At 46.1% G+C, this 288,358-nt stretch overlaps 1 protein-coding gene across 1 annotated transcript; it reads left to right on the forward strand.

The window, feature by feature from the left end:
* Positions 1-56,425: 56,425 nt before the first annotated feature.
* Tcerg1l (transcription elongation regulator 1 like) lies at positions 56,426-240,575 on the forward strand. The gene is made up of 12 exons (XM_057779012.1): positions 56,426-56,805; positions 58,908-59,054; positions 59,774-59,954; positions 98,692-98,889; positions 171,783-171,880; positions 175,136-175,224; positions 188,380-188,534; positions 200,362-200,431; positions 220,232-220,367; positions 231,793-231,882; positions 236,201-236,319; positions 239,695-240,575. Exons 1-12 carry the CDS (start codon positions 56,476-56,478, stop codon positions 239,849-239,851), a joined length of 1,770 nt encoding a protein of 589 aa, XP_057634995.1. The 5' UTR covers positions 56,426-56,475; the 3' UTR covers positions 239,852-240,575.
* The last annotated feature ends 47,783 nt before the right edge of the window (positions 240,576-288,358 follow it).

The raw sequence follows: 288,358 nt of genomic DNA on the forward strand, positions 1-288,358 counted from the left end.
TATGTACACATACATGAATGGGTATATGTGTGTGTATCTGTTTGTCATTGTGTATGTATGTGTTCATTTGTGTATATATGTTTATGTACATATGTATGTGTACATAAAGTATGTGTGTAAAATGGCTCCATTTCTAAATGCAAATATGTATATTCATGTATGGGCATGTACCTATGTATACATGCACATGAATGGGTATAGATACAGTGTGTGTGTGTGTAACTGAGTGAGTGTGGTTGTGTGTATTCACTTGGGTATGCACTTATGTTTATATCTACATGTATATACATGGTTGTTTGTATATGTGTGGTTATGTATATGAATACATGAATATGCTTTATTTGGGCACACGGGGTATTTAAAGTGTCATCAGGGTGAAAAGGATTTGCCCCATGGACCTTACTGGGCTGAGGCTGGCCACCCAGGATGAGCATTTCTGTCAGCTGGGTCCTGCCCCAGGGCACACAGTTCCTGTAGAAAGTAAAATGACAGTGAGAGCATCTGGCCAGAAACCAGCTGCCAAAGTGTGGCCTTATGCAAAGCTTCTCACTTAAAATATTTTGCGTTAGTTGCCTCTAGCGTGGATTACTTTTTACAGACAGCCTCCCAATTAGGATCTGGGATGACAGGGCCTCAGTAATGCTCCCAGCTCTCTGCTCATCCATTAAAATCTTCTGCTCCCCTCTTCCACGTGGGCCCCTTGGGGTTAGGAATCTCCTTTCTTAGGTTAGCATGGAAGAGAAACTTATGCATGCTGCCTGGGGGCTGATAAGGGCTGCAATGAATAACATTAGCTGCAGGCAGCTGGAGCTGCATTCTTCTCAGCTGCTACCTCAGAGATTATTAAACAGATACCACCAATTTTCCAAAATTTCCTAATAACTATACATTTTTCTAAGCTTTCAATGTATGTGCCTTTCCTTTCCCCTGTGTTTATGGGTATCTGACTACTTCCCCACATATGCAATATACCTCAGTCAAAAGGCCTGCTTTTCAGTGAGGATCCTGGCGGTGCCATGGACACTCAGTGGCAGAGGTCGTAGATGTTCCAGGGATACTTAATGAGATGTGGCCAGACATCCCAAGCCCAAGTCTGCAGAGCTGCGTAATTGAAGGATTCAGCTCTGAGTCTGAACACAAAATACAAAAGATACAATTTCTGGAGGGAAGCAGTTTGCCTTTGTTTTTGTCAGTAGGAAATCAGGCCAAAGAGTGCTCGCTGTGAAAGATTTATAGAAGATGAGGAGCAATAGGGGGTTCTCGGGGAGTGAAATACTATCCAGGGCTCTCTCTCTCTCTCTCTCTCTTGCACACGCGCACGCGCGTGCACACACACACACACGTGTACTTCCACAACTCATCCACAGACACACACAGTAGTAAGTCCTTTCAAATGTTGGCCACCACAGTGGGTTGGGTGGACAGCGTGGCAGATTGGGGCCTGGCATCTTTTGAAAGGAGCTGATGATTGAGGAGGTAAAGAATGAACACTCTGAAGTTAGGCAGCTCTGCCACGAGCCAAACCTATAACCCCAAACCTCAGTTTTCTGACTCATAAATAAGCTTGGAGACGTTCATAGGTCACCATGGATGACCCACAAGAAAGGATGCATTATGCAGTTGGTAAATCCTCACTCATGCCTCGTGGGAGGGATGAACACCCATCTCCTCTGCTTCTTCACGTCCCGTTCCCCTGCAGAAGGAATCTTTGCCTACGTGGGACTGCCCCAGGATCTGTGGAACTCCCCAGTTCTAAGCACTCTCAGACCCTGAGGTTTTAGTGTGGCTGGTTATTGTCATGTCACTTTAGCATTACAGTGACCAAAGTGTTGGACAGAAGGAACATGAAAGGAAGTGCTGGGTGGTGGGTCTTTGTCAGCACAAAGTAAACCAGGTATCCGGGAAGAGAGGCTGTCAATTAAGAAAATGCTTCCATTAGATTGTCATGTAGGCAACTCTTTGGGGGCATTTCCTCGACTTTTGATGTGTGGTGGGGGGGGCAACCCACTGTGTGTAATGTCACCTCTGGGTGGTCCTGAGAGGTTAAAGAAAGAGGACTGACCAACTGTGAGCCAGTGAACAAGCTAGTAAGCAATATTCCTCTGTGACCTCTGCTTCAGTTCCTGGCCTGAGTTCCTACTCCAACTTCCCACCATGATAGACTATGGAATGGAAATGTAAGCCGAATGAGCCCTTTCCTCCCTTGGGTTTGTTTTGGTCATGGCATTTAATCACAGTCATGAAAAGCAAACTAGGACCCGGAGGGAAAGTTTTCTGCAGGCTCCTGGCTTTAGCAGGACTTCTGTCCATTTTGCCAGCAAAGACAAGGCAGGAACATCTTAGCTCCTTTTTCAGTGATTGTGTGGCAGAGATGCCTCACATGGTGGTAGGCAAAAAGCAGAGAAAACAGATTGGAACTGAAGTCAGCTGTGATCCTCCAAAGTCCACCCATGGTGACTTACTTTTGCCAGGCATGTTCCATCTTCTAAAGCTTTCACTGCTCCATATGCTCCATAAGCTGCGGACTAAATTATAAAAACATGACCCTATGATTGACATTTCAGATTCAAACCCTAACATTCCACTCCTTGCCCCCCAAAAGCTCTCATAATGCAATAACCCAAATAACCCAGTCATCTTTACTTCTGAAGTCCCCGTAGTTTTTATTTATTTATTTATTTATTTATTTATTTATTTATTTATTATAATCCCAAAGCTCTCCAAATGTCCAGCCTCTCCTGAACTGAAGGGGAACCCCACAGATACTCAGTCTCCACATTTTCACCAGTGTTGATCTCTGAAATAGTCTCCATTTGCTGCAAAAAAAAAAAAAAGCAAAACAAACAAACAAATGCCTCTCTTGATGGCAGGTGAGAGGCGTGTGCAGGATCCTCTTGTGAAATGAAACGTGACAGGGCCTTGCCATGACAGCTCTGAAAGAGCCCCCACCTGGGAGCCATTCCACCTGCTCAGGGAATCCCTTGTGTCAGGGTGTCTGGAAATTCCCTCCATATAGTCACACTACAGCTCTTGGTAACACTTCCCTGCAACCTTTGGGTATCTGATGGTGATGAAGTAGAAGCTCTCCAAAATGTGCATCCATGATGGAGAAGGGCATCGACAGAAATGCTTCCCTCAGCCCGAGTCATCCCGCAAGGGCATTTAAATGCCAACCATGACGCTTTACCTGGACGAGACTATCTGATTTGCCTGGGAATGAGCAGATCCCATTTCACTACCTTGAAAAATCATTTAAAACGCTTAACAGCTTTCTTTTACTCAGTAATGGCTTTCAGTGTTTATAAAAACAGAGCTAGAATTTTGAGATTGAAACTATTTCTATTGACTCCATTTATAGAAGATGAGAACATGAATAAAATGTTTTATGGTTAAAATATGAATATTTTAAGATAACATTTAAATATTGTGCATTAGGGGAATTATTGATTTCATCAGTAACAGGAATGACTGTTAAGAGTGGATTATACATATAAAAATGTCCATTCTCCACCTGCCTCCCTGTGTATCTACTTCTCTTCGTCTATATAGAAAGATATAGTGCAGGGTGTTTGTCATGTGACCTCAGACTGAGAGGAGACTGGATCTATGGTGGGCAGCTGGAAGACCCATGAGAGGTGACCTGAGCTTCATGCTAAGCCAAGGGTAAGAGAAGACAGAGACAGTGTCCCACCTTGGGGACACTGGGGAGAGGAAGGTGGGTGCGTCCTGCAGTATTCCTCTCTTTGGGCCCTCAGTGCATAGGACAAGGTCACCCCAACTGGGAGACATCAACTAGACTGTGTCTAGAGATCGCCATGATCACATTTAGAGAAATAGCATGAGAACATATACTTGGGCACCCTGAGACCCAATGAATACATTTGAAGCAAGATATTAACCAACACAATGGTCTTTTATCTATCTGGGGAATTTCCCACCTCTCACTTGGGGTTGCTGTCAGGGACATCACCATATAACAACTTACAGTGTGACCTTTCACTTCTGCATCCCAGTGCTAAGTGGGCTCCTATCCTGGACTCCATCAGGCCAAGGCTCTGTATCAACTTCTTATTAGGAGCTGGAGATACAATGAGTGGGATACAGAGAGTTCTCTACTGACAGCACTGAATTCCAGAGCCAAAGATTCCAGAACCACAGGTCCAGGAGCTCGAGACTGGAAGCTGTCTGAGACTGAGGCAGTGTAGTAAGGAGGCTATCTTAGACCCGAAATAATCATACAGAAACTGTACTAATTAACTCACTGCTTAGCCCATTAGCTCTAGCTTCTTATTGGCTAACTCATATTAATTTAACCCATTTCTATTAATCTGTGTATTGCCATGTGGCTGTGGTTTACCGGCTAAAGTTCCAACGTCTATCTCTGGTGGGGCGACATGGCTTCTCTCTGACTCCACCTTTCTTTCTCCCAGCATTCAGTTTAGTTTTCCCTGCCTATCTCTATTCCCAGCACAGGCCCAAGACAGTTTCTTTATTAGTCAATGGTATTCACAGCATACAGAAAGGAATCCCACATCGATGCAGGACATGACACATAAGTGCACTCATAGCTTGTCCCCACTGGGTACCACCAGGCTACTGCCTGCATGTGTGGACCATGATCTGAGTCCCCATAGTTCAGGGGCCCTGGGAAGGGCCTTGTCTCTTACTAAACATACTCTTCCTAAAACCCTGTTCTGATCGAATCAGCAAGAGCCCTGTCTGCTCTCCTCACACAGAGTTCTAAGGACTCACAGTCTGCCAAAGAGACAGCTGGGCAGCCCAGCATGCTTGCTTCCCTTCCACATCCCCAGCCATCTGGAAGGTGTCTAGAAGCCCAGAGCCTGGCCCAGCTAAGGCTGCTGATTTGGGCTCAGTCTCAACAATGGAGTTTTCCAGGAGATGGTTTATCAAAAGATACAGCTGTTGGTATTTGTCCCTATGCTTCTAAAGAGTTGTTCTAAAGAGGAGTTCTAAAAGACTCCAACGCACACATGTAATGAAGGCAGAAGGCACAAGAGATCTGAGGACCATAGTGTGACCCTGCTCTATAGCAAGCAAGCCACTCAGTGTGGGTGCTGTCCTCCTCTCAGGCATACTTTTTATCCATTGTTGACTTCTACTAGTGCTGCCCAGGAGTGTGCCTACTGTCCCTCTGCAGACATGGGGAGCCTGGCACAGCCTTACACTATCACTTACTGGGTGCAGCTATGACTTCTTCCTGACTCCTGATCCACCTCTGGCCCTTCATTGCTTCCCTGCCTTTTCGGTGTTCTCTGAAGGATCCACACTTGAAACTATACTTTGGACCACAGGTTATCCATCCCTGTATGTGACCAGTCTTGGTCACTCACATGAGAATGCTGCACAGGTTCAGAGAGTGATGTTTGAGCCATGCACAGCCGGTTGGGAAAATGACCAGTGTTTTACTGAATGCTGAACACACACACTGTCTGGGATAACATATCCATAAGTCTGTATTTTCAGGCATGGTCAGTCAACCTCTTGGTTGACCTTGACCTCTGCCCCCATCTCAGTTATCCTGGAATGCAGTACACCCAACCCTGCAGTTTTGATGTTGATAAAGCACTTTTGTCTGGGGTTTTCCCCTCACATAAAGAAGCAGTTCTGTATACTGAAGCTGCCTGAGGCCTATGGCAAACATCTTAGGCCCTGCTTAGGAACCGGAGTGTCTGACAGTCAAGCTGGTCAGCCTGCTTGCCCTTTGTGTTTGCGCTAGGATCGTCCTCAAACCTGCAGTATCTGAAACTTAGCTGTCCAGGGCTTTTGGAAGCAAGGAAGAAACCTCACTTCCCTCAGCAGGCTATCTCCAGAGCTTCCAGGAGTGGGGCATTTCCGCAAACTTAGTCATCCCTGTCTTCCGGTAGCTCTGATCCCAGGATCCCTCACAGCCCAGGCTGTGCCTGAGATCCATGCTGAGCTCCTCTGCTCCTTGCAGGTTGGGAGTAGATTTCTCTGAAGCAGAACAGAAGCTCTGGCAACCCTGTTGTCATGCCTTTGAACTTCCCTGAACGTTCCAGGGTGGCTTGTGTCCGTACATGGCATAACAGTGTCATTGCTTCTGTTTCGGGGAAGGCAGCGGCAGTGACAGGATGGCAGCATTTGGCTTCGAAGTTGAGGGTGGGGTGGAATGTGTCTGTCCACCTCCAGCTGTTCAGAAGCCCCTGTCACCTCGTCACCTCCTGGGTCTTCACCATCCATGTCACCCGAGGGTCTTACTGCTATTCAGGAGCTAATGCAGAGGCCTTTCTCTGAAGCCAGGGCAGGTAAGCCTCACCACTCCGAATGGGACGTGTATTTTGACTCCTCAAACTAGCTTCATTACAAGTCAGGTTCTGATCTGTGGCTGGTGCTTCCCAGCAGTGAGTAGCAGGGAAGAAACCAGCCTAAAGGGAGTTCTAATCGACCTGGAAAAAAAGATCCTATGAAGTGAATTTGTTTTTCTGTTTAAAATAACTTTATCTGAAAGAAGAAAAATGCTGACTTCTGTATGTTGCCTGGAAGCTGTAAACGTGGGTGTGCGCAGCCAGAGGCCATGTCTGTTTTTCTTGGTGGAATTCTCTGCGAGGACCTTTCTTGACCAGCAGCCATCAATCAGCACTGAGGGCATCCCCGAGACTGTGCAGCTCCCCAGCACAGCACATCACAGCACAGCACAGCACAGCACAGCACAGCACTACCTAGAAGCTGGATTACTTCAGGTTCAGAACCTTGACAAAGTCCCGTCAAATTAGAACACAGGCTGCTTCCTGCTGTTTGAGAAATTTTAACTTCCTGTGGGTCTATCTCAGCTCCTGCACAGGGACACTTGAGGAGAGGATTGTCCTCAAGGCACTGAGGTGACTTTCACTGGGGTCATAAATTTCATATCAAAACACCATGGGGGAGCACAATCCAGGGGCATATCCACACAGCCATATGTACACACAGGAAACCATCAGCACACAGGTACTCCAGAGATGTACATGCTTTAGTCCATCTTTGTGAGTTATCTTTTAGCCAGTAGGTCACACTCTGGCTGTGTTTTTATCCAAACTTAACATCTAAGTCTTTGGGGTGACCACCATGGAGGATACTCGATTATAGTGTGTATATAGCAACACCTTCTGCCTTTGAACTTAGTAGCCTCCACAGCTACTAAGTCCACAGCTCCTGGCCGTCTGGCTGTGGCCAAGGCCACTTCACTTTGAAGTCACAAACCAAGGAGGAGAATACAAGTGCCACTGTGATGTCTGTCACAACACAGAGCAATAGGTCCAACAGATTCCAAAGCGTGACTTGGGTTTGTATGATGTTTCAGATGACACACTCCTAAGGGAGGCTCCTTGTGGGGGAGACGATGAAGACTCTGGTTTGCTGTCTGCAGAGGGAGATAAGCATTATCTGAGCTCGCAGCATCAAACACAGCCTGTGTTCCAGTGCCTCCCCAGCATGGGACACACAGCTGCCTCTTGAGAACAGATCCCATAAAGTAGCTAATAGGAGGTTTTACAAGCTAAGTTTCCATTTACAACCTCAAAGAGACAAGCAGAACCACAAATAGAGTGATCGATGCCCTGCCAATCAAACTTTGCAAAAGCTCCCTGGCCCATTAGGCCTCCCTAGGCTAATCACCACAGAGTCTGGTCCCCAGTGTGTGCCACGGGCTTCATTCCAGCTCACTGTCTACTTCCATTTGCTCAGCCCGGTGAGTTCTCTGCCAGCCTTTCGGGAGCAGGAGTCTTCCTTCTGCAATTGCTACGGCTAACAGTTCTGATTGCTCTGACCTGATTTGGACACAATAAAGCCAAGCTTCCCTGGGGAGGGGGCTGTGGAGGGGTGATTAGCCGGCACAGAGAATGGGGCCTCGAAGGGCTCCTGAGAGCATCTCTTCCTGCACATTCAAGGCTCAGAGCAAGGAGGGACTGGTGGAGGCTGAGTGAAAAGTCTGTATTTTAATTGTTGTATAGCCGAAATAATCCTGAAAGCATGGGGGAAATTGTTCTCTAGAATGCAGATCTCTCAAAATCCTGTCACCAGAGACACAGCCTAAATGAAGCTATTGCGAAACCATCCTCGGAGCCGGAGTAACAAGGCTGCCTGCTGACCTCTGCAGAGGTGCTATTAGATATTATGGCTCGGCTTTTCAAGGTCTAAAGGTTCCTGTAGATAAAATGCTATCACTCCGGAGACTATTTTATAAAAATTGACTCCACCCAGCCTTCCCACCTGCAGAGAAAGCAGTGCTATTCACAGGTGGTTCACACGAGGCCTTGGTTTGTGGTGGAACCAAGACAGACCATACCTTTTGACCTCTGGGTCAGGCGAGCACTCTGTGAGCCTGTCACTGTTGCCCTGACTGGCCAGTTCCTGGGCAGGATGTGCTGTGGAAATGTCCTCAGGAGTTAGTGTCTAGTGATGGGGAAGACACCAGCCCTGTACCTGAGTCACCAGACAAATGCATGCAAATAGCACAGCCTCTAAGTCTTGTGGGGAAGGGTCCCAGCAGTGCAAGGCTGGTTTAGGAAGTCTCCTCTCGGGTATAGGAGTGAGGTCCCCAGGGTGAGCAGAGGAGGGCACGCAGGACAGTGATAGGAGTCTGTGGCTGGATGACGAACTGTTTGTTACCTCAAAGCTGGCAAGGCAGAGCATAGAGACCAAGCTGGGGCAGGTGAGACTGAGACTGGGGACGTCCTCTCCACACAGCTGTGTGATGGCAGGGATAACTTCCTAGGATCTCACACCAATAAATAGCAAGTAAATCCAGGTTATCAATGGGAATATTGAAATCAACTACTGTATTAAAAATAATTTCATACATAGCCATGTTGGTTAACAGTTTAACCAAAATATAGAATTCAATTATTTAAAAAAACTGTATTTGGGGCTGCTCAAGGGGATAGAAAATCTCATTTAAAATACCCAAATTTAATCACACAAAACAAGAATATGCCAGTAATTACAAAAGTCATACTTAGCAAGTGGTCTGGTATACTTTAATTTTTCATTGAGTAGAAATGCTTTCTCTCCATTTATTATGCTCAGGGAGAGCTTGTTAGAGAATACGAAGCTGTTTCTTTAACCGTCTGAGCTGCTCCAGATCTGTTGCCCACAACTGGCTTAGGGCAAATGGTTGTTTATCATGAGAACATCTTTTTCATTCCTGCGACCGTGTGATCTTAACATGGGACATTTTTTCAAGACAGAAAAATGAGCTAAGTTTGCCATGCAAAACATTTCACAAAATAAACAAATCAAAATCCATTTCACATAAATAAACAAAAGAAGAAGAAAGCTGTACTTGAAACTTTCTTTCAATCTGAAATCTTTGTGGAGGAACCAGAGGACTAGGAGTTTTCTGTGAGATTGGGTCTCCTAGTAACATCAGAAGCCACACCCATAGAGTCTCACCAACATGACTTCCCAGACATAAGCAGAACAAGAATGATACCAGCAGGCAAGCCAAAGTGAACAGGAAAAAGCCCATTAAGCCTCATCCCTAGACAAAGAACTATCAGCAACTGAAAGCTGGGTGTGGGAGATGTGGCCTTACCCAGGGAAGCTCATGATGTGGGATGCCCCTCTGTACTCTGTGAATATGTTTTATTACCATTGGTTAACAAAGATTCTGATTTGGCCAATGGCCAGGCAGAATAGAGCCAGGCAGGAAAATCAAGCAAAGATACAGGGAAAAGAAGGCAGAGTCTGGGAGATGCCAGCAGTTGCTTGAAGGAGTAAGATGCCAGAGTGTTACCAGTAAGCCATGGGGCATGTGGTGATATACAGATGAATAGGAATGGTTTAATTTAGGCTGAAAGAGCTAGTTAACAATAAACCTGAGCTGATAGGCCAAGCAGTTTGGAATTAATATTAAGCCTCAGAGTGATTATTTGGGAACTGGTGGGTGGGAGAGAAACCTCCAGTTACAAGCCCACATCAAAACATGCATAGGATTAACATTATATAGACTGAACGGGTTACATTTAGGAATATATGCATGCAATAACAATTAGTGAAAGGGGGGCCATAAATTTGAAGGGGAGCAGGGAGGGACATATGGGAGGTTTTAGAGGAAGAAAGGGAAAGGGAGGGACGTTCTAATTATAATATAATCTCAAAAATAAACAGGAAAACAGCATTAAAATACACAGGATATGCTTTTTCAGACCCAGGCCAGCTGGCCTTGGTGAGTTCCCGATAGAACATCCCCATTGTCTCAGTGTGTGAGTGCACCCGTCGCGGTCCTGAGTTCCTTGCTCGTGCTCTCTCTCCTTCTGCTCCTGATTTGGACCTTGAGATTTCAGTCCGGTGCTCCAATGTGGGTCTCTGTCTCTGTCTCCTTTTATCGCCTGATGAAGGTTAATATTCAGGAGGATGTCTATATGTTTTTCTTTGGGTTCACCTTCTATTTAGCTTCTCTAGGATCACGAATTATAGGCTCAATGTCCTTTATTTATGGCTAGAAACCAAATATGAGTGAGTACACCCCATGTTCCTCTTTTTGGGTCTGGCTCACCTCACTCAGGATAGCGTTTTCTATTTCCGTCTATTTGCATGCAAAATTCAAGAAGTCATTGTTTTTTACTGCTGAGTAGTACTCTAATATGTATATATTCCATACTTTCTTCATCCATTCTTCCATTGAAGGACATCTAGGTTGTTTCCTGGTTCTGGCTATTACAAATAATGCTGTTATGAACATAGTTGAGCATATACTTTTGTTGTATGATAGGGCATCTCTTGGGTATATTCCCAAGAGTGGTATTGCTGGGTCCAGGGGTAGGTTGATCCCAAATTTCTTGAGAAACCGCCACACTGCATGGGATAAAACTGGACTCGCTGAACATAGTGGACAATGAGGACTACTGAGAACTCAAGAACAATGGCAATGGGTTTTTGATCCTACTGCACATACTGGCTTTGTGGGAGCCTAGGCAGTTTGGATGCTCACCTACTAGACCTGGATGGAGGTGGGTGGTCCTTGGACTTCCCACAGGGCAGGGAACCCTGATTGATCTTAGGGCTGATGAGGGAGAGGGACTTGATTGGGGGAGGGGGAGGGAAATGAGAATTGGTGGTGGGGAGGAGGCAGAAATCTTTAATAAATAAATAAATAAATAAATTTAAATTAAAAAAAATAAAAGTCAACAGTAATTACCCACAAAAAGACTTCAATTACTTGTTAATCATTTGATTATTTCAATAATAGTTTTCTTAAAGGTTCCTTCCATCACTGTTGTTTGAGTCCTTGCCTTAGTTATGTTTGCTTATTATCATTTTACTACTTTTTAAAAAATATGAATAATCTGAGTTCCTTGAAGAATTTAATGAAGATAGTTTATTCTAAACAAAAATACACAGGACAATCCCTGCCCCCCTCAAAAAATTCATCTTATGTGTGTCTTGGTGAGTTTATGTGCACCACATATGCAAGAGGCAGTGGAGGCCATCAAGTAGCCTGGAGCTGGAGCTCCAGACCATTATAAATCACATGATATGGGTTCTGGGAACCAAACCCAGGACCTCTGCAAGAGCAGCAAGCTTTATTCACTGCTGAGTCATTTCTGTAGCCTCTCAACTTGAATCTTAAAGTATGTAGACAGAGCAGTGTGTAGTGGCAAGGATGTCCACCCAGGACCTTGAGACTCTCCCTCCCCAACACTGTCCAGTCCTCACCCCTGAACCTTCACATTGTCCAGAGCAGACAGGTGGGCCCACCCATCGGTGAAAGAGCTCAGTCGTCAGGGTAGATTGGTCAAGAAAATCGAGTTCCAGGACTGCAGAACCTTATTCCTCCAGACATAGAGAATTAAACAAGGAAGGTTCCTGTAGGACCTCCTCTTTGGCTGCACAGTGGCATTGCCTCAGAAGCTCTGACATTCCAGACGGTCACAACCTAGGCTGATCAAGTCAGAAACTTGATGAGTAAACCCAGTAGAGCTCTCGAGCCACCCTGGTGTGTAGTGATGACAGGATCCCCAGGTGTTACCGGCTCAAGGCCAGGGGAGGTACAGTATGATCTGGAGATGGACAGTGAAAGCTGGATCTCCAAGTTTCCCCAGGGCCCTGGGCAGCCAGTTACCACTTCCCAGGTATGTTGGTCTCAGTCACTGAGTCAGGTTCTTACTGTGGGAAGTAGTTCAGTGCAGTTGGTCTTTTTTTTTCTTTTCTTTTTTTTTTTGTTAACTATTTACTCTTTGGGGAGCCTGCCACCCAGCTTCCCAATGATCATATACATATTCTTTCTTACAAAAGCCTGGCATTAGCTTGGCTTATCTCTAACCAGGTTTTCTTAATTTAAATTATCACATCTACCTTTTTCCTCTTTTTTTTTTTACCTTTCTCTTTTTCTGTACATATTCTTCCTTTCTTATTCATGTCTGGCTGAGTAGCTGGGTGGCTGGGTGGCTGGGTGGCTGGGTGGCTGGCCCTTGACATCTCTCCATGTCGTTTTCTTGTTCTCCCTTTTTCTTCTTCTTTTTTTTTTTCTCCTATTTATTCTCTCTGTTTGGCAGCCCCACCTGTCCCTCTCCTATCTAGCTATTGGCCATTCTGCTCTTCATTAGGACAATCGGGTGTTTTGGGAAGGCCCATAACACAGCTTCACAGAGGTAAGCAGATGCAACCTAAAAGAATGCAACGCATCTTTGCATCATTAAACAAATGTTCCACAGCACAAACGAACGCAACACAATCTGGAATTAGTATTCCTCAATAGTTCAGTGTTGCAACTGCCTTGGCCTGGGTCCTCCTGGCTGTTTCCTATCAGCTTCTAGGGGTAACCTGCTCCAGAGAGAAAAACCTCTTTCCTCTCAAGAGCCCACTGGTACCACATCTGGATCCCAGCTGCCACTCTGGATGCCTAGGATCCTGGAATCAGGCTGGCTCACTGGGCGTAAGTGACTCCCTGGAGGCCCACCCATGCCCTTCCTGGCACAGAAGCCTCCAGCTCCTGGGCAGCCAGAGAGCACACCCCACTGCAAACAGTTGCTCCTGAATCCCAAGTCTCTTAGGATATTAGCATAAATCTGAGGAGAAAAAATAGAAATTTGAAATGGGCTTCCAATGGAACTTAGGAAAAGTGGTGGATTTGCCCTATCCCTTTGGCCAGGAAATGACTCCAGAAGACTCCAGTCTCCTCTGCAGATGAGCCATGATGGGGGGGGGGGCATGTTGAAGAAGAGTCAGGAGACCAGCTCTGTGATGTCTAAAGCTCAAGATTGGTTCAGAAGGAGCAATGCTGGTCTCTAGAGAAGGGAACTGTCATGTATGGCCCATATGACTGTTGTCTTCTCATCGTAGTCGGTTGTAAGGTCGTGAGAGTTTTTACTGAGAGAGAATACTAAGGAAGCTCTAATTACCTGGCCCTCAGCGGTATTCTCAAACCTTCTAGGCCCATCTGTATACATGTAAAGTTCAGACCTCAGTAAGAACCCTGAGTCAGTTTAGCAGTCCCCCAGTTCTGATATCTAATCACAATCCTCATCTTCTGTTGTCCCCATGTGAGGTCTGGTCACCCTGTCACCCAGATTCCCAGCAGTCCAGTTTCAGGTGCGCCCCATTTTAACTATCTGTCCACTGACCCTCATCCTGTTTTGGCCTACGATCAGTACGGCCCTGACAGATGTCTAGCTCAATCATGCACACACCCTGCAAACCCTATTGTGGCCGCTCTGCAACTGTCGTGAGGTTCTGAGTGACCTCTGCCCTTTGTTTTGTCACCAGTGTCTCTGCATGGCTTGGTCCTCATGCAAAGCCTGGGATTAGAGAAGCCTTGCCCTCTGCTGACAGAGAAGGAGGAGATCTCTGCTTCCTGGTGTCACCTCAGACAAAGGGGGTCATCCAATAATGCTGTCGATGTCACCAGGGAGCCCCGGGGAGACCAAGGTCCTGTGACAGCCTGTTCACAGTGTATGTCTGTCTCACTCTTTCAGCCCTGGGCACTGGCTGTGTGGTGACAGCAAGATCTTGCAAGGGCTTTGCAAGTCCCACTGCACCACAGCCCAAGGGTAGTAGGCAATGTATGTGGCAGATTTAATTAAACTTTGGAAACACCATGTAAAAATAAATAATAAAAAACTTCCTCCATGGCAAAATTCTTGGGAGCTTGTAATGACTAAGAGGCATGCCAGATTCCTGAGGGAAAGGGAGAGTCGATACACATTCCCCAGATTTAGGTGACCACAGAGTACTTCTTTCCTTTAATGCATCCCATGGGTCTATTGTTGCAGAAAATACACTTTTGAAAAAGCAGTTTCATATCAATTTTAACTACAATGCAAAAAGAAATAGAATGAGATATTATTCTATGCAAATAATAACCACCACTGTAAAGTGCTGAGCTTATATCTGATTCCCGAGAAGCAAGCTCTCAGAGACAGGCTTTGCAGGGAGACGAGGAAGTAAGGACAGGACAGCTAGATGATGTCCGAGGGCTCAGAGCTGGGATGACCCTCCCAAGGGGAGCCTGGCTGCTTACTTTGTTCTTACTGTGTGCCAGGAGCTACCCTTATTTCATAGACCACTTGTCATCACACCCCTTACCTGCCATCCAGGTCCCATCTCAGAGCTGGCCTCTCCCCTGGGCAGGAAACAAGGACTGAAAAATCTGACTAGGAGGACCAGGGCAGTGGAGACTGACGGGGATAAAAAGTGAGACGAGATCTTCTAGACCAGTGGTCCTCATTCTTCCTGATGCTGTGAGCCATTAATACAGTTCCTCATGCTGTGGGGACCCCCAACCATAAAATTATTTCATTGATACATCATAACCAGAATTTTGCTACTGTTATGAATCATAATGTAAACACGAAATTCAAGATCCCTGATATGTGACTTCAGTGGGGCTGCAACCCACAGGTTGAGAACCACTATTTTAGAATTTCTTCACTTCTGGCAGTAGTTGAACCTCTGGACTGCAGGTGGATCAGCCCAGGAACACTCTTGTCCTAGCAGAAGGTCTCCATAGCCGAGCACAGTTCCTGAGGAGGCACTTCTCATTGCTCCTGGGGAAGTCATGCCTTATTTTTGATTCAGAATGTCCCCTATGGGCTCACTTGTTAAAGGCTTGGTCCACAGTGTGATGTTATTGAGAAGAAGTAGAACTTCTTATTATGTGTGTGTCTGTGTGTGTGTGTGTGTGTGTATGTGTGTGTGTGCCACAGTTGCATGTATGGAAATCAGAGGATAACTTTCAGAAGTCAATTCTTTCCTTCCATGGACTTAAAACTCAGATCATCAGGCATAGCATTAGTTGTCTTTTCCTGAGGAGCCATCTTCCAAATCTAGAAGGAGATCTTTAGGTCACTGGCATGTGACCTTGACGGAGATGGTTGGATGTTGGTTCACCTGACTCTCATCTGCTTCTCACCACGAAGTCAATCTTTTCCTCTCCCACATCAACCTACTATGATTTGGCAACCCTAACCAGAGTCCAGCAAACAGTATGTATGTTGGCCTGATCATGGCCTGGAACTCATAAAAGTGCGCACCCAAGCAAATCTTCTTATATAGCTCACACTTCTGATATCTTCTTAAGGGATAGAAGCTGACTAACAGGGGTATCATTTAGGAAATGATTGGTGGTGCTTTCTGCCATCCTCTGCTGTAGCTCAGCAATACCCTGCACACATCCCAGTGTAGAACACAGATCGGGGAACCGCCCAGCAGTGTGTAGATGAGAAATGTCCATAATGTGCCTATTAATACCAAGAGAATTAAAATGTTATATTTCTATAGCTGCTTAAAGTTTTTAATTTTTATTCTCAATGTATTTTCCAACAACTTGAAATTCAGAGTTTTACCTGAACAATCATGTTGAAAATTTAACATTGCCAAATACCTTTTTTTCCAGTAATCACCATACAATTTAATGTAATTCCCATCAAATTTTTCTAATGCATTTTGAGATAGGGACTGGTTTTAATCCCCATGGAAAAATAAAGTAGAAAACAATTGTCTGGCCATTCATAATGAACCAAGTCAGCTCAACAAGGCAACATCACCAACTGTCGAAATCAATAGCTCTACTTGATGTAGATTACAGACTGCGCTAGAAAGATAGACAATGTAGAGAATAGGCAAATCCTAACAGGCACCTGGTAGTGGCATCTGCTCTGCTAACAGAAATAAGGAAGACCTAAAAGGACAGGGGTGTACTGACTCACCGTGTCCTCTGAGAGGGGCACCTGTTTTCCTCATATAGCATTGAGTTCTGCAGTCATGTGTGTGTGTGTGTGTGTGTGTGTGTGTGTGTGCGTGTGTGCGTGTGCATGCATGTGTTTGGTATTCTGTAGGTGGGTGCTATGTGCACATTTGTGTGGAAGTCCAAGATTAATGTTAGGTGTCTTATCTTTAATTATTTTTCATCTTTGTCTTTTAAGACATGACCTCCCACAGAACCTGGGGTTCACCAATTCAGTGAGAGTAGCTGGTCAATAAGCTTAAGACACACCTGTGTCTATGCCTCTGAGGCTGGGATTGCAGATTTCTTATGTGGATGCTAAGGATTGAGTTAAAGTCCTTGTACTTGTACACTTTGTTGACTGAGCCATTTTCTCAGTCCTCCCACATCCCCAATCCTCTTACACAGTCTGTGCTATAAGAAACAATATTTATTTGTCAAAAAATCAAAACCCTAGACATTCCAGGGAAAATCAGATGTTGGTCATGTAAATCTTTCTTTTTCTTAAATATAGAAACACATCATTTACTCAATGACATAAGGTACTGCTTAGCAGCAGCAGGAAAAAAAATATGCCCTGTCTGTTATCAGTAAAAAACAAGTCTGGAAACCCTGATGCTGAGGTATGTGTGTGCTTAGTCTGCGTGTTGGCAAAGGGGATCTGGAGTGTGGCAGAAAAGGCTTGGCTTGTTCTCTTTCTGTCTCTGAAGGCTAAGTTTCAGTGTTCAGTGCCGAGGAACATAGCAAAGCTGTGTGTGTTTGGATTAACTGCTGCCTCCCCCCCATGTTCAGCTTTACATTCATTGTGATGGAATGTGTAAGGAGAAGACAAGAGAGGAGAGGGTTTCACTTGTTCAAGACCTTTCATGGTATCCTTTCACAATCCTGCAATGACTTTAGGAATGAATAAAAGTGTTCAGAGATGTGGGGTGCAACGACTCACTGAATCTAACTCCCAGACCCCACAAGGCCATGCTTGCCTCTACCCCAAAGTAGTTTTGAAAACCTTTTTCCCCCCAAATGTCTCAATTACCCAGCAAGGCAGACCACCTGATTCGCTCACTTCTGTCGAGTATTTTGCTTGTGCCAGGGTCACTGAGCACCTGAGGGCCACTTCACTGTCTTGGAGACTGACCTCCCATTCCTCAGGATGAATGGGCACCAGAAAGCTTTCCCCTCTCCCTTCTTCCACACAGCCCACAACACCATAGCAAATGAATCTCAATGGTGTGGAAGCTGTCTAAGGTATTAGAAAGTGTTGGGGCAGTGTTCAGTGGGGAGAAATGGTGCTGAGTCAATGAGTGGCTTACTTGCTTAGGAGACATTATTGCCCCAATAACCAAGAAGTAAAGTGCTTAAGATGTTCTAAGTTCTTCTGTGGAACTAGTTTTCATAAAACACTCTCTGTGAACCTACAGGGGAAAAAATAGCTGGGGCAGAACTGGTTTAATTTACACATCAGCGAAGCATCCAAGAAAGCATTGAGCAGCTTGAGAACACAGTGCTGCCAAGTAACGGGACTCAAATTCAGCTTCACTTCGCAAGGAAAATATTTTTCTCCCATGTCTACAGAGCATTGAAGAGTAAGTCCTGGGGACAACAGGGCTTCCAGAGCTGTCAATGCTGCCATATTGGCACCTGACCTCACCTGTAGAGGTACAGATAGCCTTAACAATTGTTCATGGGACAGCCAAGTGGCCACTGTCCACAGAGAGGAGGGAAAATTGAGATCGGGACATGTTTAAAATCCTGTCTTGTAATTGACATTTTCTATTTATGGTCCTGAGGTTGTAGATGGAAGATTGCTTTGTCAGTGAACACAACAGTGAAACTGAGAGATACCACACAGGATTTTAAAAAGTAGGTTATGGACTGGGGATATAATTCGGTTGGTAGAATGCTTGTCTCTCAAGCACAAAGCTTTAAACTCAATCCTCAACATCATATAAACTTGTGTGATGACATGTCTGTAATCCCAGCCCTTGGAAGATGAGGGAAGGAGGGCCAGAAGTTCAAGGTCATCTTTAACTATAAAGTGATTTCTAGGGCAGCCTGGAATACATAAGACTCATCAAAAATATAGAACAAAGAAAGGAAGGAAGGAGGGAGAGATGGATGGAGGGAGAGATGTATAGGGAGGGATAAATGAAGGCAGGAGGGAAGGAAGGAAAGAAGGAAGTCACGGTTCACAGACCCAGGCCAAGAAGAGAGGTCAAAAAACAGACTGAAACTTCTACAGGATTCATAAAAGCTGGGACCATGCTTGGTGCATTCTCTTGGTGCATGGCAAGCACCTGGTGTGGGAGGTTCTTCTGTATATGTGTTGCTTTTATTGGTTAATGAATAAAAAAAGCTGCTTTGGCCTGTGATAGGACAAAATGGAGCTAGGTGGGGAAAACTAAACTGAATGCTGGGAGAAAGAAGGTGGAGTCAGGGAAAAGCCATTTAGCCACTGCTGGGGACAGATGCACCAGAACTTTGCTGGTAAGTCACAGTCAAATGACAATATACAGATTAACAAAAATGAGTAAATTTAAGATATAAGAGTAACCCAGACATATGCTTAAGCTATTGGTCAAACAGTATTGCAAATAATACAGTTTCTGTGTGATTATTTCAGTTCTGGGCAGATGGGAATGAACAAGCAGCCTCTGGCAACAGGCACCTACAAGTACCCTGAATTGACTCAGTGGATCCCAAAGGGATGCTAAATTCAGCAAAGCAAAAAGAGCCTGTGATGTCCACCAGCAGTGCTTCCATTGCCTCCTTCTCAGGACACTCAGGATTTTGAGTCTTCAGGACAGAGAACTGGTTTTGGGACCCTTAGTGGAGAGTTAACCTGGTCACAATCATAATCCCAGTGGAAGGTAGAGTCATGGCTTCTGGAATCAAAGCCTCTTCTTTCTATCTCTTGGTAATTATGATAAAAAACAGAGCACAAGAGAAGGAGCATCACAGTAATACTTCATACGGCCCAGAGAACGGGGGGTGGGGAGCTGAGTGCACAATGTGTAAACCACGCAATGCCTCTCCCCCATTAGACTTTCTGTGTCATATGCTCACACACTGCCTCATTCCCTGGGTATGCTGAGCTCCATGTGTCCCCAGTTCAATGTCACTGAAGCCCACATTCCTCCTTAGTAAGGTCCTGATTTAGAGTGGGGAGCTAGTATACATGGGATAGATAAGCCATGTTTGTCACATGCAAGTTAGAGGAGCGTTGTGTGGACCAACTGACCTTCTCTGTGCAGACATCACCAGTATAGAGAATCTTTTCTGGATCACAAAGGAGAAGCAAATGGGTGGACAGTAAGAGAGGGCACAGAGCATGTTGGAAAGAGTGAAGCAAGGCTATGTTCAGCACATGGGTGGGGAATTATGCATGTGCTGTTGAAGCTTCAGTAAAAGTAACATGCCAGGGATCTGGTTATACACCATAAAAACAATCTACATTTCACAATGCAAAACAAGCACAGGGAGGGGCCACCTGAAGTAGAGAGAGACAGAAAGGAGAGTTTGTGGTTGCCTCCTTCTTGGATTATCCTGCAATGAGATGGAGGAGGAGGGTGAGATATTGGAGGACATAGCTAGATTGAGAGACTGACTGGCATGACTAGAGCTAGGTAGTATGAGCACTAGGGTGGAGGTAGACCAGAATGGCTGGAGTGACCCCTGGGCATCTGTGTTCAAGAAAAGACTCAGAGGCAGCTGGCAGCCATATCAGAACCCAAAAATACCCAATGAGCTGTGGGTATATTGATTGAGAGTAGTCAGCTATGCAATTGCAAACTAGCAGATCCTGAACTGAGGGGCCTGGTGAGTTATCACAGAACTGAGTGAGACCCCCTTGGGGAGGACAACCAGCCAAAGTGAGAGGTGTCAGAGGGTGGATAACTGAGACCTGGTTGGCCAGGCTGGCCTAAGAAATGCCAGCAGGCACTAGAAGTTGGTTGAAGAGAAGACTCACAAATGTGGATTCCAAAATAGAAGATGGAGATTGACTTGGCTAAGGCAGATATGGAAGTGGAAACAAACAGGGAGAGAAATGACTATTGTCATTCATCACTCTGGAATAAAGCTCAGACTCTTGACCCAGGTTGTGACCTATTGTAAATGGAGTGGCAAGCCACTTCCTGCCACATGGCTTCTGGCTAGCTTTATCCAAAATAATTACACAGAAACTGTATTCATTTAAGCACTGCCTGGCCCATTAGTTTTAGCCTTTTATTGGCTAACTCTCACATCTTGATTCAACCCATTTCTAATAATCTGTATGTTACCATGAGCTCATGGCTTACTAGGAAAGATTCAGCATGTCTGACCTGGCAGCTTCATGACAGCTCTCTGTCTCTGCCTCCTTTCTCCCAGCATTCTGTTCTGTCTACTCCACCTATCTAAGCTTCTGCCCTATCAAAAGGCCTAGGCAGTTTCTTTATTTGACCAATGAAAGCAACACATAGAAAGAAGACTCTCCTACACCATTTAGCTGGTTAGGATAGGATATTTGTTCTTATTGTATATAATTTTGTAGTAGGTTTAGAACTCTCTTGCTTAAACAAAAGGGGGAGGTGCTGTGGGATCACCTTCTGCTCCTTCAGCCAATAGCCGCTAAGATACCAGCCCACTGGGGCATGGTCTCTTTCAAGAAAACTTGCTACATTTTCCCTTGAGTTATGACAGACCTTCCTCTAGCCATCCCTTCTCTTCTGTAGGGACTGGGAAGTTCAGTCAAGTATTTCAGAACCATGTCTTGTGTGAGTATTACTGAACAGAGAAGACAGAGCTGGAAGGAGTCTGACTGTTTCTACTATTCTTACATGTGATCATCACTATGTCACCTAGTGCAAGATGGACTCCCCTTCCCCAGGAGGCCTGACCCCTTTCCCTGACCACTGTCGCTGTGGGAAAAGGCGGCTCTAGAGAAGGACTTTCTTCCTGGGACTGAGCTTAGGAAAACTCTTGCTACTGTGGTCTCACCACACCTGTGGTGACAGATATGTCTGTTGTAACTGCTGACCTTCTTCCCAGTCCTGTGCCTCAGGTCAAGCATCTGCCTGGTCCTGCTGCTCCTTAACCCAGTTCTGGTCTGGATCCTCTTTGATTCCTGTATTATATTCCTACATTATTAGCTGAAGGTGTATGGGGTGCTGATCTTTAGAAATCTTGGCCAATGCACTCAGCCCTTATCCTTAAGGAGCTGGTTTTCAGAATGCTTGGTCCACCTACCAACACCTTCTCCACTGGAACATGCTAACACACACATGCTTGTGTATGAATATACATACACAACACAAAAGCATACATACAGATACACATGCACAAACACATATGCAACATAACAGACATCTATATGCATACACATACACCTGTGTGAACCCACAAATAAATGTTCATAAGCCTCTAAATGTATACATACAGATGTGTACACTCTTCTATAGATACATGCACACATGAGAACATGTATGTGCACATACATGAACATTAATATATACCATGTTTCTGTGTGTACACACATGTACATGTGCATACACCTTCAGCTTCAGGGAGGTGAGAGGGTCCCCTTGGTGTGATGACCAGAAAGTCCATTGGTGGAAGCTCAGCCTGGTACAGTTTCTGTGATAACATTGGAGAAGCCACTGTGGCCATGGGCATTTTTGTCATCTGATGTGTTGACAAGATTCCTGAGCACTGATATGTATCAGTACTTAACAAAAGGAACTTTATCTGCCTTGTGAAACTTCTCTAAGTGTTTTTTTTTATCTTAATTTCAAAAGAAAGCCTCCTCTGTGTGCAAACCTAGTGATGAGACAATTAAGTCCCCTGAAGAAGTAAAACTGCTGAGGCAGGAGAAAGCTTCCCTCCAAGGGAAAGGATGTGCATCTGGCCAAGTCAGAAACACCGGTATATGTCCAGCCTGCTAGAGGAGCCTGTGCTACAGGGGCCAGTCGAGTGACAGGTAGCTGAACCCTGGTGGCTTCCTATTCTCACAGTGCAGAAAAATGTTTTGGAAATGAAGGAAGCTGCTTGGTTCTAAAATTTCCAGTGGGAACTATTCTCAGGTAAATCTGTTGTGAGATGTGAAACCATCATGTGTCAGAGAACACAGAAGAAAAGAACCCTCAAGTTTCAGGCCCCCTTGTGGTACAAGGCATGTTTACCAAGCGTTTCCATCTTCTATTGGGGCATCAGTTCTCTCTTGCAAAGCCTTCCTTTGGGGCAGGGTGAGTCATGTGCCAGCTCCGTGCTTGCTCAGGTCCAAGGACTGCAGGCAGGCCTCAGTGAAAGTGGGAAGCCCCCTGTTCCTCTCTACAGCACAGATTACTGATGAAGAGAAAAGACACACAAGCAAAAGCATTAGGAGCATCTACCTAGCCCTGACTCTCGGTACCACCCTTAGCAATGGGGCAGTTTAGCTTGTAGAAACCAAGTGACAGACAGGTGTAGTTGACTAACCGATAACTAGCAGCATTGAATATAGAGCTTTAGATACTTAGGGGAGAAGCCCACCACCATCTTCTTCCTTCTTAGGGAAAAACAAACTTTCCTCAGATGTGGACACATTTGGCTGTTATCTGCACAGTTGGAAAAAATAAGAGAATCTTTCTTAATAATATGGAAGATGAAAGCAGTTGTGCTGATGGGGCGCATTTCCTGACATCAGTAGGGTGTGAACGTGACTATAGAAAACACCATCTTTCCCACTCAGCCCCTTCGTTGTTAAAGTCGTTTTGTGCGAGCACATTCCAGCAACTATTCCCCTATATTTTTATGCACTAATAATTGTGTTGGCTCCCTTTGCCTGGGTGGGCCTTCACAATCCTTCTTCCCTGTCATTTGAAAGCACACTGGGCCACCCACAGAGCTGGAAAAAAAGAAGGCAGAGGCTGTTCTTGCAGAATGACAGAGAAACTTTGTGAATGGTTGGCTGGTTTTCAAATGACTGACACGAAATTCATGAGAGGAACAGCTCCTGTTTGTTCAGTATCTTGACGAAGCAGAAGAGGTCAGATCACAGAATCCACATCATGCACTTGGCAGCTTGAACTCCTGAAGGTCTGGTTAGTTCCAAGAGGTGTCAGGACTGCACATTAAAATCACCCTTGTGGTTTTAATGAGCTCTTTGGGTGATAGGGGACTCTGTGGTTTTCGGTTATCAAGGCGTGAGCAGTCACATTTTCCCTAAACGTGTGGATTCAGCAACAGTAACAGCACTGTCTGCCTCTCATGATAATCCTGAGGAGTTCTGGATCTAGCATCAGGCTAGCCCCCAAAGCATGGACACCCACAGTTGCCTGCTGTATATGGGTGTCCCTCCCAAAGAGCATCCCAGTGGAGCAGCATCGTAAGAAGTGAGGCTGCAGAGCGACCCTCTTTGGCTCTGGAAAGACAACCAAACAGATTCATCTTCACCCATGGCAGAGCTTTGGTGACTGTAAAAGCCATCTCCACACAGCTAATAAGGCCTCACATTGGGCTTGAGCCCTCTCATAACTCCTGTTATGGTGCCAGAAACCTCAACACTGATAGAATTCTGGGCCAGTTACAGATTTCTCCAGCTGATGAATCTTCCCTGAGCTCCTTGGTCCCTTCTCCTCCCTCTAGACTTTTTTATTAACTTCTGGATAGTCAGAACCTCAATGTTAAGAGGAAGCAGAAATGACAGGCATGTGTATGTATGGGGGGGGATCAGTAGTGCCATGCACTTGCCCCTTTGAAATATTTATTTGTGACAGTTCACAGTCCCAGAACAACTGTGGGTCCAGATGACAGGACAGACAGGAGTTCCGGCAGAGGACAGCATATGGAAGCTGGGCTTGGAAGTCCTCACAGGATGAGGACTGTGACTCTCATGTCCTTTTCACCCTTCCTCCACTCCTACACAGATATCTGGAATAGAGAGGGAAGCAAAGACTCACTGCTGACCTGAGAGTTCCTGCCTGGTCCTGTGCTATGAGCTCTCAGGCTCTGAGATAAGACAGGTTAGAAGGAAAGCTTTCATGCTGCTTGTGACATAGGGGAGTGGAGAAGCTATTGGCTCCCGCTGGAGAAAAAAAAAGCCTCACTACTTGGGGAACTCACTGCATCTGGCATTGCTTCAAAGCCTCTTCAGATTCCATTTTAATAAGGTGACATTGGAAATGACCCTAAATTTCTTTTCAAACTAAGAAAAAATGAAAAATCTCTTCAGATATTCCCTGCCATAAAACTAAGTCCAAATGTTAGGTGAGGGAAAGCTAAATTATAAACCAGGTGCTCTTTGGGTTGCCCCATGACTTTAAACCCCAAATTGATGTAGTGAACATGTTCATTATTTTCTGTCAAGCCCAGGAGGGAAGTGCAGAAAAATGGCTCACGTACGGCATGCTCCTTTGATTTCTGTATCATCAAATGGTAAGTAGGAAAAATGAAAGCTACAGACACAAATTTCAGGGATGCCATGAGAGTAGGCTAAACGAGAGGAAAACTCACTTCTCAGTTATGAAATGCCTTTCATAGGTGAGGGTCACAGAACCAAGAGAGGTCTGACGCTGTCCATGGTGCTGAAAATGCAGCCTCAAACCCGACCCTCTCCAATTTGGACACTTGGAGGGATTCAGCTGGAGCAGTTGGCATTGTCAGCTGGATTGAATGAGATGTGCCTCAGAGATTAGCAGAGCACACCTCTGGGTGTATCTGTGAGGCCCTTTCTAGAAATCGGATCATAAAGACTCGGACCTATTCAATAGATTAATCTCTTGGTGGATTCAAAACATGATGGCATTTGGGGAGGTGGTGAAAAGCAGGATGTGGGGGATGTAGGTGTTAGTTAGATGAAGTGGATCACTGAAGTGTCTTAGGGGCTGTTTCTTGCCATACCTCCTTTCTGTTTTGTCTTTGACTCCCATACAGTATAAAGTCAGCAACTTTCCTCTGTATAATGTTACCACCACGATGTTGTGACCACGTACACAAATGGAACCTCCTGAGACCATGAGCCCAATACATCTTCCTTCTTTTAAGTTGCTTCTGACACATGTTTCAGTCACAGTAGTGTAAAGGCGACTTAAACATTGACAGAAACCAACATATCCTGACCAGGTTGCAAAACCCTTGCCAAACTGTGAGCTCACAGACAGCAACAAACACAAAATTTTGCAAAAACAAAAGCAGAAACCAAAAAAAAAAAAAACAGAATGCAAATCTCTGTCCCCCTTGAGGTTATATCTTGCACTCTAATGCAGAGATACAATCCATAAATGGAAAATGAAATGGCAAATTAGATGATAGACACTTCAGAAGAAACTGAGAAGGCTTGAAGGAGGCATAAGCCATGGGGCAAGCCTGAGAGAAGCCTGCTCTGAATGGAGGACATAGCCAAGGCTGACCCCAGGGGAGCGGGCAATACAAACCTTAGCCAGTTGGTGTTTTTTACCCACACAAAGATGGTCAGAGAAGAAGCTACAGGTGAAGGAACAATTCCAAGACTGATTCATGGCTTGGACGGATGCAGGGACACTGGAGACCAGGAACCCCTGGGGGATCAGGGATGGCTTGTGAAAAGGCAGCCAGAATAGTGAGCTGCCCAGACAGAAGGTGGCACTGGGGACCAACACATTTGGTGTGGAACACTGCAGTTTCTGGTCCTAAAAATGGAAGGAAGTAGAGTGGGCAGGTTAGGGCAGAAGGGTCCGGAGGAAGAGTATCAAAACTGAGGGGTTTACTTAGTTAAAACTTGAAGTATTCACAGATTTGGACAGAGGTGACAGGCAAGAAAGGGAGTGGGACATGGCCCCCAACCAGAAATAGTTCCAAAGATGCATATGGGGTATTTGGACATACCTTAATGATTTCCAGTCTGAAATGAGAAAAAAGAAAGTCAAACACAGTCTATTTTCCATTGGGGTCTTGTGATGAGGGTTATGTTCAGTATAGAATCAACTAGTTCAGAGTCATTTCTTGTAGTGAGTGAATGTTTTATGTGTTAGATCTGGAGTGGCATGGACCATGACAGGTGAAAAGTCATCTCTGACTCTGTCCCAGTCACCCTCAGCCTGCTGTACTGCTGGGAGCAGGCATGACTTGGTCATCACATACTGGAGGCTGATGTGTGGAAAGAAAGGGTACGTGGGTGTCAGGCACCTGTCCGTATTCTAGCTGCCAGGGAAGAGCCAGCAGCCGGCTGATGTTTCTTATCCAGCCATTGCTGTCTGACAGGTTGCACCAATCTTGAATCTGTTTTAAATAAAGCAACTAAGCTCAGGACATTGACAGGCAACCTCTGTATGAGGAGCTAGGACTCTAATTGTGGTGATTTTCATCCACACTGCGTCCTTCCCTCATAGTGACAAAAAGTCCCATGGGTGGACAATCTGAGTTTAAGAAGAGGCCAGGGCAGAGTGGATGAAGGTAGTGTGCTGAGGGAGGTATCCTTAGCCTCAGTCCCATGATAAGTCAGAGCTTTGGGTCAGCAAGGATACAGGTGAGCATTTGGCAGTATTCCTGGGTCATGTCTGAGCTACCTAAGGGCTCTACGGAGAGGACCCTGATGGCACATGCCCAGTGTCCCTGCTCCACTAATGCCCCTCATCCAGCCTAAGCCTCCAGAGGTCTCTGGGCTGCCTCAGAAGCGAAAAGAACAATGCTCTGAAAACAAAACAAAACAGGGTGTCTCCCTGCCAACCTGTCCCCACCCATGACCATGTTCCTGGAGAAAACAGGATGTGGGGGCCAGAGTTCATCTGCCGCAGTATCCCCTGGGGTCTCCAAGGTAACCTGGCATTTGGCAGGGAGAATTTCTGTCTCTACCTCTGTATTGACGAAAATACGGTTTCTCAGAATGAGCTCAGGATTATTTGGTGTGTGTGATGTCAGCCCTGTGTGTTCACCCAGCCAGGCCTCAGAGGCAGAGATGGAGCTCCCTGTGACCTTGGTTCCTGCAGTTAGCATCTTAGACACTCTTCTTTGAGTAAGGGTGATCTCAGTAATGTGGGTGGACTTTAGTGTCATCAAGAAGATAGGTCCCCAGGGGAGGGGGATCCCATTCCAGACCACAATATCAGCTCCTGCCTCTTCTATAGATGCCAGACTTACCTGCCTCCACCATCCTTCAGATTCCTGCAGCCAAACCTTCTTATCTGAATGCGTCTCACTGTCTTTCTATATTTCAAGAGTTTCTGATTCTCCAGATCACCCTGAGCAACATCTTCCTCCCTGGAACCTCCTCCCGGAAGATGCCCTGGGGAATTGCATTGAGTTGAAACTTCAGTCATTTAATTTTCTACCACATCCTGAATTCCCGTTAGGTGGCTAATTTACAGCTGTATTCTTTCCCATGAATATTCAGGCAGCAAGTAAGTGAAGTCACTTCTGCTGGTGCCAAGATCAGGGACATCCACTCCTCGGGTGGGAACAGTGTTTCTTCTAGAAACTTCAAGCTGAGTTCTCAGAGACTCCATAGCTGTACTCCTCAGTGTCTGAGAAAAATAAAAAGAAAGAAAAGGCAGAACAAAAAGAGAACCACCTAAGTTTTTGCACTCTCTGCTACTGGCTACTTTTGGTTGGCTGGTTTTGTTTTCCGTAGTCAGAAAGTCAGGGACAGTGGGCACACTGTTGATACTTTTGAAGCTGAGGTGAGCAGCGATGAAGATCAGACCAACTAGAGTTCCCTTTTGACTCACTCTGTTCCTCACAGGTAATGATGGGGCTCTTTGCCTGGAAAACACAGTGGTCGGAGAATGGTGAGATCAGGTGTGCTTCAGAGATACGACAGTTGCTGGACTTGTATTCTCCTAGCCTAAGGGACTGAGCTCCAGAGACTTCCTACTGCAGATTTCCCGTGGCCAGGCAGTCCCCTCAGGGAGATGAAGCTAAGATGGTTTCACCAGCTCCACAGGCTGACCCTGTTCACCCCTTACAATCTAGGTCCTTTGCACTCCTTATACAGGGTCCTGCTCCACCCTCTCCCCAAACCTCTCTTCACCCCTGCACTGTGCTCCTCATAAGCCTTCTGCTGCTGGCAGCCAGTGATCTGTGGAGTCCCCAGATGGATGGATTCCAAGCCTCAAGTAGTGCCTTCCTCCTTAGGGGCAAGCTCTCTTGATGGAAAGGAACGGGTTCTGAAACTAGACTACCCTTGTCCCACAGTGGACTTCCCATTTGTTCAGTAAGGCTTTTATTTGGGGGAAAGTAGGTCTCTGCTGTAGCTGGATTAGACCCACCACTGTGACATTGAGCTGAGAGGATTTTTCAATGTCGTCAATCCAGAAAACCCACAGGGAGACAAATAGATGTGCTCCACTGTTCGGAACCCAGGCCCTGAGCTGCGTCCTCTCCCAAAGCCACCATGTTGACCTGGTGTTCTTCTCTTAAAGTGTTTGAAAGCTGCGAAGCGGAGGACAAAAACTCGGGTGCAAAGCCTGGCTCTAAACTCTGGCTCTGCCCTCCCTATCTATGTGACAAATTACTTAAACCCCCTCCCCCCATGTCTCAAGTTCTCTCGCTGTAAATGGGGATGATGATAATAAAAGCCCTGACCTCAGGGTCAGCCTTATGGGTCGAAGGAGTTGCTATGCAAGAGAGCTAGAGCAGCACTGAGTGGCTGACCACCTGGACTCTTTTTTAAAATTTTTTTATTGATTTTTATTGAGCTCTACATTTTTCTCTGCTCCCCTCCCTGCCTCTCCCTTCCCCTTCAACCCTCTCCCAAGGTCCCAATGCTCCCAATTTACTCAGGAGATCTTGTCTTTTTCTACTTCACATGTAGATTAGATCTGTGTATGTCTCTCTTAGGGTCCTCGTTGTTGTCTAGGTTCTCTTGGATTGTGGTTTGTAGGCTGGTTTTCTTTGCTTTATGTTTAAAAACCACCTATGAGTGAGTACATGTGAAAATTGTTTTTCTGGATCTAGGTTATTAGCTCACTCAAAATGCTATTTTTTAGTTCCAAATGAAGCTCAATTGTACCACAAGGTCATGTGCTCAACTATGTTTATAGTAGCATTGTTTGTCATAGCCAGAACCTGGAAACAACCTAAATGCCCCTCGACTGAAGAATAGATAAGGAAAATGTGGTACATTTATGCAATAAAGTACTACACAGCAGAAAAAAAATGACATCTTAAATTTTGCGGGCACCTGGACTCTTTATTGCTCAGAGACTTATCCCAGCTCAGTTTGGACCAACTTGTCTTCTACAGCACTTTCTTCGGCATATGGAAATGATGGAGAGTAGGTGCCTATGGCTCATGTCTAGGGAGTGAATATACCTGTGAAGCAGGTCAAGTGGGAATTAAGGCTCGGGAATGATATAAATATCCCATTCCCTCCTTCCCGGTGAAACCCAAGAAAAAGCTAGCATTTGTGCTTTCCTCGGTATCCCTCAAAGACATAGGAATAGCAGAAGGGAATGCTGGTCCTGAAGGGCTCTTCCTTCCTGCAGGATGGGGACTAGAGAATGAGAGGAGCAGGGGGTGTTGAATTAGCACACTGCCTATTCTCTGTACCTCAGGAGCATTGTCTGCCATCTCCTGTGTCGCTCCACAGTGATGGATTGTTTGTCCCTGAACACTATCTCCCGGGGAGCCTGCCTACCCACAGTTCATCTCTTATCAGTCACTGATCCTCAACTGTCCTAAGGCTCAGAGGAGCAGAAGGAGAAAGGAAGGCTCAGAGGGGGACTAGGGACTGATGGAAGCCAACTTGGAAATTAGCACAAGTCCCCTGCCAGGCTCTGTGCAGAAGAGAGGCAGACTGTGCTGCATGAATGCGGCTCTGCCCCGGAATTCAGAGGTCCTGCTAGAAAGCTTGAACCTTCTATGTGCAGAAGCCAAGCTTGGCTCAGCAGGACATCTACTCTCCCTCCTCCAGAGGCACATGGGTGGAAGGACTTGAGCATCTTTGTCCCCTGGTGTATGGATGGCTGACAGTGGATGGGCACCCACCTAGCTCCCTACATCCTCCAGCTCTTCCCTATCCTGCCCAACCTGTGCTTCTCACAACCGAGACCCTAAAATTTCAGGAGAGATTGCCACCTTCCAGCAAGGACAACTGCAGTTTGGCTCGTCATGATTTATGGACAATAAAAACTCTCACACAGGGGAAGAAGTGCTTACGATAGCCCCACAAAGGGCCAGGCATAGCCTGCAGAGCAGGGGAGACGGTCCCAGGATGGGATCTTCTACCACCGAGAGCTGTTTGCATCTGTGGTGCAGAATCTCAATGAGTCTTGGCTCCGTTTTCACCCCAGCTGGAGGACAAGCAGAGCAGTCTGGAGAGGAGCCCTCAGGACAAAGCAGTAGCTGGAAGTGTGTGGTTAAAAACCAAGGCAAACAGCAGCAGGGGGAGACTGATCCTTGGTAATAAAGACTAAGCCCCCAAATGTTCCCCTCAAAAATGACATGAAGTGGGGGAGACTGCTCAGAGGATAAAGAGCTTGTAAACATGAATACCTGAGTTCAATCCCCAGAATCCATGTGAAAAATGCCGGGCAGGACGATGAATGCATGTAATTCAATTCCTGCCCTGGGAAGATGGAGACATGAGGATCCCTGAAACTTGCTGGTCAGCTCCAGGCCAGTGCGACACTGTCTCCAAGGTGAATGACCCAAGGCTGTCTCCAGCCTCCACATGCACATAAACACTTGCATAAGCATGTACACACCCACGCACATAATACTTTTTTTTAAAAAGTGACTAAATAATTTATACTGACATCAAATAGAATTACCTTTGTTTTTTAAATGTATTTTTTTCTTTTTTTTAAGATTTTTTTTATTTATTATGTATACAGCATTTTGCCTGTATATCTGGCTGCACTCCAGAAGAGGACACCAGATCTCATTATAGATGGTTGTGAGCCACCATGTGGGTGCTGGGAATTGAATTCACGACCTTTGGAAGAGCAGCCAGTGCTCTTAACCCCTGAGCCATCTCTCCAGCCCTAGAATTACCCTTTGCAAAGCAACTCCAGGCAAGGGGTTCTGCTAACTGTGTCTGTGTTCACTCAGACCTGGCATATGAAATGGGGCCAGGACAGAAAGTGTTGAAGATGTCCCACAGTGACCACAGGCTGGAAGAATAGCCCAGCAACTGCCCCTTCACTCCCCAGAACAAATGAGAGCTCAGCACACACCTCAGGCTGAGTCATTGACAGTGCATATCTGGAATCCAGATGCTGGTTCTGCCCTTGAGCCAGGCTAGTCTGAGAGCATGCCTTCTGCAGATTGTCCAGTAGGTGGGTTGGCACAGGAGCACGCCTTCTAGAACTTCCCAGTAGCTAGGAATGGTGTAGAGATTGCAGACACCCTAGAGGAAATGCTATGTTGGAGACAGGGACGAAAGGACTTCCCCATGTGCTTACTGTTGAAGTCCAAGTGTCTTCTAAAAGAAGAAAGGTCAAAGAGTCTAGGGCACAGGACGCAGAAGAGAACAAGAGGGTCTGGTAACCCATACAGTACTGGGTCAAGGGCTCTGTACACTGCAGCTTGGCTTTCTTTGTGCAGTCTTCACTTCTGTCCTGGCAAGGGAGATTGACACTGGAGTGCTCTGTTGGGCAGCCCTATTCAGACTGTTAACTGAGCTCCGGTTTATCAAAGCAACCTGAGCACTGCTCACCTGGTGGGTCTCAGAGCTCCCAGTGGAAGGACACCCTGGAGAGGCCACAGTGGTCAGTGTGGATCAGACTTCCCTCCTGACAGTAGTATCCCTTTTATGGTATCACTAGGACTAGGCTGTGATGCAGACATGCCAAGTGCCCCCCTCTGCATGGGAAACAGCAGGTGTTCTCCACTGAGGCATATGCAGCCAGGATTGCCTATAACATCCTGACATTTTAGGTGCAGGTACCCCCAAAATCTGACTCCTTCTTCGTGATCCCTCCCATAAGCCCATAAGACCCAATGAGCTTCTTGATGCTTTGTTTCTGTTTCAACGTCAGCAGAGTGTGATGACCTCAGTACCATCTCCAAGGCTCCAGGGAGTTCGGGTGCAAGGTGCAGAGTGCTGGGGAGCCCTGGATGCAGCAAGCCCATGCAGCCTTCTCCAGATACCCTACTCCAGCCCCTGAGGATGCAATTATAGCTTCCCTGCACGAAGTGATTTTTTTTTTTATGCAATGGATCAAACACCTTATTCTCAGTGAAATCGCCACATTTTGGGGGTGAGAAAAGCTTCATCAACCCATGTGAATGTTAACAGGCTTGTTCATTTTCTCACAAGTTTATTGAGACCTGGGGGACACAGCATAGTGACATTGTGCATGAGACTTGCAGTGGCCTTGTCCTGGCCCTGGTGCTTTTAGCATGCAGCCAGCTGATCAGTAGCCCCTCTTTCCTGGTTGTTTGTACAGTTGCTTCCTGATGTGCACTGGGCCTGAACAACTAACTATGCTGTGGTTTGGAAAAGTTGTGGGAGGAAGGAATTGTGCTGGAAAAATCTCAAAACTAGAGGAAACCTGTGGGTGTAGAAAACACATTTCTGTGTCCTCCTGAAGCAAAACAGAATCCAGGCACAATTCTCCCTCTGGGTCCCTCAGGGAAGGCCTGGCATTGGGACAGGGGCCTCAGACCTCAGCTATGTAAGCCTTGAAGGCTCCAGATAACTAGCATATGGGACTGCCTGAGAACAGACATTGCCAACAATTTCACAGCTGCTGTGGCTGCTGAGCTCAGAGTTCACACTGGGAGCCTCCATCCTAGATTTCTGTAGACTGTGACTAGTTGGGGGAATCCTGTGGACCACTGTACTCTGTGTGGCTGGATGCTGTGGCTCCAGCTCTCTGAGCAGCAGATCTTTTGAAGTTCTCCTGCTGTGCCACACAAGGCCAGTGCAAGCCTCATGCACTGTGTCACTGTGCTGTGCAATCTGGTAGCCCCTGGGCAGTAGGGACCAGAAATCTGTCTGTTATAATGACACACAGCTGGGTCACATTACGGAATGCAGAATGCAGTCTGTACCTTCTCAGCATCTCCACACTTAATCCACCCAGGGGACAGTCTCCCGTGTGCATCTCTGAGTTTCCAACCACAGCAGATTAAATTCCAGTGACTCACACATTCAACAAGCTGCCGCAATCAGAAGCTCGGTCCTATAGGAGTGCTCTCCTCACGTGATATGTGGCTGGGAAGTGCTTCACAAGTTGGAAGTCATAATGAGAAAAGTCACTTCAAGATAAGAAAAGGTAGGTTGGTGTGATGGCTAGTGTTTAAAGACCCTTGTTGCCAAGACTGATGATCTGAGCTCAAGACCCAAATGCTTTTGCGCACTGTCCCTCCCTCAGACTCCAGACTCAGGTACAAATGGTGCTGGCAGCAAGTCTGGGTTCATTCCACACTTAACATCTTGTCCTATGATGCAGGGTGGCATCTTCTAGGCACTTTGAAGGGACTGGAAATGTGGAAGAGGACTGGTCACTCCAGATGTTTAGGACCTATTGATGACTATCAAATGCCAAGCTACACCAAAGATCCATTTGGCCAACCTAGGGGCATGTGAGCTAAACCAACATCCATTGTTTAAGCCATTGAGCATGGGAATGTTTGTTGCATGGGGCATCCTGTGACTGTGGTAGGGTTCAAGCCAATAGACAGTTGCAGCTGCTAGCCTGCTGTTTCTCTCCTTGGGGACTGACTGATGCCCAGAACCTGGAAAAACTTGGGTTATGTTTGAATGTGACATGTTCTCCGCAGGCTCATGTGCTTAAATACTTGGTACCCAGTTGGTGGAGCTGTTTGGTGGAGTTGTGGGATCTTTAGGAGAGGACCACTCGAGCCTCCAGTGCCATGGATGCCATGGATGGAGTCCAACCCATTTGTCACCCTCTCTGCACCATTAAGGACCAAATCACCAGAAGACAAGCTCTTCCTCTCTGGATTTGTTTCTACAAGTGGCACACCAGAGAGAAAGGTCACTAACTCAGGTGGGTCAGGGAACCTACCCTACCACTGGGTCCCTTTGGATCATCCCATCCCCGACTAGACTGATCACCGGTGCTTATCGGAGACGCAGAAAGAACTACTCACATGTAGCCTTGCCTAGGGCTGGTTAAAAAGCTACTGCCCCCTTTACAATTTGGGTAGTAGCACAAGCATTTTGGAGAAAAAAAATATAACTAGAGAGGTGGACCTATCTTCTCCTAAGAAAGGAGCTGAGTGTGGTGCCTTCCTGGGACAACCGGGGCTCCCAGGGAGAGCACAAACTGTCATTCTGAGGAGGGGAAGGGTGATTGCAATTCTGCTTTCTGGAGCTGGTTTTCCAGTGGGAGGCAGCTCTGCTGCTCGATGTGGCGTGGCGTGGCGGTGCTGAGCTGTAATGATCAGCACTGAGGAGATGAAGTGATGTGTTTGGACAGTGATGAGCCACCCAGCAGCAGGACTGGTGGGATGGAGTTAAGCAAAACCCTAGAAACAAACAATACACCGACCTTCCATTACTCCAGTCATAGAAGAATTCATTTCTGTAGACATTTTTAAAAAAAAGATTTCCTCCATTTATTTCAGGACCTCCATTACTCTTGGAAATGAAATGGTTGTTCATTTAAAACAGCTCTCCATTAACCGTTCAATGCCAAAGAGAAGTGCAGAGATGAGACCATCAGAATGAGAAAGATGGGCTTGCACTGTCGACCTTCAAAAGCTTGCTGCCTGTGAACGGCCTCCGCCACGGCATCTGGGGTGTGCTTTCCTTTCCTAGTACGTCTGGATAATACTCAGAAATACATCTTAGAATCAAAAAAGTGCTGCATGGGTCTCTCTGTACTCTGATTCAAAGGGGTGGGGGAAGAATGAGATTTTCCCTGAAAAGCTTTAAAAAACAACAACAACAACCACAATTTCTGTAGACCCAGGGTCATGGGTAAGGATTTGACAAACACAGGCAAAGCTTCAGAGGTGGAGATTTTCAGAGAACGTTCACTGCACTCTTTAAACATGACTGAGCACCCCAGGGAATGAAGGCTGGGTGACCGGGAGACTCTGGTATCTGTTAGATCAGGATGGACCGTGGGGAAGCAGCCTGGAGTCCACACATAGGCAAGCTGGGACATCACACCCATGTGGTGGAGTATCTTTCCCTTGACTGCACTCATAGGAACTTTAGTGACAATGACATGCTGGTCATGAGGCTATTCTTGACAAGGAACCAGCAGCACACTCCACTCAGAGGAGTTTTTGTCTTTTTCTGCTTGGTTCAGATTTCTGCCTCAGTCCTGAATAAGGCATCTCCCCATGTGGCATCAATTTATTATGAAAAAATGTAGAACAGGATCTCAGTTGAGAACCTCCTAGTCATGTCCTGCCACAGGCCTGCCAACACCAAGGCAAGATACTTAATGCCAGCAGTGCATTTGTTCATTCATTCATTCATTCATTTATGCAGGCATGCATGCACCACGTGTTTCCTGAGCTTTTTCTTCAAGGAATGTAAAGCATGACATAGTATAGAGAAGATATACAGTGAGCTATGGGAGCATGGCCATGGGGATTGGCAAGTCCACGGACAACTAAAGAAGATATTCGATTTAGGCTTTTAAGTATGATAATACAGAAAGGAAAGGTGTAGTAGCCCCAGGAAGGGCTTGTGTCTGGAAAAGGCACTGTGTCACATGGCAGTGAACAGGGGACTCATGGACAGCAAGATAAGGGGGATTTTTAATGAGATGACCCAGGTTGGGGCTGATTCTCAGTGAGAGAGAGCTTGTCCAATATGTACAGGGCCCTGGATTCAACCCTCCAGCCTCTCGTCCTACAGACCAAACCTCAGATGGGAAGCAGATGTCCCTTGTTGTCAAGCAGATCCAAAGGATTTTAAAAATGGTAGCATCCTGTGGGAGAGGAGCTGTCTTCACTCCTGTGTCTCCCACTAGGAACACACAGCAGGGGGCAGAAGGGGTCTGCTCTGCGGGTCCTGATGTAATCTGCAGAGAAGACAAAAGTCTCTCGACAGCTCTTCTGGGAGCCCCAAGTCCTCACCACAGGAAGAGGGAAAGCTCATACATTATGTGGCTGTGAGGAATCATATTTATAAGAAATGTTTAATGACATGGAAAATCATGATGTATAAATACATATGTATGTTACAAAGTGCATAATGCTATTGTAACTACGGAAGAGTGGCATGCTTGGTTGCACACCTTTAGATAAAGAATGCTGTAGTACAGGGATGTCTGGCATGATGGGGCCTGCTGCAGGCAGAGTGCCACGTGCAGCAATGGCCCTGGGTTTGGTCATCTGCAGCAGTGCCCTGGGTTTGGCACACAGCCCAGGGGCATGTGGCTCTTTCCTGCCTTCTTTCTGCCACCATCCTCAGGCTTAGTCCTTCCTGCTGGCAGGATCACTTTATACATGGACATCAAGACGTTACCCAGATGTTAGCAGCTACCCCTCTTCTCTTGCTTCTCACATGCAAAACTCTTTAAATGAACCTGCTGACTGATCAGCTTTACATCTCAAGTCTCATTGGCTGTGATGACACATGCCCATATCAAAGCCACCTCTGCATAAGATGATATTCTCTTCTGAGGAGGGCATAGCTATGATTTGAACGTAGCCTTCAAATCTCACGGTTTGGAAGATCACTTCCTGTTGTAGCTGTGTGGGCAGGGATGACCCTGGGGGATCAGGAAGACGCTACCCCTGAGAATGGGTTTATCCATTCCTGAACCAATAGACAGATACATCAGTGAGATAATGTGTTATGGAGGGAGTGTCTCTAGTGTCTGTTTTAAAAGAGTGATGTCTCTAGCACATTTGGTTCATCAGGACTTGTGAGGCCCTCTTCCAAGTTGTGGTGCTGCAAGAAGATGCCCATGAAAGCCTAGGTAGTGCCAGTGGCATGAGCGTGGACTTCCAGCCCTCAGTCTGTAAGCCCAATCAAACTCCATTCTTCATATGTTTCCTGATCTTCCTTACAATGCCATGGCAACATAAGATGGACCAACACAGCATGCTCCACAAACGCAGCTCCACCTAATACCCACTGATTTGTGTTCATCTTGGGCTGTCATAACCAAATGCCATCCCAAAGCAGCTGAAATAAAGAGCAGTAACTATCTCAAAGTTCTGAAGATCCAAGTCCAAAGTGTTCGCTTCCCTCCCAGACTTGCAGATTTCTACCATCCGAGTACATCCTAATGCCTGCTATTGAGGGCACCCATCAAACTGGGCTAGGGCCCCACCCTCCTGCATGTGTAACCTTTATATCCTCTTTGAATACCTCCTTTACCTATGTGGTAACCTCACTGGCTTGGGCTCCAATTCAGTTTACTGTAAAGGCAAGAGGTTTGCTAGAAAGAATTGAGTAGAGGGAGCTTCCTGCTAAGCAGACAGTGAGCAATCTTCTTTCTACAGCAGACCCCAAGTTAAGAAAAGCCTTCCAGATTTTCACAGTGATCTCTGCTAATTGTGGAACCAGAGGTGACTTCCATTCATTCCTTTGTGACATCGCAGCTGCAGAGCAGAAGGAGGAAGCGGTGGGAGAAAACTCCAAATAAGACCATGGCCCCAATGCATATTTGCATGGATAGTATACTGAACTGCATAGCATGGAACTTGGTGGCATTTCCAGGGAACCCATGGCTGCAGACTACACCGTCCCAAGAGCTCAGGCTGTAAACAGTGCTGAGGACGTTTGGGCTCCAACCAGCCATAGGAGGGCAAGGCCTTGGCTTTGCACCAGGGCATTCTCCAAGGACCTAAGGAAATGAAATTTTGAAAAACAATACACTGTGGCATTTATAACACGCACCAGAGGGAACCAGGTGACAGCAACATGCACTCTGGAGAGAGGAGATCGAAGCGTGCTGCTGTGAATTTCTGGAGCCAAGGTGCAGCTGCTGAAGGTCGGTTGTGGCATTTTAATTATGCATGTTTCCTATAAAGAATAATATATTAGTATCAAGAGGTGATTGTTCCCAGAATACAAGAATGGTTTACATTAAAAATCAATCAATTTACTTCATCATATTGAAATGATAGGGGGAAAATCATGACTTAATTCTGAGCAGAAAGTTCCCTTGATGGGACCTCAGTGCCCACCTTGAAAAAGTGTCCAGCTACAAGTAGAACATGTCCCCTCAGCTTTAGCAGTGCCCTAAAGGGTGTGTGCCCTTAATATGACCTTGAAGTCTCAGACTCTACTGAACGGACTTGCGAATTCTTTAAATGCTATCCTTTGTTGGATTTTTTTTTTTTTTTTTGGTTCTTGCAGGTGCTTGTAGTTTTTATGTGACCATTCCATCTGATCTTAAGACTTCTAATAAACTAAACAACACAACGTGCAGTTTGCACAGAAACAAGCATATTGGTCACAGAGACTGGATGTAATATGCAAGTGCCAGGGGAGATGAAGAGCCACAAGGAATAGTTACAAATGGCCACATCCCCTGGAAATCTGTCGCTCTAGAAAAGCAGTGAAAACAGTAATGTGTAAAGAACTGTCAAATTCAGAATTCTTAAAATTAGCCACAAGTTTGCAACAATCTCAGGAGCACTTGTTTAAGAAAAATGGTTGAATCTTGAAACTGTATCCGTAATATAGGAATGACTCATATAACTTGAAAAGATAAATAATCTAATAAAAATGGCAAAAATATTTGGATAGGCACTTCAATAAAGTATTACACTACAAACTCAAACTACATATTTTAAATAAATGCATTTTATCCCATGCAAATCAAATCTCAGGGCAAGTGATTTCAAATTTTAATATTAAAAGCTCAGCAACATATCTGAAACAGCACTCAGTGAGGGAGTACCCAGGCACACGCAAAGTCTCTCAACGTCTTTAGTGGCAGTCCAAAGGCAGATTAAAGCCCCCTGTGAGCGAAAGCTGGGCAATGTTAGGATGGGATAGTGTTCAAGGCTCTCTCAGGGGAGGTAGGGATGTCTATACCCTGAATGTGAGGTACCCTGGTGCTGGCATTTGTCAAAACATTTTAAATGGATACATTTTATTGTACATAATGGGCATTCAAGTAAAGTTTACTTAAGAGACTGATTTAAAAAAAAGACTAATCTTATAAAGGGGAAACCCGAAATCATGTTCCTTCCAGTAAATTCTGTCTCACAATTTTAATAGACAAAATGCCAAGCACTTCTCCAAACTGTAGAGTTGACAGTGTGTCTCTGGAACAGTTAGTGTAGAGTCCCTGTCTCTTCTGTGGTGGTGTCTTATGTGACAGTCTCTGGGACACCGCCCCCCCCCCAGAAGCAGCTGCAAATGTGAACAGAACAGAGAAGTCACCCCTCAGAGGATCTCTTTCAGAAGGGGGTAACTGGGAAGGCGACAGACTTCAAGCAGCCAATGTCAGCCAGCAAAAGTGCAGGACAGCAAAGGGCCCAAGGCATCACTGAAGAACCTATAAGGGAGTCCGGGGCAGGGTAGGAATCCATATTCCCCAGGCTGTGCAGATTCTGTACTGTATCCATAGAGCAGGGGCCAGATCAAGTGCTTTCAAAAGTAGGGTGCAAAGGATTCCTGGGGGTGAAGTGGGTGGTGCCCTGGATCAGCCTCTGTCATTGTGATGGGTAACCTTGATTGTCAGCCTGAGAGAATCAGGACAGGAGGTGAGGGCATTTCCAGGAAGGGTTAACAAGGGAGAAGTTCCCTTGAAGTGGGCTGTGCAGTCCTCTGAGAGAGCAGTTAGCTGTGTTGCCTGCCTCTCTGCACATCTTGCTTGTAATTACCTCTATTCCATGGTGTTGCTGGTCCTGCCATCCTTCACTGGTAACAGAGCCCACATTCTTGGCCTTCCGGTATGCCCCAAAGACCAGTAGCTCTCCAAGAATTCCAGGAATCTTCTACCCTTCTGCGGCAGTTTCAGACTCCGAAACCGAGGCATCCGGTTTTGTGGGCTGAAGAGCTACTGTGTTCTCAGTTTCTTGGGCCATCGTTGGACTACCTGGCCCCCACTGTATAAGCTATTCTACTAAATTCACTTTTGATGTGTAATACACACACACACACACACACACACACACACACAGAGTTCTATTTCTTTGGAGAGCTCTGATGCAGTCTTCAAACACTGAAGGTGGTGTTTGGATGTCCAGTCTACCTTCCAGAGGAGAAATTTTACCTGGAACCTTGACTCAAAACCACATTGCTTACAAAGCCTGATGTGCCTTGGAGATTTTCACAGTTTTTGTCAAGAAATAGCAATTGGGGAATTGCCTTAATCCAATAGGCCGATGGGCATGTCTGTAGGGTATTTTCTTAACTGTTAATTGATGTGAGAGGCCCACACTGCCTTGGGTGATTCTATCCTTGAGCAGGTGGGCCTGGGTAGTATAAGAACAGTACCTAAGCAAGTCAGAGAAGTGAGCCAGTAAGTAGCTTCCTCCATGGTTCTTGCTTGAATCCCTGCCCTGACTTCCCTCACTGATAGACTACAAAGAGGACATATAAGTCAAACAAACCCTTTCCTCCCTGAGTCGCTTTCGGTCATAGTGTTTATCACAGCCACCGGAAGCAAACTAACATAGATATCCTCTGCTGAACTGATAGCAACACAGTAGCACAGAGGAGCAAAGAATGTTCAAAGAGACAAGGGAGCAAAGGCAGCAAGCACAGGCAAGCTGGACCACGGCAATATGAAACAACTGCCCCGGAGGAAATGCCCAGAAGAGGAAGAAAGCCAGCCTCTGAGTAAGAGAGACTCTTCAGATCTGCTTCTTGTAAAAGGTGGATTTCAGGAGAGGTAGAAGCTTCTGCCCATAGGACAAATAACCATGTTTGAGAATAGGCAAAAGACATTTTCTAAAGACGGCATAGAAGGGCTGGAGAGATGGCTCTGTGGGTAAAGCGCTTCTGGTCACATATGAGGGCTGAGCTAGGACCCCAGCACACATCTGCAATTCTGCATTCCTCCAGTGAAACGGGAGGCAGAAAGAGATGCCCTGGAAGCTCAGTCTGGCCAATGCAGCAACAGAAAAGAAAGCTTTCCTATCCTTAATCAGGTCAAAAGCAAAGACTGACACATGAATCTATCTTATGACCTCTACCTACACTCATACACGGGAACATGCAGACACACACACAGACACACACATCCACACAGGTGCACACACTGAAACAAAAAGACACACAAAAGACCAGTGACTAACACACACATAAAAAGAGGCTTGGTGTTATGAATAATAGGGATTGGGATCAAAGCCGCAAGGAACGGGTGTCTCCTCATACTTGTGAAGACAACTACTCTAAAACTAAACAGAGAAGGACAAAAATGGGGAAGGAGACACAGAAATTGGGACTCTGAACTTTCAGTGGAGTGTAAGATGATGCAGCTACTGTAGAGAATAGTGTGGCTGTTTCTCAAAAATTAAAAATAGGATGGCCACATGGCGCAGAAGTCCCACTTCTGAGTACACACCTCCAATTTTCTTTTCTTGAAATACAATGAACGGAGGTGAAGGGACACAACCTGACATTTTCCCTGTGGAAAGATGGAAGGAGAAAAGAAAGCCCGTGGGGGGGGGGCTCCCCAATTGCGGTGAGGGAACAAAGACTTTGCTCCAGGGCAGGTGAGCTTGTGTATGCTCTGCTGAGGTAGAACTGGTCAGTGACCACACGGAGGTGGTTACAGAATGATGCAGAAAACAGGTACACACAACACTTTCCAGTGTCATTTCCATCCCACCGCCACCCCCAGACGATATTCTAAATAACTTCTCATGGTCCACGTACCAACTGTCCCCTAGTGTGGAGCTTCTCCCAGCAGTCTTTCCTGGCAGAGTGTGGAGTGAGGAAGCTGCGTGTGGGCTGGCGGTAATTAGTGTCTCAGGAGAAGTCTGTCCTTGGCACAGAGGAGGACTCCCTCCTCTCTAAAGAGCGAGCACATGCTTTGTTTGGATCTGGTTCTGTGGCAGGGTGGGTGGGCCTGGAACACTGAGATTCCCCCCCCTTCTCATACCGAAAGCCCAAGGGGGCAACTTCTGCTTTTGAAGTTACCCCCATCTGAACACCCCATGTTATGGTTTCAATGGCACCAGCTTAAGTTTGCTAAAGGTTTTTTTCCAAGTATACTGGTCAATTGCCAAAACAAAACAAAAGAAAACAAAAGCAAAAGAAAACCAGGGCCATTTTATGCTCTTTATCTTTTGAAGGGCCAAGAGTAACCTGAAGTTTCCAGTTTCTTTCATTTTAGAGCAATGTATGAGGTGTTGTCTGCTTACCCAACTTGCTCATTGCTGCTCACGCAGGCCACACTGATAACATTGAGTTGCTACGTTTGCTCTCTGCCTCAGGTGGAATTCTAGTACCCTGTGGAGCTGGGGAAATAGAAAATATTCCAGGTTTGGTGAGTTGTGGTCATCAGAGCCCATGCTAGGATGAAGAGAGTGGTCAGCATTGCATGGAAAGCTTGGGTGCTCAGCATTTGACTTCTGGGCTGGACCCTGGAGGAAGAAAAGTGATGATGGCGACAGAGAAAGCATATGGCAAGTGTGATGCTTTCAGGGTAAGAGGAAGCAGCCTACTGTTTTCCTTGTCAGGGAGGGCAGGGATACCAGCAAACTGGTGGGACATTACCCTCTGGGGTTGTTGGAAGAAGGAGGCGCTTGTTAGTTCCTGGCTGCTTAGATCAGAAGTAATCACACAGAAACCATATTATTAAATCACTACTTGGTCCATTAGCTCTAGCTTCTTATTGGCTAACTCTTATATTAATTTAACCCATTTCTATTAATCTGTGCATCGCCATGTGGCAGTGACTTACTGGCAAGGTTTTGGCATGTCTGTCTGACTCTGGCAGTATAATTGTGGAATCTCCCTGACTCTGCCCTTCTTCCTGCCAGCATTCAGTTTAGTTCCCACCCCCTGCACCACCTCCTTCTTATTTCTGTTCTTTCCTGCCATAGGCTCAAAGCAGTTCTTTATTTATCAACCAATAAAAGTAACACACAGACAGAAGGACCTCCCACACCATGGGGTACCCAGAATGACCTTTGGGTGAAGGGAGATCCAGGGCACATCTCAATCAGCCCTGTTCCCATGCTGTGAAGGCTATTCTCCACTCCCTCATTAGACTGTCTGTGAGACTGTGTCACCTCATCTATGGAAACTCACTCTCTGTTTGCTGTTTCTTTTGAGTTCTCTGCTTTGCTCATGGTCTAGTGGTTCCTTGTAGGGGAAAACCCCATTCTGTGGAAGTGGTGCGTGCACCTCAGCACCAGGCAATAAACAAAATATATCACAATACCACCAATGACATATGGCTTAAACAGGAGGCATCCACTTCCCACGGTTTCTGATGAGAGTGCCTTTTCTGTCTTGAAGATGGCCACCTACTTCTCTCTCCACCCAAAGTAGAAAAAAAATAGTCCTCTCTTCCACAGGGAAGAGACCGATCCTACCACAGGGTCCCACCCTTAGGACTCCCACCGGTGGCCTCATCTCCAGGCTCCATCACCCAGACAATTCCTACCCTTCATTAAGGAACACTATCAGCACCTCCATGTAAAAGCTGTGTGGAAGGAACAGAGGTAGGAAAGAGGCCTCCAGGAACCAAGTAGAAGCCCAGAACTTCCCAAAAACTCATTTTCTTCTTTGTGACCCCCAGGGTGAGCCTACACTCATGAGGACTGCCCTACCTGCCCACCAATATCTCCCTGATAATTGCATGGTCCTGTCTCCACAGCCGAATCCATTAGGAGGTGAAGGACCACGCATATCAAAGTGACATGTCCTTGTGTGGCCAGGGATTGCTTCAGTCATCTTCATGGCAGCAGCACATCCCTGGGGTTGGTCATGTGCTGGCCAGGTCATTGCTGGTGTCGAGAGGCATGCAGGCTTCCTGTGTGACCCACCACCTTACTCCCTGCCCCTCGCTAGCATCTGCAGAGCTGTGCTGGCTTCTTTCACTAAGCTTTCCCAAGTCAGGGCCCTCCCACTGAACAGCAGCTGCAGCAGGAAAAGGGGGAGCCATGTGATCTTAGATCAGCTCGCCCATTATTCTTACAGTGTGGCCCATGGATCCAGAACAAAGGCCACGCTGGAGGGTAACTATCTGAGTGGGTTTGTTGAGGGCTGGTTGCTGCGTTTCTTAATGTTCTTAGATGAAGACTCCCAACAGGGAATTCTCCATTGAACACTTTGAAGGGCTTGGCTTGGAGCTCAGCAGTAGGGAGGTGTTTGGCTAGCATGCACGATGCCCTGAGTCGGATCTCCAACACCACAGAAAATAAACTTGAAAGATCATTATTGAATACTTTTATAGTTCCAAGAATGCCCCTTAGCATTCCTTAACCCCCACTACACACACACACACACACACACACACACACACACACACACACACAGTTGAGTCTGTCAGAGTTTGTGGTTTGTCAAAGGTAGGAGGTTGTTTTTACCATGTAAAGCCCTCCTGGATAAAATGGATAGGAAAGGCAGACAACCATGGGGATGGGAGGCACCTGCTTCAGTGCAAGCACAAAGTGCCCAGACTGTTAAAACTGGGAATCAGTGGGCTTGGCAACCCATTTGCTAAGCTCCAGCAGATGTGTGCTGGGTGATACTGAGCTGCAGATGGAGCGATGGAGGCATGTGGCTGCATCTGTTCAGAACCAGGACACCAACGTGATCCAAGTAGCATGGTTCCCGAGGCGTTGTCCGGGTCACTGCGCAACCTCTGCTCTACTGTAGCATTGTGTGGGCGGTCCTCTTAGAAGACATCTGGCAACATTTAGATATAGTTACGGAACAATGGAGCCGCTTCTCCTCAGCTCAGGTGCCTGAGCCAAAGTCCTTCCAAGCAGGATCTCTCCATACCTTTCAACAGCCAGTATCTGGCCAGAATTGTATCCTGGCCTTGCCAGTGTCACAGACTCTGAGCACACTGGGCCCCATAGCAACCACACGGGCCCTGGAGTAGATCTACCAGGTGAATCTTGCTGCTGTCAGGGCCAACCAAACAAACACAAAGCTCACCAGCACTAGGCTGCCTTGGTGCCTAGGATTGACGGACAAGAGGTTGAACTTGGAATGGACACTCTAGACTCTGTAGGTGGAGTCACCACGAAGACTACAGCCATCTGTTGATATATTTTATGAAATTTCTAGTCTAGCTTTTTCTTACTGGGCTATTAACTTCTTGTTGTTGATGTGCAAACATTATTTATATATGTCGGACATTTTATAGATTGTAGATCTTTATCTGGTGTGTGCATTATGAACTTTTTATTAGACTGAGAGTTTCTTTTTCAAATTCAGAGTGATGTTTTCTGAAGGGCAACATTTCAAATGCAGTATTGATGGGTACCAAATTCTCATTGTTCTTTTAAAATACTCTGCTTTCTATGGCCTATAAAACTTTTATCTACCCAAAGGCTTAATAATTTTATCTGTTACTTTTAGTTCTATGATACATATTGAATGAGGGAAGGGCTCAAGGTTTGTTCTGTCTTCATGTTCTTTAATACTTTTATCCAATACTATTTTAAGACTCCTTTTTTATTAATTTTAATTGTGTGTGTGTGTGGTGTGCACAGGTGTGTTGGTACGTGCACATGAGTGCAGGTGCTCTTGGTTGCCAAAGGCATCAGATCTCCTAAAGCTTGAGTTACAGCCCCTTTTGAATCTCCTGAACTGGTCTGGGAACTGAATTCAGATTCTCTGGAGGTGCAGCAAGTGATTTTAATTTCTGAGCCACCTCTTCAGCCCTGTCCAATATTTGTGTGTGTGTGTGTGTGTGTGTGTACTTGTCGTGTTTTGGAGTGATGTCAGTACTCTTTAGCCCAAGCTGGCCTTGAACTTGCCAGAGTCTCACTTCTCCCTCCCAAGGCCTGGAATCACAGGCATAAACCACCATGCTCTGTTGTCCAACAAGATTTGTTCTGTTTGTTGAAAGTGTTCTCTTTCAGTAGGGCTGTTCTGTCTCGGCTATGTTTGCCCTTTGCCCTTGCAGAATGTATTTGCTAATTAACTTATCATGGTCTATTAAAAACAATCTCTTGATTATTTTGATTGCATTAGAATTCTGCATACATTTGAGAAGAATTGGTAAATTTAATACATTACATTTCTATCCATAAAAGCAGTCCATTTCTCCATTTCTAAGTGCTTTTTAAATGCCCCAATAAAGTTATACAAATTTCTCCATGATGAAATTACACATTTTTTTTGCTAGTTTACTCTTATGGACCTCATCTTTTTTGTGGCTATTGTAAATACTACGTATTTTAAATTATGTCTTCCATTTATTGCATACATTATGGAAATGCAAATAACTTTCATATATTGATTTTAAAAAACTTGCCAAATCCTATTTTTATTCTTTCAGCATCCACTGTAGAAATCCCAACATGAATATTTAATTTGGCAAAGTTAAATTTTAATAAGTATCTTTACTTTCCCTCCAAATTTACATGCTATTTTGGTCAAGTACTTTGGTTTTTAGCTTAATTTTTAGCCCTACAAAGTGTTTCTTCATTATTGCTGCTGGACAGGGCTGGATGGCATTCTCTCGCTGCTCCCTCTTTGTGCCAGCATTTCTGACCTTCCTCCTGGGGGCACCCTCTCTCCTCTCCCATTTTCTGAACCTCACCTTGACTGGCTTCTGGGGTCTCTTACTTTCCCCCATGCCTTTATTTGCCCCTTACTTTTCCTATTAGTTACTTTTTTGTTGCTTTGACCAAATACAAGACAAGAAGTGACATAAGGAAGCAAGGGCTTCTTTTGACCCACAGTTTGAGGCTACAGTCCCGCATAGAGCGAAGGTCCAGCAGCAGGCAGCTCTTAAGGGGCAGGAGTGTGTAGCTGGGACTCCTCACCTCACACCTTGGTGGAACAGGAAACAGAAAGCAGACAGCAGATGGATGGAAAACCTCTAAGCCCAACCCCAGGGACTTACTTCTTATCCAAGGCCCCACCTCCTAAGGGTCCTATAACCTCCCAAAGAAATGGCACCAGAGCACGGGAACAAGTGTTCGCACACTGTGCCTGGAGAGGCATCTCCCATTCCATCTGTATACTGACGCCTGTCTCCCAGCCTCTCCTCCATCACTCATTCAGGAGCTCGCCCTTGCTGCATGCTCACACTGCTTGCTCTGTTCTCCGAACTTCTCACCCTCACTTCCAGGATCATAAGCGCTCCCTGGGAAGGAGAGAATTCTGGGTAAGTACTTCTTATTCCTCTTCAAGTCCCTAAGCTCTTCAACTTAGTTTGAGCTCTTTATTTGCTCGTGATTTTATTAACATATATTAATTAATAATGACAAGCCTCATACATTGTCATACATATATCTGATCCGATTTATAGCTATGTATTCTCTAATTTTGTTTTATCTTCTTACTTAGTATGCGTGTATGTTTTATGTAGGTGTGTGCACATGTGTGTACGTATAGGTCAGAGGTCAACACTGTCTTCATCTACTGTTTCCCACCTTGTTTTCTGAGACAGAATCTCTCACTGACCCTAGAGTTTCAGACGGACTGACTGGCCTGTGAGCCTGCAGGATCTGCCTATCTCCGTCTCCCAGAACTGGGGTTGCACACATGTGCCTCCATGCCTAGCTTTAATGTGGAGTCTAGGGATCTGAACTTGGTCTCCACGCGTGCATGACAAGCACTTGACCTGCTGAGTGCTCTCCCCGACTCTCTTATTCGTTTTTTTTAAAATCCACACACATTGTGCTTTGAACCTCACTTCCACTATTGAAAAGTATCTTAAATTAATCTCCAAATTCACCTAGAAATTTTTTAAATAATTTTTCACTTTCAGCCTCAAGTTTATGATGCCAGTTTAAAATATTTTTAAAACATTCATGGCAGAGCCCTGTAACACATTTAAATTTTATTTTAATGTATCCCACACATAGATTTCATATCCAATGCCCTATATTTCCCATATTAGCTGTCTCTGGGGGATTCGATTCCTTTATCTCAATGTTTCCCTCCCACTGGTCATAAAGCTTCCTCCTTCAGGTACCTTGTTTTGAGGTACACCTCTGATCCATCTGGGTGGCAGCTCCTTGGGAACTAGATTTAGGTTGCATCTTCCAGAGATTTTTCTACCCTGTGGTAGGGTCGTATCCAGGGCCTTTGTGGATGATCTGGGCTGAATCTTTGGCAAGAGGCTCTCTCCTCTTTAACTGGAGGACTGAATAGTTGGGTTCTCCGTGGCATTTTGCGGGGCAAGTAGACTTGCTCCCCAAAGATCCTCAGGGCTAAATGGACAGACTTCCCAAGAGACATTAAGGAACCATGCACAGGTTCCTTGAGGGTCTCTGGAATGAATGCTAGACTTCAGGCAGTCCTCTGGGACAGAGCATTGTCACTTTCTGGGGACCCCAATTCTACTTGGGATTCTCTTGGGCATCTATTCATTCTTGTTTCCCATAAGGAAACAATAGCTTTGGTCAGTTCTCCATAAGTCGATGATAATCCCCATAAAGCAAGGAGTTCAACTTGACCATTTGTTTCCATTTGGGGTTTCCCTGCCATTTTCAAACTCACAGAGTCTTCCCATTCTGGGACACAATTCAGTTCTATACCTTTAAAATTTGCAGCCCCCCCCCCCTCTCTCTCTCTCTATATATATATATATACACACACACACACACACACACACACACACACACACACACACACACACACATATATTATACTAGGAGAATTTTCGTTAAGGCATAGAGTCACAACGACATTCCCTGGTCCCCCATAATGAGCCCAGGAGTACTCAGGCCATCAAGCCAGCATCTAAGCACAGTTTCCAGTCCAGATGTCTTGTCCCTAACCTTGTCTTCAGAGTCATCACACAGCTGAGCCACTGTCCTTGTAGCAGGTACCTGGACACTCCACTACCGCAATGAGAAGAACGGCAATTCATCACCAAAAGTGTATGGGGTGGCCAAGTTGAGTCTTAGACACATGGAGAAGTGGACCTGGGGACAAGTGCTGGAGAAAATGCCCTGGGTAAAGTCTCATCCCTCATGGCTGGAGAGACAGCTCACAGTTAAGAGCCCTGGCTGTTCTTCCAGAGGACCCAAGTTCAATTCCCAGCACCCACATGGCAGCTTACAACTGTCTGTAACTCCAGTTCCAGGACACCTCCGCACCAATGCACATAAAATAAATTTAAAATAAGAAGCCTTATCCCTCTCCTCATCCTGAGGAGGTCGGTGAGAAGCAGGCACCCTGATCTGCATAGTGAGCGGCTGTATACAAGAACGGAGGGGCACCACAGAACCACAAAGACCTTGCAGAGGCGCCTCAGAGTGTCACTGTCCTCCACAGACTCCCTCAGCAGCAGCTTGGCAGGCTGTATCTACCTCCCCTAGTTCACCCAGTGTGAACTCATCCATAGATTAAGCCACCTTCAACCTTAGTACTTTCGTAATCCCATCGCATCTGTAACCAAGTCTTCAACTCATGAGCCTCAGAGGGTGGGGAGTGGGGTGTGATGACTCTTCATATCAAAGCAAAACAGCCCCAGATCTCTGTCCAGTTCCAGGCCTTGGCCAACGTTTCCAACCTCCCCATGTCCCGTCATTACCTGGTGGGAGGAGCCAGAAATGGTCATGGCCGAATTAGAAAGACACTGTGTCTGACTCCAGGATTTCATTACTATTAAAACTCAGGAAACCACATTGCCCCGTGTGGTACAGAATGCTACTTCTGACTGGTCTGGAGGGTCTTTCGCGGTTGATTTTCTGTGCTTAGCTCAAAGGTCTGGAGAGGAGCTTTGATAACTCCAGGGCCTCCATGAGCACTGGCTCCTTTGTCACCAGATTTGAGTGAATGGATGAGGCTGTCACTTTTCAGGAGGAGCTCGGAGTCACGTTCATCTCCACAGAGGTGGAGTGGCTAGAGAGAGAGGTAGGAGGATGGAAACCTCTGTTGTGAAACATGTCCACAGACCGCCTCCCAGCATCTGGCTGGCTGCCGTGGCTGGATCCTTTCTGGGACCATGCTCTTTCTTTCCAGATACAGCCTATTCATCTGTGCTTGACCTTGTCCTTGTTGATAGATGGTGGTGGAGGATAGAACTCTGACACTGGACACTTGAGAGGCATCAGATGCCCAGGCCCTCCTTACAAGGTACCAGCACAGGAGAGAATGCCCTCAGAGCTCTTAAAGTCCTCTCCAGGGTGACTGGAGACCCTGTGTGGTTCTTCCTATCCCTGGGACAGGCACAGAGCAGCATGCAGGAGATCCTGAGTCCCAGGAGGGGCTTAGATCTGCACCAAGGATCTACATGTGGCAATGAGAATGGAATTATCTTTAGAAGTGAGGGACCTGTGTCTCATCATGCCTGCTCTCTCCTCTTTGGGGGCGCTGCCTCTCCAGAAGCTACTTTTGCATACATTTAATTCATTCATTCATTCATTCATTCATTCATTCATTTTTCCTTGACTTGCTTGAGGAAAACTTCTCTTTTGAGGGTGTCAGAGTTAGCCGTGGTTGGACTGCCATTTACTTGGCCATGGGCTCCAGGCTTGTGGTAGAACTGCCAGTGTTTGTGTGGCACAGACAGGGACTTCCTGTGTGGGTTTGATGTGGTCCAGAGCATAGGAGGACACTACTCTTCAGCCACTGGCAGGTCTGCCCTCTGACACTTCTCAAGTCATGTGGCTGCCTGATACGTTTTGTTTTATTTTGAAATGGGGTTCAGAAAGTTTTGCATGTTTGCATGTGGTGCCCACAACAGTCTCTGGGTTCCTGGAGTCAGAACCAGGCTTGGGGCATAGACATGAGCAAAGGAGCCAAAGGCTGTGCCAGGTACAGGGAGACTATTAAAATGAAATGCTGTCTTCCCTCCCACCCCCAGACTTCATGAAGCTCAGCTCTTGTAAGAATTCCTGTAAACGGTCCTCATTTTCCTTACGCTAGAGACCTGCTTTTTATCTGGGGAGACTAAGTTACAGAGATCACAGAACTTGCCCAGAATTATCTGGCAGCCCACAGCAAAGCAGGGCCCAGAATACGCTCCGCTGGCATTGTGGTAAAGGTGGTGATCAATGACCAATGAGGGCTCTCACCTAGGAGTAAGACAGCAGAGACCCAGCAATGTCAGACCTGGCTCTGGAAGAGGAGAGCGAGAGGGGAGGATGGGAAAAGGGAGCAGGTCCCTCTACCTTGCTCATGTTCTCAGAGGTAAGCTGAGAAGTATTACCCAACCATCTAAAGACATTTCCTGAGAGAGTGTCCTGGGGAGAGTCTGCCTCTCTGATCATCGTCCAGGTTCTCTCTGAATTCCTGGCAGTCCCCAAACTGTTCAGATGGCTTAGCTGTCCCAACAAGGTCCTTATGAAAGCCTCACTGCTCAAGACCATGGTATGATGTATAAATTTATATAGCCCCTTCTGTAGTGGAAATTCTGACCATGGGGAAAGGGTGAAAGCCAGGTGCCCAAAGGGCTGGTGCTGAGGGGAGACTATTTTAATGTGTTTACTAATGAGTTGGAAGAGTCAGAGGAAAGGGCTAAATGGTAGAAGCTGCTGAATGTGCAGAATTATTTAAGTTAAATGCTAGGGGAAGAAAAATACTGTCTTTTCTGTAATTATTTTCTTCCTTGCAAGACAGTTTTATCTAGTGAAAAATATTAAGATAGTCTTTGGTGCAGAGACCACACACTTCGTCCTCTTGTTCGTGGCTGAGGAAGTATAGCACACTGTGGAGAGTTGAGAATGTGGATTGAAGAATTATGGTGGCTAATTCAGAGGGGATAACTCTAGAATGCACACTGATCTGAGTTCAGGCTCAGTGAGAATGTCCCCCTGAATGGAACTCTTCCAAAGAGGAGAGGTCAAGAATTAATGTGATTTTCAGTTCCCAGATATTTCTATCACTCCTGAGGGCTTCCTTCCCTGAGGGTTCGGGTCCCTGGATCTAAATTTCAGTTGTGAAAATGATCAGTTCTAAGGTCTGGGGCACGCTGCAGATTTTTTATTTGTCTCAGTTTCTTAATTTTTGTAATAAAAGAGCCTTTTTATTTATTTTGTGTGTGTGCAGGGCAGGGAGGAGGTATGCATTCCACAGCCTGCAATAATGTATCAGGACTTTTGAGAGTTGGTTCTCTCCTTCGACCACTCAAGGCAGAGACTCTGGAGGCTAGCAGAGGGAAGATCTGTTTGGGGAGCAGACCTGGTTAGACACAGCAGTCCCCAAAGCAAGAGGAGTGTAGGCAGAGATTCTTGGTGTTTGTGGCTCTGATCTCTTTGCCAGCTGTAGGCAGACTTACCCATGGTGCCCAGTCCTCATTGGGGTGTGTGCTCAATGTGGATGGACAAACCCCTGCAGACTTTGTGGTAATGCGCAGAACTCATAGGCTTCTGCACTAAGTGTGAATAAGATTGAATTATGCATAGTAGAAATTGAACTAACATTCTTTATTAGAAATGCACCTGAAAATGAGATGCAATGTGGCAAGATGCAACAAAGTAGATATGCACCGTTTATCTGTCTGTTTTCACATTGCACATAGAAAGATGCCAGTAGAATGTTGCTGGGCCAGGTACTTAATGGTGTTTTCTGAGCTCAATTCTCGGAATCAACATGTAGGAGAAAACCTCCTGCAAGCCTGTCCTCTGACATCTGCATGCATCAACGTTACACAAACACATACACACACAACACATTTCTTTTTAAAATATAAAAAAACCCAGGAAACTATGCTGTAGAGGGAAGGTCACCAAATGTTAGCACTGTTTTCCCCTGAGTGTGTTGATGCTGTGCTTTTTTTTTTTTTTTTTTTTTTTTTTTTTTTTTTTTTTGTATTTTCAAGATCTCTGTACTGACACACATAGAAAATAATGACACCTCTTTTCTAAATGCAGCCTTGCCTGTACAGGTTGCATCCTATTTCCCTCTGGGTTAGAGAGCATCACACACCACCACTGAACCCCCAAACGGCTGCCCTCTCTCCACCATACTGAATCTGTGCATCGCAGGGCTTCTGTGACATCCACGAGTACTGACAGCTGTCACTCTCAATTCCAACTCCAGCCAGGACCTTGCTCCTGAACTCCAACAGTGACAAAGACAGATCTCGGTGGCCAGGGAGGCTTCACAGTTGACTCTGAAAGGACAAAGCTGGGGAGACCTCTCACTTGTTACTCCTCATGCTTCATGGGCTCGATGTCAAACTGTCAACCCCCTTCCCTCCAGCATCCACCAACGCCCAAGTGGTGGCTTGCTTGCTTGGCTTTCATCCAGCACTCCACTGTGTTACCACAGTGAGTTTCCAGCTGGGGAGGACCCGATAGGATCCCTTGGAGAGACAGCTTGGAGGGTGGGCAGAAAACTGCGGAGGGAAGCCTGGCCTGGACCTCCCCCAGCTTCCCCTGACAGCTATTTTAACTCTGCAGGCCTACACGGAAATGTTTGCATTTTTCCTGCTTTTTAAAAACCCACCTCAATCTTCCTAAGTAAAACAAAATAAACTTTAAAACAACACTTTCTCCAGGTTGCAGAAATCTCATTCCCCTAGCCCCCTATTAATCCTTGCTGAAAGATGATATACAACTCAGAACTCATTAGCATCTGAGGATAATTGGCCAGTAGCTTCCTTCTGTGGCTGCTCTGCTTGCACAGTGTTCTGTCTCACCTTAGCAGGAACTATTTGTTGATTTTGACTAATATAAAGGACAGATCTTGGCAGTCCTTTCTGACTTGTGATACTTAGGATGACTGCATAAAACTCTTTATAAAGTGAACTTTCCACTGAATTTTGTAAGGAGATGAAAGGCATGCATTCAATGAGTGTCAATTTCTGCCCCATGTAGGCAGATTCCTTTAAAGTGCTGACCAATAAGTAGACATTTCCACCACAACCCACATCTCCTAGGTGGGCAGCTTCAAATCAAAGAGGGCTGGTCTCCTCGCTCACTACCCTCAGGAAGTGCTGCCTGGCTTGTTGGTAGCATCCTCCTCCACGACCTTTGCAGTTTATGTCTCTTTGACATAAGAGCAACCTTCAGAGGAATGGTCATGGGTAGATCCTGCTTAAATAACCGGGAATCCAGGGTGCCCAAGAAACCTTCTCATATGCACAGGGGTATAAAGTTGTTGCTGGATTATATGGGGGTTGAGGCAAGCCTGTGCTGGATCCATTGAAACAAGAATCTGAAGGAGGAATTAAGCTCCCTTGAGCCTCCTCATAGCAATTAACCAGTGGGAGTTGCCTTTTCTATGTTACCCAGACTCCAGCACAAAGCCTGGTGCAGAAATGTGGCTCAAAGCTTAGAGAGATGCTTTGGTGGAGTTGAGCCTGTGACAGGTGACAGCAAAAGTGTGTGGCCATTTGGAGGCTCTTTGACCGCCTTCTCTTTAAAGTTGGGGAGTTCCCAAGGTGTCAAGGCCTTTGAGCACCAAACAACCCAGAGAGAGACACAACTTTTCGTTAAGTTGACTAGTATAAACACTGTGTGAGAAGGGGTGAGGGAATCCCCCAGACTGTGGAGTATCCACAGATTTGGGTTGACCCCCTTTCTTCATTCTAGGAGCTGGAGGTGCCACAGGTATAAAGTTTTGCTTTGCTGAGAGTAGAAACAACAAATATAGGGCCACTAGGTGTCTTCTGTTTCCCCAGATCATACCAGCAAGAGGTGAATAAAGCCTGCTCTGCTTCTCTAAGTACAGTTTCGGGGGGCCTGTAGTCTGCCTAGCAGCCCGCACAACACCTCAGTTTGACTGTGAGCCCAGAGACCAAAATGGCCACACAGCATCACTTGTGTGCATAAAGCGACATATGAGAGCGGGCTCCAGTGGATGATACCGGTGCTCTAATCTGCAAAGCTTTGGGGTTGCGTGTGGGAAATAATCTTGTCAGTACTTTGGCATCAAAGAAAGAGAGAAACCCGCTAATTGTAAGTGGTTCGGGTGGAGAAGAGTAGTGCCAGCTATGTAAATCGGCATATGCTGCGATCTAAAAGAAATCATGCCAGGCCAGGAGGAAGTCAGGCAAACCAAGAGGATGAGGAAGCAACCCAGAAACTGATCGGAAGTACTTTGGTGCTTCAGTTTCTACCAGGAGGGTCTGCTAAGGAGGTGAGGGATCTTGAGTAGTGCCTGACCTAGGAATGAGTGCCTTTGGATGTAGCTGGGTGTGCTGCACTCCCACCCAGGTCAGGCCAGCTTCCTAGGCAAGCTCTTTACTGCACAGATCCTTCTTCTTGGTACTTGAAGTTTGGTCAAGTGCTTCTAAGCAGGGCTGGATTTTACAGATGGATGCCAAGGGTTTAGGGTTCATTAGTTTTAGGAAATCTGTGCCCCGCTGTCTGCACAGCCCAAGGCTTGACTGGGGCTGGAATTTGCTACCAACTAATGTCAGAGAATCTCAAGCAGGACACCTGGTTTGCGACCAGGTCTCTGTTCAAGCTGGGTCAGCACAGGGGCGCTGGTTCTACAGCGCCGCCTGGCGGATACTGCGTGTGACCAGCGCAGAACCAGGCTCCTTCAGCAGGCATGGGCTGAGAGGGAGCAAGATTTCTGCATGCAGCGGCCGAGCAGCTTGTGGCGAAGCATGAAGGAGCTCAGCCCTGTGCCGGGAGGGATTAAAGAGACTTTACCGAGGTCGAGTCCTCTAGATGAGTAGACAGCTTGTGCAAGGACCTCATGACCTCTTGTCTTGAGCATTGCACCAGAGTGAGGGGAGAGGTTGGTGGGGGGGTCCCAGGGTTAAAGCAGAGGCAGAGGAGGGCGCTGAAGCCAGCAGATATCAGGCGGGAAGGACGTTAGACTCAGTACCAAAAAATCGGATTTCAGGGTACTGTGACCCTTTAGGGACCTAGGAAAATATTTTCCATATTTAACCAAGAGAGAAATCGACCCGTTTCTAGAAGGGTCCCGGGCCCACCTGGCGTCAGCGTCTGCAGTCTGGTATTCTCTCTGGGCCCTGCGCCTTAGACTCACTTTAAACCAGGTAGATCGCACCGGCTCCCCTAGCTCCGCGGGTGGCGGACCTGCCCGGCTCTGGCGTCTCCACCTCGGCTTCATCTCGCCCTTAGGACCGCAGCGCTGAGCCTGGAGCCCTTGGCCCCGCTGTGCGCACCTTCAGCTAGAACTATAGCCTACAAGCAGCGACAACCGAGTGGGCTGGGGACTGCAGTAGAGGAATCAGCCGGCCGGGTTGGGCGCGCCCCTCGGTGCCTCGTGGTGTCACAGCCTCGGGGGTCCTGGGCTGGGGGCGGGGACTGGGGCCCCCGCTGGGCCCGGGGGCGGCGCAGGCAGAGAGGGCGCAAGCAGGAGGAGGGGCTCCCGTGCGGGGCAGGGGCGGAGCGAGCAACCACACCGCGCAACCAAGTGAGTTCGCTCCGAAGCCCGCGCCGCCGCCGGCCCGCACCTCGGGCGCCCGCCGCCCCCACCGCCGCCCGCGCGGGGGTGTAGGATGCTGGCGGGCGCCAGGCTCCAGCGGCGGCGGCGGCAGCTGCAGCAGCCTCAGCAGTCCCGGCGGCGGCAGGCTTTCCCGTGGCTGATGAATGCAGACCCGCCGCCACCGCCCTGGGTTTGGATGGTCCCTGGCTCCACCGGGCTGCTCCGGCTGGGCGCCGGGGTCGCGCCCCCGCCGGTGCTACTGGCTTCGGCGCAGCCCGCCGCCGCCCCGCTGCTTGCGCGCTTGCCGGGCTGGCCAGCCCCGGGCGAGCCCCTGCTGCCTCTGCTGCCGCTGCCCTCTGCGCCAGACCACGCCGTGCACCATTATCCCTTGCTCCCCGGACAGGTAACGTCCCGGCTCCGATCCCCACTCAGGCTCAGGATTACGGGGCTGGGTTGGCGCTCCTCCCTTCCCAGGTGGTTTTCGGTTCTCCACACCATCAGGACGCAGCCTCGCAGTCATACATTGGCAAGAAAGTTCATGCTTAGACGTCCGGTTTTGCCTTGGCAGTTTTTTTTTTTTTTTTTTTTTTTTTTTTTTTTTTTTTTTTTGGTATTTCCCCCCTGGCTTTCATCAGAGCGGTTTAGACCCTGCATCCCTAGCAGGAGCCAGAGAGCGTGGACTCAACTTCCCCCCTGGCCGGCGCCGAGCGCTGTCCAGAGCGCGGTGCTGAAGTCGCCGCCGCGTATCACAGCGCGGCAACCAACTATCGTGGCTGCCATCGCCTCGAAGTTAATACTTTTACAGTCTCCGCCAGACTAGAAAGCAAGCTGCGGATCAATAGCTATTTCTGATTCTGATCTGGTCCCCCTACTCCTTCACATAGATTCAAGGCAGGGCTTAAGAGAATTCCAGCCACGGAAGGCAGCCTGGAAATCCTGCCTTGAAAATGTTTTGGGGGGTGGGGATTTCCTCTCCTGCCATTTGAATTCCCTTAAGCCAGATTCCACTTTAAAGGAGTTTGGCATGCAGAGCCTGAACAGCAAAGAAAAGTGAATATACCTTCGATTGATGGCGCGGTGGTGCAACCTTTCCTGGCTTTGGCCAAATTTATTGTTCACTATCTGTGCAAATGAATTTGAATACAGGAATAGCATATATTTCATTCCGAAACTGACCTCATTAGCATATTCAAATAAGCGTTCAGCTACAATACTCCTTTTAATTAATTTTAACCTGGTACCACCTTGTGAATTTTTCTAGAAGACGTCATGAAACTTCCCCTAAGCTGTTCCTTGGACTTAACGATAATGATACGTGCCATACTGGGCATCCTATCTTGATGTGTGATGCACATTGTATTAGGCTTTATTGGATAAGCTCTGGAAGCTTTTGCCATGTTTAGGAGGGCTGTCGTTTCAGAGTGTTACCACTAGAGGTACATAATGTTGAAAACTGCCCCCTCCCAGCTCTTGTGTCCCCCCCCTCATAAATTAAAAGGAAAAATCCAGAAAATCTTAGCATGTGTCATTAGCATGTTTTCTGCTATTCATTATCTAAGTAAGGATAACTAGAATCAGAAAGCCATTTTACATACAGCAGAACAAGAAAACCCTTGTGCCTTTGAAGCAGCAGCCTCTGAATGTTTACCTACCCCCACCTTATTGGAGTGAAGAAGCAGGAGGGGGGTTACTGGGTGACCTGTACTCCGCGTCTGTCCCTTCCTATGCTGTTTGTCTGAGATCTTCAGACAAGGAGTCCTTATATTTCCTTGGCTCTAGTATCTGTTTGTATTAACGAACCTTGAGAAATCTTACAATCTTAGCTCCTTAAAACAGTTTCAAAATAGTAAAGGAGATGGGTGCAAATTGCCACACTGATGGGGATGCCAGAGATTGCTCTGTGCTCTCCACGAAGAGAGAATGGGTATTCAAAAGAAATGGTCCCAAAGCCAGCCTTTGCCCTTCCCATCCGCCCAGGCCAGAAACTCATTTCTTTTTCTATTTTTTTTTATTTTGTTAGTTTCCTGCACGAATAGAAGGGTTTCTGGTTTCTCCCCCCCCCACACTCTCTTTTGTTCCCTCCTACCCCATCACCCCCACCCCAACTCCTTTCCAAGATTCCTGACTTTAGGCTTTGTTTCATGACCTACTTAGTTTTGCCAGGTTTCTGTGTTACCATTGGGCTGTAGAAGTCCCATTTCCTGAGTCTCTCATTGTCTTATCTTAGAAGGTCCTCCCCAATATTGACAGATACTGAATTGATTATTTTATGATGATCCAGATATGAAACTTTCACAAGTCTCTCTGTAATTTATAAATGTTCATGGTCTTTCTTGATTGGAAATTATATAATTTTCTTCAAATTTCTATGCTTAAATTCCTTTATCATAACAGCTACTCCAGCATCTTTTGATACAAAACAGGCTAATGTTTCTCTCTCTCTCTCTCTCTCTCTCTCTCTCTCTCTCTCTCTCTCTCTCTCTCTCTCTCAATTTTGGGTCCCAGTGGCTGTTTGGTGGTCATTCTCCATCCATAGGACTATCCCCCTCCTCTGCTGTGGAGTTGGTGCCTCTTTTCCCACATGTCTGCCCTTCTGCTCTGCCACCTCCTGTTGGGAAAGGCTGGATAGACAAGAGGATGTCTAATTACAAGGTAAAAGTGCAAGCGATTTAATTGGATGAGTGGATTTTTAATTGATAAGTCGCTGGGTATCACCATGTTAACGGAAAACATTTTACATTTTCTAATTGTAATAGATTGTCTGTTTGAGTACAGAGAGGGCTCATCCCGGAACCAGACTGACCTGTTCAGAGACAGCAGCAGATAGGGATAATTTCGTCATGACTCAAACACTTGGATTCTGTTGAAAAAGCAACAATTTCTGAATCAGAATTTTTTCAACTTTAAAATCTACAACCGTTGGTCAAAATCCACTCTTAAATATTATAAAATGCAAGTTTCACATTTTGAAAAGAAATTTTTTCTCATGAGTTCTACTCTGTTTTTTTTTTCTCCTTTCTGATGGCTTATGAACTCAAGTGTCCCAAATATCATTTACTTACTTGAATATGAAAGATGGAATAGCATGTAAACTTGTTCTACCATCCAAAATGGTGATCTCATCGGGTGATCCTTCAGTTTGTCACCTGGCTGCTGCACTGACCTAGCTAGGCTGGAGATTAGCTCAGTCTCAGCTAGAGGTCTTTCTCTGGTTTCTTACAGCAATCCCTTTCTTTAAGTTTTGAATTCACACTTTTATGGTTTGTCCAGTAGTATAACACCCACCAGTGGACCAGTGAACATAGTATACACCTGTCTATTCCACCAAGTGTTTTGTTTGTGAATGTTTTGTTTGCCTTTCTTTTGGACAGATCTTTTTAAACAATTCCTTTGCTCTGGACTCCACGTGGATATATCCCGAGGAATCAGGACTCTTCCACAGCCATGAAAAACCTCACTTTCTGGCAAACCAAGTAACTCCATCTCTGTCTAGGCCAGCTCCTGCCTCCAGGCCTCTCCCCACTGTGGTATTAGCAGCTCAGCCAATACCAGGTCAGTCCCCAGCTAACAGTGACAATGTGCCTGTCTGTGTGAGTCATAAGTCAGCTTTGAAAGCAGTGTCATTTTCAAGACACAATTCTCTTATCAAACTCTTTTAGGATGTATTGCACAGTGTGAGTCTTTCTAAAAATTTGAGTGCATCTGTTACCATCCTTCAGCTATAGGGTCAATTTTGAAGATGAGGAGATAGCAGAGGGATTTGGACAGGAAAATATTGGCCAGGCTCTGTTTTTATAGCTACTGGTTAGTGAGGATAGCAGATGAACTGCTGTCACTAGTTAACAGTGTTGCTTGTCTAAGGTGTTGCATGCAAGGATGCTTGTGGGTTTGCCGGGCATAGATGCATGCTTAGTTTTTGTAAATTTTGTGAACTAGGAATTATCAATGGAGGCAATGGTAGAGACGGGATTATAAAACACTTATTCGAACGACGGGCTTTGTTCTATCTTTGGAATCAAGTGACCCAAGAGAACATTTGTCCTGTAAAATAGCCACCCCCGAAACAATCCCTGGATGAAATATTGCATAATAAACCTGTATTGTAATAGGAGAATAAAATCATCTTATGAATTTTTAAATTGATTTTTTAAAATCACCTTAACATATGATCATATTACAAAAGCAAATGTTGCCGGTGCCAAAATTGTCTTGCAGCCCCTTCCATTATGGAATATTTTATGACTGCAGAATTACATTATCTTCCTGTAATTTCCTACCTACCAAGCTTATCTCAATATGTGTCTCTAAAATTTAGTAATAAGGAGCTGCTCCTGTGGATACCAACACCGGGGTAGGGGATGCATTTACTTTATTCTCTGTTTGGCTGCATATTTATTCTAATTTGCAAGGACTCTTGTTTAGCAATAACTCAGGGAGAACAAGACAACGCGTCCTGCAGGCTTTTGCGATTCTCGCCTGAAAAGCACCTTCATTCCTTGTCATTGCCCGTTGTCGATTGATTGAGATCTGACCAAGCGTCAGGGGTACTCATGTTTATAACATCATGTGCCATGATGTTCATGTTCCTATTTGCATTAATAGTCATGGAAGGTAATTTGATGACACATATCATATATAAGGACTCCATGACTTTCAGTGATTCTTGGGAGAATGATATTTCTCGACGCATAGATGAAGATGCCCAGATCACCTACAGGTTTAGTTTTGTAACTACAGGTTTAACAGATACATCCAGTGGAGTTCTGCATTCATGGCAGGAGGCCATATGTCTGAGAATGCCTCAGTCCTTCCAGGAAGCATGTCCTCTGGACATCCTATGCTCACTGGGAAACCAATAACTTTTCAGGTGGCTTACTCACTGTGACACAGCCCATATTTCACCTTCTGGTCACACAGCATTCATGAATTTACCTTCTGGTTTGGGACTAGTAATCCTCAAAGGGTGAAATGATACTTATTTCAAACATAATGTCCTAGCATCTTTCATCCAAGCCTTGCCTACCATCAGTCACATCTGTACATTTTATCCTCCCTGGCTTCTCTCTCTCTCTCTCTCTCTCTCTCTCTCTCTCTCTCTCTCTCTCTTTCTTTCTGACTTTGCATGTCACCAATGAAGACAACACTTGAAGAGTGGTTTGTCTTGGAGAGAAATGTTGACTTGTCTCCCGAGAGTCATCCTGCTTGAGATGGGAGTTCCTAAATTGCATCCCTAAAATTTGACTTCTTGATGAGTTTCAGAATTCTCAGAAATCATTCACCTTTGAAAAGAATGAATTGAATGTTTCATGGGCATACGTGCAAAGGGTTGTTTATGTGTTATGTGTTTGTGTTTTTATGTGTTTATATGCTACTAATCGACTCACAAAGCACTTGGGAGGGGAGCCAGAAAAGGTGAAAGGTAGAGTTAACCCCCAAGACAGTTAGAATTGAAAATACATCACTTTAATTTTACCGTAAAAAACTAGAAATTATGCATTTATTAAAAGACTTATCTGTAAATTACCAGATATGTTGCTATTAAAACAATTTATTTTATATCTTCTGGGTGGATAATTTTGAAAGTTATATTTAATTTTCATTATAATTTATATTATACAAATATACGTAATTATGACCATGGAAACTCTTATACAAGAATATGATATAAAATATATCTTTGTAAATATACTACATGATTGACATATATTGATCAACTTTGCTATACATTTTCTCTGTTCCAAATTCAGTGACCTTAGAATCAGATATATTTTATTGAATTTTTTTAAAATTAATCAAAGAAACATAATTAGAATTTTCAGAGAACAGGAAAAGTGAGTCTTGAGCTTTCATTTTAAACAATGAGCTCAGACTTCCCTTTCTTGGCTGGATAGTGGTTTTTATCTAAGATTATTCTCTAAGTGCTGTTCAGTCAGGCATTGACATTTGAGGGACAGTGGAAGGTTACATACCACGAACTCAAGCAATGCATGCCTAGCAGGCAGTTTGAGTAACTGTGCTATTGGGTGCCTTGGTAGAGGTCACTATGGATGGAGTGCTGGGTGAGAAACTCTACTTCTTATATTAATGTCCTATCTTCCTCACTTAAGTTGGCTAAGAGTTAACTGCAAGTTCAGGGGTTCAGATCATGTGAACTCAACTTGCCTGAGCTTGTTGCCTGAAGTCTGATATACTACAAAGGGTTTCATATTTTAGGTAAACTGGATTCATACACGATTGCTATTCTATTCAGAGCTAGAAGCAGCCTTGGCCATCTCAAATGTGGGAAGTTATGATTGATGTTGGTCTCCTTTCCTTCACTCACCAGCCAAACCATCCGCAAGGAAGGCTGCAGGCCCAGTACCATGACAGCTGGGCTATGCAGTCTAGAGGAGAGATGGGAAACAGTAGTTCACAGTCATGTGACATAGTTACAAATGGTGGGGAACCTCGAGGGAAGGCCTAGAATGCTCTCTCAGGGCGGGAAGAGGAATAGGATGTTAAACTAAGGAGTAGATACAACATGCAAGAAACTACAGACAATTAATTAAGTGAGACTGGACCACTGTAGGAGTCAGTGGGGAGCCTAGATGAAGCAGTAGGTACTAACTAGACTTAGGCTATCTTCAGCCAGACACATCCCTGACAGCTCACGCTTTGTAATGTTGTCAAATTTTACACTGTCTTTCCACTCTTCTGGCTTCACAGTCCCTCTAGAAAATCAGGGATTCATCCTGGGAAGCTAAGGTGCACCAGGAGGCCTAGTACCTTTCCAGTGGGTTCAGGATGCAAAGGCATAGAGTCACGGCTGTGGAAAGGAAGGGCTATGATAATAGCTAAGTGGCTAATAAGAAAATTGTCCCTAATGGTGGTGTTAATGGTGTTAACTGAGAAGCAATCCAAGACTCTTTCGTTCCCAGCGTCAGCAGCTGATTCAGGGTAGGAAGCAGGCAGTAGAGAATGTGTCAGTGGCCAACCCAGTCCTTCCGGTCAGGAGCTGGATGTGCCTGCTTCATCTCTCCCTCAGTCCTCTTCCTCCACGGAATATGTTAGTCCCTGGCAGCAGGTCAGGGCACTATTCAGAAATAAAATAGCCGAGACTAAGAGCATCTAGTGATGGGAAGAGATCGTTAATTCACTTGCCGCCTGGTAGAGACATACAAAATAAACAGTGCCTTGAGGGAACCTGGATGTTTGTGTGTCATCTATATGGCACTGGCCATTAGCCTGAGATCTGAAAGGCTGAGTCTACTAAACTTGTGCTGGGGAAACACAAATGTATACTAACCAAACTGGTTGTGCCACCCCAGCTTCAATGATGAGAGAAACAGATGGGGAAGAAAATAAAAGCCCAAGTTTGCAGTGAAGAGCATTCTGCTCAGATTCCTTTGATTCTCGAAATGCAGAAGAGGGGCTTTACGCAGGACCTGGTCACCTTTTTGGGTAAAGCAAATTTTAATATAATTTAACAGGCATAAATACATAAGTAACCACAGAAGATCAGAAAGGGGTGCAACAGGCAGCCAGTAGCCTCTGTGGAGAGACCATCGAAAGAAATGAGAAAGGAGCAAAGGGACCATTCTGAAACAGTGGTTAAAATCAACAAGGATAAGATGCACTTGAAGACAGTCTGCAAGCATTCTCCAACATGCAACTGTGTGACTCTGTAAAGCAGCCCATATTCAGAGAAGGCAATGGGCATAGGCAATGGCAAAAGGCTCTGACCTTCCGTAAACAAATGAGAAGTACAGTGTTCAAAGTGATGAGGAAGGGCATCTCTGCTCTTTGAGGCCTGGTTTATTCATTCCCTTTCTCATTACTGTGGCCTAATGCCCGAGAAGAAGCAGCTTAGCGGGAGGAAGGGTGTTTATTGGGGCTCACATTTCTGGGGGCAAGGGGTATATTCCATCATGGAAGTGAACACCTGAGCCTCTTGGGGTCATTTCATATGCAAACCACAGTAAGGACACCATATAAAAGAGTGGAGCCATGGCCATGGCATCCCACCCTGTTAGGTCTGCTTTCCATGTTGGGAAAAGTTAAGAGAGTAAGAGGTGAGAAAATGTTGTGTCACACCTGAAGGTCGTGTTGGAGCACAGGTAAGGAAGGACCTTCCTAGAGAAGCGTGGAGTGGGTCCATATGAAAGTCACTTCTGTCACTTCCGCTGCCACCACTCTGCTCACAGCTAGTTTCATTTTTCTTGTTTTTTTTCTTTTTGGTCAATACTCAGATTGTGTAAGAGCGCGACATCTGTTTCGAAATGAAGCCTGGTGTATTCTGTGCTGTATATTTTCTATATGATTTTTGGTATTCTGATTTGTATTTTCTTGCTATTCTGTTATGCCGTTTCTTGTCTAGTGGTGTTTGCATTTTGCTTACTTCCTAGTGTAGGGTGACTTGGTGTATGCCATATGGATCCTGTTTTTCTCCAAATGAAGTTTTTAAGAAATCTGACTTGAGTTTATGTTTTCTCGGTTTCAAATTATTAGATCACAGTTACCTTAGATCCCTTCTGTGAAACATGAGATATTTGGAAAAGTTCATATTGCCTAGTTTTATTATTTTCTTTTTAAAGTCCTCTACTAAGAAATAAATCTCTAACAAGGAGTCAGAATGAGGAATTCAGGCTTCAGAAGATTTGCAAGCATCAGCATTGGTGGTTAATAACAGTGGATACTTATGAATGTCTGTGGTTCGGTCCCTGGAGTGACTGACAAGCTCTAAACTATATTCCTCCCTGTAAGTGAAATGCAGAAGCTCTGACTGTGCTGCCAGAAAGCCCCAAACTCACAACTCATTACAAGATTCCTGAAGACTCAAGCTGGACCAAGCCCTTGCCTGCTAGGTGATACAGGAAAGGGGCATGGTGTGCACTTTCTATGGTAGAGGAATATAGGAAGGCCAGAGTGGGGGCACATAGACTGAAAGAGATGCTCAGATACCCCAGAAGTCAAAGCTCTGTGGAGAAGTCACAGTGAAGGGAATTTGGTGCCTCTGCAGGCAAACATTCTGATAGGAGCCAAGTCCAAGTCAACTCCGAATATTGCTCCTGCCCCCTATGCTGACAGCCCAACACAAGAAGGGCCGCGGTGCTCCTGGGAAAGAAGCCCAATGAATGGCATTTTCTGCTGCCCTACTTATGAGGGCTAGCATTTGTTACAAGAAGTGCAAAGCAAGCGAGAAATTCATCCATCAAGAGACAAGACAGTCAGCAGAACCAGAGACCTGCACACTGGAACTCTCAGCACAAAGCTGATTAACATAATAATGCCCTGCAGGAGGGAACAGGTGCGGGATTTCATCAGCGATGCGGAATTAAAGTCACGGGCATATTAAGAAGAATATAACACCCAAGATGGAAAGGGACTTTGGATGGACTCACGAGGAGATGTGATGAAGCCAACGGAAGAGTTTAAAGATAGAACAAGACAGAAACTTTTGAAATTGAGTTTCAGAGAGAAGGCAAGTGGGAAGATGGAGCCTGCATCCGCAGAGCTGCGAGATAACGTCAGATGGTTACCATATGTGTGATTGAAGTCCTCGAAGAACACATGGCACGAAGAGCATTTGGAGAGATAATGATCAAAGGTGATACAAAAATAAACAGTGTTATCAAACCGCAAACTCAAGACGTTCTGCCAACTCAACTGGAAAAGAGCAAAGCTACAAACAAGCAGGAACTGAGCACTCGACAAGTCAGAGCCAAATGCATGCGGCGAAGACAAGAAGCAAGTCTTGAAGGTAGGGAGAAGACACATTACACAGACGGGAACAAAGACGAAAAATCTCATGAGTTTTATTGTCGTAACCAAGTGATATGCTTAGTAACTTAAACCAATCAAAAACTAGCAGAACTTGAGGTGGATTGGCGTTCCAAACAAACTAGAACGGATAGAACAAACTAGAACGGATAGAACTGTCTGGAGATCATCGGCTCAAGAAATTATGAGGGGGGCTGGAGAGTTGGCTCAGAGGTTAAGAGTATTGCCTGCTCTTCCAAAGGACCCGAGTTCGAGTCCCAGCAACCACATGGTGGCTTACAACCATCTGTAATGAAGTCTGGTGCCCTCTTCTGGCTTGCAGGCATACACAGAGACAGAATATTGTATACATAATAAATAAGTATTTTTTAAAAAAAAAAAAAGAAATTACGAGGAAGCTTATCAGGAAGAAATCATGGACCATCAGAGAGAAATTTTCCTCCTCTGGACAAGAAAGGAAAGTGATAGAGATGGTAAAAGTTGTATTGTTCTCTCTCTCTCTCTCTCTCTCTCTCTCTCTCTCTCTCTCTCTTGCTCAGAGAGTAACTGGCGGTGGAGTGAGCAGGGACTAGTGACAGAGCATGTTTGCACAGTCTTCCAGCATTTGTAAAGCGTGAGATGCGTGCTAGCACTGATTTGGAGGAGGAACTGGCAGTGTGAAATCAGATCACCTTCCCACCATCTACTATGTGACACATGGTAACACGGGACAGTAAATTCCATAGACTTAAAGACAGACCTGTATCTTCACGTATGATCCATTTATTTATATAAAGGTGTATATTTTATTACACAAACAAACACACATGGCGTGGGCGTGTAAAGCAGGCAGTTGAAATTGTGAACAGACAAGATAGGAAAATACTTGCAAACAGAGTAATAGAACCATAATAAATATTCAATCCAGCCAACTAGAGATACATAGTGAGGCCCCATCTTAAAAACAAAAAGTAAAAAACAAAAACAAAAAGCAAAAGGCAAATGGTAGCACACACCTTCAATCTTAGTCCTAAGGGGACAGAGGCAGGTGGATCTCTGTGAGTTCAAGGCCAGCCTGGTCCCTATAGCAAATTCCAGGCTAGCAAGGGCTTCAAACTGAGAGCTTTTCTCAACAAACAAACAAAGAGCCAGAGGGAATGTAAGGCACCAAGGAAACAAGGTCCTCTAAATCAACAAGACAAATATGAACTCACAGAGACTGAGGCTGCCAGCACAGAGCCAGCATGGGTCTGCACCTGGAGGGGGTTCTAGAGTGGGGTTTTGCATCTCTATCTGTTTCCTATACTTTTTGTGGGCTCTTTTCCTTCTGTTTGTTTGTATTGTGCTATTCCAATGTGTTAGGTTTCGTTTCATCTTATCATAGTAGTATATTATACTATTTTCCCTTAGAAACCTGCTTGTTTTCTAATTAGACACAGAAAGGAGGGTCGATCTGCATGGGAGGGGTGGGGAGGAGCTGGGAGGAGGTGAGGGAGTAATCGGGATATGCTATATGAGAAATAAAGCTATTGTCAATAAAAATGAAAAAAGACAAAATACATACGGACAAATAGAAAAGCACCAAGGGAGCCTACTGTAGGTATATTCTTGGTTTAATGACCCCCTCCCACAAAATACAAAAACAACCCAAAATTCCTACATAATTATTTAACACAAAGTTAAAGAGAAGGAAGGATCAGGACACAGGGAAATGAGCATGTAAAACAATCTACAAAGGAAGATTCAAATGTGAGGTTTCACTCCCTGTTGGAGGCAGAGGTTTCCAGATTTTTAGCACAAATAAGTGATTTCTGTCCAGAAACCTGCTTTGAATATGACGCCATGAACTGGGTGAAAGTTAAGGTGAGGAGAAGATGTCCGCTTCAGAACGAGTCCAGAGCACCTGGAGAAAGGTTAAGGTGAGGAGAAGATACCCGCTTCAGAATGGGTCCAGAGTGCCTAGAGGTGGCCAGCCAATAGGCAAGTGAGAATCTGGAGATGCAAAGGAAATTGAATTCATAAAAATGTGCAGAAAGTGTCAAAAGAGCAGAAATTCCAACCAGGAGCTTCCACACTGCAGGATCACGGACGAGAGAAGGAAGGCACAGGCAGAGTGGCAGGAGTAGCTGGGGGCTTCAGCAGCTCCCTGTGTAACAGCAAGAAGGTGGGAGTGTTTTCAGCTTTGAAAAACTGGCAGGAGTCTGCCCTCCATGCTAGCCTGAGGGTCAGCTACAGACTACCTCATGACCTGACAGGAGTCCACCCTCCACCCTGACCAGAGGGTCAGCTACAGACCACCTCACAACCTGACAGGAGTCTGCCCTCCACCCTGACCAGAGGGTCAGCTACAGACCACCTCACAACCTGACAGGAGTCTGCCCTCCACCTTGGCCAGAGGGTCAGCTACAGACCACTTCACAGCAGACAGTGTTTTTGTGTGCATGCGCAGAATATTCATCATGACCACATTCTAGACTGCAAAATAACCCCACAGGTACTGAGTTAGATTAAAGCCTACACAAGTCACCTTCTGGCCAAAATAGTATTAATTTAGAAACCAGGGATGGAACAGGAAAAAAAATGATCTGGAGAATGTCTAAGCACCTGAAAACAGAATAACGTACTCAAAGTAAAACATTGGGTCAGAGAGATAGAGGGAGTCAGAAAATATTTTGATTTAAATGAAAACGAAAATTATTATAAGAAATCTTGTGGGAGCATAGCCAAAGCAGGACACTGCTAGGAATGTGTAACATGAAAATGTCTGCACTGGAAAGGAAAATTTAAATCAATGCTTACCCCTAAACAACTAGAAACAGAGAGCTTCCTAACCAGAACGAGACAAAAGAATTGGGGGAAAAAGATGACTCAGTTTTGTTTCCTGTTGCTATGATAGAATATCCCAGCTTAGGGGAGAAAGAAAGATCTCATAACTACAGGTTACAGTCATTTGTAGCAGGCAAGTCACGGTGACAGAAGCGGGAGGGACTAGTCACGTCACATCCATAGTGACCAGCAAAGGCGATGGATTAGTGCAGGCGTCTAGAGCTTGCCTCACTGTCTCTGACTTAATCCAGTTCAGGACCCTGAGCCTGGAGAATGGTGCACCCCACACTGGCTGGTCTTCGTCACTCAATTGTCATAACCATGACCACGTCCCACAGGCACTGCCCACAGAACAACCTGATCTAGACAGTTTGTCATTGAGACTTCTTGCCTACGTGTTTTTAGATTGTGTGAAGTTGACAGTTAACACAGAAGATAAGAAGAGATGTCAAAGAATCAAAAAAGAAATATAAGGAAAACTGATGGAAGCAAAACTGAATTTTTAGAAAGATCAGTACAGTTGATCATCTCCTGGATGGAGTTTTTTTTTTTTTTTTTTTTTAAAGGCAATGATGGATGAGCAATATCAGGAACAAAAACAGTTCTTGTCCAGACCTTATATGAAATGCAGCGAGAAAAATGTGAGTCATTGTCTCCTGGAGTGTACTCAGAGCTTTAACCAAACAGACAGACCCTTTGTACGGAGCAAGCTGAGTTAAGGAAGCACCAGAATGTGAACGGATCTGAGCACATATACGCAGCAAGTCCGTTTCGAAGCCTTCCAGTGTTGGGGAAGATAATCCGGGGAAATTCTCCAGGATCAAACAATTTCTCTGGCAAGTTCCATCAGCTGTTTCTGGAAGGAATGTCTACACAAGCTTGTTGAGACATGGGAGAGGGGACAATGTTCCTACAACTCCTTTCCCTGAGATCAGCCCTCCTTGGTTACGAAAGCCACGTGGCAATCACAGGAAGCCCGCACACTGAACTGCTTCACCAGCGCAAATCAAAAACGTCCAAGGGAATGTAGTGGGTTCATTGGTGTATACAGTAGGTGACACCTTGTGACCAAGTTGTGCTTTCTGAGAAGGAAACGATAATTTAATATCAGGAAACCAACTGATGTTATTTATCAGAAACAAAAGAAGAAAAATAGATCGTTTCAGAAGGTTTAGAAAATGTGTAAGTGGCATGGTGTTGCATGCCCGGAACCCTAGCAACCATTGAAAGGGACATGAGCGTTGAGAAGAAGCCGCCAACTTTGGGGTTACACAGTAAGATGATTTCTGAATATAAAACAACTACAATAGAAATCATTTCCCCAGCTCAACTCAACATACAGTCAGATTAGCAACAACAGCAACTATATATATATATATATATATATATATATATACCGATGAGAGTTTAGATTACCCCCTTGAGAAGACTAAAGACATGCTTTATAGAGCCACAGGTAACGCTTCATTTAAACAGCGATAATGGTGGGGTTTTCCAAGGTGCAGAGCTAGGCAGGGACTTGTGCTCACATCACACACACCTGTGCAAATATAGTTCTAGAAGCTGCAGGTGGTGCAAGCAAACAGAAAGGACTCAGGGGGGAAGGAACTGAGGAAGAGGAATACAGAGCACAGTCAAAGCCATCTCTAGTTGCAGACAGAAGCACGGCCAGCATAGAGATGATCGGGAGATCAGCCAGAAGCTGCTGGTACAACATTTCACAGGCATGCAGAACACAAGCTCAATGTACCAATTCCACCGAGTCCCTGTGTTAGCACGGACAGCTGGAAATGAAATAGAACACATCTCAGATAAATATAAAGCCCAAAAGTTATTGATAAACAGGAAAGAAATGTCCAGCCTTGAAGACTGCAGGGAAAAAAAAGAAAGAAAGAGTTCAAGATTACAGAGATCAACCTTTTGTAAAATAGTCAAACCTGGGATGCACATGGAGTAAGTTGCAAGCATGTAGCGCTTGGAGGTGGATCCAAAGGTGAAACGGTGTACAGGTGCCATGTCAGGTGGCTTCACAGAGGGGCACAGGGACTTAGAAGAAGAACAGCATATTATGGAAAAGCCAATGACAAAAATAAAGGCAGACACTCATAGCTTAAACAATCACGGATAAATTAGGCTGATAAATGTTTCCCTCACCGTTGTGGACACAAAACAAGATTTTATTACAAGATAAAGAGAAATGTTTACTTTCTATCATTCAATGAACTCTTTACTGGGTCTTAGGAGCTGTTTAACTTGAATCAGCACGGGGTAGCTACTTATATTCCTTAGGTTTCTAGACTTTTCCATCTGGGCCATGTGCTAGGTAACCTCATATTGGCTCTTTCCCTTGGCTGTGAGTCACTTCTACACCTGATACAGATGTTACTTCCTGTGATGTGTACTTTGGAACACAGGAAGTGATAAAACTATAATATCTATTATGAAAGTGCTTGCCAATATTAGCATTTTTTGAAAATGAAAAAAAAACAGAAACTTTAATCACATAGATGAATCTCAATTATCTGAGTAGCTGAAAAAATCTGAAACACTAGAGGTATTAGTCTCAGTAATGCTAACATCTGCTGAGATCAAGAGGAGCATGGTTCGCAATTACAGAAGCTGTGTAACAGCAAGGCAGGCCTTGACCACAGCATCAAGCCCACTGGTTCAATAAGGAAAATCAGATTCATGTCAATAAGCTGCATGAAGATGCATTGTGGGGTACGTGCAAAGGCAGCAGCCATCTGTAACAGTCTGAAATCTGAAACATGGTGTGGAGCCAGGTGCAGAACTCTGAGCTAAGACCTTCCACCTTCAGCAGAGGGCAAGACCCCCCCACCGTGAGAGTCACTAACAGGCCACCTCAACTTTCTCCGGGAAGCTCTAGCCAAGAAATGAAGCAACACGGGAGAGGAGCTCAGAAATCTCATCAAGGTCAACTCTAAAACTCTCCAAATTAATTAAAAGACAGTTCAGAAAAATTGATTTGTGAGAGATATCTTTCCTTTCTATCAACAGCTTTATATCCCATAGCCACAGCAGACATGGGAGCACATTTGTTTGTGTTGGTCTCAGAGAACTGTCAGTGAGAACATCGAGACAGACTTGCAGGAGGTTTAACGTTTGCTCCTCAAAGGCTTTGTCAGACCATGCATTCTAGGAACAAACAACCCTGACGCCACCCCTCCCATCTATTATCTTATGAGAATAAAGAGTCCGTTTTTTTATTTTTTAATTTTATTGAGCTCTACATTTTTTTCTGCTCCCCTCGCTGCCTCTCCCCTCCCGTTTAACCCTCTCCCAAGGTCCCCATGCTCCTGGTTTACTCAGGAGATCTTGTCTTTTTCTACTTCCCATGTAGAGTAGATCCATGTATGTCTCTCTTAGGGTCTTCATTGTTGTCTAGGTTCTCTGGGATTGTGGTTTGTAGACTGGTTTTCTTTATGTTTAAAAACCACTTATGAGTGAACACATGTGATAATTGTCTTTCTGTGTCTGGGTTACCTCACTCAAAATGATGTTTTCTAGCTCCATCCATTTGCCTGTATATTTCAAGCTGTCGTTATTTGTTTTCTGCTGTGTAGTACTCCATTGTGTAAATGTACCACATTTTCCTTATCCCTCTTCGATTGAGAGGCACTTAGGTTGTTTCCAGGTTCTGGCTATGACAAACAATGCTGCTATGAACATAGTTGAGCACATGTCCCTGTGGCACGATTAAGCATCCTTTGGATATATATCCAAAAGTGGTATTGCTGGGTCTTGAGAAAGGTTGTTTCCTAATTTTCTGAGAAATTGCCACACTGACATCCAAAGGGGTTGTACCAGCTTACATTCCCACCAGCAATGCAAAAGTGCTCCCTTTACCCCACAACCTCTCCAGCATGAGTTGTCATCAGTGTTTTTGATCTTGACCATTCTTACAGGTGTAAGATGGAATAAAAAAGCCCATTTTAAACAGCATTTCAGATACTCAGATGCTATGGGTCTAAATGGTGACTACCTGTTCCAAGACATTACTTTTTATTTTGACTTACTGTTTCAGTATAAGAAGAATATGCTTTTTTTCCATACAGAAAGTTAGAAATTATTAACATGTAGAAGAAAAGAAAAATACTATCCACATGCCAGGAAGTATTCATAAATAATAGCAGAGGAAAACTGTTTCTGGACTGCGCTGCACAGGAACACTTTAGAGGCTGTCAGTTCTTTCTAGTAACCTCCCAGGCTTTTAAAGGACAATAGAAGACAGCTTGCAGGAGCCTGTGATGCTTCCACGGTTGGGGGAAGGGGGAGACTTGTTTCCCCCTCTCTTCCCATTCTCTTGTCTCCTCTATTTACATCTTGATATGTATTTTAATGTACTCTTTGAGAATTTCCCACATGCAAGCAGTGTATTTTGATCATATTCACCCTGCCCCTTCCTTCCTCCAAGCCCTCCCAGAATCCCCTCCCCACATCCCCCTGTCAATACTAGGGCCTCTTTTATTAACCCACTGAGTCTGGCTAGTATTACCCATGGCACATGGGTGTGAGCCCACCCACTGGAGCATGGATAACCTAAGAGAGGCCATAGCGCTGAAGTAAACTGTCTCTAGCTCCCCCCAGGAGCTATCAGCTGCCAATAATTCCTTGCTAGGGGTGGGGCTTCATGATCCCGCCTCCATTCATGCTGGGAGTGACATTTTTAAAGTTTACTTTTTTCTTTTACCGTCTAGGACTTTGAATGCAATGTTGTAATGGTAATGACAAAGGTGTGGCTATTTTAGAAATTATGGATTTGTTTTTTTAATTAGCATATAAAGTAACAGGGTTGATTCTGGCATTTGCATAGATGCTTCATTTTGGTTGCTCTTCCTTTCCTGCTCCCAGGACTAGTGAGCCTTTCCGTCCCCTACCACCCACCTCCCACTTTCATGCCACATTATTACCGCCTGCCCTGCTTCTTTCAAAGCTCATTTTTTTTCTCCTTTCAGGGCCGCCTTTCTAGTTTCATGACCTATACTCGTGTTCATGACCACATATAGGTGCACGCGTGTGCACGTGCACACACACACACAAGCCATAAGAGACAGAATGTGCAATATTTTTAAGGGGGTGGTTCTAATGGTTCCCGTCATCGAGAATAGACAGCATAGATGGTATACTGTAAATGATACTAGCCACTCCTCCTTCACTTGGAAAGTCCCTCCCAGGCTAGTTTGCTGGTGGTCATATTTTCCTCGTGAGGTAATATTGACATTTTTGTAAAATTTTCTCTTTTTCTATTAGGATAATCAGATTTTTTAAACATTTTTTTTAATTGGTGTGTTAGTTAGTTGTTGTCAAGTTGAAACATAGCTGAGAAGAAGAACTATCAATTGAGAAATTGCCTCCATCAGATAGGCCTGTGGTTATGTCTATAGACATTGTTCTTGTTTGATGGTTGATGTAAGAGTACCCATCCCCTTCTGTGTAAAAAAAAAAACAAAAAAAAATAGCTAGGTGAGCAAGCCAAAGGGAGCAAGTCAGTAAGGAGGGTAGGGTTCCTCCAAGGTCTCTGCTCTGGTTACTGCCTCCAGGTTCCTGTCTGAGCTCCTGCATCGGCTTCTGTCAATGATGGACTGTGATCTGTAAGCCAAATAAACTCCTCCTCCCCAGTTTGTTTGGTCAGAGATGCTAAGCCAAACAACTGGTTATTTTACATGCCTTATGTGCTGAACCGTGAAATGACATGCATTCCTCAGAGGAACCCAAGCTTCTCCTGGCCAACACTCTTGGCTGTGCTGGAGTTACTGCTGCTTCTTCGTCTAGGGTGTTTGATCTGTCTTGTGTGTGAAGCTGCCCTGTGTCTTTTGATCTCCTATTATACTTAGTGTGAAAGCTCACTGAGAAATGGCTACTTCACTTTAATTCTTCGAAAGCTTTGTATTACAATATTAGAACAAGATATTTGTCAAAATGTAGGACTGGCCTGATAAAATAGAACTTAGACCTTCCTTTGTGGTAAGATTTTTAGCTATTGATTTAAAGCCTTCTTTCTCATTTGACTATTCAGTCTTATGGCTCACTCTGGTAAGGCTGACCAATGAATACACGTGCATTTAGGAATCCATCCTTGCACCAGACTTTGAAAGTCATCTCTGGCATAAGGTTTGTACCGGCTGGTTTTATGTGGCAAGTTGACACAGCTAGAGTCATCAGAGAGGAAGGAGGCTCAGTTGAGGAAACGCCTCCGTGAGATCCAGCTGTAAGGCATTTTCTTAATTAGTGATTGATGGGGGAGGACACAGCCCATGGTGGGCAGTGCCATCTCTAGGCTGGTGGTCCTGGGTTCTTTAAGAAAGCAGGCTGAGCAAGCCATTGAAAGTGAGCTAGCAAGCACCCTAGTAAGGATCTTGTCCTGTTTGCTTTCCTGTCCTGACTTCCTTCACTGGTGAACAGCAATGTAGAAGCGTAAGCTGAATAAACCCTTTTTCCTCCCCAACTTGCTTTATGGTTCTGGTATTTTGTCACAGCGATAGAAACCATAACAGAGACAAGGTTATTCTGTATCAATTACCTTCTCTAACATGTTGTATTGGTGGTTGTCACAGTTTGCATATGCAGTATTGCTTGTTTACCCCTTGCTATTTTTAATCAACATGATTAACAGTTTGCCTATTTTACTGGTTCCTCCAAAAAGCAGCTTTCAAATTCTAAGATATTTTTCCGCACATTTTATAGCCTCGTTGACATGGGTGTCTTTCTCCATTTGCGGGGGAGTGCAATTCTGGTTTGTTTGGGGTTTTTTTGTTTGTGTATTTTCCGAAGATGTTAAGACACATATTTGCACATTAGTTCCACATATCATCTCATTACTTCCAAGAACATTTAAAAAGAGATTTATTTTATTTTTAATTGTCTCTGCGAGGGAAAACATAAAAGGTGCTATTTTTGTTATCACCTGCTTATAATGATTTTTAAATTGTAGTTTTATATCCCACACAATAAAAAGTTATTTGATTTTTACTGTTGTATGTGGTGGTAGGTTCATACCCATGAAGTTTAGAAGATAACCTTTTGGAGTTAGGTTGCCTTTCTGTGGGTACTGGCTAGTTGTATGTTGTATGTCAGCTTAACACAGTCTTAGGTCACCTGGGAATAGTAAATCTCAGTTGAAAAACCGCCATCATCAGACTGATCTGTGGGCAACTCTGTAGGGCATTTTCTTGATTGACAATTGATAGGGGAGGGCCCAGCTCACTGTGGTTGGCTCCATCCCTGGGCAGGTGTTCCTAGAGTGTAGAAGAAAGCAGACCAAGCAAGCCATGAGTAGCCAACCTGTAAAGAGTATTCCTCTATGGCCTCTGCTACAATTCTGCCTCCAGGTTTTTGCCTTGATCTCCCTTCATTATGGACCATAAGCTGTAAAATGAAATAAGCCATTTCCTCTCTAAGATGCTTTTGGTCACGGTGTACAGCAATAGAAACCTAAGACTCATGAGTTCTGGGTACTGAACTCAGGTCTCCAGGATTTCATGGCTGAATCATTCTACCAGGCCTCCTATGGATTTTTCTTTTTTAAAAAGGAAGTTCTATTTAAAGCCCTGGTCAGAGAGCTGTGAGAGCAATTGCCTTCCAAGAGAACTTCATTGAAGTAATTTCTCCTTTGTGGGGGCTTGGTAAGAGTTTTTGCTCTTGCTTGTTCATCATTTTAAGGGTTCTGGTCATATTCATGAACTGCACAACAAATGTTTTCCATATGCTGGGTGTACAAGTTGTCAGAATGTCCATGAGAACTATTTTTTCTTATCAAAGATAGCCTTCCTGTAGCCAGTATCCCTTAGATCAGTCCTCTTCTAACCTCCTTCACCTTGTCATTGTGTTTTGACTGCATTTTTCCTTTATAAATGTTTGTGAAAGGCAGGCTAATTGTTGTGGTATGGTAGGGGAGGTCTCAAGCTCCGCTCCTAGGTTAGCTATTTTGACAGTGTTCCACGTGTCTTTGGTGACCATAGTTTTATTCTGAATTTTCCTTTCTGTTCTTTCCATTGTGAAATCACTTGGCATATGGTGATACTGTTCTGTTTGCTTCTAGGAATATGGCCACACAGACCCTTTGCCCTCCCAGACACTCTTCTTATAGAAACCTGTATTTCTTCCGATTACTGCATCAACTTCATGTGTTCTCAGAACTAAAATGAGTATTTTTGACATTAAATAGCTGAAATTTTTTCTTAATTAGCAATCTGTCTTTTAGCTAGCCAGTTAGCCAATTAGCATTTATAATGAATATTGATCGTTGGGAGATTGCTATGACCTTATTGCTTTTTACTTTGGTTTCTTCTCAATTTTCTAATCTCCCTTCTCATAGCTTAGATTTTGTTGTTAACTTAGTAGTCATTTAAAGTTTTCATTATCTTCTATTGTTCATAATTTATATATCTCTATTATTTAAAAATTTAAAAATTATGTCATAAATGCTTAACTCAAAGAGCCTAGCCGGGCGGTGGTGGCACACGCCTTTAATCCCAGCACTCGGGAGGCAGAGGCAGGCGGATCTCTGTGAGTTTGAGGCCAGCCTGGTCTACAAGAGCTAGTTCCAGGACAGGCTCCAAAACCACAGAGAAACCCTGTCTCGAAAAACCAAAAAAAAAGAGCCTAATGTTGAGGACCTTGCTGCTTCCCTCATCTCTGTTGAACAGTAGAAGGGCACTGTGACAGTTCTGACTGTAATGTCCATTTTATTGAGAACCCAACTTATGGAATATGCTAAACATTAACTTTTTTGTAGAAATGATTATTACTGGTATTCTCTACTGGATAAATATTTAGGTTTCTCAGATGGTGTTTCCAAAAGTGTTTTGTTAATAGACCTGTTTAAGACACTTTTAATGAAGGTTAAGTAGTAAAATCACTCAATATTGTCTCATCAGGAAAATATTTCCCCTTATTTTCAAAGAATATTTTTTTTCTTGGTGGAGGTTGTTTTTCTTACTCTGGGAATCTATTTTCTCAGTGTTTTGTGAAGAGTATAACCCTGCTGAGGGTTTCCATTAGTCTAACTTATGTGTGCAGCTTGTCCGCCTGTGCTCTCTGCTGAGGGTTTCCATCAGTGTAAACTGTTGTTGTGTGCAGCCCGTCCGTCTGTGCTCTCTGACGAGGGTTTCCATCAGTGTAAACTGTTGTTGTGTGCAGCCCGTTTGTCTGTGCTCTCTGCTGAGGGTTTCCATCAGTGTAAACTGTTGTTGTGTGCAGCCCGTCCATCTGTGCTCTCTGCTGAGGGTTTCCATCAGTGTAAACTGTTGTTGTGTGCAGCCCGTCCATCTGTGCTCTCTGGTGTTTTAAAGACTTTGCCCCTGACCTTATGGTTTTACCTGGATGTGGTCCTTTTAAAAGCCCTTCCAATTTACACATGGTACTTTTGTGGAATTTCTTTTTGTCTTTTACCATTTCTGGGACATCCTTCAAATGTTACTTCCCCCCGCCATTTGCCCTCTAAAATGTTGGTAAGGGATTTAAACTTTGTTATTCTAATTCCCTCTCTCTTCATTTTCCTTTCAAATGATTGATCTTTCTTCTGTCGGTGGAAATTTCTGTCCCACTGGCATCTCCCAAATAAACACACTGAGGCTTATATTAATTAAAAATGTTCGGTCAATAACTCAGGCTTGTTACTAGCTAACTCTTACATTTTAAATTAACCTATATTTCTTATCTATGCTTTGCCATGTGGCTTGGTACCTTTTCTCAGTATAGCATGCCCATCTTACTTCTCTCTGTGCCTGCAGGCGACTCCTTTGACTATGCCCTTCTTTTCCCTAGTGTTCTCATTTTGGTTCTCCCCCCCTACTTTATTCTACTCAGCTACTGTCCAGTCAGATTCTTTATTAAACCAATCACAGTGACGTACGTTCATATAGTGTGTAAGAATATTCCACATTCTTTTCTGGGCTTATTTAGGTAATTTCTTGGGGTGTGTTTTCCAGTTGCTAAGTCTGTCTTCATCTACACAGAATCTCCTATGTCAATTACCTGAGAAACTTTTGAATGAAAATACATTTTTCATCTCTAGAAATCCCATAATCTTAGAAACAAAACAAAACAAAAACACAAACCAGCCCTTCATCACTCATTGTTTCATTGTCTTCACCCTTGTTCTCCTAAAAACACTCATGCACAGCCACTTGATATTCTGCCTGTGAACTTCCGACAGCCCCGTAGATGTGGGCAACGGATTTCTTCTTATTGTTTTGCTGACTCACTGTGGCTCACTCCTTGCTTTGCTTGTTTTGAACTCTGCCTGGCTGGTTGCTTATTTCTTCATCTAAAGATCCCCACTTGTAGAACTGCAGGGCAGCACCAGCCCTGGGCCAGAAAACCCTCTTCCAAGGAGCAGCTCCGGCTTGCTTCTAAGATCCAATAGCTCCTGCAAACCACAATGGCTTCTTCTGCCTTTGCCCTCAAGGCCGACCTGCCACCTGTGGACCCCTGGGAGATGGAGAGAAGCGAAATCCTTGCAATTAGGCTCATTTTCAGTGGCCTTGGCCCTGACTTCCATCCAGAGGAGCTTTCCACTGGCTGCAGAGACACCCCGGGGAGTCTAGCTCAGAGCTCTGGTGAAAATGGATCCTAGTTGAGCTGGGTTTTTTATTTTTCCTGAAAAGAACAGTCATTTCGGTGGCCTGTGTGCTCTTATCTCTAAATTGTATAGTAAGAAATATTCTTCCAGCAGAGAATACATTCTTGTCTCAAATTATATACCCTCAAATTATATGGCATTGACAGCCTGGCACACAGCCAGGTACGCAGGTGCATAGACGCTTCTCAATGGATGCGATTACCAGAGCTTTAATTTGTTGGAAAGTTAGTCCTGAGACCTGCATGGAATATAGACCCAGGAAGTGATACATAGGTAAGGGGTGTGAGCGAAGCCTTGGAGGGATGTCTGATATATTGTTGACTCTTTGGGGCTTGGGAAGTGCTTAGGATTATTAGGGTTTGACAGATAGTCAGTCAATAATCAAAGCCAAGATCCAGGCTAAGCACCTCCAAAAGGTGCTAGGAATGGTAGCTTGCTGGGGATGAGGGGGTAACAAAGCAAACACACCTGTATCCTTGTGTCTTACCACTGAGTTAATTTTAATTAGTATTGCATGGTATTAGCTTGTAACCGTGGACTGACAAACTCTCAGTAAGATTTTGGAGACGAGAAGGCCCAGCCTTTATGGTGTTCCAGTCAGGCTGCTCTCATTGGCTTCTGGGGATGGGGAGTGATCATGAACCACCAGACATCATGAACCACAGCACATTTTCAGGAGGAAGTGAATCAGAAATCTCAAAAATAATGTTAGATTCTAAAATGCCTTGGTGCTACGGTTCTGGTTTCCTTAATTCTATTCTTTGAATTCCTGAGAACGTGACTTCAAATGGACCTCTAAGGAACTTCAAAGCTTAGGAACCAAATATCTGGCTCTGTTGTGTGCTCCGGGGACAGAGTTCGGAGTGGCTTTAGGAGTGAGAATACCTGCCGTAGATCCCTGTCCACAGAGTTGGGAGGTGCCCAGGTTACACCGAGACTCTCTATCTTCAAGATGTGCCCACCTGTGAACCACGGGCATGGTGGCAGAGGAGTGTATCCCTGGGGGCAAACTGCACTGGTTGGTTGCAGTAATTGTCTGGTGACCTTAGGTCTCACCTGTGCGGACACAAATGCCTTTATATAAACAACATGGAACTTTTTCCTTTGAGGCAAAAAAATCTTCTTCCACAGCACAGCAGGCTTTTTCAAACTGGAAATGAAACTCAAATCTCTCTTTTTTTCTGGATGAGTCTGTACCTTCATTGTTTATGGCAGAGACAGATGGGTACCTGCCGGTGGATTCCCTCAGGTGGCAGAACAGAGAGCATTTCCCACCGCTCATTGCTGGGAAATTTGCACAGGATGGGCACTCTTGATCATTAGTTTTCTGGAAGGAGGACTGAATTTGGTTGGAAGCAGAGTTTGAAATTTTCCAATGTGTGCTGAAAGAGGGAAGGCTAGCGTGTGCTCAGAGTAGAAAGCTGTGATTGCGAGGACGTGTCCAGGCTAAGACGGAGGCAAGGGAAGCAAATTCTTTTTTTTTTTTTTTTTTTTTTTTTTTGGTTTTTCAAGACAGGGTCTCTCTGTAGCTTTGGAGCCTGTCCTGGAACTAGCTCTTGTAGACCAGGCTGGCCTCGAACTCACAGAGATCCACCTGCCTCTGCCTCCTGAGTGCTGGGATTAAAGGCGTGTGCCACCACCGCCTGGCGGGAAGCAAATTCTTGCAGAGGACCACAGTGATTATGTTTGTTTGTTCTTGTTTTTTTCGAGACAGGGTTTCTCCGTAGCTTTTTTGGTTCCGGTCCTGGAACTAGCTCTTGTAGACCAGGCTGGCCTCGAACTCACAGAGATCCGCCTGCCTCTGCCTCCCAAGTGCTGGGATTAAAGGCGTGCGCCACCACCGCCCGGCCAGTAATTACGTTTTAAATGGCATTTGGGGACTGCCTCTGAAAGGTCAAGATATGAATATGGAGCAGGAAGAGGAAGGTGAGGCACCAGGCTTACCCATGAAACATCTTTGCTTTGCACCAGAAGACGAACAGACTGGTGGCCCTGGTGCTCCCAGAAGGGCCTGACTCAAAGTGCCTCTTGGCTGTTGAAGTGTAGAGAGCTGGGACACAGGTGGCCACATGAAAGTCATACAAAGAACAGGGATCCCCCACCCCGTGTGTCTGTGTGTGTGTGCGTGCACCCAAGTTGACTGATGTGAACACAGGCAGGAGGCAGGGAGCTTCTTGGGTGACTCAGGTTGGGGACAAGCCTTCACTGGCCTGCAGGAGGTTTTCTGCTGTCTGTCTGTGTGGCTAAAGTGACGGGAGCTGCTAGTGCTCTAGGCCATGCCACACTGCCCCAAGACATGCCTTTGACTCATGGCTGAGGTCCCAGGATGGACTCTATAGATCTTTAGACCTTACAGAGGCTCCAGGTGTCTGCTGAGGTTCAGCCACATTCTCAAGGATTGAAACTCATTTTGTGGATACAAGAGCCAACAGCTCCTCAGAGACACAACTGATCCAACCCACCTAGGCCAGGTATATCTGCAGGAGGAGGGCCCTCTAGAACTCACAGCTCCTGGCTCAGCAAGGCCATGGCTGACCTCAGTCCCACCAATGCCCTGACTTCTATATTGTCAGTTGCTCCTCACTCAGAACATCAGTTCATAGCAACTGCGATTGAAGCCAGCATGACCCATCACAGCAGCTGCGAGGATGAGAAAGCTCTTCTGGCAATGTCTGTCTTCGTATTTTTCCACATCTTCACTGGGTGGGAGCTGTTCGTAGTGTCCTGGTCTAGAGGCTAATTCCTGTAAAAGTGTTTGGGGTTTTTAGGTATACAGTCATCCATCACGACGGACAAGTTCATCTGGATCCAAGTCCTCAAGTCTTGAATGCAAACAACCTCCCACGTTTACCTGGGGAGGCTCAGTAGCAGGAGCCACTCAGGCAGGTGCTGGAGAGAAAAGCATATTTGGTACCTCAATTATGAAGCATTCAATCATCTTAATTTCATAACGAAGATCAGCACGGCAAAGCAGGAAAGTTCCTAAAAACCATTGACTGGTTGATTGCATTGCTGCCTAAATGTGTCTCTGAAGAGAAAGTCGTGACTAGAATGATTTCTGGGGCTTTATTACCGCCATGGGGTATTACGAGGCAGGTAAGAGGTGAGCGTCGATTGTGTGCACATGGAATGTGAAGAAGCAGCTGCATCCAGCCTCTGAACCTGTGACAAACTTTGCACCAAACTTTTGTGCTGCAAACTAATAGGATTCTGTTTTGCACCCAAGGTCAGGACTACCCCCCGCCCAGCCATGCCCATGTGTATGCCATGCCCATGTGTATGCTAAGAATAGAGTCAGCCTGCTGTACCTGTATGAATACATCCATTCTCTAGTATGACAGATCCGTCTTTGGTCAAAACCATCACATTCCATAGAAGATGCTCTCTTAGTCCACAGACATGGACTCTGTTGGGCCTCAGCAGGGTGGGCACTGCCATACCCTTCAAAGGGCAAGCCCTTCTTAGGGTGTAGCATGGGGAAGAAAACTTAGGAGTTGGGAAAACTGCATGACTCTTTTAACCTGCTAAAGTCACTTGCCCAATGGCTTGTCGAGAAGACAAATGTCTCCCATTGATACATAGTTGAAAGTGCCTAAGACAGGAACATGTTTGTGGGTGGGGAATGGTGAATCTGGGGAAGACAAGGGGTCTTTGGAAATCAGCCTTAGTCTAGTGCAGCCAGGGTGCCTGGTGCCTGGATGCTGTCACTGTTTTCATTCTACTGGGTACCTGAGCCTAGGTTTTTGCTCTCCAAGCTCCTTCCTGTGGTGGGTTCCCTTCTACATTCCAGAAAGACTTTGACACCACGGGTATTGGCCAGGTGGTCCCTGGAACAGCACTTAGCAAAGTTAACATGAAGCCGCCATTATTTCTTAGGAAGAGCATTTGCTGCCTCGGCTTCATCCCTCCTCCAACTCCATTCATTACAGCATGGAGAATGTTCAGACTACTGATTTTAGCAGCAATTTGTTCTGTGGAGTACTGTAATTAATCTCTAGTTTAATAAAACGAATATTCAAATTATTGTGTACCAAGTTATATGAAATCATACAATAATAATAAATTAGTATTTGTAAAGTGACACAAAAAAAAAGAGCTAAGTGAATTCTCCTCCTTCCTGGGATTAAATAACTTGTCTTCTAGTGTCAACATTGCTGGGGCCCGAGAGCAGTGTGCATGCACGTGTGTGTGTGTGTGTGTGTGTGTGTGTGTGGTAACTTGTGGAGGTGGAATAGCTTGTAAAAGCAGGAGCCTGTGGGGCCTTCAAGCTCAAGCCATTAATTTCCTGACTAGACATGCCCATCAAAGTTAGGACTTGTAACTGCAGACTCTAAAAGGAGACCCATGTAAGGTGGTCCTGATGTTCTGGGGGTGGGGACAGGATTAGTCCTGGATTTGATCCTTCAGTACTGAGCTGGGAAAGACCTTTCCCCCCATGGGTTTGGGAAGCAATGACCCTGAAGAAAGCATTTATCACAGGCTCCTGCTCGATGCTCTTGATAGGTACACATTGCCTTGGTGTGGAACTCCTTTGTACCACAACAGTTGCAACAGAGTTGTGGTACAAAGCAGTTCCACACTAGCCCAGAATGGATAGTAACAAAGGTTAGGGGTAAACTCACTGAAAGAGTAGTAATCCACAGTCCTCTGCGTGCACGGGGAAACTGAAATTGAATCCAGCAGCCAAGGGGCCCATACACCCTTTTACATCTGCATTTATAGTACATGAGACCACGCCCAAAGTGAGTCAGTCTCTTCAAAGCTATTGGTTGAAGGAGTTCCCACAGCACCTTGGGATCCTCTCTGTACCCCCGAGCCTACCAGATGCCACCTGAGATAGCAATCCAGATTGGACTAAAGGGATGGTAACTGAAAGCTTGTCCACCTTTGCCACCAGGACTAAGTGGTGACACCACTGGAAAAAAAAATCTCATCCAGCTGGTGCTTAGGTCCTTTGGGAAAACCAACAAAACATGAGAAATGTTGGGACCAGGCAGGTCCTGATCCTATTTAGGAGGAGGTTTGTCAGTTTAGGGTGTGTATTCAGATAATGCAGTATGAGCCAGACATTGTGAAGTGGGCCTGAAACCCCAGCTCCTCAGGATGCTGAGGCAGTATAATTATCTAGGACCAGGTACTTGAGGTCAACTAAAGAACATGATGAGTCCCTATCTAAAAGATAACAATAATTGTTGACAGAGGTTTCTATCCTGTCTGGTCCCACAGCTGTTCAGTACCAAAGAAACACCAGAGGCTTACATTAAATATAAACTGGTTGGCCTGTTAGCTCAGGCTTTCTTATTAACTAATTCTTATATCTTACATTAACCCATCACTTTTGTCTGTGTTAGTCATGTGGCTTGGTACTTTTTATCAGTGAGGCATTCTCATCTTGCATCCTTTGAGTCTGAGTGATGACTGCAGACTGAGCCTTTCCTCTTCCCAGAATTCTCATATTCTGGTCACCCTGCCTATACTTCCTGCCTGGCTACTGGCCAATCAGTGTTCCTTAAACCAATACAAGTGACAAATCTTTAAAGGGTACAAGATCAGAGCAAATAATTAAAGCCACAAGTAGGTGAACTGTGTTCACCTGAGGTTTTGAATGAAATACAACTGGCTTAAACCAGCCCATTGCAAAGCAGGTATGATATTCCTGCAGATGGAACCAGAAGTCACTCTCAGAATCCCTTCGGGGACAGAATGGTAAAAAAAAAAATCACAAGGCATACCCTCATGAATTTCTCCACCTCCACTTCAGTCTGTACTGAGCATGAACAGTGGGGAGATGCTTGACTGTCTTGTCCTGGGCAAGTATAGCACCAGAAGATGGGGTTTCTGTTCTTCATGTTGAACATCACTGGAAGAAATCGAATGATTCATTCATAGGATGGAATGCGGGTGATTTTAGAAATGGCATTTGCTAGATTATTTCCAATGTCTCTGGACAAACCAGCTATGAGATGCCTTCCCTCATCAGCATGGGAACAGTATATCCTTTCTCTGAGGCTCTGAATAGGCATTGGATCAGGCTCATCTTCCACCATAGGGGGCAGAAGGAAAGGAAGCAGGAGATTCAAGAAGGAAGGCTTCTTCCTGCCACACATTCTCCACCAAGTTTCTTATTGTTTGGAAAGCCTGGGGATAGGTTTCCCTGATCACTGACTCTCATTTAAAGTGAGTCCTGACATCACTGTTTCTTCCCTGGGTACCCAAGCAGGAAGCTTCGGGTTGTATTGCACCCATACCCTAGCCCACTTCTGGTTGAGCCTGTGAGCCATTATTGAGTCCTAGAGTTCTATGGGCCCTGGGGGATAAGGCCCAGGCAGCACTCCTGCTAAGAGGAGACCTCTGTTTGGAGCAGTTCTCAGCTCCCTGGGCACCAACAGATGAGCCAGCCTGGGGAAGACAGGTAGTGTCATCAGAACCTGACTTGCTCTATGGCTGGGGCACATGATGTGTGGTATTGGAGGAATTATCAGTGGTCAAGGCATCTAGGAGATAGTCCATGTGGCTGTGAGCACTGTGTCTCAGTATAAGGATCTTGCTCAGGAGATATCTGGGGTCCAAGGGTGACATCTACTAGGGAAGACCTGGGATAATGAGGACACAGGCTAGGAGGTCAGGGGAAGTTAAGAGACTGAATATGGGTAAATGATGGGGAACCCTGAGATTCTTTTTCTCACTCTTTCTCACTGGCTTATTTTTTTCTTTTTTGTCTGGCTTATTTTATTTTAATTAAAAAATTTTCATATAACATTTTGATCATGCTTTCCCCTCCCCCAACTCCTCCCAGATCCTTCTCATCTCTCCACCTACCCAACACCACACTCTATCTCTCTATCTTTAAAAAACAAAACAAGAAACAGACATACAAACCACAAAGGCACACAAAAATAAAAACCAAAATATACAAGCGAAGACAAAAAAAAAAGGCCAAACAAAGCAAGATGGGATTAAAAAGTCTACAAAAGACCATTGAGTTTGTTTTGTGTTGGCCAGCTGGATGTTCTTGGACTTGAGGTCTGCCTTAAAGCATGGTTCATATACCCAGTGAGACTCCACTGGAGAAAACTAATTTCTCTAAGAATAGCAGATTTCTTCTTCTTCTTCTTCTTCTTCTTCTTCTTCTTCTTCTTCTTCTTCTTCTTCTTCTTCTTCTTCTTCTTCTTCTTCTTCTTCTTTTTCATTTTTTCAAGACTGGGTTTCTCTGTAGCTTTGGAGCCTGTCCTCACTCTGTAGACCAGGCTGCCCCCAAACTCACAGAGATCCACCTGCCTCTGCCTCTCAAGTGCTGGGATTAAAGGTGTGCGCCACCACCGCCCTTCATAGATAGCTTCTTGGTTAGGTATGGGAGCTCATGCACATTCTCCCCTCACAGCACTGGACTCTGAATGGCTTAGACATGTGCTGGTCCTGAGCATACTCCCACAGTCTCTGTGACCCATATTTGTGTCAATCCTCCTGTGTCTGGTAGACACTGTCTCCTTGGAGTCATCCACACCCACGGTCTTGTAACATTTCTATCTCCTTTTTCGTGTAGATTTATGAGCCCTGGGGGATGGGGTTTGATAGCATTTAGACATCCTATTTAGGACTTAGTGGTCCAATGTCTTTCACTCTCTGCACACTGTCCAATTGTGGGTCTTTGTGTTGGTTCCTGTCTGTTGCAAGAGGAAACTTCTTTGATGAAGGCTAAGCAAGGCATTGCTCTGTGGGTATAGCAGAATGTCCTTACGGGTCATGTTACTACTTCCTTTAGTAGAACAAGGGTCTTTGGTTTTCCCTAGGCCCCATGGCCTATCCAGCCATACATTTTTGAGATCCAGGTGGACCTGAGGGATTCATGGAGCACACTAAAAAGTGTGGTCCCAGAGCTGGGAGGACGAAGGGACACAGATACAGACAAGCATGAAACACGAGGGACTACAGGAGGCCCCAAGCATGTCCTAAAGTAGAAAGTGGAATCTCCAGGGGAGGGGGCAACAAGGACACTGTGTGAGTTAATCATCTCTCCCCATCTTCCTGCGGTGTGTCTAGACCCTGTATGAGGAGGGCAGTGGATAAGGGTTTAGGGGTGAGGGAAGCTGAACAGAGGGGTGTGAAGAAATACCATAGGCTGAGCATGGCCAACACTATGTCTTCCTGGGGAGGAAGCCTCCCTCCATGACCAGGTCCCTCCACAGTCCTGGCTGGCGAGGCTGTGAAAGCAAACCCCAAGGTTTTGGCCTCAGGTTCCCTGGAAGCAGGTGATTTGGTACAGGGGTTTGGTCAAAGTGGCTCATGAAACTCAGCAGAAAGGTCAACAGAGAAGACTATAATTCTGAACAGAAAGAACTCTTTGTCACTGCTGGGGCTTCCAACCCACTGCCCAGGATGACCTACATGGGAGACTTGGCTAGGCCTCCTGGTGGTGGCTCTTAGGAATGTAGTCTGGTGTCAGTACTGTCATGAGGACAATCATCTTTCTAGGCTGTGAGGGGGGCAAGCAAGGGAGTGGCTGAGAGAGCTTCCCTCAGAGGGTTAGGTTAGCCCTGATAATGACCCCCTGGTCACTCTTGTCTGAAGTCCTTCTTCCGTGTGCCTGGAGGACAGGGATGCTCTGCTGATACAGCTCCTGGGGCTGTCCTTCAGGGAGAGACTGGAGGAAGAAAAGGCTTTGGAAGGGCTCTGCTTGAGGTGCTGCCTGGGGTCTGAAAGACCGCAGCTCCTCTTGGACCTGAGCTCTGGCTAGATATAGAGTACAGTGGACCCCAGGAAGGGTCTAGAGGGTGTTGTCTTGGTCCCCACCCACCCATCTGGCTGTGGACACCTGTGTATGTTCAGTATTGCATTGCCATTCCAGGCAAACCCTGGTCTCCCTCCCAACTACTCCCCTCTAGATTCTTGTGTAGTGTGATTTCCTATGTGTAAATTTCAGTGACTAGCTAGCAAAGTGCTTCTTCTGGGCACATGTGCTTTGAAAGGATATCCTACCCAGACAAACTGTTAGTTGGTAGTAGACACCATTAAAGGGCTCTCTATAGCCTTGGTGTCCTATAGGGTTGCAGAAACTGGGAAAATAGGACATTGCCTAGCACAGAGTCCCCTTGAGACTTCCCCATGTTTGGAGGCTCAAGCAGGCACTCTCAGAAGATGAGAACACTGGTGCTCAGTGGGCCAGGCAAGTCACCAAGGTGACAATTTGGGTCTCTAAGCCAAGCAAGGCTGCCAAGGCCTCTGATGTCCAAAATGCCATCGACACCATTCCCATGCCTCCCCACGTTATTCCACTGATGGGAGGTTGCCCAAGAGTGTGGCCTCTCTCATTCTCAGAGGCCATTGTCTGTGACTGGGACACAGAGCCAGATGAGGAAAAGGAGTGGTGGCCAAGGGTCATCCATCCTACCAACCGTGGTGTTCTTTGCAAGGGACGCCCTGAGCATCAGGGTCTTCCTCTGCTCCAAGGCCTGGGAGGGCAGGGAAGATCAGTGCAGCGAGTGCTTGGGAAAGTCAGCAAGATCTCACTGGGCTTGCGTGATGAGCACTGCCTATGGAGCTCAGCAGATGGTCCAGCACAGCTTGCAGGTTTGCTTCCTTGGCACCTTCAGTACTTGTAACGAGACCAGGAATTAGATGTCTCTTTCAGAAAACAACCAGAACAAACAGCAAATATTGGCTGCATTGTTAAGCCACAGTTCAAACACACGGAGGCTGGGTTCCTATCAGTCTGTCTCATAGACCCAGGAAACCTGTAGCTACTCTTCCATAAAAACACGCTTAAATCCTAACAGATATCCTCATTCCTAGGTGCACAGAAAGCCAATGCTCTCACAGAATGGGAAGGAAGAGGCTATTGATGGCTTCCCCAATGCCCTCTGTGAGTCCGTGGGCTTAGCAGCACCACCCTGCCCCACACCAGACCCTGAGAGCCCACAGCACATGCTTTGTAGAGATGAAGTCACCATCCTCATCACTCAGTTGTTTCTGCAGAAATGATTACCAGTCAGTAGCGCAATGCCTGAAGGATTTCCACCGGAGCCAAAACCATTTGCTAAGCAGACGTGCCTAACAAATGGTTGTTTATTTTTTTGAATGCTTTGCTCAGCAGAGAGGCTGACAGCTGGTGCTCATCAGACTCTGCTCGACAGAGACTCTCACCATTCTGCTGTTTACCCAACACTCCACAACTCTGAATCCTAAAGTTTGCCCCAATATGGGTGTCCTCTCTGATAGACGCGCACGCGGTAGCCAAGTCCCTGTCTTGTCGAAAATTTGCATGTTGAATATTTAACACCCCACTTACTCCCTAGCCACTGGTAGTCATGATCCCTAAGAACACCTAAGGGTGCCCCCTAGAGCCTTTGATGCCAGCATTCTCCATTTCAGAGGATAAGGAGATACCAAGAGCTGAGGTCTTACCTGTTGGAGAACCTGCCCAGAGATAATGGGAAGGTCTGGTCAGCTGCTCACCCCTTGTGGGACATCCCTGGGTCAATGCAGTGCTGTTTAACTCACTAATTAAGTCTGATGTCTGTGGCTCTGCAACTCCTGCTTGCCCACTCTTCTAGTCCTCACATTCTTCCCTTCTCTCTATTTCATCCCAGGGAAGCAACTCTCAGCACAAATGGTTCCAGGGTTTGAGGCAGGTTCCCAGAGGGCAGCAACAGCTTAGCAGTTGCCCTGAAGGGTACATGCAGAACCCACTTTCTGCCTTCACTTCGGAGGCCAGTGGAGTATTAGTAAGCCAGGGCTGCTAGTGTATACAGGGCTAATACACAGGACTCCAGTGTGTATGTCCCCCGTAGAGTCTGGGCACCTCAGAGTCTCAGGTATAACTATCAGGGGAAGTGTGCTATGGCGCCCAGCTTTCCTCTGCCACAGTAGGGCTGTTAATGATCGCCTCTGTGTGTGTGTCTGAGGACTGTCTTCAGAAAGGACACGCCAGCAGCTCCTCTGTAGTAGGAGAGCAAGGATAAGGGGGCTGGCCTTGACAACTCCGGCAGCAGTGAGTATTACCAGGGACCTTCCCAGGGTTTTGGCCTCTTGGCCAAATAACTGAAAATAAGGCCCACGGAGTTTTGCAAAAGAAGAAAGATAATTTTTTTTGAGAAATAAATGATAGTTTAAATTACAGAAGGAGGCACTGCTAAGATTGACAGTGGGCCACATGAGCGAGAGTACTCCAGAGCCCAGAGGTACAGTCTAGGGTCCTTGTTATGGGTCTAAGGGGAAGGAAAGACTGGTTTCTAAAGGGAATTCCCCACTTTGATTGACAGATTGGGTTATTTACTCGTGTATGTACTGCCCATGGCCCTTCCCACAATGCATCTAATTTTAATCATATCCACACCAATTATACATATGCATAAGATGATAACTAGGGTCTTTCTAGAGGACACAGTTTTGCCTTCCTGTACATGCACTCAAAACCAGTTCAGGCCAGATTAACCCTTCTGTTCTTTACACCTGGATACATTGGGAATACACGTGAATAGAAACTGTCTAAATTGATTGCTACCAGGAGTGGGGAAACTTATACCTTTGTTCAAAGATGAGAATATAAGCAGCCTATTGCAAGTTCTGAGGCTTCTAGGTGCTTTATTTGGAGATGGGTTGTGTGTACAGTACATGCAACTGAAGGAAGACGGCTACCAGGAGCATTGTTAAAAGAACAGAGGTGCGCATAAGCTTCAAACCAAGGAGGGCTGGGGTCGCAGGATCTAAACTGTCTCCTACACTTGCCTGCATCACGAGGACAAGGGCAGCAGCTGTTGCAGTTGGACATTCACAGATGTGTCTCATGAACCCCTGTCCCTTTACTCCATGCTGCCATTAAGGAAGCACCTGGTTAATTACTGGTCTTCTTAGAACACTAACTTGTATAGTAATCTTTATGGGGTGGCTTTGCTGGCTTACCTCTTTGCTGGCTTAGCAGGTTTATCTGACTGTACCTATCTTATCTTACTATTTATTTACTCAACTAAGGGATTTTCTGAAGTCCTTTGGGGAAAGGAAGTTCCTGTCATTGTTTATCAGTTGGCACAGTTTATTGAGCACTCTTGCTTACAGTCCAAACTCAGCTGAGAGGCAGATCTCGGGGGAGCAGCTAGCATTCAGGTTCTCTAGGCTCCATGCATTTCCTGTCTGGTGTTCTCAAGCAGCAGGCAGGCACCCAGCAGCATTTCTCTGTGGATATCCAATGACACCTCATGTATCTATCCCATTGTCTTTCATTCCCATGCTCTGTTCAGATTGGCACAGAGATGCTCTGCTGTGACTGGGGGCTGGGAGATGATATAGGAGAAGCTACCAGCACCCTCATCCCTTCTCCCATGTATTGTGAACTATGAACCTATCCGTCAAAGTGTCCCAATATTGTGAGGGTGAATTCTGTTAGATTGAGAATGATGATGGGGAACGGAGGCAGTAAAGTTTCCCTTAGAGTGTGTGTCTGAGGGCCTTCTAGATGAAGTCATAAGGACTCTGACACATGCATGGACAACTGCTGAGTGGGTTCACAGTAGGACTGCATTACTGGACAATAGTGGCTAAGAGGAGGCAGGAGCTAGGGGCCAGGGTCTGTGGTGGTTAGACCTTGGCATGGCCCAGTTCTATACGCCCTTCTTTCTGCATCCTCTTCAGTGCTGTAAACTACTCTGTCAGACCCTCCCTGGTGTGATGGACCAAACCCTCTGTAACTGAGCAAAAGAAATCCTCCTCCTTTATGCTGTTATGCCAGACACTGCAGCACAGCAACTATAAAAGATAAGAAACACAGCCCCCTTTTGAAGTCCCTCCTGCTTGCTGTCCTGATATGTGGCCTGACTAGGAGGTTTGGTGGCTACTGCAAGGTCCCTTAGTGGTTCTTTTATTTTTGAGGTCAAGGGCCACAGAGGCTTGGGGTTCAACCAGTCTTAGAGAGACTGGACCTTTCTCTCCCTGTTACTTGCCAACACTAGATACATTGTGCTGATTGGTAACTTTCCGTTACCGCTGGTGTTTGATTTTGTGAACACACTGAGAGATGGTACAGTTTTGTATAAGGCCAAATAATCTTAATGTAGGTGAAAAGCAAAAAAACAAAAACCCCATCTTTTCAGTCTCTAAAGGGAAGACTAATGAATCCTAGTTATTTTGCTTTTAAGTTGACAGATGATTTTTGGCAACAAAAATCACGTGGTGATTAAAAATGTTTTCATATTTTTCTAGCTGCAAAATGCTTTCACCTGTCCCAGCATCTGTTGCTTTTATAATGGTAACTTTCTCTTCCATCAGTCAAGGTCACTTCCATTTTAAACAATGCAGCAAGTTTGTTTTAGAAACTTCGTCTGGCAGCACATGGCTGAGATCCTGAGCTCTGTTAGGCATGAAGACATGGTCCCCCAAGCATGGTGCCAAATGGCTTTGAGAGGGTCATGACTGCTGGCAGCTTGCTGGAGTATGTTTTTTTATTACTTTATTTTATTATTTTATTTTTTCATTAAATTATTTTTTATTAATTAATTAATTTATTTAATTATTAAAGATTTCTGCCTCTTCCCCGCCACCACCTCCCATTCCCCCCTCCCCCAATCAAGTCTTCCTCCCTCCTCAGCCCAAAGAGGCAATGGGGATGTTCTATCGGGAATTCCATTAAATTATTTATATGTCCTTCCCTCCTCCTAATCCCCCACACCCCCTCCTCCCTCTCCCTCCCTGCTTGAGAGAGGGCAGGGAACCCTGCCCTGTGGGAAGCCCAAGGCCCTCCCCCCTACATCCAGGCCTAGGGAGCTGTGCATCTATATAGACTAGGGTCCCAAAAAGCCAGAACATGCTGTAAAAACAAGTCCCAGTGTCTTTATCAATGGCTTCTCAGTCAGCCCCCATTGTCAGCCACAATCAGAGAGTCCTGTTTGATCTCATGCTCATTCAGACCCAGTCCAGCTGGCTTTGGTGAGCTCCCATTAGAACAGGCACACTGCCTCAGTTGGTTGACCAACCCCTCGCAGTCCTGACTTCTTTGCTCATCTTTTCACTCCTTCTGCCTTTCAACTGGACCTTGGGAGCTCAGTCCCTTGCTCTGATTAGGGTCTCTGTCTCTATCTCCGTCTGTCACCAGACAAAGATTCTATGGTGATATTCGAGATAATCATCAGTGTGATAGTGGGGCAAGGACAGTTCAGTCACCCCCTCCTCTGCTGTCCAAGGACCTAGCTAGGGACATCCCTGTGGACACCTGGCATCCTCGATAGAGCCAAGTCTTTTGCCAACCCTAAAATGGATCCCTTAATGTAGGTGTCTTCTTCCCTTCTCCTATATCTGCCCTTCCTCCATCTCCACCCTCCCACTCCTCCAAGCTCTTGCCAGTCCTTTTCTTCTCCCTTCCTTCTCCCCCTCCACCTTCTCCCAACCTCATCCCCACCCCTACCCTCACCGCTATGCTCACAACTTTTGCCCGGCAATCTTGTTTGCTTCCAATTTCCAAGAGGATCTATGTATGTTTTTCTTTGGGTTCACCTTGTTATTTGGCTTCTCTGAGCTTGTGAATTATAGGCTTAATGTCCTTGGATTATGGCTAGAGTCCACAAATGAGTGAGTATATACCATATTCATCTTTTTGGGTCTTGGTTATCTCACTCAGGATAGTGTTTTCTATTTCCATCCATTTGCATTTGCATGCAAAATTCAAGATGTCATTTTTTTTTTCCCGCTGAGTAGTACTCTAACGTGTATATATTCCTCACTTTCTTTATCCATTCTTCCATTGTGGGGCATCTAGGTTGTTTCCAGGTTCTGGCTATTACAAATAATGCTGCTATGAACATAGTTGAGCAAATGCTTTTGTAGTATGATTGGGCATCTCTTGGGTATATTCCCAAGAGTGGTATTGATGGATCCTGAGGTAGGTTGATTCCCAATTTCCTGAGAAACCGCCATACTGATTTCCAAAGTAGATGCACAAGTTTGTATTCCCACCAGCAATGGATGAGTGTTCCCCTTATTCCACATCCTCTCCAGGAAAGGCTATCATTGGTGTTTTTGATTTTAGCCATTCTGACAGGTGTAAGATGGTATCTCAAAGTTGTTTTGATTTGCATTTCCCTGATCACTAAGGAAGCTGAACATGATCTTAAGTGTCTCTTGACCATTTGAACTTCTTCTGTTGAGAATTCTCTGTTCAGTTCAGTGCCCCATTTTTTAATTGAGTTAATTAGAATTTTAAAGTCTAGTTTCTTGAGTTCTTTATATATTTTGGAGATCAGACCTTTGTCTGATGCGGGATTGGTGAAGATCTCCTCCCATTCAGTAGGATGCCTTTTGCTGGAGTATGTTTTAACAGTAAGTCTTTTCATTGACAGGCTACATGGTTAGCACTGGAGTGTGTGGTCAGTAATCCTTCTTCATAGATGGGGGGGGGGGGCGGCTAGCTGGGCCCACTGCAGTCTGTCTCCTGGGGGGAGGTCTGCAGCCTGGACATCTGCCTTATGTGAGGAACTCCTGAGTAGAAGCTCAGCTAAGAGGGCTGTCTGACTTCAGAAGTATCGATAATAGCACCAGACAATGGAAGATATTTGAGTCTTTAATCCACACCTGATAGAGAAGGAAATCAAGAAAACCACAACTTTCTATGCTCTTTTCTCCTTCAGAATAATAAGCAGTCTAGACCAAGGCTAAGCACAGCTGCAGACTCGAATCTTCCCCTTGCTGGGCAGCTGAACTTGACTGCTCAAGGTTTTATATGTCCTGACATAGGGGAGGATGGGGCAAGGGTTTGGAAGGGGAAGTTATTGGGGTCTCCATCATCTGCTCTGTGAGGGGGGCTAGTCCCTGAAACTCTCAGAACTAACTACAATCTGACAGGGCTGCAGAGAAGTGAGAGCAGCGACATGCACTTCTTGTCGTACCTTATGGCCATGAGGGGCTGGGCTGTGGGACTGAGTTTGGTGTCCTGGACAACTGGTTCCTACAGGTTCCTGGCTGGGCAGGACTCGGGTCTGGTAGGGGCAAGAGGCAATGCTGTGGGGTAGAGAGCTAGGTACTGTAGAGGAATGGTTCCCAGGAGCTCCTGACAGTACAAGACTTTGGTCTTATAAGGATGAGGGCCATGTTGTGGAATCCTGGGGTGCTTTACTTTCCTCTAGTCTACTTCTCCCATGCCACCTTGCTTTATAGTGTGGGTTTCTGAGGGCTCTCATAATTGGATCCTCTTTGTCTCCCTGGGCTCTTCATGCCTGACCAGCCCCCTTAACTTTTGGCATCTTTTCGGACCACTGAGCAGAGCACATGTGTAATTACATTCCAGCTATATTTTCTGTAGCCGTAGTGAAATGAGCATAAGTGAACCCTTGGGTGGAGATGAGGGCAGGAGGGACCCTGAGTAAAAAACATTCAAATAGGTCTTGGAGCATATCAGAATATTAAAAAAATGTTCTTGTTAGCAGACTTTATATCTCAAAAGCACTGATAGTGTTTTGGCTCCTGGCACTATTTTATGGTGACTGGAAGATATCAGTATGTTGGTTCAGCTGTTTACACGTGGCTACTTCTAATAGGGAATACCTGTGGTGGGGGTGGGGAGGCCAATATGGCACACTTATGCAGTACTCCATTCTCTGGGTGTCCTGATTTATTGGATATTGTACGATATGTGAGGGTGAGGCTATTGATACAGGGGGATTACGACACATTCCCTTATCAGTCAGACAGTGGTACCAGGGAGCTGCCACCAGACAGAAGGGCAGAAAGGCAGATCACGAGCCTTGCTCTGTTTTACTAATTGTCCGTGGTGTGCTTCTGCTATAAAGGTGGTACGTTCTTGATGGCACTGATTTCAAATGTGTGTATAACAACCCTGGGAGTCTACCGCACACAGAGCAGACACAGATACAGGATACATATGACCATGCAAGGCTGTGGGCAGCCAGGATGCTCACTCTCTGGGTGGGAAAGGCAGCAGGAAGACGACCTGGAGCGAAGCCCAGGCTGGAGAGGTACCCCAGTACACAAAGGACTTATCCCACTCACTAGCTGAGGATCAGATTTGGTCCTTAGAATCCCCAGAAACTGGATATGGAAGCATGTGCCTGTAACCACAGCACTCCTACAGTGACGTGGGAGCTGGAGAAAGGACACTCTCTGGGAGCTTCTGGGTCATCTGTCTGCCATACGCAATGGCAAACAAGAGGCTCTATCTCAAACATGGTAGAAATAAAGAACTGGTACCCGAGGCTGTCTTCTGACCTCTGTGTGTGCCACGTCACATGCCTGCCTGAGCTTACACACATCATGCGTGGAAACAACCAAGGTGTCGTCATTCCGTAGGCGAGTGGAAAATAAACTGTGGCACATCCTTACAATGAAATATTACTCAATGATAAATAAAGTGCCATCGAGTCATACCAAAGACAGGAAGCGAACTGCAAAGCAGATTTCTGAGTGGAAGAAAGCAACTGAACAGGCTGCAAGCAATGCCTGCAATTACACGATGTTCTGTAAAAGGCTACACTGCGATGCTTTGGGATCAGGAGTTGGGTGTAGGTGGGGGGAACAGAAGGGGCAGGGTGGAGTAGGTGGGACTTTCCTGTTATGAAATTCCCACATGGATGCTGTGTGGACACATCCTACATCTGTCAGAATTCACAGGGCATACCCAGGAAGGAGGCCCTGGGAGGGAAGCTGGCCCTTAGTAAACAGTGTGTCGGTAAGAGCACGTGGTTGGTGACACGCAGCACCCTGGGGAAGGTGGTAATGACAAGGGAATTGCTGCCGGCAGTGTGGGAGCTCTGTAGCCACTGCCTAGTTGCTCTGTAAGTCTAATTTTAAAGGACAGCGTGTGTCCCTCTTAGGGAATTCGTAAATATGGAAAGACAGGGAGAGAAAATCAACCAAGAGTCAGCCACTTCGGCACACTCAGTCTGGAGTGCATTTTTTTAAAAAAACATCTGACTCTATGATATCCAGTACTTTTCTAGATGCCTTCAGATTTCTCTTTCCCTTATGGACGTCTCCCCTGAGGTCCAGATTCAGCATTCTGTCTCTGAGTGCATCCAGAACTCTGTCCTATCCCCGGATTGTTCCTATAAAAAAGGCAGCCAGTGTGGGACCATGGCAAGAGCACTGAGCAGACCTCCTGGGCATCTGACCTCCCACCATTCTGCAGCAAACCTCATCCTCCATACACCGGTGGTGTCTACCTGCCAAGCCCAGTGTCCTCAGCCAACCCTATCTCCTCACCACGCCACATCCCACCCCTGTCCACACGGCTCTGCTGCTCTCTGCTTCCCAATTTCCTCGAAGCTCCCGTATCTCATGGAGTAACATCTTCTCCAGAACTCTTGTACTTGCTGGTCCTTCTTCCCAGCGTCAGGATGCCTCATTCTCCCATTCTCGAATGATTGGGCTCATGTGTCCTCATCCCAATAAAGGTCAACCTGCAGAAAATTGAGACACAATCATCAGTTCTTCATCCCTCTTGATTGAAATCCATCACCTATATCATAAAACCAACAGATGAGAAGTGTGTTGACGATGTGCTTCCTTCTGGAAAGTTCTCCTGAAAACAGGCCTCTGCCTGCTCATTGCTCAGCCCCTTGTCAGTCCCCAAAGACAGCTGGTTGTATGAGTGTAAGGTAGATCTTTAGAAGTGAGTTTGCAGCCTGGGTTACTTACTCTCTGTGGCCTTGGCATCCTTCCTGGATTCTGCGTTTGGAGCATCTGGGAGAGCCTGCGTGGGTGATGATTTCTCCATGTGTGCTCAGCATCCTGAGTCCCAGCCCTTTGGAAACCCTCCCGCCCTGGCCTACACCCACTCCTTCCTGCAAAGTCTCCCCACCTTGATTCTCTCAGTGCCCTCCCTCCACAAAGCTGGGCTTCAGCACAGTCTTCGTGGTCACTTCAAATGACCTACACACATGTGTACCACAGTGACGCTATTTCCCCTTACCATGTGTATGTCCTGGGATCCTTCTGGTGACTTCAGAATGGTGGCACTCTAAGCATCACACAGTGAAGCACATATGCTGAGTGACAAGATTCACTCTGGGCGGTGCTAACTGGTACAGGATGTCATTGAAGGGGGCGGTGCTAGTCTTACATCTTGAGGAGGCTGTTATCTGAAATGGATGTGTGACACATGTACTGACCCTGGTCTCTCTCCCACAGGTGGTTGCCATAACAGCCTTAAGCCAATCAACAGTGGTCCCACCATCACCATCACTGCCGCCGCCGCTGCCGCAGCTGCTGCCATGGTCTCCGTGGACCCTGAGGAACTTCGGGGCCTCTCACCCTCCATTGTGCAGCCCTGCCATTTCCTGACATTGACCCCCATCAGAATCCCTCTCCGGACCACCCCCTTCTCAGGTAGGAACCAGCACACCGTCTGGAAAGGTCATGAATTGTTCCCAGAATCCAACTTAGGGAAGCAGGGTTAGCTGAGCCCACAAGCTCAGTGTCTTGGTCACTGTTCCCTGTACCTGGGCACTTGATGTGAATTGTTGGAAGTCAGATCCAGGAGAGGCATCCAGCTGGGGTTTTGTGGGATCTGCTTGGTGGCGAACTATACACATGCACGTGGACTCCATGGATCAAGGCTTGGCTATGCCACGTGCCTTATGGTATGTTCATGTGAAGAGTCACGACCCCCTTAAAACTAATGTAGGTACTGAAGGACCCCAAGACCTTGGTCATCTCCTTGTGTGCCTCATGTCAGAGAGCAAGGGTGGCTCACCCAAGAAGCATCACCTGACCTAGCTAGTGATATCCCATTGCTGAACTGCACATGGCTCTCTCTAGCCCTGCATGGGATTGGAGATAGCTTCTCGGGGCATGTGGAAAATCCTGCCCACCAGGCGGGGGTGGGGGATAAGAGGCATAATGTCCCCAGAGACATTGGTGCTCAGGGTGCTGGGCCTTTTTGAAGAATTGGAGAGGATGAACTTGAGGCTTCTCAGCATCTCGAGGTGCAGAGATTCAGAGATGTGTGCTCCTGAGTTGTAGAATGGGTTCCAGACTGGCCACATTTCCTGCTGCTGTCCACATGATGTGCTTACTGCTCTCCGTATTGCGCTTGTCGACTGGTGTCAGTGTGCCCCATGTCCCTGTGCAGTGCTGGTTTCTTCAAATGTGATAGTAATATCAACTTGGAATCTTCCATCCCCGAGTTTTAGTTGCTTTAGTGAGCTGGTCCTGGGCTGTGGTATATCTTGCACAGAAAGTTTGCAGGAGGCAGGCAGCTATGTGCTGAGCATCCTGCATCAACAAATCCAAAGGCAGCACTCTCAACACTGATTAGATGCCACAGGTGGAAAAATTCTGCTTTGGAAAACTTTACTTATGCATGAAATTATTTAAAAACATATAAAATAAACTTAAACCTGTGTATGCATTATAGAAAATGAATAAATTCACCTTTAGACTTGATGTCTTTATGTATATGTAAATATTTCAAAATTTTGAAGAAGTCGAATACAGCTTGCATCCAAAGCACTTTGGATAAGGGGTGTTTAGCCTTGTCATTACTAGCTGCATTCCCAGCAATGGGAAACTATCACTAGATGAGACATGAGCCCATGCACACATATATGTATAGGCATATGCAATGCACATATATGCACATACACATGCATTTGCATACATGCATGCACAAGCACATTCAAACAAGGCAAAGATAAATATCCCATGTTCCAGTTTTTTAGTGTGCCCTCCATGATTGATTTTCTTTCTGGGGAATCTAATGAGGTCTTTTCAACTGGGCCTTTGATCTCTGTGTTCCTCTACCAGCCTAAAGGGTTAACTGTAAAGGTACATTGTACTGCCCAGGATGAAATCTGCATTCCATTTCAGCGTGCTAGGGAACTCTTGTTTAAGATGTGGTGGGAACAAGCCCTAGGGCAATCTGCGTTTGAAGCTCACATTCCTGCTGTGTGAAGCTGTGGGCTAAAACCCCTCAATCCCCTGATTCACTGATGCTTATGAAAATTTATCTTAGAACCAGACACTGTACTGCCGGCTGGCTTCACTTTCCAGGTTTAGTGAAATCCAGGGGTACCCAAGACAGGGCTTCTTTGGGAGGTATTGCCACCTGGTTTAGTTGGACTGGCTCTCTTCTCTAGCTGGTTGCAGAAGGTCATTGAGAGGTGTGGATATACTTCTGGTGAAAGCCATATCAAGTGTGCCTTGAGCTTCTAAAAGGAGCTGGAAGGATGTCCAGCTTGTCATTGTTCTGGTTAGTTTTATGTAAACTTGACAGACACCCAGGCCATTTTGGAAGAGGGAACCTCCACTGAGAAAACGTCCCCACCAGATCGGCCTGTGGGCAACCCTGCGGGGCATTTTCTTGAGTCATGATTAGTGCTGGAGTTCTCAGTTCGCTGTGGGCAGTGCCATGTATGAGCTGCCGGTCCCGAATGTCTTAGGAAAGCAGGCTAGCTAGCCAGTATGCAGCACCCTTCCGTGGTCTCAGTTCCCGTCCTGATTCCTTCAATGATTGACCGTAACCTGGGAGTTGAAAGCTGGAATAAACCTTTTCCTCTCCAGGTCACTTTTGGTCATGCTGTTTTTATCACAGCAACAGACACTCTAACTAAAACACCCATCAAGCTGCAGGCCTGTTTCGAAGGCACCTTTAGGAGCCCATGGAATGACTGAAGGAGCAGACTCTTTAGAGAGTCAGTTTGCCTGGAAATTCCTAATACCCTGCAACTGATGAGCCAGGCTGGGATCAGGAGGAAGACAGATTCCTTAGTGACTTGGTGTGGCGGGAACTGGAGGAGTCAGGCTTAGATGGACAGAGAAGGCAGGTCTGATGCAACACGTCCCTCATGCCAGCTTATCTGAAGCCTGTGGTCCTTGGTGTCTCTGCAGCGAGCAAACTGTTCGTAATGGAAGGGCAATTCCCATTTCAGATGATGAGCCTGACTGTTGCTTGATGTAAAAAAGCCAGATGCCTCAGAGGCTTCATACAGTTCGGGTTAATGAGGCTCAACTGAGGACAATTTTGCCTCTTAGGGATATCCACACAACTACTGGAGATGGATTTTAGTTATGTCAGCATGTGGAGAGGCTGGGTCCTGCAGTCTTCATCTGCCCCGTGTTCTATCTCCATAGAAAACCTCTGGTGTAAATTAGAATACCACTTAACAAACTGATATCTTGTGCTAGGGCAGCATGGATAAGCTCAGCTGGACAAGGAAGACAGTGTGATGTGTTTGTTTTAGTGTGTGTGTGTGATGTGTTTGTGTGTGTGTGTTCTATTAGCTGAAACCCCAGAGGGACACATCTTTGTGGAGAGAACATTGACAAAGGATTTACACTAAGTCTGCAGCCCTTGTGTGTGCCTGTGTAGTTCTCAACCCATACTCAAAGAGCCAGGGGCCAGCTCCAAGCTCAATTCTAATGGTGTTGTCTCCTTCTGTGTGTAATGTGCACAGCCAAAGCTTGTGGTTGCTCTCCATAGGCTAGATACCTGTGGAACTTGTCCCTTTTCTAGACTGTGTGTCCACCATCAGAAAGCTGCGTCTTTCTTTCCTGTACCCCTCCCTCCATGAAGAACAGGCTGTGGATCTATGGACTCAGTGACATCCCTGATCCAGTGCCCTGCTAGATACTTGTTGGGTTAGGAAGAGCTGCTCTGTCCTTTGTAGCATCTAGAGCTGTTGGTTGCCTACCTGTCCCTGAATCCCACTTGGGGCAGAGGGCAGTAGGCTCATTTGGAGACATGTCTATTTTGCTGACAGTGCAGGCATGCAAGGCTGGTGGCTGGAGGACTCACCAGGGAAAGAAGAACAGAGCAGAGACCCTCTCCTTTCACCCATAAACAGGTTTTAGCTCACTTTCACACTGTTCCTCATGGTCTCACAATCTAGAAAAAATCCTATTCAGGGGAAAGGTCTTGGGCATCACAATTATGTCTCAACATTAGGAGGTCAGGCTGGGTGTCAAGGACAGGAGGAGAAGTAGAAGGTGTGGACCATGGCAGGCATCCCTCCCTGGTGTTTCCAGAATGGGCTATCCTGGCCTGCAGTCACTGGACCATAGTTCTGCTCAGACTTTTGCTAGGACAAGTGAGCCAGGTACCGCATGCCTTCTCTAAAAGACGAAGAATCTGAAATGGCTTTTCTCCTAAGAATGATAATTCATTTTACAGCATGGCCCAGCCTTTACAAGGCTCTCCAGTGAGAAAGGTGAAATGGGAGCACGGAGACACTGTCTCTAGTATTGCCAATTACGATTGGATACAAATATTAAAAAGCGCCATCTGCCTCAGAGACCATTTGCCACCTGTTCTCTTGCTTCTACAACTATTTATTGGTTTAAATTTAGCGTGCTGTCTTGCCACAGAACAGCTGGGCAGTGACGATTTTCTCTGTCTCCCAGTGACTTGCCAGCCAAGCCACATACCACGTCCAGGACATCTCACGGTATCAGTGTTGCCCACGGCCTTTCAGATGCTGGCAGCTCTCCCATTAGGGAAGTCCACAGCTTCTAGGTACTTCTGACTACAGAGAGCCAACTGCTTGGGGGTAAAGTCGGCTCCTCTTTTATCTTATTATTTTTTAAGTGCATGAATTATTCTTTCCTCTACTATAATAAAAAAGTGTCATAATACATATTGCAGTGTTAGATATTTCCAAAGACAAAAATTCAGAAACCTTCTGGCAATATAGTTACTGATATTCCCAAACACACGGAGGTCGCCCTGCCCAGATCATGACTGAATATAAACAAGCAAACAGAAGGCCCTATGTATTTATTATCTCTGACAGGGAGCTCGGTAAGAATGCCCTGAGCATGCATTCCTACACTCTGCAGTGGGTGAATGCCAAAACTGCCTCTGTGGGGGAAAACCTGTTGCTGGATCTCTGAGTGAGGACTGCTCACACACTGAGCCCTTCCTGCCACATTGCCTACCTCCAACCATTGTTCCCCAGAACCATCCATTCCTATTACCTTAGGAATGTGTGCAACACTTTGGGGTCTACATTTGTGGTCTCCACCATGATCTCCTGTCCACTCTGCCTAGAAACTGAAAATATATCCTCACGCTAAAGGACTCAAGGTCTGGAGATATCTGCCTTCCTTAAAGGGGTGGTGGTGGTGGTGGCAGGATGCAGCTATAGATCTCTCCCCACCTGCCCCCTCCACTCCAAAGGTAATGAACCCTTGCTGTTCTTCCTCTGCAGCTTGGGAAATGCCTTCCCCACTTGCAAATGTATCATTGCTGGCCAGGTGCATGCTGCCTAGTGGGGCTCTGCTGCCTTTAGAAGAAACAAGCCGCATTTAGCCATTCTTCTGTGGTTGTTTTTCTTATGCAGTCCTGTAGATGGAAATTTTTGACCCACCTGGTCCCTCAGCCAATCAATCCCAAAGAAACACACAGTTCCATACATTTGCCTGCAGATTTCATGAGGTCATTGCTTTTAACAGCAAAGTAATATTCCATTGTGTAAATATAACAATCCCTTATTTGATTGTGGAACATCTAGGCTGTTTCCAGTTTCTGGCTATTATGAATAAAGTTGCAACAAACACGGTTGAGCAAGTGTCCTTGTGGCAGGATAGAGCACCCTTTGGGTATATGCCCAAGAGTACTATAGCTGGGTCTTGAGGTAGATCAATTCCCATTTTTTTTTTTTTTTTTTAGAAACCACCACATTGATTTCCATAGTGACTGTACCAGTTTGCACTCCCACCAGCAATGGAGGAGTGTTACCCTTACTTCACATCCTCACCAGCATGTGTATTCTCTGATGCTCAGCACAGACTCACTCACTCAAAGGTTCTGTCTTATGTTTTACTGCCTGTGTTTAAACCATATGACATGTTACAAGATACATAGAAGGTGGAATGGGTACTGTAGCTAACCTACTGGGCATCCACTTCTCATACTGGTGCTGCTTATTTTTCCATCTCAAGACCAGCTATCACCCACCTGAACCATAAGGTCATATTGTACATTTGGTGTTTAAAGGTTTATTTATTTACCTGTATGTGTGTGAGCCTGTGTAAGCTCCCATGTACCATGTGTATGCAGGAGCCCCCAGAGACCAGAAGAGGCCACTGAATTCCCCCAGAGCTTCAATTACAAGTATTTGTGAGCCACTTGTGGGTCCTGGGAACCAAACCCAGGTCCTCTGCAAGAACCATAAGCACTTTAAACCACTGAGCCATGTCTTTAGGCCCTCATTTGATCTTTAAATTTGATCCTGCATAAAACTACTGTTAACACTTTTTTTTTTACTCAGGTTTTTTGACTCATTTTTTTTCCCTATATTTCTCATGTGGTAATGCCACACAGCATCTTTCTCTTTGTGCCTGGTTTATTTCATCGGGTACAATATCTTCTAAGCTACCCATCAACTTCTTTAGTCATTCAGTAAACACCTTGTCGCCACATGGCGACTGCTGGGAACAACACTACAAGGAATGCGGATTTCTTTATAAAGTGGCCACGGTATTCCTTTGGTCACCTTGAGAAGGCTGGGCTGTACAGTAGTTCTTAACGTCTTCAAAATTCTACATGTTGTTGTCCATGATGGTCACATAGACTTCTGTTCCTGCCATCAGTGAGCACAGGTTTCTGTTGCTTCAACCTTCATGGAGCCTGTGTACTCTCATCTCGATCAATGCTACCTTAGCAGACTGCTCCATCTCATAGTCATCCCGATCTGCCTTTCCTGGTGAAGGGAGATACTGCCCATTGGCCCCTTCCTGCTGGCCATTCAAGTGCCTCCAGCGTTAAGCAGTATATTCTCTCCCATTCTTTTGTTAATTGTTAGTATGTCTTCTTGAAATCAGCTTATTAGTACTTTGATTTTTTTATGTCAATGTCTACTGCAATCCAATTTTCACAGATCACCCCTACTCTATAGGGCGTATTCTCATTTTGTTGGTTGTTTTCTTTATAGTAGATGTTGGTAGAAGAAGAAGAGGGAGGAGACAAAGGATTTTAGCGAGAGGCTTTGGAAGCCCTCACTGAGGTGGTCCAAGGAGCAAAGATGGCTCCACCTTCACTCAACAGAGGAGTGGGTAGGTGCTGGAGGTGGATGCTATGAGAATGAGGCCAGAACTCAGGACAAAATGGTTTAGGGAGTGTAAACCAGGACCTTAGAGAGGATGGCATCTCTGACCCAAATCCAGTCCTCTGCGGGATCTGGAGAAATGTGCAGGCATCTGTCCTTATTGTCCTAATCTTCTGGTCATGTTTGACCCTAAGCCAATGGGCTGAAAGGAGCCCACCTCAGGGCTCCAGGCTGTCCAGAGTAGGTGCTAGATTTCTCTGCCAGGAACTTGGAACCTAAGTGGAAACTGGTAAGAGTGGGAAGTGGGATGTACTCAAAGGTTTGTAGCTTCCTGCAAACAAATGAACTCAAGATGGGACTCGGGCTGCTCGTCTGGCAGAGTTCCACATTTTCATTCTTTTAGTCCTGAGAACTTGGGATGGTTCAGTAAGGACAGAGTGCCACCTTGACCACTGTGGCTCTGAGCTCAGAGAATAAGGTTCTGGGGCTCATGAGTGCCTCTCCCTGCTCTGCATGCTGCTGCCATTAGGGGCGGTGACAGGGCTCTGGACTAGCTTCTCACCCACCTGTCGTTTTGAGTTTTGACACTTCCCTCTGCCTCTCCCCAGCTCAAACCCACACCTGGCTTTGATTCAAGGAACGGCCAGGAATACATGCAGAGTGTCAGACAAGCTTTGGAGGCAGCTGAGGCCACCTGTCCTGTCACAACCGTGACAGGTTCCTGGTGAGGATGGCCGCCAGGTCAGCAGTTGGTGAACCGTCAGCATCCTTTCCGGTTGCCGATTTCCTTTCCATTCCATCATCGATTCCCCAGGTATCGGTGTGATAGGTTCTCAACCGGACACAGCAGAAAGAGTGAAGAAACACAGATCTTAAAAGGACCTCAAGGCCATTCACCTTAGGTGAGCTCAGGTGTCCCCTTCAGCACAGGCAGTGAGTGCATAAGTGATGGGTGGGGTATGCTCTTCTCAGACACTGCCTGGGTATTTTATTTTTGTAATGGCTCTCCTAGAGTCACGTCCCCCAACACACCTTGAGGAATTCTTTAGCCTGTAGCCAAACTATCTGTTTGTAAGAGGTCAAGTAGATTAGGTCAATTGAGGCCGGTGGTGTTTAGATCCTCTGCTTCCTGATTGTGGCTGTAATGTGACAAGCTGCTTCAGACCCTGCTGCCTTGACTTCCCTGTCAAGATGGATTGTGTCTTCACCTGTGAGTGGAAATAAGCCCTCTCTCCCTTGAATCGCTTTGTCAGGGCATTTTATCCGAGGAACAGGAAAACGAACTAAGACAGCCCCTTTAAAATGACGGGCTGTAGAATTCAGCAAGCAGCCCGCACAGCCAGCCTGCACCGTGCTCCTCCTGGATGTCAGTAGAATAAGGTGGCACACAGGAGCAGGTGGGCTCTCATGGGCCGTCTCAGCTTTGCCCATCCCTCATCTTCCCCATTATCAACCACACGACCAATGTCCTTGAATTTCTGTTGCTGTGGTTAAACACCTTGGCCGAGGGTCTTCATCGGTGATCTGTTGCTGTGAAGAGACACCATGACAACAGAAACTCTTATAAAGGAAAACGTTTAATTGAGGCTGGCTTACAGCTTCAGAGGTTCAGCCCATTATCATCATGGTAGGACATGGTGGTACACAGGCAGGCTGGAGAGGTACCTGAGAGTTCTATGTCTGTATCAGCAAGCAGCAGGGAGGAATGGACAAAGGCGGGGGGGGGCGGAGAAAGAGAATACACTGGGCCTGGCTTGGACAGTTGAAACCCCCAAGCCCACGCCCAGTGACACACTTCCTTCAACAAAGTCACACTATTCCAACTCTGTGTCAAGTGATACCACTTCCTAATGATCAAGCATTCAAATCTATAAGCTTAGGGGAAATCATTCTTATTCAAATCACCATAGTGAGACAAGTTATAGAAAGAAGGTTTGTTTGGGCCTATGGTTCCAGAAGGATAAGTGTTCATCACCATCATGACAAGCTGACATGGCAGCAGGTGGCAGGAACCACAGTTGAAAGCTCACATCTCTACCTGAAAACAGAAGGCAGAGAGAATTAACTAAATGCCATGAGTTTTTTTTTTTTTGTTATGTTTTGTTTTTTGAAACCTCTGAGTCTGTCCCCAATGAACAAGACCACACTTCCCAATCTTCCCTAAACAGCTGCTCAGTGGGGACCAAGTATTCAAATGTCTGAGACTACAGGGGACAATGGGACATCTCATTCAAACCTCCACAGTCCTGCAGCTTTCTCAGAGTCTCAGCCTGTAAACCTGGAGTGCATTCCCTGTTTCCAGGTGCTCGTTGGGGGGGTGGTGGTGGGGGTGATGAAACTGTCTATATAAGCAGAGCCATCCTTGTGCAAGGAGGCTTCTGTTTGACTCCTGCTCCAAGGAAGCACCAGGCATTGTTTTCTGCTCCCAGGTTCTTGCCAGAGTGAATACTTCTGCTTCCCGTGTTGGTTTGAGAAAGAGGGGCCAGGATTTGAGGCTTGGATCCACCAGCTGCTCATGTGCAGAGCCAGTGTGTGCACACAGGCATGCAAGGACAGCTCGGAGCCAAGTTGAGTCAGGAGAGGCAGCAGGACGGAGCCGTTTTCTCCTTCAGCTGGGGCCCTGCACCATATGGCAGAATGTACAGGCATAAGGAAAGTGATGTCTGAGGCTTTTCCAGAAAGAACTGAGATTGCGAGCATCACCAAAAAAAAAAAAAAAGAATGCACTTCTACTGCCCGGACCCGGTGTGCTTGTGCCTATGAAAGGGGCAGGCATCCTTAGGGGGCTGTACACAACACCAAGGACCGGAGAGGAAGCTATCTTCTGGGGTCAGGAAAGATCATATGCTGGTGAAACATAGACGTCTTCCAAGAGCCCCTGCCTTCCTCTGTTCCTTTCTCCGATTGTGTTGTGTCTGCTAATGTGGCAGAACAGCGGCTTTACATCTATTAAGATAATGGGCTTTTCTGCAGAAAATTACATAGAGAAAAATCTGACTCTCCTTTGATAAGTAGTTTCCTTCTTTGTCTGCTCAGTAAGTCATCACCCATTCCTGAGCCCTTACTGGATGAGAGTCTGGATAATCTACAATGAGTGCAGGGAGGCCAGCTCTTCCCAAGACACAGTGCCTATCAGAGGGCCAGGCCACCAGCCCTGGTCCTCCCTGGAGATAGTTCTGTCAAGAGCTGGCATGGCATGGGTTGTAATTAGGAGCTCAGAGCAAACAAAGCCCCTACAGGGCACTTTCTGACAATAGATTCAGTCCTACTGGGGACTTGGGCAAGTCTTAATGTCTGTTCTGAAAGGGCCTCACTCTAAGATCCAGGAAGACACACCCCTTCTTCTTGTGTGTATCTGGTAAGGGGAATTGCTGTGCCTCTGCAATATATCTTCCCAGCCAGGCAGCGAATTGGAAACAGGATGGTCCTAGGAAGAGAGCATTGTCTTGGATTAACTCTGTGAGAACTTTGCAGTATATGGCAGGTCCTATGAAGCCATTTGGGTGTGAGTTTATTAGTTCTTGGGGCAGTCACTTGAGCAGGGAGGCACCACAGTGACTACGCAGATGGGAGAAAGATGCTAAGACTGGGAACAAGCAGATGGTAGAAGATGCTGTGGATAAGTCAGGTTTGGATCAACCTCATTTAAAGGTACAGGCAGCAGGCTTGTTAGCAAAATTTCTGGCTATGAGAGCAGTGTGGAGTCACAGGTCATCTCCAAGGCATCACTCTGAGCAGGAAGAATGCCTTGACTCCTGCACAATCTGGGCTCTGCTCACATGGGACAGAGCAGTAATTTCTGACCCAGATTCTTCCTGTGGATGCCAACTTCCCATCCCTTCCTTAAACAAGATTCCTCCAAACAAGATGTGATACGTGCCAATCAAAATCTCTCTCCCCCTAATTTCTTGTGTACTCAATTCTGGCAAACTTGACCTGGCCACAACCTTGAAATGGCTCCTGTCAAGGTCACAAGCACCTTGCATTTTCCTGTTTCTGAATGGTCTGTTTCCTGTGTTATTATCACCGAGCCTTTGCTGGCATTTGACTGTGCTCACCACTTCCTTCATCCTTCTTTCCCAAACTATGCCTGCTCAGGGTACCCCCAGTTTGCTGTATGCAGTACCCTATGTCCCAAGCTGCTCCCTCTCTTGTCTCTAAATGATCAGGCATACTCTCTTAACTGTAATCTCCTACCACAATTCAGCTGTGAAATCTCTCTACTCTTGTAGCTTCCGTGACTGCCCCACAAATTCTGCTCAGCCTGACCACTCCCTGACTCCAGATTCACATGCCAAGATGTCTGTGTGACATTCCCACTTGCATATTTAATGTCCACATTGCATCAAATGGATCTCAAACTGCTTTCAAACATCTTTATAATTTTATTGAGTAAGCTATAATTTTTATTGTACTCATTTTTTCTCAGGTGACATCTGGGGAGAGAAATTACAGAAAGAGGCTCTTTGGCACGGAGAATGGAGATGATGATTCTAGGCAGAGTGGCTGTGGGGCAGGGCAGGGTACAGGTTCCTGGAAGCTCATGCCAGGACTTTGGAGGAGCCTGTGGTGTCTGCAGTGTCAGCTCTGTACCGTGGAGCTGGTACTCTGAACCATCAGTATGCAGTCAGAAAGTTTATGAAAGATCCATGTGAACCTGCAGACATGGCCCTGCAAGACAATGAACTGGCTAAAACGTAACCAAAGATGTGAACAGACATTTCTTTAAAGAAATGTTTCAATGGCAGGTGGACAAGGAAAGACATGCTCAACATCATTAGCCACTAGAAATGTGTCAATGAACACCCCAATAGGATACCATCTCATGCTTTGTATTGGTTATTTTTCTACTGCTGTGATGAAACATCATGGCCAAGGCAACTTAAGGAGGGAAGAGCTTATTTAGACTTCTGGTTCCAAAAGGGTAAGAGTCCATCATGCCTGGGAGCCAAGGCAGCCAGCAGCAGGCAGGCATGGTGGCAGAAGCAGGAAGCTGAGCGGTCACATCTTCAAAGACAAGCACAAAGTAGGGAGAGTCAACTGGATGTTGCACACAGCTTTTACTCTTAAAGCCTGCCTTTCCCCAGTAACATAATTTCTAAGCAAGGCTGCACCATGTAAACCTCCCCAAACTGCCACCAACTGGGGATTGAGCATTCAACCACCCAAAGACAAGGGGGAGCATTTCTCACTCAAACCAAGACACCCTGTCAACATCCTAAACCTCCCCAAACTGCCACCAACTGGGGATTGAGCATTCAACCACCCAAAGACCAGGGGGAGCATTTCTCACTCAAACCAAGACACCCTGTCAACATCCAAAGAAGGATGCACAGTGACATCATCATTGGTGAAAACAAAAAATCAAAGCTCTCTCATCATAGTGGGATTGCATGCTGACAGAGCCCTCATGAGGGAGCCAAGCAGCTTCTCTATGACTGATACAGGGTTACCTTGCGATTCTGCAGGTTCTTTTCTAGGTAAAAATACAAGGAATTTGCAAACACACATGCATTTCAAACTTACCCAGAGGATACCAACAGCTGTTCACAAGAACATCTCAATGCCCATCAGTTCATGAGTAAATCAATTACACGTGGTCTGTGTGCACCTTGGGATATTATTCAGCATCCTGAAAAGAAATGGAGGCCCATCCATGCTCCAGTCTAGACAGACAATTAAAAGAAATAAAATAAACCAGTTACAAACCGTATATTCTATTACCGTTTCCTTAAACATCTAGAATAGATAAGACGATACAGGGATGGGCTTTCCTAGAGATTGCATCTGGGTGAGATAGGGAGAAGGAGACATAGGAAGACTTAGGGCTTGTTCAGGCACAGAATTTCTGATACTACTTGTGGTGATAGGTGCAGGACCCTGACTTTAGTGCCAATCACTCATTGTATGCTGCAAATGGGTGAGTTGTAAGGTCTGTGACTTATGTCTTAATTACCTGTCTACAGTCAGGTTCTCATACACGGCTATGCTGTAGAGAGTAGACACACACACACGAGAGAGAGAGAGAGAGAGAGAGAGAGAGAGAGAGAGAGAGAGAGAGAGAGAGAGAGAACTTTGTGTTTGGAATGTTCTAAAAAGGAGTGAGGAGAAAGACTCCAAATCCCAAAATTTAAACTTCCCTTCTGAGGGTAGAAAAAGCAAGAGTGGTCTGCCTTCAGAAATGCTGATAGGATCTCTTCACTTCAGTCCCCTACAGGGCCGGGCGCTTGGATGTATAGTCAGCTTGTGGCTACCTTGGAAACCAACAAAGGCAGGTCTACTTATCTTGACAGGGAAAAGAGTAGGGGGAGTACTGCCTGCCCTCCCTCCATCCTCAGTTCTTTGGGAGACTCCAGCCCTTGGCGACTGCCCAGCCTGGATTTGCTGGAAACATCCATTGTTTCTTCCAGACCAGACAGCATCCCTGTTACTGAATCAGGGCCATGATCCTCGCTCCTGGATGGCCCCCTCCTTTGTTTATGCCAAGGACACAGAACAGCTGAGCAAAGATGACACTGTGTCCCCAGCACGTCCCCATCCCTGAGGAGGAGTGAAAGGAGCAGCCTGTATGCTTAGAAGAAGCAGACTAACCAAGGCACTGGGAACATGATGCCCAGAGCCATCCACGTGCACACCCAGTGGGGACTTCTTGCTCACGTCTCTTGCAGCGTAGTCTGTCCTCTACAACCTGCTCAGCCTTGCTGCCCTGAGCTACTGAACCTGTCTCACAGCTCCCCCACCCAGTATCCATAGATCTCCAGTCTGTGTTTCCAGCTCTGCACTCAGACAGCTCTAGACTATTTAACTACTAGCTGACTGGAATCCATTATGCCAGCCACTGGGGAAGAGCCTACTCCATTACTGGCGACGGTGGAGGATTGGTGTCTGTGTGTGATGACGGGTGGTTGTCTGGGAAGCCTGAGCTGGCTCTGCTGAGCGTCACATGCCTGCCACGGATGGCAATGTGGCTGGATAGTGGGACCCGTTCTAAGGGGGGAAAGGGCACGAGGAAGGAAGGAGCTCGTGACATATCCAGGCACTTAGGAAACTAAAGCTGGTTTCAACCTCTTGGGTTTTTATCTTTTTAAAATTTATTATTTTAAGCTTATTAACAAGCTATAATGTTGGCTGCTATTCCCCAAAATAATTAATCATAGACAAACTCAGAATTCCAAAGAGGTTAGGCCAGGCAACCCCACCTAATGGATTAAATACTGTAATTAATATCGCTCCGGTGCCTCCTCTCATTGGACTCTTTAATTACATTCTGCAGACTATTTTCCAGCCTGTGGCAGAGTCACGGTTCCTGCACCCCAGGCTGATGGCAGTCATATCAATGAGGCCCTCCCAGGGGAGCTCAGGCCTGGCAGGCTTCCATCAGCTCGAGTCCATTGCCAAGAAGACCCTGAGTCCTTTGACAGAGAGATGAGTTCCTGTGGGCTGTAATTGACACTGATGGTTTCACGGTATGGCTTGTGTCTGCAGCGAGAGCTTTCAAAGCTTGTCCCAGCCACACTGCCACAGCCCCACGGTGCTGTTATCTCCTTCCTTGTGTTTTGTTCCCCTGGATTCTTCTCTGCACTTAACTTTCCTCTTGTCATGTTCCTACTCCCCAGGGTGTCTAGCGTAAGATGATGTTGGGCGGGGCCACTCTGAGCAGTAGATGCAGAGCAAACTGCATTCCGTTAAGGTCACCAGGCAATAACCAATGTCCCCTATAGGTTAGGGCACTTGGATCATTACTTAAGCAAGCCGCTTTGTCACTTCCCTGCTGCACTGTAACCTCAATGACAACAAAATTTGGAAGCCTCTTCAGCAGCAACTTACTCTGACCTTATCCTGATCTTTAACCTCTGTAAGAGTGTATTCATTGCATTCTGACACTCCCGAGACCACACACTGGTCATGGCCAGTGGGGGATGCAGTATGGTGGGTAAACTTGCTGCACTTCCTGTAGCTGTTCTTCCCAGAACACCTGCAATCTAATCACTTTTCCATACTGCGGAGAGCAGAGCCACACACGCATGTCCACCACACATGGCTGCTCACCTGGGCGCCCATATTGTAGGGAAGCCACCATCTGCCTGTCTGTTTCTTTCTCTGTCTCTCTGTCTCTTTGTCTCACTATCTCTGTTTTTGTCTCCCCCCCTTTCCCTCTCAAATGCCTGAAGGCCCTGAGGCCTGAGCTTTTGACATAGTAGAATGCATTCAACTTTCCCCCTGGGGTTTTCTTGACTTTTCATATTTATGTTAACCACAAGCACCATACTCATGGGACTGAAGACTGAGGGTCCCCTGCCTCAAGCAGTCCCTGAGTCCTTCTTCTCTTAGCTGCTCCTTTTCCTTTCTCCTTTACATACGAACTAGAGTGTTGAGATCTTTGGGGATTGTTTTGTCACCTTTGAACACTCGTCATTGGTACTCGGTGACAGACGAAGTTCATATTGCCTGTTGCCATGTAACGGAATTATTGCCTGCTAGGTCCCAAGGCATCCAAAGCAGAATGACCCATAATAATAGCCAGATGTGTGACTCCTGTTTTCTGGGTCATATGAAGTTCTGGTCTGGGGCAGGAATTCTCCTGCTGATACCAGTCACAAGCCTCTCGGTTCCATACTCATTTAGACCCAACAAAAGGCAAACGTACATTTGAGACGTGTCTCTCTCAGCGTCTCAGCAGTAGACACACAGGCGAAGACCTCTGTGAGGCTGAGGCTGTGCATGCAAGGCTCTTTCATCATCATTCCCTCTAGCTGAAGGGCCTGCTGGATAGACCCCAGCATCAGTCTTTATTCTTACAAGGTCTTGTAATCCGACCTTTGGTTCAGATGTCATTCCACTTCGAGAATCACCCACCAAGGGTTGGTTCTGGAGCTGGAGAATGTTAGAGCGTGTCTCCCAAAGGTGATGTGTGAGAGACTTGACCCTCAGAGCAGCAGACTGAGAGTTGATGGCACCCTTAGAAGTTGGAGCCTAGTGCAAAATAACCAGGTCACTGGGGCACTGCCCTTGGAAGGAACTGTGTTTTTCTGGTTAGTTCTCCGGGAAGACAGATAGAACAACAAACAAACAAAAACAAAAAGAAGGAAACACAGAAGATAGGGTCTTCTCTTTCTGACTTCCTCTCTATCTCTCTCAGCAATATCTTCATCTTCCACACATTCCTACCATCTCGTTCTTCACCACGATGTGATGCAGCCAGGGGCCCTCACCAGAGCCTGCACCATGCCCTAGTACTTAGAACACTATAAGATGCTCAGTCTTGGACATTTATTACAAGAGTAGAAAATGTACAAAGACAGGAAGGCAGGGAACAAACACCACTTTTTTCCCCCTTATTTCAGCAACGTTCAGTCCCTTTGCATTCTACTAGCAAAGTGAGCAGTCCCTTGCTTGGCTTATCATCTTACATCGTATTATAGACAATCTACAGAAGCCAGCTGGCATCCTTAGGATGTCCTAGAAGTCATCTTCCAAGGTCTTCAGAGTCATCACGCTGGGTCCTCCAGCATGGCCCAGCAGTAGCGTGGCTGTTTCAAGTCCACCCCCCATGGTGCTCTTCTTCTGCTTCTGAATTTTCCTTCCTTATGTTTAGGCTTCCCAGAAGTTTCCTCATGAATTCTCTAGCATTCATTTCCTACTGCGTCCTGGGAGAAAAATTGTTCCTAACTTTTTATGTCCAGCTTGAACTGCAGTTCTTTCCTGTATTTCTTTCTGAGCCAGGCACTCACAATTGCACAGTAAGCACCCCCAAAGCACAGTGGCTTAAAACAACCTCCGTGGCTTGCCTTTTCTGTCCCCACATACTGGGAATGGGCTCATCCGGGCACTTGACTTGCTGGCTATCCTGTGTTGCCTCTCTGTCAGCTGTGATATTTTGTCTGGAGGCTGAATGACCCAGGACAGTGTCACTGACAAGCCTGCATGGTTATGTGACTCTCATCTTCAAGGCCACATTTCTTATAGGGAGGTGGGATATTAGCCAAGATAGAGAGCTAGGGTTGAGAATGAGGTAACAAAGGTGGAATGGCAGCCTTTTGTTAATTATCCATGGCGAGTGGAAGTTTGATAATTTTTCCACTGGTCATGGCAGAGTTTTGAAAGATATTTTTCTTCTTTCATGAGAATGTCCTGATCTAGGGCCTTGCTATTTAATAGGTGGTCAGATTGGTCTGGAAGATGAATAAGTGGCCCAAACAGTTTTTCTGTTTGGAATTATGGGAACTCTGATGGACTTTCAGGTGGTTCAGCTGAAAAGACACATGGCAACTCCAGTGGACAACGAGTCAGGTCAACCTGTCACAATCTCCAGGGAAACATGTTTTAAATGAGCAACACATCCACAGGCAGAGCCAAAAAGAAACTGACCCACAGGTCAAGGAAGCAAAGGGGACAGACACAATGAAGATGGGAATGACTTCTCAACCCTGTCCAGTCACCTGTCTTCCTGACAGCATTTCTGGCAAACATGGCTTAAAGTTTCTTCGGATGAACCTGGACAGCTGCTATCATAACCCACGCATCAGAGTTAGGGCCCTGGAGCACAGCTGATGGGAGGAAAGGACCTACTGCTTGACTGTGTGGTCAACCCAGGGCAAGCACTGTGACTTTGCTGTGGCAGCTGATCTGACCCTAGGGCTGTGGGGCGCATTTGGTGGCACAAGGGTCTTATCTGTAATGGTCCCCTTTGTGTTCTCTCCTTAGCACAGAGGGATTTGGGATCTACTAGAGGTCATTCGTGTAGCTAGGTGGAACCTTAGCAGTTTCTGCTTGGCCCCAGATCTGTAAACACTGTGGCCAAGTGGCCTAGCCCTGGCTTTTCTGGCAGAGCAGTTGAGGTCACAAAGATGGAAGCAGAAGAAAATACATAGCATGCCTTTAATGGGTAACAGGTTATGGGCCCAGGGTTCATTCGCCTACTGATTGTCCCCCTGGCACCCGTCTCTGTTGAGGAGTGGTTAGAAGATCAGCAAGAGAGGGCAAGTCCAACACCCATGCAGCTTTCAAGTGTCCACTAGGCCCTGTCCCATTGGCGGAGTGCAGGCCTGCTGGTCACACCTGGAGTCAGAGAGGGAGGGGCATGTAGGAGTGGGCTTAGAGAGTTCTACTCACCATAGGGACCTTCAGTGGCCTCCAGAGTGCAGCCCCACATACTATGTGGGAACATAGCCAACCTTAGTTTCAAATATTTATGACTAAGTGTCCTTTAAATAAATTGTAATGAAAATAAAAACACTTAAACTTCACATTCTCTCTCCATAAAGCGATGAGCATCTTCTGTTGAGTGGTGATTCTTTTGCCTATAACCCGAGGCTCTGTTGCAAATTGCTATTTTCTATTATAAATCTGCATTTTCTAGCATGACTATTTCCAGCTTTCTGAGGCCTAATTTCTGCTGCTGTGCTTTGCTTTCATATTTTCAAGTGTGCTAATAATTACTTTCTGCCTTAGACATGCCAACAAGTTTTATGGTTTTGTTCTCAGACTAATCCCACAAGTTAACAAATAGGCACACTCTGATAATATGACTAGGTAGATGTCATTCCACTGGGAGCCACAGCCCTCTGACAGTGTTTACATCCAAGTCATATGGGCACGCCTACTCATCTCTTATGTGCTTAAGATCACGCTGTCCTCTAGGCTGTAAAAAGATCAATGCCTTAGTTCTTTAGACACTTCATTTACCCACCCACCAGTATGTCCTTCCTGTCTTCCCTTCCACCTGCTCTGTTCTCCCCTTGGTAAGACACTTATTCCTGGCATCACAAGAACTTGGTGAGGGTGTTTCTGTACCAGAAACTGTGCTAGGCACTTGATATAAATGCCCCAAGTCTATGCTCTCAAAGTTTGGGCAGGGGAAAGAGATAGATGATCAAATCAACCAGCTCCAGGAACTGATTCCATATGTGACTGCCCTCTGTGGACAAGCCAGTCTCTGCTTGCCTAAGGGAGGCTATGGGTTATAGCTATGTCCTGAGTTTGGCCATGCCATCTGATACTGTGTTCCCGGTGCTGCTTCTGACAACATCCAGACTTAGAAGGAGCATAGCAAGGAAAGCATCAGACTTGGAATGTGTTCTGAAATAATGCTGGGCAATTGTCCCTGCAGTTAAAGGCATAGGGCCAAGTCAATGACTCTGCCGAGCTCCTGGGATGTGTGGGGCTTAGTTCCATTCTGGGTACCAGTTTATCCACAGCAGCCTGAGAAGAGGGCTGCCTACTCTGCTCACATTCCCTGTTTCTCACCCTATTTGGTGTACATCTGCTTGCTGGGGGATTCTCTTTTCTTTTTTTTTCTGGAATACTTTTAAGAAGCTCTCCCCATTCCGGGGCTTAAGGTCCTAGAAAGAGGGTTTTGTCTTTGTCCCGAGGCTAGTGTTGGTGCCTCTAAACACCAGGGAGAGGGTGCCATTCTGAGTGTGTAGGAGCCTGCACAGGAATTCAGGTGAGAAGGTTCTACCTCCCCGGAAGTGATACCTGCCCAGTATCCCTAGTGTCTGCAGTCTGCAGTGTCAAGCCCATGGAAATCCCTGTGCAGAAGTGGCCTCCAGACTCTCCTTTCCTCTACCCATCATCTCTGGGTCAGGTCTGGTGGGCTGGGATGTAAATGGCCAGGCTGCCTGGCAACCAAAACCTAAGGTTTGCGACGGAGTTTGATGCTCATGAAAGATGTTGTGTAAGCATCACACTTGTCTCCACTACTAGACCACTTGTCAGAGTTGCGAAGAGTTTTCTTTCAAGGCATTAAGCAAACAAATGGATAGCAAAGGGGAGGGTTCCTTTATTTTAGGAGATAAGATGCATGCTGACATCTAATTCTCATTTTACTCTGGGCATCACTATAAACGTCTTCTGCGGGATGCTCTGCTATGTGCATATCTTTGGTCCCACATCAGCAAGCAGTTTATAGGCCATTGTTTATTTTTAATATCTGATAAAGGCAGCCTCCAACCGAAGGCATGGAGTTACATTTCAGAAAGGCTACCGTAACTTCCTGTCTTCTGCAGCGAGGAAAGGCCCTCTCAGGGCTTGAACTCTGGGCTTCATCCTGACTCTGTCCTGGGAGGTCTATGCTATGGGCCTGGGTCTCTGGAAAAGTAGCAGTTGCTGGGCAGCAGAGGAATAGTGTGAGTGATCCTGGCCCTTGGATGGGTAAGTTTCTCACAGTCCAAGTATGGCAGGGAGGCAGAGAAGTCAGGTGGCCCCCAGGTGAGCAGGGACATCAACATGAAGCCGTGTTTCGCAGGAGACAGCACAGTGACCAGAATCCTGATCTACACTAGATGGGAAAGGGTCCCAGCTAGTGAGGGGCGGGGTCAGCATGAACCCACCTGTGTGAGGACAGGAGGATGAACTTGTCTGCAACAAACACCACAGTGCTGGGTCACAGCATTGCCTGTCTGTCTGAGGGAGGAGGATGAAGCTCTCTGGAACAGACATCATTGTACTGAGCTAGAGTGTGTACTTGCCTGTGTGATGTATGAGGGCAGGAGGCAGGGGATGGATTTGCTTGTCCAGGGCAGCTGTGAAGTCTCTTTCCAGCACAAGACCCTCAGCATTTCTGGAGGGATCTTCACCAGGGTTACAAATGGAAGTTTTCCTGTTTTATAGAGTCTGGGCACACGGAGTACATGTAGAGACAGGGAATGTAAAGAGGCCACTCACAGGCAAGAGTGCAGCTTCCCAAAACCTCTGTCCTGGGGAGAATTTCCTCAAAGTGTCCTGTGATCGTGGTCAAGTCTCTTCTTGGATGCTGGCCTCCCTCATTGAACTGCCATCATCTTGCACCCAGTGTACAGACAGTGGGTAACTGGATCCTGGGTGTGCATTGGGGTTCGTGCCAGGAACACTGCCCTGACTTGGAGAACCAGCCTTGCTGGCAGTCTGAGGGAAAGCCCGACCTAGCATTTTCTGCAGACTCACCTTTGGGTGACAGTTCCAGCAGCAGAAGAGTCCTTGCTTATGCTCCAGTTGGGTGTGGATTTCTTGCTGAAGTGACCATACTAAGTGGAGGGCCTGTGGGAGCCACCTGCTGTCCCCTGTCCTGGTGGATCCAGGTGGATGGGAAAGAACACCCTGCAAGGCATGAGAGGCAGTCATGGGCCAGGATGCCTGAGCTATGAGCAGCGAGAGAATCAAGCAGAACCTGATGTTGCTGTCCTTGATAGTTACTTGTCCAAAACCCAAAAGCATTTTTAGTGAAGATAAGATAATTTCTTACAGCATGCTTGGTGAGATGGGTTCTCTGGGAGGATGTGATAGTGGTGGGGTGGGGGGCAGGGTAGGGAGGAGGGGTTTTGAGCAAATGGCCAATGACATGTAAACCAGGAAAGCAGGGATCATGAGCTAACAGCTTGCACTCAGGGAACATGAGAAGGGGTACTGACACCTGCGAACTGTGAAGGTCACTGAGTGAAGACCTTCTGCTAGCCAGTGCATCTAGACAAGAAGGAGCTGGGTTGGCTCAGCTGCACAGTTGATATGTTATACCTCTCTGACACCTAGCCCCATTGACGCCTGATACTGCTGACTCTGGACCAACACTCAAGCAAAAGAGATGTGGTTTTTGTTTTTGTTTTCTTCCTGATGGAAAGCTCTCAGTTACAGGAAGGTAACCACACTGCATTGTGCCAACTGGGACTTCCACCCTGGCTTACATTTCATTGTTTTCTTTAATATTCCAACACAGGTCTATGACAAAGTCCCACCCAGCCACCCTGGCTGCAAGAGATTTTAGGGAGATGTCCGCTGTTTTCCGTGATCCTGACATTCTGTAAAGTTCCCAGTGGGCACTTCCCCAATGAGCTCTTGGGCTCAGTCAGCTACAACTTACAGTACCTTCGACCACCCTGTTCCTCCATGGGATTCCCTCCCCTCTACCTCTCACTAGACAAGGAGAGAATACTGACCAACCGCACCTGCTCCAGGGTGAGGCTGAGCTCTGCCTGAAAAACTAAGCAGTAGGACTCACTCCAAGCACTGCTGTGGAGGAATGCCCCCTTGGGGAGTCCTGAGTACCACCAACCCAAGTATTATATGCAGTGACAGAGTTTCGTGTGTATGCCTGAAGTTTTCCTTCTACAGCTTACCTCATCACACATCAAGAAAGCAAGTTTTGAACTTGGAGGTATACCGATTTGTATTGATTCCTCTATTCATTCACTAACTCATTCATCAATTTCAGTGATTACTTCTTAACTCTATGATAAACATGAACCACTGTTTTTGGTCCTAGGAAAAATTGGGGACACAAAATAAAGATTTCTGTCTCAAGGGGCTTCAACCCAGCAGGAGAGGTAGACACTGAAGGCAGGGTGTGCTACCATATACTGGAAAGTGGCAGGCACTCTAGAAAGTGGGCTCTGCAGGAAAGAGGGGGTATCAAGGGTGTAGCAGGCTGTGTGTTGGGATCTAGGTGGCTCGTGATAGTGTGGCCTTCTGGCCATGGCTTAGATTTTGCCTTACAGCTCTCTGGGCAGTCTGTTCAGCAGGGGGGATGGGACGGTCAATACAATGGCTAGCACTGCACACCTGCAGAACAGGGAGGAGCCAGGGAAGGAAGCGGAGGAAGTGGGTTGCCAGACCATTCAAGTCGGGGCTACAGAGGGACTTACCAGACAGCCATTTAGGCCCTGTGAAATGGGACAAGGCAGGGCTCAGGGCAGAGAAATGCCACAAAATGCATGTCGCCTCCCAGAAGAGACCGTGGGAGGGGGAGCAAGGCATGCAGACAAGTGTAAATAGGAAGAAGTAATTGGAAACTACAGATTGCGGAGACCCACCAAGCAAGTGGATCACACGGTCCTTTTCTTTGTGCCAGCCCGCAGGGACATGTATATATGCTTTCACTTATCCACCTAATACTCGTCTTCTCTGAGTATAAGCTCCTGGCGGAGTCTCATTATAGATACAATCACCTCCACTTGGCATCCCTGCTCCCGGTTCATCAGCAGCTGTGCTTCAAAATGCGCGAGAGCAGATGAAAAGATCTGCAACTCTTCCACACAGTGGGGATGGCTGCCGCTGCATAGGTGCCATTTTTAACTGCCAACAAGTTAGACAGGAGGATGCATGGAAGGGTCCAGCGATGAATGGACATAGTACGTCTCCTTCGAGTGTGATTCCGAAGACCCTGCTCTGCTAACGGGGCCTCATAGTTTGTCCCTTTGTTGGTCCCATTGCTTGGGAGAGTGGCCTAGTAGCTTATTAACTGAGAACCATTGAATGGAGGTCCTGGTTGAATTTATTAGGTTAAATGTCTGGATCGCGGAACACGGTCCTGATGTACACAGGCACTGAGGGGTATTGCCCACGGAAGGGGACCATAATGAAAAGGCTCAGTTTGCCTGTAAACAGGACATCTGTATCTTAGGAGGCAGGTGTATTGGAATTTGTTCTGGAGCTCCCTGTCATAGCCGTCTAGATGAATTCCCTGCCTTACAGTGCCTCTTACTCACCCTGAGACATAGTTTGTAGTATTGGTACAGTTACTGCACAGATCTTTAGTTAGGGGAGGGTACTTTGTATACATTCAGCTATTGCTGCTGCTATAGCTCTTTCTCTGTGTGTGTTTATATGTGTGCATATATGTTTATATGTGGAGTACATGTTCACTTTGTGCATGTGTGTAGAAGCCAGAGATCAACCTCAGGTGTTCTTTAAGAATGCTGTCCACATTCCTTTGGGACAAGGTCTTTCATTGGCCTCAAACTTCCTGATTTTGTTAGGTTGGGCCAGTTAGCCCCACACAGGGATCTGCCTATCTCTACCTCCCCGGTGCTGGAATCACAAACACGCACCATCACACAAAACTTTCTTATGTGGGTTCTGAGCATCAAACTCAGGTCCTCCTGCTTGCATGGCAAGCATTTTACTGACAGAGCCATCTTTCCAGTCCATAACTGCTGCTTTCAAGTGATAGATGGATGTGTTTTCAATTATTAAGTTTCGCATCCAGCAGGAGGACCCAGAGAAAGACTTGCGAGCTGACCACATCTAACCCTGCCAGCCGTGCAATTCCCTGTACCCTTTGGTGGCCCAGCCAACCAGACCCCTTCCATGCTGCAGACACATGCTAGCTGGCTGACTTCTACAGGATTATGTCTCAGATGCTGACTTTTGAATCTTAACTATCTCACGAGAGTCTCCCTTATTGGTGTAGAGAAATCCACTCAATTCTGTTCAAGTGCACCTGAATATTCTAGAACTCTCAAGCGTCAATTTCTAAATCCCTTGCCTACCAGCACTGCTTTTAAATTTTGGCAGAGCTGGAGAGATGCTTAAGAGTACTTATTACTCTTGTGGAGGGGCTGGGTTCAATTCCTAGTACCGACATGGTGATTGACGACTGTCTGTAACTCCAGTTCCAGGGAATCCAGGGCACCAGGTATACACGTGGGATACATAGATACATACATACATACATACATACATACATACATACATACGTACATACATACAAAACAGTTATACAGAAAATAAATACAAAACTTAATTTAAAAAATTTGAGGGAGTATATTACCACATGTACTACTTTGTTCTTGTTTGTAGATCTTTAGGAGACATTGCAAACATGATCTCATTAGGTCCAAAGTGTTCTGTGTCTTTATGCTTTTCAAAGGAGCCTGTGAAAAAAGCTCTGCCTCCCAGTCTCACTATCTGTAGGAGACTTCTCTGCTGGTCTGTGCTTCTAGAACAGTCTACACCACTTTCTCTGAGGCTTAAAATCTGTGGTTTGGTCCTTTGGTCATGATTGCAATTATTGTAGAAAATAACTTTGTTGGCATAGGGCTTCACAGGAGATGGTCTATGCATAACTGGCCACGGCCACTACCACTACCTCTTTGACCTGTGCAGATGTAGGCACTGCGAGTGAGTGGCTTGCAGGGTCCCTTTATTTGGTGAACCTTGCTGGCCTACAGGAAGCTCCCAGTCTTGTTCAGCATCTTCTTTCTCCTTAGTGTGACTGTGACAGGTCAGGGGACCTGTAGAGCCTCCCAGTGACTTCCTCCCAGTCCATTGTCACCCTTTAGCTTTGAAAAAGAAAGCTGGAGTGAACTCTCTTGCTCTCATGACAGTCAAGGTCAAGCTAACAGTCTTGGTCCCCTGTCCTCACTGGGGGAAGCTGGTAGCCACAGTTTCTCAATGCTCCTTGAAGAAAGGCCATGATGATGCATTTTTCATTCCCTGCCTTCAGACTTTGGTATCCCTCAAACCTATCAAATAGCAAAATTATCATTTGTAACAGCTAGGATCCATGAAATTATGGGAACAAATGTAGCCAAATAAGCTATGAATATTTCCAAATGTACGCTTCAGTCAGCATGGGTCCTGGGTACAGAGGTCAGGGCTGATGGGAAGGGGAAACTCAACCAAAATAAAAGGGCTTGACGATCAGCAGCCAAGAATATTTACGCGATGAAGCAATTCCCTAAAAGTTTAATGCAGATAAAAATGGAAGATGCTGTTCAATATATTGTTGTTAGTTTCATAATTTATGTTTAATGTAACATTAAATGGGCTATAAACTTACCTATAAAAAGCAGAGTTAACTAAGGAAATGGATGCAATGAAAAGAAGTGGAAGAAAAAAGTCAGGACTGAGAAATTTAAAAGAAAATTGAGCATGTATACGTATTTATATCTTATTTATTAAAATATAACCCTCGTGGAAAGTTGTGGAGATGACTTAGCCAGAAAAATGCTGTTACTTAAGCATGAGGACGAGTTCAGTCAGACTCCACCCATGTAAAAGCCACGCGGGGCAGCATGCATTTCACCTTTAATCCCCGAGCTGGAGAGGCAGAGACAGCAGAATTCTTTTTTCGAGACAGGGTTTCTCTGTGGTTTTGGAGCCTATCCTGGAACTATCTCTTGTAGACCAGGCTGGTCTCGAACTCACAGAGATCTGCCTGCCTCTGCCTCCCAAGTGCTGGGATTAAAGGCGTGCGCCACCACCGCCCAGCTGACAGCAGAATTCTTGAAGCTTGCTAGTTGAATCTCCAGGTTCAGGGAGATATCCTGCCTTAATAAGATGGAAAACAATTGAGAAAGACACCCGGCGGTGACCTCTGGCTTCCACATGCCAATACATACAATATATACGTGAGTATGTCCCCCATAATTATATATGTATATCCCTATATTTATGTAATGGCTTAAACAAGTCAAGTCAAAGGGAATTCGGGAGTTACAAGCAGAGTAAGAATAAAATCAAACAACAGGAACAGTGACAACCATATCCCAATGCTGCACTGTATGGGCTCCCTTCCTTTAAAAGCTCCCCTTCACCTCCCTCCCAGCTTCTTCTTCCTTCGGTCTCTGCCCCCACAACATAACCCTTGCCTCCTTCCCATCATGACATGACTCCAGGCTGGAGAAGTTGTGTCAAAGTAGAGTGATCGACACTGCTGACAGCAGAGCAAGCCTCTGAAAGCCCTTGCGGAGTCTGAATCACTGGCCTTACACTTGTGTCCCAGCAATGATTCTACTTAGGAGAGCTGAAGGCACAGGACGTTTCCTCTGGGCTGTTTGTGGAGGTGAAACTCACTATCAATTTGCTTCTCCAGTATTAGGGAAGAGGGGGGGGGTCTTACAAGTCTCAGCTCCGTGAAGCCTTTGCAAAAGCAATGTCCCAGGCTGTGCAGTGCTGTGCCGTGTGGCCAACACATGAGGTAGGGCAGCACCTACCTGTGTGTCATGTCATGGGGATATTACAACCAAGGCTTAACAAATGAGATGCCCAGGAGTAGAGTCTGGTTCACTGGGTAACTGCCCATTTTGGCTGTGGTTCTCCAGGGTGAGAGGCCTTACCTGTTGCCTGGGTTTCCTATGCTTATCTTCTGTGGCCTGGTTTCCTTGCCTGACCTAGCTGCTCATCACTGTCCAAAATGCCACACTGTGATCAAGATGAAGTTTCACTCCAGCTTGAGAGTGGAGGAACTCGGTGACTGATTTGCCTTGGGCTGGTGCTAGGTTGTGTCAAATCAGCCACCCCCACACTGAGGTCCTCTTCTGAGCATAGCCATTATCATCATTATTCCTCTGTGGCCAAATCCTAATCTCTCTTGCTTTGGGAGTGGCGTTCAGGGACTGTTAACCCTGAGCACTTGGGAAGACCCCCATATTTGCTTGCTCACATACTTCTAAGGGTATCCTATATGCTTCCTGATACCACTTACAGACTAACTGCAACATCCTGCCCATCTAAAACTGGCGGATACACAGAACTTGGCTACCAAGAAGCTTCTGAGAGCAGCTCCGAGTGGCTAAGTGTATGAGGTCTGAAATAGACTACCATCAGCTCACTTGTGCTAATGTTGCTCTAGCCCTGAGCATTGCCACATGTAAACTGCCCTGTCCTGTGTCACACACTTCTCCTGAAGTGTTACCTCCCATGGAACTGAACCTGAACATGGCCTCCTCTTGAATGGAGCCTTTGGAGACCATTCTTAGGAGTTATTTCCTTGGTTCTTGTTTGTTTCACCCAGAATCCCTCATTCCATCACAGGTGAGCTATGCTGGACTTGGCTACTCCAATAGGAAAGGAGATAGTAAAAGCTAGTCTCCAGCATTTAGTGGGGGGTGTATATGACTGATTACAAAATGAGCATGCGTTGCTTTAATAGTGCATGCAGCAAAGAGGTACCATAAGTACCTGAAGGTGGTCTCTAGATCCAGGCTGAAACCACTGCTCTAGGGTCTTCCTGCTGCTGCTGTTGCTCACCTGGCTGCAGGTGTCAGAGTGTGAACTGACTTTGTCTGCCCAGGATCTGCCAGCAGTCCTGTGCCCAGGGACCCCCCTCCATCTTCTCTGGGGCACATTCTCCATGTTGTCCTGCCTGTGGAAGTCCACCCTCCTGATGTGGGAGTCCCCTCTGTGTGTTGTGATCACCATTAATGAATAAACTGCTTTGGACCTATAGCAAGGCAGAGCTTAGGTAGGCAAGGAAAGTTAAGCTGAATGCTTGGAGAAAGAAGGGCAGAGTCAGAAAGAAGCCATGGAGCCGCTGGAAATAGACACCGGGAACTTTACCCAGTAAGCCACAGCCACGTGGCAATATACAGATTAATAAAAATGGGTTAAATTAATATAAGCGTTAGCCAATAAGAAGCTAGAGCTAATGGGCAGTGATTTAATTAATAAAGTTTCTGTGTGAAAGTTTCGGGGCTGAGCAGCCGGGAATGACAAAGCAGACTCTCTCCTTGCAACACCCTCCTAGCCCACTGTCACAGAAATGAGAGCCCCTCTGGTGTGCACTTGTACATTGATGCTGTCTCTCACATACCTACCCCTCCTTATTGCCTAGGAGCTTCAAGGAGCAGAGCTTTTAGCATGAGTGGACTGTTAGCACCAGGAACAATCAAGACCAGGGTGTGAGCATGGCTCTTCTGGCCAGTTTTCCTGACATCTGGGCCTTCAGATTGCTCCATAAGAACAGGGGGTAAAAACACTCAGCCAGTGAGATGCATCCGGCCAAGACTTATTTCATTGCTAGAATGTTTTTATTGTTGAAAGTGTAATGCTCTGTCCAGTGGATCTTAGTTTGGCAGGAAGTAGCAAGCCAGGATGGAAGGCTGTTTGGGGTCAGTGCCTAGAGGCAGGAAGGGTATGGAAAGTTCAGGAAGGTACCTTGGAGACGGTGGAGGGATGTCACTGGGAACTGGACTTCAAGGACATTCCAGAGGCGTCACAGGCAGTTTATACTGTGGCACCTGCTGGCAGGCAGAGGAAGGCAGGCTCCAGGCCAGATCCAATGCTCTAGCTCACACAGTCTTGATCTTTCACGCCCATTTGTCACTTGGGAATCTTGCTAAACTACGGAATACTTCATTCATGCAGCATTGGGCTAGGTCCCAGCTTGCTTTCAGGGATGTCTGCACTGCTGATCTCTGACCACACTGGCCACAGCGGCATTGCTTCGGGGTCAGTGGCGGAAACCGTAAGTAATAGTTAAGTGCCTCATGGGTGAGAGTCTCCTCCATCGTGTGTTTAAATCTTAACCATGACAATTTCAGAGATCGCACATGAAAATGAAGGGCAATATTTAAAGGTGTGGCCTAGGTCGCTCACACATGTACACGTATGTCTACCTCATCCACATAAGCAGCAACAAGTACGGGCTCAGACTCACAAACACAAAACCAGCACGCCAGATGCTTAATTAAGCAAAGAGAGCCTTGTCCTCTTTACAAAATGGCTTAATTATAAAAGTGTTCTTAAATAACAAAAACACATTTAACCCCAGCCAGGTTAAATGGGGTCAGAATTAAAGTATTTGAACTTGTATTTTAGGGTCACAGGCTCTGATTAAAACAGACATCTTTTCCCTGGGCCCCAACTGTCCCTAGCATTTGGCTCTGCTGTGTTACAGAAGATGTGGTCCCTGAACACAGACATCCACAATGTCTTGCACACAGTAAGAGACGTTCAAGGCAGCAGCTGGGCTGATGGTGGCCAGCAAAGTCCATACGATCGTCCTGGGATCATCTAGGAATCAAGGAGTGTCTGCTCCTGGGAGGCAGCTTCAATCCACTCTGCTCTGTAGCTGTTTGGCAGGTGACTGGCATCTCGCCAGGCCCTCCGGGATGCTATCGGTAGAAGATAGACGTGTTGGTTACTTTCCTCATTTATCTTACAAAGTCCCTGACTAAAGCACCTCATGGAAAGGTTTGTCTTGCCTTGCACTTTGAAGACACAGTTCATCGGGATGAGGAAGGCATGAGAGTGTGATCACCAGGCAGCCAGTCACATTGAGTCCAAAGTCAGGAAGGAGACACAAGTGATTGATGGAGCTCAGGTGCCTTTTTCCTTTCATCTCTTTTTATTATCTTGGTCTCCAGCCCAAAGGCTAGCAGGACCCGTATTTAGAATAAGTCTTCCCTTTCAGTTGAACCCCTCTGGGGACAGCCTCACAGACATGCCCAGAAGTGTGTCTCCTAGGTGATTCCAAATCCAGTTGATTTGACAGTACAAATTAATCATCATAGCAAATACTGCCAAAAATCCACTCAGCGTGGGTGTTGACTATTCCCGAGCTGAGTTCAGGGACTTCCTAGGATGGCTGGCTGCTCCTCTCTTGCTTCAAAGAAATCTTGGGAGTCAGAAATGGCTCTGCAGAAGTATACAGGTGACAGCTGCCCTGTCCTTGTAAATTGTACTCTCAGGAAGGGCAACCTCAGCAAACCCATATCACCTGTCATGGAGTCAGCTTGTAGACATGGTGAGGGGTGGGGGCAGAGCTAGTGAGGTGCCAGGAGGAGGAAGGATTTCTGAGAATGGGGTCAACAATGGACCTGAATAGGCAAGCCTGGAAGCTTGAGCAAGAGCAGCCTTCAGCTGTTGCTTCAGGCTGTGCCGGATCATCTGCCTGGAAGATAACTGCTCAAATCAAACTTTAAATATTAGATGTGAACTGAGAAGGGGTTATCTTCTTTGTTAAACCAACAAAATAAGAAAAGGAGGACATCACTCATACGCGATGGATGTCATCTTTTCTGTGATCACAAAAATGTGACTTTTGTGCTCACATCTGCAACTTAGTCATTCATTCAGCCTAAAATGGCCAGTCCATGCGGATAGCAACTTGTCTAACTGAAACACATTACCTTACCTGGTGCTCTGGTTAAGTCTATAGGCTGGATCCATCAAAGGCCTCCATGTGCACAAGTTTCCCCCTCTAGAGAGGAGGACTCACTGTCTGTGGTGAGGAGGTGGGTGTAATCCCACACCATGAGGCCTCCAGTGAGATAGAGTCCCTCCTCCTCTGCTACCTCATAGCATTCCTAGTGTCCTCTGCTCTTCTTGGTGTGTAGTATCACAGGGGAATGGGGACTAGATTCTCCTCCTGTACAGGCTTAGAGCTGAGAGCTGCCCCAGGGTTCTGATGCTAGAATAGAGTTAAACTGAGTCTGGCCACTTCTGGTTGCCTCAGTGAACCCCTTTATAGTGAAAGCATCCTTCTTGCAGCCATTCGTCACTCCCCATGGAAAATGGCAACACCTGTGGCCAGTGAGGGCCAAAGAGCTTGTCCAAGGGGCAGGACAGATCTAGGTCGCCAGGTTTGTACTGAAGGGAGCCAACCTCACTGCCCAGAACACACCTAACCTGGCAGCAGGCCTCCTGCCTTTCTGCGGATGGGTACCAGCAGATGACAGCGTCTCTCTCTGCTTTTGTTTGGCTTCTGTGTCCTGATTCGGGAGCTAGAGGCTTTGTTCCCTCTAAAGTTCTACACAAACATGAAAATACAACACTTTATCTGTCCATCTGCCCCAGGCAAGCTCAGGATTTCTCTTTGTTTAAAATGAACCTAGTTTTTGTTGCCCGGGCTTTTAAACTTCTAAACTATAATTATTTTTGATTACATATATTTACTATGCGGCTAATTTACCTTGAATAGCTTGGAATTGCATTTGTGGGCTGCCCCCACCCTCGCTTGCATGCCAGCTGCTGCATTGATTATTTCCACTTCCTGCAGTTGGTGGCCTAATGAGAACGGGCTTCAGTGCTCTGCAGAGCAGAGAGCCCACTTCTTCTGCATGCTGATTGCTATGGCCCTAATTCTAGTTTCAATGGTTCTCAAGGAAGACTTAGAAGCCCCACCAATTTCTGGATTAGGCCATCAGTCTGGAAGGTGGGCACCTGTGCCTGACCCATCCTAGAGACCCACTGATGGAAGCAATGATGAGGCCAGAGGGTCTTAAAAGGAGCTTCCCGTGGGTTCCAGGGTGCACCTCTCTGAGACATGTATCCTTCAAGGCACTTCATCTCATTAAGATGATGTAAAGCAAGGACTCAAATGGAGCAATGCATCTCATGGTCAAGAACACTTAGGTTCATCCTCAGACTAACTGGAGCATCCTTCTATGCATGGTCCTGGGAGTTCTCAGATGGTGTCCTTGAAATCATCGTTTGTTCACAGAAGGGGAATGCCTGTGCCCACCCTTCCTCTGCACGTGGTGGGATGATGTACCTGTGAGGTTGGTGCGCTTACGTTGCCGAGCCTCTGTTCTTCAGCCCTAACTGGCAACTCTAATTGTAACACTGTGCTTCCTATCACTTCTGTGAACCTCGCTATCAGTCATCGCTCACAGGGCCACGAAGAAGTGAATTTAGTAGGCTGAAGCTCTTTAGCTCTTGTCTTAAACCTTTCCCTCAGTGAGCCAACAAAACTGTGGCATGGGACATTGTCCAATAGGAGTGGCTGAGAGTTATAGTTCTGTCTGTCCTGGGTCAAGGGCTACACAGTGTGGGTTCTTTGAACACAATGATCTTTCCAAATCGGCGTGTCTGTGCATTTAAAAAAAAAAACAAAAAACAGTTCCCAGGGCATATATGTGGCCCAGAGCAATGCTTGTGGTTGTAGTGACTCATGTTGTTCTTGTGGTCAGACTTAATGACTAGGAACATGGGAATTTCCCAGTGCCATCCCAGGGCTATCTTTGGTTCTGTTTGTAGGTGTAGCAGTCTTTGGGGATCCTTCCCTCCCCCTGGCTTATTCAGAGAGAAACAAAAACTTGGATTTGGGGAAAGGTCCAGGCACAGGTGACCACCTGTCAAGAATTATGCAGCTACAAGGGCCCAGTCCAGATCACTTCTGTCAATAGAGTAAAGGTGTTGGCTGGAGATTTAGGATCGGAGTGGGTGAGTAGCCGCTCTAAGACTTACATGAGCCTCAGGGCATCTCTTTTGACCTCCAGAGGGCTCTGTTCTAGAAGGTGGACCTTCTCTACACTGAAACTGTTTACAGAAAAGGCCAGGAGGACATCAAGGACAAGTCTATGGGAAGAGTCATGTCACAGTTGCAGGGCCTGAATGCTGTCCTGAGTGGTCACTATGACAGCTCTCAGTAAGGCTCACTTGGGGGAAGGCTCTGTATGCTAAGTCCTGTCCAGAATGTTCTCCTTCCTAATCAAAGCCCTGCTAGCTTCTTGGAGCCACAGTAGCACTGAGGTTGCTCTTGTGAGTTTCACATTTACCAGGTGAGGATGTAGTATTCCAAGAAAGCCCATGCTGTGAAAGAGGATAACGTTTTTTCAGACTTAGGCCCCATTGGAGCCACACAGTGCTCCAAGTGCAGCTGTCACTGCTTGAATGGAAGTGCCTCTGGGTAATTTCTGCAGCATTTGTCATATTGGGGCCTCAGGATGCCCAGGCATGCATCAGTGACTCATTGTTCTGATAGATGCTAATGCTTGCACTTGCGGTGACACAGTCATTCCAATGGCCCAGAACTTGTAAAGCAGTCTGTATTGATAGTGTAATATGTCACAGGCCACTTTTGGAAGGAGAGAGGTGGTCCTCTCACCCTGTGGGCTGTGGAGTTAGCGTACAGTTCTCTCCATAGGAACAGAGTGGAGAGTCCCGAGAACTACAGGAAACAGGGAGAGCAAGAAAGGCCTTGACGACTGCGACATGAATAGTGAGGCCACTGGCTGAGACATCTACTTGGAATCAGCAGGACAGCAGCTATTTGCCGGGTCCCACTGTTTCCCTAGGTCTTTAGAGCACCACGAGGGCAAATCCAGCTCTTTCATTTGTCTTACGTGAGTGCAGGGCCTGGACAGTGAACACTGGGTTCCTGGAGGCGTCCCTGTGAGAGATGGTACCAGAGACATCATTTGTGAGCAAGTGAAGTCTGTGTGTAATGAGCTGTAATAACAAATACAACCTTGAACACAAACTCAGCCCTAGATCCACTTTATGGCAATTCTTCCCACTGCCACACACCATTGTTACAGAGCCTAGGCTCTCTTTAGCTTTTGCCTTCTCTTTGCTGGAGTCAGGCTGCTGTCTCCCTGTGTGTTGGGTTTTTCTGCACTGCCTTCCTTCCTCTCTGCCCCAAGCCTTGGGGCTCCCATGTAAGCATCCTTTAGCTAATGTTAGGAACACAAATAGCCCTTGGTACTGTTAGATGGCGGTACTGTCCCTCCTGGCTGTCCCTACAGTGGACCCAGCCATGCACTTTTGTTAGAGCGAGAATGGCCTCAGCATAGTCTTGACTCTCCTGACTGCACATCAAAGAAGAATGAACCTATGGTGAAATTTTAAAAATGAGCATGACAGAAATCCTTCAGGGATCTTTATAAATTAAAGACCTATAAATGTAGAGTTAGTAACACCAATGAAATTTGCCTCTGAAAAAGAGATGATTTCTCTGATAAAAATTTCATAGCCATTCTGCTCAAACTGCCTAGGATTGGAAATGACAGGACACCGACTCTAAACTCAAGCAACTAATGCCAGAAACTGCACATTCCTTGAGCTGCAAGCTCTAGGGAATCTGTTGGGATGTTTAAGCCAAAGACAAGGGAGGAAACACACTCTAGGATCATTGACTTCTCTCCTGGGTGAGCAGTGTCTGGCCTCATCTGTTACCTGAACATAGACAAGAGAAGAGGTAGAAGCTGCAATTCTGGAAGCCAGAACCCCTTTGTATTAGTGGTCAGTGTTTTCACCTTGGCGCAAACCAGAGTCACCTAGGACGAGGGGAATCTCAGCTGAAGAACTGCGCCCATCAGATTGGGCTATCTCTATTGATGCTCAATGTGGGAATGCCCCACCCACTGTGTGTGGTGTTTCAGCTCTTCCCTTGAATGATTGTGTCCTGAAAGTCTAAGCTATACAAATTCTTTTCTCTCCAGATTGCTTTGGCCAGAGTGTTTTATCACAGCAACAGGAAGGAAAGTAGAAAATAAGTAGGTACCAGGAGTGGGGTATTCACACGATGGACCTGGCCATGTTGTTTTGTGGGAGGACTGTAGAAGCCTTTGGACCTTTGAACTGGAACACTTGTAAGTGGAAAAGCTGATGAATACTCAGAACTTAATAGGCTGTACTGTGGGTGCTTGAAAGGTAAGAATACTGAAATAAATTCAGACAATGGAGGCCTGATTTGTGACGTTTCAGAGGGAAGCAAAGATTCTATGCTGGCTGTTTGTGTGATATTTTGGTTTAAGAATCTGTATGTGGTTATTAGCTGTGATTAAGAAGAGCTCAGCATTACTGAGCTGAAATCTGTGAAGAGGAACATGTTTCTTCAAGGCTAGCACATAGAATCTGTGGCTGACGAGGACTAAGGCTACATCTAAAGTTGGCAGCCAAACTTGGAAGTGTGTAAGAGTTGCCCAAATGGTACTGGTTTTGGAGGCATGAAAGCTTTAATATTAAAAGTGTTGTGGAAAGAATCATGGGTTTGGCACCTTGGTAGGGTCTTTACAGAGTCCCTGAAAGGCCTTTGCAAAAGGTGAAGCTTCTGTTGCAGTGGGGACACCAAGGTAGTGAAGATGCCAAGATGTTTTTTTCTAGTTCCATCCACAAGCAGATACAGGGATTTACAGTAATGCACTGGGCTGAGCTTCCAGAGACCAGTCCAAGAGAGGGAAGATTGATAGAATGAGCAAAGGGGTCAAGAACATGATGATGACATCCACAGAAACTGCTGACATGAGCTAATGGGAGTTCACTAACTCTGGACTGATAATGGGGGAATTTGCAGAGGACCAAACTAGGCTCACTGAATGTGGGGGACAATTGTGAGGCTTGGGCAGTGTGTGGGGGCACTGGTAGTAGGACTAGAATTTATGCCTAGTGCTTGAACTGGTGTCTTGGAGCACATTATCTTTGGAGGGATACCTTGCTCAGCCTAGCTGTAGGGGGAGGGCCTTGGTCTTGCTTCGAAGTGACATGTCAGACTTTTTTGACTCCCCATCATAAGTAAGCCTTACCCTTTCTGATTAGGGTTTGGAAAGAAGATATATTACACCTGTGAGAAGTTCTCTTCCAGAAAGAGATAGTGTTGCACAGTTGGTAAATATAGTCTTTAGATTTGGCCTCATACTTAAGAAGATAAGCCTGCTTTCCCCAGCTGTGGCTAGATAGTGTAGTTGGTGATGTAGCCAAGGTCTTGTTCTATATCTGTGATCACTAGTGAGAAACAGTTGTCCAAATAACATTTCATATGGCTAAGCATAGTATCTGAAGATTTCAGTCCCTTGACCTGTTAAAGAAGCATATAAATCATTTTAATCTTAGTTATACTTTCTTAATGGGTGTTTAGGATCATACAGGTTGCAAGAATTAAATTAAATTGTTTTTATATTGTTAAGACAGATTGAGGCTATGATTCCCAGGGGTCACTTGGGCTTGAGAGGAATCTCTGACTCCTTGAGCCTTTCTTCGCCAGCTGTCCATCTATGTAGGATAAGTCAAAGGCCTTGCTTGACCTGGGCTGTGACTTCCCTTAAAAGCATTGAGGAAATTAAAATCTTTCCTTTGTGTTGACCTTCTCCTTCATGGGCTGCATGCTGGCTAGGATTCACCAAGTGGGATCTCCATGGCCTTACTGAACAAGAGAACAGATGGCTATCTACACTTGCAGAACATTTTGAGATGGCCCACAGTCCACTGGGACTTCATTGATCTTGGAGGACAAGGGCGAAAATATTCTTCCTGTTAATTCCCCTAGCCACATTAGTATAGCCTCCCAGCACTGTCGCTGAACCTCCAGAAGATCAATTACACCAAACTGGTACTTTTAAACGCCGAATAGTATCTAATAGCCAGATACTTCTAAATAAACGTTGATTCAACATACATTTACCCAGGTTTGTAACTGTTGACCTTTGACCTTAGAAATTTTAATACCATATATGTCATCTCCCAGACTTATCCTTTGCATCCTTAAAGAACTTACTTAAGTTTTTATAACTTTCAAAAGATTTCTAAATTTTTTTCATTCTGAAACATCCATCCATTTTAATCTTTATATGCAAATCTTTCTTTACTAAAATAATTTCCATTTTCATCCTTACAACATTTTAATTGCTTAATACCATGAGACACCATAGCATTGACAATGAATTTACTATCTGTTGTAAGAATTTTCTCCCTGGGGGAGTTCTGTTTACTTGACCAATGTCCTTCTGTTTTAGGCAATGTTACCAACACTGCCATTTGCAACAGATGGAGGGCACTTTGGACCTAATACCTATCTGATCATGTTAATTAAATATAGAAATATACTTTTGCTTTTATCATTACTTTACTTTATTTTTGATTTCCCCCTTTAATTTTAGTTTTACTCTGAACAAAGAGAAGTTGACCTAAGTTAACAACTTTAATTTACATGAGCATTTACTTATAAGTCAATTTTGTACTGAGTATATGTTGTAAAAAGCAATCGATAATCATTTGTGGGCAGCCTACATACATACATAACTATACATAAGACAATTTTAATAAGCCAAGATTTTGAACATTATTGTTTGTTTGATTGTGTTTTTTTTAACAATTCTCACTGAGAAATGGAAACAAACACAGAGATATTTAGCAAACACATTACAAACTCAAACTTCTAGGCAGAAGCAAAGACAGAAATGTGTGGTACAGGGGATGTGGGGGCATTTTCTCACTCAGAGGAAGATGAGCCTGGAGATACCAGGCAGAAATGCTAGGCATTGAAACCCAGCATTGCCTACCATAGCAGTTTTCACTGGCAGCTGCTTGTCTAGAACTTAATAGTTTGTCCTTTGAGTCTCTGTTGGGATCTATGAATCTTGAAGCACTAGCTCCCTTTGTTACTATGCCAGTGTTGGAGGAATGTGGCCAGGAAAATGTTTAGGTTCTCATTAGGAGCCAGTAAATGTATCATGTAAGAAAACTGTATCAAAATTTAAAAAAAAAACCCACAAAATTATAAAAATCCACCTTGGAGGCCTGATGTTTTTTCCTTGGTCTAATATAAAAGGGTTACAGTAATCCCCAGGGGACTCAGTGGTATCATGAAGACTTATGGTGTCACTAGTTTGACTTATTATGCATGTGGTGACATTAGTCGAAATGGCAGTGAAGTCATATTGCGTTTTACCTTCTTTGTGATATTATTAGCAAGATGGTGGCCAAGTCACACGTTGCTTCCATATTGATGAGGTCTACCAGCCAACATGGCATTAAACTACATGGTTCTTTTCTGCTGACGGTGGATTCAGCCACATGGTGAAGTGAGCCCCTTCCCCATCAGGACACAAGTCCCTATGGAATCTACTGTTTTGAAGATCAAATATGAATTATACAATTTTCTTTAAAAAAGACACCACTTAGGTAGGTTAGTATGGATATAGAATGAGATGGTACCTGTGGCCTGGGCAGGTAGGTCCAAAATCGTAAAAATAAACGAGGGAAGGAATTCCATGTCTCAGCTCATGGAAACTGAGTCTGTAAGTGGAAGAAGAGGGAGTTCCTAAATAATGTTACCTGTCCAACTGTCTTGCGCTCCTTTCCTAGTAAGAGTCAGGGGCTGGCCTGACCCAGAACAGGGGTTTGGAGGATAAACATGTGAGTCTGGAATGGGAAGGTTGAATCCATTTCAGAGCCAGCATCTTGGCTTAAACAGTAAATTTGCTCACAGTATTTAATATGCTTTGCTTTTGAAAGGGGAGGGAGGACACTGATCAGGTAGTTTAGTATCTGAGAGAGAATCTAGGGAATTAAGTTTAGAAGTTTGAGTTTGTAAAAGCTAAAATAAAAAAAAATAAATAGAAGGGCAGAAGGAAAGACAGGAAAGAGATCAGAAGGTGGTACATCAGGCCTTCTGTTATACTGTCTTATGAAGTTATATAAGTCAGTGAGACTTGGAAAGTCAAAAGTATTATCCAATTTATACTGGATCCAGACCTCAGCTGGCAGGTAGAGTAACACCTTGAGGACTGAGTTTAGAACAAACCAAAAGTGTCTAGGAGTGAATGAGGCCCAAGGTCTACCATCACGTTACTTAATATGCTCTGCTTTTGATAGTTTAGCATGCCAGTTTAGCATCTGAGAGAGAGGGAGAGTTTAGGAAATTAGTCTTAGAAGATAGAGCTGGTGAAACCTAAAATGGAGGAATAAAATAAAGGACAGGAGTCACCTTAGGCAAGGTAAGGGTGAGGCTAGTTCCTGGTCATAAGTCGTCATTGACAACCAGAACGTGACTGAAAATGAGAGACCAGGAACTTGAACTGGTGTCTTCAGTTTTGGCAATCTGACAGGCAAAGCCAGAGGACTCTCAAGGTCTGGACAAAGGTGTCCATTTAGTGTACTGTTAGAGTGAACCTGACCTTCCCTTAGTGTGTAGATGCTGAACACGCTGTGGTCTGATGGTAAAAGCCCTCTGCTGAGGAGGTAGGAGGACAGTGAAAGAGAGACAGGGCAGATGTCACAAGGCCTAAACCGAGTTTACAAGGAACACCAAAAACTCAGCAGTTTCAAATTGCAACGGGTAGCTGGTAAGCCCTGGTAAGCTTGGGTCTCAGAAAAGAGGGAGACAGGTAAAGGGGAGAGAGAAAGGTCACTCAGAGGGGAAGGCTGGGGTGTAGGAATCCCAAACCCCTCCTGGTTTTCAGCACCAAAATGTTAGCTTGGGATTGATGGAGGAGACTTGGAAATAAAAGAAATCAGAGAGACTTCTCTAGAGCATACTTCTGCTTTAATCAGAACAACTAAAGAGTTGGAGTCTCATCACAGGAGTATTGCAAGCATGTGGTGTGGGGATCATGAGGTTTTGTAGGACTGAAAAGGGGAACTTCAGAGATGGAAGAGTCCATCTGCTGGTCAGTTCCCCTGCAGTCTGGATGTTGTAGATGCCATTGGGTTTGTCTTATGGGCTCATTAGGAGCTCCCACAGGTGTTATCAGTAAAGATGACTCTCCTGTCCAGAGCGTCTCAGTTCATCTAAGGTGTTTTAGATAATTAACCCCCACTCAGAGTGTTAGAACCTACACAGGCGGCAGCCGCTGAACTTTGGTCATGATATGACTGTCTTTCCCAGATGTTGGCTGGCAAATCCATGGTCCAGAAGGTTCTTTGTGATCTGATTTTATGATCTGATCTGAGACTCTCATTTTAGGGTCAGCATTGCTTCTGCTTTGGCTAGGTCTGGGAAGCCCCTGCCCATATAGCCCCAGTTCAAGAAGATGGAAGTGAGGGTGGGCAGGGGAGCAGGAGAAAACCAAGTGACCATAGACCTTGAGCCTCATCTGTAGTTTTCTGCAGAATATGGATGGGTAAAACAGGTGGGAAAGTCAGGAGGCAGAGGGCTCATGAATAGCTAGGATGGAGCACAATGCCTGGGCTAGACATGGCAGGGGCAGTGGAGGGAAAGATGGAGAAAGAAGCTGAAGAAAGGGAAGGGGGAGATAAAGGGAAGGAGAAGGACTCTGGAAGAGGGCGAAGGAGTGTAGGTAAAGGGAAGGGTCCTAGGGGGCATCTGGAGGAGTAGAGGAGAATATGAGGTAGGGGAGGGTTCTATAGAAGGAAAAGATGCTGTAGGTGAAGGGAGGGGTCCATCAAACTAGGTAGAAGAAAGGGCATAGGATGTGGGTTATTTGTGTGTGGGGGGGTCATAGAGGCAGCTAGTTGTTTGCTTTCAGGAATACCAGAGATCCTGCCCACAGCAGTGATGGACAGAAAGGCTGGCTCGGTGAATTATCGCTTCAGTGAAGACACTTGTAACACACCTGATCCTTGGTCTAAACACCATTTGTGTCAGCGCTATCCATTTAGGAAGCAGCTGTTTCAGAATAGGTCTTTTCTCCGTGACTCGGGGTAGCAAGGCTACCTGAGACAAAGATCTTGTGAGGCCTCTGTGATCATTGTAGGCCTATGTCCTCTGGTGACTCAATTGTACCCAACAAATTGGAGATAAATATGGGTCTTCTATTGTCGGGTTTGCTGAGGAACCTGTGAAGGGAAATGGGTTTTTTGGCATTTTTCTGAAAACCACCCCACTTTGTCTGCATCTGAAGCGCCGTTTGTGGCAGCTGCTGACATGTTTGTTGTGAGGCCCTGCGGAAAGATGGCACGGCAAAACTTTGTGGTGGCCGGGATGTCTCCTGTACCCACACAAGGCCCAGTTCCACAGGGTTTGTGTTTGGAAGCCAACAGTCCTGTTCTCCATGTTATCTCTAGCAATCAGTACATGGCCACCTTGCTTCAGGCTATGCGGCCTCCTAAAGCCTCCAAGCCTGTACTCAAGGATGGAGGGTGAGGCCTTCCCTAAAGTCCTGTAAAGCAGTGAGGATGGATACAAGGCTGAAACACAGGACACAACATCCAGGTACCTGTATAACCAAGCAGCTCCCTGCCCACAGCCATGATGACAGCTGGCCTGACTTACACAGGAAAGCATGAATACACATACAATACATGTGCATATATGTGTGCATTCAGGTGCACACACATGCACATAAACCTCACAGAGACATCACACACACACACACACACACACTGGCATCAAAACCTAATTCAATGTCACTTCTGAAGTCATTTTTTTTTTTTTGCCAGATATTAAAATCCTGCCTAAAAGCTTTCCTAACACCAGGGAGACACTAACAGATACTTTTAAAAATCCCACCCAGATATGGAAGGCACCCTAGACGAAGCTCAGACCATGCCATCCACCCCTTCTCTATTCCACTCAAATGCCCTGGAGACATGGGAGGTCATGGGTTGTATAAAACCCTCCTGGGTGTGGGTTCAGTCACTTCTTCCCAGCCTTCAAGAATTCCCAATTTAAATGTCTTTCTCTTTAGGCAACTTGTTCAGTTAACTTACGAAAAGGTTCTGTGTCCACGCTCAATGTCTTCGACACTTGTGACTTTATTGTTCATGGCAGTCTTGTTAGGTCATACTATGTGTGCCCTGTGTTGATGGAACACATCAGGGCCACTGGTGCAGTGAGAAATGGCATGGGTCACTCGGCAGTACCAACTACATCAGTACCCTTGCCCGGCTTGTAGCAATCACCAAGCCCCAGGCTGGATGACTCCTTCAGGCCTTCCCCTGGTGTCACACTGCTGAGGAGGAGATCTGTCTCTAGATGGGGGGTTCGTTAGAACGCAGACACTTAAGAGCAGCTGTGGCATACTGCTGGAGCCCTGCAGGCTCACAGGCAGCTGGTGGGATGTCACAGCTTCCTCTTCTTGCTCTGGTCTTACTTTCTTTTCCTCCTGCTTAGAACATTCCAGAAATATATGGTGTTGTCTCCTTTCTAGGCTGGTGGCCACACACATTCTGGTGTCTGTGTGTGTGTGTGTGTTTCTGTATGCACACACACACACACACACACACACATGTTTGTGTATGGAGACCAGGGTTGATGCTCAGTGTCTTCTTCAAATGCTCTTATGTTTTGAATCAAGAGCTCTCACTGAACATGGAGCTTAGCTGGGCTGGCTTTGTTGACAGGGTGGCCCTGTTCTATTTTTCTACATTCAACTTAGGTACAGTATATAACATATGACTTGCTGAGGACCCTGGGCTGGATTTGAAGGCATGAAATCTTTATTCCAGGCAACTCTGACATCAGGGCTATCTGTTTGCTTGCCCTGACCCACCCTGGAACAGGTCGTGCAGCAAGGGAACCGTCCAGCTAGAGGTAGGTAGTTTGTGACTACAGACCCATGCCTTTGCACAGATAGTCGATATGCTACTCTGAGCTTTCACACTTGGTCGCTGCTTTTCTTGAAAGTGTGGTTTCTGTGAAAATGATTTCATGTTTCCCTGAAGCCATTTCAGCTTATCCTTTTCTTTAGATGCCTTTCCTGCTTCTGCTCCGCTGAGGATCTGGGTAAACTCTTGGCCCAAGATGACTTTCTTTCTTGTTATTAACGGTTTCTTGTAAAGACCCCACAGTGTGGTGGTGATGGTGGTGGTGGTGGTGGTGGTGGTGGTGTGTATGTGTGTACGCAAGCATGCACACATGTGCATATGCTCTGCTCTTCTGCCTAGCCATTTTTTCTAAGTGGAGAACATTGTTGTGGCTTGAGTGTGTATTGTCCCACACAGGCCCATGTGTTGGGAAACTTGGTCCCTAGCTACAGCTTCTGTTTTGACACGTTGTGAAAACTTTGGGAGGTAAGGCTTAGCTAGAAGAAGAGGATGTTTGAGGGCCAGACCTCAGGGTTCATATATAGCTTAGCCCTTCTTCCCATGCCTTCTCTTCTTCTTAATCTACCTAGCTGTGAAAAGGCAGCCTCACACTCCTGTGGTCACAGCCACAAACCGCTCCCGCTGCCGTGCCTTCACCAACACACACTCAAAAATTTGAAAGAGCAGCGAGGAAAGTCACTGGCATAAGTGAGTTGAGTTAGGATGTATGTCTCCACATCCCATCTGGAAGCTGGGGGTCACCCCAGGCTGGATGGGGCTTTCCAGTACTGGCTGCTGAGTGTGGGGTGAGCCTAAATGACCTTTTGGCTAGAGTCATTGCTGCCCATGAACACAGAGTCCACAAGGGACTAGGCTTTTGCCAGCTGTGCTACTGAGTCTTCAACCAAGCATTTCTATTGCTGGTGCAATCATACCTTGGGCTAATTGTCTCTCCGCAGTTGGGGTTTATCTGGTGATGTGCCCCAGATTTAAGATATTACCTTCAGCTTAGAAGTGCTCTCCTCTCATGAACTATGTATTTCCGGGACGCTGTGGGTTGATATTGTACGAGGTGAGCATCATCCGAGGTGTGGGGATTAGAAGGATCCACGAGTGGAGGTAGGGCTTCAGATAATAGAAAGTGGTAGCGCATCAGGGGGTCAGCACCAGCAATGCCCTTAAATCAAGTGGTGTTGTATGGGATAGGAGCTTAAGTGTGTTCACTCCCTAGTGGAAAACGGCCAATGCTGCTTCACCTCTTCCCTCTGTAACCTTGGGTGGCCTGCTCATACCTGTTCCGAGCTCCAGAGTTCTTGTCTATAAATGGGATGACACTCATGGCTGCCATCAGACTGCAATGGAATCCAAGAAGGTGGTCTGTATAAAGGCCAAAGAGGAGTGCTTGTCTAGCCTAAGCCTTAAATCCGCCTGTTAAGTAAGTACATTGGTTGAACATCAGCACGTGCCTGCTGGCTCCTACTGTTAAATGCCCGTCTTAATTTTTGTGGTCTGCAGGTCTAATGGTCTAGTGTAGATTGGTACAGCTGGTTATCTGAGGTAGTATCTTCTTGGGAACTTCTGCAGGAACAATATCTTCAATAATGCGCTGCTCCATATCTCCTTCCTTTGGAGCTGAAATGCCTACATGTTCAGTGGAGGAAGGATCCTAGCAGATTCACTGACGGGGTTTATTCACCTCAGAGAGTCCCTTGCTTCAGAACACAGAAACACCAGTGAACCTGAGAAAGGCCTGGGAAACCACAGAATTTTGTGCTGAGGATGATCTCCCAGGACAAGATCTCTGTTCCCTTCCTTCCTTAAACCAATTCCCAGAACAGAGCTAGCACATGCCTCTATGCGTCTGTGGAAATGAATTCTCACATGGATGTAGCCCAGGAATATTTTTACCAGATACAATGGAGAGTTTGGGAGCAGGAGACACAGAGGCCATGCCTGTCACACAAATCAACTCATCACATTTTCCTGGGGACATAGGAGTAGACACTGAGGAACAACCCTGCTAGACACCTGACTAGAGCCCCAACTGTGGCTTCAGCTCTCCAACCCCAAGTGCTTAGCTGCACAGAATCACCTTTAAATAGCTTCCCAGAATTTACAGATGTCTTGTCCCAGTGAGGAAAAAAATTGCATCACAAGTTATGGTCCCCCTCATAGTGACTTTCTCTTTTTTTATTTTTATTTATTTGTTATATATGCAATATTCTGTCTGTGTCTTTGCCTGAAGGGCAGAAGAGGGCACCAGACCTCATTACAGATGGTTGTGAGCCACCATGTGGTTGCTGGGAATTGAACTCAGGACCTTTGGAAGAGCAGGCAATGCTCTTAACCGCTGAGCCATCTCTCCAGCCCCCATAGTGACTTTCTAGCTAGACTTTCGGCAGAAATTTTTAGCCCTTGGGAGGCAAACCCTTTAAGTCCAAGGGCTGGTCTGTACAGGTGCAGCATCTGGCTTTCTTCCATGCCTGGTGACTCTTTCTAGATTCAGGAATTGAGAGCTGGCAGAGTCTCTTTCCTATGGTCTCCAGAATGGCTTCCAGCTAACCCTTCTGAGTTCTAAGGCCCTACAGCCCCACGTGACTTGTGACCAGCACGGGGTCCTCACTGCTAATGTGGCCTAATTGAAGTTGAATAGGGTACAGCTTACTTGGCTGTCTGCTTCACAGAGGTGGGCAGGGATATTTTGGGCAGATGAAAGATTAAGGTCCTGAGATCCAAAGGACATCTGCAGGTCATAGTGGGCATGAGAGTATGATGTACTTCCTCTTACAGCCTACCCTGCATTCTGTAGGCCAAAACCTATGGTCCATTCTAACCGTCCAGGCCTGAGATGTGTCCATTTCTGACAAAGTGCACAAATGGTTGTATCTGTGGGGTCTTCCTCACATCCACAGGCCATTAGTGCTGTTGTCAGTAGGTTTGTGGGTGCACAGAGCAGAGTGAGGGAATTTCAGAAGGTAGCTGTCTGTGTGTTTCTGATAGCCTTAACTCTCTTGGCTTTTGTTAGCTGTCCTACTTTGGAAGACATAGTTATAGACTGGTTAGATAAGGCCTAATGTATAGATCTGACTGAAATGTCTCACAGTGTATGATGGTTAGCTGAATGAAGGTTCCCATCATGCACTTGTACTAGATAAAGTGTCCTACCATGAATGAACTAGATAATTCATATCCCATTATGCATTTGGGCAAATGGATATAGTTTCCTACCATGCATATAAATTGAGTGAAGGAAGCATCCCACCATACATGTGGACTAGATGATCAAGTTTCCTGTCATATTTTTGTTCAAGATGAATGAAGTTTCCCATCAGGCATTTGGATCAGATGCATCCAGTTTCCCATAGTGCAAGATGAACGACGTTTCCCGTATTCTTGTTGACTAGATGACTGGAATGGCCTATCGTGCATTTGAGATCCTCTTAAATCCAGGCCAGTGATGGACCTGAAAGGAGGAAATGGCCCTTCTTTTCAGCGCCTTTGTGTTCCTGTCTTGCAGATTGAATATGCATGTGGCATACTGGGAGTGGCTGCCTTACCTCATGTCCAAGTCCGAGTTAGTGATGAAGGGTGAGAGGGGACACAAGCTCAGCTGACCCCTTTACTGTAAGGTGGGCTCTGACACCCAAGCCCAGGTACGAGACAGTTGTTCTCATCCACCAGGAGACTATGATGATGCAGGCACGGTCCCTGTGTTTTGGTGTGTGTGTGTCTCACAGTCTCTGTAGTTTGAATGGTGGAGCTCTTCTAGACTGAAGATGAAATAAAGATCCCAATCAAAAGTTGGAGAATTTAGCAGGGGTGATGATGAGGGTCCAGCCTGGAAAGATAATTCTTTCTAATCCACAACATGATTTCTTTTCATTCACCCCCTTACACACACAAAAAATCTAATTTTCTGGGAATTTTCCTTTTTATAAATACTTAATCTTTGGAGACGTTAACTAACCAGCTTGCTCCAGGGAGCCCCTGTTTCTATCTCCTGCACACTGGGATTATAGATACACCTCATACCCTTTCGGAATTTGCATGAGTTCTGGGGATGGGAACTCGAGTCTTGATGCTCGTGTGGCAGTTTCTATACCCACTGAGCCATATCCCCAGTCCCTTAATTATATTTTTAATTAGCCTGCAAAGTAATAGGTTTCCATATGGCTTTTTCATACAACCCTAGCTTTGTACAACCGTCCCCCACTCTCTCTCCTCTATACCCCAACCCTCATCCCATGTGATATGAAAGTAGAGTGGAATGCTGGGGGTAGAAAGGCAGAAGGGACTTTTCCTCCTTAGCTCAACTCAAGGCACTGTGGCTCTAGCTTACAGTTTGAGGTGCGACAGTCAAACCAGCATAGATTTCTCTTTTCCAGAATTTTGCAGATTGAAATTATGCTCTTATCACCAATCCTGGCAACCCCAGTTTAGCAGATTTCTTTTCTTAAACAGAGAACTTTCTCCTTTTGCCTTAAAGGAAGCCCCTTTTCTCTTTGTCACATCCAAACTGCCAGCATCATGGATCTGGAAGACTGAGTGAAGTAGTCTTATCTAACACAAGCACTGTTGTATCCCATTGGTCCATCTGACACCTGAGACGGCTACCATGTGGCCAAAGAGCTCAGTGAGCAGGTAAAACACTTATGGTGGACGAAGCAGTCAATTCCAGGTTGGAAACATGGTACTTCATCATGCTACTCAGAAACAGCACACAGATTAAAAACATAGGAATTCTTTGATTCTAGAATTTTCCATGGAATATTTTTAGAATCAAGTTGACTGAAATTCAGAGTTTCAAACAAAGAAGATACAGGATCATCTTGCGCTCCTGGCAACCCTGTGGGCAAAGGACTGTGAGACATTCTGGTCATGGTCTCTCCAGGTTGGGCAACTGAGGTACCCAGAGACTAAGCATCACTTCAGAGACCACATAGCTGAAGGGGGAGAGAAATTTCGTTTTACTTCCTTCTTTGTGTGCACCACAGGGGGAATGTGTGCCCAGATGTGTGTCACACAAACCTTAGACCATTGTGAGAAATCTATCTAGAGAGCCACAGGTCTTCCCAGCAACAGTAAAGTAAGGACTTTGCTTAGGGACCCAGTGATCCTAGTGACCTGAAGCTTTCTGGCTCTGACTCATGGATCTCCCATCAGAGTCATGGGCTGTGCCTCTCTGGTGCGTCTGGGGGTATCTGCTTCTTGTCCTCTGAGCCACTTAGTGTTCTCCGTGGTAGCAGATGTGGATGTCTGAAGAGAGAAGCTTCTTGTCCTTCTTCATCTCTTTGCCTGTTCATCCTTCTTTGCCTGTGTATCCAGTTCTTTCAGCTCAGACTTGGTGTTCACTGAATTCATTTTGGGAGCTGACTGAAGAGGTCCTGTGTAGGGGACATTATCGGTCATGGGGACTTATTAAATGGAAGATGCTCTAGCTAATATAATTCCTGATACAGTCGGGGCCCAGGACACCAGGAAGGAGTCACAGCAGAAAGCTTTGGTGTGGTAGCAGATTCAGCAGAACTGAGCTCAGCATGCACCTTCTGGATCTGAAGGTCTTCCAAATACTGCAACATGGGCTCCACCTCTGACTTCCTGAGGTTCCAAAGTGGTTCCTGGCCCCTGGAGGCTGTGCTGGCCTCTTGGTTGCAACCATGGGCAGAGGGCTTGCTGTCTTCTTGCCCTTCAGCCCCACCAGCATCCCCAGATGTTCAGGGTGCCAGTGTCTGAATGCTTCTTTAGAGGTGGTTCTCCAGGGGGTGGAGGCCCAGCAGAGATGGAACAATGTCCTGGAGGTTTGATTTCAATTCAGACATGAAGGTGCATGGCAGTACCTCCTGGAAACTATAAATCTTGACTGGAGGAAAATGAGAAAATGGTCCCGTCATGGAATAACGACTTGGTGCTTTGGCGGTTTGCAAGGCCCACTCGATTTCATGTGGGAGGCTGTGCGCTGTCACTCCCAAATTAATTTTTGGAAAATGAGTTATTGACTGCAGATATAATTTATTACTAATAAGCAAAATAGGCTCGTAGCCTGGGCGTGATGGAATAGTAAGCAGAGCAGCAGGAAGAAAGAATACTAAGGAGGGAGAGGAGAAGAGAATGGGGAGAAGGGGGAAGGAGGGTGAGGGAGATAAGGAGAATGAAGGAAGGAAGATAAGGGAAGACAGGAGAGGGGATGGCAGAGAAGAGAGAATTAGGAGACTTTCGGGCTCTTGGCCTTGCCATAGGTCTTATATCCCCCACAGTAGTGGATATTCCTTAGTCCCCTTACTGTGCAGTCTGGAAGGCTGAGAAATTTGGCAGAGCTGGGTCACGCTCCATCAGGACCATGATTAGTGTCCCACTGCTGGGACTGTCCCCAAATAACGCTCTTGACTTGTTCCCCCTTGAAGCTGCCCATAAGCATTGGCTTTGGATGTCTGTGGGGCAACTTTGGAGAGAGCAGTCAATCAGAGGTGACTATGGCTACTGATGGGACTTCAGGGAGGGGTACAGGGTGACCTAGAGAGGAGGAGCCAGGAGCTGCTAGCTTGGTCTCTAAACTGCTACAGGCAGGGCGAGCCATGTCCCTCTCTACCTACAGGCTGCAGAATGAGTGAATGACTTCTCTCAGTGGTTTCCCCAATGTTATGGGGATGATAAGAGAAGGGAGAGGGTCTGAAGCTTGGGTAGGGCTTTTCCTTCCTCTAGGTAATTATTCTTTCTTGATGTTCGTTCTGCAGAAAAAATATGACTTTTTTCTTTCTTTTCTTTCTATCTTTTTTTTAAATCAAACTCAGAAATGTGTCCTCTAGATTTCTAATTCTCACTTCCAAAGGAATGACTCGTCTTGTGAATTTACAGGGGCCAGATGTGGTTTGATCCACGAGTGATGTGCTTCTAGGTGAAAAACGTCTGCCATGCTGCTGTTCCGAGAAAGGCCTCATTAGAATACATTAACAAGTCATATTTAGAAGTGTTTATATCTGAAGATTAATATTAAAAGCATACAAACTCCTTTATGCTTAAAGTTATTTAAATAATTATATGCATTTAGACAATTACACAATGGTTTATTTCAGAACTTAATTTAATAGCTCCTTAAATAACTCTGGAGCATGATTGCTGCCCAGCTCTGAGGCGGTGCTTGTGGCTGTGGTGAGAAGACAGATGGGCACTCAGCTGCCAGGTCCTGTGGAATGAGAGGCAGGGTGATCATGCAGAGGAGGTGGCTGACTTCAAGAGGGCAAAGGCGACTCATTCTATGTTTATAAGGACATTTATCTGGAATATTCACACTTGTAATGGTAGAACTATTTCACTGGTCATGCTTTGGGTGTGTAAAAATGTTTATTAACATTCTACCAGTGGTCTCTTAATGCATTTTGAAACAAAACTCTGGTTTTAGATCATAATTACAGTAGGAAAGAATCCGCTTTCTCCTTCATATTAACTAGAGATTGTCAGTAAACTTAGTCCACGTTCCTGTCTAGGTGATTTATGGCTTTCTGGAGTCTAGCTTATTTGCTTAAGCCGTGCTTAGTAAGGATGCCAAACTCCAAGATGTTCTGTTCCCTAGAAAAGTTGACCAGAGACAAGGCAGAGACACTGTTGAGCCGGCTCCGTGCTCTAGCTAGATGCCAAAGATGAGGCTCTCTAAGTCATAGACTGAGATGAATTCTGAGGATGAGGAGTTGGCAACCAGAGGGCTTGAACTCTACTCTGAGCCTGTCCTGAAGGATCATCCTCCTGCACAGCAGACAGCTCTCCACCAGGGCTGAGTGTGAACATAGTCAACCATACGCCGATACTGTGCTCATCTGAAAAGCAGCTGGGAAGGACCACATCTCTCAGAACAGACAGACCCTTGCTTTGGAGGCAGGAAATCTCACTGTGTTGGAACTAGAAGCTCAAGGTGGGGATGATAAAAGGATTGAGACTGGGGACATCCCTGTGTCTTTAGCTTCTGCATGTGACGTGTGTGTGTGTGTGTGTGTGTGTGTGTGTGTTTGCATGCACACTTGCTTTCTGCACCATTTCTGAATCAGCTTTAAGGAGAGACCCTGTGGACAGTGGTCAGCTATGGAATGCAGCACGAAGATGCTCAACTGTCTCCCTTACCCTACCCCTTACTTGGTCTCAGAGGCCTCCTTATCTTCCCTGGGCAGACTACCTTTTCCCTCTGACTGATATCTCTGTGGTAACCTTGGGCTGTAAGCCTGGGGCATCGACTTGCCCAGGGCTGTACTGTCCCCAGTCCTTTACTGAGCTCAGCTCTCTGTGGAGCTTCTGGAAACCTGTGCTCCACTCCCTTATTATGGCAGTCACTGTACAGGGAATGCAGCTGCCTCTCACTGGTCCTGCTTCATATTCACTGAGTTGAGCCAGAGCATCCTGCCTGGGTGGGTTCTGCACCTCGGGTCTGTGCTGTGCCTGGCCCAAGGCTGAGCTGTATAGACTCTGGTAAACAGATGGGTTGTCTATGGTGCCTCCTTACCGTGATTACGTTGCTCAGCATCTCTCCCTCCCTCCCTCCCTCCCTCCCTCCCTCCCTCCCTCCCTCCCTCCTTCCCTCCCTCTCTTCTCTCTGTGTGTGTGTGTGTGTGTGTGTGTGTGTGTATGAGGGGAGCTTGGTGCTTTTCTAGGTGTGCCAGTGACCCCAGTGACAACACTCTGCTAGAGATGCCACCAAAAGCGGTGTGCATCCCAGCACTGACCTGGCTTTCCAGACTACTTGGGAAGACTTTTTTCCTTATTAAATGGTTAGTGGGTTCCTGACTTCTACGGTGTGAGATATGGGCTAGAATGAGGCAATTCCCTAGAAAAATCACTGTGAGGATGACTCACGTCCAATGTAGTTTTCTGGATGCTGTTTCCAGGGCCTTCCTTTTTCTCCCCTTTTCTCTCCCTTTTTGATTTTATTGCCATTTTTTTTCTGACATTAGGAGAAATTGAAAACCAGGTTAGATTTCATAGCTCCCTATTTCAGAAGTAAATGGCATAGCCAATAGCCCGGCACCTCTAATTCTTGCTTCACAATGGACCTTCACTTCGAATTTTAATTATATGGCATTCCACACAAGAGAGCTGATGGGATAAAAAAAAATAAATTGTTAAGATTAACATTTTCTCTCCCTTTTAAAGGGAACCAGTTATCAGTCAGTAAAGACAGTAAAACCAGATGTGTTCGATTTGAATAGAGGGCCGATGGGCTTGATTTTATGATGTGGTTTGCTTGGTCTGGCTTGGCTAGATTCTCAGAGCAGACCAGAATGAATGGAGGTGGGCTGGGGACCCAGAAACAGAGGCCAGAAACTAATCCCATTCTGGAAATGAGTTAGAGCTCCCTGATGAGGAGGACCCTGGACTTCAGGCAGACGAATCTCTGTCCTGGGACCTGAAATGATGCATGCTTTGATGGGCAAACTCTCTCTCCACAGAATGAAGAGGTGAGATCAGGGTCCTCCACAGAGCAGGTGGTCAGGGATCATCCAAACATTGACTCTCTCACTATATCCTTATGGGACTTCACTCCTATGCCAACCCTGATGGGATCAACTTTACCAACCAGGAAGCAAGAGTCAGGCTCTTCCGTTTTCAAACGCAGCTCTATTTTACAGTTGTCCAGGGACACAGTATCCCCAAAGTCACTCTGCCTAAAGCCTCGGGCTTAGACGGAAATGGGGTCTTTGCAGACGTCTTAGATGTCTGGTGAGGAGAGGACACTGACCATGACCATGTGATGATGGAGGCTGACTGGAGCCATGCTGCCACCAGGAAACACCACAAGCCATAAGAAAGCGGAAGAGGCAAAGGCCTACTCCCAGATACTCCCAGGAAGATTACCCAGCTCAAGTCTGAAAGTTACACCTTGGGCCTCCAAGCCCCAGGGACCTGAATTCTACTGTCCTAAGACCTCAGTTTTGTGATGATTTGTTTTGGGAAACTCATGGAAGTGAATGCCTTGGTCAGTGACTTACGCTGGGGACAGAACAGCCATCTAGTGTCTATGCACTGCGGCTCCTGTTCATGGGGCTGCAGGCTGATTACTAACTGTGAGGCCTGATTGGAGTGTATATGTGTTTGGGAGGACTGATGGGAAGAATCCTCTATCAAGGCAGAGAGCAGGGTGTGCTCTCTTGAAGAATCCTGTCCTCTTAAGAGTAAGAAGAATAAATCTTAGCACAAGCTCTCTGGCTTTTTACAGACACCATAGGCAGACCCTTAGGCAAACACCCTTTGATTCAAGGACGTGCACACTTGAGGGCTCTAAGTTGACTGTGGTGGTCTGAATAAAAATGGCCTCCTATTGTCTCGTAGAGAGTGGCACTCTTGGGAGGTATGACCTTGTTGGAATAGGTGTGTCCTTGTTGGAGTAGGTGTGTCCTTGTTGGAAAAAGTCTGTCACTGGAAATGGACTTTGTTGTTTCAGATACTCAAGCCAAGCCCAGAGCTATAGACAGAGACTGCTCGTTCGTTTCTGGCTGCCCAGACCAAAAATAATGACACAGAAATTGTGTTAATTAAAAGACTGCTTGGCCTATTAGCTTAGGCTTCTTATTAGCCAACTCTTACATCTTAAATTAACCCATTTCTATTATTTTATATTTTACCACAAGGCTCATGGTTTACCGGTAAGGTTCCCTGCCATCTGTCTCTTTTGGAGGCTACATGGCATCTCTCTGACTCTGCCTTCTTTCCTCCTCTATCTGCTGGGAATTCCTGCCTTACTTTATTCTGCCTTGTCATAGGCCCAAGCAGCTTCTTTATTCATTTACCAATAAAAGCAACACATATACAGAAGGACCTCCCACGCCAGTGTCATTCTCTTCCTGCTGCCTGCTGAGCCAGGCATAAAACTCATGGCTACCTCTCCAACACCATGCCTGACTGCATCCCTCCTTACTTTCCACCATGATGACAATGGGTTAAACCTCTGAACTGTAAGTCAGCCCCATTTAAATGTTTTCCTTTATAAAGAGTTGCCATGGTCATGGTTTCTTCACAGCAACAAAAACCCAGAGCCTGTAATGGTAAGTCTGGGTTAAAGTCAGGGTCAACACTTTTCTCTGGCTAAGCACCATCCCTATACTGGTTCTCATCCTGCAGACATGAAAAACACCCAGAGGAGCTGTCCCCTAAGGCTCTCTGCCCATGCATACCCAGAGCTGAGCACCTTGTACTTCCGGGGCCTGGACAGCAATGATGGGGACAGCTTAGAGAAAAATGACATTAAGCCTGATACAGCTGAATAGAAAGTCATGTTTGGGGGCTAGAGAGATGGCTCAGTAGCTAAGAGCACTGGTTGCTCTTCCAGAGGTCCTGAGTTCAATTCTCAGCAACCACCTGGTGGCTCACAACCATCTATATTGAGATATGGTGCCTATTCTGGCCTGCAGGAATCCATGCAAACAGAAGACTGTATATATAATAAGTAAATAATAATAATAAATAAAGTCAGGTTTTGAGAAGGCATCTTTAGCTACAGCCCTTTTCACTGCAGTCTTCTGGAACTCAATCTAGGTGAGTGATCTCCAGAGCCACATGATCCAATCAAGTGACTATAATTAAGAGAAGAGAATTATAATTCTCTAGCAAAATCGCCAGCTGTGTGAGGATCACATTGCCCAGCTAACAATTCTGCTCCTCCTTGGAGCAGTCCTAGATGTCTGCTCATCATTTGAGCCCACTGATATCCAAGAGGCCTCTTAGGACTCTGGTGCAGGAGCCCAGCAAAGACTGCTGGGTTTCTGAGACATGAATCCAGTAAGTTGAACATTGCCTGGCAGGAGGCATCTGTCACACTGGCTCTCTTCCTTGGTTCTACCAACATGGTGTTGTTTGCTCAGTGACCCACACTCTGTCCCCACAGTGCTGCTGTGGAGACAGGTGGCTGTCTATTCAGAGTCCCCACCCCTTGTGAGTTGTAGGGCTATAGTCCTGAAACACGGCAACACAATTCTCTCCTCCCCCAGTCTCGGGGAATCCAAGGCTTGGTCACTCCGGGAAGGCAGTTTTCACCCAGCTGTGAGGTGACCACGGGGTACCCCAGCTCCCTGGCATGGCTTTAAGAAAGAGAAGGACCTGAAGGATAATGTTCTAGGTTCAGGAATTGTGAGTGGTGCTCCTGGCTAACGTGGGATGAATCAAGCAAACCAGAAGTGTTGTAGACTTGATCCTCTTGCCATCAAATCTGCAGACTGGAATAAGCCCCTCCACTTCAGTCTTCTTATGCAAAGAGCTTGCGTGCCAATCTCAAGACAGCTGACCATATTGGTCATATGACCAATTAGCATATCTTTTGTTTTTTAATTCTTTTTATTTTTGAGATTGTAATGCCATTACATCAATTTCCCCTCTTTCCTCCCCACAAACTCCCCCATCTACCTACCCTCCTTTGCTCTTTTATTACACACACACACACACACACACACACACACGCACACATGTGCCTAGATAAGTAAATACAACCTGTTCAGTCCATATCTATCAATTCTTAATTCTTTCAAAATGTTTTTTTTTCTAGTTAAGCTACAAAAGGCAAGCACTCACTTTTTAAAAATGGAAACTGCAACTCAAGAATACATTCCTCCTTCCCAGTTTAGAAGCACATAGAACCCTTCTCTATTCTTAACGTGGAAGAAACTTCTAGAAACAGGGTAGTGACGGCAGTGAATTTTCTGCGTGTGCATGCAAATGTTCACATAGAGGTGAAAATTTGTTTTTCTTCTCTTGTATTCACTCACCCTCTATTCCCTCCCTCTCTCTCTCCCTCTCTCCCTCCCTCCCTCCCTTCCTTCTTTCCTTCTTTGGAATAGAATACAGGGCCTTGTACCTGAAGACTAAGACCCCACACCCCCAATCCCACACAAGATTTTGTACTGTTGTTTGTTTTGCAGAGCTTGGGATCATTCCCAGGACCTTGTACTCCTGGGGAGTTGTAAACTTGAGATTGTTAGTCCACTGATTTCTGCGAGATGACTTTTTTACTTAACAACAGGACTGGAAGTGTACCCTGTGGTGACATTGCCACCTCCAATCTCAGCTGCTCTCTGACAGCTTTGATTCAGAGACACACATTCTTGATTTGTGGTGGGATCATTCTGCTCCCAGGGTGGACACTTACAGGTAGCGGCTTGGCTGAGACCTTCTGAACTCCTTTGTGCGGCTGGCATTAGCAGACCCTTGCAGTACCAGCCACTGTATGTATCCTGGAAACATTGTCAACCTGTCTGTCTTCATGCCTCCACCCCACTAGACCAGATGGTCTCCCCCAGCCCACTCCACATAGCCTGGCCCTTAGGAGTCCTTTTTAAAATCTCCCATCCCCTCTTTCCTCATCCCCGGGGAATGCTGGCATGTACACAGTGAGCCCAAGGCATTGTGACCCCTGCAGGTGAGATAAAGGCAGCAAGACTTGGAGGAGAGCCCAATCGATCTTAGACTTAATGACACCTGAATGTGTAGAATGCCCTTATGGGTCCCCAGAGGATGATTAACGAAGATATTCAAGGGGCACAACTTAGAACAGGGATTAAGGATGGAAAAGGTGTGTGTGTGTCAGACAAGAGCCCAATAGATCGTAGTGTGTGTCTCTGTTGAAGCACTAGGCACCATTAGTACTGTGCCAATAAAACAGCCCACTGACACAGAAAATGTGTGTGCCAAAATACTGAGCAAAAGGAACGGTCTTAAGTCGTCAAGGATGGGTCCTCAGAAACACTAGAGGCATGAGCTCTGAGATTCTCCCTGTCGATTCTGTCAAGGCACCAGAGTGCCCCCAGGGTTGCTTTCCCATGCTATGTGCTCCTGGAGAATCGGCTAGGGTGCCCAACTGCCCCACTGAGGCTACATGTCCTTACAGTCCACCCTCATCACAGTTTCCCTCCTGCCTGGGTAGACTATGTGATGCTATTCCAGGCTCTAGCCAAGAAGACATGAGTGGGGAGTCTTAGCTCTGCTGCTGTGGGAGGGGTAAGGAACTCACTGCCACTTTTCAGTAAGGAATAGCCTACTAAGCCAGGCATGGCTTCCACACATCCCTCGCACATGGCAAGGAGGTGCAGGGCTAGGCGGCAGGTCCTAATGTCCATTACCCTGCAGGGAGCAATATAGGAGCAGGTGGACCATAGGGTCATGTGGGTAACCTGTGCAGGGCTGGAAGATGGCCCATGGGAACTTCTTCTTGTCACTGAACATGCATATTTAAGCAATGCTTCAATATGCCCCCTTTCTTCTTCTGTTTCCCTTTTTTCCCTGCTTCCCCTCTCTCCTCTCTTTCCCTTCCTCTTTCCTCCCCTCCTCATTTTCTTTCTGAGTTTAGGCTCTGGTGTCATTTTGGGAGTCCTTTTCCCGGACACCTAGAATTGGACGTTTTACTTTTGGCTGAGATAAACACCTGTTCTCATATTTGTGTCTCTACTTATCTTTTTGTTGATAACTCAAACTGGCCAAATTTGAGTTCTCGCTCTGGGCAGTGAGACATCTACAGGACCATAGCCTTACACATACGGTGGTTGCCATGGTGATCTGTAGATATGACAAGCAGAGCCCTGCGACCTACAGCAAATCTCCCTGCGTGCGTCTATGCTGACACCATGACAGTGGATATGGAGACTGATGGGTGATTTCATTCCTGATGCCTCAGGAGAACCTTGGGTTTCCATTCCCTGAAAACGACGCTTCAAAAATGGTTTTCCAATGCAGAACTGTTTGAGTAATATGCAGCACAGAAAAAAATGGGGGTGAAAATGACTTAGACATACTTTAACATGAGTCTATTATTTTTCTGCAGAGTCTGATATCTGTGGTATTTAATTATTATTTTTCCTTCCTTTTTATTAGTTCTTTGAGAATTTTGTATGATGTGTCTTGATGTTATTCAACCCTCTGCCAACTCCTCCCAGATCCAGATCCCCTCCCTTTCCCTAACCACCCAACTTTGAGTCCTTGTTTTTACCAATCAAATCCATTTGTGCTTCTTATATACACTTGTATGTGTGACCTATTCCCCTAAAGCATGGTCAGCTTAGCAGGGGCCACACCCTTAAAGAAAACCGACTCTCCCTCCCCCAGCAGCCATCAGTGGCAACCAGTACCCTAGCTAGGGGTAGAATTTCATACCCACCTCCCCTCTGCACGCGAGGACTTGGTCTCGCTTGAGCTTGCAGGAGGCTCGTGCATGCTGTCATATGCTGTGAGTTCACACGTGCAGCTGCCCAGCTGAGTTCCAGATACAATTTCCTTGTAGCCATCACTGCTCTGGCTGTTACACGCTTTCCCCACTTCCGCAATCATCCCTTTGCCTTGAAAGGAACAGGTGTAATATAGATGTCCCACTTAGGGTGGAGGATTCCACAGTCTTCCTCTCTGCACTATGAATCTCTTTATTAATCACTGTCTACTGCAAATAGAAGCTTCTCGGGTGAGGATTGAGAGATGCAATCTATGGGTATAATGATAAGTAATTAAGAATCAGCTTAATATTATGTTTATTTATTCTTAAAAAAAAGTAGTAGATTCTACCCTAGGGCCAATGGCCTCTCTAGCCACGATTTCTTGTCCTGATAATGGTGCCATATATGGGTTTCATCCTGTGGAGTTTAATTAATCCTCATCCAATTACATTCAAATAGAAACCATTTGGTTATTCCCATGATGTCTGTGCCACCATTGCTCCAACAGGCATGTCTTGCCAGATCAGTCAGTAATGTAGCTACCAGAGTCCATAGACAGGTGAAATCTGTGAGACAGACAGGTCCAGAATCCATGAGGAAGATGGGCAGGAAGTGAGAATAAGGAGCTCACAGAAGCACATGCATGACTGTCCTGGCCTGGGAGCTCAGAGGCACTCTCAATGCTGTTGTCTGGCTACAGAGACAGGACTCACACTCTTTGTCACTTGACATCTCTGGGGCAAAGGAAAGAGCACCCCAATGAGAGGTATTTCGGGGACTAGTCCAGGGTATCATTTGGACTGACCCCACCTCTTGAGGGTTTATACTCACAGAAGTTCCCTGGAATGTTTAGTCAGTCACAGTGTTCAGAGCTGCTCTTTGCAAAAGTTCTGTGAGTTTTGAAAACAACCTTCATGGACTTTTCTGCCTACATACATAATAGTGAGGTACAGACTAAAATGTGATGCAGTGTGTATTGAGTCATTAAGGATAGTGATGTCAGGGCTGGAGAGATGACTCAGGGAATAAAGAACTTCCTGTATAAGAAAGAGGACATAAGCTCAGGTTCCCAAATCCATAAAAATGCAGATGCAAAAGTGTTGTTGGGGTTTCTGTCCTGCCAAGTTCCCACAATCATTAAGTCCCAAAGAAATCAAAAGGTCTACATTAACTATATACTGATTGGCCCATTAGCTCAGGCTTCTTATTAACTCTTATAACTTATATTAGCCATTATTCTACTATATGTTAGCCACATGTTTTGGTGAGGCATCACATCTTACTTCTTCTGTGTCTGGGCCTGGACTATGTCCTCTTCCCAGAATTCTCCTGTTTTTCTTGACCCATCTCTACTTCCTATCTGGTTGTCCTGCCTATACTTCCTGCCTGGTTACTGGACAGTCAGCGTTTATTTAAAATATAATTGACAGAATACAGATCATGGTCCCACACCACAAAAGCAAAGGTTGGTAATGCCAGAACGCTTACTGTGAGGGAGGTGGAGCTGGACAGAAACGTGGAGACTCAAGGGCTAGATTGGTTCTGCAGTGGTAAACAAGAAGAGGCCATGTACTAAACAGGGTAGAAGGAGAGGGACAACCCCTGAGATTGACACCCCTACACAACACACACACAGACACACACACACGATGAGAAAGAGAAAAGGATGATGTGGGCTTTATTTACCTGGATTCCAAAGACACTGTATTTTAAAAGAATATTCAAAGTAGATGTATGTCATGGTACATAAGTGAACAGGAGAAACCAAAGGCAAAATACAAACTCAATATTGCTTTAAATAAATGAAACATCTATAAACCCATATAATGGGTGGTGAAATTCACCTTGTCCTAAGAGTTGTGTGGCTGGGTGTGAGTGGAGGGGAATGGGTCCTGCTGATCTGTCTCTACATTTTGAAATTTAAATATAAGATGACACCTGTTTAAGTTTATTTAAAGTGTGCAGTCATGAAGGTAGATTAATTATTTACCCATCTTTAAAAAACAAAGTGAAAACTATTGAATTACTTGTATGAATTGCCTTTTGAATTTTCTAGACGAGCCCAGAATTAATGTAGTTGACATTGCTGCCCTTTGTTGGAACAAGGAACAAATGAAGTACAGAGTTCACCTTTGTTGCTGGGTACTGATTCAACCGTTGGGACTGTGAAAAAGTAAAATTGCCTCTGTGGATACATACCATGGGTTTCTGTATTTTCTTCCTGTCCACTGTGGGCCTTGGATTTGAGTTTCTGGCCTGGATTTGCTAATGGTGCTTGCTGGAAAGAAGGACCCATGATCTCCCTATAAAACGTGGACACCCATTCCCTCGGTGCCTTGAGTTGGAGACCAGCAGGGCACACTCATTTTCATTGTGTCCCATTCTGTTAGGCAGTACTTTAACCCCCGCTATCTCAACTCATAAACCTCGCCATCGACGAGACTGATTGAAACAGAAACATCCAGGAAACGTCACAAGCATTTGAAACACATAAATAACACCACCAATTAGCCACCATGGTGCCAAAGCCCTCCATCTTCTTGTCAAAAACAAGTGCATGCATCACTCTAATTGTACCAGAGGAGGCAAGGAATGGCAAAGTCCCTGCCACCCCTTGCCCAGGAAGTGTGCCGGGGACCAAAGTAGAAGGCTGCTTCTCAGGAGGCAAAGAGCAACTTGGAATGGAGAGGATGCATTCCACTCATGCCCAAAGGGACCCTTTGATAACAGGAATCAGGCCCCAAACCTCGGGGTCAGAGGAAGAGCACAGAGTGCACACTTCTGATGACGCCTGTTTCTTCTCCTCTCTTAACTGGTGGGGTTAAGTCCTTCCAAAGCTGCCAAATACAACTGGGTTGGCACAGGAGCCTCACAGAATGCAAAGGTCTGACCTTCCACTTAGGTCAGGCTGTGGCTATGGATAATGGAAGAGGCATCAAGATTTTGCAAACTCAAGACCTCAAGGAGACCCAGGGATATCCTTCATCCAGATGCAGCAAATGTCCTAAGCCTGAGTTTCTCATGATGGAGTCAGGAAGGATGAAGTGTGGTACAGAGAAACAGGCATGTCTTTGCTAATGCCCCTCTGAGCTCAGTCAGGGTAGGGACTCAGTTCTAAATGTCAGCTCCTGGGTGTCAGGAGAGGATCACCAGGCAGAATGTTCCCTGCTAGTCCAGTGACATGTGTCCTGAGGTTCAGGATGACAGAACACAGAGGGAAGATGAGGTAGAACAGACCTCTTGACTCTAGATCAGCTGGACCTTGGGAGACATAAATCTATATACAGGCACATGTGACTATCACAGTGTATATATCCAAAAAAAAAAAATCTGAGAACCCTCGGTCCCCAGTGATCCTCAGTGCTAACGTTGCATTCTTGTCTGGTGGGAAGAGCATCTTCTCTAGTCTCTAATAATGTGGAGGCTCTGAATAGGCCTGATTTCTTCTCTCTTCTATGAGCCCCCGTGACCCTGTTGATCTGGCTCCCACAGCTATCCTTATGTCCGCTACTGGTATGGCTGTCCATTCACACCTCAGAATGGGTGACAACCTTCCCTTGCTGTGCTCTCAGAACGAGTGCTGTGGCATCCAGTTCTCATCTGAAGGTGGTGCACCCCCTCCCTGGCCCCCGCCTGCCATTCACTGCTGAGATCTTTATGCGACTGTAGTTTTGCTCTGGTAGCAGAATTCCCATGCCAGTTGTCCTGGCTCTTGCTGGGCACTGTGTCTTTCTGCTTGTTTAATTTCTGGCTTGCTTCTCTTTCATTTGATTGTTTTCTACATGAGAAGTAGGAAGGGCAGATGACAAGCCCATTTGTCCCTTCCTGTGGATAGCAGGTCATTCACTGTGGTCTTTATGTAGTCAGTTACGTGGCATTTATTGGGTAATTAATGTGTGTCAATCACACAGATGATTTATAATTGATTTAACATTAAGAGACATGACTTCTGTTTTCAGAGCTCACAGACACGAGGCGGGTCCTTTACGTGTGACACACAAGGACAGAAATGTGCAAAGCGTGTTTAAAATCACCCAGGCAGTAAGAACCTTGTTCAGTGAGGCAACCTGGGTGATTTGAGGGGGTGTGGGAGTGGGACTCTCTGTTGAGAATAGGAGGGCTTTGCCAGGCAGAAAAGGAAGTAGGTCCCCAGAATCTGAGCCAAGGAGGCACAAAGGAACAATGGGGCGGGTCCCAGGAGCAATTCACTTTTCCTATCACTTGGGGGCATAGCCAGCTCAAGATGACTGAGCCTTACCTGCAAAGTGGAGCTGTGGACAGGTTTCTGTCTTCTGAAAAAGAAGAACACACAGTGGCCAATGATTTTAATCTGCTCTGTAGTCAACATACTGTCTTCCATGTGGTCCAGAGACCTAGGGAGGTCAAGTCCCCAGTTCATATTGAGGAGTGGAGCTGGGGTGCTGTAAGTGGCAGAGATGGGAACGATGTCACTCTGTAGACACATGATCATGAAATCTCATGGGGAAGCGGAGGACTCTGGGCAGCGATGGATTCCTGATGAGGAAAGAATGGGACTGGCTTCTACCCTGCAGAGGGCAAGGAAAGGGAACTAGCGAAGGGCAGGGGAAGCCCAGTGTCATGTTTGCAAACACAAGTGTTAGCTTGTGGACCAGAAATCCCGATTCTAGTCTGATAGGGAGTGAGGAATCCCTGGGGTGCAGTGCAATGGCATATTGGAAAGATGGACCCTGGAGAAGAGCTGTGTTTTCCAGAGAGTCTTGTTTTACCAGGTGCTTCACAGTAAGTCAGTCAGGACCGGTCACTTTAAATTTTTAGAATTACTAAATGAAATAGGCATTAAAGTTGCAAGTTCCCTGGAAAATGTCTACAGCCTCTAAGGCAATCCAGTCCCTGCTGTGCTTCATAATGTAAGGATGCAGCAGCCACTTTGGGCCTCTCTCCCCATCCTCTGAAAAGTACTGTCCTTGTCATACAAATGCGCTTTGCTTGGCTTTCGTGACAGGGTGGCTTCTTGATGCTTCGGCAGAAGATTGGTCTTCCAAATGATAGGTGGTTGATCTGCTTTGATGCCAGCTCAAATCAGATGCCATGGCCCCGATGTGACAAAGGAAATCTGTGTGCACAGCACCATTCCCATCCTTCCGTGCAGGACCCACCATCTCAAGCCTGCATTCTTTAAAGGTTATGTTTGCCTTAAGCTAATTAAAGCCATTTGTATCAAATGACTGGGATAGCTTGCCTTTTGAAAATAGGGAAAATAACCGAAGAAGTTGGTTAAGAAAGTCTGAGTTAATTTCATCAACTGAGCCGAGAACTGCGCTATTAATTTTATTACATCTAAATGCGAGAATAAATCAGTTAGGTGAGGATTGCATTTCCATGCAGATTAGTCCTGCAGAAGTCAGCGCTGACTCAATCTGAGCTCTCCAGAGGACAGCGGCAGGCGCATGCGCAGGCAGCAGGCCTGTAAATCAAAAGCTGCTCACTGAACTTGCGCAGGGAGCCCAGGGTTCCTCTGAAATCACCTTTGGATCCCATCATGTGGGGATGCCAGCACAGTAAGTACTCTTGTGCATTGGGCTCGGGCTGCCTGAGTATCTGGTCATTTAAACCACGCAAACACGGTGCCCTAGGATGAATTAATCATAAATCCTGATTTATGTCTGAGTTGTGTTTAGGTGTTTGCTTCTTCTACTTTATCAACTTATTGAAGTTCTCCCAGTATGAGGCCCCCAGGAAAAACAAGAAAACAAAGCTACTGGCCTTGGGGTACATATGACAAGCTCGAATAGATTTTTTGTCCAATAGGCACCAGAACCCTGTATCAAGAACACCCATCGTATTGTGTATCATATGGCGCTGTGGACTTAGCATCTTGGTCCAGAGCCATCATTCTGTTTTGTGGTAGGAGAAATGGAATCTCTGAGAAGAAAAGCAACTATCCTTCACGGCTGTTGAGTGGCTGAGTTGGGCTTTGATACTTGGCCCATCTGACTTCGCCCAGATCTCTGTCTGGAAGGGGTAGCTACTGTCCCAGCCTGTCGGCTGACTTTTCAGATCAGATAGACAGAGTCTGGCATCTCTCATTTGATCCAGCTGCAACTCTCCTTCTTTCTCCTTATCCTGGCACCCATCTTCCTCCATGTCCTGGCAAAGAACTGTGGGACTCTCTCCCTTGGTGGCCAGAGAGCTGTAGATCCCAAAGCCTCAGGGTTATGAGCTCAGGTCCAGTGCTTGAGAACACACCTTTCCCAGCCTGAGGTCTGAAGCTCTCAAATCACAAGAACAGAGTGACAAGAGGGTGTCTTTCTGAACACAGCTCACACCGCAGACACCAGCAACACTGTCATCCTGGGAGGTAATGGCGTAACTTAAGCTGGGATCCACTCTGTGCTTATAGTTAGTTACTCCATGCTAGAGGTGCAGTTGCAACAAGTCTCTCTCTTGTGTTACGATTGCTTTAATATTGAGTCCTATTCTTATAAAATGTTCCTATTTGATAAAATTTAATGATGCAATTTAGAAAATTTAATCAGGCCTTTCTCTTCTATATTTAACCGAAGGTTATATAAAAAAAGGTACTTTGAGGGAGTCCTAAAACATGAAGTGACGAATGCCAGTATTTGAATGCTAGGACAGTCATGCTTAGTTTTAACCTTGTCAAAATGCACCTTAGACTAGCACCAACCCCTCTTAAAGTCTCATATCCTCTGTATGCTCATAGTGGGCAGTAGACAAGAGACTTAAGAAGTCTTCAGTGTTTTCAGGGACTGGCCATTTGCGATCAGTTGGTGTGTTCTTCCCTGGAGATATTAACTGCCACTCTAGGCAATTCTTAGATGCCTTTAGGAGTGTGTGTGTGTGTGTGTGTGTGTGTGTATGGCAACATATTGGTGAAAATGAGATCATGTTTGGAGGGTAGAAAGGGAAAGGAAAATGGTATATTTATGTTATAATCTCAAAAAAAACCAAAAAAGTCTTCAATATGGCAATAAAGCTTGTTTATGTTTTCTTATATTTGTAATATACTATAAATATGCAGTATGCAATGTCTCGCGCTCTGACAGTGCCTGGCTCACATTTCCAGCTCCCTTGACCCTCAGTGTGAGCATTTGCTTTGCTTGCGATGGAGGGAGGCAGGGATGGGTATTGACAGCAAGCCATGACAGTGACAGGACACAGGCTGAAAGAGAGAGCTAAAGCCACATGAGCGGGAACCTTAGGGATGGCAACACCCACGTGGGGACTTCTTGAGAGTGTGTAGGAGCCTCCATGCACTCTTGTCCGTGAAGTTGGTACTACAGAGCTACTAGCGTCGTTTTGTTTTCTTGTTACACCATTATCTGTGGCTCTCTAGAGTGTAGTGCCATGGTCCCATCTGTTGACTCTGATTTGACTTAATGAAGGCAAGAAGTAGCAAGCGAAGGTCTGCATCCCCGGAGCATTTGTAATGTGATGGACACCTCTGATGAGGCCAGAGGATCCCAGGGGCCCTTGAGATGGGCTTAGATAGAGGAGGCATAAGTTCCTGCCTGAATGTCTCTCACTCCCCCTAGCTGTGCCTTGATAAGTGGAATCGCAGGCATCTCACGCCTGGCTCTGAGTGGTTTTCAGACAACTGGAGCATCAGCAGACTTGGGTATGCTCAAAGGAGAGGACATAGAGTGCTCTGGGAACAAGATTTGATGTGCTGGTCTGGGGCGAGTGGATAGCGGATAAACAGTGGATGGAGGGGAAGGCAGTGTGTTCTGTGGAGATGGCAATGTGGTACTGGGGGAGGGACCCTTGCAGTGTCCTTGTCCCCACTAAGCTCCTGGGAATTTCAATTGTGCTTTCATCTTGCTTTAACATACTGTCTTTTACCAAGTAAGTCTGTGACCTGGAGATGCAAATGTTCAAAACACCTGCCATTGGCCCCCGGTTCCCCCACACACCCTGAGGAGACCCCATCCTCTGAGGACGATTCCATCCTCAGAGTCTCTTGTGCTGTGATCGTGTGCATGTGAGCTGTGGGGCTCACTTTTAAGACACCCAGGTAAACACACTGTAGTGATCCGTGGCCCTTGTGAAGCAGCTATTGTTACAGGAAGTTTGAAAACACCCTGGGACCAAAAAGAAGGGAGAGATTTTGTAACTGCCTAAGAATGTAGAGGCTGAAAGACTGAAAATAAAAATGGCCACCAGCCTTGGGACACATCTACAGATAAAAAATAAGTAGGAACTGACTTTAAATCAGAGCAGAGTCTGTCTGGAGGACTGTGTTGCCCTGGTGTGGATCCTAAAAGGAAAAGGGATATCTCATTCGTCTGTGAAGCTGAAACCTAACAATTGTGTCCATGAGTGTGTATATGTGCATACATGTCTGCATATATGTACGTATGCCTGTATGTGTGTATACCTGTGTGTGCACATATGCTTGTGTACCTGTGTATCCATACTTGTTTCTGCGTGTACACCTGTGTGTACATATGCTTCTGCCTATAAACTTGTGTGGCTGTGTGTATGGACTTTGTTTCCATGTAAACTTGTGCACACACATGTGTCTCTATGCTTGTGCCTGTACATCTGTGGGCATGGATGCATGTGCATGTATCTCTTTGTGGGCAGCCATGTTAGCGTTGCCTGTGTGCAACATCAGCATCTTAGAGGATTGGAGAACTTGTCCCGCTTGTACTAGCCCAAGAACTATTGTACAACTGTCATGATCCCGAGCTACCCACAGCACCAGATTCCCACGGAGCAGCACAGCCTTATCAGACATGGGAGTACATCTCTGCTTTTCTTCTTCTTCCATGTTGCATTGAATGGGGAGTGCTGCTTGAATAACCTAGCCTGCTCCTGAAATGGACTTAAGCTTTTTGGGAAAACTGCTACGTTTTTTAAAGTCACATAAATCGCGTTCTTCCTGCCCCCTCCTGTCCCAACCTGTGCTTCTGTCTTTTCTCTGGGCCTGCCTCTTCTCCCCCTTCAGCCTGTTGGTTCACCCTCTTTCCTGCCCCAAACCTGGGGCCAGGCCCCATTGCAGCCATGTGCTGACCCCAGAACACTTACAAGATATGTGCTTTCTTTAAGGAATGGTCTAATTTAATGCTCCTGCCTTTATAAATCTCAGCTTTAGGGTGGAGATTGGAATACTGTTACTCTTGCAATTGTACAAGGTCACGCACTGCCCATTAATTCACATCTGAACACAAGCTCATGGGGGCCAGAGATGTAGACTGGAAGCTGGCTCTGTGGTCATTGTCTGGATTCAGAATGTACATGCTGTCCATTCTGGGCATAGCAGGTCACAGACCACACGCATCTGGGGTGGGTGGCTGCAGAGCTCTGGTGGCCTTGGAACAGTTTTCTGGGGGGGTGGTGGACTAATAGAATTGTCCAGTACTTTCATGGATACTGAAACCTGCTTGCCATATACAGCATCATCAAAGAGCCTAAGTATATCTCAGATCCCTCCTCTCCCTCCTGGCCCACAGGACAGCTATGTTACAATCTCCTTCATATAGCTGACACTGTTATGGGTAATGCTTCTGCATCCATAGCCTCATGTGGTCTACCTGCATCAGGCGCCCAGACTGTTTCAGGTTCTGTAATGTTCTGGGGAAACTGACCCATAACCTCATAGGCTATTCTGTCCAGTGGTGACATAGGATTCCCCTAACGTCAAGTGGAACAATGGGGGAATAGAGAAACTGGTGTCTTTTATGGCTTGGGTCACCCTTCAGGGCCGGGATGGTCTTACAGTCCAGGATCTCCACACCTTGAGAAGCTCAGCCCTGCCCTCCTGGCCGAGTGTTTTACCACCTCATTGGCATAGGAAGTTCCAAGAAAATAAAAATGGGTGGATAATCAATTCTCTCTGTCGCTTGTCAACTCTGAAATCACAACCTGTGAAAAATTTAGGGGGACTCAGAAGTGATTTGTGTTGCCATAAAAATGATCTTCAGTTTTGTGGAATTTTTTGAGGTCTCTGGAGCCAAGCTGGAGAATCTGGAACTAGGGAGGCTGAGGGATCATCTCACAGACAGACGCCAGGAGCCCAGGCGTGTCCTCTGACCGTAGGGCTTCAACAGAGCTTGGCAGTGGCTCCACTGAGTGGTGGTTGCTATCTTGCCGTTTCCTTCCTGGGAGGAGATCTCTGAGGATAGCGCTAGTGTGGCTATCTATCATTGTGATCCAAGCCTTCCTGGAAGATCTTATGCTTGGTCTATGCATCCTGGGATGGGTTCTCCAGTCGGGTGGTAAACTCTTTGTCCTGCTCCTGGGGGCTGTGCATCAGGACAGTTCTGTCCCCTACTTCCATTGTACTGGTCCCTGAACTCCAGATTTGATTTTGGCTGCACCTCCGAGGGTTCTGAGGAACCCAGTCTCTCTTCACTGGCCAGCTGTTACAGCCCTGGGGACACACTGATGGATAGCATCCCTTTCCTTACCTCTCTGAACCACCAAGGGGCACTGTGCAGAATCCTGGGAACAGTAAGCCAACACCTGCCATTTCCCATGACTTCCACAGCTCTGACATTGTGCTCACAGACCATCCTGCTGTCATCCCATTTCTCTTGGTCCTCAACATTGCCAAGAAGAAAAATCAAAGTAGAGGCCAACGGGGAGCCTTCAAATCAGTGTCAGCTTGATCAATAGACGGATTGCAGGGAAGGCATTTTCCATCGTGCCTTGTTCCTAGGTGGAATGTATCCTGCGCTCCCCTAGGTATGTGGGGGCTTGAAGTCTTACAACTTGTTGATTTTGCTCCATAAAGCAGCTCTCTCTGCCACTTCAGGGAGTCCTTTATGATGGCATCATCTGAGTCTATGGAGAGGCCCAAAGCAAAGAGTACTTAAGCATGTCAGAGTGGACCCCGTGAGTGGCCCACGGAGAGCTGTAGAGTAAGCACTTCCACAGTGGAATGGCTGAGGCGCAGACCCAATTATGTCTGGGGATCCAAGGAGCTTCCTCCAGGCACCTCCGCAGGGTCTGCAAAATCAATGGCTGTTAAAAAGAGTTGGCGATTAAGGAGACTACATAGGGCAAGGTGCAGACATTTGTCACAGGTGTTCGGGGGTATGTGTCTGCCATGAAGGGCTTTAAAATGATCATCAGAAATATTTTCTCCAAGAAGCACTCAAGAGGACCAATATAAACCCATGAATCTTCAAGGCTAGCCTTTAAAATCTGATCTTTCCAAAGATCAACTGTTTCCAGTAAAATAAAGGCTTAAGTATGCCTTCCTAAGATAATGGGGTTGGGGGAATAAATGTAAGCCAGGCTTCCTTTGTTCAAAAATAGCATTACAGACTCCTGGCCTTGTTGCCAACTCTACTGACTTGTTTGGCCATGGATATTAATTTGCATATCCTCAGAAGATGCATGCATGTCTTCTTCCACGGCCACTGTATTATAAGCACAGAGCATGTCGTGCAGAGGCAAACCCAGCCTTGCTTCTTTCTTGCAAAGTCCATCCTGCCTTGTTCTGTACAGCTTGCTCTTTATGACATTTTGGATAAAGTCCAAACCAAATGGCTTGTGGCTCGTTCTTGGGTAGTAAAATCTCATCCACTCACTTCCACTCACAAAATAGGTCTCAGTTCAGCAATTAAATATGTGAAGTCCGTAGCCGTAATCAGAGCATCGAACTTCCCCTGATGCTTGGCTTTTCTCTTTCCATACCTGGGTCTGCTATGGGCGGGGTCACGGTTTGCAGGAGTCAATTCCACTTATGCTTGTCTCACTTTTCCTCATCCTGCATATGAGGGTTGCATGCAAAATACAAGGACAGGGGTCCTGAGGTTCTCCCTGGCTAACTCTGGTGTAGGACACTGATTCTTTCTCCCAAGAGCTACCTCTTGCTGCTCCATCTCTACACTTCTATCTAATTCTGTCATCACAGTCCCTTGGACAGCCTAGATCTCCTGCTAAGGTTATTCATGCTTGCATATACCTCAGTCCAAACCTTTGCCTGTCCCCTTTCTTGGGGTGCAGGGGAGACAAACTAAGAGCCCTATATCTGTCTATAAAACTCTAAACAAACTTTGCTGTCCTATCCCCAGGGGGCCTAGGCTGAACCCAGACAGAGCTGGAGTCTTTTACAAGGTGCAATGAAGGACAGGGATGTGCTTTGTCCCTCTGACCACACCTGAGTCTTGCTAGTGATGTTTGGAATGAGGACTGGTCTCCAGAGATACCCCACAATATCCCACTATGGGAGCATGTAGCCCTGTCTTGACCTCTCAGGGAGGTGGGTCTGAGTACAATAGCTTGGCCAATGACCTAACCAACCATGTCTCCATAGTGAGTCCTTTGCTTTTGGACAGCAAACTGGGGATCTTACTGGACTGAAAACACGTTCCGTTGCCAGGTGCCTAAAGAAGGCACAGAAGCATCAGGTTTTGTCCTCCCCCAAGGCCAACGTCAATGACAGTGAATCTGGAGGGTTGAAGAAGCAAGCGCTACAGCTACTGTTAACTGAATGGCCTTGAACCTTTTTTATGCCTCAGAGCAACAAAGTTCTGTCCACTTGACTCTTTAGACCATTAAATACCCACATCAAGGTTCATCTGTTTGTGTGCATTTTTTAATGCGATTTTTGCCCTTGTTGGGGGGGGTCACAAAACAAATGGTCGTTTCTCTCATCCATGTGCTCTTTCTTCACTCGTCTGTGGAATGGTGATTTGGTGTCTTGCCGGTCCTGCTCTGTAGAAGGTAGAGGCAGATTGCCCAGTGTGGAGTCAGGACAGAGACCTGTGCCTAGGTCTTCTTCACACTATGGCTAGGAATGAGCTTCAGGCATGACCCCAGAGTTCTAGAAGTCTTTCCTAAATCAATCACATCTATCTATCTATCCGTCTATCTATCTATCTATCTATCTATCTATCTATCTATCCGTCTATCTATCATCTATCTATCTATCTATCTATCTATCTATCTATCTATCTATCCGTCTATCTATCTATCTATCTATCTATCTATCTATCTATCTATCTATCCGTCTATCTATCTATCTATCTATCTATCTATCTATCTATCTATCTATCTATCTACCTATCTATCTATCTCTATCTATCTATCATCTATCTATCTATCTATCTATCTATCTATCTATCTATCTATCTATTATCTATCTATCTATCTATCCGTCTATCTATCTATCTATCTATCTATCTATCTATCTATCTATCTATCTTGTGTGTGTGTGTGTGTGTGTGTGTGTGTAGTGTTCTCTGTTTATAGTATTCTGGGCTTGTAGAGGTTAACTTTTGAGCCATCTCAAAGACAAAAACTCTAGACATTTTGATGTGCTCAGCAGCAAGTCTTGGCATCATAGGTGAGGAAATTCTCCCATTTCCTTAAATTTAGTTTCTTGACTTAGATTGATTATCCAGCTAAAGAGAAAGCTGATAGCTCCTCCCAAGGTGAACCTGTCTGCCTCTCCCCCTTCTCCCTCTTCTCCTCCCTTCTTTCCTCCCTTCCTCTCTTCCCTTTTTTGTCAATACTTGGGATCCAACCCCAGGCCTCACACATCCTGGGCAGTATTTCTTCTCCTGAGTTACACTCTACTCTCTTCCTGGCCAATCTTGAAAGGATTGGGTAGATGGTTTGGCCAGGCCCTAGGGATGTGTCTTGTTTGTGGTTGTGGCTGATTGCGCTGGAGCCCTGTGGCTAGCATGTCTGGCTTCTGTGTGAAAGGAACGGTGTGCGTTGAAGCTCCGCCCTGCAATACAGTGACAGGAGGAAGCCATGACGACACTAGGGTCGCATGCTTGTCACTCTTGCCTACATCATGAGCTAATAATAATGGCTGCTTCTTCAGATGTAAGCACCAGCCCTCTGTCCTCTGGGGACAGTGTCAGCCAGGACTTCTGCAGAGTGACAGTGGTGGACAAGGACCCTCATACATGACATCTCCTAGGTGTTCATGCCCACTCCCATATGGAGAAAAGGGGCCAGAGATGGAACATTCATGTTCCTGCCTGGTTCAGATGATGTGTCTATACTCCACGGCTACTCTGTCCGTGGTCAGAACTTCCCAGCCGCTCTGTCTATGAAGTACAACTGCTAACTGAACATGAATCAGTGAGCATCTTCCTCCTCACAGCTCAGGAACAGGCTGCGCTGCAGCTGCCTGCTTAACTCTGCAGACACAGCCTGTAGGGTACAGAGCCACAGCGAGCATGATGATAACCTCAAGCCCAGTGTGGAAATCAGATCTGCATGGCCACATCCACTAACCTACACCGAAAGGGTTACAGAATTGGAGTGTGGATATAGCGAGCATGGTGTTGGCAGTACACAAGATATTCGCAGTGGTAGATGGCAGGTGGGAAGGTGCCAAGGTGATTCCCCTGCTCGGCCCTGCCTGCCCCATCCTCCAGGCTCAGATGTTTCCCCAGAGGAAGCCACTGGTCACCATTTTTGTATGTTTATATTTGCACTTGTGCGCACATATGTGAATATATTTATGTGGCTGCACACACACACATGGGAAGCTATTTCTGCCTTCTCCTATGTGGCCATGCCAGTAGAGGTTGATGTCAGATGGATCCCCCCTGAGAAGCAGAAGTGTCTCAGTGTCATGTCTCGCAAACAAGGAGAAGCCTGCTCCTGCTCCTCTAGTAGTTTTTCTTCTGCTGGGCTGATGTGTGGTCGGATCGTTTGGTTTCCCTTTCTATGTTAAAACAGACATCAGTGTAATATCTTTTACTGAAAGAATTTGCTATGGTTTCTGAGTCATTGAATAGATATAGTTTGGAAAAGAAACTTTAAACTTCAACTTGGCTTTCATTTGCGACTTAACAGATTGTGTCTTTTTCTCTATGCCTTTGCTCATGCAATTATGGTTCAATCATCATGCACTCCAACCCATGGAAAACCCCTTACCCATTTGGTGTGATGGATGAGGGATAGCTGGAGGTATGGCCAGCTTGGAGTCCTCTCCACATCCATCAGGGATGCTCCATGGTGTGCACGACGGCCATCAGCTGGTTATTAGAGGCTGATTCTGTGTCACACAATGTTCCTTGTCCTTTCTGGGCAAGGCCTGGGTCCTATCCCAACCCAAGTAGTCTGGCCACACAGCATTACCAAAGGTGATTTAGACCATGCTGAGCACTGGCCCATATGGTGTTTGATGTCACCAAGGAAGTTCCTGAATGTCCGGGCGGGAATGGGATGCACAGGGAAACCTGTAGCATCCAGATTTGCCTATGGGCCATCTGGGCTGAGCCACGGCAGTGGCTAGCCATTTGCTGGTACTATTCTTACCCCCTCCCACCATGTGCTGACTCACCAGCAGGACTGTTCCAGCCCTGGATGATTTTGTTGGGCACACTTTCCATGTACTCATTCTTCCTGGGATTGTTCATCTAAAAGATCGTGGGGGGACAGACTGGGACCAGTCAGCCTCTTCAGGAAAAGGCCAAAAAGAGGGCTGCAGGGAGTCACAGACACAGATGTTGTAGGTTGTCCCTGGCTGGGTCAGGAAGGGGCCCAGGTGAGAGACCCATCCCTCTGAGTCTCGGTGTCAGGGCAAAACTGTTAGGCTATAGCTGGAAGGCCAAGATGGCAGGGTCTGCCTGTAGACTGGCACTCAGTTTGGATTTCCAAAGCCACATTTTATCTTCGCTTAATTTTTCAAATCATGACTGACACGACAAATGGAATACTAATGACCTTTGTTTTGGTCCCACAGATAAAAAAAGCAAAGAGCTCAGCCACGCACCCCGTCCTCCTGCGCTGATGCTACGTGCCCCAGAGAGGAAAAGCCTGGCGGGAGACAAAGAAGACAAGGTGCGTGTCAACCCTTGAACTTTTCTAGAGACACAACCCACAGGTGGAAGATGTGGGGCTGGAACACCTCACACGTGTTTCTCATAGGCATTTATGAAATGACTTTGCCAGTCTGCCCTGCGCCACAGCTCAAACTAGGCTGGCAACTTCATTTCCCAAGGGAGAGCAAGCCCCAAGCAAGGTCAGGCAGCGAACCCTGACCTAGTGGAGCTCGTGAATGGGGTTCTGTGGAGTTCATACTGCATCTGTTTTCATAACAAAGAGAAGACACGTGAGGAGCAGGCTTCTGCCGACATGCCATTCAAAGTTAGGTTTTACTGTTAGAGACATCCCAAGGCAGGGCTATTTTTCTTTAAAATTGAAATTTTAGGCCGTATTCTTCCCACAGTTGTCAAATGGCTACACATTCCTGCTTCTGGATAAGCTAGGATTTCTCTATGACACTATACTTGAGATAATGAATTACAGGATGCGTGCCCTCAGTAGGCTCTCCTGGAGCCTCTGTATCTCAGAGCCTTTCAACACGTTCTCCTCTTTCCTCTTCTCAAGCTTTCCTACCTCGAGCCCACTGGGAGTGCTCTGTCCTCCCTGGCCCATGCTCCCCAGGGAGCCTCACCCCAGGACACAATCACCCTGACGCTCACCCTCCTCTTTGTACTCACCCTTCTTACCAGTGTTGGACGGCGAACACCAGTCGCAAGTGTGTGTTGGTGCAGACTCGAACATGCTCTGGTTTTCCAGAAGAGATCAGCACATCTACGCCAGAATTACATATTAATTACACAGCTAGCCTCGCTGGTGCCATCCATAAATACTGGCTTTATTACTGGGTTCTGCCAGTCTGATTCACTTTTATTACTTCCTCGTCAAGCAGGAGTTTTACACCGTGATTAGCCGTTTTTATCACCAACAGGAAATCATAACCAGCATGCGCCTCATGAAGAAGATCCTGGTAATTAGCAGGAGAGGATCCTAGCGTTGCCGGATTTAGAAGTTGGTCCCATCACAAATTACACTCTACCACATTTACTTGAATAATTTGGTACTCAGAGACTCCATGTTGAGTTCTATTTGTTCAATTAACTTCTCAGTGAAAATCCCCTCCAGTTTTTCTAATTGGATTAGTAATATAAACCCTGGTATTAATATATATGTATATATTATATATATATATACACATACATATATATAGGAAGACAAGTGTTTCTTAATACTCTCTGTTACGCTAATTATTTTCCTGACCTTATTTATTTTCTCACAGTAAACAAAGATATTTTCTATTTCCAGAAAGTTCTTTAAAGAATTCTACAAAACTTTGTTCTTATACTTATGAGTGTATAAATTAGAAACCATTAATTAAAGGCAGATATCAGCCACAAAGAGCAGACACTAGGAGAGACCCAGGAAAGACATGGGATGCACAGCCCACGTGTATCATGGGTCCAATGCTTCAGTCACCTTCTTAGATTTACCTTCACACCAGAACAGGGCAGGTGCTTTTGTGGCCAACTCAGGTTTGTTGTCCTTCCCTGTAGAGAGGGACTGGCTGGTCCTTTGTATAACACAGTCAACATGAAGCAGCTTTGTTGTATTATTAAGGATTTTACCAAAGAGCTACACTCGGCAGATTTACCTCTTCAGAATTCTCTCTCTTTTTAAAAAAAGAATTTTAAAGAATTTAAATGATGTGTAGCTGTGTGGTAATATGGGCACATGATTGTGGGTGCTGGAGGGGGCCAGAAGAGGAGGTTGGATGCCCTGGAGCTGGAGTTACAGGTAGCTGTGAGCTGCCCACAGTGAGCACTGGGAGCCAAGGTCAGGTCTTCTGTGAAAAAAGTGTGTACTCTGAACCCGAGAAAAGTGTGTATTCTGAACCCCTGGGCTGTTGCTCCAGGTCCAGATTTAACCTGCTTTGGCCAGTGGTTCTAAACCTGTGAGTCATGATCCCTTGGGGCGGGTCACATATCAGAAATCCTGCATTCTAGAATGTCAAGTTGCTATTCAGTCATGGAACCCTCAGCTGAAAACAGGCTGTCATTGAAAACAACCTACTTGCCCTTTGATCTCACCTGCGCCATCTTTGTTGTGGTCTGAAGCCATGCAAACTGCAGGGCATGGTGAGGTGGGGTGGGGAGGGGGACAAAGGTCTAGAATGGTCCTTATCCCTAGAATTTATGCTTTCTGAATTCTTTTCTTTCCTAGAACCTAGAATTGCTTTCTTTCAAAGAGCCTCCTCTCTTGATGTTGCTTTTTCATGGTGGGAATTAGGCTTCAGCCCATTGTTGAACCAAGAATTCATGACTGTCTTAAGTAGGACAGCTAGGAATGACAGCCCGAGTCTCGGCTTTGGGTCCCTACTGGACTTGGGATTGTCCAGAGTTTTTCATTTCAAACGAGATTTGCCTCCCCTGCCCCAGTGCCATCTGAAATGAACACAGAGAAGGGTCCATTTGCTGCTGCTTTGGACTGGAGAGAATAAATCTTCATTTTCTTCCAGGACAAAAAAAAACTGACACTTCCCAAACCCAGCTGAGCCTCAGAATCACATGTACCTTGAAAAATGACCCTTTGAGTGCTGTCTGAGCAAAGCGATTCAAAAAGGTGGAGAATACCCTCACCTCCAGATCAGCCAAACCTGTCTAGGACTCTGTTCTTAAGGATGGCAGCTTGAGCTAAGTGTGGTGATTGACAAGAGATTGAGACAAGAGGATCACTGCAAGTTTGAGTCCATCCTAGGCTATATAATGAGTTCCAGGCCAGTCTAGGATAGAGTAGGCTTATCACTTCCTCTGCCATAAGAGAGAGACCCAGATGTTAGGCCTGCCTGTGTCTAGGATACCTTGCAGCATAGAGGTTCTCTGTCATCGTACATAAGGATTTCATGGCACAGTGACTCCAGCCTATGAGCCTGGATATGAACTCAGTGACATTTTTCTATGCCTGGCCCCTACCTATCTGTAGCATTATCATGACTCCTCTTTGTCTCTGGATCTGAGAGCCGACAAATGGTGACCTTAGAAGCTGCCTCTGGTGGGTTGCTCTACACATATATGTAATGTAGTCCATTGTCATTTCAAGCCTTTTTGTGACTGTCCAAACTGAGAGTCCCCTTTCTGTGATGTTTTACTCAGTAGTCATTGCTGGGAACAGACAGCTGAGCCTGCTGGGCACTTGGTTACTTTCCTCTTTGTTACTGGAACTGAGAGAATGTTCAGAATTAAAACAATCATCTCTCCCCTTGTCTTTCATTCAAAGGAGCCCCCACCCATCCTGGTAAGAGGGGAGGAGACTGCAGCAAAAGGCAATAGACCTGTGGCCTCCACGCCTGTGCCTGGATCCCCCTGGTAAGATACCTCTAAAGCCAAGAGCTATTAAACACAGTTCCATGTCCCAGAGTCCGCTTAATGTCATTGGAGAGAAAGTGCATGCATACATCCTCCTTAGGTGTGTTATGCTTAATAAAACAAAATCTCCACCCGAGGGCAGGAATAATTCTCCATGCTGTCACATCTGTAGCAAGGAAAATGGCGCGTAAGTGATGAGTTTCTCTGTCCTGATGTATTTGTATGAATTAGAACAGCATTGCTGTTGCCCATAGATCAGCGGCTCGAGGTAAATGTAGTCTGCCATGAGCTGCTAAGGAGTCTCTACCCTCTCCTGAAGGAGGCGCATTGGGAAGAAACTGTTCTTTAATTAGCTGTGTCTCGCTCTCTCCGACTGCCCTGAGAGGATTCCTGATCTCTGAGTATGCCTTACTCCAAAGCACCTTCCACGAGGGAGCCACAGTCTTTGGTTTTTAAAAGTGCCCTTTTCTAATGGAGTAATTTGGAATCAGGATAAAAAGGTTATTATAGTAAAAATTAGTTTTAAAACCTGACAATCAGAGAGCAATATACAGCTGGGAGGAAATGCTAAGTCCGACTAAGAGAAATAGCGATGATGGCATTAGGGTAACGTGTCCTCCAGGAACAACAATGAGGGTATTGGAGAAATGTGCTCTTTGGGGGCTGCAGTGGGGGTTTGGGGGCAATGCGCCCTCTGGGAGCTGCAATAAAACCATCAGGGCACAACATTCTCTAAGCACAGCAATGGCTTGTGTCATGCTCTCAGGGCCTCACATCTACTGTTTGCTGGGCGTATTGAATCTTGTAGCCATGTGCTGGCTATCCACCCTACTTTGAGAAAGGGGATCTTTTCTCTCTTTGTAGGGTGGTGTCCCTATTGCAGCATTAGTGACCTCCTGCTCCACACCTTTGGCTCCGTCTCTGGGAGGGACTGGGTGCTGCTTCCTCAAGCCCATGGGCCCCAGGACTCTCAGAGTTTATTGTCAATTCTTACTCCAGATACTAGATTACAAGTTGACATCAGACCCCTGGGCTAAAGGCTCAGTCCCAGGAGACTATTTCATAAAGATGCGAGTCAGCAGGCAGCCTCAGCAGGCTACCCACACTCTGTCTAGCTGACTGCAAACCCAGGGCCTCCCATGCCTCCCCTTGATTTTGGTGATAATTCTCTGGAGTGACTCACAGGACTCAGGAAAGTGCTCGACTGTGATTAGCCATGATTGCAGTTTTATTATAAAGGATATGACTCAGGAGCTGCGAGATGGGAGAGACACACAAGGCCCTGGGGTGGGACAGGGCCTAATGCCTCTATGCCCTTTTTGGGCATTTGGCAACTGAACATATTTGTAATACCAGGAAGATGCCCAGATTACTCTTCTATTTTGATGGCAGTATCCCTATGGAGACTTATTTAGATAGTCAAATGGTTGAACCCAGCCCTACCTCCCTGGGAAGTCGCGGTGAAGTTGTAGACTCTTACAGTGGGATATCCTGATTTATGGAGACAAGTCCCCATCCTGAACATACTAAAAAGAACTCAAGTGTGGTCAGGGGGGCAAAGGATGCTCTTAGCACTCATCAGGACTCAGGAATCTCAGCAGTTCTGTGCCAGAACCTGGGGCTGAGGCGTTCTGTGTAGAAACATCCATTGATCATACCTCATGCCACGGCATCCATGGAGCTGCCCTCAGAAGATGTCACCTCTAGATGTGACCTTGAACACTAGAGCCTTCTAACTGAACCCTGTGGCTTGCCTTCTTCTGATATAATAATGCAATGAGGGATGGGAAATGGGCCAGGTTGATGGTCATCAAGGCTCATGGGTTATAGCTTTCCCACTCACTGTGTGAGCATCCTCAGCCTCTGAATTGTCAAGTCAGAATGCAAGCCTTCCTGCTTTGGGTAGCGGGACTCCCTACATGACCATGATATAAATGAGCCCCATCCTTACTACAGCAAGTGTTTGGGCTTCACAAAATAGGGTAGGGGTTGTCCCCATTGGAATAGAATATTCTCTCCCAGGGAAAGTACCACATGAGACAATTGTAGGGCTTCTTAGAGTGGAGCCACCAAATTCAGGATTCTTCTAGAAGGTGGGATGAACAAGGGTGTGGTGTCAGTGGGGAGGAGGCCCTTCATCTGGTTAGCTGCGGTGCATAGGAGCAGGGCTGTGAGACTGAGCTGCAGCTGGGGGGGGTTCAGGCCTAAAAGGAGGGACAGAGCCATAGAGGTTGCACTGGATATACAAAATCCCTGATGCCCTGCTGTCCTAGGCTGATAGAGGGCGGCTTCTGGCCCTCTCCTCTCTGATGGACAAGCTGATAGTAGCAGGGGCTCTGCAGCAAAGTCCATCAGGGCAGAGTACAGGATACCACACTGTAGGAGAAGCCCAAAATACCTATACATGGATAAAGAGGCTCCATCCCATGGACCAATCAGAATTAGGCCTCATCACAGGGACCTGTACAGTATTCCAGAGGGTGAGGAGGGCGGTGCTCTCTCCCTTACATCCTTTGCTTTATGTGTCCCTAACTTCAGCTCTGCTTAAGCTAGAGAACCTTGCCTTATAAAGTGGCCCTTTAGCTAAGGATGGGCATGCTGGAAGATTGCACCAGACCTGAGAGGGGATTCTTCCTTACTCTGAGAAGAAGAGGAACCTAGCCACTCTATTGAGAATAGCAGCTTCCAGTTATCACTTCTGCTGCTAGTGTGGCTGAGAGGGATTTTGTAGGCACCTAGAATGACATCCTCTTTAATTCTGGCATCACATGTATGAAGTCTTAGGGACCAGACTCCTGACTACAGAGTCTGCTCAGGGATGGTGCTACTCCACCTGGGAAGCCATGGCCTCTCTTTCCCAGGAAGAGAGTTCCCCCACATGTGGAGCTGTGTGCATCCACTCCAGGGACAGAATGCCTCCTTATGGAGAGCCTTGACAATTATCTCTGTTATCTCAAGTCATTGCTGCCTTCACACTCTCAGGGTTCACCAGTGTCCCGTTGTCCCTGGTCAGCCAGGTACTCTGGAAACCCCCAGAGGTGCAGGAGCCATAATGCATCTTCTTTACCTGTCATTGTTCACATCTATCATTCGCAACAGTGGTACAGTGGTACCCTCTCCTCAGAAAGTAGTGGCCACCTTGAACTAGCTCCATTCAAGTCAGAGTGCAGAAGCTCCTTGGTGGGCATAGGCAGGATCAGGACAAGGGCAGCATGGAAGGTGGTGGTACCCCATCATCAGCTTCTGTGGATGTGGATGCGCATCATTGCCTAAACCCAGGGAGCTCTGGGATCTCTGTCTCCGCAGTGGGAGGCCTAGATCTCAGTCACCCAGAGAGCATTTCCTGATGGTACGCTCATCGGCTATGGGCAGGCCATAGTTTACTGTGACACACACACACCCCTCTCTCACACACACAGTACACCGGCCTTTCCTTCACTGCTCTGAGATGCAGACATTTCTGTGACCCATAGAAAAGCAGGACAAAGGACAAGGACATGCACCCAGTGTCAGAGCACAACATCCCCTGTAGCAATTGCATGTACGAATGGGGCAGTGGAATCTCTGGGGCTCACACTACATTAGGCCAGGGTTCTCTAGTCATTGCAGGGAACAAGACATCAGGTAGGGTGTCAGGTGACATGACACATAGCAGAGTGACAGAGACATTCCAGAGGCCCCCAGAGCAAGTCTGCTTACATCTAACCAGTCACCCAAGTATTCTTCCTGTGTCCAAGAGACTCTTGTTCATCTTGATCCTATGATGGACCATCTCCTGCCTGGTAGGTTGATGGCCAGTTAATCACAGGCCTTGACCAGCAGGGTCAGTGAGAAGATATTAGTGGCCAACATGGTTCAGATCCTGGAAGGAGACTCATTGTCAGAAAAACAGGAACTTCAGAAAAAAGTCCCATGTTCTGAAGAATCCATGATGGGGAAATTTCCATAGAGGCAGAGGTGACGTGGATGCAGGAGGCATCACCCTGAACCCCAGAACTGCCTGGAAGGTGGGAACCAAAGCAAACAGGAAGCAGAATGCTGGTGTTCCATTCTGTCTGCACACTTTAGCAAACTGAGCTGAGAAACATAATGCTTGATAGTGCTTCCAATACTAATAAAACATCAAGGCTCATGCACGCAGGTGTGCAGGATTCTTGAGCAAAGACTGAAGGTCTTTCATGTTTGCATCGTGTTTCTTGTTTGCAACCATCCTGTGCAAAACACCCAAGGAACTGGTCAGATTAAAGACACAGCTTTAAAAGTGTGAGAAGACCCGTCCCACAGGGTCACTCTCTGCTGAAGAGCTAAGTAAGTCAAAAGTGAGCCAGAGCATCCCAGGGCCTGCATGTTGGATACCCTCCTATAGTCTAATTACCAAGAGATGGCCAGACAGATGGTCTCCTCAGACCCATTAGCGTAACCCTAGAAACACAAAGTCAGTCCCTGAGTAAGAGTGGATCCAGGGTTCTGCCCATTTTCCTCTCATGGTGGGTGCCAGTTTAACCATTAAAGGTGTCTCCTGGCTCCAGAATAATGTCTTCAGCCAACTCTCCATTTCGGAAGGGCACAGAGCTCAGTGCTGCTAGGTAGTTCGGAGGAACCTGGAATCCAGACCCAGCCTTTCCGGGGCCAAGGAGGGAAGTATGTGCATTCATTTCCACCTACAGGGAGGCTAAGCGTTTACCGCTGGCACTGTAGAGGGAACGAACCTATGAACCTTTCTCCTGCTTAACATGGAAATGATTTTCTTGCAGTTATTGATGACACGGGGACATTTAAAAGGTAATGGCTAAACAAAGTGTAAAATCCATGAGGCCTTAGCTCAAAGGGCAATAAATGTCAACATCAATGATTAATTAGCATCTGAGTGTCATTTTAGAGATTATGGGTTGATAGATAATTAGCTGTTTCCATGAAAGTGAAAGGCGCATGCTGAACATTTCACGCCATTTCACTTTTCTAAGAAAGTCCAGGTTGGTGTAGTTCAAGTTTTATCTGTGACTTATCAACAAGTTCTTGGTGAAGTGATGTGGGAAGAGACGGAAGTGGGCTGCCAAGGAGTCAAGGAACCCAGTACCGTCACAAGCACCACCTCCTACTAAGGACTATTCTCTCAGCCTTAGTTCAGAGACAGTTCAGGTGCTGAGTACTCGCCCAAGGAGCATGGCGTGTTGCCAGCCTGGTGCCTCTCGTCCCACTGAAAGGCCAGTGTAGGGCTGTCTACATTGGGTTAGAGATGTGTTTGGGGAGAACCCCTACAAGTGTGGCTCTTAGAGTTCTTAACCATCCTAAGCATATTTTCTTTGTCCCTGGTTTCATGTGAATAAAATAAAAATAAAAGCATGGCTTTTATTTTGATTTCATTGGATAGTTTAAGAATATTGTAACTATCAATTAATTGCATAGAACTTTTTTTTTTAAATCTTTATTTATTATGTATGAAACATTCTGCTTGCATGTATTCCTGCACGCCAGAAGAGGGCACCAGATCTCATTTCAGATGGTTGTGAGCCACCATGTGGTTCCTGGGAATTGAACTCAGGACCTCTGGAAGAGCAGCCAGTGCTCTTAACCGCTGAGCCATCTCTCCAGCCACATTTTTTTTTTTTTTTTTTTTTTTGGTTTTTCAAGACAGGGTTTCTCTGTAGTTTTGGAGCCTGTCCTGGAACTAGCTCTTGTAGACCAGGCTGATCTCAAACTCCCAGAGATCTGCCTGCCTCTGCCTCCCAAGTGCTGGGATTAAAGGCGTGTGCCACCACCGCCCGGCCTAGAACTTTTTTTTTAAGAAAAATAAAATCTCTGGATATATATGTCAGTTTTGCATTTGTTTGACTTTAAAGTGGTCTGGATGAAAGTGTGTTCTGGGAAGTTGGCAGAAGTGCTTCAGAGAGAAAGCACCAGTTCCCCAGGCGTGACACATATGCGTGTCGGAGAAAGAGAGGCGATTAGGAATCACAGTTATTAAGGGAGAAGCGGGCTGGGCCACATCAGTGCAGTGTCAATTTTTCATGTGACATGTGATCACGCTCGCTCAGCTGAGAGCAAACATCACTCTTCTTTGAGTACATACAGCTGAAGGGAAACCAAATGTCACTTTGTCCCCTTTGCATAATTGAGCCTTTTATTATGTCAGAGAAGGGACAGGTAAGGTGTTACTGCTGGGGAGGGAGCTGAGTGCTGAATTAAATGTCAAAGTGCTTAGTTATGGCAGATGGAGGAGGAGACAGGAGGAAGCCACCACTTAGACCCAGGGTTAAGTGGCCTCTGGAGGTGGCCTCCTCGGTGGGTGGAGGGAGGAGTGTGCCGGCTCCCAGCTCCACGTGGTTTTATCTATCTCCATGAGAAATACTAGAGTCCTGGATCAGTGCCAGGCCTGTAGGATCCCCTGTGGCACCTCATCTGTGATTTCGATTCTCTTAGACTGAGTAAGGGGGTCAAAGGTCAGAATAGCTATTAAAAAAAGATTAAGCCCCTGTAGTTTGTGAAAAGCGGGGACCCTGGTAGAGAAAGGTGAAGGCGCATGGTTTTATGCCCTCCAAGAAAGATTCTTTAGGCAGGTCTGGACCCCTGCCCTGTTGGTCTACCTGGTTCCTTGGAGACAGACGGGGCCATGTGTAGGGCGGGAGGGCCTCTGCCCACGCTCTGAAAGACTGGATGCAGAGTGTCCCAAAGCTAACCGCCGGTGTGCTGCTGCTAATTGGCACAGAATGAGGAAATCTGAGTAAACGAAACAGCTAAAGATGGAGAGCCGGAACACGTCAAGGGCATGCAAAGAAGCAACAAGGACAAGGTCTGGGTATGCAACGTAGGTTGTCACACCTTGAGGAACCATTCCTGTGGCCTCGCTGGGTGCCGCAGTGGGAAGGCATGTGAGCGGCAGGCAGGCCTTTGTCAACCTTCCATAGCCCTCTCACCTACCCACTCTTACCTCAGAAAGTGAGAGGTGGGGAAACCAGCACATGAAAGGTGCTGAGGAGCTGGGCCTCAATTCCACACTCTACCTTCCAGATCCCTGAGAAACATGCCTCGGGCAAGCGTCACTCTTAGACCAAGCTGAATATGGGGAATGTGACAGTCATGTTATAAAGCTATAAACGTGCTCAAGCACAGTGCTGGTGACAGTCCTAAGTCAGCTGCTCTCTATCCCTGTCCTGAGTGTCAGATACAATGCCCCCGCTCCCTGTGAACTTGCTCTGAAGTAAATGGGGTGAAGAGAGGTGTGGTCAAGGTGCTTGGGTTGGAAAGCGTGTTCTTCTCACCTCCTTGATTCGATTCCACAAGCCTCACGGTCCTCTTCTTTCCCTGCAACTGGGCCACAGAGGACCCACAGCCCTATCCAGGTCAGTGCCCTGTAGAGATGGGACCCCGAAGGGAGAGCAGCAAAGGGGACAGCAAATGGACAGTTTGTCCACTGATAAACCAGATCCAGTGAGTTTTGAGCTTCATCCAGAAGACTTGGGCAGAACATGGAGGGCAGAGTGCACAGAGCAAGAAGCCCCAAGTATGTTTGTCTAGGGTTCATGGAGGCGGCAGGCCAGACTCGATCTCCCACTGCAGTGGACTGAGCAGCAGTGACTCTCCCACACCTTAGGACTTGCTGTTCAGAGGACAATTTTTATTACTAAAACCCCTTTTCTAGAACAAAACCCCAGATCTCCACACAAGGGGCTTCTCAGTGTGGGGATCCTGTATCAGACTTAAATAACTTCAGTGCGCTAATTATGTCCTCCGGGATCTAGGGACATTTTGTAAGAAGAGAGATATGGCTGCCATCCAGGAATTATGTGGCATGATTGGAGAAGGGAAGCTATCCGTGTACTTAAAATGGGCATAAAATGAAACATAAAATTAATTTTGCATGTCATAGCCAGCTCCGTCTAGTTGAAACCAACTGGAACAAGTGGATGGGCAGATTTCCTCCTGGGAACCACATCTATTTACCTGTCATTGGCCCTGCAGTTCAATTCCCCATGCTTCCTCCGGGCAGAGGAACTGGTTCTTTGCAGCCTGGATATAAATGTGTACTGTGTTAATTGTCACTCCTCCCCCTAGACGCTAATGCTCCATTAGGTCTCTAATTAGCTCCATCTCTCCCTGGCTTTATAAGTTTGGTGGTGGAAAGATGGAAAACAGGCGACGTTTTCTCCCCCTTGAGGCACCGCAGAGTGCCAGCTCTTCTTGGGGCGGGACGCGCTGGTGTGGCTTTGTACTTGAGCGCCACACGCTGAAGCCACTGCCTCCCACAGAACTCAGAAGGTGCAACAGCATTTCATCTTTGTGAAAAGGAGGCCTGGGATAAGGTGGCCAAATCGATGTAAATCTTGAGGTGTGAAGCCTGTTTCTTTAGTGGACAAGAGTGCTTGGGAGGTAGAGAGAAGACACCTGAGAACCCGGAGATACTGACCTGGGTCTCACAGCAGAAAACTTTGAGATTTGTGTCCTCAAGGGTCCTTGCATCTTTCACTTCAGGGAAAGGAACACAACTGCCAAAGGCAATGAATCCAGCTCCCTTGTATTGCTCTGGCCTGTGGTAAGATTCAGGTGACCCCTTCCGGAGGTCACTGTAACCTACACAGCCCTGCCTTCTCTCCCTATACTGGAGACCCTGTGGCCAGCAGCCCTTATACCTTTTCAGCCTCAGGTCTAGGATGCCTTCAGTAGGGTAGGGACTCCTAACCCTCTACCGCATAACTTCCTGGACCATCTACATAGATCCACCTGCCTCGATGTATCTATCTACCCCCAGCATGGAAGCTGCTCGTCCAAGTTTCCACCTTTCCCACATGGATTGATCTGCTTTGAGTCAAGTTTCCAGGTGATGGGAAATCTCCAGGTAGCAGCCCAGGATCCACAGCTGATAGCCTGTCATGATTAAACTCCAGCACTCTGGGGCAGGAGTTCCGCTCGTCTCAACCAAAGCAGAGGACTGTTTCGCTCATCTGGCTTCAGCTTCTCTTTTTCTCCAGTCCTCTCACGCCCAAGTCCCTTCTCTGACCACAGTCTTACCAGAACTCAATTTGTCACCTCAGCCTTCTGGACAGCTAGGGTTTCCACAGACCACCTGTAGCAAACCATCTGTTCCACATTAGGAGAAACCGCTGGAGCCCTGTGCGGGACTGGAATTAGCGGAGGCTGCTGCATGTGTGCCCCCCTCCCTGCCTTGATTTCTGTCCCTAAGGGTTGACCTGCAACTGTGCTTCCCCTCCTTCCTGGGTCCTCTGCCCCTGTTCCCAAGTCCTGTTCCCCAGTAAATCTCATTCAAATACCTTTCCGTTTGTGGTATTAATTAAGCATGCCAATACCTCCCCGGATGAGCAGATGGTATTTGGCTGGGTTCTTTTCACTGAGGGTTTCTCCTCCTTACTTCAATGGCAGGCCTTGCTGGGAGAGCCTGGGCCTTGGACTTGAACACTGTACAGAAGGTAATGGGAAAGTAAGGGCCACTGTTGTCACCTCAGCTGCCACCACCAAACTCCCTGGAAGCATAGCCCTACCCCAGCATGGGGTTCATCTTGCAGGGGTGGGGGGGACTCCCAAGACACAGTGCATGGGACACAGGTGTAACTGCTGCATGTTACCGGAAGCTCCTCCAGGGAAGAAGAGACCAGCATTCAGAGGACGGGAGTATCTGTGGAGTCTAACTGTGTCCTGGACCGTGCATGTACTGTCTCCCTTTTTAAAATTTATTTTATATGTAGACCACAGTTCCCCTGCCCTCCTTTCCTATTACTCCTTCCACATCTCTCCCCCAGCCCACCCTCCTTTCACTTCTCTGAAAGTTTAAGGTCTCCCATGGGGAGTCAGCATTAAACCGAGGCAGGACCAAAGCCCTCCCCACTGCATCAAGGATGAGCAAGGCATCCCACTACAGGGAATGAACTCCAAAAAGCCATGCACCAAAGACTGATCCTGGTTCCACTCTCAGGGGCCCCTCAAACAGACCCAGCTACACAACTGTTGCCTGCAGGTAGGGGGCCTAGTTCTGTTCTTACACTGTCCTCGTTTAACCATCTTCAGACAACGAAGGGTTTCAAAAAGCCAAACTAGAGCAGCCAGACTCATGGGCATCCCCACCCAAGGCCACAACAGTGACCTCGATCAGAGTCCTGGCACCAAGTTATTTAAGTAAGAGCTAGAAGTTAGACATGAGGCTGGGAAGACAAGTTCTCTTCTAGAAGGGAATAGCTTAAAGAGTGGGACCATGGTAGGACACAGTGGTAGGTCCACGGGTCCATCAGAGTGTCTCAAAGACAGAGGAGGCAAGCTCACACTAACGGCAGATCTCCAAGGCTGTTTTCCAGCCCAGAGTCCCCTATCTTCAGAGTCAGTTGTTCAGCTCTGGGTAGCAAGACTAAAGTATGATGCCAGATCCTAGGTGCCTATGGGACCCTGGGGTACAATGACCTGCTGAGAGGATGGTGCCCCTCTGACTGTCTGCAGAGGCAGAGCTAAAGGAACAGACCCTGTTCTCCTGGAGACAAATCAAACAGTTCAAGTCTAAAGGAAACAGACAAGAATGCAGAGAACTCAGGATGCTCCAAGAATTTTACTCTTGGGCCAAGTCCATTCAAGCTTCAAGAAGAAAAGATAATCCAAGTAAGACTTGTGAATGGCTCGACAGCCTCTGGGAGTTTCAATTCAGCCTGCTTCTGCAGACACAGCAAGCCGCCGGAAGCCTGGTTACAGCTGGGGAAGTGTCTAGGTTGGATATTGCTTCCCTCACTCACTCGTCATCGAGGATCTCAACAGTGACCTAGTCTACTGTCTTCCAGTCCCCAAAGGGCACAGCCCTGTGGGACCTAGCAGGGACTAAGAAGCAGCTTGGTGTGTGGCCAGTTGCTCAGTCCCTAGGGGAAGCCCTAACTAGGAGGAAGGATTATAGCTCCCATTAGGAGTTCATGCCTCTGCTGGCCACCCTGTCTGCGAAGCCCACTAAGGAGCTACACTGTGTATGACCCATAGTACGTGCAATTGTCTTTCACTTTGCACTAAATGCCCCAGTTTCTGTACTGCACAGCAGACAGCCTCTCTCTAAGCCCTTGTGAGGAGGTCAGTGAACCTAGCTCATTGAGCCTGCATTGAGCCTGCAGTAGGCCAAGGCAGTATGCAGGCAAGACCTTGGGAATAGGACACAGTGCTCCTTCTCCATGCTTCCATTCCCCCTAAAAAGGTGGACACTCAGAATAAAAGAACCTCCACTGTCTTTTCCTAATTACAGTGATGATCAGGTGAGGCCTTCTTGTTTTCCCTGAAAGGGCAAGAGCAAGCCCAAAGGTGGAGGACAGGAGGACAAGAGAACTAGTCACAGTGTTCCTCCCAGTATCACGACCAAGCCATGGAAGCCAAAGCTTCTGGACACATAGCTAATGACTTTGGGTGCTACTTAATGGGTGCTGACACAACCTGATGGACCCCTAGCGTGAAGCACCATCAGTTGGTCTACAAAGACCAACTTCTAAAGGTTGTGGAGTTCAGTCACCAGCTAGTGCTGGAGAAAGTGGCCCCTTTGATACCTTCATTACTGGAGAGACATGAACTATGGATAAAGGCATTCCTGGACAGCCACACAAGGGTCACCAAAGAGTCAGTCTCCAAACTTCTCTGTCCTGGATCCAGGCTAGAGATGCCTCAGAGAAGCAGAGTCTAGACTAGAACATCATGGAAACAAAAGCAGTTAGCATGCCTGGAGGGGCAGGTCTCAGATCTAACTATGTCCTTGTATATTCCAACTTTAGGCGATTTCTAGGCTTATGGCTTTTCCTTCACCTTCAAGGCCAGTAACACGGTACCTCCCCATTACTGTCCACATGTGAGAATGTGTGTGTGTGAATGCACATGTATGTACATGTGAGTACATGCACATGTGCTTGTGTGTGTTCTCTAATTTCATCCACAGTCTCCTGCTTCCTCACAAGGAATCTATGAAGGCATTTCGGACCATTCTGTGACTTGGGACATCTCCCCATCTCAAGATCTTTTTCTAAGTCCTTCTGTCATGTGAGGCAACCTATTTGTAGGTTCTGGGATCTGAATGTGGATAATTTGAAGACTGTCAGTCTGTCTGCCCCACCGTGAAACCTGGTCTGGTTAAGAAATCTGGTGGGCCACCTCAGGTCATTAGGGTCTTATTCCATTCAGCTGCTAGCACATGGGACCCAGCCCTGGGCCCTCAGCACAGCTCACGGAACAAAGCTAACTGGCCTTCACATGGAGCAGCCGCTCTTATGCAAACACTCCTGTCTAGCCTTCTAGGGTGATGTGTGAATAAGGTATTGAAGGCCCAGCAGTGTCTCACTGACCCTCTGGGTGTCCAGGGGTCCTCTCTTGGACAGTATTATACACACACACACACACACACACACACACACACACCCTGCCCTACCCTCTCTGTGGGACAGAGAATCATGGGGAAGAACTAGAGGCTACTATGGGAAGCTGAGGCCAGGGAGGGCTGCCTTGTCTAAGGTAAGTTTTAAGGGATAGGAAACGGGCCTTGGTCAGGCTTGCTCTTATAGCTTCCTAAGAACAGGAGGCATAGACCAGAGCCAGTGGTCAACCTTGGAGAAGGGCTCTCTTCTTCTGTGTCTATTTCTCATTCTCTCAAAGTGAGAGAACAATACACCAAACAAGATACCATTTCTTCCTTTATTTTAGGAGTCCATATATGAAAGTATGAGGCTGTCATGAACATGAGTGTGGTGAGCAGAAAGGGCTCAGTTGCTAGGCCAAACAGTCCATTTATCGTTACTTTGATGGATATACAGAACGGAATGGGAAAGGCAGTGAAATAGTCACCTGGAGCAGGGGACATAGGCGCCCAGGCCTGAGAGAAAATATCACCAAGCTGAGTCAGGCAGTGTTCTGCACTGGGGCGGGTGTGGCTTTCTGTGGTCGCGGAAAGGGTCTTGACCTCTCTGACCCTGGAATCCTTGCTGGTGACAGAATGGAAATAAGGCCTATTAACCAAATGAGGGTGTGAGAAGGAGCACAGAGTGTCCCCAGGGAAGGGCTCTGCTGTTATTTTTGATGCCTACAGGAATGGCTTCATGACCTCTAGAGTTCAGTCCCGAAGGGCGTTCTGAGAGAGGGGTGTGGGCATCCGCTCCTCACCAGGTGTCTCTGAAAGTGACTGAGGCGAGTTTTCAACTTTTACAGGTGTGTGGTCTGGACAGGGGATGACCGGGTTTTCTTCTTCAACCCGACCATGCAGCTGTCAGTCTGGGAGAAGCCCATGGACCTGAAGAACCGTGGGGACCTCAAGAGGATCATCGAGGACCCACCCCACAAACGCAAGTTGGAGGCCTCAGCAAGTAATTAACAGGGGATGGGGTGACCCTGTGGAAGGGCTGTGCTCTGTCTGGGGGCAGGAGCAGGCATTGCTGCTGCTCATGGTTACGCTGGGGGGCAGTTATAACAGAGTCGTGTTGAGGACCGAAGACTCACATATTAAGTTTTCCCGGCACTTCCCACTGAAAACTTGACCCTTTCAAGTGCTGGGCTCAGGCTTCTCCTTGCATCCCATGAGGTCATCCGTGCAGGGTCAGTGGCCTTTGGCTTTCATTTCGTTCACCTGCTGATGGGCACTGGAGAGCAGATGTGGGCAAATGAGAGTGTGTTTCCTTCAACACCGTGGATCATGATCATTCTAGCCCCTGGACCACAGAGGTCATGGCTATATATTAATGGAAGCCACAGATGGGGGTGGGGCAAGGGGCCTTCTATCCCATAGAAGGGCCTGCTAGGTGAGGAGTTGGCTACTTCTGACCGACGAGCCTATGAATCCTATCTCACCAAGAGTGGGAGAAGAGCATCCAGCATCCTGTGAGAGGCTCCTTGTCAGGGAAGCAGATGTATTTTTGTGAGTAGTGCATGCATGGGAAAGCCCTACTCCTCAAGCACACAGATTGACATAGCATCCTTCAAGAGGTGTGCTGGGGACTGAATATGTGTCACACACGCTGGACAGGAGTTCTGATCGCTGAACTGTACCCCTGGCTTCTTTTTACTTGTTATTTGAAAACAGGGCCTCATTAAGTTGCCTGGGCTGTCCTTGAACACTGTAGCCCTCAAAGGCTTTGCATTTTTAATTCCTCTGCCTCAGTTGTCCAAGTGGTGGGGATTACAGGCCCACACCAGGCTAGCCTCACCTTCCATGCTGAGAGTGGTTATACATTCTGAAAAGGCAGAGTGGTGGGCATTGAATCTTGACATTTTAAAGGAAGTTGTTGTTTAATTTTAGAAGGTATTTTAAGGGCTTGATGTGATTTTTTTTCACATTACCTACAGCTGAACAAGAGGACATCAGCTTGTTAAGTCAGCGCCAGTTAGAAGGCTGCAAATTAAATCCCTCTTAGCTCTTCACGGTACTACAGAGAACTAGGTGCTCTCAGAAAGCCGAACTTAGTCCTGAATGAATGAGACAGAACAATGCAGCATTTCTATCTCACTTAAGCAGAATATTCTCCTGAGAGTTTTCCCAGCTGATGATGAGAAAACAGCTGATGATGACGTCATAGGTGTATATTTCACTGGGGGGAAAAAAAGAAAAATAAATGTTAAAATGTCCCTGTGTTCAGAGACAATGAAACTGGACTTTTGACTGTGTTTTCCCCTTTTGATGAAGTGATATCTTAATTAGAGGGGCATTTTCATCACCAGAGAGGCTTTCTTTCCAAGCCCTGCAGATCAGTTGCTTCTGGCTCTCAGACAAGAGAAGGTGCACAGGTCAGAAAGAGCAGGAGGATTTCATGTCTTCCGAGAAACAGTTGGCAAGGTTTTCCCTGGCAATGACTTCATTTGCTCCATGGATGGTGATGATGCTATTCACACCTTTTAAAAGATGTGACTTCCAGAAACTTGTGTGTGCTCTTTTGATTTTGCCCCAAGGACTAACAGGAACGAGGAAGAAATGAGGTTATTAAGAGTTGAGTGCATGGTTCTCTCCTGTTGTTTGGACCAAATCATGCCAGATCTGAAGAGACAGGGAGGTGTCTCTAAAACCTCTACAGGGTCATCTGGGAAGGGGAAAATGGCCTCAGTCACCTAAGTCAAGTAGGTCAGTGCTCCATTTTATCCCACTAACAGGGATCGCATTTTCTAGGGACAAATGCAGAGTCGTGTGTCAAGTCTAATGGACACACCCAGGAATGTCTGAGTAGCTTAACTTGACATCACAACCTGGGGACAGCACAGCCTTGAGGTGGATAGATAGATAGATAGATAGATAGATAGATGATAGATAGGTAGATAGATAGATAGATAGATAGATAGGTAGATAGATAGATAGATGATAGGTAGATAGATAGATAGATAGATAGATAGATAGATAGATAGATAGGAGGAGGGGCAATTTTGAAATGTGTGACCACAAGGACATTTTTACCTTTAAGAGAAGATGAGACAGTGGGCATTTTTCCACACAATTCTAAAGGACATGCAAATTGCAAATGGCCTCCATTTGCAATTTCTAGTTGCCAGGTAGACTTGTACTTTGAGACCAGAACTTCTAACTCCACGAGACCTGGCAAGCATCTAGAGAAGAAGGTGTTTCTGGAGAATTAATTAAGGAATGAGGGAGGAACTGGTGTCTCCAGCCAACATCAGCCTTGTGGCACCTTCCCTGGCTGCTGGTTCTTCAGGGATGATGTGGCCTTGTTGGTGTGACAGGCTCCAGGAAGATGGCTCTCAGTGGCATTTGGTTTATATTTTCTTCAGCTGGGATCCAGTCTGGATTGGAGTATACTGATAGATGCTTCTTTCTATTCTAAACAGAACAATTTAGCACTCTGGTTGATCTGTCCATCCCCACTGGTTTCCAAGAAGCAAATAAAATGAACTTTGTACAATGTCAGCCACATTAACTGACATCAGGCTTTGTGTGTGTGTGTGTGTGTGTGTGTGTGTGTGTGTAGAGAGAGAGAATGTGTGAACGTGTGGATGTGAGTCCATGTGGACATGAGAGTATGTGTGTGTGTGAGAAGAGAGAAGAGAGTATGAGTTTGGTGTGTAAGTATGGAAATGTTTATGTGTGTGAACATGTTTGAGTACGTGAGAGACAAAGAGAATAGGTAATATACAAGAAAGAATATGCATGTGTGTGAGTGTATATGAATGTGTGTAAATGTGCATGAACCTATGCAGGTTCATATGTATGTATATGTATATACATATATCTATGTGTATATGTATATGAATGTTTGTGTGTATATGGGTATACATGTTTATGTGTATGTGAGTGTATATATATATATTAATATATAGGCATGCGTACATATAATTATACGTGTATGTATTTGTGTGTTTGAGAATGTTTGTGTATGAATGTGTGTATGTTTAGGTGAGTATGTGTTTGTGTGTATGTGAATATATATGGGTATACATGTGTATATATGTGAATATGCATGTACATGCATTTATGTGAATATATTTGTATATCAATATGTATGTGTAAATGTGAGTATGCACATATTTATGTGTTTACATGCATGTCCATATGAGAGTGCATGTGTGTATTCTGTTTATATGAATATGTGTATATGTGTTTATGTATGTATGGGTATGCACTTGTGTGTGTGTGTGTGTGTGTGTGTGAATGCACGTGTGTGCCTGTGTGTATCTGTGTGTGCAGTGTGACATTCATGATGTTACCCAGGGATGTATGAGCTCTCAGGATCAGTCAGCTTACTAAGTATAACTCAAGTACTTATCCTTGGGCATTCAGCAGGGAAGGAGGGAATCCGCCTTTTCATTCTCTTGGCCTTGCTAAGGGATTTTAGAGAAGATCCAAATTACCATCTAATTACCTTGTAATGTATCCAGATGTTTTATGACTCTGCAGTTTTGCTATTGAACTAAAGTGAAATGAGAAGCAGAGGCCTCACCCATCGCTACACTCTAGGATTGTACAAGCTCCTCCCATCAGAGGCAGTCACATTTGTCTCTCCATCAGACTGTTCATGGTCATCAAGCCTAGGAGGTGCAGTTCTTTCTGTGCTAATCAGCAGCAGCAATGTCCATTCTTACTGTGAAAGGGTAGGAATCTCTCTGTCACCTGGCCAGTGCACTGGCAGCATTATGTCCTTACATCCCACCTGCCATGATCACAGAATTCATCCTGTTCCTGCCCTGGGAGGTCCTTTCATTGGATGGTCTAATAGAGTAAAACATTAAATTCAGAGCGTATTAAATACCTGGCTGTTGAGCGCCTCCTCTGAGGTAGAGGAGAACAGGAAGTCAGATAGTGATCACTCCATTCTTCCTGCTGTTTTATCTCCTCCCAGTGACTGAAGAGAACAGGAGGCCCGGGTCAGGACAGAAGCAGCAGGCATTCTCTTGGCAGGGGATGGAGAGAAATGTTTAACAAGAAACTCCCATACTTGGTTCCAGAAATTCTCACAGTCCTATAGGATGGCACCACAGGATTTGGGCATGAATTACTAATAAAATAAACTGCCAAAAATTGTCTTACAATGAAACAAAAGACCAGATTTCAGTACCAGAGTGCAGAAGTCCAATGTGCATATCCTGAGTGCTAGCGAGGCATGTCCTCTCCAAGGCTCTGGGGAGTATCTGCTTCCTCCTCCTTTCTAACATATATTAACTCATATATTAACACACACACACACTCACATACACATAAACATGTATACCCATATACACACAAACATTTATATTACATATTCACATATATCCATCAGTGGCCTTCTGATTTTCTTGATCCATTTCTCCTTCCTGCATCTTCAAAACAACTGGGAGGCATCTCTGGTCTTCTTAACATTTCTTTCTTTTTTTTTAAGATTTTTTTTTTATTTATTATGTATACAGTGTTCTGCCTGCATGTATCCTGTAGGCCAGAAGAGGGTATAAGATCTTATTACAGATGGTTGTGAGCCACCATGTGGTTGCTGGGAATTGAACTCATGACCTCTGGAAGGGCAATCAGTGCTCTTAACCTCTGAGCCATTCTCCAGTTCCTGACATCTTCTTTAGGCACTTTTCATTATCCAGGGCATAGTATAGGACAATCTCCATCGCTAGGTAAACTATATAGAAACTCTGAGTCTCCTCTCGGAGTGACCTAACACATTTCCAGGCTTTCAGTGAGGTTGGTGACATTGTTGGGAGGCATCTCTGCTTTCCATGATCTATGTCCCTACTTTACAGAGGAAGGGGTGCAGAACAGGTATCTTGCTGAGTTCATGGGTCTATCAGATGTGGGATCAGGAATTGAAGGTTGGTGGGTCTGACCTGAGGCTGAAGAAGAGCTGTCTGGTCAGGTCTCACAGGAGAAATCGGGTACAGGTAGCCTTGGCTAACAATCCCTTGTTCCCTTCTGGGCAATAGAGACAAACAAGAGCTCACTCAGCTTCAATTGCTGTGCAAATATTTTAGTCATTTATATTCAGGATAAATGTGGATTCACAGTGGCATGCATTTCACTAAGTAGGATATAAAATCATCCTGAGGGTAAACACAGCTGCGGCTGGTGAAGGGGCCTCTTCCCAGGCATTGTGTGGCCGAGACAGTGTGTACTGGGTCTCTGCATCACAAAGGGACCAGGTGGCCACTGAAAGGCAAATGCTGGAACCCTCCCAAAAGTGTAAGGGCGCACTTCATTAGCTCAAGAAGAATTGGGTTAAATGTGGGAGGTTCTGGCTAGGGACTCCACCTGCTCAGCTCTGTGTGAGGGACTGAAGTTTATTTACAGTGGAGTTGAGTTCTGTATGCTACGTCTTTTGTATCAGCCAGGACTCTGACTGATGTTTGCACCGTGAAGGCAACAGGAGTCTTGTTTTCTGAGGTCCCTTCCAATGGCTAAATTGGTCAATCTCTGTATGTGACACTAGATAAGAAGGGGGAGGAAGCCATGTTCTCTTGGGAAAGTCCCACATGGACTTTAGGAAGAAGCGGAAGACAGAATGCAGGTAGAGTTTAATGTGGGTCTTCAGCTGGGAAAGGAACAAATAAAGTCAAGAAAAGCTGACACTGGGGGGGGGGTCTTAGGATGTTGTCATAATACCCTTATTCATGGCTGCGTTTGGCCTGCATTCATCAGGCAAGGCTAGTGGGCAGTTCAGGACTGAGCCATGTTAGTTAGCCCCCATTCCATAATAGAAGAAAGAATCGGTGTAACTCTGTGTCTCCAAGCCCCTGCCTGTTACATGGAACCACACAACCTTAATCTATCTGGCTTCCCAGAACCAAACTTTCACCCACTTCTCACCAAACAAAAGAAAAAAAAGGGGAAAAGAAGGGGGAGGGAGGAGGGGAAGGGAAGGAAGAGGGAATAGTTCTCTAAACCAATCAGTTGTTTTTTGTTTTTTTAAATTGAGGTTAATCAAGCCCAGGCTTGACACTTGGCATTGCCTCCAATAGTAAGCACATGCAGATCAGAAAGCCATGCGCCTTCTAAAGGTGTGGAAACCAAGCACAGTGAGCATCCAGGCCAGTGGCCTTGATCTCCCTTGAGATAGGACTGATGACACTGGATGTCACATATGGGGTACAAGCATAAGGAATATTGCAGGCCCTGAGGCAAGAGGAGCCGACCAATTTAGGGACCTAACCACCCATTTCTGGGCTAAGAAGAAGAAGGCTGGAAAGGACACTGTGGCATTAGAGCATAGGATATGAACAGTGCACTTATTGTCACCTTTGACAGTGAACTTGGAGATGTGCCTTCCACGATCTTTCCCACAATGCCATGCTTCCTTCTTGAATATCAGCAAGGAACTCAGGTCAACCAAACAAAACATCCCATAGAATCCTCTCCTGAATGGGCAGCCTCTAGGGTAACATCAGCTCCCACATAGGCCATGCTCTTTCTTAGCATGAGCTTCTTTGTCATTGCATTGGTCCCTTAATTCAAATGTGCCCTAGGAGCACAGAGAAGACAGTACTAGCACCTGTGGGCATCTGGCTTGATCTGCAGATGGACCAGCTGCACAGTGGGCTCACTCTGACTGTGTTCTGCTCCCTGGCTTTTGTCCCTGCTGCAAGCTGGCTTCCCACTCCGCTGGCAGCTGTCTCACCCCTTTATGATCCCTGTTACCAAAGGATCATTGCTTTTCCTAGAGAGACAGAAGGAAAGTGTATTAGTATCAGATAAGGTACCAGCAGACAAAAGAAAGGATTGTCCAAGTCAGCTTGATGCGCCAATCCATTTACTGTGGTTGCTTACGTGGGCAGCCACACAGTAGCCAGTCCTCTGGGCAACTTACGCACAGTTGCACTAATGAAGAGTCCCACTCCGGCCCATTGCTTCTCTCATATATAATCTCAGGAAGGGAAGACCTCATGAAGATCTTAGAAAGATCTCTTGAGGCTCCCATGAGTGTTGTAAGGCTCTCCCTCCACAAAGAAATTTGAATAGGCCCAGGGTCATGGGCGTGCTCACAACTACGCTTCAAGATAGTGGTGAATGTGCCCAACATGGAGGACTGCTCCCTTTCCTATAGCTCTTAAATTTTCACACCTTCTTCTATTATGTTCCCTGATGTCTCTGAAGCTTGGAAAGGGATGACACACACACACACACACATTTACAAATATTTTCTCCCACTTAGGGCTGAGCATCAGGTCACTAAGCCACAGCAACAGCACAGATAGACACTTGTTCCCTGCAGTTGCAGTCATCAGGAATGAAACCTCTGCTCTGATTACTGCCCATAAGGCTCCTCGGACTGTGAGCTGACAGCAGCAGTAATCTACGCACAAAAGCAAGCCATGTTTGGAGGAGTTTGACAGGCTCATCACATCAATTTAAGCTACTGGAATAGCAGAAGCTGAGGTCTGTAATTTCCCCAGTCTCAGGCCTCTTTTACTGAATTATAATACTGAACACAGGTTCCTACCTGTAGACCAGGCCTAAACTCCAACCAGGACACAGCTGATTGCTCCTTTAACGGCCGCAGCACTGTTGGGCTCATGGACACACCTTTCCTGGAGTGTTGGCAGGGAGGAGTGGCTGCCTCTTCCTCTATAACCTGTGGCCACGTGGAACGCGGGTACACATCACATGCAGGCACCCTTCACACCCCAAGGAGCACACTTGAGTGCACGGTTGCTTCACCTGCCACTATTTAATTCCATGATTCTCTATTAGGTTTCAACCACAGACCGTACCTGACACACATTTACATAGAGTAATCCCTCCGCTCCCAGAAAGAAACACTGTCTCAGAGATACAGGGGATTTAATGCTAGCTAGTCAACCATACTCTATGAGTTATGTAACTTAACATGTGTTTGTTTATGTCAGTCCATACCCACAGTTTCACAAGAGTGTCTATTGTGTAATTCCATGTTATTGGACTTGCTATATCATCAGGCGCATGCCTTTTCAGCTTCTAACATTGTGAAGTCTTCCTCGGAAGGGATCAATCCATCAGCACACACTCCCACGGATGCTCTCCGCACCAGCACCGTGCATCACCGGAACTTAATGTAAAGCCATTCCTTATTTCAGTTGGCATTTCTTTAATTCTGAGTGATTCCCAGAGGTTTGTTGCCATTTGTTTTGCGTTTCTGGGAACACATTCGTGTTTGTCTTTCTCACTGAATTATAGGGACTCCCGTAAATTGGGGGATTAAGGTGTTTGACTATCATCTCTTTCCAGTATTTTTCATGAGCTCTGATCTTTTCCATAAAACAGTTTGCTCATGATTTTTTTATTCTGAGAAAATATATGTAGCATACAGCTTATCAGTTAGCCGTCTTAAAATGTACATCTAGTGGCATTAAGTTTATTTACAATGTTGTTTGCCATCACTACTAGCTACTCCTGGAGCTTTTCCACCTTCTCAGACAGAAGCTCTGTCAGAGTTTGGCAGTATCTCCCTGTGCTCTCCTCCCCTCCTCCCCTTGGCTCCCGGCATCCTCTCACAAAGCCCAGAAAAGGGTATCAGATCCTCTGAAGCTGGAGTACAGGCTGTTGTGAGCCACATGACGTGGTTGCTGGGAACTGAACTCCTGTCGTGTGCAAGAGTGGTGTGCACGCTTACCCACTAAGCCATCTCCTAGCCTCCACGCTCCCCCGCACCCCGCCGCCATGTTGGCTGTATAGGACATCATTGTGAGATTAGTGTCCGAAGCTTCCTCTTCGCTTTGCAGTAAGGCTTTATGCGCTTTCAGTAGCCCATGTCTGATTTATCTGAGTGGAGTCAGCCTGTGGGATTCCTTCAGACAAGCCTCTTAAGTTCTTTCCTGTTTCTCCATGTGCTTTGTAAACTGGTTCAACAAGGTAATCTAGGCACTTTCAGTTGGTAACTCCATGAGGTTTTTTTTCCCCCTTATTTTTAGGAAACTGATGACCCAGCTTGCTGCTGGCTGGTTCAGATCATCTTTGATTTTTCATGAGAACTTTATACAGTATGCTGTTTTCCTTGGACATGGTCACAATTGTTTCTACTCCATCATCCCTAAAGTCAGTGGAGGACAGCAACCTCTCCCTATGCCAGCACTGCCCTTGTGAATAGCGGTGCTCATAGGCTCCCAGGTGTGAAGAGGATGATTCCAATCAGTGGCAATGGCAGAGACCAACCTGATAGATCTGCTTTGTGTGGCATTCTGTTTGATATTGTACTTTTAAAGACAGTCAAATTTGAAAATATTGTCCTCTGTGATTTATGAATTTTTATATCAGGACAAAAACACTCTACTCGTGTTGAGATTATTCAAAATAATCAAAAGACCTCCCAAACAATAACCAACATTTTGCATGTTTATCTTGAATAGTATCTATATAATTATTGGACAGCCTATGCATTTAAGCTTATCACTGATCGTGGTTTCTCTGGATTGTGCTGGGGTGAAACAGTAGAGCTGCCCCCAGCCCCTGTGATGACCTGCCACTGCCAATCTCCTCATTCCTAAGTGAGATTATGGAAAAGACAAGTGGATATAAACTGGCCGGTCACTTGTCGCAGTCAAACTAGAATCATACCCTTGATATACAGGCAGGAGAAATATTTAGAAGACATGTGCAGTCTCATGGATGAACCGGAAGTGTCTGGAATCTGGTCCTCTCATCCTACACCCCACGTTGAGAGCAGAACTATGTATGAATAGACAGACTGGTGTTGACCGGTTAACTGAGGTACTCCTAGGATCCAAAATGCAGGGCATAAAAAGGTCTAGAGATTGATTTTTTATTTATTTTTCATTAATAGAAATTTCACACAAAAGCATAATGTATTTTGGTCAAGTCTAATCCCTCATTCCTTTCTATCCAATCTCACCCCTGCCACTACCTTTCTTTCCCAATTATAAATCAAGATAACCCATAGAGTCCACTAGTACTGCCAGTGTGTTCACGGGTGTAAGACCTTCTACAGACACAGTTAGCCTCTCAGGGGACACATCCCTGAAGAAAACTGACTGTCTGTCTCTCAAGCAGTCATCAGTTGCCCATAGCTCCTCATCTAGGGGGTGGTACTTCCTGACACCATGATGGTGTTTTGTCTGACTTGGTCTTGTACAGATCTTATGCCTATGGTCACAGCCAAGGTTAGTTCATATGAGCAATTGGTCCATCTTGTTCAGAAAACAGTTTCGATTTAGTCATTCACCACCTCTGGCCACCTCCTCTGACCTCTGCATTCCACGTCCAGCCCCTTTCCATGGTGACTGGAGACCTTTGAATGTTTAGTATTGTATCCCGTTTAGGGTTCAGTGCTCCACCATCTTTTAGTCTCTGCACTTTGGCCAACTGTGGGTATTTGTGTTAATTACTACTATAAAGGAAAGCTTCTTTGTGAGTGTGGAGAGATGCATTTTTCTAGGGGAGCAACCATAGGTCTTGAGGAGTCATTTTAATATTATGCCAATTTGGCAGAATAACAGTAATAGGTTCTAGGACCTAATTAACCTTGGGTTCTTGGCCCTATTAATGGCACTAGAAACAAGTTCTGTCTTATGGAGTGAGTCTTAAATCCAATTTGAAAGCGATTGGTTACTTCTATGATGTCCATGTCATTATTGCACTAATGGGCCTATCTTGCTAGGCTGGTCATTATTGCATATGGAAGGGTTCATAACAGGATAAAAGTATTAATTATATTTCCACCCTAGTAATATGCATAGTAACTTCAGTACTATGAAAGATAGCCCTTGTAGAGATGAAGCTTCCAGGTCAGTACCTAATGATAAATGTAAGATCTTAAAAGAAAAGCTAGGAAGGTCCAAGTCGGAAGACCAAGAGTTTAAAGACCACCTTGGCTACATAAAATCTTATCTTGGCATGAGGTGGGGCAGTGAAATCACTATCCTGTGAGTTTCACACTTGTTTAGAGCAGGGACATTAGGCCTTTCAGAAACGACAAGACAATACACAGCAATTGATGGGAGTGTGTGACCCAGGTAGAAGTGTGGGGACCTGGTGATGCACTCTGCCAAGCTGACCCCACCCTTCCTCCACTGTCAGCACTATGACTGGCTTATAGAGATGGTGGGTTTGAGAGTGTACAGATGCAGAGGAGAAAACAGGCTAGGCTACCTCTTGTTTTACTGGGATCAAAGTTCATGCAATGGGTCAGAATTGACAAGGCTCTAAAACCATCTCTCATTCATTCTTGCTCTTTTACAGTCAAACCGGAAACCCCAGGGCACCAACACACATTTGCTGTTCTCTCATTTCATGCAGTAATTCCAGAGCTGCACCATATAGCTTGAAAACAGTAACACATCTTTCAGATGGTCAGGCTTTGGACAAAGGTGTTCTGTGGTAAAGATCATATGGTATGCCAGAAGGGCCTGTTGCTCTTGCGGTGGATGGAGGAAAGCCCTGGGTACCAGGAGACCAATGGGGAGAAGCTACCACTTCAGTGGCCAACTGGCAGAGAGGCAGTGCTCATACCTGCTTGGGAAGGACTGATCCTGCAGGTAGAGCAATGGTTGTTGACCTCTGGAGGCACAGGGGCTAGAGATGGCCTCTTTGACATCAACAATCAGGTTGATGTCAAAGTCAGGTATCTTTTCTGATATTACTAAAATTCAAAGGAATAGGTACCAAAGAAAGCAAGTTCATAGTAGTAATGTCAATGTCTAAGAGAAATCCAACTTCCTAATTTTTAGAGGGGCTGCTGGCTTCCAGAGTACTAAGACTGACCCTCAACTGTATTAATGTGATGTTTATTTCAGCTGAAAGCAGTGATGGATCCATTTCAGAAGATGGCAGTGAGGACCAAAGTGTGAAAACTAAGAGGAATAGGTAGGTGGCATTGTCCCATCCTATTTTATCTGCCCTTGATGCTTTGGTGGCGTGAAAAGAAAGCACTTCGACTACACTGAGTTAAGGAAAAAAATTAGTTTAACTGTGAAGCAGCTGCCGTTGGTTATCTCTTGGCATCTGCTCTGGATATTGCATTGAAGTTTGGGGCCACGTGCTCAGCTTCCAGAACCCCGTGGAAGTGGCCACGGTGACCCCCTACTCAGGGCATACCTGTGTTGTATAAAATACTACATCAAGGCAGGCAGTTCTGACTGGATATTGCCTCTGGGTCTTGCTTGCAATCCATCCAGTCCTTGTCTTATAAGTTCTGGAAGTGAAGCTGTGGACCTGTCTGCAAAACTACATGTGGCACTTAGTGACATGAAGGTGTCTATCAAACTGGCTTGTCATTGCATGGCTGCATGTGTGGGATAGAACGTGTCCTTTCCTTTTTAGTGTCTCTCACAAGGTCACTGGTCTGTCCTCTATATGTGGAACAACACATGAACTTAGTAGCCCTTGGCCTCGGTAGGACCTGAATGGATATCCTACTGAAACATGCGGCTTTCTTGGACCCATCAAGTACCTTCACCTGCATCTGGCTTCTGTATCAGCTCCTCTCATTATCTCCCCAGGCCTGGACGAGAAATCCAAAGGCTTTGGGTCAAGCATGTTGGCAACATTTTCTTCTTTAAAAATGTCCCTTAGTAGAAGAAGCGGACACTTGGCATAACAAAAAATGAAATCTTATTTCAGAAACATTATCCATTTTCACTTCCTTGGTCCTTCATCCTGAGATATTTCAGTAAACAAAAGGATGATGAGGAAACTAGTTGCTGGGCCATTATGTCTCTGACACCTAGAATTTAGAATGGCTTCTTCTCTCCAGTGAATGCCACAGTTAGGTTGGAGGGAAACCTAACTAAGTTCAGAACTGAGAAGAAGCCCACAAAACTTTGCAGAACTGTGAAGGGTATAGGCAGGACACTATCATCAAGGCCGGACACTGTGGTCCAGCAGGGGATGGTTTTTCTCTTCTCTGGCCCCTTGCTGCTGTGCCTCCCTCTGGAGGTGGTGTTGGGTCTGTGAAGGACTGGATACTATGAAGCAGACTCAGAACTCTGTGGGACCCTAGGGCCAAGCCTCTCCTCCCAGTCTTGAGGGCCTCTGCTTTCTAACTGCCTCAGCTCTTGCCTTTAAGAGGTTACTTTGTGGGAAGGCCAAAGAAATCCTGTGTGACCACAGGAGAATTTTATCCAGCATCTTTGATGGTTCAAGAGTTCAAGAACTGGGAGGAAGGGCAGGCAGCCTTTTGACTTTCTTGTCTACAGCATGACTGTCAGCCAAGCTGTCCCAGCTGGTCTGTGCACAAGTGCCCTGAGTTTGAAACCTGATACAAGCTCCCTGTGGTGCTGGGGAAATGGACTGGCCTCGGATTCTGAGCAATTGGCATTTAAATAACAGCGACACATTAATTTTCGTTTTAATCATCTGAATGACTTCCAGAATTAAAAACTGACTTTGAAACAACAAGCACAGATGTTTCCCACAGAGCTGTTCCAGTTTCTGCAGTTGTGCGTGTCTACATCCACTGCAGCTGCGGAAGGGGCTGGTGCCTGTTGCATGCTGCTGTGCCTCCAGGCTCACCAGGTACTCACCCAGGGCTGCCTTGGTGAGACTGTGCCTGCTTAACACGATTCTGCAGAAAAAAACTATTCAGTAACCAGGAAGCAGTTAGACTGAGGACCCAGAATATTCCAGAAAGCTCTGGAAATCATTCCTGATCCAGTGTACAGAGAGGGAGGCTGGGTAGGTCTGTATATTTAGAAGGGGGGCCATCTCTGTGCATGCAGAAAGCTAGTCTTCTCTGTGTGGCAGAAGGCAGGCCTTGTGTTCACAGAAATTGAATCCTTCCCTTGTGTGTACAGAAAGTGGGCCCGCCCTGTGTGTTGAAGAAGGGTCTGCTTTGTGTGAGAAGACAGGTCTGCCTTGTGCCTTGCAGAAGGCAAGCCTGCTGTGTCTGCAGCCCCCACCATGGTGCAGCTTCTCACCATACATTTTTTTTTTTTTTGCAGTGCCATGACACCTCATGGCTCATTGATAATGGCCCCCACTGCATTTGGCAAATGGCATTTTACAGGTCTGGGCACTGTATGCATTTGACATTGCAGAATTGGTTGTAGGCAGCAAGGAATATGCCCCCACACATCTTTCTGGAATCACTTCATCTTGACCTGCCCTTATAGTATAAATAATATTTTCCCTCTTGGAAAAGCAATGAGAACTTTCTGGCAAGGTGTGACTTGCTGGCCCAATATGTCATGATATATAGAAATAGGGGCTAAATGATAGTGATAGCGATTCTAGATTCTTCTCTACCTCTGCATTCTGATGAGCCCTGGCACAGCTGAAACCACTCGGGGCATTCAGACACAGATGGAATTAAATTGATTGTGCAGATAATGTAGGTGCAAATGATACTTTCCCTAAAATCCTCTTGGAGAAGAAATATGTCACAATGACAAGCTTTCCAAACACAGAAGTATTTTAAACTACCTGGTGAGTGCCATTTCCTGAAAGCTTGTTATTTACTATTTAGTGGGATGTGTTCCTGATGCAAACTCATCCATCTTCCCCGGGGACCAGAAAATTGGCTCATTCCTGCATGTCCCCTTCTCGTGCAGGGCTTAGAGGTCCTGCCAGTTCCTACTTTCTGAAGACTGGGTCTTTTTATAATTTGGGCCTGATTTTGGAGTGTGCTGCTATTTTAGAGAGTTGGGACTTTATTTCAAATTCAAATGGAATTATTTTCGGGCACTTAGCAAAAGTATGTCATCTGGTTTAGAAACCAGAATGGAAGTAACCACGAAACATTACAGAGAAGTTGTTATGCGCATACGTGGTAGCTTGTCCCTTCCTGAGAAGCCAGGTTTTGCCATTCAAGAATTGGGTTTCCACTGAGTCAATGAATTTTGTCCTTTAGTTACCATCAGCACAGTGGCTTTGATAGCATTCTGACATTTCCATGACATCAGTACAGATTTTTTTGCTCTGGGTTTACTAAAATATGGGGCATTGTTTATTATGTTGGTCTCTAACCTTTTGAGACACAAATGTTGGCTTTGGATGTACCAAGCTGAGTGTCACCTGCCACAGAATTGTCAGATCAAGTAAAGTGTTGTTATGGTTAATCTTGACTATCAACTTGGCAGGATTTAGAATCACCTAGGAGACATACCTCCATGAGGGTGTTTCAACACCCATCCTGAATGTGGACAGCAGCATTCACTGTCTGAGAGTTCAGGCTGTAGACACAATGCGACCAGCTGCTGTTCCTCTGCCACCATGCCTTCCTTGCCATGATGGTCGGTCCCCCCAACCTATGGGTCAAAAGAAACTCAGCTTTAACTTATTTATGGTGGGTGTTGTCAAAGCTATGAGAAAAGTTACTAATATAGATCATTTTTGAGGTCATATTCAGCTCTCCTTGAAGACCCAAGTTGCTGGGATGAGTAAGAAGTGGCCTTATGTCATTCTGTTGCATTCTCTAAATCTTCCCCTATTGCTCTACTCCCAGACCAAGAGTCTCCAGATGGAGCTATGGTGAAAAGCAATTTCAGACCACTTAGGAGGAGGTGGGTACCACAGAGAATCCCACCTTTGTGTTTTTGAGATTCTCTCCCAGGAACTGTATGGATATAATTCATCTTCATGTAGGTCTGTACCCCAGACATGACCCTATGGCAAGATGAACCCCTTTAGAATAAATTAAAAATGCCATTATCTGAAAGCTAAACATAAGAATTTAATAGTAACTTTCTAACTTGGCCAACAAGGTCAAGATGGGAGGTTTAGAAGCTCCCAATCCTTGGATAGTCTTCAAGTCAAGACTATCCATGGATAGTGTTGTCTGTGGGAAGGTGGAGGAGGTGACCCCTTTGCAGTCAGAGAACTGCTGCCATCTGGTCAACAGGAAGGTCAGTATACAGAGCTCTTGTCCTCAAGTGTGAGCTGAGCCCTTCTCCTTCCTTCCCTGATGTCTTAGTTACTTTTCTAATGCTACGACAAAATGCCATGACCATGGTAATTTAGAAAAGAAACTGCTTAAGCCAGGCGGTGGTGGCACATGCCTTTAATCCCAGCACTTGGGAGGCAGGGGCAGATAGATCTTTGTGATTTCAGGCCAGCCTGGTCTACAAGAGCTAGTTCCAGGACAGGCTCCAAAGCTACAGAGAAACCCTGTCTGTATTTAATTGGTCTTACAGTTGCAGATGGTTAGAGGCCAGAGCAAAAGCATGGTGGCAGGGACAGCTGAGAACTCATATCTTGATCTACAAGTAGGAAGCAAAGAGAAAAAAACACACTGGCAATGGTGTGGAACTTTTGAAACCTTGAAGTTCAGAGTTACACACCTCCTCCAACAAGACCACCCTTCCTAATCCTTTCCAGATGATTCCACCAACTGAAGACCAAGTATTCAACATTTGAGTGTGGGGGACCATTTTGGAAAATTACTACTGAGAGTGGGAAGTATTTCAAAATACTTTAAGACAATGTTCTGAAATCACGTCTCTAAAGATGGCCCCGGAAGATAATAGCCTGCCCTGCCTCTCTGTGCCAGCCCTGAATGATTTCCCGGGGACATTGTGAGACAACAGGAGTGCGAAGTCTGTGTAGTCTTTGACAAGTGCGGTGATGAACAAATTACTCACCTCCACTTAGCTTTTAAGCAATCACTTGCACTTAATTCATTCTTTCTGGTGATCAATTGACTCGGCATAGAAACCTGTGTTGGATCTGTGCCATGTATCACTAAGGTGTCCCACGCAGGACCCTTCATTGACATCTGCCTCTGAGAAGATGGAGTGCGGATGTAGCAGTTTGTCATAGGATTTCAATTTGTCTTTTCAAGCTACAAAGTGAACAGTCTTCTGAATTTACTTTATTCTGAAAGCGACAAAACTCACATATTTCCTAGATGGGGGAGCATTAGTCAGGAGACAGCTGTGTTACAGACTTTGATGCTTTGTCTGCACACAGGGCTGTTTCCTTGTGGGTGGGAGAGGCAGAGTTCATATTTATCATAAAGCTTTTCATTTAAACTAAGAGAAGTCTGAAATCTGCTTGTTATGTTAAGAGGCCAGACTAGAATGGGGTCTAGAGTGTCTGGCCTCTGATTGCTCTTCATTGGTTTTCTATACCCTACTTACCTAACATCCATCTTACACTTATTGTATAGTGAGAACTTGGCTTTCATTGGCCCCGTGATCTTCACCCTGTATGAGCAAGGGCAGGCAGGCATCCTTGAGATGGTCCAGGCTGGCAGGGAACTTGGAGATAAAATCATGGTGTGTTACTTCTGACCTCCCATCCCGTGCATAGAACAGCCTTTGGCAGAATCTCTTCCAATGAGAGTCTCTTCATATACTTCGTTCTAGAAGCCTATAGTCTGGTGGTTGCTGGAAGTCCTTGGGCCTTCCAGAACTCTGTAGTACAGCCCTGCGCATATGCAGGTCCCTCCTCAAGGCTGTGGAGCATGAGCAAGACACTCTCACATGAAGAGAGCAAGGCATGTCTTCTCCACTTCAAGGTCCATATGACTGGCTTGTCAAAGTGTGTGCAGGGTCCTGTGTTTGGGGCCCCAGGATGCTTCAGCAGGTCAACAGCTCATCTTGCTAGCAGGATGCAGATTTCTGAGACAATGCCAGACCTGAAGCTCTTGCCAGGCAACCACACAGTCTAGTTTCTGCTATGAAAGGTTGAGGCTCTGGAAGGCAGGCAAAGTGGATGGCTGATAAGTGAATGGACACCTTCCCAGATGATGTAAACCTTGCCCTCCTCATCAGCCACACACTGAACAAATACCAGTCACCACCCAGTGTGTAGAGATTTGGGGCTGCATAGACAGTGGTCCAGAGGACGATAGTCTATGGTCTGGGGCCTTGGGTAGTGTTGTGCTGGTTTCTGGTTCTGGTTCTGGTTCTGGGGACTGAGTCCCTCTCTTCAGCAGCCAGTTGTAATGTCCAGCTCTACTGTACTCTTTCCTTCTGCCTGGAGTCTAGGGCACTTCCCACCCCGAGAACACCTTCCCTCCCACTGATTGTCAAGCTACCAGGCCCACACCTGCGAGGGGGGTTTCAGTTGTTTCTCAGCTTCCTCCAGGAACACCAGCAGCCCAGAGACCCACATGACAATTCTGAAATGGCTGCAACATTTCGAAGTTGCTAGACAGTTTCTTAAGTGGACAGGTAGCTCGTGGGGTACATGAAATGGGATAAGGCAAAGCTGGCTGGTTGGTGCACACTGGAGGGCTATGGCATCTTTTCTTTCCAGAGGCCCGTCTGCCTTCAGTAAGCTTGCTGAAGTCAGCTAGCCAATACTTATTGTGTGATACTCCTCTGCCAGGGGTTCCACACATGTCACCACTGGAATACAGAGGGACACTGTCAAGTGGGGGAAGGATCTCCACATTTATTATTTTTTAATAAAATAGATTGTCACATGATCTCTGCATGTGGGTGACAGTTGTGTGGCTTGGTCTATTTGTGGGGCCCCAGCAGTGGGATCAGAACCTGTCCCTGGTGTATGATCTGGCTTTTAGGAATTTAGTCCCCATGCTGGGATGCCTCAGCCAGCCTTGGTGCTGCCTCAACTTGATAAGCTATGCTTTGTTGACTGCCATGGGAGATCTTACCCTTTTGGAACAGAGGAAGAGTAGATGTGTGGGGGATGAGAGGTGGAGGGAGGGGATGAAAAGAGAGGCGGGGGGGGGAAACTCTGGTTGTTATGTAAAATAAATGAAATAATTTAATAAAAATAAAGATTGTCAACAGCTTAGAGCATCCCAAACCCTGCAGAGGCATTAAGCCCCTTTCTTCTCATCTTCCATGAGCGACACTGTGTTTTCCATACGATAAACAATAATTCTGATCTGTGTGGTTGTTCCTCTATTATGGAGACTACTCAGTTTGGGGGAGGAAGGTGGTTATGATTCCAGATGATCAAAGGCCAGCAAGACAAGGAAACCAGTGTGTGCTCCTATAGAGGGAAGCTGCCTGAGGGCCCTGCCTGGAGGCAGGACAGCACCACTGAGGGGCAGTGTGAGCAACACAAGCTGGTGCATTTGTAACACCCAGGTTAGACAAAGCATCAAAGCAAACAGGCCTGGAGCTGATGGGAGAGAGAAAGCAAACCACTTTCCTGCTAACACTGCTGGAGCAGGCCCCACAGTGAGGATGACAAATGAATACTTCCTGTAATGGTCGTCTTAACTGTAATTACAGAAGAATTCAACACAGTAAACAAAATACACCTCACCCTCACATTTAGATTTCCCTGTTCCCACAACCTCTATTCACCCAGGAAGGGTCTCAGCAAGGGTTGGTGTTTATTAGGTTGGCCTGAAGGCCTGTCTGGGTGTGTGGGGGCTCTGGTTCATGGCTCCCCAGTTATTCTGACAAACCCCAAGCACTGTGTACATTTTACTTGTAAATATCTTAGGATAATGGCTTAATATAAGCCTTGAAAGTAAACCACTAAGAATCTTTTGACATCATCAGGTGCTCTCCAGTTCCTAGAGGATTCAAGGTTCCTTGATCTGTTTTCTTTTACACTAAACAAGGGTCTCAGTTAAGTTCAGCTCCTGCAGGCGGTTGGTATTTTGTCTCAGTTTCTTTTAATCTTTAGACTTGTCTCATCTACTCCTTGTCACTAAAGACTTTAAAACTTCTTTACAGAGCAGGGTGCTGTGTAGGCTGGACCCATTACACTTGTGTACGTGGGGTTGCACTTCTTTACAGAGCAGGGTGCTGTGTAGGCTGGACCCATTACACTTATGTACGTGGGGTTGCACTTCTTTACAGAGCAGGGTGCTGTGTAGGCTGGACCCATTACACTGTGTACGTGGGGTTGCACTTCTTTACAGAGCAGAATGCTGTGTAGTCTGGACCCATGATACTCTTGTGTACCTGGGGTTGCACAGACTCCAGGTCACGTTAGGTTTATGGTGTGCCGGAATGCCTCCCACCAGGAGATCATCACACCTGGCCAGGACTTTCTGGGATGTAGCAGGTGATTTGACCGACTCATTCTTTCAAGATTTCTAAACACTGGGGCCTGAAGTTTGCCATTTTGTTTGCATTTTAATAGTTTGACTATTTTTCTGCTACTATTGCTTTAATTTTGTTTATTATTGCCTGTGTCTATGATGTGGGGGTGGGGTACGCGCATGTCATCATGTATATGTGGAGGTCAAAGGCAGCTTTATTGAGTCAGTTCATTTCTTCCACCTTTACATGGGTTTCAGGGATCAAGCTCAGATCACCAGGCTTGTGTGGCAAATGCCTTTACACACTGCCCTAGTTCCTGCGGCTGGAATGAAACACCCAACCACAAGCCTCTGAGGGGAAAAAGATTTACTTTAGGTCACAATTCCAGCTATCAGTCTGTAATTATTAGAACGTTAAGAGCAGAGCGAGAATGAATGCATGCAATGCCCTCTTGCTTTCTTGCTGTGCTCAGCTCCATTTCCTCATGCATATGGTTTCAGGATCCTCTGTCTAGGTGATGGTGCTGAGCACTCACAGCGGGATACGTTTCCCCGCATCAGTGAAATGAATTAAGGCCATCCCTGTAGACATGCCCACAGACCTGTTGACCGCCTTGATGGGTCACTCTGTCTAGGGTCTGTAACCCGCCTGGCTGGTCAGTTATTCCAGGGTCACAGAGAGGTACCACCTGAAAGACATAGGTCGATAAGAGGAAGAAGGCCAAGCATAATTCTTGTCAAAGCCTTCATTTATTAGAGTCATGGTTACAGCTTATATAGCCCCTGGATGAGGAGCTTGGGGGGCTGGGGCACGGGATCTTGCCACGTGGTCCATGCCCATCACGTAGGCCAAGAGGTTACGATCGGTCAGATCACGATTCCTTGGTCAGGAAGTCTCAAGTTGACCCACCTAGTTCTCTAGATAGTTTGGAATGTGAGGCGGGTTCCGCTAACAGATAGCTCTTTATTAACAGTTAATTTGGGTGTGGGATAGGCTTGGTCAGTAAAACTATTCTCAATACAATTGGGAAGTGAAGCCCTCTGCAAAACTTCTCAAGGTGGTGATTCCTATAATAATTTGGGGGGACATGGCTCCTGACACAGACCGACCCAATGTAGAGAACCCTTTGTTGAGACTCCTCCCCCAGATGCTTCTAGGTGCTTCACAGACTACAGACCGACCCAATGTAGAGAACCCTTTGTTGAGACTCTCCCCCCAGATGCTTCTAGGAGCTTCACAGACTACAGACCGACCCAATGTAGAGAACCCTTCGTTGAGACTCTCCCCCCAGATGCTTCTAGGTGCTTCACAGCCTAAGGTTTGATGCTCTCTCCTGACAAAGTCAATTTCCAAAGCAACTTATGTATTCCCTGGTGTCTTCCACAGATGATCTGCTCCTTACAAACCCCTGGGTTTTAACATAGGTGATGTGTTTAAAATGATGATAAAAAAAAAAATGCTCCTTAGTGATGATTGGTTGCCGCAGGTCTGAGGTGTATGCTACTAAAATATGGAGGTGTCTTTTCACATCTGGCCCCTTCCTTGCCTGTGTTTTACTGTGTTCTGTTGCACCATTGTTCATCGTGTTAGAGACTCTAAGTCTGCTCTTTGGCTCTTCTTTACCCCATGGTTCCTAGCATCCCAGTTATCTCCCTTCTTGACTTCGAATTCCTTTTACATGTCTATTTATTTATTGCTATGGTGCATATGTGTGTGCACAGTGTGTGTGTGTGTGTGTGTGTGTGTGGCAAATGGAGGTCAGAAGACAACTTTGTGGAGGGTTCTCACCCTTCACCTTTACGTGGGCTTCCAGGGTTGAACTCAGGCCTATATCGCTAGGCAGCAGGCATCTTTACCCACTGGGCTCTTTCACTGGCCCCCTCAATTTCTATTTCTGTTAAGACATGATCATCCTTGGTCACACGTATTCTGGTTACTGTAGTTTTTCCTCTCTAATGTTTTCTTGTTTGTTTTTAAACATTTCTTTGATTTTCTTAGATTTCTTCTCCAAATCTTTATTTTTTTCCAATTGTCTCCTCCCTCGTGTTTTCTGCTCTTTTTTGTGCTGTTATTTAGTGGCCTATATCATACTCTTTCTAATTTTTTTAGCTCAGTTTCTACAGTTATGCTTTCCTCAGGCTCTTGGGTGTACCATCCTTGCCTTATTGTTGGTATCCACACTATTTTGTCCATATTTTCAGTTGTGTACTGACTGGGAGTGGGACGAGGCCTCGATTTGGTTGCCCATGTTGATGTCATGATGTGATGGGGTAGGGCTGTGGCTGTGCCCCTGAGTTCAACCTAGCACCCTCTGCTAAGTAAGGGACAAAGGGGTCCTGTGTTTGGGCTTTGTGCTCTCTTTCCCACAACTTCCTTTGCCTTTGTTGTCCCTGGTGCTCCTGGCCTTCCTAATTTTCCTTCAGTGGAGGTCTTACCTGGGAAGTTTTCAAAGCCCCACCCCTCCGCAGCCTCCCCGTATCCCGTGGGCTTTCCTGCAGTTTAGACACTTTTATGTCAGCTACAATTTTGAAGAGATGCTTGGTTTGAAGTCAGGTGTCTCTAACCCTAGGACTTTGCTCACTGTGGGGCTAAGGACTAGCTAGTGCTCAGGGCCTCATGGTGTGGGGGCTCCATGTGCCTTCTTCTCAGACAGCTGCCGATACTGAAGACCTGTGGGACTGTGATCAGACAGCACCCATTCATAATTCAGTGTGTCAAGACGCCTGTGGCTTTTTGCTTTGTTTTTCTTGCAACTCTGTCTGCTTTGGGTGATGGATCTAAGAAGGTTTTTAAAAATGGCCCCTGCCTTTCCTGTATTGAGTACACGAGGCTTCTTCCCGTTTTAAGTAAAATTTTCAAAGAGCCTTGTATTCTGAGATGCATGTGTCCACGGTTTGTTTCTTTTCTTCAATAGTCCCCAAAAGGTATACCCCACAAATGACCACCGTCATTATCATCATCATCATCACCATCATCACCGTCACTATTATGTAAGAGCTAACCAATAAGAGGCCGGAACTAATGGGCCAGACAGTGTTTAAAAGAATACAGTTTCCATGTAATTATTTGGGGACATAAGCTAACCATGCGGGCGGCTGGATGCCGGGGACGCAGCCCTGCCGCTCCTCCTATTACAACATTTTATTGTTACAGTTTGCTCTGAGTGTCAATCATGCTCCAAATACCTACTGCTCTCACTTGGCCGAGACCTGGTCTGGTTGAGGACTTCCTTAGGGAAAGGTTGTTGGCCAAGCTTGCCTAGGGAGTTTGTGCTGTATGCAGACTCTGGTAAATGTCAGCTCCCAGACCCACCTTCATGTGCTCCCAATGCGATGCGGCAGGGTGGCATTTCAGAAACACATCTGCTACTGATTAAGAACCTGTGACTGCTGGGAAACCTTCCAGATTTAGCTAATCCAAGCATTAGAGCAGTATAAGAGGGGCATAGTACCCATCAGAGCCACCAATGGAACAGGTGTACCAACCAGTGCCTGTCGCCTGGTCTGCTATAAAGATGTCTTGCTTCTGGTGGTTCCAGGAGTTGGAGCTCCAGGCTCACTGGGATTCTGCCACAAGTCAGAAGAGGCCACCACCATAAATCAAATCAGAACCATTTGCTGATCAGCTATTGTACTAAGCCATTTGAATGTGTTATCTCAACTTAGAGGGTTTGATGTGGTTACACAGAGAATTATATAATCAAGATACTTTTCAGCAGCTAATTCACAACCAAGGGACTCATGGCTTATGAATGACAAAAAAACCTTTGCCCACAGGGCCACCAACATGCTATAGGACCCAAAAACGTATGAAGTCAGGACACAGCTGTTTCTGTCACTCTTTATTCTGTCCTCTATGTCTAGTGTGGCTCCTGACGTATACTGACAGTTGTAACCACAAGGTCAGCAGATGGTGGGAGAGATGAGTAAATATACCCACACTGAGGACACACAGAATGGTTACCCAGCCTTCGAGGCCTTCCTGGCCTGGGGCATAGCAGATAAGGGATTTGGTGAATGCTGGGAAACTTCCTTGTAAACTGTCAAGAAACAGCAGAAGAACAACAGCTCTGCTCAGCTCCTTGCATATTTCTGGCTTAGAAGTGTGCCAGGCCCTCAGCTTAAATTTTGCCTATGGCTCTGATCCACCTTAGAGAGTCATCTGTCCCCATAGCAGCGTGAGCTTTGTGTCCCCGCCTGAAGAGTGTAGGCAGAGCTGAGGCTCCCTTGCTCTGGTCTTTTCCAGAACCCCAGGACCCCAGAGCCCCAGATTGATGAGCCAACCTGCTTTACAGCTGCCAGAAGCATACCCCTGCACCGCACAGTGTGGAGGCTAAATGCCAGACACAGAGATCGCTCAAAGTGCGCTACATCTGAAGATCATTTGTAACACTCCACGATAAGATGTCGGAGGCCCCATAAGGCAAAAAGATTCACAGAAACTTTGATTCCTGCAGAATTGTATATTGTGTTTAACACCAGAGTTACAGGCTGGTGGTATTTTGATGATAAATTCCTAGCCATTTTTTTCTGGAAGACAGTTTTCCCCATCCATTAAATCAAATAAGAGGGGGATATGTCCCTAGCTAGGCAGAAGCTGGAACTCAGTTGGGGAGGAGCAATTGTGAATGGCCAAAGCCACCATAGCCAAAAAGGGTTCCCAACTGTCATCATTGCCATCATTCATGTCATTGTTATCATTGTTAGCACCACCATCACCATCACTGTCACCATCAGCATCATTGCCACCATTACTAACAGCATCACCATCATTATCATTATCACTACCATCATCATCATCATTGCCATGGTCCCATGGCATCACCATCTTCATTACCATCATCACCATTGTTACAAAATCCCAAATCAATGTCATTGACAAACCACCTGCTGTACTAAGACATTTAAGCACATGATATCAATTTAAAAGGGATCTTACACAGATAATTGTAAATAAACACTAGACATTTTTATCCCATTTAATTTTTTTCAAAATCTCAAATGACAGATACTATAAGTATTTAAATTTTATGGATAGAAAATGTACAACAATGAAATGGGGTTTGAGAAGAGTTGCCTAAGGTCCCATACTACATTTTAGGGTGAGATCTAAGGTGTGTGAGACCATGGAGAGCAAACTTAATTCATACCCAACATTTCTCCCTCTGCCCCACAATGTGAATCCGATTTTATTGCTATTGAGGGCATAAGGACAGTGGGAATGGAGAAATTAGTGCACTCTCTGGCAGACTCCAGAGACTCCCGGACTGCTGGCAGCCAGCCTTATTTGAGTCCTACCATTTCTCTCTCAGCTCCTGACTTGTATACAGCAATGAAAAAAATCTAACTATGGTACATTTGTAAAGAAAATTTCTTTTATTACTTCCATCAGTGACAGTAGAACCCCACGGCCACACATTGAGAAGACTTAAACAATGCGGCAGTTTGCACATTGGGCAGCTTCTGCAGTTACCAGTCTACAATACTAAGACAAAAGCTGGCATAGGGTGGGGCTGTGAGGACGTAGGGCTAATAGATGCTATCGAAGGAAAGCTGAAGACAGCAAAATCAATTCTCTTTAGGAAGTGGACCTGAAATTCTATTGCATTCAATGTCTTCAAGAAAGTTGTAACCACAAAGTCAAACCCAACAAGGATTTACTTACTAATTGTTGGTGATGAGGGGCAATAAGCCATTCACTGCCCACAGGAACCCAGGGACTGGGCTCTGCAGTTGTAGGAAAAGATGTCGGAATGGTTCTGTAAGAAAAACCAACTTTCATAAGACAGCCCAGGCACCCAGGTCAGGGATTCTATCCCAACATGGTGACTCCCACTGCAGACATGAATGGTACGATGCCTCTAATGTCTTCATATCTGCTGCTTTAACTGAATGAGTATCAGAAACTAGGTCATTTTTGAGGCATAGAGGTTAATTAAGTCACAGTCAGGAGGTTCAAGACCTGAAAAACTGAGTCTTGTAGCACAGAGCATCACAAGGGGACACAGAGGATACTTGCTACCTCGGGAATCTTCATAATGAAGTCACGCACACCATTGCCTTGACTTCTCTAATTCCAGTCACACACTAAGGGACCCATCTGTCACATTGTTTGTCTGTATTTCCACAGCAGTGTGATGAGGCGGTCTCTCTGAATATCACCCACATATCCACATATCTGCCCACATAGCCACACATCTGCCCACATAGCCACACATCTGCCCACATAGCCACACATCTGCCCACATAGCCACACATCTGCCCACATAGCCACGCATCTGCCCACATAGCCACACATGGCCCTGCATGTGGGGGATCCTTGACTTTCCTTTAGGTTAAGTTGGCTAATTTGGCAAAACTTCACAGAACTCACCAGAACTGATATACTTGTGGTTTGAGTTTTGGTGATTTTTTTTTGTGATTTCCATTTGTGAAAGGGAACAACAACTCAGCAACAGTCAGTGGAAGAGAAGGATAAAATCAGGACAGGACCCAAGGACAGGAGCCTTGTTTCTGAAGAGCAGGTGTGTGCTATCTGCACAGGGGGTTGGTGTGGCCCTATCCAGAAAGTGCTCAAACCCTACTGTTCAAGAGTTTGTTTGAGTTTCATTAATTGTCAGTGATTAGCTACTTCACTAGTAGGAATATTGGATTCACAAGAAATCCCCACTTATATCCTGGTTATGGTGGTGGCTGGAGCTTGGTCCTAAACTGCTCACCACATGACTGATGTATCTAACAGGACAACCTGGATAACCTCATTGGTGGCATCTCAAGTGTGTTCCTGTCTGGGATTTGGAAGGAGTCTGCTTGTGGACAGAGCTTCTGGTCAGTCAGGACGCTTCCTTCTATGCCAGGAATTCTGTCAAAGACCTGACAAGTGTTGTCACAGGCCCAAATCATGAGGGTCCAGGCTACTCACTCTGCCCATCACCACACTGCACTGGCTCCAGGGAGGTAATCAGTAGTACAGTCACCGGCTATTAGTTCAGCTGCAAGAGCTGATGTGCCATGTGGATATGCCATGACACAGAGGTACATCAAGGTACTATGAGCCACTCCAGCTGGCATCTGAAAAGGCCTCTAGGCTGGTTCTGGCAGGGCCTTCAGACTGGTGGTGGGCACGTGCTAACTGAGACAGACAGAAGTGAGGCTGGCCAGGCTGTGGACACCTCTATCACTAAGACTCCATATGCCCCTGGCCTCAGTGCCCAGCACTGGCGGAGATGAGCTCACTGTTCATTTGTAGAGCCTACGATTCAGATCTTCTGGAGGCAGGAGACAGCTGCCTTTGGCGTTACCTCCTGGCAATCAGCTGGGTGACAACAGAAGAGGCCTCTTCACCAGATCTGTAGGAGCAACAGCAGAAGAGTGCTATGGACACATCAAGCCCCAGCCACAGGGAGGAGTCAGAGATGAAACCCAGCATAGCAAAATGTAGTGATGTCTTCTTGGAGTGGGTGGGCCTCTGGCTACCACTCCCTACCCTGTATAGTTTTAGCTGCTTTGCAGGAATAGGAGGTGCCGGGAGCCGCCCCCGATGGTGGACAGGTACAAGCAGAGGATATAAGAAGCTGGCGAGGGAAGAGAATGAGCCAGGCCATGATGGTCTGGAGAATCTTGCAGCCTGACTGACTAGCAGCCAGAGTGCTTCTTTATTTATGCAGAATTTAGTAATTAGGTATACATTCATGTTCCAAAAACATAGATCATATCATTTTTGTTTTCAGATATGTGTTTTACTTCCTTTTACTCGTCTTATAATCATTGTTAATAAGCTCACTTCATTTTGCTCATCTTTTAGACATCATTAATAAACTATGACAGAGCAGAATTATCATTTCCAGTCATTTTCCCTCAAGTTTTGACATCATTGATAAAAAGAATTATCATTTCTACTCATTAACCCCATAACCCAATTTTTTAAGAATCTAGAGGCATATGATAAGTTATTCTCATGCTACAAGGACATTTGACCAAAACAATCTTCAAGCCATCCCGGGCATAGTGTGATGTCCCAAGCAGTGTAGTTCTAGCTCTTAATGGTCAGAGTGCCCAAGAAATAGCCTCAGGCCAAAGCGGTTGCAGTTATTATGTAAATTCTGTCATAATGTTCATATTTTATATCTTTATAGAATACTTTTATCATCTTTCTACATCATTCTTTGCCCGTCAGTATAAGTCTCTACGTAGGCAGAAGTAGCTTCAGCTAGTCTAACTTGATTGCTGTACTTGTCATGTAATTGCCTGGGTGTATAGTGGGAAGAGACTTGCAGTCTGAACTGTGGCCAACTCCTCTAGCCCACCAAATCTTGTTGACCTTTTAAAGTTCATTTTGTTTTGATTATTTTGTTCCTGAGTAAGTGCAGGGACAGATGTCTCAAAAATATCTCACAGCCTCATAAAGAGACCTCTGCCTTCTTTATGTGTGTCACAGCCTCAAAGGTGTCAGGAAAACCTTCAAGTAGATCAGGACATCTCCCTAAAGCAGGAGGGAGGATAGTATGCTCAGGGTTGTCTTTGGGAAGCTTGGAAATAGCATTCCTGGGAGAAGACGTGAATGATTCTTAAGAAGTTTTCCATCAATTTAATATTTCCAAATTGTACAAATATTGAAAGTCTCTCAAATACGTAGCAGGTGGAGATAAAAACCAAAGGTGGTACGGCAGCCATCATGTGACTCAGCTTTGCTGGATCTTTGTCAAACAGCTGTGCTGGCTTTATAACTTTTGCCATCCCTGTCAGATAAGGCTGTGCCAAGAAGGCCTTCAGGTTGGCTGTTGTCCAGAGTGGAACATGAGAGGAGAGAAACTGCTGCTGTCTCAGGCTACTGCAGCCAAGGGTTGCCACCCTGTATAGAGAAAAGCTGCTGTCTCAGGGAGGCAGTGCTGTCAAGACAAAGGTGGCCCTTACGTTCACTGTTTCAGCAGGGTGGAGTCAACAGGACCCATCACATCACAGAACTGGGCTGCAGCCATGTCAAGACCATCTTGTTAAAACTTCATATCTCACTGACAATAAGATCCAGAGATTTGCACAGCTTGTCTGTATACACAGGCAGCCTCATTGTGAGGAGCAGAGCACATTGATCCCACGGCCTGTTCACATTGGTGCTTTTTCCCTTGAGCCCATCACATCCACAGAACTCTCCTCTAGAGCTAGAATCTTCCTAGACAACAGCTCTCTCTGCACAAGGTGGTGTCCTCATGGCTGCAATGACCTGCGGTAACCTTCATTTCTCTTCTCTCATGTTCGATCTAAAGGCTTTCTATTCCTGTGAAGATGCTGGTATGATAGGAATGCCATGCAGAGACCTGGCCTAAGACTAGCTATACTAGGTCCTACGATGCTGGGACTTCAGCTCTGGCCTGCAGCTTGTGTGTATGCCCCACTCTTCAGTCCATGCCCATCAAACTGCATACTTGGGTGGGTGAGGTACCTGGCTTGCCTGAAGTTCTCTGTGTCTGATGCAATGCATGTCACATTGTGAACATGTGGCTGTGAGGGGTGATAGCATTGGCAAGACTCTTACCCTCCAGCAGCTCATGAGATGAGCATTGATATCACCCTGTATTTGAGCATAGGGTCCATGGGTTTGCCTAATTGATCCTGCAGCTCAGGTTCGCACATCTTTCATGTGGGTAATGTGATAGATGACCCTGATGAGACGGGCTAGTGACTCAGGCTTGCAGAGGGAACTGAGCCCTCTAGACTGCCACAGAGAACTGTTTGGGGTTTGCCATTGTGTTACCTAAGCGACTAGTTTAGCCTCTGGAAGGCTCCGCAGGGAGGACCCGTGTGATCTGAAAGGATCTGAAAGGTTGTGGGTGATCTTGACGTACACAGAGAGCTGGGCTAAGGAGCAGTCATGGGAGGTCAGAGACTCTCTGGAGGGAGGGAGGTGGTCACCTCAATATCTCTCTGCCTAACAGGAAACAGGAGTTCTCCATTGGAGTTGGGAGACTCTGGGGTGCTGGTATCTAGAGTTGGGGAACATCTTCTGTGGGTGAGGGGTTGGAAAAAACCCCTCCAGACTTTACTTAGAGCTAGGACATTTACAAAAGCAGGGTGGCAACTGAGGTTTGTTGTGTGGGACAACTGAGGATTCTGTAAAGACCCGACACCAGCGCAGCATGCCATGCTAGATACCAAGCCAGTGCTCATATGCCTTTCTCTCTGGGCGAAATTCAGAATGAGCAAGCTTTGCCACCCACAAGGAATACTCAGCTTCACCTTTTATTAAAGGTACAAAGCCCACCCCAACACAAGAACCCCAAAACATGACTGTATCTTTGCACTTGCCTCCGACTCATCCAGGCAAACCAAGAGCCCCATCCTCTGGAAGACATCCAGTGGCTCTGAACAAAATAATTTGTTGGATAAGCAACAACAGGAGATCATAATGGGTTCCACGTACAACAATACAAGCCTTGTTTCCACACTTCTATTTTGGGCTAATAAAAACTCACTACAAAGAAGTCCTAATTATAACCTTGCAGTCTGGCATGATCACAGATCAACTGGTAACTTTCCTTTTTCAGAATTTCCCATCGACATAGAAGAAGCGAAGACGGTACATTGTCCTGAAATAGCTGGTCTATAAATAAAATCCCCGCATGGGTTCAGCACCCATTGTTGTTCCTTCACACATTTCCCATTTGTTTGGAGTCATCTCTACTACGGCCCTGTGAGAACCAAAATCCTTGTTAGGTCCAGAATGCTGAGTGCTCTCGGCACATGCTAGATTTCCACAGAGTTTAGCTCTGTGCGTCTCCTGTGGGTGTACTTCTGCAGGTCTGGGCAGTCTGTCCGCAGTGTTGTCTGTGTGCCCTTACCATCACTGGCCAACATGGCCTGAGAGCAGCCAAGACGAAGGTGGTACAGAGGGGTGACTGGTGCTGGCGCTGTCCCAGCAGCACCAACACCGCCTGTCATTTTCAACAGACACTGTCACAGGCCTGACCATAGACAGATGTGGAACTTGGGCTGGGGAGCAGACCCTATGAGGAATCGGAGTGGTCAGGGTAAAGATCAGACTGAGCTCTGGAGCGCAGGACAGGGCAAGGGTCCGCTGCATCCTCAAAGACAGGAGTGTCCCAGAAGCCTGTCAGTGAGGTAAAGCCAGCATGAGGAATAATGGTAACAACTTTGGCCAAATATTTCTTTCCAGACATGGACACTTAGATGTTTGGGGAGACTTCCAGGTGCTTCTAGAATAAGGCAGAGCTATGAAAAGACCCATCAGGAGCTCTGCCCCTTTAATAAGCACAGCTCAAGTGGTGCTTCAGAAGGGTGGGCCTCCCTTTCCCTCCTCTGTATGCTCTTCATGGGTGTGGCCATTTCAGAGACATCTCTGTGATTCTGCCCCAGCCATTTTCTTCTTGGGACCCGGGGGTTGTGGACCAGGACTTTATTCTCAGTCTCCCCACAGAACACAGGAAAGCCACTTGTCTTTCAAGGCAAGAAAAGTTTCCTTTGCCAACTTAGCCCAAAGAGCTTTCCAAGACTCTGTTTCTTTTTCCCCATCTTTTCTTGTTTATTGGAGACAAGGTCTCACTCTATAGTCCAGGCCTCCAACCCTTGGCAGTCCTGTTGCTTCAGCCTCTCACAAGCCTGGATTATAGGCATGAGCCACCAGATCTGACTCAAGACTCTTCTCTCTGTGAAGAGTGCTCTCAGGGGGATTTAAGGTTTCAGTGGGGACCAGTCAGATCTCCTCGGGCGTGGCTAACTCTGCATCTCATATCCCAAAGGACTGAAAGCTGTGAGAGCCCTGGACCAGAGGAGACCCAGCAAGTAGACAAGGGGCCACAGACGCCACCCCCACAGATTCTTCTGCCCCTGGAGGAGCGTGTGACCCATTTCCGAGACATGCTGCTGGAGAGAGGGGTAAGAACCCTGAACATCCGTGGGAAGATAGTGGGGAGGAGGAGGGCCCCTGGGGACCCTCGGGAAGGACTGGTCTTCCCCACTGTACCTGCGCTTAGGCTGATGGGTGTTTAGGAGATGAAGGATTTGAGGCCCGAGCAAACCCCAGGAGGAGCTGCTTCTGCTTCCTTTCTTAAAGAGGGGGCTTGAAGGCATGGGCTGCTGGAACAGTTGGAGGGACACCAGCCAGTGTGGGAAAGACTTCTGCCATCCTCAGGTCAGGCTTCAGGGCCCAAACCTCAGGGATGACCCCCTATGTGTATCTTAACCCCACAGGGGATCGCACACTTCTGGATTAATTAGACTGTTTTTAAATAAAGTGATTTCTGAATCTCGTTTTGAGTGTAGGAAACTGTATGCGAAACCAGGACTTTTATTTCTTACTTTGGCTTTTGGGCATAAAACTGAGCCAGTACAATATTGTAGCCCAGTTGGGTTTCTTCACAGAGTGCGGTAGAACACAGAAGGCAGTAATGAAGACTGTGTGAGGTAATTGTAATGAATACGGTAATGGCCTTGTGAATCCAAAGCAAATTCCCAAACTCTGCAGTGGCAAGCTTCTCCCTGCCAGGCTGTTTCCTGGAAACACCTTTGCCTTCTCTGCAGCAGATGCAGAGAGGCTGCTGAGCAGGGACTGGGGAGAGGGCAAGCGCCGGGTCATCACTCCCATGGCAGGCCAGGCCCAGCTGGACTCTGGGTGCTGGCCAAGGGAAGGAAGGATGTAGGCAGGGATAGCGCCTGCCTCGTGACTTGAGCAGGAAAGCATCCTCTCCCACCTGCCTTTCTGGCAGTTTTCTCTCTTTTGGTATTATGAATGTGAGCATGTATACCTATTTATGTACCGTCATCTAGAAGCAAACCTCAGTTCTCAGTCTCAGACACTGAAAAGGCCAAGAATGAATCGATTCAGGCCAGTTACTCCTATCTATCCTAAAAGTAGAACAGAGTGGTAAATTCATTGTACAAGTCTTCAATTGGGTTCCTTCATTTGAACTTCGTCCTCAGTCTGCCCTGGGACACTCCATGTGGGCTCCTGTTCCTGCCGTGGTGCAACTGTTCTTCCCATACTAGATCCCATGGCACCAGGATATGCTGGGCCATTTCCCTGGGATTTCCAGAGTATTCCAGAGTATTGTTTAGGCTGTGACTGATATCTTACTCCTTGTGCATAATCGGCTCATGCAAGCACCAGAGGAGCCTATGGAGTGTGTGAGGAAGGGGTGTTCCCTGTAAGGGCTGAGGTTTGCTTGCTGACTCTGCGCTCTTGCCCCCACAGAACAGCAGTAGGAAGGGGTGGGGGCCATCAGGAGAACAGAGCATCACATCCATCTCCCCAGGGCTGAGTTCCTGTGTTTGGCCTCATGGCTCCAAGATTCCTGGAGATTTTCTCATGCCATTAGACCAACTCCACCTCCTCCCTTACTCTAAACAGCCTCCAGCCAGGAAGACGATGCACGATCATTTCTGCAGGGTTCTAGCCAGCTGGTCCAGTGTGTCACCATGAATTATTTAAAATTTTCCATTTACTTATTTTTTTGTGCAAGGGTGTGTATGTGTGCATGTGTAACACACAGACCCACACAGTACACAGTAAACATGCTGAGGTTAGAGGACAAATGTGAGGATGTCTGTTCTCTCCTTCTGCCTTGTGTGTTCTAGGGGATCAAACTCAGGTCTTGGGATTCCATAGCAAGAACCCTTATCTACTAAGCCATCTCTCTGATCATGAACTTTTGAGAAATACAAGGGAGAAGTCCACTCCATCATTTTGTCTAACTTTCAGCTTCAAGTTTTGGAAAGCATTGAGTTCAGTGTACTCATGCAGTCTTCTGGCGGCTTGCAGGGATGGAATGAGGAGCCAGCTATGCCTTCCTGGGCAAAGGAGTGGGTGGGGCAAGCTCATGGAGCACTGAAAGTCTCCAAAGGGCTTTGCTGGAGGGATTGTATGCTTAAATTATCAGGTTGAGGGATTCAGTTTAAACTTTGCTTTTGAGGTGCTTATATAAAAGTCAAAAAGAGCAATAGGTATTTGAGAAGCAAGGGACCCATGTTGTGCCGATTGCAGAAGGTCCAAGAGCCCCTTCAGTTCTGGAGTAGCACAGGGCAATCTAAGCTTACAACACTGTCATAAAGCAATGCTACCGCCTGCAATACTCAGACTTTATAAAATATACCAGCCAGTTTCATAAGTCACTCATGCTCATGAGAGTTTGATAGCTCAGCTCAGGAGACTTCCAGCTGCTTAAAGAATGAGCCGTTAGAAAGGTCACACTTTATGGACTGAGTGATTAACAAGATTTTTCTATTGCATTTGCTGACTACTTAGTTCAGAAACCTGTGTGCTCATGGAGTGATGAAGCCAGGCATGGAGGATTTCTAATATCTTCAAAATACAGGACTCGGGTTTTCCCAGGGGATTATGGGCTAGGGAGGGGCTCTAGTTATGTGCTTTTGTAACCAGCAGGAAATGGCTCAATAAAGGTTTCTGTTTTATTTATTTAGTCCTTGTAAGAGCACAAATCACAGGGGAACTTTTTTTTAAAGCTCTATTTAATTGAATAGCAGGTTGCCGGATTTTCCCTTCCTATTTAACTGAGTCCACGGGAGACAGGGTGCTGGGAGTCTCTTCCTGTAGCATCCTTGGTGCTCAGTGCTGCTTATCCAGGGCTGGAAAGGGAAGTCCTTTGCATTGTGCTGGACCCAAGCAATGCAGGGGCTCAGACTTGCTTCTGGGTACTCCCAGAATCTGTCTGAAGGAGTGGGCCTTATGGACACTTATGGAGAGGCCCTGGAATTTGAGTTCACAATTATGTCAAAAACAAGAAAGGATTGATTAATAGGATACTCATTACATAGTGGTCATTGAACATACTGAACAGAGGGATCACTATGGAGCCCTTGTGAAGCCAGTGTGGAACAGACAGAGGCTCCTTAGTCAGTCAGCTTACAGCAGAGGGCACAGGGTACCCCTCCCACGTGTCTGCATATTGGTATAACCCTGCAGCCTGCTGCATGTCTGGTCCCTCTTCCTTTCCAGGTCACATTCACACATGACTACCATTCATTACAGATCTGGCAGCACCAGGATGGTGCTGAAAACATCGCTTGTTATCATGGTCACAGGAGAAGTGATCTGCATAGGTGGTCCAGAGGGCAGGCGCCTGTGCCAGCTACTGGTCCTTAAATTTGGGGGAGGGGGAGAATAGCTGCTCTGTGTTCTTGGTACTGGTCTTAAGTGTCTTGGGCATGGGACATGCTGATAAAATGAAATGACATAATGTAACAGGGAAGGAAGCTTGTTGGTTCCCAGCCCACCCAAAATAATCACACAGAAACCGTATTAATTAAAACACTGCTTGACCCATTAGCTCTAGCTTCTTATTGGCTAACTCTTATATTAATTTAACCCATTTCTATTAATCTGTATATCACCACATGGCAGTGGCTTGCCAGCAAAGATTCAGCACATCTATCTCAGGCGGCGGCTCCATGGTCTCTCTCTCTCTCTCTCTCTCTCACCACCCTTCTTTCTCCCAGCATTCAGTTCTACCTTCCCTGCCTACTTAAGTTCTGGCCTATCAACAGGCCAAGGCAGTTTATTTATTCATTAACCAAGACAAAAGGACCTCCCACATCAGTATAACCCATACTTATCAAAGAAAATAAAAGGTGAATATGCCAAATTGTTTGTCAGTAAATCAATCAATTTTCAGAAGAGTACTAAGAGAAAAGCAGCCCAAATCCTACCCTAAAACAATTATTTACCTGCAGAGTAAACTTAATTTCTTACCTTTCTCCCTAGTTTTCAAAGGATCAGTGATGGCACATATGTGTCGAATATGCATGGTCCTTCGGTTCCAGCCTCAGCACCCAAAAATACAAAATAAAGCTTAAAGAAACTTTAAAAAAATCAAGACTAAAGACTTTTATAGTATATCTGATACTGAGTTTCAATTGGACACAGTCGAACCAATTTCTTTTTTCAGTTAATACCATAAGATTCAACTTAATTTACAAACATATGTACATACTGTGTGTTCTTGTAAGCAGCTTATAATTAAATTAGTATAAACTGTTATGAAACATCCCCCCCCCCCGTGTGTGTGTGTGTGTGTGTGTGTTGGGGTGAGTGTTAGAGACCAATCCCAGAGCTTCACAAAATCCAAGCAAGCTCTCTACTTTGAGTTATATACCTAAGCCCCTGGAAAATACTTTTGATGAACAATGGAATATTTGATGAAATACCACTTATTATCAATCTAGAAAGCTGGGATCCATTTGGTGTATTTTCCAATGTTGCTATTTAAATAATATTCATTGACCCACACATATATAAATATGTGGCTATGTGTGTACCTCTGTGTGTGTGTGTGAGTGATTTATTTCCTTCTGAATATAAATATTTGACTTCTGCTATCACACTGTTTTTGAAGATGCTGTTCTAATTCAGTATAGTCTCCCACCAGCAAAGTCTGAGAAGTCCCTACGGTTTATTTTGCCAGCTCACCCAATCAGCACTGAATAGCAGGAAGGTTAAACATTTGCTACTTAGTATTTTTTAAGCCCTCTGGGTCCATTTGTTTCTGTTGGCCTCTATGCCCCTCATCCTTATTCCCTGGATCGGCTGCCCTGGGATTTGGCCATGTAGCGCCTCAGGTGTGACCCGGACCTTCTCTCTAGAAGAAATTGCAAACCATTGTGGAACTGTGGCCACTTGCTCGGATTTCAAGATAGGATAACAGTCTCTAAGGTGAAAATAATCCTCAGATCAAATGAAGCAGCTGTGTGTGGAATAGCCGTGTAAAAGTCTTTTTATAAAAAATAGAATCGCCAACGCTGTACAACACTGTGAGCACCAGAGGCAAGACTGAGAGTGCTGTGTCCCAGTGTGAAGACAGGGTATCCATGCTAGTGGCAGCCCTGCCCTGTGGTCCAGGACTTATTTCTCTACTTAGAGCTCATCTGGACTTTTCTGGACTCCAGGGACCATTCCTGCTTCTACTCCCTGAGCTATACTCACACCCAAGAAGAAACCCACTTCTCTAAATTAAATTCAGAGAAATCTCATGGAAACCTGGGCAGCTTCTGTCGGAATCTCCCATACACTGTGTACCACTGTGTTTACCAGCTTACCCATTCTGCACTCCTGCCTCAGATACACCAGTTATGCCAAACATTTGTGCCAGAGCTGTGCTTAAGAGACCTCAAACAGTGACCATGACTTCTGCTTCAGCAGTGGAGAAGGTGGCCTCCCACCCCAGGCCCGAGCCTTTGGTTCCATCGACAGCTGCCTGTACTTCTCAGGGACATCAGAGCCTAAAACAAAGGCTCCTGAAACTTGCTCTGGGACTCTATCACAGAGAGCAGCATTCCAAAGAAGCAAGATTCTGTTTCTACAAAACCTTTAGGGAGTTACGGCAGCTGAGAGGCCACAGGAAAGGACATTGGGAAGACACAGAGTACATAGCCAATGCTTCTCAAAGTCTGTGTGGAATTTGAATCTTTATGACACATTAATTACCTTTCTCGTTGCTGTAACACAATACTCGAACAAAGCAGCTAATGGAAGAGAAGGTTAATTTGAACAGACAATCTTCCAGAATAACCCCTTCAGCTGGAGACCACAAACACATGAGCTTGTAGGTATGTTATGTGTGGGCAGAGGGTGCATTTCACATTCAAATTTCAACAGAGCTGAAGGGAGAGACATTTGTGAGTCTTCTTCAGTGTGACCAAGTTTCCAGTGGTTTCTGTGTTCCTTCGGAGCCCTTCTGATCCATCCCGCAGGGAGGAAGGACTTCTGTATCCTTGCCTGAGAATCAGGAGGGGATAGAAGGGAGAAGACGGGCCAGCAAAGCACTGAGAAGAGAGGATTCGGGGACACATCCATGACCAAGAGACCCAGGGGTCTCTCAGCAGCCATAACCACAGGCCACTCTGCATACATGTCTGTTTTTCCTGTGTTTTTTAATCAATATAAAATAATTACCATATTTTTACAGTGAATAAAACTTTAATGATTCATTGTATTAGAGTCTAGGAAGGGGCTTGAAATACCAGTCCTTTTCTTTCTTTAGCCCTGCTCATGGGCCTGGGACTGAAGGAAAGGGTGAGCCCTTTGGGGAGACTGTGACAGAGGCAGGCTTTGCTTTAGAGGTCCATGGTACTGTCAGAAGTAGAGTGGCCTGGAGTCAGAACACTTCCTTGCAGGGTAGTTTGTAACTAATGAAGGAGAAGTCATTTCTAATTGGCTAAGTAGTTGAAGCCCAGTTTAAGGCGGGCATCTCAATGTACCAGGGAATCAAGAGAGACAAGACAGTGCTTGGTAATCAAATTTGGTAAGGAACATTAGTGTCTGAAGTAAATGGGTTTGTGTCTGAGATGGAAATAAAGTATTTGAAGAGGTTCCAGCTCCTGAATGCTAGTCCAGCTGTCAGTTGCCATCAGTGATGTCCAAAGATCACAGGCTTGAGCCCTGTGTATGGCAGAGGGGCAATACAGATACATGTAGAGATGCTGTAGGTCACAGACTCCTGCAGGAACGATTGGCACCCCAGTGCAGGCATCAGATGGGACTGCTAGTGCCTAGATCCTCTACCCTGCCAAGATCTCCTTATGGGCAGGAATTTATCATACAGCTACTACCTCGGTGCCAGCACTTTTTTCTCCCCCTGAGCATCTGGGATCCCCAGATTCTTTGTGGTCCAAGGATTGGAAAATACAAGACTTTTTAGCTGGAAAGATGAAAGGAATATTCTCTTTGCTATGACAGGGTGGTTAATGACAGCCCTGGTCACTCCCACACGCCTGCTCAGGTCTGACCCACATTAATAACCCCAGATGGCCGGGGGCTGTCAGTGGCGGATGAGACCTGCATCCTTGCACTTTTGGCCATCTCCAAACATGCCTGACTACTTTGTTTAAATGAAATCCATTTGTCTCAAAGCTGAATCATCCCCAGGAGTAGCACAAAATCCGATTTCCTCAGTTTCTGGAGAGGTTTGGCTAATGCTGGGATGGAGATGGAGTGATTTACTCTGGCTGCTCCTTGTAAATGCTCCCCTTCCAGACGGTACTTCTTTTCCATACACAAGTCCTCGATCACTCCCTGGAAGGTCTGATGGGGCCTCCCCTACTCATCTATAGACAGGAGAGCTGGGCGGCTGCCAGGCTTTGGCATACTTCGAAGGGTCTTGTCCTCTGCAAACTCTCTTTGCCTGGAGTGAACGCTTAGGAGTACATGGGGCCCACAAAAGACGCAGGTCACATCCAGGCTGTCTAGGGAGCAGCCACATTAAAGCTGAGAAGAGATGTAGGCTCCAACCAGGAGGTTGCTGGGTGCCCAGCTGAAGAGGTGATGAACTGAGGATTCAGATAGAGAGTTGTTGGTGAAGGCTCAGGCTGTGAGTGGGACAAAGGATGTTGGCTGAGGGGAACTACTTGGAGATGACTTTTTTTTTTACCCAAATACCAGGTGACCATTACCAGATGCTACAACCTGGGGTTGCTATCTTGCTACTCCATCTGGGAAACATTTCTGAATTTTTCTACAAGGTTGTCTTTACAGGTTGAACAAATGGGGATCTCAATACTATGAAAACCCAAGCTCCTGGAGCTGCAAACAGGCCACCGGCTTCTCCTGAATGGGGTATTTCCCTGTACCCGTGTCCTGTTCAGCACTAGCTCCTCAAGTCATAGTACCACACAGGGTCTGCAGTCTCGGGGACCCTCATACTAACCAGTTATTGCCCGGATGGCTCCTCAATGCCAGCTCCAATGCGATGGTTACGCCTTTCAGGGATGGCCATCCCTCCCCAGTCACAGCTAACCATGTGGCTCCCTCTCAGGGCCTGGCTGCAGGACACACAACTCTAGTTTCCTCTACTGTGGAAGTGATGAAGCATCTGGTGACTCAGACGGCAGAGACAAAGCAGAGGATACCCAACTGTCATCCTTAGGAAGAGTTGCTGGACGTAGAGAAAGGACCACTCACCTTGGGTCGTGAGGAACACTGTCTACATTCTCAGGGTTCTGATGACAGCAGGTGACACTGAGCATTGGGTTCTGTGAAAAGTGAGGAGAACTAGAACCACTAAGATTGTCCCACTGATATAGGCAGTAGTAGCCATCTACACAGTGACTTGACATGCTCAGGTCCTCTGGATATCAGAAGGGGTCACAGAGCGAGGCTACAGAGAGGACTGGGGAGGGGACACATGTCCCAGTCAGACACAGGGGAAACACCATGGGGAGTGGCCTAAATGGGATTGAAGAATTCAACCATTTGAGACCAAATCAAGGAACATGCTAGATAGTCAAGGAAGCATCAGGGGTCGAGAGGAGAGGGTAGTGACACTATCAGGAAAAGCAGAAGTAGTGGCCTGGGTCTCTGAACTCACAGGGTGGGTAGCATGCCAACGTGGTCCTATAGCTGAGCAGCCTCTTCCTTAGGTGTGGGTGGGGTATGTGGAGGATGATCCATGTTCTCAACCATGAGCTCTGGAGCTGAGACCCATGTGAACTCATGGGACCTGTCAGCATGGCCATGGGTGAGATGACCAGGTTGGTTTATCACTATAAATTGTAGCCAAAATACAAGTTTCTTTTTTTTCTTTTTTGCCTTCCTCGTGGATGACAGACTCCCCTGAGAAGCTTTATACATGTATTTTTATACCTCCTTCTAACACCTCTAGATCTCCTAAAATCTAGACACCCTGTCACAGTTGGGTATATGACCTACTCGATAGCCATCCTCAGCCCTCTCTGAAGGAACCTTCACAGGTGGTCCCCACAGTAGAATGAGCCCATCTGGCTGAGCTGGGTGAGTCTGGCCACAGCTCTGTCCATCATTGCTTTAGATTCTCCTATGGGAGTCACTCCCCCAGCCACTCTGCCTCTGTTCCCCATGACATCAACATTGTACCACATGCTTAGTCATGGAGAAAAGTCCTGTGTAGACTTGGGTCACTTTGCCAGTGAAAGGGTTAGTGGGATATACAGAAAGAATGCTGATTATTAAAGACAGAATTGTTGATGGAGAAGATCTCTCTGGCATGATGTACAAACATACATGTGTTGGTAGAAGTGGGTCCTCACTCAGGATTAGTCCTTTGTGCCTCTGTAACTGCTGTCCTTACAGGAGCCCAGTTTACCTTGGCTTGGGGTTTCAGAGGGATTTCTTCCACCCTAGTGGGGAGCCCATGAAAGAGCAGTTCTGTCCTTGGTGACAGGATTCTGTGGTCATTCATACCACCATGGAACAGGAAACAGCAGGAACCAGGGGTCCTGTTCAAAAGCCTCAAATGGTTCCTGCCATTCAAAGACATCCCATGGTAACCTACTTCCTCCAACTAGCTGCTGTCTCTGGAAGCTTCTATGGCCTCCACAAATGGCTCTGTGAATTGGGTAACACATGCTCAAAACACAAAAATCAAAACATCATGAATGGATTTTGTTGTGTTAACTTTCGGGGAGTTTTCCTCCCTTTCCTGCCCAGGATCCTACCCCTACCAGATCTCTATGGTTTCTCCAAGTGTGAGCCAGACATGATCTTTCTCATCCCATGGTCCTCAGGATAGCATTGAGGCTGTAACCATTTCAGAGTCTCCTGCATGAGTCACTGTGCCTGTGCTTGTCTCCAGCCTTCCAGAAGTTCTTACACCCCCCAACCTTGTCCAGCCCCTTGAATTCCCACCTTCTCATTAACTCATGAGTGTTGCCCTTCACAACCATGTACAGCTGACCCTGGAGCATCCTCCCAGCTTCCTTCCTCAGCCTGAATGAGTATCTGTGTTTCAGAATGGTCCTTGGGAGCCTCTTAGTTCCCTCATCTGTGTTACCCAAGACCAGGGCCTCTCTGATACCAGGGTCTTGATTTATTTTCTCTACATTCTCAGTACACAGCGTGGGGCCAAGGCAGAGTCAATATTAAGTCGATGTTTTTAAATGAACAAATTATTTTTAAATGACTTAAACATTCCCTTGTTTATCAGCTGAGAGTTTAGAGGCAAGAGTTGCTCGGCGGTGATGTACCAATGCCCAGGTGTTGGCTTTTATTTCTGTTCTCTGATTAAGAAAACCAGGACTTTTGAGAAGTTGGCTGATTGAAACGCTAAGACACGCAGTGCACAGAGGAGCCTGGAGCCTGGGAAAAACCAGCAAATGAAGTAATGCCTTCAAGGCAGGATAGGAGCATGGCAGATATCTGTGGCACAACCATAGAGCTCTCGGTAGCTGGAGTTGAAGTAGCTGAACAGCAATAAAAATAAGGCAGCACAGGACCGTGACTGGGGGGGGGGAGCCACACACCCCTCATCCTAGCTATAGAGAAAGGCTGAATAATAAGATACCAGAGATATGGAGGGATATCCCACCCAAAGGATTCCAAATCACCCATAGAGGCAGAGTATGATTTCCTACATGCATGGCATACTGCTCCTGCCAAAGTATAGTATGCAAAGTGCCAAAAAGTGACCTACCTGTCCAGGGGACACTGGGCCCACACCTCAGCCTGAGGCCTGGGTCCCATCAGCAGTGAGTCACAGGGATGGGGTAGACGGAAGCAGAACATTGGCTCTGCGGTCATCCCCCAACCTGAAGGAGTTCTGGAGAAGACCAGAGCAGCGTGCCTGCCCAGGACCAATCAGAAACAAGGAGAGTCTGGGAAATGACCCAATGTAGGGGAACTCAGCAAACATGAGACTCATTGTGCCACGAAACTCTAAGACAGAAAAAAAAATCAAGATAGCCAAAGAAATTCACATGATCTGGGGGCTTTTGTTTAAAATGGCCATCTAGTTTTTACAGTGCTTCGCCAAGCTCATTGATAGAAGATTCAATGATAAAGGACACCTGGAGGGAGATATGGGGACTTCCTGTAATAGTCTCCACATTTTCTATAAATCTGAAAACTACTGTAAAAAAAAAAAAAAAACAAAACAAGCAACCTTACTTTAAAAATAGAAAGAGAACAACTAAATGTAAATTTTAAAAGATCAGATGAAATTCCACCAAGACCAGACTGTTTGCAGACCTTCCTACACGGCTGTAGCATGCAGGGCTCTGAAAACTTCCAGGAGCCTCCTCTCACCATTCAAGACATGACAGTGAAATGCCTCGTGCTCGTCCTGCAGGAACCCATGCTTGTGGATCAGGGCAGGCTTCTGGAAGATACCAGTTGTGTCGGACATCTGGAAATTAAATTTTCTAATGTTTTTCATATTGATTTTCATGGTATGTTGGATGTGTCCCCCGCTCTTACCCAGCACACCTCTCTGAATCCATTGCACCTTAATGCTGCCTTTTTTTTTGAACCATTGATCATTTCAGCGCACTCCAGGCTCAGTATTGGATGCTAACAGCAGCTCTATCGAATATCTTTCTCCAGGTGTCAGCATTTTCTACTTGGGAGAAAGAACTGCATAAAATTGTGTTTGACCCACGATATCTCCTGCTAAACTCGGAGGAACGCAAGCAGGTAATGCTGGGGCGAGGTGAGATGGGGGCTGGAAACGGAGCTGAGAGGCTGCTTGGTTCCCTACCAGTCTGAGGGCTTGGGAGTGTCGCCATATGGACAGAGGAGGCTCAGGCCTGGAGCTGTTCTGCCTGGTAGTGACTCCTGCAGGGAATGACTGAGCCTAAGATGGAAGTGCAAAGCCTGGATCATTCCAAATGACTCAGTGTGTGGACAGCACCACCACCTACCTAAGGTGTTATATTGTTACAGGGAAACCAGGAGAGTCTAGGGAACAGAGTCAAGGAAAGGAAAAGATAGCGCTCCAGAAAACAGGTTCCAGAAAAGGTGAGGTTGACCTGGAGTGGACACACCAGGCTCTTTACAAGAATGACTTGCCAGAGGTCTGCTCAGGCTTATTGGTGAAGAACTTCACAGAGCCAACTCTGCCTTTCCAGATTCTATAGACAGAGGAATGATGGGGAGCCAGGGAGGGGCTGAGGGCATCACAACTTAGCTAAGGCTGTGAGGCAGAATGAAGGGAAGAACTATAAAGACAGAGAGCTGTACCCGTAGTCTCAGACCTGCCCAGACTCCTCGTGAGACCCTCCCACCCCCGTGTATATTCCTACACAAAGCACCTGAAGAAGAAGGAGGAGCTTCAGTGTTAGCAGAAAGGAGGGTCATTGCCAAGGATCTCCAGGAACCCAGTGATGTGCGAGCTGACAGATTCTTATCACGACCTGGACAAGTCATTGATATGCAACTTTATAGTCAAGTCTGTCAGTGGCTATAAGCAGACATGATATGGTGTAAATGAAGCCCCCAGGTGGTCTCAGGTAGCCTGGGACCCTATGTCCCCCCTGCTCCACAGCTAGCAACTCTTCCTCCAACAGATTGGGTGGGGGGCCCTGAACTGGCCAGCTAGAATCTCCACCTTTGTCCTTTCAGCAACTTGACATAGATTCTTTTCACAGAGTTTTTATTTTTTCCAGAAAAACTTTAAAGTATGTGAGGACACTAAGCCCATAATCTAGTGAGCTGAGTTTTGGTTACATGTGTTTTCTCCTATAGCTAAAGAAAACTTTAGATTTTAATAATTGATACTATTTCACCATTTTGTTGCATTATTAAAAAGCAAAAAATTCAATTGCGCTTTGTAGGAGGGAAAGCTCATCTACACCGTAAGATGCTGTGAGATCCCGAGGCAGCCTTGCCTTGTGTGTGAAGAGTCATTGCAAACAGCTAATGTGTCAAACCTGCCTATAAACATATAGGCTGTGCTTTTACAAAGAGCTGTTTTGTTTGTGTGTGTGTGTCGGGGCGGGGGTTGACTTTGCTTTCTTGTTGGTGTGTGTCTACTCGCTTTCTGCATGCCATTTATACCTTTTAGAGGCTAGCATCATTTCAGAAGTAGCTAAAAAATATAAGCCCTGTTGAGTTAGAGGCTCTCTGATAATTTCAGTTTGATCCTTAAGTGACATCCCTTAGGAGGTCTAGAAGAGCAAGTGCCCAGGAGGAAGGAGTTTGTTCGTAGACAGGACGTCAATAGCCATCATCTACTTCCTGGTGTCTAAGGACAGAACATTCTATATCAGATCAGCCCAGGAAGTTAGAGACTAGGCTTCCATAGACCCTGGTCAGAGAGAGCAGATGCCACCCTGAGAGGGCTGTCACATTTGTCCCTGCTTTGGGAGTCAACACTTGCCTAGGCATGGCTTCTGCATCTTGAATCATCTTATACCAAGAGTCCATTGTTTAGCCAAAATTTTCAGAAATCCCTGTGAAATTGCCAAGGAGGATGTCAGCACTGTCTTAATGTGCTGCAATGGGAAGGAAGCCAGCCTTGTGGTCTTCATGCTCCGGGTCCTCCGGAGAACATTCTGGTCTAATGCTCGTGTCCCTACTGCGATGGTACAATCAGTGGCATAGCAACCGCCTGTGAAGAAAGAGCAGTGTCTGGGCCTCTCTGAGAAAGCATAGTCCAGATTACAAATGGATTGGAGAACGAGCATCAAATGGAATACACACAGCCCTCCCGTGGCAATGTTTTCACAGGGGAAAGCTAAGGCTCCTGGTGTGAAGTTACCAGGGTTGCAAAGGAGATGGAGTGAGCCTAAACAGAGAACCAGGCCAGGGGAGTGCTAATCAGTCCGGTTTCTATGGTAACAAGAAGTTTTTCATTTTATTACACCAGAGCCTACGGAAAACGAGATAATGGCCAGTGCTCTCTTTTAAAAAGTCGTGCTCCAATTTGGGTAAAACTGGTGTAATTTGTTAGCGGGGAAATATATCTGCTATGTCGAGTTATGGCAGCTTAAATAAAGCAACAGAGGAAAAGGAGAAAAGGGAATAATTTGATTAGGTAGATAAACGATTCTAGGCAGGGAGGTGTGTGGGCATTTCTCCTACGTTCCGGTCCCACAGTCGGCCAACCTTTCTGCCCACATTTAAAATGAATAGAGCAAAACTTGGGTGATGATGGAGCCACGTGTTTTTATTTGGATAACGGCTCTGCATTTGCTTCTTCTATCTATTTAGATTAGAGGTCCGCTGGAGAGCACACTTCACTATTTGCCTTGAAGGTAAAATAAGCCAATTGTAGTCTTACTTAAATGTGTATGCACACGGTCAAAATTGAAGTTGCACTCGGTGAATATTTCACCTCTGTGCTGCCGAGTCCTCTGGAGGCAAGCAGTAGTTCCCGTATAACATCCTGTAAAAAGGATCCCTAGTCAAGAAGGGCTCTGAGCCAGGGGCATGGTTGCAAGCAGCATCAGGAAGCTAAGGCAGGGGCATCAAGGGAGTTCCAGGCCACCCAGGGCAGCAGAGTAAGACCCTGTTTCCCCCTCTTAAAATATAAGAAACAAAACAGACAGGTATGAAACCGTAAGATAACATCAGAACAGAGACAGTGATGGGTTTAAGGTACCATCTTTTCTATTCCCTCTCCCTTACCTGGCAGGGATGCTGGGGACCAGTGGACACCTCAGATTTACATGGATTGATATGGTCTGTACTGGTGAAATTGCAAGTGAATTTTTATTGATAGTTTTACTTGATAGTTTGATTATTTGATAGTTTGCATAAATATTTAAATGGTCTTCAGTTTAATTTTTCGTGTTCTGGATGCTTGGATAGCATTATGATTAGAACAGCTTTGTCCTTCCCGATCCTTGACTTTATGGTCATTCTACAAGCAATAATTTTTCTAATGTTAGAGCAATGCATAGTCTCCTTCTGACAAAAAGGAGCATTCGGGCTGTGCCTGTAACTTGGTTGATGGAATGCTTGCCTGCCCAGCATGCATGACATCCTGGGTTGCATCCCCAGCAGTACATATGTCAGGCAGGGGCTGTGACATACACCTGCAATCCTAGCATTCAGAAAGTGGAAGCGACAGGATCAGAAGCTCATAACAAGTTCAAAGTCAGGCTAGAGTAAACGAGATCCTGCCTCAAAAAAGGGAAACAGGCAGACAAGCAACAATAATGAAAGAACGGTCCATGGGAAGTAGCAAAGAGAAGGTTTATAATCTTAGGCAACACCTGATTCCCAAGAGAAAACAGTACAACACTATTTTCACAATACTGCTTTGGAGGGTTGAATGGATTTGCACACCAGACAGTATTCTTATGCTCTGGACTGGGAACAAGGTTTGCTGTTTCGTTATTCAAAATACACTTTTGGTCAGGTACTTTCCTTGGTAATTTCTATGCTGATGCTTGGTACAGTCTAGACATCTCTTGACATCCTTGAGAGAAGGCCCTGGTGGATCCTAAGCCTTCTTCATGCCCCAAAGTCCCACATGTAGAAGTAAGGTTTCCTGGAAACTAGAGCGTATGACTCAGAGATGCCAGAATTTTTATGTTTACAAATTTGTGTCATTTTCAGAGATTCTGTGGCCAATTGCAGAACCACAGGAAAGGGGTATAGTAGATTAAGATGCTTTGACGATGATGTGAGTGCTGGTAGGTTATGTGTCCTGCAAACATCAGAGTACAAAATAAGGAGGGGATGCAGCTGAAGGGTTCCTAGCTTCTGGAACATGACAGAGCTGTCCAAATCTGTTCCAGGACTCCTGATTGATAGTTGGCCCAGAAACATTGGCTGTGTGGAAGAAGCACACTGTACCTTGTGGGAACTGGGGTTTGTTCCTTAGAGTCCACAGTCTTGTGGACAATATTATAATACTGGAGTTTCGCTTATAGATCTTATAGCTAGGACAAAGAACCACTTTCCTCAGATGCTGGACTTTTTTTGTGCTGGTTGAGGATATAGGAATTTATTTCTCACATTCAATTTTATGATGGTTTTCTTCCATGCATGTATGTGTTTTAAGATATTTGAACAGTTCGTCAAGACAAGAATAAAAGAAGAATACAAGGAAAGGAAAAGTAAATTACTGCTAGCCAAAGAAGAATTCAAGAAACTTCTAGAAGAATCTAAAGTATCACCCAGGTATGGAAAGAGACATACACCAGTTGTTTTGTGGGGCCAGAAATGTGTCATTATTGCAGAACTTACTTCATTACATCTAATATTTCAAAGACATTGAAACATTTACTCTAAAGACCTGTTCACAACAGAACACTTGGGAAGCTGGTACTTCTCAGTCTGGCAGACATTGTGATTTGTTGGGGAATCCCCCATAGTCTTTGTACTTCTGCTGTAGACTTCAAAAGGTCAGTGGCCCCCACTCTGTGATCCAGTCTCTGTCTCTGTCCTGTCTCTGTCTCTTCAATGGTATGGTATAGAAGTGAGCAGGGCTACACCTAACTTACAACATGGGGCCCAAACTCCAGTCCTCATGCCTGATTAGTCAGCACTCTTAACTACAGAGGCATCTCGCCAGCCTATATATTTTTATTTAAATGGTAACTAGCAACATTATATTTGAAGTGAATATTAGTTGTTCTTTTCTGCAAAGACATGGACATTCATAGTATGGTCTGTAATGTGTTTGGTCCATATTTGAGTTCACAGTTAATATTGACTGCACATTGCTCCCCAAATCATTCTAGCTATCCAGAGGATAGAGTTGAATGCAGCTGGAACCTCAGTGGATGCCAAGAAAAAAACAAATCTATGCCTAGTCATCTGTAAGGGTGGTTTCCAGTCAAAGAGCCTCGAGTACTGGGTCAGTTTCTGGCCTCGCTTATCTACCCAGGAGTGGTCATGAGAGGAAGGCAGGCACAGAAGTGGTTTGGAATCTCCTTCTGGAACCGTTTTTAAGTTCTGGTCTAACCAGACTCGGGGATAAGGAGCTAGACATTCATGTGTTTTTATGGTCTCATCTGGATGGAGGTAACGATACTGACCTCGAAAATTGACGGAGAGGATAGCATGAAGTCTTGTTGTGTGGCCCTTACTCCCTGAGCAGCCCAAGACACTCAACAGTGCTAGCTGTCACCTTGCTTTGCTGTTGAAGGCTTTAGCTGATATTCTCTGCTCCTCATTGGTAGGTGCTAGTGTCAATCCTGAAACCTCACAATATGTCCTGAAGATAGAGGGGGCATAGGGTGTACTTATTGGAGAAAGATCTCACATACAACTCACACATACACACCCATTGCACACATTATAAACATACCTCATGTGTCACATGTATCACAAACACACACACCATACCCCACAACACACACATATACACATATCACACTCATCATGTACCCTCCATCTTACAATAGCATTCACACAACTCACTATACATACGTATACCCATCACACATACCCCACCACAAACATCACATACCCACACAGCCCACAACAAATGTATACACACAAGACATCTAATTACCTTCTCCTCATTACACACAAACACATACCATATACCTCATTACATAAACATCACACAATACATTCCCAACACATCGTACAGACACACACAGAACATGAGTAAGAAAAATCAAACGGGCTTAAACTCTTATTTAAATCCTAGATTTCTTCTTCAGCAGTGCTGTAGGTAAATGTTGCTGTGTGTTTAAGGGATACAGCGTGACTTGTGGGGAACACACAGACAGTAAAATGCTTACTACAGTGGAATATATTTGAATATTTTAATGCATACTGGGCATATATTACTTTCGTAATTAGAAAGCTGTTTATAACTTTTAAAGAAGCCAGATCTGCTTCTAGGATGTCCCTTTTCTCTTCCCTCATGGTCACCTTGTTCTCCTAAGAGGTAGACATGTCAGTCTTGGGGTGGGCTTAGCCCAGCCTATTTTGAGTGTTTTCAGAAGTAGCTGCTCTGGCCTCTAGTGCTCTTGGCTACTTACTGTTCATGCTGACTCTGATGGCCTGTCTCAAGTCCCTCCTGAGAACCTGCGGGACCAGAGCAGCAAGGGGCCAATCTCACGTACTTGGGTAGCTTAGCGTACATTCCTCCCTGATCAGATATACCTGTGGGGCACAGGGAAGGCTGGTGCCAACTTGTTGTGGCTACAGGTGCATGGCCATCACTCTGATGACCTTCTGAACTTCCCAGATCCAGCAGAAAGCCAGCACTACCCCTCAACATAGCTGAGATACAGCTGTCATTCTCCTCCCCTTCTATGACGTTTCTCTGCAGAGATGCCGCAAAGGTGATCTGGGTGGGAGCATCATGGGCTGTCAACCTGGAAAAGGCCTTAACAAAAGTGGGAGGCTAGCACAGCTGTTACCCGACTAGAGGAAGAAGCAGGGACGTGGGAATGGAGGGGGAACGAGGGAGTGAAGAAGAGGGAAGCCAGAGAAAGACACTTTCCTTTCAGAGAACCCATTAAGCAAGTGCTCCCTGTGGGCAGAGCAAGGAGCTAGCAGCGGGGTGAGGATGGAAAGAGGACAATGCAGATCCAAGTCCTAGGACCGTTCTTTTAACAGCCATACCCATGTGCTCTTGTGATTTGTGTGTGAATGACTAAAAGCTGCAATAATTTAACACAATAATTACATGTGTGGAGGAAAATGTAAACTTCTCTATAAAGACAATTGAGCAAGAAAACAATGGTTTCCTGAACAAAGAGTGATTTTCTATGCACACTGTGTGTTCACAGTCAACCATCTTCCATGGTGGGGACTCTGGGTGACAGACACAGAATAACTGTGACCAGGTGGAGGGCTGGTTGACTAGTGCCAGATCCTGGGCTCTTGCCCCGTCTGAATCTGCCACTCCTGGAAGCTCCATGTTGGAGCCGTGCGGGTTGGGACCCCAGCCTCTCCAGATTCTGGTGTAGCTCTTAAGACCTTAAGTTTCCATGGCTGGTAGATCTGTCTTTACTGATCAGGTAGGGATGGCCTCTGAGGCTTCCTCAGAGGATCCCTCGTCTGGAGACAGGATGTTTGCTGCACGGAGAACCAAACACTTCCTACCTGCTGGCCGTGGTTTGATACTCAGTGTCAGCAGAGAGTAGAGAGCCAAGCAGATAACAGTGTCCCTACCACAGTGCAGGAAGGTCCAGTTACATTCCATGTGAAGGGACCCAAAAGAGTGTTTCATCACTCTCTGGGTCTCTAGAGGACACGAGCTTCCCAAAGAAGACCAGGGCTCCTAAGGAAGAATGGGTACCAACTAGGAGAATGGGGGATGGGGAAGCCTTGTTACACAGTACCAGTATGTGTGATGTCCTATAGCAGGAGGAAGCTCATTGAGAGGTCAGAGCCGAGGCATGCATGACTCCAGCAGCATTAGAGACAGGTCTCCTGAGGCCAGAGATATAGGCAAGAGTCAAATCAGGACCCAGCCCCTCTCAGCCTGTTAGCTGGCAGGAGTCCTGTCCCAGGGAGCTTGTTTGTCCTGTTGAGGGAAAACAGGCCTCCTTTTCTAGGAAGAAGTCTCAGAAATTCTTTGTCTTTCAGGACCACATTTAAAGAGTTTGCCGAGAAGTACGGCCGGGATCAGAGGTTTCGGCTTGTTCAGAAGCGGAAGGATCAGGAGCACTTTTTCAACCAGTTCATACTTATTCTAAAGAAACGGGACAAGGAAAACAGACTCAGGCTCCGGAAAATGAGATGAGTCTGCACAACGCAATATGACAACAGGCAGCTGAGTGTGCGCATGAGGAGAGAGACAGGAGGTGGCGGTGGCCGGCTGCTCTGCACAGCCCAGGCAGCCAGGGCGCCGGATGTTCTCAGAGAATTACTGTTTCATATTGAAGCTCCCTCTTTTGTACATTGTTCCCAGTTTGATGCATTTCTAATTGCCATGAGATGTGGAGTCCTTAAGTGTTTTAATTATGCAAATTACTTGTAATATACACAAATTATAAACCCACTGCAGGTTTGTGGCAAGGAAGAAGCAGGAAATGTTCGTTGTCATCTCGAGGTGCTGCTTCCACTCAGAAGGACTGTCTAGAACTTCCCCGAGAGTTTTGTGAGTCACCCCTTTGTGCAGACCTCCCGTGGTGTTCCTAGGTCAAGGCCCCTTGTTTCCTGAGTAGTAGAAATGGGTCCCCTTATTCATCACAGTGACAACCAGACATTTGACACCCTTGTGGATCGTGATCATCTGCAGGTGGCTAAGTGTGACTGGCTTCTCTGAAAATGTGTCCCGGCCAGCGGAAAAGGGAGCCACGCCGGCTGTCAGAGGTCCTTCTTAAAAAGAATTATTTTGTACAAAATCATCATATTACTATTTGAGTTATTTTTATTGTATGCCCAAAGTTTGCATGAGATTTTTCTCATCATCTTTGTATAAGATTTTAAAGTTTTTTTTAATCAATAAATATTTTAAACCAGCATGTTTTCTGGCTGAGGCTCCTATCACCATCTTAGGCTGCAAAAATGTGTCAACTGCAGACTTTGGGATTCGAAAGATTCCAGAGGGAGGCAAGTGCATGCTGTGCTGTGTCAGGATACAGGAACAGACTCTGACCCTTACACCTGCCCAGGTCGGGCCCTGATTTCCTTATATCTGCCCAGAACGGGCCCTGATTTCCTTATACCTGCCTGGGTAGACCCTGATTCCCTTATACCTGCCTGGGTAGACCCTGATTCCCTTATACCTGCCTGGACAGACTGACTCCCTACATCTGCCTGAATAGTCCTCTGAATTCCTTATACCTGCCTGGGACAGACCCAGACCCCCTCCCCCTTGCCAGCCTGGGACAGACTGACTCCCTATACCTGCCTGCTGCTATGGACTGGAACAAGCCCTGGTAAAATCTCAGCAGACTAGTTCTTTCTATTGTTGAATGGCAGCTTATTAACTTCAAGTCTATGGAGTCCCTCTTCCGAGAGGATGCCTTTGCTCCACACTGAACACCGACAGCCTCCTCAGCTCCCTTCCTGTAGTGCTCACACATGTTAGAACGCACTTCGCGGTGGTAGCATCTACACCACATGGTGAGTTTTAATTTTCACACCTATGCCCTTCAACCTTTCAGCCCTCTCTACTGAGGGACTTGTGGCCCCTCCTGAGGTTCATGATCTACAGTCGAAGGCAGGTTTTGCAGGTGCTGGTGCAGTCAGCACACCAGTGGACGTCCAGGACAGAAGACCGCCCTGTGACTTGAACGGGACTTTTTAAAAGAAAGAATTGCTGATACCAGAGATGCATAGGATCATGGGGTCTATGTTCAGGGAATACTGGATAATGGTAGCCTGGCAGGTGACCAGAATAGCTGTTCCCTATCGGCCATGGCTGTGGTACTGCCTACCTGGAGAGGTTATAAGCCTGGCTTAAAGAGAATCAGATAAGCCACGTGTGGTCATGCTGGTCAGAACTTGGTGAAATTTCACCCCAGAACCTGGGAGAGCCACTCACGTATTTCTGTCTCATTGGGGAGACTCTATCCCAATCTGCCTAAGCTAGGTGTCAGGGTGGGGATGTTGCAACCCCTAGGAGATGATGTCTTCTGAGTTTTGGGGACAGGGGCTAGAGAAACAGTGGAGGTTTCAGGGGCTCATTTTGGATCAGGGGAGCTCCAGGGTCCCTGTGTTTGGAAAAGTATCTCTCTTTTCCACATGGGGTAGTATTCACTTAAACACCACTGAGTTCTCACTTGCCAGTGAGACTGGCAGCGCGAGCACAGAACACCAAATCTACAATCTGAATGCAGTTTTTAGATGTGTCTCATCCACCCAGTGTAGTGTAGGATTTGCTTAACATGTGAACAGGTTATATAAAATGGAAAGGGTCAACAGGGCTGGGTCTGAGCACCTCTGGAAGCCGTCAGTCCACTCTACTCCCACCTCTGGACTTGCCCCTCTAATGAGGACCACTCTCTCTGCACCCACACCTCTGCTTCAGTTGGGCTCTTTGTCATCTTCTGACAACAGGAAAAGTACAAGGTAAGATTGATGGGCAAACCTCTTACAGTGCTGGCTAGCAGGGGAGGCCTCGGATCCCATGGTAAAGGGAAAATCCCATTGTGGATGTACCCTCAGGCTTATCAAAGTGGCAATTTTGCAAGCAGTGCCATCTATTCTGTGAAAGAAAACTTTGGCATATTGACCATGATTAATGATGCTCGCTAAGTATTTGGGGAGCATGAGATTTAAGATCAGGGATGAAGAGATCTGGGGAAAGTAGATCTGAATTTCATTGCTATCACAAAATGCCCGAGTCTGAGTTACTTGTAAAGCAAAGATGTTTGCTTAGCTCTCAGTTCTAAAGGGACAGTGATGCAGGCTTCTTCCTATAGGTTTCAGTGTAGACAGAATTACAATGTCAGGATTGTATGGGAAAGAGAAAATTAAACTGAAAGACAAAAAAAAATCAGAGAGTGGAACAAAGCCAACAATCCTGTTTAACAGCCGTCATCCAGCAAGAACTAACTATATGGTCTCCAAAAGCCTGGCTCCCACTACCTAATGGCTTCCCACTGGGCATAGTCTCCTCTTAAAGGAGCCATGACACCTCTACACTGTCACATGGAGGAACCAAGCTTCAACACATGAACCCTGGGTGACATGCCCATCTCCACCCAAACCACAACTGACATGGGACACAATGTGGAGAGGCTTATGTCCATGGGCTTGAGGGATCCAAATGCCAGGTGCACACAGTGAAGGGTCCTGTGACAGCTGGGCTTTGATCATGGAGTCACATGTACAAGTCACACGGTCCATCATGGCTGGGTAGCATGTTTAACAGTCCATGAGTGGGAGTCCCCTTCCCTCCAGAAGACAGTTTCTCCTCACAGCTCTACTTTATTAAAATGCAAATCTTTTTCATCATGGTTTTCCATTGTGTTTTTTACATCATAAATATCATCACCACCACCATTATACTTAGTTGCATACTTCCATCCACAGAGAAGGAACAACTCCATCCTGCTCAGAGCCTTCTTTCTTGAAGAATTTTTCAAACAGTAAAGTAGTTGCGCTAATGGGCTCTTGGCCACCCAACTAACTGACATCCCGTGTGCCCTGTCTACCAGATGTGCAGCTCTGCTGTGCCTGGAAGGGCTTCCAGAGTCCTGGTCTCAGTGAGGCTATTGCTGCCCTACAGGACATGTGCACGCCTCACACTGGTTACCTACACCCAGAGCTGACTTCCATGGTCCAGCCTCCACACCTACAGGAAAGTGGCCCTTCATTCCTCACCACCCCTAATCTGCCTATTGAATTTCAATGTCACTGCTGAACATGGAGAGTTTGAAGAGCCTACTGTGCCAGTGTAGAAGAAGCCACCATGGCTCTTGGGGTTCCCTGGCCCCTCAGAAGCTCCTGGCGCTGAGGTAGAATGTAGAGAATGAGGTGGCTATGGGACAGCAGGAGCCATTTTAATTACCAAGACATGAGCATCCCAATCAGTGCATACTGCAGACAAAGCATGTGTAGACCCATGAGATTTGCCAGGAGTCCTCAGCCCCATTCTTGGTGTTGAGCACTGACTGGATAGCTGGAAGTCAACAAACTCTGACAACTGGAGGTGCCCAGGGCGACAGAGTATCGACTACCTTTGCAATTCTCACATTCATCTTTAGAAGTGAGTCATGAGAGATGATTTTGCCTTAATGTCTCTCCCTTCTTTCTCCTATTATCACATGGAAGCTGACCATGTGACTTTAGTGGGTGACTGAGTCGGCCTTGCTTTACTGTGAGACTCAGTCTCTGACTGGATTTTTTCCCTGAGTCAGGGCCACAGGTTTGTGATCATCAGTGGCAGAGAATACCCCAGAGGAGAAGGCCAGACCTATCATGTGATCTGTCCCCCAGATTACTCTCCTGGCCTCTTCTCTGATGCTCATGGTTGAGGAGTTTCATGTCATCAGCTTCAGTCCTAGAGGTTTCTGGGTCTAGCAACAGTGGAAGCAGAATGGATGTGGGAGAAGAAGAAAGCTTTGGAGTTGGTGGTATCTCCCCACAACCTGAATGCCCTGGTCAAAGTTCTCTAAGCAACTGTCTGTCACACAGTGGGACTCTGCAAGGGAAGGTTACCATTCCTGCTCCTTCAGTACCTCATCCCCTGAGGACTCTGTCATCCGTGACTTTTTCAGTTCCGGTTCCATTTCTGCTATAAGCAATGCTCCATTGAGCCTTCTCAAATGGTGCTTGTGTAGAAACTGTCTGCTTGCTGTCAGGCCTGACCAGTGCCGCCACCATGGGCCCCAGAACTGTTATCATCACAGGCAGCAGTGAGTGCCACACACTCGAGACCACTTGGTGTCATTTGAATTAGTGTCAACAGGACATGGAAAGGATCGGATCATGTGTTTATGACCTCAGTGACGGACAGAACACAAAGACAACAGTTTGCAGGCACCCTGACCCACGAGAAAGCAGCTGCAGCCTGTGTTTATCTACATGTGTGGGAGCTAACATATTTTGTATACATAAATATGCCTGCAATTCTAAGAAACTCTTTAAGTCATAGAGAGGTGCTAGAAGCAGCTCCTCTGTATTCATGCCCATCTGTGGATCGTTTGGCATGTGTATGATGGAGAAGAGCTCAGCTGTAATCAGATGTGCACCCAGGGAGGGAAGGGTGCGCTCTATAAATCCACGGGAATACACATGTCAGTGATATTGAAGTCCTCGTTCTCCTTTCAGGGCTGCAGGTGTGCCTAACTCTGTGGGATCTTCTGTGGATGTTTAAAGCATTCCAGAAAGACAGCACGCTACTGCAGAGGCTCCCCTTACCATTTCCTTTACGCTCTCCAGGTGTCAGGATAACTCTAAATGTCATGATAATTCTAAACGTGACAAGGGGCGAACTCCACGGTCACCTCTATGTTAAATAATAAATAATCATAAATAATGCATCTTCTGCCTGCGTCAGTCCACCAACTGACACTGAATCCCCCAAGAGGACGAGTGTGTTAGGAAGCCAGCCAGTTTGCCTGTTTCCGACTGCTGCATGTGAACCTTCTTTCCCCGCTGCAGCAGCTGGGGCAACTTCAGAAAGCAGCTGTGGTCAACGTCATGTCTGCCACCTGATCTCAGTGCGCGTGTGCCTTTGACCGCCCTGTCCTCCTCCCTACAGCGTTCCCAAGGAATTTGCTCCCACTCCTAACCTCACTGCTCTGGCCCAGGCTGGTGAGTTTTCCCCACCCACCGTACCCTTTCTGTATCTCCACCCAACACTTCTCAGTTTCTCATTGGTGGTGAGATTTATCCCTCCCCCGTCACACTAGAACCTTCTGTCTGGTGCAGATGTTCCTCAGGGAACTCAACCCTCGGCCGACTGCACTAATTCTAAATGTCCTATGTGACCACCCAGGAATAGGGGTCTGGGAATTCCCTGGACTTGGGTAACGGTGATCAGAAGGGGAGGTTAGAAGCCATTAGCAGATATAGCTAGGACAGACCAACCTGGGTGGACTGTTGTCCGAGCAGCCTCTGTGTGGGGAGTAATGACACAATACTTAACTCTGGTCTGCCAAGAGCTCTGGCCTCATTCAGCATATGCTCTGCCATAAACAGATGCAGTAACAGCAGAACATTGCTCATTTATGTTATTTCAAAACCTTTAAGCTTTGCCTCGTTTCTATTTTTTTTGTCCACTATGCGTTAAACTGTGACCTCAGTCAGAGACTCCAGGTAGTTCACAAAATGCCGCAGGAAAATGAACAGACTCTTGGTGCCCCTCTGCACAGATGGTGGGCTGGGGCAGGCAGATCCAGTGAGAGGGGGCTGGGTGATATGGGAGGGGACAATAGTCAGGCTGGGGGCCAAACAATGAGACTGTTCAAGTTGCTTGGGAGAGCAGAATGGGAGACAGATATCTTACTGAGATTTTACAGGTTTGGGTCACGTGACATAATCCTTCATTGACTCTTCCATTTTCATTTATTTTCTTAGCTTATTAAAGACTAGCAATCAAATAGATTTGTAAGCAAGTTGTGCCTAAAGGACTCTGGTTCCCAAGCCTCTGAGTCCTATGAAGGGAGCAAGGCCTGGACCTCACCACTGAGGACTGTGAACCAAACTGAGTAAGGCAAGAGGCAGGAGCCTGGAGCATGGGTGAGGAGCATTTGCCAGTCAATGGTTGTTGATATGTGAGCCATTTATTTATTTACTTATTTAATCCAGTACACATGTGGCCATCAGCTGAAACTTGTGGAATCCTTTCTCTCCTTTTACCATGTGGGTCCAGGGGAATGCACTCAAGTTCTCAGGCTTGGTGACAAAAGCTGTTACCCGCTGAGTCGCCTCACTTTTGTTTCCCGAGACACATTTATCTAAAACTTGGACTGAAGTTTGTGGTCATCAAGGAATCTGAGTTCACTGAAGATTCAAGAAAGACAAGGGGCTTTCTGGGCCCCTGGGCTTTTCGGAGGGGAGAGTTAAGCATCTCCCTCCCTTCCTCTCACTCAGGCTGGCATACATACACACAAAGACAAGTATGTCCCCTGTTTCTCATCCCCCTGACCCTGGAAGGGTCAGATCTTGACCTCTTTCATCAGTAGAGCTTTGGAGTGATCCCACTAGGCCAGGTCCTTTTGGCTTGAGGACACATCTCTTAGGCTCCATGAGGAGCCGCCTTTTAAGAGGCGGCTTCAGCCTAGGGGAAGACTATGGATCACAGCCCAGATAAACAACTTCAGCAGATGAGAGAAAAGTGAACCTTCAGATGGTTCGGTTCTCCAGCCTGTGAGAGGGACAAATGACACTCAGTGAGTAGACCTCTGCCCACCCAGATCAGGCTTCACAGTTGAGCAAAAGCCACAGTTACTGTAAATTGCTATGTCTCCGGGTACTTGACCGGCATTCCCGTGGCTGGCCGCTCCTGCTTCAGATGATCTAACTCTAGATCCAAAAATGACGCACGTCTCAATCAGCAGGTGACTGGCATATTGCCTGCCTCTTAGGCGCCATGCTCCACGCTCCTGCTCTTGCCACTCTCAGCCCTGACCAAAGTCTTCATCTTGAGTTCCAGGTCATGTTCCCCTCATGGAACTCTAAGACTTAGGAATCAGAGCCTATGTTTGTCGCTTTCTCACAAAACAATTTGACCACTAGTTTTCAAGATGCTACCTTTTCATCCCTCATCTCTGAGGGACCAGCATCACTAAGGGCCTCGAGTTTCTGTGATCTCCTGGCTGTCCTTCCTTTCCTGGGATCCTTTACTTATCTCTTTAGTGTTCTTTGAAGCAGTTGGGCCAGCCACCAGGGAAAAGATCTTCTGAGTTCTATGTAACTCAGAGTCTGTCGGGAGGGGTGGTCCCAGAGGCGGACAGCTACTGCAGGCCAAGTGAAGGGCTTCCTGGAAGCATATTCTCAACGCTGCAATCAAATACCTTAAGAAAACTCCTTAAGAAAGAAAGGCTTTGCTTGGGCTCCCGGTTTGAAGGTACAGCTTATCATGGCGGGAAAGGCATCGTGACTGGCAGGGACTCCCATCCATCTGCGGTCAGGAAGCAGAGCCAGGTGAACACTGGCACCCAGCTCACCTTTTCTTTGTTTAGTCTAGGACCCCAACCTAGCCACACGCAGGGTGAGTTTCTCAGTTAAAGTTTAAATGTTTCTGGAAACACCCTAATAGACACACCCACAGGTGTGTTTCCATGGTGATTTTAAATCCAGTCACATTGTTAATGGAGATTAGCCACCAAGGGCTAACCCACTTGTTGCAATCTCGCTTGGCACAAGGGACCCAGGAGCTCTCAGGGGCTCTTTGAATAGAACACCAATCTGGGACCGAGTGTTCCACCTTCCCAAGGGCTCTCAATCCTATCACCTTGGGGGTTGGATTTTACATAATAACTAGGAGAGAGACAGAAATTCAAACCAAAGCAAATGACATTGTCAATTCACAATGAGTGCCATAGAGAGACCAAGGTGGGTATAGCACAAAGGGTTGTGCTATGTGACAGAAGTCACAGGGATTTGCTGGGTGGAATATAGGAGCTGAGACACACATGGGATGCACAAACACGACAAAGACTCAGTCCACTGGGGCCACAAGCAAGGAGAAAGGCTGGACACAAAGAGCTGAGAACATAGCCTTTTCCCAGGCCAGTCCTTTCCCAGTGTTTCTTGTGAGGATAGTAACACTGGACTCCCCAAAATGGCTTCCCTGTGCCAATCTCTATGTTAACCCTAGCATCTCAGACAGACTGAGAGATGGACCCCCAAGGCCATAGGACTCAAGCCAGACAGTGTTTGGGTCAAGCTCTCCTATAGATCACCCAAGGTGATTTTAGCCAGGGTGCCTTTCATTTCTAGCAAGGAGCCCATGATTTCTGATCCTGATAAGAACTTCTGGGCTTGGGTCAGGGATTCTGTTTGTCCCAGCCTCTGTCTCTCCATCTGTGGGTGTACTGGCCTTGGCTCCTGGCTAACAGTGAGTATTCAATGTTAACTTGGCAGACATGCCAGCCATTTGTGAATCATCCTCCAGGGGCATGGAGAGGAACAGCTACAAGGAGACTTTTCCCACTGCCCTGCAGAGGTGAGCCTTTGGAAGACCCCTGGTCACCTCTGTTATGTATACACTGGAGTACCACCAGGCGTCCAGCTAGAGGTCTGGTCCTTCGCCAAACAGGCATGCTGAACTCCCTGCTGCTCCTGGGTCTCAGAGGCTGTGTTCCCTATAAGTTCAACATTCTTAGGCTTGATGCACAACTGCGAATCTTCCTTGCTCTCTTCCTCCTTACCCCTCTTTCTTTTCCCCAACCACTCTCTCTCCTCCTTGATTTTCCTCCTTCCCTCCATCTTTTCCTTCCCTCTATTCCTTCTTTTCTACCTTCCTTCTAGCTTCCTTTATGAGAATAAGTATTATTACAAGGTCAAAAAGGTTACAATGACTAGACAACCCTCTCTTCCTAGAAGAGAGAAAGCCCGCCTCCCATCCCCGAGAAGGCAATGCCCAGAGTCTCTCAGGCAGGACAGAGTAGGATAGAGGACATATCCTATAGATGTACTTAGGTCACAGAGAGAAGCTAAAGTCTGGCACACCCCATGACCTACTCTAACCATTTAGACAGCAGTAGAACCTCTCTGCTGACATTTGCCTCATTTCTCCTCCACTTTCCCAAACCCAACCTGTCCATCCTCATCTCTCTTTGGACGCATGAATACCTTTCTAATTGCAGTTAAGTCATATAGGATGACAGCTACTCTTAGCAGCGAGTGACCTTGAATCTGAGGCCTGCTCTGTAAGTTTATTTCACATCTAACATGGAGAGCAGTCCTGGGGCATCTTTATATCTGACTCCTACTTGGCCTTCCATCCTGCAGGACCAGCTTCTGGTCGCTGAAGTATCAGCGGTCTCTTGGGTGACTGAATGGGTGGATCCTCTGACAGGATGGAACACCAGCCAGAAACAGACACATAAGTCCATTCCCGCTCTGACAAGCTTCAGATGTACGGGATGGAAGATGCTTTGGGGGTATCCGCTCCACTGTTCATTTGGCACCTGGGCGCTTGTTTTCTGAGATGCCCTGTTCAGGCTGCATGCGAATGTGCAATACTGGTGAGACTTTCCTAAAATGATGAATAGCTTCCAGCTTGGCCACCTCATCCAATGCTCTCACCCTGCTGTGACCTCCGTTTGCAAACCACAAATGAAAACAGCTGCTGTCCTGCTCCAGAGGCTTCAGGTCTCCGCACAGAAAAGTTTGTAATCAAATGACTTTGGCAACTCATTGCTGTCAAAGCCCCGAGCAGACAATTTGCTCTGGACGCTGATGGGGTAACCCACAGACAGAGATTGTGCAGAAATGGAATGCTCTCACAAGTGAGCAGCTGAATAACGGCTTCATCTGCCTGCTGCCTGCCGCGCCCTCAGGCCACTTGCTCAGGCACACTGCCACAAGGCACCATGGTACTTCATCTCGACTTTCCCAGCCCCCACTCTCGGGAGGCCAACAGAAACACTGGGAGTCTTCTCCAGATCGCCGGAATTTGAAGGAGGCTTGGGAGAGTTAGGAAGGGGGCCAGAATTTCTACATCGGCATGTGGGGCACAAACAATAGAAATGCCACATTCTCCACAGCTCTTTGTGTTTCAAAGCCTGTGTGACTTAGGAAAACCAATTAGTTGCCAATTATGGCAAAATGAGCCCCGGTCAGCCCTTAATGCTCATCTCTTTCACTGCTGCTCCCCATGGGATACAATGTTCCTTCCTTGTCCACCCTATGGCCACCTGCTCTCACTACCCATATCCAAAAAATTCCCTTCAGCCTGTGCCTTTTTTTCCAGGAGCCTGGCACCCACCAGAAGCTTTGCGTCAGCAATTCTGTGCTCACACAGCCCAGATGCGTTCCACACAGGCAAGTTATAATTTGTCAGGGTTAGCAGCCCTGTGCCTGCCCCATTCCACCTGAGTTGTCTCCCAAGGACTCTGTCTTGGGGATACTTGAGGTCCTTAGAGAGGCAATCCACCTAGAGGGAAGATCTTAATTTCAGGGTTTAGCAAGGCACCTGGCATAAACCAGACCCTCTGGGGACAGGTGGCAAGATGACCTTGGAAGAGGGAACTTTGCCATTTTCTATTTCTACACATTGGCATAGTTGGGATGGGGAGGAAAGGAAGAGAGATAGACATCTGTGGCCAGAGTTTTTTAATGGCTAGAAAGCACATTGCACCTACTTAACTGCTCTTCCGGGACCAGACCCTCATTCTCAAACCCTTGGACTCCTAGACTTACCTACATCATAGCCTCATGCTGGTTCCTCGTAGGGCAGGATGCCAGGCCGGTACCAGCTGTGGACACCTTTATGACGGCCAGATGGGCATACAAGCATGTATGTGTGCGTGCGCCTCCCAGGTTCAGAGGCCACCCTAAGCTGTCCCTCCCACCTCCTGCTACATCCTGTCCCTCTTTGCTAGGACTGATATCCATCTGTCTGCTTGCTTCCCAGTGTGGCAGGAGAATAGGGGGAAAAAGAGAGGGGTCAAATTAGCATTTAAAGAACCCAGTGGACAGAGAAAGATTGGCAGCTCTTCACTATCTGGGCAACAAGAAGCAGCACGCTGAAGAAAAGTTTGTGGTATATAAACATGGGAAAGTCGTGCTGTCTAAATGTCCCTAAAGAGTCACGGGCCGGAGTTTTCTATCCTTAAACCCCCCTCCGTGCAGGGCTCCTGTGGGGAGTGGCCTGCCCCCCTGTGACCCCGCTTTGGAGAGATGCTGTGTGCATGTCTGGTGTGTGTCGAAGTCAAGGAGACGACAATACACAGGATGTTGGCTCCTGTGAGAGGGCAGATCACTCCTCGGTACCTTCTGAAGGAGGCGGTGCGGGCTCCAGTGGGGATTTCCCTTGATTCATCTCCACGTCCATTGGAGACGAATCTCTCCATTTTAGTCCTCTAATTCTGTCGCGAAGTCACAAAATGTGGGCGTCCCATATGCTCTTTACAATAAATCACCTCTGGCAAAGTGTGCCAAAGAATGAATCAATTTTACTGCCGCCCTGACGTCTTCCACTTCTCCAGTGCTCACATTTAATAACAAAGTCAGGGCTCTGCAACCCCCCTTCCTTACCCCTCCCCTCACTCCCTCACTCCTCCCCTCCCCTTGGACTAACAGCACTGAAATGCTTTCTTGATTCAAAATGTACTTGCAAAAATACTGTCTGTTCTTATCCACTGGCCAGCCTGGGCTTAAAAGAAAGAACCTTGATAACTCACTACCCAGTTGAAAAATGAGCACAAGATGTGACCCGCCTTCTGACTGGACTCCCAGCCATGTTCCTCTCCATGGCCTCTGACTCTTGCCTGCCGTGGTGTGGCTCCTTCTAAGACAGGCCCTGCAGACCGTGGAGGGACAGTTGTCCCACCCAGCTTGCCTCGGGGTCAGAGAGAGCTCTCTGTAGCTCATTTTCACTGCTCTAAATTTTGGCGAAATCACAGGCCCAGAGCCGTAATGGGAAGACATAAAAGAAGCCCGCAAAACACTCTGAATTTTTAGATTTTATTTAGGATATAAAAGAAATATTTATTACCATCCAACACATAATAAATAGTTCTTGCAGTTTGCACCTCCCTGCAGCCTACCCCATATTTTAGAGTGGAAATGGCTTGTACAAACCCTGGCTTCTCTGTTCTGCATGCCTTGGCCGAGCCCACGGAAGCAAATGAAGTTCTCTTGCCCTCGCTCACCAGCCTTGGCAGTCAGCAGTAAATTGTTCCTTGTGCTGATTCATTTGGTCTGTGCTTCTTGGCCAGGCTGAAATCTGGCAACTCTTTGGAAGGTCGGAATAGCAAATCTGGGGCTGACATCTGAAGAGTGCTGGTCTTTGAGGGGCACCCTGGCGGCATGAACTCCACATTTCCACCTTTGTGTCCAGTTGTAGATAGCAAAGAGACTTGGTCTGGCCCTGCTCTTGGAGAGCTCCCAGAGTGGGAAAGGGAAGAGGGCATGGACCACCCTCACCAGATGTCTTATCTTACAACAAAGCTGTCGGCCAGTGGAGCTGTGTCCCTGGAGAACATCTCTGCCCAGGCCAGGTATTTCCTGCCCCCATAGTATTAAGAAGACTGCTCACATAAGCTTCATATAGACAGAAGCACCAATTGAGACTCATTTTATAAGTGAGTCACAGAACAGCAGTGAACCCTCAGGCTGGGCATGGAGCATGGGCAGTATGGCTTCAAGACTTGGGTGTCCAGCACAGCTTCAGCATCCCGGGACTGCTGGTAGGAGATAAGACCCACCATGGAGCCTTTTCTGGTTGTGCTAAAAGAAACCCACCTGCAGACATAAGCTTTCCAGTACCCACAGCACCTGTGGGCCTTTTTGGCATGCCCTTTCGAGGCTCAGGAGAAACAGCTTGCAAGGGTCACCCTGTGCATCCCCCAGGGTCCTGTGGGTCAGAGAGCACAGGGCCAGGTGGCCAGGCTCCTGAAACACTGTTGAACTATGTTTCTTCTTTTAATAGGTAGACATTCTCTTGTAATAAAGGCTGCAGGGTAGCGTAGACTCCAAGTATGAAGCCTGTGGAGCAAAAATGGGTTCCAGTTCCATCTAATGCTCCTGGCATGATGCAGGGAGAGTGTCCTCCTAGGTCATCCTTGTTACCTGCACCCAGGGAAGGAGTCTCTGCTCCATCTTCCTTGGATATGGAGCCAGTGGTGGGCTAGGTCAGACTAGAAAACTGGTAAGGGCAGGGGAGGGAATGAACATCCCCCAGCGTGAGCGGGGACCTGAGGTGATCTCAGCTCTGCTCTGTGATTGCTGAGTTTAATCGCCCCTGCAGAGGTATTACTATAATCCCATCTTCTTATTTTTCAGCCTGAGATAGGATGTAGAATATATAACCTGATTATGCACCATATAATGTATTAAGCCAGCAAGGCCTTAAAATTAAAACATTTAAAAAGGGCTATCTAGGGAGGTAGTTAAAATCCATTTAAATCTTTATCAAATAATGAAAATATCTTCTGAAAAAAACATCAGCCTCTTAGCTCCATGTTCACCTCTAGGCCTGCGTGTGTTTTTTAATATGCATCTAAAGGCAGATTTACAGGGAAGCCTCCTAAAGATTTTAAGTTCTTTTTGGTTACATGTTGAGTAAGAGAAAGGAGGCCTGGTGCAAGGCGAGTTTCTTACAGTGTCTTGTTGGGGGCTGTGGACAAGGAGGGCATCCTTGAGTTAGAGGGGAGACAATGCCCCGCTGGACCTTGGCCCATTACCTTTCCTGGTATGCTTGATTTTGACTGCATTGTAGGCAGCATCAGTTGGGACAGCCTGAGACAATTCCTTCCGCTGGGTCTGGGTACTTAGAGTATGCCATTTCTAAGTCACCTTTGTAGTGGCGTAAATGAACGGCAGACGGAAATTATAATAAAATATTTAGCTTTAATTAGGGAAAGACTCACAGAACTGAAGTTCCAGCGGAGAACAGGAAAGCAGAAGGGCCGGCTGGGAGCGCGCCCGCAATCTTTATAAGTAAAAAATATCCTCGGGGGACCCCGCCCCCTGCTAGCAAGGTGATTGGCTGGGTCCCCCCCCCACATCTCCCCTTTTTGTCTAAATAAGATAGAGTCAAACCAATTACAACTATATACAATAGGAACAAATAATAAATATATTAAACATTTTATTTCAAAATATCTAAATAATGTAGAGAGTAACTACAATTATCTAATTTTTAACTCCGTCAAAGATCTGAGAAGGGAATTAATATTACCTAACAAACGAGAGATATCCAAAATGTGTAACAATTGACAGAGACAACTGACTACCTGGGCAATCACCCAAAGTCTCGTTTGTAATGTTGAGTCAACCAACTTTGGCTAAGGCCTAACATAACTGACATACCATTATTAAAGGCAAGGAACTTTTTTAGAACTATCCTACCCTGTCTTGGCAAGATAAGACAATCCTGTTTTATCCACTTTTGGATATTTTGTATCTTTGTTAGTAGTTGAGGTATGGGCTTTTTTTAACCCAAAGGCCAGTTTTGCCAAGAAGACAAGCTCCCAGTGGAGTGTCTTTGGTGCTCAACGTTCTCTCGGGAGTAGAGTGGTGTTGTCAGGAGTAATTGTGTCTCGGCACAGAAATTTTAGGTTAGATTAAAGGCCATTTTTTTTTACAGTTTTTTGAAGAGGTTGAAGATCATACTATTTATACTAAATATAATCTCTATGTATCTAAAAAACCTGATAAACCTAAAAATAAATATGACATATAATTTTCAATACCTATCTAACTTGAAGACTAAGAGAATAAACAATGTGCAATATATGAAGACAATGATCTTCAACTGTAAACAATGTCATTACATATTAAATGTAAACAATGTTATTATATAAATAGTATTAGAGGTAGAAATGTACATTGTAATATGGTAGATGGATCAGTACAATATAGACAAAGTTATAAGCATACTCTTATAACTTATAAAAATAGAGGTAGGAACACTCACATTTAATATTTAATATATCAATATACAAGAAACAGTACCAATACAATTTTCTAAAAACAGTAATTTACAAATACCAATCATCCTATTAAACCAGTGACTCACTTATAAAATGGCGCTCTCAATTGGTACTTCTGTCTATATGAAGCTTATGTGAGCGTGCCTGTAACTCCAGCATTGCAAGGTGGAGACTGGGAGATTTCTTCAAGTTCACTGGCTAGCCAGACAATCCAAACCCACAAAAATCCAGTTCAGTGAGAGAACCTGTCTCAAGGGCAATAGGGCAGACCACAATAGAAGAAAACATCTGACGTCTACATGTACACACATGGGATCATGTACCCACACACTCACATAGGTACAACGCCTACCCCCATACATACACAGTCTCAGTGAGTTCTACAACACAAATAAAATGAATGTCATTCCCACCCCTGACCTACCATCCATTTTATTATGCAGACAGACACGTTCTTCCTGTTGCTATGGGAAGTCCATCAGAGAAGAACACTCAGATACAGTCGGTAGCCAATGGAAAGTCATTACTGTATTCAGATGGGATTACACTCAGGTATTCAGGACCCAACTACAGTGCTGGGTGTCTAGAGTAGGGCTTTTTAAAGACAAAAGCTGTGTCCTGGTTTTTCATTCGGCTGCTGCAGGAGAGATGTTACACAAGCAAGCAGTTTAATAGAAGCTAAGATAAGCAGTTGACTGGAGGTGGAGGTTTGCACAAGCAGGCAGGTTTTTTTTTTTTTATTTATTAAAGATTTCTGCCTCCTCCCCGCCACCACCTCCCATTCCCCCCCCCAATCAAGTCCCCCTCCCTTGTCAGCCCGAAGAGCAATCAGGGTTCCCTGCCCTGTGGGAAGTCCAAGGACCCCCCACCTCCATCCAGGTCTATTAAGGTGAGCATCCAAACTGCCTAGGCTCCCACCAAGCCAGTACGTGCAGTAGGACCAAAAACCCATTGCCATTGTTCTTGAGTTCTCAGTAGTCCTCATTGTCCGCTATGTTCAGCGAGTCCAGTTTTATCCCCTGCTTTTTCAGACCCAGGCCAGCTGGCCTTGCTGAACCTGATAGAAGAGAAAGTGGGAAGTACTCTACAACACATGGGCACAGGAGACCACTTCCTACGAATAACCCCAGCAGCACAGACATTAAGGGCCTCATTGAATAAATGGGACCTCCTGAGACTGAGAAGCTTCTGTAAAGCAAAGGACACTGTCACTAAGACAAAAAGGCAACCCACTCACTGGGAGAAGATCTTCACCAACTCCGCAACTGACAAAGGTCTGATCTCCAAAATATATAAAGAACTCAAGAAACTAGACAGTAAAAGGCTAATCAACCCAATTATAAAATGGGGCACAAGCAGGCAGTTTTAATAGAAACTAAGTTAGCTGGGATATCTTGACCCCAGTTCTTAGATAGAGTCAGATAGTTTTTCATGGTGCTTCCCATCAACATTAAATTCTAGTTAAGCCCAACCTTACATGGCCTCAGCAAGAACATAAGATGGAGGAACCTCTAGACCATCTTGCCCTGTCTTACTGTGAAGAAATTCATTCACCCAATCCTTTCCTTAATGTTTGCACTTGTCTTCTTTTTACATTTAGGTCTCAGATTCACCTATTTCCGATCTGTGAACACAATGTTTTGTGGCCGCAAGTTTCAGGTCGCCTAGAGCATTTCAGGTCCCCCAAAAGCTTTGTGTTTCCCTCTATTTCCTTCTGAGTACCAGAGGAGGCTGTCTTTGAAATATGCTCAGTTTCTGCTTGTGTTTAGGTTTATTTATGGAATTCCATTTTTTCTATTGTTTTGCTGAATTATGTTCCAACAATGCACTGTTTTAATCAGAGACTTTATCATATTTTTAATACTTTTACTAGATTTTTTAATATCTAGTAAGTCTTCCTTCATTGTTCCCTCTTTACCTTTTTAAAGATATCTTCCACTCATTTTTTAATATAAAATTTAGAAAATACTTATTTGATTTCAGAAAAAGAACTTATTAGCATTTTTATTGATACTCCATGAAATTTGCTCCTCAGCCTACTGTATAGTTTTAAATAGACCTGTTCAGGAACAGGGACCTGGCTCTATCCAGGTAAATACCATATTTTTAAAGGAATATTTGCATTTTTGCTGGGTAGGGCATTAGCCTAGTGTGTGTGAGGCCCTGAGACCAATCTAGGCCCTGAATTTATCCCCATCAATGCGGAAACAAAGCAAAACACGCAATCCAAACAGAAGTGCAGCTTTTTCCTCATGTGCTTTCATTTTCTTGTCCGTATTTTTCTTCTGAATTGCCATTTCGATGGTGTCTTCCTATGTGCTGTGTCAAGATTTGCTCATAATTAAACACACATAGAGACAGTCCATTATCCTCTTGCATCAAGTACTGATACTAGCCAGGCTGGACCCTGCTTAGCTTCGAATATTAAGCGAGATAGGATGCATTCTGGGAGGTATGGCTGTAGACATCCATTGGCATCCTGCTTCTGCCCCGGATTCCTGGTTTTGCTCTTGCATACTTACACAGGGGGGCATGTGACAGATTGAATAGAAACACCTCTCACGGGCTCACATATTTGAACACTTAGTGGTCCCTAACTGGTGATGCTGTTTGGGGGAGCCCTGGAACTTTTAGGAGGTGGAGGCTTGCTGGTGACAGGAGTTGAGGGTTTATAACCTTACTCCACTTCCCCTCCTCTGTATGTGTGCTGCTGCATGCTTGCATGTCAAGATGTGAGCTCTCAGAATTCAGTTCCCACAGCCATGCCTGCTCCTGGTTGCCAAAATAAACCCTTCCTTATGTACATTCTCTCTGACCATGGGTCTCATCTCAGCAACAGAAAAGTAACTAATACAGGCAGCTTTGGTTTGGCATTTCATTTCTCTCCTCTTTGGAGTGGGGGTGTCTGGCTTTTCCAGGATTCCAGGATGTTCTTACTTCCTTTTTTTTGTCCTGGCTGACATCTGTGGCTGACCCCTAGCTATAGAGACAGTGGGTGGCCTTGCCTCACCTGTTTCCTCAACAACCCAACAACCAAGAGGCCTGCATGGAACTGAGAAGTGTTTCCATGTCCGGAGCATTGCTGATTCTGACTGCTAGTTCCCGCTTCTTCAAGGTCAACACTCTATACCTGACTCCTGGTCATATCGCAGGGAGAGTCTCCAATGACAGGGCTTCTGTAGAGTATACTTTGTGTTCCGGCGACATGGCCCTTCACAGGTGTATTCATAGTAGTGGCTATCCTGCTTGTGGAGAGCCAAGCTCCATCACAGGAGGGATGCAGCTTTTTATTCACCCCCAAGGCATTTTTTATGCCTGGATCAACTGCAGGAATAGGGGGTTATAAGCTGAGCTGGTCTGATGAAGTTCAAAGTCAGGCCTCCTTTGATTTGTGTTTACATCTGAAGAGGGACAATCACACCTTTGTTTCTGGGCCTTCCTGAAGTTTTTAATTTAAAACTCTCGGCAAAGTACATTGCCTGGAGTTTCGTCAGCCCAGGACTTTCCTTTCTGGCACTAAACTAAAGTTGTACGCACTATGCAGTCTCCTAACGACTGTCTTGACAAACAAGCATTCTCTTGCTTTTCCACCAGTCACTGATCCCTATCGTGTTAACATTGAGAAGACAATACACAGATCAACTATGTGTTCTGCTGTGACTTCTTAAAGGAACACCCCAAGTTTCTCTGACAACAACAGGGCTTGGAGGTCTCTCAGGCTGTTTCCTTGAGTGTTTGCTTATGAAAGAAGATAAAGTGATAATGCAAAGGCCTCCTAAGGGAGGAGAGGCCAGAGTGGAGAGGCCGGATGAGGGGAGACACGAAGACGTGTGGCAGGTCAATCCACGAACCGAATCAAATGGACATCTGATGTCAGTTTTCAGACTATGTGAGTCAGGATTCTCCAGAAGGCAGACTCGGACTAACACGTACAACTTTCAATGCTGCCTACTTAACAGCCAATATTAACTATCATTCTGGTCTTCAACGTCCCTCAAAAAGGAGTAACCTTACTCGTTAACCAATCATTCAGAAAAGATTTGTCAGTTTGAATTTCTGTCCAGTCAATCAACGGATTCCAAAAATTCTGCATTTGTCTCACCAGACAGTATTCATGGCTACCCCAATTCTGTATAGACCCAAACTGCAATTCTTCATTTCTTAAACAACTGCTACTTCCTTTCTCCTCTGTGCCAAACTTCTGTTGTTTTTAACTCACACTGTGTTTACTCCGGTGCTTTCTAGCATCAGGAATGACATGCTACTTGCCTCTCTTGGGGCACTGATGCACTGGCTGGGTGAAGAAAGATGCTGTCATTATGATTCTAGTCTCATGGACCCACTTACAAAGTGATCCAGGGAGCAAAGGCTGTCCCTGGCACACACAGTTCCTGCATCTAGATGGATCCTGTCTTACAAGTGCTGCTTTTCAAATTTGGTTCTATGTACTGAGACACTTTTCTAAGGAGATGGTGTCTACTCCCTATGGCTCCAAGAAGGCACAGTGTAAGGGAGCTGGAGATGCTGGGAAAAGAGAAAATCCATCCCCCTAGAGCAGAGACCTGTATTGGGTAGACAGTCTTGAAAGTCTATCTGTGGCCTGTATTCCACTTCCATGTGGTTGTAAGTTCACTGTAAAGTAGCAATTGCAACAAAGAGGCAGTGTGTGCGTGTGTTTGTGTGTGCGTGCAGGTGCGTGCATGTGCGTGTGTGCGTCTGTCTGTCTGTCTCTGTGTGTGATACTCATTTCACTCTTGGGGTCTCCAAGAAGACTGCTTGAACTAGGATACTTGGAGAAATATGCATTTGAATAATGAACAGGACAGAACAGCTAAGGCAGTATGAAGAAAATCTTCAGATGCTATAATCCTCTAATACCCAGAGCCGTATAATACTACTGAAAGAACAGAGAGATCAGTGAGGCAGAAAGGGAAGTCTAGAAATAACTACATTCCACACAGGGGCTCACTACTCCATCAGGGAACCGCAAGCCTGCCAGGAAAGTGCTGAAGTCACCACGACCAATGAGAACACTTTAAAAAGGGAGTGAGGCTTGTGGGTCCTCACACTACACCATCGAATCAAACCAGAAGCTGGGCGAAGCTTCTTACTAAAGCATGGAAGAGAGAGAGTAAAACAACGAAGGGATCCAGGCTCCCACTGCTTGGTAGATAGATGGGAGGAGAATCCTGGCTGTTGTGTGTTTTTTTTTCAATGTATAATAACACAAGATAATAACGACAACAGCAACAACAGGTATTTTCCAGTCTAGATGAAACTAGATGGATGTTTAACACAGTTTTCAAAGCTTTTAACTGACGCCTGACCCTGGGGCCTCAGGTACTAGCGAGGATGTATGTTTAAGGAAGCACATTGTCGGGCGTAAATGAAAGTGATTCACGAGTGTAAAAATACTCAGGAGAAAATGATAAACTAAGAGGATTTTGTTTTTCTAGATGGAAAAGGAAACCTATGATTTACTAAGATTTTAATGGTAACTTAGTATTAAGTGACTCAAATGTGCTATTTAAGGAGAGGATACACAACAAAGTAAAATATCTGTTTTATTAATTAGAAAGTTTTCTATGTAGCACTTGGCATATTCCATCAAGGAACAATGAAACAAGTGTATCCCTGCTACTGAAGGACTATTAATTGATTCATATGTTTTTGACTTTCATCATTTAATTAAATGTCTTTTATTTGTATCTATCTTAAGAAACAGTCGTAATGATAATCAAAGAATTCTATTGCAAAGATATTCATAACAATATTATCTGTAGTAATGAAACAATAAATGCAAAAATCTTATGTCCAACAATAGGGGAATAATTAAATTGTGTTATATCCCATCAGAGATAATTACTTAGCTATTAAAATGCTTTTCTAAAATCGTCAATGACTTGTAGAAAGTTTTCCAGTGCAATATTAAGTGAAAAAAAAAAGTCAGGATATAAAATCACACATGCGGTATAATCTCAATTATGTAAATATATGTGCATAGACTAGAAGAAAATGCAGATGGATTTTACAGGGCTTACCCGTGGGTTACGGCATTGTGGTCTTTAAAAGATGTCTCTTCTTTATACTTTCACATGAGCGTGTATCACTTCCAAAACTAATAGTAACAAGAAGGAAAACCAATGGGAGTGCTTAAAGAGGAAGAGCCGAAGGAGCTAGGTGCAAGCTGGCTTGTGAGCTGCTCTCAGATGCTGATATTACATTGAGGATCAATGCCTGCCAAAGGCTCAGACTCCACCAGCTTCTCCAAAATCAAATAGTTTGTCTCCACTCCCCTTCGATGAAAGAAGCAGCTCATTGTACATTATCACACAGTTATAGCTCTTAATTCTACAGTCTCTTTTTTGCTTCTTGCTTTATGGTTATTTTCTTCTTTTCATCGAGTCCCAGCTTTATTTCTTTATTTTTCATCTTAGAAACGAAGTGTATCTACCATGGCTTCAAGTGTCTTGTTAAATGGCTCTAGAGGAAAGGAATGTATCTCTGTTCCAACCAGGATTTTAACCTTGACCTTCCACTGACCTGGACTGTGGTCTCCAGAACCTGAGGGTGCTGTGGGAACTCCTTCCGCTCCTTCAGCCAATAGCCTTTAAGATATCAGCCCATTTGGGTGTGGTCTTTTTTGCTTTAAAAAGCAGCAGTAGCCCTGCTCTCTCTTTTGCTTCCAGTTCTGCGGCTACTAGACTCTATTCCTGGTCATGCAGAGGACTGTTGTCTAGGACGGTGATCTGTAAGTTTTCCCCTTAAATAAATAACCCTTTTATTAATCATAATTCCAAACTGGTGTGGGATTGTTTTGTGACTTACGTCTACATAAGGGTACTTGGGATCATCAGAAGAGGGCGGTCATGTCTGTGCTGAACAAACCTCCTCTTGCAGGGAGACCAAAGCACTGTGGATGCAGAAGTGGACAGAAGGAAGGAGTAGGCCACAGGTAATGGGGCCAGCAGCTTACTGTAATCTCAACTCAGACCTCTGTAAAATGGACAGAATATATTAAAAAATAATTTAATGCATTGTCTAGTCTCTGGTAACCTTGGAGATGTTTCTATTGGAAGACAGTATCTAACAGAGAATTTGGCAAAAAGAGGCTGCATCTGCCCCACCCAGATCACACCTCCCACAAGGAGGGTGGTGCACAGTTCAGAAACCCTGCCCTGCTATCAGAAGACAGTGGATTTTTAGCTCAAAGAGGGGTCCTATCAGGGGAAGGCTCAGGGTGCCAACACCTGCAAGGCTCAGGTCTTTCCATTAAGCCAATTGGATCTCCACAAAAGGATAGGCTCTGGTAAAGCCAGAAGAGGCTAGCTTGGGGTCAGACAAAGGTCATGGAAGAAAAAGAGGTCACCTGTCTGTGTTCATCATTGGGAGCAGGGGTGAAAGCTTTGCAGCTTTTAATCCCTCATTCTGAATCCTCTACTTTCTTTGGTAAAGCTTTTTATTTTCCCCTGCTCTATTGCCCCTATAGCCCAGCCCTGCATTATCTAAGTTCTCTGTAGTTTTGTAGATGGGGGCAAAGACAAGGGCTATTCCAGGCAAGTTTGGCCATGAGGGATTCTCATCCCTGAGTGGGGGGGCATTACAGGCATGAGATCAGAATGGGCTTCTGAGTAAGAAAACCTGGAGCTCATCCTCAGGGTTATTTAAGAGTACTGTGACTAGTTGGTAAACTGGAGGCATCATGGATACATTGAAGCTGAGACTTCTGCTTTGCCGTGCTGGATCCATGTTTTCCTGCCATGTGTTCACAGTGCCGTGATTTGAGGCTCCATGCCACTCTTCACTCCCAGTCCTCATAAGCCAGAGGGAGGGTGCAGCCCAGAAGTAAAGCTGTCCTTTTAAAATGTATCTGATCATTTCCAAATAGACAGATGGTGTGTTGTTCCTGAGAAGTGTGTTGGGAGGGAGACAGCATAGGCTCTGGGTCATTTAGTTCCTGGCAGGGTGACAGTACAGACACATCACAGGGCTCACTTCTGAGGATAACAGACACCGGGTCATCGTTTTTTATAAGTACATGATATTTGGATGATATGAAAATGCCCTTTGACTAAATCCTTTCAGAAAATTCATCAATGAAAGTTAAAAACATCTTGAAGTTTAGGATGCCAGTGGCTCCTCACCTTTGCTTTCATCATTTCTGCGCAGGTCAGTTTTAGGAGGAGGGATCCTCAGTTGAGAAAATGCCTCCATAAGATCAGGCTGTAGGCACCCCTGTACAGCATTTTCTTAATTAGTGATTGGTGGGGAAGGGACCAGCCCATGGTAGGTGGTGCCACCCATGTCTGGTGGTCCTGAGTTCTATAAGCAGGATGAGCAAGCCACAAAGAGCAAGCCAGTAAGCAGCACTCCTCCATGGCCTCTGCACCATCTCTGCCTTCAGGCTCCTGTCCTGCTTGCATTCCTGTCCTGACTTCCTTCAGAGGCTATGTGGAAGCGTAAACAAAATAAACCTTCCTCCCCAACTTGTTTTTAGCCATGGTGTTTCATCCCAGCAATGCTAACCCAAATTAAGACAACTGTCTGAGAAAGGTTTCTTCCACATGGCCATTTCACAGCCTCCATGTAAGGCTGTACTTCCCTGGGGTAATTTTTAAACTTTCCCCTTTCGTAGATCCTTCCCACATAAGAAAATTTTATGGGACCTCAGGTATAAGAATTAAACATTTACTGATTAGAAATCATAACAAATTTTATTTTAAAAGTTTTTGTATACATAAATTTTTGCCATTTGTTAAAGAGAAAAGCAAACTTGTATTATTAACGAGATGGATGTTTTTGTTTATTTTGACATAAAGATTCAATCTTGGCTGAATATCTCTGATACAGGAAACAGAGTTTCTTTAGTGTTCTTCAGAGTTGATCAATATTTTGATTTTATAATTGTCAGTACTGAGAACCCTGCTTAGCATAAATATGTAGTACAAATGGTAGAAATATGTCTAGGGGCATTTCAGGAACTGTTGGAAATTCTGTCTGAATCCCAAGCCAAAATGTATTTAGTGATTTCTCATAAATTCCAGTCAGTGGCTCAAGCAGTATTTTTAAAATTCTAGCACGATGCAATCCAAAGATGATAGGGCAGTTTGATGCATGCCGAGGAATGGTAATCGAAAAATATTGCCTTATTTTCCATAATTAAACAATAGTATTTTTTAAAGCACAGAAAACTTGGCACTTTTTATGTACTGAGAAGGAAAACACCACAGCTGACAACGTGGGATAGTCCTGAAGCAGAGCCAAGATGTCTCGGATAGTGTTCCTTGGTGTGCGTGATGTGACAGCATGCACGGTGCAAAGCGCACAGATCGAGTGGTCAGTGGAGCCAAAGCTGCAGTAAGGTTGTGTGATACAGCACAGACGAGCATGGCTTTATTTGATTCTGAATTAATTTCTGATTGTTACACATCCAGAACCACCAAATATGTCAACATACATTCAGCCATATGATCCTAATGTGAGGCCATGAACCCCAATTTAAGAAGCCAGAGTGCTAACTAATCCTCGGTATGTTTGAAAATGCCATTTGGAAGCAAACTACTGTTTAAAATAAGCATTTAAATGAAGTTCCTCTGTACTGAAGAATGGAGTTGCTGCAGATGCTGTAGCCGATAGAACAAGAAGCCTGGAACCTGACGTGGGATATCTTCCTTTGAATTGTCAGTCTGTGAGTTCCCACAGATCTACAAATCACTAAGGACTATTGCCTTTACTCTTGGTTTCTCTTCCAAATGTGAAGGCACGACTTTATTGCTCAAGATATCATATACTTGATCATAGACCATGAAGAAATCCAACAGCTTCTGACCAGAAAGCTACATCCTACTGGTTAGCTCTCACAGGGCTAGAAGGTGCTGTGCATGCTACCAGGGAGGAAAAGTCCCCAGTCTTACTTAGCTGGGAGCCTTAGGAACTGCAACAATAGCTGGCCTGGCCAGAGATGACCATTGGTACAAGAGTGGCATGGATATTTTGAGAGTAACCAACTGTTTTCTGATTAGATTTAAGACCTGCTCTACAAGATGAACCTCCTGTCTGATATGATAACTGTTTAGGGTGTCAAGAACCTACGGTTGGATGGGTCATAAGTTCCAGGGGAGAACATACTACTCTTATTCTCTTACATATACATAATACTAACCTTCCTCAAATGCTTCTCCTTATACCAATAAGTTAATGCAGCTCTCACCTTCCATCAGGGAAGCTTCTTTATAAAGGAGATGGTGATTAATACAGAGACTCAAAACTGGTCCAAGTGGAGGGGATAAGAGGCTACATAGTTCTTAGTTCTAAAGGCTCTATCAAGTGTTTGCCCCTTAAGGCTCAGGGATTAATCTGAAAGGTGAGACAGAAAGATTGTAAGAGCCAGAGTTAGAGAAGGATTGCTGAGAAACGGTGTTTTCCAGATGTGGCAGGGTGGTTGCACACATGAATCCTCGTGACTGCATGCACAAAATATGTATAAGATCAAACCACCCAGTATTGTAGCACGGGTGGGGAAGAGGCTCGTGAAGTCTCACCCCAAGCTGGAGAGCTATTGACAATTGGTTACTGCTGGGGGAATGAGTCCGTTTGATATAGATATGAATAATTTGCATTGGTGTGGATTTGATGGTCAATTTTGTTATATGTATATGCATATTTCTAATCTTGATTAAGGTATTGTGATTGTATAGTTCATTAAAAATGTAATGTATATAGGTTGTTAATGGATAATCATCGATAATTGTCAAGCTTTTAGTCATGTTAGTTAGATTTTCTAGATGTGCATAGATATATTTCAGCTAGATAGGCATTCTTCATATCTTTCAAAGGCTACAGAATATGGCATTTAATGTTTTAATAACTTAGGGCTTTTCATGATAATGAGACACGTCTGCTCCTGGCAGCACCAATCTACTTCAAGAGGAAGATGGGCACCGAAGAGGCTCCTTAAGGAGTTTGATAGCCATTTGGGCAAGAAACTGCTCTTGCCTGGACTGATGCATAAACTGGATACAAAGAACCCGCAGAGAGAGGACTGCTGAACTTGCCTAAAGGTGAGATGATCTTTCGGGGTTCCTGACTCCTAAAAGAGTCTGCGAGACATTCTGCAGGACACAGCAAAAAGTGACTGAACTATCTTTGGAATTTCCTGCTTGATGAAAATGTCTGCTGGATACTATGGGCCTGAAGGCTGAAGATGGATGCCCCAATGGTACAGAGGAACTTTGGGTGACTGTCCAGGCAGCAAGATGTCTCTGTCATTTCTAGAGTTTGAAGTTTCTTATTTCTTGTTTACTTAGGTAATATTGTATCCTTCTGGAGTCTTTGATGGAGTTGAAGAATGGTTAGTTATAGTTATAGTTTTCCTTAGTTATGATAAAAGATAAAATAGATATAAATATTGTAACTGTAATTCTTGCTTGATAACTGTTTTGCTATATGTAATCTTACTATGTTAAAATGAAAGCCTTTTTTTGTTTAAACAGAAAAAGGGGAAATGATGGAGGAAGGTCATTGGTTAAATAATAAAGAAACTGCCTAGGCCCATTTATAGGCCAGCCTTTAGGTGGGTGGAGTAAACAAAACAGAATTCTGGGAGAAAGAAGCCGAGTCAGGAGTCGCCATGATTCTCCCACTCCAGACAGACGCAGGTTAAGATCTTCCCTGGTAAGCCAGCTCGTGGTACTACACAGAATATTAGAAATGGGTTAGATCAATATGTAAGAGCTAGCCAATAAGAGGCTGGACCTAAGGGGCCAGGCAGTGATTAAAAGAATACAGTTTCCGTGTAATTATTTCTGGGCATAAGCTAAGCCATGCGGGCGGCCGGGTGCCGGGGACGCAGCCCCCCCGCCACTCTTATTACAACATCCGTTTTCTTCATATTTCCCCCTAAACCTATACATATACTAATGGCACTAAGTAGAGTTATTTGTTTTGTCAAGAGGAGTACACAAAGTTTGGAGAGATATGTGATGGTATAGAAAGAACAGTGATGAGAATGGGGTGGGGTTGATTAAGACACATGATATCCATGTATGAAATTCTCAAAGAATGAACGCAATTTTTTACATTTTTTTTTTGAGACAGAGTTTCTCTGCATAACAGCCCTAGCTGTCCTGAAACTAACTCTTGTAGCCCAGGCTGGTCTTAAACTCATAGGAATCCACCTGCCTCTGCCTCGCGAGTGCTGGGATTAAAGGTGTATACACCGCTCAGCCCAATACAATTTTTAAAGAAGCAGGACCGTCCCTGCTCTAGTAACGCACACCTCCAGCAAAGCCAGGTGACAAACATGAAATATCTCACAGATCTCATCTTCCCATGCAACCAAGTGACTCCCAGTTCATGGAAAGCAAGTGACACAAACCTCACATGAAGAAAGGAAAACATTAATGACATGTTAATGAGAAAGCACAGGAGAGAAGCAGGTAGGTCTTGGTGTTTTCTCTGCCTGGCGAGGCTGCCTTTTTCTTGGTCTACACAAGAGATGAAGCTGGCTTTCTTGTTAGGTTTAGTGTTTTCACTCGTGCTTCTCAGGGGCCATTCTTGTTCAGTCCACATCTAAGACATGTGAGGTCTTAAACCAAACTCAAGAAACTGTATGTTTCTTCTTTGAATTCTGCACATCACAGTGCATCTAACTATTTATTTTGTTTTCTGTTGTTGAGCTTACTGTAGTATAAGGTGTGATAAGGAAGGAGGTGTGGCCCTGTTATGCCTTCCTGGAAGAAGAAGCAGTGCCTCCAATCCCCAGATTCCTTATTAACAACAAAGAGAAAGATAGTCTCTGGGCAGCTGCTGCTATAGGATGCAGGCAGACCCTGCTGCACAGAGAACACCTTTGACACCTGCAGCAGGAAGCCTCTGCTTCTGCCCCTGTCTTCACTCTACCTCTGGATCAACAAAGTTTGCAGTTGAGCAGAGCCAGGAATTACATCATCCCCATCAGACTGTTCCCAAGGGGCCGACTCCTTCTCTTTCCCCGAGGCAGAGTATACATATGAAGTACAAGCAGGAGCTTACGAACTTATTCTCTAGGAAGCCAAAGGATTTCTGTGGAGAAAACCCAACATTCTGCTTCCATTTCTTGACAAAAATCTTTTGAAAAGCAGTAATTCAAGACAGTCTCTCGTGAATTTGATGAAATCCACATTCGCAGATGAGGCGAGTTCCAAGTTATCGGCAGGCTCCGGGCATACCCGGGGGCCAGATCAAGGCTTCTCCAGGCTCTGGTTTCACAAGCTCCTTTGACAGCCAGGCACCCAAGCAGATGGGTTTTCAGGCGAAGTCTTTCTTTTTGTGTATCGAATACTAAGTTTTCTTTGCTCATAGTCACAGACACTGTTGGAAATGAAACTTGCCAGAGTCAAAGCTACGTACAACCTTTGAAGCTTGAGACACAAGCCCAAGCGGGGAGGGCAGAAAGCTTGGGAGGCCATGATGGTGTCACTGACATCACCAGCACCAGGTGCTGGTGGCGTGAAGTGACATCAGCATGCTTGCCTGTCACATGGCTGCGGGAACCTGCTTGGAAATATCACAGGAAATGCCAGCGGTTCCGAGAAAGGCTTCAGCAGTTGACAGGACTGTTCCATAACCTTCTCTGCTCCAGGCTACCTCCCACCCGCTGCAGCATCCTCCCAGGACCCCTGTTCTTGGGTTGCTTTGCCTTTCACGTGGCTTCTTTGGCTTATAGGAATGAATAGCCTTCCGGGGATTGTCAAGACAAGGTTTTGCCTTGAGGCCAAGTTGAGCTTTTTTTTTTCTTCTGTGTACTTTTGGGGATGTACAGAAGGAAATTGCTATGCTTCGTGGGAGTTACTAGCAACCTTCACAAAAAAAATCATGCTGCCCTGTGCCCTCCCACTTACTCAGGGAGGGGGAGAAGTGTTTCCCTCTGCTAACCTCAATTATAATCAAAGAAATGTCAACAAAAAGCAACAACAATGGCAGCGTTGTTTTCTTGAATTGCTCCTGCTGGTCAACTGGGTGGGGGGTGAAGGTGGGGAGGGGGTGGTGGGGGACATTCTAGAGGCCATGGGATAACAGTACAGCACACAGTTTACTCAGTAGCACCTCATGCATAGAAATGATTCCAAGTCCTATGATATCATGTGAACTCACATTATGTAAAAATTCCAAGGTCCATGAAGTTTGCAGAAGGCCCAAGAAAGTTCGGTGTTTCTTGCATTTGAGTAACAGTCATAGTGAAAAAAAATCCTCCTTTAAAATAGAACTCAGGTGGCTGCAGAAAAGGATCAACCTGACACCCAAGCATAAGCACGAGGACCTGAGTTCCAGATCTCCAATCCCTAGGTAATCATACTGAGCCTAATGGCATGGGCCTGTAACTCCATGGCTGGGGCTAGAGGCAAGCAGGTTTAGGGTACTCAATGGCAAGTTAGTATATCCAAATCTGTGAGTGTTAAGTCTGGAGTGTAGGCCCAGCCCCTGGCATCCATCCCAGCCCCCTTGGCCTGGGAGTTGCATTAGCCAGGACTCCAAATCCCAGCATGCTAGGTCCTGACCCCTCCCAGGGTATTTAAGTGGGCTCCCAGAGGAGAAATACATGGTTCCGGGTTGCATGGGCTCCCTGCTTTCCTGTCTCCCTGCCATGCGCTCGGCCACCCGAGAGCACTGTACTTAATAAAATGATGGATGTTTTAATTTGGTTTGATCTAACTTAATTGGACTTCTTTGCGCCAGTGGAGTCACCCTTCTTATTATTTTTTTCGTAACAGTGAATACCAGGGTCAGGGAGAAAAAATAAGATGAAAAGCAACTGAGGAAGACATTTGATGTGGATTTATGTCCTCCAAAGTGTGTGCACACTGCATGTATGTGTTCACATATGCAGAATAGATAAATAACACTAAACAATAAAACAGAAATATTAAATGAATTATTTTCTCTCTTCTAATGCTGGACTTATACACAAGGCAGAGGCACATACTTTGAATCCCAGTGTCAAGAAGCTCTAGCTTGAGCCGGAGGTGCTCAGAAGGAACTTGGAATGATCTTCCATACCCTGATTAAATTGTCCAGGGTCAGAAGGTTGGAAGCTGCCCTCCCTGCCGGGAAGCTCTAGTAGAGTGTTTTTGTTTGTTTGTTTTCGACTTCCCACCCTAACAACAAGAATCTTGAAGGAAAGCTGCAGAAGTTTTGATATAGTCTAACCGTGACATTCTTTACTTCATTGTGATGTGGACACAGTGAAATGAGGCAGTGACAGGGACGAATGAGGTTGGGATGGTCACTCTCCAGATGTTGACTTAAACAACTGGAACCCTACTGTCTTTAGGATCAAACCCATACTCATTACCGGAGCTCTCTGTATTAAATTGTGTTCTGTTCCTAACACAGGTGTAAACAAATCCCAGTACTTTTCTAGTCTTACCTGAAGAGAGGGGGATGATATCACTTTCTTCTGTGACCTCAGCGGACAATATTCTCCCAGAGTGACCTTGGGAATGTCACTGCTAACGATAACCAAGAAATTGTGTATGCTTGTATACAACTTTGATTTCCTAATTTGAAAGAGAACCAAAGGCTTAATAATTCTTGTTGTACTAGAGATGACAGTGGATATGGAGCCAGCTCTCTGCTTGAGGGAAATAATTAGCTGTCATATAGTGAGTAAATAGTCTATGGTGTGGGAGAATTGTCTGTATTCTGTCAATCATGTTTTAAATAAACGCTGATTGGCCAGGTGGAAGTATAGGTGGGAAAAACAAACAAGAAGTAGAAATGATGCAAGGAGAACAGGAGAATTCTGGGAAGGAGGAAGGTAATTCCTCACACTCCTGCCCAGACCACCAAAGCAGCAGAATGTGATCTGCCCCACTGAAAAAGGTACTGAGCCACATGGCTAACATAGATCAGAAAAATGGGTTAATCAAGATGTGAGAGTTAGCCAGTGAGAGGCTAGAGCTAATGGGCCAATCAGCTTATAATTTATGGAGACCTATGTGTGATTTTCTTTGGGGCTAAACAGTTGTGGGGTACTGGGTAGGACAAAAACCCCAACAACAAACAGGACCCTCCATGTTATAGTCTGTTCCTTATCCTGGCCTCCTACAGGGAGTGTGTAAGTTCTTTGGATTCCTTAATAGAGTCCCACACCATTGTTCTTGAGGCTGGCTCTTGGGTTTACTCCCTAAGGTCATGCTAATGAGTAACTCTTGGGGCATCCATAGGCATCTCCAGGATAGGGCTGGCAAAGCAGAGAGTACCAACTGTGTGGTTATAAGTTGTACGCCTCAGGGTGTCAACTTGACTGGTGAGGAGAAAGAGACTGGAGATTCAGTTCAATCAGTCAGGGCTGATCACTAGTGAATGACTCGATTAGTCATGCCTGTGTAGCCAAACCTCAATAAAAACTCTACATCCTGAGGCTCACTTACTGCTATCCTCTCCTGATCCTCTGGGGAGGGGTTGAAGGCGCTCCTCACACCTCATTTGCTTTCAGGGCTCCCCTAGCTGCTCTTGATTTGTGCCCCTGCTAGTGACACCACAGTGATGGGTATGGTGCTTTACTAAGTTCTTTAAGACATTCTAGGGATTATCCTGCACTCCATGTTTGCAGTCCCTGCCAGAAAGCTTTAGTGCAATGAAAAAAGAAACCAGGGAGGGGGGCCATTATCTAGAGACAGTTTTTAATTGCTTCATTATATTTTTGTGAACAGGACTTCAGGGAAGTTGCTCGCATTTGGAGGACACAGCAGATTTATCGGGGAAATTTCCCTGCGTGCCACAGGAGGTGGTCTCGCAGGCCCTAAGAAAGACATCAAGGAACATTCATTTTGCAATGGAAGGATTCTGGAGTCAAATTTACTTTTCTTGGCTGTGTAACTAGGCTTAAGTGGGCCTTAAAGAAAGCAGAAAATCCACAAAGGTTTATTTGGGCTTCCTAATAACTTGGGACTGATCTATGCTTGATTCTGGTATTTAAAAGGAATAAACTGAGTGAAGAAAAAAAATGAAAGGAAAAAAGAGAGACTGTGATTTGCATAATATCATGAGACTACTAATTAGTTTCACATGTATCTAATGGTTCGGTTCTGTTTCTCCAGCTTGACACTGGATCAGCTCTTGATAAATCCCTGCTGCAGTGGGGCCCTGGACCTTACGGTTCGCAAACCAGGTGGAGCAGACCTAGTACCTGCCTGAGAAATTTTTTTTTTAAAAATCCATTCTGTTTCTGGGTCAATGTGAAATAACGAATTCTCCCTGTTTCTCTCATTTGCCAATTGCTTTGGAGAATTTTCCTAGTAGAGAAGAGTTCCATCTATGAGGGATGCCTCCAGAATGCCCAAGTGGAAGCCAAATGGTGAAGTCAGAAGACAGCTCTTCCTTCTCTCTCCTGCTTCCCTCCTTTCTTCTTTTTATCGCCCCACTCTCTTTCTCTTCACTCATCCCTTCCTCTTTTCTCTGCTTCCTCCTGCCTCTAACAATTCCCCCTTCATTCCTCTGCATGGTCTGTCCTCCCCTCTCTCCCCCATTCATTCCTCAGTCTCCTCCCCCTCCCCCACCACCTGGCCTCCTTCCTGTTCTCTCCCCCTTCTTTTTCTTTATTCTTTGTGTCTTTCACATCATGTATCTCCAATGCCATTCATTCCCCTATCCCTTTGTATCCACCCTCTGTCCTTGCAACCTCCCCCGGCCAATAAAATAAAACAAAATTTAAGAGAAAAAGGAGAGAGAGAGAGAGAGAGAGAGAGAGAGAGAGAGAGAGAGAGGAAGAAGGAAGAGGAGGAAGAGGAGGAGGAGGAGGAAAAATCAATCTCATCATGGAAGCTGCAGTGTGACACAGTGACTTCTGCAGTCAACCCTTTCATCCAGAAACATCTCCACTTACAAGTGTCATTGCAGAGAGCCATTGGTCTCGTCCTCATTTGAGGCCTCTGGTTTCTATGGATTCACTATGGATGCTGGGCCCTCATTGGATTGCCTCCTGGTTATCCTATTGCTGCCGTGTGTTGTAGAAATCCTGTAGCTTTGGGTCTCTTCACATGCTCCAGCAGATCACAGATGGGCTCAATGTTGGGGTGGGCCAACACATAACCCTTGTTCTAGGCCTGGGTAGTTTCAGGGTTGGTCAGCTTCCTGTCTCTCCCTTGTCTTCACCACCAGGATGAACTCTGCAGCCGTGTCACATGATGAGCAAGGGGTGGGGCCAGTTCTCCTGTTTTCAAGTCCTTGGAGATGGATCCCCCAACACCTACACCTTCAAGGTAAACTCTACTGTGTTCCCCAAGTGTGGAATAGAGACCACTTTCCCTAGTGCTGCAGCTGATGCGGGCCAGAGCCAGTTCTCCTGCTCTTAAGACCTCAGAGCCAGCTCTCCCACTTGCTTCAGGCATTGATAGGTAGAGGAGGGGGAAGGGCATCTCTTCCAGGTCCATGATGCCACATGACAGATGAGTAATGGGGACAGCTCTCCCATGCTCCCAACTACAGGGCTAACTCACCCATACCTCTGCCAACAGCATTGACTCCATTGTGTTTCTCAGGAGATTTACAGGGCCTGCTCTCCCATGTGTTGAAGCTGGTGGTGACCAGGAGTTGCTCTCCCACCCTTATGATCTTGGGGTCACCCCACCCAAGCTGCCACACCACATGATGTTGAGTCATGGGGACAGCTCTCCCATGCTCAGAACTTTGGAGTTGGCTCACTCCATACCTCCACCAACAGGATTGACTCTATTGTACTGGCCAGGAGAGGTTCAGGGTCTGCTCTCCCAAGTGTTGCCGCTGGTGGCAGGCAGGGGCAGCTCTCTCAACATTATGACATCAAGGCTCTGTGATCTTTTTAATGGAGATCCTCAGAAAGGAAGTTTCAGTCTTCCCTAGCACCAGGAGCTTGCAAGAAGCTTTGCCACAGGCTTGTAGCATTGTTCAGACTAGAATAGCCCATATCCAGGGGAAAGGGTTCAAATTGCCATTTCCAAACCAGTGACTTGGCCTGCTGGGGATTTATAGGGACCTAGTCACTTGATTGACAGCATCTGGCAGTGACCTGGTTCACAAGGGTCCCACAGATGTTAGCTATCCTTCTCTGACCTTGAACCTCTCTCCCATGCTTCTATTCATACAATGTTCTGGCTTGATTATGCTCAGAGTTCAGTCTTACCTACATGGTGCTCTGACAGAGTGAAGGAGGAGGGAGAGTGGCATGTCCTGTTGTCATGGTGATGAGAGCCAGAGCTAGAAGGAAAGGATCATGATGTGCTTCACTGGTATCCTATGTGACCTGGGCATGTCTGAGGCTTCCTCGGCTCGCAGAGATGGGACAGGTATAAGACCACGTGGGCTTGGGAAGTCTTGGCCATCTGCAGGGTGGGAGGCACAGAGCAGGTTGAGTCATTCCCTTCCTTGCCACTTGAGATGTCCTCCATTCCAGAGGATGAACACTAGGGATTCTCACCTGAGCTTTCTGAACACCACAGGGCTCATGCGCGTGAGCCAAATGCAGGAGAAGCTCTGCTCTGATGCTTCCTATGCAAGCTGCTCAGCGTGTGACATAGGCTTCTGAGATGGAAGCTGATAAGCAATTGTGACTCCATAGGACCCCCGAAAACTAGGGCATCCCCAGTGCTGTTCTTCTTTTGAAGTGTGTTGAGGAGGGGCAGGAATAAACCTTGCTCCCACTGGCAGCCTGAGGTGACTCCTCCCACCCACAACCCTTCCTAAGGAGGAAAGGAGCCATTCTTTCTCATCACATAGCTTCACCATTCCTAGAAAAGATAGCAGAGTAAGTTCCCACCTTCCTGGGTAGCAGTCTGATTTACAATGGAGTCCAGACTTCATGGAGACCCATGGCAGCCATATCTATGACACCCTACCGTCCCTTCAATGTATCACGTAACTGTCAAGGAAGGAGAGGAAAGTGGTTTGGGGGACTGTCTTTCATTACTTGCTTTGTCACTTGGCTTCAACATCTTGGTGCTTTGGTCCTAAGGGCAGAGGCAACTGTAATTTAGACACCTGACAGCGCCCCTCAAAGGCAAGAACCTGAGATACAGCTTTTTCCCTATGGCGCATCCCTGCGGCCTCTGCTGTGCTCATAGGCCATCAGAACTACTGACTGATGCCACCCCTCGGGTGCCCCACCTCCTTATCCAGCCTGGTCAGTCAGCACCAGAATCACCTCAACTGCTCCTCTACCAATCCCTTCTAGTAGGATCCAGATTAGCCCAGGGTAATAGCCTGCCCCATTATGCACCAATGGAACAAAAAAATTTTTTTTCCCTCCGGCTCTGTTTCTAGACAACTGGGCTCGAGCCCGTTGTTGTGAAGCTCTGGACATCTGGGAGTTTATTAGTTGTGCCTTACACCTCTGGGATAATTACATTTCAGTGCCCATAAGGCGCTCCGGATGTAGGAGGGATAAATACTGAGCCATTAGCCTCCTGCCAAGATGGTTTGCATGCCTCTCCCAGGGTGCTTCTCTCAGATACACCACTGGGTCTAAAATTAGGAATGTAGAGTCTGCCTGAGACCCTTTGACACTATTAGCATTAATATTAGAAATTTATCCTTTTCAGAGTTATAGAGTGTCTCAACTACCTCATGACCACAGTCCCTACAGTCTTTGGATGATGGCCAGGCAAGTTGAAGTCCTCCTGGGCACATTTCCCAACAGCTTTACTATTTCTATATGCATTGGCATCTGTCCACCACTCTCCTGTTCACTGCAGTTAGCCACAGAGGGAGCCAAGATTCCCATCTCTGGGGTTTGTGGCCTGACACGAAGAGAGAGCTCATACTGGATTCTAACCATCCTCAAGAGACGATGGGTGGGTAGAGTCCATTGCTCTGCAGCAGGAGGCCATTCCCAACATCTATCTTCTGTGGTAACACTTCTCCCTGAGGATCGACCTCAAACATCGGACGCCCACACTCCAGAACAGAGAAGAGCTCCTGAGTGTGGGAGTATGGCCATTGGTGATCTGTGGACATTTTCTTTCTTCCTTGTAGCTGGAATTGGCTGTTCCTTTACAAATTATATCAAAAATGTATTTTATTCCTGCACATATGCTTTTATAAATGTGAACTCTCAGATTGACATATTCCAAGGAAGCATTTGCCATGACAGGCATCCATCAGCATGCACTAACCTCAACCACAGAAAGGAGGAGCGGCTAACCACCAATAATGGGTGCACTGATAAAACACTCTTACCAAAAGCAACTTCTATTTCAGCTTTCAAGTTATAGTCCATCACTGAGCCAAGTCAGAACAGGAACTCAAGCAAGAACTTGAAGCAGAAATCATGGAGGAAGACTGCTTTCTGGCTTGCTTACCGGCTCATGCGTATCCATCTTTTTTATACAGTCCAAGACTCATTGCCCAGGGAACAGAGCTGGCCCACAGTTGACTTGACCCACCCAAATAATTAACAACCAAAACAATCCCTCAAAAACATGCCCATAGTCTAATCGGAGATAGGCAATTTCTCTTTCAGATGACTTTAGGCTGTGCCAAGTTGGCTGTCAAAGCTTATTAGGACAGAGAACATCTGTTATTACTTAACAAGGGATGTGGAGATATCAACTCTAATGCTTGGGCTGATGATCCCCTTCTTCTGCTCCCTCTATCTTACTGTGCGGATTCTTATTATAATACAAACTGTTGTAGGGGAGGGAAACTGGTGACTCACTATATGAGGTGGTGACTCAAGCTATTTCCAAGTATACAAATATTTCCACATTAATATGTAATGTAGATAAATAATATAGTAATATATGCTATCCAAGTATTAAAAATAGCACCCAGGTGACTTCTCTACTCATTAGCTAAAACTGGGTCACACGCATCTCAGACAGCTATTGGGTGCAGTGGAAGCAGACTGACTCATTGGTGCTGATTCTAATCCTTCCTCTGGGGCTGCTCATATTGCTGTTTAAACCTAGGAAGTGCTAACACTTTCTAGTTAACAAGAAAAAAAAAGATTGCAGAAGGGATGTGGCAGGTAGACACAGGTTCAACATCCATTCCTGACAGGGGCCATACTCCATCTAGACACCAGTGGCTTAAAGGGTGATCAGTCATCTGGGGAACCCTAGGGACCCTTCTTGAGAAACGTAATGGTCCCCTTTAGTAAGGCATATGATTGCTTGCACTGGGTGGGGGCCTCCTGAGAAGACCTGTGCTTCTCGAAGCTTCTTATATATACAGCAGGTGGATGCTAGCTAAGGGTTGGGTATTGCTGGCTCTTTGTGAGTGGCCCACAGCTAGGATTTCTGACTGAAAAATTACATTAGGACAAACATGGCGGACTGAGAAAAAGACATGGGTGAGATCCCCTCCCTCCTACCCGAGATGACTCCACCGCATTTGAATTTTGGACTTCCTTTAGAAGGATGACTTCAGACAAGCGAGAGACACCATCTCAGTGCATTCTGTCCCTGACAGCTTCTCTTCACCAGAAAGAGACCTCCAAGGCCATCTCACGGTGGCACCCTTGAACACAGGAGAGAAGTAGCACATGTGGCAAGTCCACCTGGCTCTGTGGATCACAGAAGTGGGGACAGAGGTCAGGAAGTACACCTTTGGCTTTGTGACTGCCTGCCTGAGGCCAAGGGCAGACCTCCTGCTCTGTGCTGGTCATACAAAGTGGCTGTCTCAGCCTTATGTGCCCCATGGTCCTGAGCATCAGAGCTGCTACTGGGTCAGATGGCTGCTAGGATTAACTCAGCACCTCCCACATGCTCACTTTCCATGCAAATCAATGGCATAATACAAAGAGCCAGGAAGCCAAGGGGACAACATGACTCCAGCATAGCCTCAAAACATTGCTGCTTGCCAGAAATAGACTTTTAAAAAGGAGTAAAAGAAACAGACTCATAAAGGGTTTGAAATACATTTTAGAAGAATTTCCTTGACTTTGAGGGTAGGGAAAGATTTCTTAAATAAATTATATATATATATATATATATATTCACAGAACGAACAGTAAATGTGGTTGTATTGAGTTTTCTGTTTCCAACAATAGACAATAGAATACATAAGATGAAGCAGGAGGTGCAGATGGAGGGATATTGTAGCACAATCAATGCCAGAGGTGGGTGACGGTCACCCAATCAATAGGAAAGTGAAGCAGTAACAGATGAGAAGCCACACAAAGCCACACACAATGAGTATGCTCTGTGCTTCCTTCCTTCCGGACACTCCCGAGAAAAAAGAGCCTTCATATTGACGCAAGGAGTTGAGCTATTCAGGGGTCTCCAAACTTCTGACATCGCACGAGAGCATTGTGGTCTATCGTGTGTCAGAGCTATCCTAGGATGCGTGTAGACCCTGGGATGTGAGTTAGCCACTTCTGAGAACGAGCTAGTAAAGGGGAAGATGCCCTCAAACTGTGCTTCCAAGCAAATGCGCGTTATAAAGAAACCTGCACACGTGTGTCGAGACACAGATCCAAACATGCGCTGCTGCATCATCCCTGATGCTGAAAAACGGGGTCTTTGATTTCCTCTGGATGAGAAAATGGGTAGATAAGTCATGCCACGCTTGCAGGACTCGTGTAGAAACTCAACATGGGCAAGTCTCCACAAAGAGCAAGTCACAGATTACAGAGTGACATTTATATGAAATGTCAAAAGATGCAAGCTGTGTACACACATTCATGTACATCACAACCCTCCCCAACCTGTCCAGTGACCCTGTGCCGACAGGACAGTCCTTGTGAGGATACCCTTGATAATAGCTGCTGTGGCCCCACAGGATTAGCTGCTGGGCTCTTTGTTGTAGGCTCCCTGCTTAAAAGGCTCAGGTTCCCTCCTAGGTGAGGGGGTGGCGGTCACAGCTCCAGAGCCAGCCTGCCTCCAAGCTATGCAGGACACTAGAAGCAGGTCCAGGAGGGTGGAAGGGAGGCAGAGAAGCCCAGTGTCACATCTGTAGCACAGCAGTCTACATCTTAAAGACTGGAAGGGAGATTTCATTGTGAGAAGGACTGGGATGAGAGACAGGAATGGGGGATTGGAAATGACGAAAATGCATTACATACTTACATGAAATGGCCCAAGAAGTAAAAAATGGTGTAAAAAATGGGAAAATTGACTAGTGAATTTTATTTCACGCTATGCTTTCTAGGTCCTGTTGTTTTCCTAAAGTGTCCATCAAGATGTGTTAGGGTTTGGAGAACAATGAAAGCGGTTATCAAGAATAATGGTATTGTCTTCTAAGGAAAAAAGGAGATCGGAAAGAAATGTAGCAGAGAGGAGTTTTTGTTGAAGCTGCCAAATGGGTTCCTGTGCTTTCTTTAGATACTTTTTGTGCCTCTATGTTTAGAAATATTGTGTAGCAACAAGAGAACCCTTTAAACACTGCACCATTGTAGCAGCAGGGAGCATCTCCCTGGAGACCAGCCTCCCAATGTGCCTGTCCATTCTGTCTCTACCTCTAAGTCCCCTGGCAGAAGCACAGATTCCCTTTGACATGGCTCTTCCTGCAGGGAGTGGATCTAAACAGGCCTCTGCAATGAGCCCCATCTCTTCGGACTGTGTGTTTCTTTGGAGGTTGTGAAGGTCTGGGGTCTTAGGTCACATGTGATCACTGCTACCACTTGCCTGTGTCCCTTCTTTGTGAGTGAAGCCTGTTGTGCAGTGACAGACTCTGTCACCGCTGTCCTGAATGGCTCCTTCAGAAGCAGAGAGACTCTTGTCACTTGAAACTGGCTCAGCTTCTCCTCAGCTTTCTGTGTATGAAATACTTAGTAATGTGGAGACAGTTCCTCACCCACCATCACGAAAGCCTCTGCCTCTCCTCCATCCCTGCTGGACCATCGGATCCAGCCCTCCCTGTCCATAGCCCATCCTACGTCGTGCATGCAGAAGCCATCATTTACTGCTCACACTCACCAAGTATAGATGTGGGCCATGTACTCCCGGGAGAAAGGGCGAGGGTATCCAGTCCTCAGTGAGACTGTGCGACTTCCCTTTTTGGTGTGATCATGGGACTGTTTTCCTCTTTTAAAAAGGACCAGGTGATTGTGTAGACTTTGTAAGTTTTAGCACACATCTCCTGGCTTCCTATTGCCACACATGAAGCTCTTACTGTCCAGTTCAATCTCTCCAGTGACATCTTGACATCTTTTAGCAGACTCTGTCCTTTCTCTTTGACTGTTCAGCAGCTTGACCTGGACTGTCACTACACAGAGGTACAGACACAAGGCCTATGGGACAGCACACGACTTTCCTCTAGCCTTATCAGGGCCATGGTGTCTGTGGTGGCAGCAATGGGACACCCACTGAGTGGCCTCCATCTCTGAAGATCCATGGCCTTGAGCTGCAGCGGGGAAACCCGCTCAGGTGAAGTCACCTAACCTATCCCAGAAAGGGAACTGGCATGGGCCTGTCATCCCACTTAGAAGGTCACTGTGCCCTTGGGAAGGGAAGAAGAATCTCCCTCTGAGGTACTCTACATAGACAAGGTGCTTACTATGGGGTCAAGAACATTCTCTGTCTTCACATGTGACAGTGTGAGAGAAGTTGGTAGCCACAACCTGAGGGACCTTGGAGGAGGACTCAGCCTTACAGAGATCAGTTGTCCCCTGTGAGGTCAGGGTTCAGATGGCTCTTTGATTGTGGCTGCCAGTGAAGATGAATGAGCATGAAATAAATTGTTCTTAAGCACTAGCAGGGTCAGGGACAGGTTCCCGAGGTCCCTGTTTCCTCATACCTCATCTCTCCCTGACTCTTCCCTGGTCCCTGACCCCATCTGTGTTCTGATATATGCCTGGGGTAGAAGTAGAAGGTCCATGAATTGTAAGAGTGGAGAGGACCAGAAATTGGTAACAACATATGCTTTTTGTCTGCTGAAAAATATAAATTTTTTTTCATTATTATTGAGGATGTCTGTGGGTGGAGGCTGTTAGTTTGTTTCCCGACTGCCCAGACCAGAAATAATCACTCAGAAACTTTATTAATTAAATTACTCCTTGGCTAATCACTCAAGCGCATTGATAGCTAGCTCTTATATCTTTGGTTAACCTATTTTTATTTATCTGTGTATCATCACATGGCTGTGGCTTACCAATGGGTTCCATCATGTCTGTCACGGCTTCTCATGACTCTGTCTTCTTTCTCCCAGCATCCAGTTGAGTTTTCCCCGCCTAGCCCTACTCTGCCCTATCACAGGCCCAGGCAGCTTCTTTATTCATTAACCAATAAAAACAACACATATGCAGAAGGACTTCCCACCCCAGATGTCAATGACGTGTGTGTGTGCTTGTGAGTGTGCGACTGTAGGCACATGTGTACCACAGTGTACGTGTGAGGCCAGAGGACATATGGTGTTGTTCCTCTCATTCCACCTTTATGTGGGCTCAAGGGATTAATCTCAAGATACCAGGCTTGCACAGCAAGCACCATTACCAGAGGAAGTATCTTATCAACACAAAAGACAAACCAAAAACAATCTTGAGCTGTCAAAGTTTTCAAATAGATAGATGCATAGGCATCGGGGGAAATCAGAGTTTAGGGGGTAAAGGTAGTCACCTGCCCCATCCTCACCTGGTGCATGGAAATGTGTCTAGGGCCAAAGTGCCTTTTCTGATTAGAGTCTGACCCAAATACCCCAAGAGCCATGTCTCTGCACTTGCATTTTCGCTGCGTCCAGAAGATTGAAGCTCTGAGTGAGACTGAGGAGGAGGGGCTGCATACTTCCCTTCCTTATTCTCCCTTCTTCCCCCCCCCATCTTTATCCCAGATCCACCTTTTCTGGGCTGTCCAAATGGCCCGATTGGCTACTCATTGTGTGAGCTGTCAGCTTGAAACCACGTCTGGATAGAATGGTTCTCAGGGGCTCAAAGAACACAGAGAGGTCCCTAGATCTCCATAGTGAGGGCAGTGACCCCAGAAGTCTCTGCTGTAATCTCAAACTGCAGCTTTCTACAGAACAAAGGTCAATGCACAGTTCTACTTAGGCCTCAAGGCCTCACTCATCTGTGTTGTAAATGTTGCTTGTGCTACTTCACCATCGGCATGTCAGATGTGACAAACCAGAACAGGACATTAAAGAAATCCAAAGGTCCAGGCATGGTCTGACTCATTGAAGGGGATCCCAGCTAGCATTTTCTCATCTAAATTCAAATAGTGAGTTCTCATAGTAACCTAACCGGACAGGTGTCTTGATGGTATTTACTGCTGGCCAGTTTGGAGATAGTTATTGTGTGCTCATGAGTCTCTGTGTTATGTGTGCTTGTGCATCTATGGCATGAGGCAGGCTTGGCTGCATGGCTTAGCCACATGCATGGAAACATTGCTGACTTAGCAACCCAAGACGGAAGAACAATTGTCTTTGATAGTAAAACTCCAGAATGAATGCTGCCTAACAGCTTCAAAAGCTCAGCAACATTTTGTCATTGGAAGACAACCATGAATTGGCCCAGTAGCAAGAGTCCAGGGCAAGCACTGAGAGTACAGGAAGGAGGTAACAGGAGGAGGTAAGCAGTCCAGAATCACCCTGGAGAAACATCCTGCAGCAGTAGGAAGGCATTGTTCCTCTGTCATGCCCGATCCTCAGATCTCTAATGATCACAAGGTGGCCAGGACCTGGGGACACTGTCTCTGCTCAGATGTCCTTGCCACCCACTCTGAGATGTCTTTTATTTTAATGGCCCTCTTTCTACAGCACACACGATTTTATTACTTCAGCTTTCAAACGGGCCTCAAAGTACATATTTCTCTTTTAATAAAATTCACTCAGATTATCTTCCACTAGGATTTAAATCACTTGAACTCTGTCTGCATCCAGGGAGTGTGAGCCACACACAGAAAGAGGGTAACACTGCTACTGAGTGTCTAGTTCCCTCGGGTCTCAAACTCAGAGTCACTCCTGGTGCTTTGGACACTGCCCTTGGTCCTGAGCTACAGCTTTTTGCTGACATCTTGTCTTGGGTGACATCAAGTACCCCAGGGTTCTCTTGTGACTCAGTGCCCTGGTCTCATGTGTGGTTGGATAAACACAGGTTCCGTGTAAAGACTATAGCTTCTCCTTCAGAGAAAGTCTCTGCTTTGGGGAGGATCTCTTTATCCTGTTCTGCTTCCTTTCCTCTGGACTGGCATCTGTTGGACTTTCTAGGCACATAAGAAATCTCTCTGGGTCCCACCATTGTGAAAGGACTTTAGCCTTTGTCCTCACTCTGATCTGAGTTAGCGCGTGGCCAGGTCTGGCAAAGCAGGGGAAGATGAGCAGGCCAGAGGTGGTCTTGAGTGGAATCAGCCTACTCCTCTGGGGCTTGGTCCTCTGTAGTGAGCAGTGTGTGTCTCTGCTCCTGACCCAATACCTCAAATAGGTGGGACCCAGATATCCAAGCTCAAGTCTTCAGGTCAGATCCGTGGGAGAGGGAATATTTGCTGGGGAAGCCTCTGAGAAAAATCACAAGGACTTCACTCTCTACACTGGCTGAGAAGACAGCCTACAAATGTGCCATCGTCCTGGTGCTGACTTTGCATGTCTTTCCAGGATGGGTAACACTGGGTAGGTACAAATGGTCCGAGCCTCAAAGACTGCTGGATACGGGACTGTAACTGGCTAGTTACCCTGAGAACACTTTTGAACAGTTTACTGCCTTCCAAGTGAAAAAGGAAAAAGATTGACAGCTACACTTTTCTCTTTACCTACAGAGACTCCCAATTTTAACACAGTCAACTCAAACCAGTTTACAGGACATGTGTCTCCAGGAGAGCATCCCAGTGTGGCTGTTTTGTGTGATCTGGCCAAGGCTAACATGTGGGAAGCTTCATCTCCAATGAGACAGTCTGGAAAGGTAGAGACTGAGTAAGAGGCTGTGGTACCTTATTTTGATCTCTGCTGCTTGTCATAAAACGCTCTGATTAAAATCAAATTAGGACACAAAAGATTTTAACTTATAAGTTACAGTCCATTGTTGAGGGAAGTCAGGCAGGAATTGATGCAGAAACCTAAAGCAGAAGCCTTGGATGAATGCTGCTTGCTGGCTGTCTCACAAGCTCATAAATAGATAGCTTATTTATACAGCCAGGACTACCTGCTTAGGAATGGTGCTCTTCACAGTGGGCTAGGCCCTACTAGGCCAGTTAACAATCAAGACAATCCCCTATGGACATGTCTGCAAGCCAATCTAATCTGGGCAATGGAGACTCCCTTCTCACATAACTCTAGGCTGTGCCAAATTGACAGTTATGGCTGGCCAGAACAGTTCACAAGGGCTCTGTCCTTGGGAAAGGATTAAGGCCGTTATCTAGCCTGTGGGTTCAGTACCACAAGAGTGATAGAGTTTGAGGCTCCGTCCTCTATCCTCTCTCCTTTCACCTTGGGAAGAAACAAAAGAAAAAATTCCCTATCAGATGCTAGCACCTTGATAGTGAGTCGTCCAGCCTCCCAACTATGAGAACTAAGTTCGTTCTCTTTCTAACCCAGCCAGCCCATGTGGTCTAACAGCACATGGCAGATGAAAACAGATTACTAGCTACAACCCATTGGAGTTTCCACAAAGTAGTGACCAACCCAACACCTGGCACCCAGCAGACTGGGGAGAGGTTATCCTTACTGGTGAACCCTCGAGAAATATTTGCCTTGTTGAAGTGTGGTGTGTCTGATGGAGGTGGGTCTTGTATTAATCTGTTGCTTTCATTGGTTAATTAATAAAGAAACTGCCTAGGCCCATTTGATAGACCAACCCTTAGGTAGGCGGAGTAAACAGAACAAAATGCTGGGAGAAAAAAGCCGAGTCAGGGAGTCGCCATGATTCTCCCAGTCCAGACAGACACAGGTTAAGATCTTCCCTGGTAAGCCAGCTCATGGTGCTACACAAAATATTAAAAATGGGTTAGATCAATATGTAAGAGCTAGCCAATAAGAGGCTAAAACTAATGGGCTAGACAGTGCTTAAAAAATACAATTTCCATGTAATTATTTTGGGTATAAAGCTAGCCGGGTGGCGGGACGCAGCCCACCACTCTTAATACAACATGTGTCTGAGAGCCAAGTACCTGGAGAAACACTTTACTCTAGGTGCTCCGAAGAGCCTTCTCCTCCTTATGTTTTTCTATCACCATCCACCATAGGCGAGCAGAGGAAAAGTCTTCTCCCTGTCCCAGAAGCTCACATCCTTGCATGGCAGAGATCTCAGGAGACCCTTTCTGAGGCCCAGGCTGGAGCCAGGTGGCACGGGTGCTACCTGAAGGCGAATGGGGTATGTATGGCACTACGCTCTGTAGGGAGATGATCTCTGTTCTCCAAGAGCGGTGTGTGATCCTGACAGCAGGACCAGTATAAGGAACTCTGTCTCTTTCTTGCAGCCTGGGTTATGAAGTGAGGGACCCATGTTTCAAGGGAAAGCAAGGGGACAGAAAGGCTCAGAGTTGTCTTGGGAGATGAAGAACCCCACTTTCCTGCAGGATATGGAGGCAAGGAGACGCTCTCATGAGTTACCTAGATGACAGTGGTAGGATACCGAGAACAACAGAGGCCAGAAGGCCAACAAGATGCCCTAGGCACTGGCCACTCCTGCAGGTCACCCATTGCCTCTCGCTGTCATCCATTCCCTGTCCATTCTCTGTCTGGCTCTGTGCCCCGGGAGAATGCTGTGGGCATTCTGCTTTGCACCCCTGAAAGATGACTATTGTTATCTGACACCATGGCCTTTCACTGATCTTACCCAGAGAGAGAGGCCCCAAAGGAACTATAAAGAAAGGTGAGACCCAGGAACTTAACCCTCCTATCACCATTAGTCTATCCTGCTGGCCTACAATTCCCATGGTGGCCAGTCATCCATAGACCACAGACATTGAGACATTGCAACTCTTTCTGGAGGTAGGTTGTCAATCATCTTTTTGCAACTTACATGACACTGATTTCCCTGCCCCCCTTCAAAGCTTTCCTCAGCTTTGTTCTGTCCACACTTTTCTGTATAGTCTTGATCCATTAAAGAAGTTCATCTTAATGGAGATGCGGGATTGGCAAGCACTGGCTTTTGGGGGGCTGGAGTGCTTACTCCTATATGTAACACAGACATCTAGTCAGCATGTAAGAGATACACATTGTCTGTAGTTGTGTGTTGTGGAGAGCAATTTTATTTATTTTTTTTTTTTAAAAAATAAGTCTACAAAGTTCCTAAGTAGAAAACAATAGAAAAAATTTGGAAACCCCAAGCAATGGTTCATTTTCCATAACTATAATGAAATATCCGAGACCGAGTGACTTCATAAATAAAAGAGGGTTTGTTCAGCTAACAACCCGAACTGGAAAAGGCATGGCACCAGCCTTGCCATGGATCTGTATAAAACCAAAAATTAAAGAGGCCAGGGAAGGGCCACACTTCTTCTGTCGTCTCTCATGAGAGTTCAATGTCAGCAAAACTATATTCATTTCTCTGGAAGTATGTACAACTCTGAAATGGTCCAGCATTGCCAAGAGTCAGTGCTCTGACACATGAGCCCTTAGGAGTGCACTCAAACTACAGGCTAACTGCCATGTAGCCAGAAATCATGGGCTCCAGGATCAGCAGAGAGCTGGGCTGAGCTGAGAGACCCAAGTAAACAGAACAGCTTGGAGATTCGATTGCTGTGTTGAGAACTAAGCAAGGAGACTAGTGCAGGAAGTGTGGCCGACAAAGCATAGGGCAGGTCACGGGGGGGGGGGGGGGCGGCACTTAAGGTTGGCACAAAGACAGCACAGCAGGTAGGAGGGGACTGAATTACAGATTTGGGCAGTGAGGATGGCCAAGGAACTTCTTAAAGGATCAGGTCAAAGATGAAATCCTGTTAGGATCAAGTTGGACACCTGTGGACCCTTTAACTGGAGATGACATAGGCCCAGCACTGTGGGCACAGATGGCATGCTGGCTGCAAATGGAGGCATGTCCAGTACTAGAAAAGTCGCCCAGTGGTCACAGTAGCAGACAGAATGCCAGTGGTATGCCAGGGAGGGGACCCCTACCCCCAAATAAACAGAAGTGATTTGATATGATAATTTTTAAAAGTCATTGTTTTGTTGTGTGCAGACTCCTTTTTATTTATTTATTTATTTATTTATTTATTTATTTATTTATTAAAGATTTCTGCCTCTTCCCCGCCACCACCTCCCATTCCCCACCCCCCCCAATTAAGTCTTCCTCCCTCCTCAGCCTAAAGAGCAATCAGGTTTCCCTTTATAACACAATGCTCATCGACACTGGAGAAATCAGTCAGAGGGCCATCTTGGAAGGCAAAAATGAGAGCAAATGGAAAGCATTCTACAGTTCCCCAAACCCATTACTAAGGACCCAAACTAACCAAATGTTCCCTCTTAAGATTAGGTGGCACTTCTTGGTTCTGCTCTTTTTCATCCTGGAGACAGTGCTGGGCCCGGGGGCTTCAGGTCAGACTCTGCCAGTGATGAAATGTGGACCTGCAGTGCCCCTCTCCCAAGAAAGGCTGTCTCAATGTGGCACTGTTGGGAGGTGGCGATTCTGAAATAGATAGATGGATGAGTAGATAGATAATTGGATGGATGGGTGGATGAATGGGTGTGTGTGCGGGAGGATGGATGGATGGATGGATGGATGGATGGATGGATGGATGGATAGATGGATGGACGGACAGACGGACAGACAGACAGATAGATACATGTACAGATAGACAGACAGATAGGTAGACAGACAGATAGATATGACAGAAAGACACATCAATGTTTCTCCCAAAGCCAGACAGAAGCCTGTGTTCCGAGCAGCATGGACACCTGGGGAGCTTCTTAGGCCTAACTTCATGTGAACCCATCACCTCAGTACCTCCCTAGAAGGTGTCAGCTCTTGTCGCTAAGGAAAAGGCAGCTATCTCCTTAAGTGTCACTTTAAATAAAACCTAAATATCCCCTCCCAAGTCTCCATTCCCAGTCCTTCAGCAGTGCTGAAGGCAAGATGTGGGGAGACAGAATTGCCTCCTGTATGGTAAGTGCGATGCTGCTGCGGTTTGAAAAATGACAAAGCAACATTTTGGAGCCCTTTTAGTGAACGTAGCAAGCAGGGGGTGGAACCGTCACTGAGAAATAATAGAGTGCTGAACCATGTGCCTGGAGCCCTCATTGGTGTGCAGCTCACACCGCAGGGAGAGGAGGAAACAGCCTGGCTGGGTGAACGCTGTCCTTGCCATCCATCTCATTCCTGGAATTGCTAAACACCTGGAGGGGTGCTAGCATGAACCGATGCTGGCCTGGGAGGTCCCTGGTGCTTCTCTGTCACCACAGAGGGAAGGCATGGGCAAAGCTAA

The sequence above is a fragment of the Chionomys nivalis genome, chromosome 8 (assembly GCF_950005125.1).
Source record: "Chionomys nivalis chromosome 8, mChiNiv1.1, whole genome shotgun sequence".
Classification (NCBI taxonomy): domain Eukaryota; kingdom Metazoa; phylum Chordata; class Mammalia; order Rodentia; family Cricetidae; genus Chionomys; species Chionomys nivalis.

What these genes read in the sequence shown, in the direction of transcription:
- Tcerg1l (XM_057779012.1), top strand. Translation starts at nt 56,476, where the DNA reads ATGCTGGCGGGCGCCAGGCTCCAGCGGCGGCGGCGGCAGCTGCAGCAG. An exon ending in AGCAGCTCAGCCAATACCAG is followed by an intron (nt 59,955 to 98,691) that starts GTCAGTCCCCAG and finishes TCTCTCCCACAG; the next exon opens with GTGGTTGCCATAACAGCCTT. An exon ending in ACATGCTGCTGGAGAGAGGG is followed by an intron (nt 220,368 to 231,792) that starts GTAAGAACCCTG and finishes ATCTTTCTCCAG; the next exon opens with GTGTCAGCATTTTCTACTTG.